At 43.3% G+C, this 288,358-nt stretch overlaps 1 protein-coding gene, 1 long non-coding RNA gene and 1 other non-coding gene across 7 annotated transcripts; 1 reads left to right on the forward strand and 2 right to left on the reverse strand.

Annotated features, from left to right (window-relative positions):
* Window positions 1–32,443: 32,443 nt before the first annotated feature.
* Window positions 32,444–32,548, reverse strand: LOC118972118 (U6 spliceosomal RNA). Its single transcript, XR_005060940.1, has one exon. It is a non-coding gene; the product is annotated as a U6 spliceosomal RNA (small nuclear RNA).
* A 441-nt stretch (window positions 32,549–32,989) lies between these two features.
* Window positions 32,990–35,101, reverse strand: LOC118972049 (uncharacterized). Its single transcript, XR_005060879.2, has 3 exons — window positions 34,963–35,101; window positions 34,469–34,586; window positions 32,990–33,239 (listed from the first exon to the last, which is right to left on the reverse strand). It is a non-coding gene; the product is annotated as an uncharacterized lncRNA (long non-coding RNA).
* Window positions 35,102–35,225: 124 nt separating this feature from the next.
* LOC108409032 (chloride intracellular channel protein 5) lies at window positions 35,226–179,516 on the forward strand. 5 transcript variants are annotated; one of them, XM_073224789.1, is made up of 7 exons: window positions 35,229–35,596; window positions 85,529–85,638; window positions 89,468–89,593; window positions 96,872–96,978; window positions 120,395–120,579; window positions 172,483–172,553; window positions 178,895–179,516. In XM_073224789.1, exons 1-6 carry the CDS (start codon window positions 35,534–35,536, stop codon window positions 172,531–172,533), a joined length of 642 nt encoding a protein of 213 aa, XP_073080890.1. In that variant the 5' UTR covers window positions 35,229–35,533; the 3' UTR covers window positions 172,534–172,553; window positions 178,895–179,516. The 5 variants fall into 5 exon arrangements, with proteins under 5 accessions (XP_036872309.2, XP_073080890.1, XP_017534849.3 ...); XM_037016414.2 differs by lacking the exons at window positions 172,483–172,553; window positions 178,895–179,516 and adding an exon at window positions 171,945–172,230 and having other exon boundaries at window positions 35,226–35,596; XM_017679360.3 differs by lacking the exon at window positions 172,483–172,553 and having other exon boundaries at window positions 35,231–35,596.
* The last annotated feature ends 108,842 nt before the right edge of the window (window positions 179,517–288,358 follow it).

Raw genomic sequence — 288,358 nt, forward strand, 5'->3', positions numbered from 1 at the left:
GCTCTGCTTCCTTGGCCTCCTGTTTTCTTTAACCCCCAGCACAGCACTTTGTTTTGTCCATCTGCCTCCTGGAATGCTGGCCCCTCCAGGGGCGGGACTTGGTCCGCTCGGGGTCCGGCCCATGGATGGTTTTACTAAGTGTGCTGTGTGTCAGGCGTGGCCTGTTCTATGTTTTCTCTGACCTTTCTGTAACTTGTATTATTTGGATGTTGTCCCTTTCTGGGTCTGGCCTCTGATTTTCGTTATTTCTTTCGTATTATCCGTCTGTCTCTATCTTTTTCCTCTATGTTCTGAAAAGGTTTTCTCTATTTTCCAGCTCTTCTATTAGATTTTTCCTTTTTTGGTGGTTGCATTCTTAATTCCTAGTAACCCTGGTCTTACTCTCTAAGTGTTCCTTTTTCAGTGCTCCCCTATGAGGACAGAGAGACAGAGGAAGTCAATCAACCATCCTCACCTCAGGGCCAGGGGGAAGGAAGTGGATCTCCAAGGGCAGACCAAGGAGGGTTTCATCCTGGCCCCGCCACACCTTCACTGGAAACCGTTTCATTTGCAGGTTTCTATGGAAGAGAAGGAACCTCCCAGTTAGAGCTGGGGAGTAAATTACCACTTCCAGCAGGAGGGGGTGGGAGCCAGGTGGGAGTTGGCTGCCTTCCAGCACAGATGCTCTAAGATAGGCCTGCCCAGAGTCTCTCTCTACTTAGCTCCACATTGTTCCCCTTGTCCACCGTTGTTTGCCACGTCCAAACCCACAGCTTCTCGGGGGTCCTGGCAGGGAACGTGGCCCCCATTTCCTCTGCAGCTGCCTTAAGATTTGTTCTGGGCTATAACTTTCTCTGTCCTCTGTCAAGAGTCAGTTTGCTCCTAGCTGCCTTTTGGTCTCCAGAAGTTTGTCTGAATCCCTTTTCTATTGGTGACCCTGTCTGATATTCCTTAATCTTGTGAGATTACCCCTTTTCATACTTCCCTACTGCTGTTTCAGCAGGATCTCAGGAGGGTCTGTGGGCAGGAACCTGTCCATGTATTTCATGTGCAAAGGGTTCTAAATACAGTTTTGGAATTACTGAATTTAAAAGCATTGGAACAGAGCTGTTTACGGCAAGACTTCCTAGCACCGTTAACTTGTAAATACATACTACAAATCTCTAAGAGAGGGTGTGGGTAGAGCATTTTCCAATTATTTGGCCACAAGATTTTCTTTTTTTTTTCAGGGAAATATCGTCATGCTAGTGCTTCATGAAATGCACTGTGTAAAATACTGGATTAATTTTCTGGTACCATGCCAGCTCTGGGACTGAAATACATGAAACATTAACAATGTTTGCTGAGTGCTTGTTTAAAAAGGCTGAGTGAGTAGTATAACACAGAGAAGATAAGTAGTGATTCTATAGCATCTTACTACGCTGATAGACAGTGACTGTAATGGGGTATGTGGTGGGGACTTGATAATGGGGGGAGTCTAGTAACCATAATGTTGCTCATGTAATTGTACATTAATGATACCAAAAAATGAAAAAGGCTGAGTGGAGGGGTCTTAAGTACCACCCACCCCATCCAAGTAAGAGATTCATTTCATGCCATGGCCATGATACCTGGGCTCAGGTGGTGAGTGTAGTAAGAAGAACACCCAGGCTGAATTAACTTCCCTGAGCTCCGATTTCCTTATCCATGATATGGGAATAATATCTACTCTTTCTCCTTTGTAAGGGAGCCATGAGTAGCAGAAGATAAAATACATGAGGCAATATTTGAGAAACTATAAAACACTGAACAAACACAAGGAGTTGTTGAGAAATTCAGTTACCATGTCACAGTGTTAGAACATGAAAGGGAAAGACGCTTCAGCATTCCGTAAACACATCATATGGCTGGTTACCCCATCACCGTACATTTAGAGATGGCCACCCACAGGTCACAGGGAGGAGCATTTAGAACAAGAGCATAGAAATCCCAGTCATTTATATGGCTTGTACCTAAAGTTAAATCAGGACTTTATCCTCATTTTGCAAGTAAAGACCTTTAGGTCGAGAAACAAAGACTCAGAGATGTTTAGATCTGGAGAGGATCACGGATGTCATTTCATTCAACTTGCTTGTTTTACATGCGTGGAAACTATGGCCAAGAGAGGTTAAATAATTTGCCCCCAATCATGTTAAGATAATGGTAGAGGCAGAACTAGTGAGCAGGGCTCCAAGTCAGTATAACTCCACCCAGCAAATGTGTATAGAACCTCTAGTGCAGGTGGGCCACAGTCCCGGGATATGCAAGGGGGAGCATGGCTGCTACCCTGAAGGAGCTCATGAGTGCACAGAGGAGAGAGTGACCACAAACACCAGCAGAGAGTTGATAATTAAAGACTGGGTGGTTCAGCTAAGTGTTTCGGGACTTCAGAGGAAGGGCCGTTTGTTGTTGGCTAAGACAGGAAAGTTTTTTGTAGTTGGTATCTTCCATTTTCAGAAATTCTACCCCTTTATCTCAAAGATTTGTTAGTAAGGAGATTCTTTATATTTTGTGTGTGTGTGTGTGTATATATATATATATGTATATATACATATATATACTCACACATACATATATACACATATATATACAGTTTTATTTCATTGCTTATATAAATATGTGTATACTTTTTATATATATATGTAATATATATGATTAGGGAAGGCTATTATTATTTTCTTATTTCTTCTTTTTGGTTATCATTAGAATACTTGGCAATGTATCCAGATACAAGTTGAAGAATCTGTTGTAAATGTCAAGAGCAGTTTCTTGCCCTTCAGAACTGCAAGAGAAAAGGGAACTTCCTCGTGGAGTCTGCCTGAAATATGTTTGCTGCCACCTAGGCCAAAGGGCCTCAGAGAAATAGAAAACACCCATCTTACTGGCAAAAACATTTATTTAATATTGAAATACTATCCCTGTGTTTGGAAGGCCAGTACATCTATTAGTATTTTAATTTCTCAAGTTTAGGGAGTGGCAAATTGGTTTGGCATCTGTTAGTAGCTCTGCCCTGACGTGGGATGGTTCGGTCTTGGCAATTAGCGGGCAGTGTCTCCCATGGGGAGGAGTAATGAGATGATGTGGTGGAACATCTCAGGATGCCAAGGCTATTTTGTGTTTGGATAAGTGACATATTGTCTTGGTTTCCATTTCTTAAAAGAGTTCTTAAAAAAATCCTCCCCTATTTTATTAATGTTGGAAAACTCGATTTAACTGAAGACCCAGAACCAGAGCACAGGGCGCTCAGCAGCATGAAGGCGGGTGCACCGCCCGGCAGGACTCTGTCCACCATGCGAGGACAGTCCACTTTAGCCGAGCAGGTTAGTGTTAGTGGTTCGGCTTAGAGGAGAGGTCTCAGGGACCCACAGGGACCCAGAGGGACACAGACAGGATCAATGGGCAACTAACTAAACAGCCCACTGACATCTGCGTGGCTCAAAAATGGCTTGCTGTTCAGGATATGTACGGGCAATAGTCATGGTGCCATCTCCTAAGACTGGTGATTATTTCTGAAGCTATATCCCTCAGAAATAGTAGGTCCTTTGACATACTCCTCAAAAAAATGGATCCTATGGCTACCGAAATTTGAGGAATATTACCTCCTACTTCCTCCTTTTACAGAGTCACAGTGCACCCTAGCTTATACAAGGAGCAGGGAACCCAGTCAAGAAACTTGCAGCTTGTTTAACCCAGCATTTCCCAACATTTCAGAAATATTAACTATAGCATCCTATATAGTGGCATTGATACATTCTAAGCTTTCTGACTGAGCCTATTCACACAATACACCAAAATTAATTAGTGACAAAGAAGAGAAAATTTTAGCCTTCATGAAATCTCTTATTTTTGCCCCTGAGATGATTTAGCCAACCCGATTTTTGTCACATGTTGAAATGAGTTCTGCCTATTCCTACAGTCAACTTGATGGCTCTTGCCTGCATCTGAAGGCTCTGTTAAAATGGGGACCCATACCTGAATTTTTTGGCCACCAAAGCCCATATTTTTAACTATGTGTTATTCTGCTTGGCATGCAAGTACATTTGAATTCCTTCTCTCTGAAGATAATTCAGTGGTTGGGGACTCTTACTGTCTCTCATACTACCCAACTTCCCCTGCTTTCTAGAAGTGGAAAAAGAAGAGAAGGAAAGAGGCAGGGAGAGAAGCAGGGACAGAGGGAGGGAGGGTTCTTAGAGAAACATGCCTAAGAGCTGCTGGGGTACTTTAGAGCATTTGTAACATTCCTTTCTTTATCACACTGTCTCCAGGCTATTTCAGCTCCCTGGGAGATGTCAAGCTTGGACATAGGTTTAAAACATCAGTATTTATCAGATGAAAAACACCTGTCTTCCCAGGATGGGGAAAGTACTGCAAGATGATTGTGAATGAGTTGGTCCAGGGTTACTAGCCAAAGATGTCCCTGGGGAGCAGCCCTGAAGCTGCTTTTCTATTCATTTGCAAAGCAAAATAGTGTTGGTGTAATCTGCCTCTTATCTTCCCCACATCTGCCTCTCCCTAGGAGTTGCAGGGGTTATTAATAAGGGAGGCCCCTAAGAATGCGTTTTTAAACAGCAAGCTTCTTGCCTCCTTTCCTCCCTTGCCACTGGCCCCTCTGGTGCTTGAATTTTCAAATCTGAATTCTCAAGTTGGAATTTGTATGAACTTTAGCATCTTTTACCAACCAGGAAGTGTCTGTTTTCCCTGCTGTTGCCATGGTCGGTACAAACTCTGAGGGCTAAGCCATCACAGTATGACTGACTGTGCTGGCCTTCCATGGCCCTGTCCATTCTTCCCCCAAGGGTAAGTGGCACCTGATCAAGATGTCACCTTCTCATTGCTGGACTGGGGGAAGGCCTGGGGATGGGCCTGGAGTGGGAGTAAGGGCCAAGTGGAACGAAGCCCATGGCAGCAAAGGTTGGACATAGGAGGCAAAGAGGCTGAGAAGAGAAAGGTTAGCTGGATGGGAGCCCAGGGAGCAAGTAGAGAGAGCATTTGAAATTGGGAGGATGGAGAAGGGGCGGAGCATGAAACATCCCTATGCCCAGGGCAGGTTAGGGGCAGAAGCAGATCCAGACCAGGTGGGGTCTGCAGCTGCTGCAGTCGTGGAGCCCTCCGCGCAAAAACGGAGTAAACTATCAATATAAAATTAGTCACAGAAGTGAATGTTCATTTGCAATGAGAAAAGAAATCAAACAAATTATAGACTTTAAAAACGCAGTCATATACCACAGACATAAAAACATTCAGACAAGTAACGTAATGGTTTACTAATTAAGTACCTAACACACATCTACAATACTTTTCCCTGCATTTTTTGACTGCATACACATTTGATTGCTTCTTCATTTGACAATGATTTTTCAATATCCTTTTTTTTTAAGGGAGAAGAGAAAATATAGAATTCATTCACTAGCATGATTAATCAATATTCGATTTTTGGAATTCATAGTTGGGATGCAAAAATGCAACTATTTATAGAACTATTAAAGGATTATATGCTACAAATAACATGAAGTCTATTTGGGTTACTTCTCCTTTAAAAAGATACGGTACATTTATGATTGTGTATGCTGTACCACTGAATGTCTTCCTAACAGGAGAGTACTTCTGTTTTCACTTGGCATTGATGAGAGCTAAACCTTATGCTTGTGATTTTATGTACCTGATAATTGGAAGAACTTACCATGGACTAGCTTCTGGCTCTGTATATTTCAACCCTTGATTCTCCTCCACCTGCATAGCTTTGGTGCCCGCTGCCACAGGAAACATTTACATTGCAATGTGACCTCTGACCTTACACCTTTGGGTCATAATGTGGTAAGTCAGCATAGTGGATGTCAAGAGTCTTACGAGAAGCCAGTCCATCGTAAGAAGAGCTAACAATAAATAACATGACTATTATCAGAAATGACTTAGAACCATACAAATATACCTCACCAAACCAAATTAAATATATCCCCAATTTAACTTTCCACTTGGTGAAGTCCCCCAAATGCTCATGACCACCCCAATATCACCTGATACTAGAAAAAGCTGCAGTGAAAAGAGAACTGGTCTTATCCAACTGCAGCTCAAATACTCTGCAAATTTTATAAAAGCAAACGATAGGATAGTGTGAACACTGTGGTATTTCCCTTTCAGAACTTTGGAAGGGACCAATGCAAGGGGAGGGGTCAATAATTTTGAATTTTATTCATGAAATAGTAAATCCTGGTTGGGTTAGGTCAGGGGGTTCCAAGCAACTTCCTCTACCAACTTAGTATCTAGACAGATCGTCTCAGTCCTGATGTTCCAACAATCACACGTGAAGGCTGAGCCCTCTGGAATCCACACTTCCTGCAGGCCCTCAGTAAGCACTGGTGCCGGGGGATGTCTGCCAGATTACCTCCTGTGTTTTCAACTTCACTGCCACATGCTTCCATCCATTTAAGGGAGTCGCTGCTGTTAACAGGTCATTAAAACTACTCTAAGTGCATTCTGTTTCAAATGGCCTTTGTCAGAAATCAGCATGTGGTGTATACCCAACTGGAAGTCAAAAACACAGCTTTCAGAGGCTCGGTGGGGTCTCTGGTGCCACACTAATAGCCACACAGACTTAGGTAAAATGTCTTGTACCAGCTCAGGCGGTGCCAGACGATCAGACACTGAGGAGGCTTTTGAGCTTCTCTCTCCTCCTGATGCTGTCAGTCAGCAGTCACAGGGTGCTTTGGGGAAAGCATGGTGATCCTCCACCATTTCTTTTGTCTCCGTTGAGGTGCAGTGTGTGAGTCTGTCTCTAGCTGATTGTTTTACTTTGACTAGGAAGGTCTTCAGGGGAGGCAGACAAGATGGCATCAGAGGATACCAGAGGAGAAAGGAACCTTAGAGATCATCTCCACCGCACAGTGGAGGGAGCTAAAGCCCCAACAGGCAGAATGATACATTAGAATTAAGGAAATTGGTACACAGGGGTAAGTGTGGCAAGATTCACCTCTGCAAATCAAGTTCACTTGGCTTCTTTAACTGCAGTGAGAACTGCTGTTTTCTTGAAATCTTAGTAGAGAAGACAGTTCAGGGAACTAAGGAGCCATCTGTCATTCTCTCTTGAGCCCTGACCCCCACTCCCACTTACCCACTCCAAAGTGTCTACACTGCCCATATACAGTTAAAGGGACTGTTGAACCATGTAAGGTAATAGTACCAATATGTAAATCTACTGTGGGATCTCTTCTCGGGGGTTCCCAATGACCAAGGCATGTTAGAAATTTTACAGACACTATTTAACAGGAGAGAAGAACAAAGTGTGGAAGATAGTGGTACCTTGATATACACCAACTGGTAATACAATATTACATCAATTTTATAAGATACAAAAAATAAAAAACCCTGTTCAGGACACAGATAAGGAGGAGATACACTAAAATATTAACAAGGATATGTTTGTATGGCCATCTGACAAGTGCTCGTCATTTTTTTCTTCTTTATATGTTCATATGTTTCTCAGCCTGTTTACAATTTATAGATTACTTCCTGAATTCAAACAATTCGATATAGTTTTTTTTAAAGACGATAAAATTACTTTGAATTTGAAAATAATTAAATACATTTTTATCTGGCTTAGTACTTTTGATTCAGATGTGTTCTTTGATAAATGGAACCATAGCCCCAATGGCATTAAGTAAATTTCCACCAAAGATCCCCAAATCAAGAGGCAGAGTCTCTTGCTGCTCAGAAGGCCAGTGTTTTCTTGGTGCCCAGCGTCATGGAAAATGGGCCTCCTGAGATCCTGACTCTGTGCTTCATGAAGTCATACTTCCTCTCAGCCCTTCTAGGGTGACTCATCCTACCCACAGCTGAGGGCGAAAGGGAAGGAAGGAAGCAAGACAAATAATCATAACTTGGTTGTTATTGTATTCAATAAAGTAAATTTCAGTGTGTTGGGCCAGGTGGTAACATTAGAAGCCCATCTTTCAGAAAATATAAACTGCAATATGTTGGATCGAATGTTTTGTTTTGTTTTTTATTTTTTCAAAAATTGTTTGTTGAATGGGTTTCTTTTCTGACCTCTTGGAACTGCCAATTCAAAAGAGGCAGTTAATTTCTCTGGCAAACTTTGTGGAAACTTGACACAGAGGCTTGGGGAGTTGCATTAAAAATGCAAGAGGGCATTTCACTCTCAGAGGAGAGCAGGGCATGGAGAGGGGGCTGCTGCCAGCTCACCGCTTCAGGTCAGCAAACTAAGAATTACTTATTTATGGGAAGTGCGCTCTGTGTCTGGGGGGTTCTGGGAGGCGAAGTGCCCAAGAATGAGGACCTCAAACACAGCAGATGAATCTCCTCAACCTTGATGATTAATGAGAGTTTTGAATTTAGTTTTCATTGTCAGATAATTTTTGAAGACACAGTTCGAATTCAAGCTGCTGATCTCTCACTGAAGATACTATTTAGATTGTAGCTTTTAGTGACCATGTTGTAATCCTAGGAATCTCTGGCTATGCAGTAACTTTATGGCCCCCCAAAGACAAACTATATGAACGAAATAGAAGATTATTTAATGAAAGAACAAAGGTCCCAAAAACATTCTCATCCAGGCTCACAAATGCAGATTCCTAGCACTGAGACACAGGTCTGCCCTCCGTATTCAAAGCAAAAGATCACTATGTCTCCATTTAAATTTTACCTGTGCCCTGAAAATTTCTTGACCATAATGAAAACAAAAGAATTCAGAACTATAGCATGACTAGGGAGATTTGGTCTTGAGCAAAGTGGTGAGGTAGATAAAATCTGTCTCTGGAAGCCCCAGCTTGCCTGTACCTACCTCTTGTCTTCCCCTCTCACCCTCTCCTTGACACCCTCTCTGAGCAGTGGTCTTCGAGGAGAACCTGGTAGTGCAGTCTGCCAAAGCATAAATATGCTGGAGGTGGTTATTTTTGCCGGGATATTTGTTTTCCTATTAGTCAAAAAGACTTCAACAACAGCAAGGAAACCTTCATAAAGCTTTAGGTCCCAAAAGTTTTACAAGGAAGGAACCTTTGAGTTTGGCATTTTATAAGGAGAGAAGCCCTTGCATAGCCTTCCAGGAGTAATGGTTTGCTGCGTTTATGCCTGCTTTTGGATTTGGGCACCACCCAGCACGGATACCAGCACTATTTTGCCCCCAGCAATTTAGCTGGGGTGTCTTCTCTCCCACTATAACACAAGCATATTGAAGAAAGCAGTGTATCTTATTTAGCCTTGCTTACCCCAGAGACCCCAGCATGGCATGTTCAGTGCACACAGCAGGCTGAGCTGACACCCTATGAGTCTAGAAATTGAAGGACAGGCTGCCACTCCCTTCAATTATCAGTGACAAATTATGACGCCCTATGCAAGTTGTATAGAGCAACTGCTCTGCCTTAACTTTATGCTGTGTGTCCCCCTTCCCCTTATTCTTCATATTGGAACATGGAGACACAGCAGGTGAATGAACTGTCCTCAGGAAGTACATGAAACTCAAATAAAGGGTTATTTCTGCCTTCCTCCTCTCCATGGTGCAGATTTTTTTCTGGTGTTGCCTGACCTGTCCCTGATGTGAATCCTAACCTCAACCTCTTCTAAATGGCCCTCCAATTTTGAAGCAACTTTACCCATCTTGTGTTCCCAACTAGAACATGAACCTAGCACATTATAGTTTGCTTTATTTGATTCAACCACACAAAGAGAGCACATTAGTTTAACTGCCAAACCTCCACCACCTTGAGTCTTTCTCTTTATGAAATCCAGCTCGATCTCATCTTCTGTATTTCATGGGTACTTGAGAACATAGTGGATAAGCAAGTGAAGACACGGATCTGGTTTTATGGTCTAATTCCCTGCTGCCACAGGTGTGATTCTGGGCTAGCTACTTAACATTCCTAATTCTCACTTTCCTCACCTAGAAAATGGGATACAAATGGTACGTACCTTATAAGACTATCATAAGGAGTAAGTGAACTGATGTTTAAAGCAGCTAGTACAGTGCTTGGCTCACAGAAGGTGCTCAATAAATGTAAGTCACCATCACCATAATAGTCTCACCATCCCATCACACCCAAGAGAAACAACCAGCTCTGTTGATGCTAACAAGGCGTGATTTGTGGGTAGGGTAGGTAGAGTCACAAAGTAGAGAATGGATATTGTGCTTTATGTGATGATGGGGGCAATGGTGGAACAGAGAAGGTGCAGGTGTCAGGTCTGAAAACCAGCTTTGTCTCTGCTATGTAACAGAGCGACCTAGGAAATAGGAACTTAGATTCTGTGCTCTCATTCCCTTGGGGCTTGGACAGTCTGTGTTTTGGTTATGATGTATCTACTTCACTCTCCTTTCTCCTTTTTCCTGTTTTCCAATTGAGAAGACAAGGCAGACGTGACAAGAAGCAGGAAAACAGCGCCCTCTAGGGTTTCCTGAGTGGCATAGCTGTGCTGAGGATGTGAGCCCCCACCCCTGCTCCATACTGCCTACCTGCCTGCTTCTAAAGTGGACCTTGCAGTGTTGTTTCTGTCTTGATGGAAATTGAAATGAATTTTGTCTAAAAAAAAAAAAAAAACTAAAAAGCTCTAAAGGAAAAACCACCAGAAACAAAAACAAAAACCCTAGAAAAAACTTGGAGCTGCAGAAGCCCAAGTCAAATAGGAGATGATTGGGAAAAAAATTAAATCCAACTTAGAGAGAGCAGTCGTTATTTATTTCAAACGAAAGTTTAACATTTGATGAAGAAATGCAGCCCTTTGTGGTGTTTCTGTTGAGATAGAAAAATGTTCCGAATATTTAAGCAAAGTAAGCTTTAATATTTTATTACTGCCATATTTAATTTTTGAAAAATGAGGTTCTTTTGCAAAGTCCAGTTTAGTTTATACTTTTTGAGTTTATTGTTCTCTTTCCTGAAGTGAGACAAAAATCAATAAAAGAGAATATTATTCTCTCCTAGATAACATAGTCCTGGAAGGTTGCCTGGTCTAATATTCCTGTTATGTAGATGAAGAAACTGGTAACTCAATGCTTTTGTTTCTAATCTTTGGGACTTTCTGGAAGAGTACATGCAATAGTAAGAGCAATAGTAATGCTCAGTCTAAACAATAATAAATATTAACTCATTCTGTGTCAGGCATTCAGCCATGTTTTACCTGGAGCATCACATTTAATCCTTGCAACAACTTAATGAGTTTTTACTATTGTTAATTGCCCTTTTACAACTGGAGAAATGGCACACAGGAGCCAGGCAAATGCCCTAAAATTCACAACTTACCAATACTTGTGGGCTCTTTTTTGTTTTGAAACAAACAAAAAGTTTTGTTTTTGAAACCTCTTCCTAACCACTGTGGAGATAAAATGAGGAATGGAGAGGATAGAAAGAGCAGTGGTAAATGGACTCTAGAGAAAAGAAGGGGGGTTTTGGTCAATTAGGGCCAGTTATTTGAAGTGAGGTATAGCTTGAGGTTCAGTTATGACCCTTCAAAAATTAAGGGTCCATTAAATAAGTACATAGGAAAGAAAAAAATATATTAAACTCTATGCACGTATATTTATATTTTTTTCATTCTTTGGCAAAGACACATGAATGCACATTGACTATCTAAACACATAGTTTTGTGTTGTTCTAACACAGTATTTTCTCATATGCTTACTTCCTCATGTTTCACTTTAAATAGCTACACAATGTTATTTCATCATCCTGATGTATCATTATTTGCTTAGTCATTTCCCATTGTTGAGCCTCTGGATTGTTCGCAGTTATAAATAGTACTGCACTACCATCTGCAGATCATTTCTAATGTGGGGTATTTTTTCTGATGTATATTCCTGAGAGTTTAATTTCTGTGTCAAATATAGTATTTATTTTTGCTATATATTGCCGGATTGCTTTCTGGAAAGACTAAAAACTAAATGACAAGGTCAACAATGTTGAATTTTTGGCATTCCATTTTTCTGATTTATCTACCCAGAATGGTATTTATCATCTTAACTTTTCTTTAACCACACCACCACCATCACCACTATCCCCAACATTAAGGTCACCTTCATCACATCAACACAACCTGAAACAACACCATTACTGTCATTAGCTGCCGTCACTACCAACACAACCACCACCGTCGGCATCCACCACTGTCACCATCACCTCTGTGGGTACCACCACCACACCAGCATCACCATCATCACAACCAGCTTCATCAGCAAAACCACCACCATCACCATCATCAAGTCCAACAACACAGGGACTGCCACCACCATCACCATGACCTGCTACCATCACCATCACTAATTCTTACCCATCAATTCTCACCACCTGTTACCATCATCTTTACCACCACCACCACCATAACCACAATCAGCTATCATCACCACCACCAACACTGTTACCTTCACCAAAACACCAACACCACCACTGCCATCATAGACTACCATCACCGTCATCTTCACCACCACCTGGACCACCACCTTCCTGCTCTCCTTCCTCACCACAACCAGCACCAATAACACCATCACTAAATTCCACCTCCACTACTAACATGTACCGTTACTGGGAACATTATGTGCCAAATAGTCTACCAAACGTTTACTTACATTAACAATTTATCCTCACAAGAACTCTTCAAAATACATAAAAGCCCTATGTTACTGATTAGAAAACTGACGTTGAGAAGTTAGGACCCTTGATCAAAGACACAGCTAAAATATGGCAAGGCCAGGGTCCGTGTCTGTATCTGTCTGACTCCCAAGCCAGCATTTACTTTAATTGATGTACCATAGTGTTTCAAAGTCCTTTTGTTTATGTATCTTTAGTTGCTATTGAAGCATTTTTCCATGTGGTGATATATTGTCAATATTTTCTTGTGTATAAACCCTCCATTTATTTCCTGTGACCTTACTTTGAATGAAAGCTTAATATTGACCTTAAATAATTATGTCAATCTCTGTTTTCAGTGGTAAAGCTTTCCCTTTAATATTTATAACATGTAATTTTTGTACTCAATTTTATCTTTTAAGCTCTTTTTTTCTATATTCTAACATCTATTATATTTAGTCTAGTTATATTTAGTGAATCAGAGATGTTTCTTCCTTTTTTAATTGGAAAAAAATTCTATTTCGTCTAGTTTTCTTTTTAAATTCATTATTTTGCTTTGACCAAAATTTATTGTAGTGTATGATATGAAGTATGAATCTTATACATTCTCTGTACTATGATTTGATTGTCCCCTTTTATTAAATAATGACTATTTCTTACATTTATATATTCTGTTTTTTCATGCAGCAAATTATTATAATAGTTTCAATATTCTTTTGAAATCTATTCTACCCCACAAGTTTTTGCTTGCTTTTAACTCATTATTATATAGTTTTGGTAATGGTTACTTGTTTTGAAGTCTAGAAGGTAAACCTTTATCAATAGCTTTAGAAAACATTTTTTTAGTTCTTCGGAAGAATCTTAAAATCAGTGTTTCAGATTTTATAAAATATACTATAGAGATTTAATTGTTATCTAAATAGGAAATTTTGTTATCTTAAGACTATTTTACTTTCCACCTATGAATAGGGTTTAATGTCCCACTTATTCATAATATTCTTTTTTCTCCAGTAAGATTTTTTTTCCTTTCAAAAGGATTTTCTTCTTTGAAACTAAATTATTATCTAAACATTTAGTGATATTTTTATTACCAGTGTACATAAATTTTATAGCATTGTAAAGTTATTCATCACCTAAGTATCCAGATACAAGTAATTTTAGTGAATTTATCTTTTCCCAACTCATCAACTTTTGCAGTAACTGCAAAATCTAGAGATGAATAGTTCAGATGCTGTAACAATTTTTCTGTCACTTGAAAAACAACAGCCAAATTAGTAAAAACTATGACATCTTCTTTAAAGCAAAAATGTTTCAGAAAGACAGGGCCCCAGAGGAGACAGTCTGGGAGAGAGCATCTCCTGGCATATGGATATTCATTAATGTAAACCAAGTTTGACTGAGGTCATTAGAGCCGGGTAATGGGGTCTTAGGGCATGAGGACCTGCCTGGGGTGGGGCGGTGACCACTCTGAAAGGCAGGGTCTTAAGTTTGGAGATTAAATTTTGCAGTCATAACAAAAGTAGATGAGTCCAATGTCCATTCACTTATTTAACAAATATTATTGAGCCAGGCAATCCACTAGCTATGGACAGAGCATCTGTGCTTCAATCTTTTTCATTAATGAAAGTGAAAGTGGGGAAAGTGAAGGCATTGAAGCAGTGAGCCCTAAGTCCCTTTCACTTCAGAATGAGTATGTCTGATATCACAGAATAGGTACATGAGGGACCAGGTCAACGAGCTCTTCCAAATAATAAACTAGAATTAGTAAGCTAGTCCAATGAGCCCAGTAAGTCCTAGGCTCTGTCTGAAACTCAAGTTAGATGTCTCAACATCTAACCCTGAGGTCCATTGTCGCTGACTTAAATACCGGGGACATCTAACTGCAAAGTCTCAATATAATTTCAATAACTTCTACCCACTCAGTAATCTGCCTTTTGGTGAATCCATAATCAACTATCAGTCCTTCTTATGATTTTCCAGTTATATGCCCCCCCCCGCACTTTCAGCCACCCAGCACATCCCTAGTACAAAACCAAGATGGGCAATAACTGCTCAGCTAACCAAGGAAGCCCTCTGACATTGGTGCAGTTCTTAAGGTGGCCCATTCATTTATTTATTCATTCCTTTGTGCTTTCATTCATTTTATACTGAGCACAGTCTATTTGCCAATACGTTCATACATTTCTGCCCAATAACACAAGAAGCAATTTGTTCTTTCAAGGCAGCCATTCAATGGATAAACTATGACCAAAAGGTTGTATTTTTTATTTTTCAGCCAAATGGAGGTGTGGAGATCCATTTGCAAAAGAACTTTTTAGTACCCCTCTGAATAAAGGGGAAAATATTTAAGTGTCAGTCACCATTCAGAATGACAGCTTTGTCCTTCCTATGGAGAAGGTCCTTGGATATTCATGGGGAAGCAAAAGAGATAAAAAGTGGTACCTGCAAAACATGTGAAGACCTTCACAGTATATACACATATCCGATCATTATGCTGTATACTTTATACTAATATAATGTTGTCATAGCTCAATAAAAAGTTTTTCAGGTTAAGTTGAGGTTAAATAGAGTTGTTAAACTAAGTATGGAACAAGTGTTTTTTGGTACTTTTTCTGCTTGTTCTACTGGAAGTATCTTCAAATCAGATTTTCAGCTTTTAGAGAATATACTGTGGAGACTAGTTGCTATCTTATTTTTAATTTTGGAGTAATGGAGTGGACAGAGAATTTGGAGGGCAGGGACTTCCCATATTATTTTCAGAATAAGCTTTCACAGCTTTTATACTGCAGAACACATAAAGTTTATAAATGTTGAATCCTTGGAAATCCACTAATAAAATACTAGATATTGTGCCATGCCACTGAATTCATTCAATATCCATTCAATTATTCAACAAGCCCTTCCTGAGTGTGATTCTAGCACTGTGCATGCTACAAAAGCAAGTGTAAGACATCACCCCTAATCTCAAAGGCATGACAGTCTGGTTGAGGAGACAAGATGTACAGAATGAAAGGAAAACTACTACTAGAACATAGTTTAGGATTAAACAACAAGGATAAAAATAGATAAGTTGTCAAATGGTAAATAAGTGCCAAATGGGAGAGTAGGAATGACCTTGAGTTTCAAAAGGAATAAATCACTGTATGCCTAAGGGGTCAAAGAAAGCTTCCTGGCAAGGAGGACTGGGGCACTTTTACACAGGGAGGACATAGGAGAGGCCACCAGGTGAGAAGGAGTTATTACTGGCTGTGGTACAGCCACTGAATGGGCTGGTGCTCCACTCAGACAAGTGGCCGTTAGAGGGACTTGACTAATTGTGCACAATGACCAGTGACTTCAGTCCAAACGTCCAAAGTGAGAGCCAGGGTAGATGCCTACTGTGCACAGGCTTGATGTCTATCTGTACTGGTTTTTCAAACACAGTTCTGAAAAAGTCAACATCCAAAGGCAAATAAACCCAAGGTATAGGGAAGAGGAAGGCATTGATAGGGGAGTCGAGGTGGCTGGTCGTTTTAAAGGAACCGAAGCATCAGAGGGTTGCCCTTTAGATGCTGAACACACGTTCGTTGGAACGGTATGTTCTAAAACAAATGGCTGTATTCGTCACTCAGTCACAGTGCCTTTCGCTTAAAGGAAAATGTTTACTGTGCCTTTAGCTTTTCTTCTTCTTTTAATATTAGGCAGTAACTTGAACATTTCTGCTGTCTTCTGGGGAAACTGTCACTGCACAATACAAAATAGGGAAAAGGAAGTGTCTATTAAGAGACCAAAGCCCTGGGTTCCTGGCCTGGTTTTGCCTTTGATATTCTTTGAAACTTGAGACCTGTCACTTAAACTTTCTAGATCTGCTTTTTTTCCCTACAAAATGATGGCAATATCACTACCTTCATTATCTTACAGGGTTATTTGGGAAGCAAGACAAAAAATATTAAGGTGCTGAGCACCTCTTTTGAATCAAGGACTTTCACATTCCTTATGTCATTTAATGTTGAAGAACAATAGGTCACATTAGGCATTTGTAGCCCTGTTCTCCAATGAGGAAACTATGATTTGGAGAAGTTAATGATTTCCCCAAGACCTACAGCTCTTTTAATCCCAGTGCTCCGAATCTCAGTATTCCCTCTTCCCTGTAACCCTGAACAACTGAGTTTGAGCTGCGCCCTGCATGCCTGCTCTGTTGTCCATCATCTGGGGGCTCCATTTTCATCAAGGTCTGAGAGGGAACGTCGAGAGTCCTGTACTTAGGATGGGATGGTATCAGCCTGTGTCAAGCTCACATGGACCCATCCAATGAGGCTAAGGCAGAAAACAGGTGGGTTGCAGGGATGTGGTGAAAGCATGAGCTGTGACCACGGTCGTATTCTTAATGTGCTATGTGGCTCAACCTGAAACACCTGTGTTGGGATTCTTGCCAGTTTAGGGCTACCTGCTTCTCTCCAGGGGGTTAAAAAGATTCTCCAGTGGGCAGCACTCTTGATTTTGGCTGCACATTAGAATCAGTCAGGGAGCTTTAAAAATAATCCCAGTGCCCAGGCCATACCCCAGATTCTTTGATGGTGGGAGATGGGAATAAGCGTTCTGATAGTCCACAAATGCACCCAAGGTTGAGAACCACTGATCCCAGAGAAGAGAGGAAGGATCTCCCTTATGGCACATTTGAGCTTCCGGTATTTTAAGATCCAGATTCTCTGGGAACAGGGAGAAGCTACTCTAACATCATCTCAGACAGTACCTCTGTTTGTGTTTTTTGTTTCTGTTAAATTAGCAAGTGGTGAGTGGGAGTCTGGGATGCTACCCTCTAGGTCTTCTTCCCCTAAGATGCCATTGTTGCCTTTAAAAATTAATAACCTCTACTATTAACATAGCGTTTTAGGTCCCTTTACTCCACTTAGACTTAAAAACTGGCTCTTCATATGTCACTTAAGGATCAAGTGCTTATTTTTAAACTTCATTCCTATTAAATAGCGACATATATTGGTGTTGATCGGTTCTTCTAGTTACAATGACAATCAGTACAGGAAGGATGCCGTAGGGCAGACTCCCAGAATATGGATAAGTCTACAATTTATCTATGCAAAGAAATTTAATTTTACAAAGGGATGCCAGCCTCCTACCCTTTGTTATTTGTTCTTGCTTCTCTATCTGAGGCCTTTGGGTAGTTCTCAGAATCAACATGGAGAAGCTTCTTGAGCTGATATTACTGTCAAGGACAACAAGGTAGGTCTTCCTGTGAATGCAGAATACAGGTAGGAAGGCTGTGAAGAACCACAGGAAAGTATTTAGCCCCCAAATCCTCCTTTGCTTTCTCCCTCTGTGACAGTGACTATGGCCCCACAGTGTGACATTGATCCAAACGTAGATTTCCAGGCTCCACCCTCACATTCATTGTTTGTGGGAAGAAGGGCTGAGTGAAATCCATTTTTAAGAAGCTGCCTGCGCCTGCGTGATTCTGGTACAGACTGTCCTAGGGAAGTCAACTGGCCCCACACCCTTTTTGGAATTCTTCCTTTGTGTCATTAATTGCCTTCTCCTGTGACGCCCTTTTAAAATCATGTGCGGCTGCAGCCTGGGAAGTCAGGAACTCCCTGTCTGCTGCGGGCAGATGTGAGGATACAGCAGTAGGAGAGTCTCAATCTGTGTTTATTGAATAACCAGAAGAAAGTAAGATCTGCTAGTATCAGAGTGCTGATAAAGGATGAGGATTCTTAATCCAGGGACAAGCCTGTTGGAGAGGGAATTGGCTTCCCAAAGACAAACATGGTTGACTTCAGAACGAAGGGACAACCCACACAGCACAAGGGAGCTCTGAGAGGGCTGGGCACCGTCCAGTTAACCCGCCTGTGCCTTTCTGCACACCTTAGTTAGAAAAGTAACACTTGCTTCTTGTAAAAAAAAAAAAAAAGTTTTCAGACAATATACAAAGTAAAAATTGAAAAATCTCTCCCTCCCAATTCCACTATTCAAAAATAACTGTTATTTATGGTTTAATGTGTCGCCATCCAGACAATATATATAATATGAAATTATATATATTTTACAAAAATAAATGCATGCACTCTTTCACAATTTTATTTTTCATTTACTAATTTACCATGAGCATCTTTCCTTATCACTCCATATATGTCCTTTTTGTAATATCCTTCCTTATGTGGATTTAGCAAAATATAACCATGTCCTACTGATGGACATTTAGTTTACATCTAGTTTTTTCTTATTTGCTCACTTAAGAGTTTCCTGTCAGTGTACCTGCTGAGTTTTCGTATTGTTGGGCAGCTGCACCTGGGGAGGCTTCTCTCTGCAGGCCAGGTGAAACCTCAGCTTGGATGGGGGAGGCTTCTTGATGCTGATTGAGAAAGAATTCATGAACAAGTCAGATGAGTGTAGGAAACGAAGGAATTCATTAAGGTGAGAGCAGCAGTGAATGACAGCAGCCATGCAGTCAGTAGAGAGCAAGGAAGAGCAGCGGGAGGAAAGGGAAGTTCATTGAACTCCTGCTCAGCATAGGGCAGATCCCTTGCCAACTCCTAAAGCCAGGGGCACCTGGAGTCCAGTGTCCATTTGAATCTGCATGGCATGGGGACTAAGCCCACACCAACCCAGTATGTGGGGGAGCTGCAGAGCACTGGATGAGTGAGATGTTCTGAGAACTTCCCAAAGCAAAGAAAGGACATTTTTGGGCAGGCTACTAAAGAGCATGATGGTAAACTGCAATCTCATCTGGGTCACCCAGGTGATGGGAACTTGCAAGCCCAGTTCAGAGATCTCAGTAACCCCTCCCTATTTGTCTGAAGTAGAACAGAGAAAGTGAAGACTTGAGCTTAACTCTAGAAAACTGAATGAAATAGTGAAGTAACAAAGACACTTATCACTGGGAAACAGAGTCTCTTATTAATCTCTTAGAGCAGAGACAAAACGCAATAAGCTGAGCAACAAGAAGGCTTTATTTAAGGCAAAGTACACCTCAAAGAAAGGGGACTGTGGGCAACCTCAGAGAGGAGGCATGCTTAAAGGCTTAAGATTCGTGTCTTTTAAGGATTTCAAGAATGGGTCAAGGGGCCAAGGGGGCACAGGCTTGACATGTGGTCTCATGATGTCTGTCTCTGGAGAGAGAAATTATGTCATCATTCACAGTCAGTCCTCTAGATATTCTTTAAGATAAACGTAACACAAGGAATTTCTTGACTCTGTTCTTTCTCTAAGATAATGGTTACCCTCAAGCAGTAGGGACATATCATTTAGGACTGTAAGCAGTGGGGACATATCATTTAGGACTGCTCACCCTGCCTTAAGATAGGGTTGGCTGTTGGCTAATTCCCATAAAATATGCTAGGACTCTTACCTCCTAACTTCCAGGTTGCTAAAGTGGAATTTTAGCCTTAAGATGGAGACCCTCCTGTTCTTGCTATATTATTTATATCTTGTCATTTTTCATCACAGGCAGGAAAAGTTAATCATGATGCTTGTCCCATGTCCCTGTTCTACCTCAATATGGTCCAAAGAAGTCTTCAGATTTGATAGGAAACAGGCCCACCAAAGAGGTTGTGCCAATTGTATACCAGTATTGAATATTTGCCCACACTTCTTTTTTTGTGGGTCTTTAGAAAATTTACCGATTAAATAAGTGAGAAAATTTCACATTGGTGCAATTTCAGTTTCTCAGTTAAGTGCTAAGCTTTTTCATATATTTACTAGTCCATGGGTTCCTCTGAACTAACTTTCTAGGTAACTATCTGTTACCTAGAGTCAAGGCTCACCTTTGTGTTTTTACAAATTGCATTTTTTTAAAATTTCCATTATGGCATCTGCTCTTAAATAGCAGATAGTAATATTCTGAAGGGAGCAAATGCCATGGAGAGGGTAAGTGGTGAGGGAGCTGTTTTCCATTTAATCAAAATATCAGAGCCAGCAACTTATTAAAAAACACTGCTTATGTTATTTTAGTATGTTAGACCTTAAAAACTAGAATAACAGTTTATATTCTACAAAGCACACTGATGGGAATAAACTAGGATCTTAGTAAGTATTTCTTGAATGAATGAATGAATGTGGACAGATAGATCTGGATGTATACCATATGGCAGGCTCTGTGCTAGGTGCAGGGAAACATAGATAAAAAAAAACATTCCTGCTTTCTAGAAGCTTGAAGATTTGTTGGGGCTGCTGATGTGTAAAGTGATTATTATAATGCAAGAAGTGATTAATGGAGTGATGAGCAGATATCTTCTGCACTTGATCTTAGCTCCAGAGGGCAACAAATACATAAAAAAATAATCTCAATGAAATAGGACAAGAGTAGAGGTTCACGCAGGGTGCTACAGAGGCATGGTTTTTACAGATGAGGAAGAGTTAGCCAGGTGAGGAAATGTGGGAAAAGTGTTTCAAAGAGCAAAGACCTGGAGGTATGAAACAGCAGGAGGTAGGAAGTCAAATCTTACTAGGATTCCCAGAATCTTTAGAATCTGAGGCCAATGAGTCTAGATAAGCAGACAGGTCACAACGGATCACAGCATGCAGGGGAGCATGGTCCATGCTGAGCTGCTGAAAGGTTTTGAGCAAGGGCTTGTCTGTTCTAACGTGCACTACAGGTGACTCACTTTGGCTGCTAGGAGGAAGACTGATTTGAGGGGCGAGCTGGGTGGCCAAGAGAGAGTGCAGTTAGGATGTTCTATGAGCACACAGCTATTGATGCAACGCAGTTGAAGAAAAGGGAATGAGAAGTAGAGAGATTTGAGAGTAGAGACTTGGTGACTAACTGAATTTGGGATGATGGAGGAGTTCAACACAAACAAGGGCTTGGTTTCCAGTTTGGGTGACTGGAGATGGTGTGATTCACTGGGGAAAGATGTATACAATAAGGAGAGGATTTGGGCAAGAAGATTATTAGAGTGGTATTTTGGAAATGTTGATTTTGAGGAGACTGAGGCACCCAAGGGATATACATAGCAAATAGTTAAATATTAGTATAAGGCTGTCAAGGAAAAGCTAAAAGCTAAAAGTGAACATCTGGGGATGAATTAATTAATTACAGATAGTATTGGTTTTTCAGGCCAAACCTTCACAAGCCTTGCCCATCACTCACAACAGGCATAGCTCCCAGGGAAGTTCATTGTCCCTTTGAGGGCCCATCACAACTGAGATCTGGCAGGAAATCTGGCCTAGATCCTTGAAGCCCTTTTGATCCCCAGCAGGAGCAGGAGAAGCCGGCAGGGTAGTTTCCACTGTTATGTGACAGTGAGCTACTCAGCCACCAGCTAGCTGTTAGAGTTTCCTTCCGAGAGATGCACGCTGCGCCCAGTAGCTGTCTGCTTGCGGCAAAAGGCAGTCTGGGGTTCACTGATGTAGGTTGCAAGGTCAAAGCCAAGGACACACTACCTTGTGAGACAATGGCCTGCCCTGAATAACTAGACTGGGAGAGGGGTCTCTCTCAGCTCTCACCTCTCACTATGCTAGTTCCTTGTTTAATGTTTGTCAGTTTGAATGACCCAGAGCCTGGCTCTAGGGGAGATGATGCACAGGATAAAGGCATCAATACATTGGAGAATTTCAGTGGCCATTGCTGGCACTGACACTCCCCAGCACAGGGAGTTTGGACTAGTCATTCTCTCTTTCCAAATCTGAGTTTCCTGATCTTGTTACAAGGGGGAATAATAAGAAAAATATCTGTCATCTTATTTTTAATGATGGCTGTTAGGATAAAATAATAAATATTTTTGGAGGTCTCATGCAAATGTTATTGTTTGAAGACCCCTAGCAGAGGGTCTACACTCAATAGGCCTCCATGTAAACAGTTGTCAAATGAACTGTGCATACACTATATGCATTCATTTGCTCATTTATTCAACCTATTTATTCAACAAAGACCCATTGAGTGTCTACTCTGTGTGAGGCATTAAGGAGAAAAAGAGAATGGACACACCATGAAAAGGCACAGAGGAGTCTTAAATACAAACTACTCAGTGAAAGAAGCCAATCTGAGAAGGCTACAGACTGTATGATTCCAACTATATGACATTCTGGAAAAGGCAAAACTATGGAGACAATAAAGAAGATTAGTGATTTCCAAAGGCTTCAAGGGGAGCAGGAATGAATAAGCAGAGCACTGGGGATTTTGGGGGACAGTGAGGCTGTTCTCTCTCTATGATACTATAGTGATTGATATATGTCATTATCCATTTCTTCAAACCCAGATAACGTACAGCCCCAGTGCAGCCTCCTGTAACCTGTGGGCTTTGGGTGATAATGATGGTCATATAGCTTCACTGATTATAATGAGCACACCACTCTGGTGCGGGACATCAGCAGCGGGGTGGGGGGCTATGCGTGAGTGGGGGCAGGGGGTATATGGGAACTTTTGTACTTGTTGCTCCATTTTTCTGTGAACCTGAAACTTCTCTAAAACATAGTCTATTTTTAAAAATAGGGAGAGAGCAAGAGAGAGAAATGGATGGTGTATGACTTATAGGCCCCCACAGCATCCCGGAAGAGAGAAAAATGTGAACAGATCTTCAAATAGCAATAAATGGGAGGTATAGCCAGGCTATAGAGGGTGTGAGCAAGCTTCTTCATTTGTATGGTTCCAATAATTTGTCTTCACTCATGACAGGTGCATGAGCAGTGCCAGCACTGTTTATTGTTCAGTCAAGACCCCCTTATCCTTTATTTACTGCAGGGTAAATGGTTACCCAGTGGTGAGCAGCTGTGACTCCTGTGGCTTCCCAGGACCCGGGCAAGGGGTGCTATCTGGTCCACATCCACAGGGCTGGGTGCCCAGCATCCGTAGGCCAGAGGGAAGGAGCAGAGGAGTTGACCTTAACTGGTGAATTCAGCCAGACCACTTTGGCGTGGCTGTTTTGCATCCCTCCACCCTTCAATTTGATGGCTTCTCTCAGGGAGCTGGTGCCAGGACTTAGGCCAGCGGTTTGACCCTTTGGGCCTTAACTTTGGGAGGCTTCATTAAACCTCCCAACAACTCTCAAAACAACTCAAGTCTGGTGTCTACTGATGTAATTGCCCAGTGCTGTGTTAACAGGAGATAAATGACTGACTCTATATTCAGCTTGTTCACCCTGGGACTTAATTTTTTGAGATCAGAAAAAGTAACAATGGGTGTGTTGAGCAGATACCAAAAAGCAAGTTAAAAAATGTATGAATTTCAACATCAGCAGATGAATTTCAATGCAGTTGTTTATCATAAAATCACTAAGTCTTATATCATAAGATGTCAGGCTTTGGGAGTGGGTTTTTTGGCAGTGCATGTGACCTAGCCTGGCATAGATGCAACCAATGAGCAAAACAAAATGTGAGGGATCTTGAGGTGAAAAATACATACTGCAAAAGAGTTTTAGACTACTATGATCTTTTGTATAGGGGTGCATTGCATATCTTTTCAAAGTGTATTTAACTGAAGAAATGATGATTTGTTACAGAGCAATACAGACAGTGACTTGCTACAGATGAAACTTACATTCAGTGGTGTCACCATTATTTCTTTATTTATCCATTGAATGAAAGCCTCCGGGCATACTTTCTCCAACTAGGTATTGCAATTACAAGTTTGCACAATGTAATTACGTAGGAAAAGATAAACTTGTGACCCCCACAATGTAGATGCTACAGGGAAACCATGGGGGAATTTAAGCTAGACCTTCAGTTCCTCAAGCATAAAACACTTTATCCCCACCTTAGGGCCTTCACACATGTTGTTGCCCTCTCACTTCCCTCCAGCCTGCAAATGACTGGTTCCTTTGTGTCTTTCAGGTCTGGGCTTAAATGTTACCTATTCAGAAAGGTCTTCCCATAGACACCCTACAAAGGAGATTCTCTCACTCTCCACTGTGATTCTTCAGCACTGTAAGCAGTTTCCCAGATAATATTGATCACATTTTGTCATGATTCATCTAGTTATTTTGTTTACATTTTAGTCCTATCTCCCACAGTGAATTGCACGACCCTCCAGGCAAGGGCGATCCACAAGCATTTTATTCCTCAAGATATACTCAGTGTCTCCAAGAATATTTGGTATCTGATAGGTGATCAATAGATATAATGAGTGTGACAATGATAAATTAACTTTGGCCATTGCCACCTCAGTGGAATTTATGAGGCAGCTGGTATAGGTCCAACTGCTATTGCATCTTCCCGTTATGAAAATAGACAATGAGGATCTTTTCTCAAACAACTCGAGAAGGTCTGAACCAAAAAGGGGTTTTATTGACCATCAGGAAATTCTAGAGATATCAAGTTTCAGGCACCAAGATATCCAGTCACTCAAACAATACACCAGATTTATTTTAATTCCATTTTCCTAAAACCACATTCTGTCAGCTAGAAATTGGGTGAGGAGTGGGCATACCCCACATGTGTTTTAAGCATTGGGAGCTCCTTGCAGGCAGGGGCTAGATCCTATTTGTTAATTTATTCTTAGCATTGAGCACAATGCCTGGCACAGAACAGCCAACCAAGGTATGTTTGCTAAATTTAACCAAAATGAGACATTTGAAGTGCTTTCCATCTTCTCCTTGAAAGAGGGAGATTGAAGCAATTCAAGGCAGTACTCACTGATTTCCTGTCCACCAAGTTTTGTGGAAGTAGGATTAATTTTCCTGGAGAATCATAAAAGATTGCACAGTTGGGAAAAATATATGACAAAAATAGAATTAAAGCTCCCTCCCTGAATAGAGATGAAAGAGAACTACTTATCACAGTGGTGCAGAAATAAATTTCTTGTGTATCTGCTTAGCTATGACCAGGTGACAACACAGAGAAATATTTTATTGTTTCTCTGAGATCCTAAAATGGAAAGAGACACAAATACAAGAAAATAAATGGAATAAAAAATCTCAAATACAGATATGTTCCTAGGATTATAGGGATGTAACAGACTTTTATTGCTACCCCCACTTTTAGAATAGATTATTTTTAAAGTAATGGCAATTTGGATAGATCAACTCTTGCCATTTCCAAGAAGGAAATTGTAATTTCCTCAATATTCCATTCAGGAAATAATTCCTTATGTAGCCTAGAGAGCTGATACTATGACAAGAAGACAGTCAGATAAAGAGTCTAGCACGGTCAAGGTAAAGGCAGGGGTTGTAGTCCATTTTCCACCTGGGAGGATTTCTTATTTGAATGCTCCAGTAGTTGATCTTCAACATGACTTCCAGGCTGGGCCTTTACTATCTCTACTTATTTACATTTTCTATTCATTTATGTAACTCATTAATAATAAAATAATACTAACTAGTGCTAATTTATTTAGGTCACTGAAGGCAGATAACTAGGAGTTAAGCAGAGCTGGATTCAAACCCTAGCTCTACAGCTTTCTGGCTAGTTATGCTTATGGACTAATCTGTATATATCAGTTTCCTCATCTGTAAAATGGAATAATGAGAGCAGATACCTTGTACAGAGGGTCTCACTGAGGGATTAAGTGAAATGCAGTGTTGCCTTATATACATTCAGGGAAAAATAGCCCTTTTGGTCTTTATTTGGAGGTCAGTAAATTTGTTGGATGCATTATGTATCTTCATAAATAGTATTACTTAAACTTTACATGCACTTCAGGGAAGGTGCTGTTATCCCCATTTACAGATTAAGACATCGAGGTTTTAAGGAGTTGGATGATGAGGTTAGAAGGCTAGAAAGTGTCAGGGGTCAAGTCTTGAATTTGAAACTACTGGATCCAAGTTCAGTGCTATTTTCACTACACTGTAAGACATTCTCTCGGGAAAAATATCAATTCATGGAGACATTGTTTTGTGGTTCTATCCTATTATTCTGTATCTATCTATGATCACCTTAAATCTATACAAAGGGCCTTCCTCTGCAACTTTGTCAGTTTCTGAACATATTTTTACTTTCATTTTGTATTTTAGTTCACAGGCCTGAAAAGACTATATTGTGTTTTTATGAGGGCCTGGAACTTTAAAAATAACAATTTTTATTCATCTTAGGATGTGGCCTCCTTTTTAAAGTGCATCCCTTTGTTGTTGACCTCTGTCCACCTAACAATGGCCCTGAGATATTTTTTCTAGTGTATGGACCATGATTCTTGCCCATAGCCCTCTTTACTCAATGAATGTTCTGACTATTGTGGATATCAATCTCCAGCTGCAAACATCAGAAAACCCAATATGAGGCGGTTTGAACCCAAAGGGATTTTACTGACTATCTGGGCAGGAAATTCTAGGGGTACCAACAAGTCTCAGGCACCAAGTGATACAGTCACCGAAACAGCACGTCGGACCTGTGTTCCCTCCCTCCATCTCTCAGCCCTTGTTCCCTCCAGTGCCTTTACTCTTCATCACTTTGTCTTAGGGGCGGCAAGATACTGCAAGAAGCTCCAGGATCCTTTCCCAGTTTCTCCATAAATCCAGCAGAAGGAAAAATGGCCTCTTAAACACATTTCTGACAGAAGTCCCAGAACTGTTCTCATTGACCCAAGTGGATCATGTGTCTATTTGGAACCAATCACTGTGTTCCGAGGGATTCAGTGCTTCCACAGCCAACATGAGTCACCTGCCTGCCGCTGAAGTTCTACTTGAACCTAATGTGCTTGAATGGTGCAGGTGTAGATTTCCAAGGAAAATTGGAGGGCCCTTTAATAAAAGGGTGAGTGGATTCTTGTTGTCAGTCATTATAATGACCCTTCACTTTTTCTTCCAGAACTTTAGTCTGTTTGGGATTGACGTTTGCCGACTTCCCTCAAAACATTCTGCATTCTGTTCTAACATGTGCAGATGCTGATTCCCATCCCTAATGTCCCTCATCTTGCTTCTCCTCCAATCCTGGTCTTCTATAACACCATGCTCTTTTTTGGGTTATTAAAGGCTATCTATGGTCATTTGGCAAGATGTGACTATTGGCCAAAAAAAAAATCAGGTATGTGGATAAAAATAATATGGATCAAAGCTTTTACTTTGGAATTGTGCCACATGCCTTTATCTTGGGCCCTGTCCAAGATTTTTTTTGAATGTATCTGTGCAATAACTGTATTTTTATGTGATCTTGCTGTGACTAAAATATGAGCTTTACCATTGAGGACAATCACCAGAGCCATAAATCCTGCCAAAAATGCTTGGTGATACTACGGAATATGACTTCAGATCATTTTTCTCCTGTCTTTTGTCTCCCATGGTTTTCCTTTTTCTAGCCGGGTATTTTTTAATTTTTTTGTGTGTCACCTCCTAGCCCATTTTTTAAAGCTTATTTCTGTGTGTCTCTTAGGATAAGAAGAGTCAAGAAGGGTTCTAAAATCCCCAAATCGAGCCATTCTTTATCCAAGACCAGTCATTCCCTGATTCCACTAATTCATTAAGCAATTTCTAGATCTCTGTCAGCACCCTGACCTCCTCCAACTGCATCCTACTTCATATGCACAGTAAAACATGGTTGTTAATAAGATGGGCTTAGCAGTGGAGAGACCTAGGTCCGAATACCAGCTGTGTTGTTCATAATTATCCATGTGACCTTGGACAAGTTATTGAACCTCTTTTAGTCTTTGCTTCCTCATGTGTGAAATGGGACTAAAAGCATCTGCTTATTATGGAGATGAAGCAAGCTAATAATTGATTCAGAGCTCCAGCACATGGTGGGTTTTTAGTAATGTTAACTATTACTATTCTTACAAAGCTCTTTTCCATATTTTAGTTCAAAATTAGAACTTTTATAAAAAACCCACACTGTAATGTCCACTTCATTGATGTCAGCCCTTGAGTAATGTAAGGACGGAATCCCTACTGGAGGAGTAGGCAGTGAATAAAAAAGGTGTGGTTATTCACTGATTCCATCAATTATTTATTGAGCATATGTGCTATACTGGGAATATCAAGTTTGTTTACAAGTTTATAGCAAGGGGCTGTTACCCTCCGTGGGTAATGCAAAAGAGACACAAACCATGTTCCTGTTTTCAAGGAGCTTTTTACTCTTGTAGGAAATACATGACTCAACCCATGAAGGAATATGCAGGAGCAGAGAGACTGATCATCAGGAGCTTATATGCACACTGCATGTTCTCAGAGGGCTCTAGGAAGAGCTAGAGCAATGCCTGGCACACTCTACGCAACCCCAAAACACTAGTTGGAGGAATGAGTGAATCGGTGGGATGAGTGGTGATTGTTGACAAGGATTCTTGGCTCCAGTCCAGTCCAGTCCCAAGCCTCTTCCTTTGCTAGGCACAAGTTGGCAGACTGCGGTGGGGACAAAGATCACTGGGAATGTGTGTGCCAAGGGCATGTTAGTTTATAAAGGAATCGATAGAACTAGCAATCCACCCCAGTCCTCCTCACAACCCAACCTGTGACCCCATGGAGGTGTGATCCCTCCAGGACTCACCTTTCCTTGGCTACAACCACTTCATCCTCGCAGAGACCCAACAGAACTGGTGCTTCTGCAGCTGTCATCAAAATCTGCCAGTTCCCTCAGCTTGAACCTCAAGCGCTTGGAATTATCCAAGACATCTGCCGTAGAGAATGTAAGGGTGGAACGACCTAATTCCGACCTAATTCCCATAGAAATAGCCGCTACCCTGGGCACAGTGAGTGGGTTCAACTAAATGCCATTAGGTACATAAAAGTTGGCAATTGTAACTAATGACATGCTTATACTCTGGTACTGGGTAAAGTGAACATTTTTGGAAAATCTCCACATTAGAATCATCATTATTTCATAATAAATGTCCTTTTGTACATAAACACACTCTCTCTTAGACTAAATATGCTTGTTTTGTTTGTTTTATTTTTTATTTCATATGCAGGATTTCAATGAAGGATTATTTCAATGAAGGATTATTCTGTTTTATTGATTGGCTATAATTAGGAGACGAAGTCTCAGGGAATAGAGATCGGTTTCATATTTCTGAAATCAATGGTAAGAATTTGAAGCAAAGAATGTGTGGAAAGGGGATGTGGAAATAGAACCTAGTGGCTTCACTTTTTTGTTTGAAGTTTTTAAGCATCTTAATCATCTAGGAAATTTACCTTTAGAAAGTTTACTTCTTTGGTATACAGTTTTATGTGTTTTAACATATACGGAAACATTTATAACCACCACCACAAGCAGGATACAGAATAGTTCCAACATATGAAAAAATTTCCTTGTGCTGTACCTTTGTAGTTGAACCCTTTCCTAGCCCAACACCTGGCAGCTACTGATTTGCCGCTGTCCATCTCTATAATTTTGCCTTTCCAGAATGTCATATATATGGAATCATACAGTATGTATTCTTCTGAGACTGTTTTCTTTCACTTAGTACACTGCATTTGAGATTCCTCTGTGTTTTCACCTGTTCATTCCTTTTTATTGCTAAGTAAATAAAAGGATACATCACAGCTTGTTTATTCATTTATCCATTGAGGAACATTGGTTGCCAGTTTACATCAATTATGAATTATGTTGCTATAAATATCCATGTACAGACTTTTGTGAGAATCTATTTTCATTTCTCTAGGATAATACCCAGGAAGTGGTAAATGGGTCATAAGGTAAATGAATATCTGACTTTATAGAAAATTACCAAATTATTTTCCAGAATGACTATACAGTTTTGCCTTCATACCAACAATGTATGGGAATTCCATTTACTCTGAATTCTGGCTATCACATTGGGTGGCTATGTATGTATATTTTAGCCATTCTAATAGGTATATTACAGTATCCTTCATTTAATTTGCATTTCTCTACTGAATGATGAAGTTGATCATCTTTTCATGTACTTATTTTCAATTGATATATCTTCTCTGGTGACGTGTCCCTTCAGATTTTTTGCCTACTTTTTTAAATTGGGTTATTTAGTTTCTTATTTTGAAGTCGTGAAATTTCTTTACAAATTCTGGATACAAGTCCTTTATTTCCTCTTCTCACTTGTGGAGGAGATTATAAAGAACTGGTATTATTTTTTTCTTAACTGTTTGGTTGAATTAGTTAATGAAAACATCTGGACTTGGATGTTTTTTGTTTTGCTTTGCTTTTGGTGGGGGAGCAATATAATAACAGCAAATAAACAACACTTAGAGTTGTTATATCATCTTGATGAGGTAACTCTTCCATCATTATGTAATACCTCTCTTTGACCCTGATAGTTTCTTTATTCTAATTGATCAATTTTCAACTATGAAATCAGTATCTTTAGTAATCTATGACTATTCAGGTTATTTACTTCTTGGGTGAATTTCATTAGTTTGTTGTTCGTTTGTTAGTCTTTCAAGATTTGGTCCTTTTCATGTAAGTTTCTTGTTTATGAGAATTGCCTATACTATTCTTTGTTATCTTTTTATGTGTGGGAGCTTGTAGTGATATCCCGAATTTCATACCTGATATTGGTAATACGCATCTTCTTTCCTTTTGTCATGGCAAAACGAGCTTGAAGTTTATCAGTTTTATTGAACTTTCACAAGAACCAGTTTCTGGTTTCATTGATTTTCTCCATTGTTTTCTTTTTTCCATTTCATTAATTTCTTTTCTTAAAGTTCTTATTTTATTCCTTCTTCTTGCTTTGTGTTTACCTGGCTATTCTTTTTCTAGCTTCTTAAGGTAGAAGTTTAGATTATTGATCTGAGACCTTAATTCTTTTCTAAAAAGAGCATTTCAAGTATAATCTTCTTTCTAGGCACTACTTTAGCTGCATCCTACAAATTTTGATATATTGTACTGTCATTTGTATTCAGCCTAAAATATTTTCTTACTATCCTTGAGACTTCCTTTTTGACCAGTGAACTTCTTAAAGTGTATTGCTTAATTTCCAAATATTTAGAAGTTTTCTAGAAATCATTTTTCTTGATCTAATCGATTCTATTATGGTCAGGGAACATAATTTGCATGATTTCATTCTTTTAAATATAATGTTTGTTTTGTAACCCAGAATATGGTCTGTTTTGTTCAATGTTCCACATGTACTTGAAAATAGTGTATATTCTGTTGTTACTTGCGTGGGATATTCTATAAATGCTCATTAGGTCGAGTGGTTGATAGTATCATTTGGTCTTCTATATTCTTGCTGATTTTTTTCTACTTGTGCTATCAATTACTAAGAGGAGTGATATAGTCCTCAACTGTAATTGTGTATTTGTCTCTTTCTCCTTTCAGTTCTATCAGCTTTTGCTTCATGTATTTTGAAGCTCTGTTACTAGTTATAAGAACCAATACAACAAATAACAGCTAATGACTAAAAACAACAAATAACAACAACTAGTAGCAGCAAATAAACAACACTTAGGGAGTTGCTCTATCATCTTGATGAATTGACTCTTCCATCATTATGTAATATCTCTCTTTGACCCTGATAATTTCCTTATTCTAAATTTTATTTTGTCTGATATTAATATAGCCACTAACTTTCTTTTGGTTAGTATTTGCATGGCATTCCTTTTCCCACCTTTTTACTTTTAATTTAGCTATTTCATTATATTTGAAGTGAGATTCTATAGCAGCATATAGTTGAGTCTTTTTAAAATCGAATTCAATAATCTACAGCTTTTAATTGATGTGTTTAGTTCATTTATGTTTAGTATAAGTATTCATATGGCTCAACTTAGGTGTGCCATTTTATTATTAGTCTTCTGTTTGCTCTCTTTGACCCACCCCCATCAAGTCTTTTAGATTATTTGAATATTTCTTGACATTACATTTTACCTGTTGGCTTTTTACTGTATCTCTTTGTATAACTCTCTTTGCATATATTTTTTATAGTTGCTGCTATAGAAGTGGTTTTAATATACATACCTATATTTTCTCAGTATGTTTAGAGTTCATAGTTTACTACTTCATGTGAAGTATAGAAACCTTATAGCTGTATAAATACCCTTACCTTCACCCTTTATATCATTGAACCTGAATATAAATATATTGAAATCCCCTTACAGCATGTTAATATGTTTTTATTTCAACAATCAAATAAAAGCATATATATTACAGATTTGCATGTCATCCTTTCACTGGGCCATGCAAATCTACTCAGTATTGTTCCAGTTTAAGTATATATGCTACCAAGTAAACATTAAGTATGTTTTTGAAGTGTTTTCCTGGTAAATATTTATCCAAAAATTGCACCAAGTTTGTGAAACTGTGACTATTAGAAGTACAGTCTATGTTCAGGGAAGTGTTTTTCTCTAGAAAAAGCTAGAATTAACTCTAACCAATTATGGTGTGATATTAAAAAGTACAAAATAAAGTATTTATCATCAAGTAAAACAGAATATACAATTAGAAACTAGAAGCCCAGAAATATTTTGTGACCAAAGTCCTTTTTAACATGAAGATTTATAATATCAAAAGTATCAGTTATCTGTAGGGATGTCCAAATGGGAGGTATTATCTAGAAATTAAAGTGGAACTTACATTTTTCCAATAAGCAGTGGATATTAGGAGAAGATGAAATGAAAGCCAACTCTGCTAGTTTGAAATGAAGGAAACTAGAGGTCAGACCATACATTATTTATGCATAAAAAGCATCTTTTATTAAAAAAAACTCTCAAAGGCATTTTGTACATGTAATTGTATTTACCTCTGCTACATTACTATCATAACTACTGTCCATACTTCAGAGCAGGGAAGTGATGAATCTGTGCAGCATGCAGTGCAGGTACCAGCCTCCCTCTCCAATCTTGTCTTCCCCAGAGTATGCAGTCATTGGCTTGGAATGTACAGCTGTGAAGGTGACTGTTTCTCTAAATGTTTTGGTGATGTAAGCTGGAAACCAAGGAGGAGGAGAATAATTGAACCTCACCTTGCTTAAGCTGTCATGTAGCATGAGGGTTGCAAGTTGGGCTTGGTGACTGTTACTTTAGTGAGAAGGGGACATTTGCACTTGGAGTTAATGAGGAAACAGCCTGCCATGAAGGGTGGTCAGGATGCTTTGCCCTCTTCTCTGCCTATCAGGTGCCAGACCTTGTAGGAAGGTTCAACAGAAGCGCCCTTAGCTCTATGGGCCTTTCCCTGTACCCATTACAGTCATGGTGAATAATCTCTCTACTGGCCGATGTACGTAGCCCCTTCATCTACCCAGTTCATGGGGCAGCCTTAGTTTTCCTTTCATGTGACTGTTACCCTGAAATAGATTTTAATATCCATTAAGACTAGGGTAGTGTGTTTGTTCCCAAAGTGACTTACCCAGTGTGCACTAAGTTTGAGAGAGGCAGTCAGTAGAGCCCCTGAGAGCACAGTTTCAGTCTTCCTCGGTTCAAATCCCGACTCCACCATTTCCTAGCTCAATGACTAAGGGCAAGTTACTCAAATACTCCAAACCTCGGTTTCCCTACTTACAAAATTTGGATAATAACACTATATGTAAAGATTAAACAAGTTAAGATCTAAAGCATAGTTAGCATCTTTGGTGCATAAGTATTCCTTATTTTTATTAAGTGATTAAGTTTTTCTTACAAAGCTGTGAAACAAATACATAAGTTGTAAGTGAGGAAAGAACACAATGGGGGTAGCTATTTTTAAAAGAAATGAAGGGTGGAATGTCAGTTGGTACAGCCACTTTGGAAAACCACTTGGTAGTGTTTATTTGAGAAGAACATTCTCATACTCTATAACCTAGCAACTCATAGTAAGTATATATACAACAGAAAAGTGTCTTTGTATCACCAAAGGATGTTTGATAGAATGTTCATAGCAGCAATATTCAGAGTAGCTACCAACTGGAGATGCAACGGAAGAATGAATAAATCAATGTGGAACGAAGCTGAATGATTTACAACTGCACACAGAAGAATGGATGAACCTCCCAAATGTAAAAATAGTGAGCAAAAGAAGCCAGATATCAAGGACTATATACTCAGTTTACTGTAAGCTTCTGGGTAACAGGAATCTGTGCCATTACAAATCAAGATAATAGGAACCCTTGTGGGGAAAGGTGTGGAGCAGAAGGAGAGGCAGAAAGGAGAGACCAGGAGAAGCTTTGGGAGTGTCGTTACCATTTGACTTCTTCATCTGGTGCAGGTTTCATGGGTGGGTTCAAACTGTGAAAATTCATCGAGCTGCACACTTTCTTATATTTTTTTCCATGTGTATCTTACTTCACTATGAAGCAAACTGTACAGAAATGAAAAAAGAATAGAAAAGAACAGAAAACAAAAGCAAAGTAAGAAAAAGGAAGGAAAGGAAAGGAACGGGAAAAGGAAAGAAAAGAGGAGAAAGTAAAAGAAAAAGAGAAAAGGGACGAAAAATTCAAGCTCAGAAGGTCAAAAGACAGGGCGGTCCTTGGAACTGGCAGCCCCGGACCCGGTCGGCTCAGCCCCCTGAGTAGCGGGCCGCCCTGGCCACCCTCCTCGCGCGCCCTACCCGGCTCCGCACAGCTCCTCCCCACCGCGGACATTGCTGAGGCAGGAGGGGGCTTTCCAGGGGAGTGACACTACCAGCGGGGTGACTTGGAGGAGCTAACGCTTCATTAATGTAACCTAAGACTTACAAGCCGTCTTCTCCTGCCAGCTCCCCTTTGCTCCTCTCCCCCTTCTTCTTCCTTCCCCTCTTCCTCACCCAGGACCTCCTCTCGGCCCGGCGGCGGTGCCCCACCTGCTGGCTGCGCGCCTGCGGCCCTGCGGGGAGCGGGGGGCGGGGGCCGGGCGGTGCTCGCTGGTGCCCCCCCACTCCCCAGCCCGGCCCGGGCTGATCCCGCCCCGCGGCCTTCGGCTATTTTGGGCGTGTTGAAGGCGACGGCAGGATCGCTGACGGGCGCGGATCCTGTGACACCTACCCGCAGCCCGGCACTTGTTACTCCCGGGACCTGCTGCCATCCCCTGAACCCACCTTACCCCCTTGGCCTCCTGTCCCTTCCTGAACTCTGCCCCTTTCATGTGAGCACCCGGGACTGAGCTCTCACACACAGCTGCTCCGGGCTTAAGAAATACATTTAAAGAAAAAAATAATTGAACGCCGCTTTGAAGAAGGGAGCCGCGCAGCAGGGGCGCAGAGCTCGGGCCCCGGACGCCGCAGAGGTGGCGCCTCCCCGGCCAGGAACGCTGGCCCCGGGCGCAGGCAGCATGATGGACTCGGCGACGGCGAACGGGGACGATAGGGACCCCGAGATCGAACTCTTCGTGAAGGTAGGTTGGCGTCCCTCCCGGCGCCCGGCGCACCTGCGGCGCCTCCAGCCGGGCCCACGTGCCTGGGCGCGGACCGAGCTGGGTCCCCAGGGAGCGCAGCCGAGCCCTTTCGGTCCCCCGGGGGGCCTTTTTGCAGCCAGAGAGCCTCGCTCCGGGGCTCGCTGGTGAACGCAGTCAGTGCGATCTGGCAGGTGGCTGTCCTCTTGCAGACTTGACCGGCAGTTTGTCAAACCCGCCACAGGACCGGCAGTCTTTGCTGCGGGTTCGGAGCCCTGCCTGGCGCGATTTGGGCTTGTCCTCAAGGGCATCTCCAGTGTAGGGAGATGGCAGGAACCCGGCTGGAACCGTGAACCTTTACTTCTAAAACTGGAAAGACGGGGGATCAGGAGAGGGGAGGCAGAGAAAAGAAAACACCCATTACTGATAGCATTATGTTGGGCAAAGCCAAAACCACATTTCTTAAAATCACCTATTTTTTTTACTCAGAACTACTACAAGAAAAATCAAAGCAAACAAAAGATGTTTTCTTGCTTTGCGACCTGCGAAGCAGAAAACAAACAGGCCATTCGCGGACATTATTGTTACTGTTACCATCATGCCTCAGCCGGGTAGAATCAGGAAATGCTAAGGGTTTGACTATAGGGAAAATATCCCGACCAACCTGGGGACAGACTAGGATGAAGGGGCACAGTGAAAAAATTAAATTAACTGAATTAACTCGCTTCTCTCTGGGCAGAAACAGTCTAACGTCAAAGCTGTTGCACTTCACTTGCAACCTGTAGGAGGAAGGCTGGAGGCCCAGGCAGCATTTCCCCAACCGCTGGTGTAATAAAGAAACATTTGATCGGTCCTCCGTGCCGACACCGCAGAAGCGTGGAAACCTGAGGCGGCAGGAGTTGCCTCCAGGACTGTGCCGAGTCGCCAGGACTTGTGGGGAGGGGGAGGGGGCAGGCTGCCTGGGCGCCTGGGCCTTTCACAAAGGGGGAAACAACCTTAGAATGCAAGGTTTCCCTAGAAATCCGCAGGTAACTGAGAAGGGGAGAGTCCTTAATGCGCGTCAGGGGCCTCCTGGCTGAGTTTGAAAAGTGCCCTATAATCCCTGGCATGGGGAAGATGTTATTTTGGTCAAATGATCCTTATCTACAAGCTGATTAAACACATAGATTTTCACAAAAACTGTAAATCTTGATAGCAACCCTTTGGTCCTAGGTAGTTTTTGATGCCTAAAGATATAAAATTAGTTGTGACTTATTTTACACTTGAGAAGTGGTCTGTCCCCTTTCACAGTTGGTCCAGCCTACTGCAAAGGGTTGTTTAATTTCTTGGTCTGGGTTTTACAATTCTTTGTGTTTGTTTTCCAAAATTATCCATAAAAATCACATGTGTCATTCAGTGGCACTAATTTTCCTTGGTCTTTTTCCTCTCTTTCCTAAAATATGGTTTCTGTCAGTCTCATTTGGTTTCCAGAACCCCTCTGGGCAGGATTTCCAGGTCCTCCGGCAGAACCAGGTAATTTAAGAGGACTTGTCCCTCCAAGGCTGGGCCTGAGCCTCAGTGTCCAGGCCGGTGGCCTAGGGAATGAATAAGGAGAGCTTTGACAAAGCCACGAGTTTTGCTGCTCTCCTTGAAGGAAGCTATTCTAGGACTCGCTCTGATTCCCTGGGAGCAAGCAGTTTCGCAGTGTCAAGTTCCTGAAAACTGAAACACAAATTGACCCTTTAGAGCTAAAGGAGCCCTTTGCCCCACTGCAAGGCGTGGAAACCAATTCTACCTGCACCTTTGGAATTTTGTGTTGGCAGCTTTGAAGCTTTGCTTCGTTTATACAAAAAGTTCACGGCACAGCCCCAGTGCCCGCAAAGAATTCTGAAATGCTTGTTATGTCACCTGTTTTTTCCCCTAATGGAAAGCAATCCATGAGAGTCATGCAGGTCTTCACAGGCAGCTCGGAAATCAGATCCATAGGGAGACCAAAAAATCAGATAGGAAAGCCTTTTTTTTGAGCCTCTAATCGGTAGTTATCATTTACAGGGACACATAAAGGCTATAAATGCCTGTGAAATACAGATGCTGCCCAGGCTTCAAATGGTTTCATTTTAGAGAAGCAATGCCCTGATTTTCAGAATCAGATATTCCCAGAGTTTGATATTTGTCTTCACTGTATGGCTCCCTAAGAGGAAAGGCCTTCTTGTTGAAGGGGTCAGGCACCTGAGGTGCTTGGGGCCAGGCGGACTGGTTCCCAGGAAGCCTCCCAGGCAGGCTGGGCCTCACCACCCAGTAGGAGTTGTGAGATGGGCATGTTCAAAACTCCATGAAGGGAACACCCTCAATCCTGCCTGTCCTCTGGTGTGTCTTTCAAAACCTCAGTCACCCAGGGAGTTTCAAGGACCTGTGATTCTGGCCCACCTCAGTTGATAAGCACTGTTACTACTACTAAGGCTGATGACGATATAATAATCAATGGCAGCACGTTAGGATTTATGAAGCACATTCAAATACCTTATCTTGTTGGATCCCCAGCAACCTTGGTCATGAGCTTTGGTTCACTCATGTGAAACATGAAGAAGAAAACAGATAAATATGACTCACAGAGACCTCGTTAGACTTAATGCCCTTGGAGAACAGCTGTTTGCTCTGTTTTATCAACCTAGGGAAGTTAAAAATGATATTTAGTCTTGTTTTACAGTTGAATAACACATGGGGCTCAGAGAAGGTATGTGACATGCCCAGAGGTACACAGCAAATAACATTCAGATCCAGTCCTCAAGGCCAGTAGGTTAGTCTCAAAATCTCTTACTCTTTCTTTTCCAAACACCCATAAGTCGGGCCTGCACCTTCTTTTGCCACAGTATGCTCTCAGGTGGCATCCAAGATAACAATTACTGATGACTTATTACTGTGGCCAGAGAACGTTGTCCCGGAATGTGCTCCTTCTTGCTCTGCACCCCAAGTCTGACCCTTCCAGAGAACATTCCCATAGTGACTTTTAAGAGATCACACCCCCATGTTTTTAGTTTCTTCATCTGTAATGCAAAAGGTTTGAGCAAATGAGCTCTGATGCTAGTGTTCCACAATACCTGTAGATGGAGCAGAGGTTTAGAGACATAGGACGTGATCAAGTCTTGTCTCTGCCTCTAATTAGCTGAATGACTCTGAACAAATTACTTAACTTCTATGAGTCTCAATGACCTCCTCTTAAAATAAGAGGGTGGCTATGCATACGGTGGCCGTATAATTTATTGTTCAAACCAAGACACTTGGTTAGACAGCGAAGGTGGGGGTGCCCCCGTAATTAGGCGGGGACAGCAGGTGTAACGGGTTGTTCAGGGCAAATCAGGATGAGTGACCATCCTGGTCGTGAAAATACTGTCACCACAGACTTGCTATGAGTATTCTGCAGGAACAAGTAGATGAAAGTGATTTGGACACTGAAAACCGCTGTAAACACATTGAGGTCAAATAATGATATGAATTCCATGGCAGCTAGAACCTTTCTTGATCTGCAGATCCCTGATTTGCGTTAGGAAACGAAAACCTGGCTCCTTCCTCACGCACAGGGCTATTTTGAGAATAAATGAGGTCATACATGCTTGGACTTTGATCACAAAAGGAAGACAATGGGTTAGAGGATTGACAGTGGCAGGGAGGGCGGTTTACTGAAAGAAAGAACAAGGAAGTGAAAGCAAAAGGGAAAGTGATTTGGGAAGGCAAACAGCCTGTGCTGATGATGTGTTAGGTCAAGACGTTCTCCCCATCTGAACTGATTCTTCCAGCCCCAGGACCACCCCCGGACCACAGATGTAGAAAGCCACCAAGGTGAAGTAATGACAGTAGACCATTTGCTACAGATGTCTCTCAGGGCCACGGATGGGCGTGAGTTTCAGCAGAAAGCTCTGGTTCTCAGCCTTGGTTACATATTCAAATCATTTGGGGAGATTTCCAAACTCTGGATGCCAGGCTGCTCCCCAAGCCAATTACATAGAAAGAAGTCTCTGTGGTGGGACCCAGAAACAGTATTTTAAACCTCTACCCCCAGGTGACTCCAGTATGTGGCTCTGCGGGAGAGCCACTGAGGCATAATCAGAGGCAGGTCGGAGGGCAGGCAACTTCTGCTACTGCTGAAAAGGTGGCCTTGCTGGTGCGGGTTAGGGTCCAGAGCTTCTAATGGCCTCAGGGCACCATGATCAGGAGCGTTGTGGAGAGAGAGTTTGTACCCAGTGGGTGCTCAGCTAACAGATGCTGATGGGTGATAAAGCCCTACCCACAGGACTCCAGAACAGTCAGTGCATGGGGTCGGTCTAGTTAAATAATCACCTGCTCAGCATGGGGGAAGGACACAGAGTCTGCTGACTGCCTGATGGAAGTGACTAGTCGTTTCATTTACTGAGTGACCCAAAGGCTCTGACAGTGGTGAAGGGTCAAGTCGTGGTGACCCACAGCTTCATTATCTGGTTCCAGAACAGACAGGATTAAATCCTGTGGTGCTCCTGCCCACATCCCTGCTGCCCCCCAGCTGCCTAGTCACCTTGGGGAGCCCTCCTAAGCACGGGATCATTAGGTTTTTGATGTTTGCTTAGCCACATTAAGCAGATGTATTTCTTTCCCTCTACCTCTACGTTTTAATGTGTGATCAATAATCTAATACACAAATTGATCTTCCCTGCTGTGCCAGTCAGTGTGTCTTTTCCTGTAACACATCCGTGGTAGTGCTAGTGTCAGAGGTCAGCCGATGCACATCTCAGATGCCATGGCAGGGGTGGGAGTGAGGGCGGTGGGTCTGCAGCTGCCGAAGGCCATTGTCAGTGGGGTCAGCTTCTGCTTCCCTGCCAACTTGTGTTGTTCCCTCTGCGTACTGGCTGCCTCATTCCACCCAGGCAAATAGTTGATTGACTTAGACAGTGAGGTGAAAAGCTTTTCATTCTTGGTCCCTTGGGCTGCCGGGTACTGGGCCTATGTTGGTGGCAGCTTGGGGTGCAGAGGGAGAGTGTGGCTTTGGGTGTCAGGCTTATGGGTCACCAGCTGTGTGCTAGGACAGGCTGCTTGTGGCTCTGTGGGGCATGGTTTTCTTTTTTGTTTATTTATTTATTCATTTATTGAGGTATCATTGATATACACTCTTATGAAGGTTTCACATGAAAAACATTGTGGTTACTCCAATCATCCATATTATCAAGTCTCCCCCAAACCCCCCTGAAGTCACTGTCCATCAGTGTAGTAAGATGCCACAGAGTCACTACTTGTCTTCTTTGGGACACGGTGTTCTCACCAGTACGATGTTGATAATGGCAGTATGTATTTTGTGGGGTTGATGTGGGCACTGAATAAGCTGTGTATGAATCTGGGGTAAAAGGGAAGCCTCCCTTGCAGGCGCATCGTAGCCCAATTAGTGAGAAGCCAAGCCCTTGACTTTCCTTCCCTTGGTGTGCCAAGTAGTCAGAAACTCAGTCCTGTCTGCTCCTGCCTTGCTGCTAGATCTCAGGCGCAGACCCCTGGGAGCTGGAGCGCGGATCAACCAACTGTCCCTGGACCCGGTCGCCTCTCAAGAGGCTACTGCTGCGTGAACTGGAGGCCCCCAGAGGCCAGGGTCTGAAGTGGTCAGCCTGACTGACCGCAGGGCGGGTGCAGCCCCCTGACCAACCAATCGCTGGGTTCTTCACGCTCAGGGGAAGTTGATGCCTCCTGTCAGTTGCTCCCTCATCCAAGGGATCTCCCACATAGCTCCGGGCTCTGGGCCCTGGGGGTGCCCCTGGGGGCGCCACTCTCCTTTCTGCTCAGTGGAAATGCTACTTCAGAGACTTCCTTCCGTTTCCTGTCACTGGGCTCCGGGCAGAGCCTCCCAGGAGCCTGCAACTTTGTACCTTAGATGAACAGGAAGGCTCTGGAGTCTGGGTCCTTTGGTTCCAAGAGGACCCCTGGGCTTTCAGTGCAGATGTTCCCCCTGCCTCCCCGGCAGCCTTGCAACCCTGCATACCATGTTTGCTCTTAAAGGAGACATACACACATCTTTATGCCTCTCATGTACCTGGACTAGAGGAAACACATAATAGACCCTCAGTATCTGGTAATTTTTAAAACCATTACCCAGGAGACACCCTTCATTGTCTTTTTCATCAAGCTAGAAGACTAGAAACAGTGAAGGAGCAAAGTGGTTAAGCATGAGTTCCCTGAAGATGTGAGTCAGTTAAAGGGTTCTCTCCACCCAGGACAGCTTGGATCCAACCCTGCTTGTTTCTTAGAGGTCAGCCCCAACTCCTGCAGAAAGTTCTCTGCCAGCTGCCTGAGTGAGAATGCACTTTGGAAACTCATATGTTTATTCAAGGAGTATCTTATTTCTGAGATGTGAAATCCTTTAAGAATAAATTACATAGATAGTCTGCTGTCAGAAATGAAATGAGTCTTTTGTGGGTAAAAGAAATGGAGTTGCTAACTTCTAGAAACACCCGCTAGCTCCACCAGCATGTGAAGATTCTTTGAATGACCTTTGCTGTAGCACTCCTAGTGGGCAGTGGCTAGGCTGAGGGTGCCTCAGCCTCTGGGGCATGAAAAAGTCCCTCCCCTGCTCCTTCCCTTGGACGTGCTCAGGCCCTGCCTCCAGAGACTCAGATTCAGGGAGTCAGGGTGAGGCCCAGACAGCCTTAAAAAGCTCCGCCTGGGTGATTTGGGGATTTATCAAAGACTAAGAACCACTACCCCAGACCATGGGCAGGGTGGACTGAACCCACCTAGTGGTGCATCCAAAGGGCAAGATGAAGTCCAGCCCCCACTCGAAGCATTTCATATAAAGTGCTAGGCTTAGGCAAATATACTTATTTTCATGAATCACCCCAGAGTGACCACAAATAAACCAGGAAAGGGAGGAAAGGAATGCTCTCGACCTTTCTTTTATAACTTGCTTTCATTCCTTTGTAACTTTTTTATGATACAGGAGTGACAAATAATTTGAAAAACTAGGCATGAAGGAGGTATCGGTAAGATAAAGAATTTAGGTAGTTCAGGAATAGAAACAATCAATCAATTACTAAACATGTTTACAGAACCGCCTGCTTGGTGCCAGGCTCTGTAAAAGCTGAAGAGCAGGGGTGGAGATCAGAGAAGATGGAGACCCAGTAGCCAACGAACCTGTGGCTGAGAGGTGATAATGCAAATGAGCATGAGCCCCATGTGAGTGACAGGAAACTAAATGAGGGTGCAGATGTAGGAACCACTGTGGCCCAAGGACTCCAAGTGTAATTTGAGGGTAGTTGTGCTTTGAAGAATGATTAGGATTGACAGAGAAGTTAGGAGTGGGCAACCACATCAGGCCCAGCAACAGTAAGGACTGAGGATGTTTAGGGCTCAGTGGGTACACAAGGCTGGCTGCAGAGAATGGCATATAGAGGGGCACACTTGGGAATAAGACAGAGAACAATAATGATAATAGCGAGAAGAGGTTTTGAATGGCATCTAAGGGTTTTTTTTCCCCCTTGTAAGTTATGGGGAGCAACCAGAAGTTTCTACAAAGGGTAGGAGCTTGTTTTTCTCCTGTTTGGAAAGGTTCATAGGTTGTTTTGCACGATGTGGTAAGACGATTAATAAGGTCCAGGTAAGAACACCTCCATTCCAAGTCCTGCTCTGCCACATATTGGTTGAGTGACTTTTTTGAAGACCAGGTTTCTCCTTCACTAAAATGGGATCAACAATCATAAAAATCATGAAATTTCTGATATGGACGAAACCTCTTAGAAGTCATCTAGCCTGACCCCTCTTTGGTAAATTCACAAGCCAGTAATTTAGGATACATCCTCTATGGATTAAAGGGGGAGGAGTGAGATAAAATGTGAGCTGTGGCTGTTTTTACCATTCCTCTAATGACTGAAGTCCCTGTGACTATGGTAGAATCAAGAGAGCCTTGAGCAGAGGCCCCTGAGGAAGATTCACCAGTGTTCCTGTTGTGAGGCGACGATAAGCGAGGCGAGGAGGAGGAGTTAGCTGAGGGAGAATGATGCGGAGACAAGAGTGCGCACAGGATTTGGAAGAAGGCTCTAGTTTAGGAGGGATGCTGAAGCGCTTCCTTGGTAAACGCACCTCTGAAGAGACTGGTTTCCATATTTGGTGTGGCAATGCGCCATTGCTGTCTAAGACCTTGTAAATGGATTGAGTGCAGATAAACTAATTGAGCAGGAGCTTCACGGTTCCTTTTAACCCTGAAACCCTATGAATCTATCATAAAAACAGAGCTGTGAGCCAGCAAGTTGCTATTAATGAGAATCATCTGGTTTTAGAACAGTCATTTGAGGTGATGGCAAGCCAGTTAAGGCAGATGTCCATAGAAATGCTGGAAAATCAGCACAGAATGAGAGGAAGGTCAGGGCTGGTGACATGAATTTGTGGTTCTGCTTAGCGCTACAGTTGAAGGAAAAGTTCTCTGGAGATGGGAGCACGAAGAAGGAGCAGAGAGACGGGGACCGTGCTTTAGGAAGTGCACGTTTCAGAGGGAGTAGTGAGACACAAGAGGGTTCAGCAAAGCTGATGAAGAAGCAAAGAGAGGGAAGACATAAATGTACTGTCCTAGATGAGGGCTACTGCGTGAACAACAGCTCAGAGGCAAGAAATGCCAGGATGTGTCCCAGAAGAACTCAGAGTTCTGCTTAGCTGTGGCAAAGAAGTTTCCAGAGATCTTGGAAGGGGGACAGAAATGTAAGTTAGGGTCAAATCACGAGGCACATCTGCTGGCAGGCTGACCATTTTGGACACTTACTTATAATGTAGAAGACTGCATGTGCTACTGCCTGCTGGTGGGGCAATTCTGTTTTATAAGAGAGCTAAGTACTTAATTACCTGAAGATGGTGTTCCTGGCCCTGTTGCATCTGAAGAGAGATAGTTTGAAGTGGGATGTCTTTGCAGTGTGTTTTGGGTCACCCATTGGCTGTAACACGTAGAAGTTTGGGGCTGGTTCTTCTACACCCGATACCAACCTCTATGGACCTTAAGATGATGTTTCTACTTCTGTTTATTATTATTTTGTGGTAAGGGGGAAAAAACCAAGTATCAGACTGGAGAAATAACACAAAATGTAAAGGAGGTTGTAGTGAATAGAGTCCAGCTGGGAATCCATTACTTAGAATAAAGAGGAAGTGAAAACCACGTCCCAGTTACTGTCTCTTAAAAATCCAGTTTGGGAGGTTGTCATGGCAACAGATATAGGTTTCTCGATTCAGCTCAAGGCTTCTCTCCCCTCGGTGTATGCCTCTGGTTCCCAACGCTGACAGTGAGCAGGATTCCCGTAAACACAGTGGGGGTCAGTGGGTGGGGTAGGCAATCTCACTTGTCCTTTTTGGGTCCTGTGGCATTTTGAAGTCTGCTCATAAAATCTAGGATCCACGGTGTCTTTATCATTTGCCTTAGGAACCAAAGGAGCCATGTGCCTGTGGTCTTTTATCACAAATGCCTCAGATTTTTCCAGTGGGAATGAGGGGCAGGGCCTGACCACAGGACTCCAGGAGAGAGGAGCCACGTGGGAAAAGTTATGTGACCTCTCCTCATTTGGGTACTTAAGGAGCATAATACAGATCTGACCTGTCTGGCAGGATATTAAAAGGGTGAAATAAGATAAGAAGCATGCATTCCATTTATAAACTTGAGTTTTCATTGTTCAAATATAAGACGTGGTGCTGGTCAGTAGGCGCCCACTGCTGAAGCAACAGTGCTTCAACTTGTTCACATCATAACTCAGTGCAGTGTTGAGTGAACAGTCTTCCCATTCGGGGTGCTTCCTCTCTGTAGCCCTGCCACCCCCTGGGGCTGCCGCTCCTCTGCTGGGCTCTGCCTTCATCCAGCACAGGGGAAGGATCCCACGGGTGGTCTGCAGGTTCCTGCCTAGAGATGGACAAACCACGTCCAACCATTTTCCATCGTCCAGAACTCAGGTGTTAGCTAGCTGCCCTCCCAGGAAAAGAAGGAAGCAGGTTTGGCAACAAAACACCAGTCCCTACCCTAGAAATGAGTTATATTTTTGTTTTCAACCACTGTACCGCCTCATCACCCCCAAGATGGCACCCTGCCTCAGCCTCTCTCACCTCCTGTCTGCCATGTCGGATACCAATAGCTTCCTCCTCCTAGAATACTCTCTTTACTACAAACCACTCTTCTACCTGCTCGATCAACTGCTTTAGCCTGTTACTTCAGCCAGCCTGCATCCCCTTTCCCAATCTTATTTCCCATTCTCCCTTAAAATGGTTCCTTATGTGGCCTTACAGTTTTTGAAACACTGTGGAGTCTCTTATCTGATTTTATCCTCTTAGAGTCCCTGTGAGGAGAGAAGAGATTTAATCCTGCTCATAGACAAAGTGACCTGCTGGGATCTTCACTCTGTGTTCTTCTGCACAAGCTGAGGGAGAAACCTGGAAATCCTCATTCCAGACACGAGAGTTTACACCAGAACAGGGTTGCCCAGCCCTGCATGATCATAAGAACCACCTGGGACACTTCCTTAGCATGTACTTATCACTCAGAGTGCGCAGGGAAGGGGGCCCCGGGCATCTGTAATTAACCAGTGCCCAAGTGATTCAGATGCATGGCCCATTATGGGAACACTGCTCACAACCTAACAAAGGCCCACGTGAATATCCCAAACCCAGAGAAGTGAGTTGTCTAATGGCAGACATTTAAGGAACTGTGATAGGCAACCATGGAAGGAAATTGGAGGGGCAGTGGGCCTTTCAGCTTCCCTCAGGTCACCCCAGTAAGCACAGTATGTCTGTCTTCTTAAATATTAGCCCTTGATTTTAGAATCTGCCCCATGGCCTATGGAGTTATAAAACAGTCACTGGCTTGCTTTATTGTGCCCAACTATTGATCCCCATCCCCAGTGTTTAAGGTGCTTGAAGTGGAGAATGTGGGGAAAAGTTAAGGAGATGGCAGTGGATCAGAGGGTGAGAGAGACAGAGGGGAGCTAACCTGATTTTTAAAGGAGAAAATCAGCCCTCATTCTGTAGTCCTCTTTGGTCCAGTGGGCCCCTCTGCATTTTCAGAAATCAGAGAGTAAGTCTGGAAACTGAAAAGTAGTAGCTGGGACTATGTGCTGGTCCGAACATCTTGTTTCCGTTAACTCCTTGAGTTCTCTGGGTAGGTTCTGTTATTACTCACAGTTTATAAATAAGGAAACTCCAGCTCAGAGAGCCTAGTCCCCTGACTAAGGCCACAGGGCTGGGACGTGGTACAGCTGGCTGCAGATGCCATCCCTGGGCATCAGAGTCTGTTCTATTGCCTCATTTCACCCAACCCTCCCAGCTGTCTGAAGAGATCAGGCAGAGTCCATACTTGTGCTAGAGCAAGAACCATTTTTTAATGGCAAGCTATAGTAGGCTCTGCCTTTGCTTAGTTCCCCAGAGGTCACAGTGACTCATGCAAGGTCAGGTCAGGTCTCTACTCTTAGGCAAACTGAGCAATGATCAGGTGGGGGAGTTAGAGTCACCGCAAGACCTGCCGGTTCTCAAGCCTCTTTCCCACTTCTCTGTCCAATAATATTAATTCCCATCCTTTGATCAACCCCTTTGTAAGCCATGTCCCCCAGGGGTCCTTTTTAAAATATGTGTTCTCCTGCATGAGGTGCACATGGACGCTGTGACCCCAGCTGCTACACTAGCTAAGATTGCTTTATCAGGTCTGCAGAAGGGGCAGAGGATCTGAAGGAGGTGGAGAGAGAGACCAGGAGTACTGTGTGCCCCTGGGCACTGTGTGTACTGTGCTGGACCCCCATCGAGGCAGAGATTAAAGGAGCGTCTGTTGTGTAATGTGGGGATAGCCTCCAAAGGCAGATTTGTCCTCTTGCCAGTTTACCCAAGAGCTGACCATTGGCCTGAAGTGCCTCAGGATTTTAGGGTAAGCTTTGAAGCTCATCTTTGCAAGGATTAAGCCCTTGACATGAAAGAAGCCTTGTGTTCACTCCAGTCAGCCTTTACTCCACTAGTGAGGAACAGACTCATTTGCAGATATATAATAGAGTCACGCACAGACACACACACACAAGAAATTACAGACAATTTGTGAGGGCACTACAAAGATGAAAAATAAGAAATCAAAAGAAAATTAGCAATATCATTTGTGGACTCAGTGGATTTCATTGAATCCTCATGGGATTCCAGCAGTTTCTAAGGAGCCTTCTATGGGACACTGAGGCCCAGAGAACTTAGGCTATTATAATGCCACACAGCAGACTGAAGTCAGGATGTAGAATAGAACTGTTGGCTGGGTTCACTCCATGGGCCCAGCCTCACCCATGTGAGGGCCTTTCTGAATCACTGTGAGGCATGGGACATGGCCAAAGGCCGCAGACTCTGGGAGGCAATGTAAAACATACAATGTTTTGCGCATTGACGATGCTCTAGACATTGTGGTAGCCCCTTCTATTTAATTCAGCATCCCTACTGTGATAACACCATGCAGAAGCATATTGCGATTGTTTTACAGATGGGAAATCTGGGGCTTGGAAAGGTTAAGTCTTTACTCAGGGTCCCATGGAAAGTGGTAGAGCTGTGATTCAAACCTAGGAATGACCGACTCTTAACGTACATTGATCATTTAAAAGAACAAAATTAAAGTCATACTTGCTTGAAATACACTTTTCTATGTGGCAGCTGCTATGGAGGTCTACCAGATGTCAGGCCCCGGGATCTGGCAGGGAAAAGTGTGTACCAGGCAACATGGTTGGGCCCTGGGAGAACTTGCAGCCTGGGAGCAGAGGGAGGGGAGCACATGGACATGCATGAGAACCATGACCCAGAGGCGAGTATAATGCTGTGGGAGCTCCAGACAAGGGACCTGGTATTGGGGGGCACTAAGCAGAGTTTTGCAGTACAATTAGGGACGGTTTGGCATTCAGTTCAGGAGCAGGACCTGAGGGGACAGTCCCTGCCAAGCTGCGGCAGAGAAGAGGGAGGGTGTCATTTACCTCTCCCCTCAACAGACCTGCTGCCAGGACAGGCTGTGGGAGGAGCAGGTGAAGGAGAGACCCTATATTCTCCACCCCTATCAGGATCCCAGGAGCTCCTCTTGACCAGGAAAGTCAGGGTGCCACTAGAGAACAGCCATGGATGGAGTGTCCCTTCTGGTGACCTTAAAAGGCAGTTTGAAGCTTATCTAAGCGTAATGCTCTTCAAAAAACATTTTTCTACCTGTGTGCCAAGAATTACGCTATCAAGGGTGAGGCACCTTTCATTCCGGAGTGGGAGATAAACAGCCCTCAGTGGAAATGCCCATCTGGTGAACACTTTGGAGTGAAGGGGTACCTCCCCATATGTAAACAGACATCAGTCAAGGGGGGAGAAAGGAGAGGTTATCAGATGTGCCCCAGCGAGGAGGCATTTGTGATGTGGGGGAAGGATGGTCTATAAGGAACTGGAAAAGAGACCAGGGGTGGAAGGTAAATGGCAGCCATGCCACGGCTCTGCTGCCTGAGCTGGGTGCTGAATTCCATCAGCTGGGCTTAAGCAAGTAGGACAGGAGCCAACTGAGAGTGGTTACTTTGAAGTCACAGATCAGATGGGTCCCCCCTCTTGGCTGACTGTTTCCCACAAGGGACCTGTGTGGCTGTCATTTTATTATTGCTGTGTATATATACCATATATATTATACACAATATAGATATAAGGTACATATAAACTAGATATATAATATCTGACATACACTGTATGCTCAAATAGTGATATTGCTGTATAAATTCATACATATCTTGGCATTTATTCCATATTTACCAAATATTTGTTGACTAACAGAGCAATACAATGGGGTTCAGGAAACTTGATGTTTGCTTCTGCTTCCTGCCATTCTATTATTTTGGACTGGCGGTTTTTGCATTTCTTCATCTCTAACAGAAGACAAAATTCTGTCTGAGGTCCCTTTCAGTTCTAAAAATGGATTCTTTGATTGTACTCTGTACTGAGCACCGTGTGAGGCCCTAACGAGGGATGCTACCCTCCCGCAGTTTACCATGTACTGGGGGAAGAGTCTTCGAGCTCCTGTAGCCCAGGTTGAGGCCTGCAAAATTTTTCCAGAAAGGGTCACTTAGTAAATATTTTCAGCTTTGTGGTGCATAGTCTCTGTCACAGCTACCCAACTCTGCCATTGTAGCATGAAAGCCAGTGCGGGCGATCCATAAACACGTGATTTCTCTCTCTTAACCCTGCACTGGAGTAGTTCTGTCAAATGATACCCTTGATGTTTACTGCTTGGCCTGGCTCTCTCCAAGCCACATGCTGCTAACCCCTGCTGCTTCTCTGGGCACGTACTGACAGCGGTGTGCTAGGACACGGCCCCCTGGCATGGGGAGGTACAACGGTCGGTCCAGGGATGTCACCAGGCGGAAATATAATGATGACCTAATTTACCAACCGATTTTGTACACTATGTGAGATAGGTAAGAAGTTTAAACAGGCAAGTCGATCTGTGAGGCCTCAGCCAACTGTTCCAAAAGGTAGATATCTGGAGAAAGGAGAATGTTGTCTTATAAGGCAAACATGTGTAATGGTAAACCCATGGGGTGGTGTATGCCCTTGATTCCACTGTGTCCTTCACAAAGATGCTTGACCTTGATGGGCAGTTTTTCAAGTATGAAATAGATGTAGTAACATTCCTAGGCCTGCTGGATCCTGGCCTCAATTCAAATTGTGTTAATTCTTGGAATCCACTTACATTATCTGGCTGTTGTTGACTTATTTTAGTTATCTTTCACTTTAGCCAGTTTCAGTGTGTGTGTGTGTGTGTGTGTGTGTGTGTGTGTGTGTGCGCGCCCAGTTTCCTCATAGTCAAGGTTTTCTTTTTCAGTAGTCTCAGATACCATGTTCTGGCAGAAATGGGTTCTTTCCAATGCCTCAAGTAATAATAAAGGTCAGTTTTACTCATTATTCAGATTTTATATTTTGGAGAGGATTTTTCAAAACTGATCTCAATATTGGCATGTAGAGTGGAGATTTGTCCTCCATGCTGCCCAGCACCATTTGAGCACATTGCTTAAGGCTGTGCTTCTTCAAGGCAGAAACCAGGTATCGACTTTGTAGACCGGTTCCTTCTCCACTTCATTTAGCTAGAGTGTGTTCTGTGGTGTGCAAGAACGAATCATTTCAGTATTTCCTTAGAAAATCATTGTGCAATGCTCTCTTCTTTGAAGTCTTACAGATCCTAAGACATTAATTATAACATCTAGTTTGAGTGCTTAGGGAATATTTATTTATTTTCCAATTCCAGGAAATTATTTGGGATGGTTTATAAAGATGGATAAAAACGTAGATCATGATCATATGTAGGACTTGTTTAGAACATAGAGTCTTCAGACTCACTGGGTCATCCTTGGTGGGAGAAATCATGCTGAGTCCTTTCTCCACCCTCCTCACCCCCTTTAGTGTCACCAAAGTAAGGTCTTTTCACTGAGGCAAACAAGTTACAATAATTTTCAAGAGCTCCCTTTAAGAGCAAAGAATAGTAGTAATATGAACTAACATTTATTAAGTGCTTGCTCTGTGCTTTCTAACTGCTTTACCTGCATCAGTCATTTAATTCCCAGGATAACCCTGCATAGTAAACACTTATTTTAGTATCTCCATTGTATAAATGAGGAGACTGAGGCACCAGTGATTAAGTGGCTTATTATGCAAGGTCACATAATGCATATGTATTTCTAACCTACTACATCTCTGAAAGACTGACCAAAGAACCCAATGGTGTATGGAGTGAAGGGATGACAGTCTTCCCTGACTATCCTTGGGCCTTTTTAATACCTTTCCTATCCCCTTCCTGAGTACGGTAGTAGGCTTGACCATATGCCAACAGTACCTCTTCACTATGCATATCCCTAGTTCATACCAAAAACTTAAAGATTAACATAGAGTGGTGCCCTGTAATTATCTGCTGAGTGAGGGAGTGGGCAGATGATGCCAAGAGGAGGCATAATTGTGACCGACTGTTAAGGGGGCTCAGCGGTGCCCGCAGGGAGGTGTGTATGGTGTACTCCCCATGGTACCCATGACGGCTGCCCTCTTCGACTTGCCCAGATTCATCTGCTTCTTCCACCTCTTACCAGACATGGTGTTGGATAATAAAGGCCCCTTTTAATGCTAGTCAAGCCACTCACTGAGTAACACACGTACAAGTCAGTCATTAAGTTTGCCCTCAGCCTACTGAATTCCCATCGTTCAGCCTTTACTGTGGGTCCCGCCTGGCTGAGGACATCTACTGACCATGAGTCCTGCTTTTAGTCAACCACATGGAGGAGGAATTAGACTCATTTGTGTCAGTCCCAAGGATGAGAGCTGAGGGCTGATTTTAGATTTTAAATGGGGAGGCTGATTTTAGTTTACAGAGTGAAGAACTTTCTTGCAATCAGAGTTGTCAAACAGACCAGTGGTGGGTACCTTGAGAGATGGCAAACTCCCCATGAAGGATGTATTTAAACAGGTTGCATGAGTTGCACAGGGCTTGGTGTAGAAAGAATCAATGTATTTGGACCCAGAGCATAGTATTCAACACATAGTAGGCATTCATCAAATAGTAGCAGTTGTTAGCAAATCTGTTCCCATGGCAATGGCCTATTATTTTAAACTTTTTCTTGGTTTACAGCTTTGTTATAAACTGGAAAGAATGTAAGTGGTCAGTATATCTACTATGCTAAGGGTTTGTCAAGGTTAGAAATGTTCTCTAATGATGTCATGCTTTTGAAAGGCTGCAATTACCCAGAGGAGCGAGGAAGTGGCATCTCTCCCATGTCTGGGGGTTGCTGTTAACTCATACAAGAGCTGAGGCCCTCAGACATTATATCCAGTTTAAATTACAACAAAACTAGGCTGTAAGACATTTGAAAGCCTTCGCATTGATCTTTATTTCCACATCTCCTACAAGACTTTGCATAGCGCTAAACAACTGGCAGGTACTCAATGAATTTTTCAGAGATGGCTTAAATGATCGTTCAAAAAAACTTGCCTATCCTGGTGACCAGATCTATAAACTATTAAATAATCTGATGGTTCTCTTTTGTCTAAAATGCATTCTTTAACATAGATATATGGACTTAAAAGTTGGCAATAGCTGTGTAAAAATTAGGATCTCAGAAATTTTCCTTTGACAAAGAATTAGGTGTTTTCTGCTCATATGTCTTCATAAATTCTCTCCCAATTCTGAAGATTTGGAAATCAGTTCCTGCCCAGTGAACTTCAGAACTGGCTGCAGTTCCCCAGTTTTCTAATTGCCAGTATCTGTTTCCTATAAGAATCGCTAGACCAGAGCTTTTCTTCTGATTGGTTGTGATTAATACGGAGCCTCTCATCTAGGAGCTCAAAACGCATTGCAGGTCTCCTTCCCAGGAGCCAAGGATTTACATGGTGTGTGTGTTTGTGTGTGTGTGTGTGTGTGTGTGTGTGTGTGTGTATGCATGCACAGATGCATATACAGACCATGTATTCTCAATGGGAGCAGTATCTCCCTAAAGAGGATAAAATTAGTTCTTGTGGAGAGAAAAATCTTACTCTTTTCATATATAAAGCACACATACACGTACAACAAATAAATGTAGAGTATATCTGTGGTATTAAATGTTCATGGGAGGCAATGAAGTAGTCTAAAAAGGTTCCTTGGGTGAGACAGTAATGAAAATAGTTGATAAAAACTGATACAGACTTATGCAGACATACTGATGCACATGGATTTGTGCATCCACCTACGCACCACACACACATGTATCTCTATGAGGCATGAACACATAGTCTAGTAGGTTTGCCCCCAAAATTGAATTGATGGCAGGGACATGTCCTTTCTAAAACTATCTGCAACTAAGAATCTCCCTATGAAGGATTAGCTTTCACTTCCATGTCCCCTATTAAAGACATGATTTTGCATGAACTGCCATTCTCATTTTAATGCAGAGACCCTTCAATTAACATCACACATGGTCTTCAAACACAGATAACCCATATTTTCTGTCATTTTCTGGAAAGGCTGTCTGTTAGAAATGAGTGGAGTCAGCAGTTCACTTCAGCAGACATCTGAGGGGGGCACCTCGTCAGTGGCAGTGTTGTAGGGTAACACATGGGGTGTGCAAGGGTGGAGCACAAGGCCTCAGGGTTAGGGACCCCACGGCAGAGTTAGAGTTAAGGATGAGGACTTGTAGGATTTGCTCTTGGCACTTCTTATTTAAAGCTTGTGGCTTTTGTTGCTTCGGTTTATCTCGGTATTTCATCTTATGTCAACAAAGATTCACTGAGTGGTTTCAGTGTCCCATGTTGTGGCCATGCTGGGCTCAGAAATGACAAAAATGAATCAGGGTGCCTGCCCTCAATCAGGCTGCAGGGGAAAATACCACTTCCACACATGCTCGGCAGTGCAAGACAGAGAGGAGCAGGAGCCAGGGGCTAGGCCAGGAGCAGACAGCAAGGATTCTAGGGGAGAGCTGCCATTTCCAAGCACAGGAGGTGGAGGAAGCCTTCCGAGATGCCCAGCACTTGGGGAAGAGCTTTGAAAGGAGCAGGACAGGTAATGTGAATGGGCCACACTTCATCTCTTTGCATCTAGACTCTGCTCAGGCCTCACCTGCACTGTCATTTAATCCTCGCCATCTGAAGTGGGTCATCTTAGAATTCCTCCTAAGGATGGGGAAACTGACATTTAGCGGGTTGGTCACCAATGCTCAGTATTTCAGAGCTAATAGGAATACTCTGGTGAGGCAGAAAGCAGTGGGGAGTGGAGGAGACACTCCAGGCAAAGGGGGCAGTGCAGAATATGACAGAATGTGAAAGTGTGGGACCTGGGAACGGGGTGGGGATATCCAGTGAAAACCCATTTCGGCTATGCCCAGGGAAAGAGTAAGAATTGCACCTTGAAAGGTTGGTTGATCAGATAATAATCAAATGATCGAACGTTTGACGTGTGCTGTGGTGCTTGGGCAAGTTCTGGAGGCCCCGTGTCATACATGCTATTAATTCATTCATGCTGGATGTTGGGGAAATCTGGAGGGTCCCAGATGGGGTGGCCTGGGTGGTGGTGAACAGCTAATGACCAACCAGTGCACATATTTCAATACTTGAACAAATGGCACAGCCCGACATCTGCTGTGTTTGAGAACAAATCATGACGGTTCTTCAATATAAGGTACAGGAGTTTGGAGTTTGTTCTGTAGGCATTGAGGGACTATTTTCATAATTTTAGGCCTGAAGTTATTATTATTAGTTATTTTTATTATGATCATAGCTTGTTGACATGAAACTAAAAAGTAATTTTTTAAAAAATCTGAAATATTTACAGCTACTATCTCTATCTTTGAGCTACAGAGATCTAAAAGCTATTGAACCTGATTCTCCCTGATGTGTGCAAGTAGCTGCTATTCATAGGTGGCATTAGAAGCCCTCTCTTTAAGGGGCCAGAGATTAACATCCCCCTTTTTTGATAGGATAACCACTACCATTCTTTTTTATTTTAGATTTTTAAAAACTATTTCCACAGTGATTACTTTATATTAGCCTCACAACATCCTTCTGAGCTGAGTAAAACTCATACGATCATACCCATTTTGCACATACGGAAACCAATATTCCTACACTCAGCTGAAAATAAGAGATTAGCCCAACTTTACAGGGTAGGTCAGCAAAACCAGAGCCAGGTGGCCCCTGCACAGGCTCATGGGGACCTCATGACAGGGTGGCAGGGGCCAGGTGAGGGTCCAGAGCACCACATGGGACGTCTTCCCAGCTACTACACCAGGCACAGTCCTCCGCAGAGGGACAAGATGTCTGGAGAAGCTTCCTATTCTTTCTCTCATGGCTACTGCAGCCATCCTATAGAAGGGATAAAGGTAAATTTCCTTCAAACCTAGGCCTATCTCTAGGAAATGATTTCCAGAAGCAGCTGTATATTGGTTTTTCATTACTGTTGAACAGTGCACCACAAATTTGGTGGTTTAAAACTAATACACTGCTTATCTCAGAGTTTCCGTGGGTCAGGAGTCTGACAGTGGCTTAGCTGGGTCCTCTTCTCAGCTCACCTGGAGTTCTGAGTCCTCTTCCAAGCGCCTGTTGTTGGCAGAAGTAGGACTGAGGTCCTCAGCTCCAGGGCCTGCACAGCCCCTACCACATGGCCCCCTACATAGGCAGCTCACATGAGAGCAGCCCTTCTTTAAGGCCAGCAGGAGATGCTTTCTTTTATGAATTTTCTCTTGATTAACTCAGGCCCACTTATCTAGTCTCCTTTTGATTAACATAAAATCAACTGATTTGGGGCCATGACTACATCTGCAAAATTCCTTCACCTTTGCTATATTCTGTTGGCTAAAACAAGTCATAGATCCCACCCACACCCAACGGGGAGATTATGTAAGAGCATAAAGGCCAAGACAGGACCTATCAGGGGAGCGTCACTTTTGGGTCTGTCACAGCTTAGATTGAGCTAACTTTCCTCTACACATAATAACATTAGCCAAGCACTTCATGTACACTGCCTTCACATGTCATCATGATTGCATGAAGAAGGAACTGATACGGGCCCATTTCATCAGAAAGGAAACTGAGGTTTAGATCTCCAGCTCCTTTCCCAAGGTCACACAGCTAGTAGTGGCAGAACCTGGTTTTGAATTCTGGTTTATCTGACATCAAACCAATCAGCCAAAAATCTGTGGGTCACTTCAGGTGGCTGACAGTCTTAAGCACTCAAAGGACACCACTGTCCTGGAAACTAAAGTTTCACTTTGACCTTCCTGAATGCTCACCAACTTTATTTATATTTCTTCCCAAGCTTAGATTAAGAGTGTGACTGTGACCCTTGGACTTGTCATCAATATATTTTCTAGGGAAGAAAGACACGCTTATTATGTAATAGAGTTTTCACGTATATTCTCTTATAACCATTGTACAGCGTGAATGTTAGTGTCCAAATTTCTGCTGTGAGGAAACTCACCTGTAGGTTCGAGGAGGTTGGGTGACACTACACGTCTTTTAGTTGCTGGGAGTCAGATATTAAACCCACCATCTTGCTGTCACACTTTATTCCATCAGACACTTGTTGCCTAACTCAAATCATTTTCTAAAACAAAAAGACAACACAAATAAACATCAAGATGGAGGTTTCTTTTTGTTTGCTTCAGGCAGTTATATTTTTAGCTGCCTCCTTACCTCACTAACCATTATTGGAATGGAAACTGGTGACTTAAACATGAATGGAAACCACTTTAAAAAACAATAGCACAACACTGGTGCCTCCTGCAGTGAAACACAGTGAAATTTTCAAAGGAGTGCAGAGAATCTACCTTGTTTTAATTGATCTTAATAATATCTTTCATTTGTAAAACAGACTGTAACCTATAAAGCATATTTGCATAATTATATGGTCAGATTGTCCTAACAACTCGGTTCATATATTTATAGGTGAGGGACAGGTTTAGGAGGGCTCTGTGATTCTGCAGGTGCATACAAGGAAGAGCTGGGTCTACTGCAGGCATTTACTGCAGGCTCTCCATCTGTGCTCCCTTCTCAAGAGCAAAGATGGATCTATGGGTGGAGATGTCATGGAAGAAAGCTTGCAGATGTGAGATGAATCCCATCATGGACCTACAGAAACACCCAAGAGTCGACCACAGAGTTCAGCCAGCAACCTCCCATCCGTGAAACTCTCTAGCCCACTGCTGGTATTCTTGCTATCATCTCCCATCCTAGGGGGCAATGTGACTTGCCCTGCACTCTGCCTCTTGGAGGACTTTAGTACTTTTAATGAGATGCCTAGATTGCTTAATAATGTTTATATATTTTCAAATCCTTCATTTATAAAACAGAGTCAGGGCAGAGAATCCTTGTAGAGAGCAAGATGGGCCTTTCCTATTTTCCCATTCAGATTTAACTATACACCATGGTTTACATGTTTATTGATATTGGGAATGCACTTTCTTGTTGTTGTAAAGGCAGTACCTAAGATCCTGGACAAAAATTATGTTAGGCACAAAAAAGTAGTGACTCTAGAAAACTACTCGCATTGATCTGCATCTGAATCTGGGGGTTTTCTTTAATGCTTTTCCCAAAATTTCAAAGCATCCTTACTTTTGCCACAATGATTATTTTTTTTATAGAGGTAGAATCAGGAATTAGGATATTTATAGAATAATACAGCTTCAATTGGATGCTGGGGACTACTTGTAGTAGTTGGAAGGGGGCCTCCGAGGTCTTAGTGTTAACAACCAGAAAGGGGGACACAGTTTATATAAAATGACACTGGGGACAGGGAGAGTATTCATAGTTAGAGTCAATCATGTTGTGTGTTCCCTCCCCACTCCAACATTTTGACAAGAGTGAAACAAGGTTGAAATGTGTGTCAAGTGTGACACAGAAGGGCAACCAAGCCCCACACAACAGCACCTCAAATGCAGAGCAGTTGTACCCATACGGGCAGGAGATTCATGAGAGGGAGAGAGTCTTGGTCCTTAGAACTGACCACCTCTACTCACAACCAGGGCCCCATGAACCCAGACTGAGAACTCCCATGATTTGTAGTCAGTAAGCTGGAGACATCTCCCAGGAGAGTCAGTGGTATGGTTCTAGTCCAAGGCTGAGGGCCTGAGAATAAGGGGAGCTGATAGAGTAAGTTCCAGTTGGAAAGCTTGCAGGCTCAGGATTAATGAAGAGTTGATGCTTCAGCCCAAGTCCAGCAGTAGTAAAAGGTTAATGTCCCAGCTCAAGTCATTCAGGCAGGCGGAGTTCCCTCTTGGTTCTGTTCAGGTCTTCATTTGATTGGGTGAGGCCCACCCACATTAGGGAGTGCAATCTGCTTTACTCGGTCTACTAGTTCAGGTGTTAATCTAATCCCGAAACACCCCTACAGACACACTCAGCATAATGTTTGACCATATGCCTAGGCACCCCATGGCCCAGTCAAATTGACAGAAAAAATTAACCACCCCAAGGGGCCTCAGGAGTCATCTGGTGCAGCCCTTTCTCCAAAGCATGAATCCTGTGGCCATTGGCTGCTAAAAAAACCCAGGAGGTTTGTACCATTCCTACATATTATCCTGTTTGAAGCAAGGCTCTTCTAAATTGCTGTCACAGACTTAAGTATAGATTAACATCAGAAAGAGTGTGAGCTCAAGGTATATATAACATTTTTAAGCAAAGACTGTCACTGACCTCTCAAGTTCTTCCCTGTAGACACTGTGGTGCTCACCCTGCTAGCAGTGGTGCCCCTGGGAGAGCAGAGCCATTCCAGGATAACACAAACATGGTCACCTCCCAGATTCTGACCTCTGGCAGGCTCAGTGCCACTGCACCACTAGCAGGGGTGGGCGATGGCTTGGGAAGACTTTGGATTTCAGAGTTGATGCTAGGATGAATTAAGACTTTTGGCACTGTTGGGGTGGAAATGAAAATATTTTGCATGTGAGGAAGACATGAACTTTGGGGCAGAATGCTATGGCTTAAGAGGCCCTAAAATTCATATGTTGATGCACTAGCCTCCAAGGTGACTGTATTTGGAGATGGGCCTGTTAGGAGGTAATTGAGGTTAAATGATGTCATACATTTGAGGCCCAAATCCAGCAGGATTTGTGGCCTTATTAGAAGAGAAAGGAGACTCCACTCCCTCTCCACCATGTGAGGATTCAGTGAGAATGTGGCTGCCTACAAGCCAGGAGGAGAGTCCTCACCAGGAACTAAATCAGCTGGCATCTTGATCTTGCAAGCCCCGGCCTCCAGAACTTTGAGAAACAAATTTCTGTTGTTTAAGCCACCCAGTCTGTGGCATTTTGTATGGCAGCCTGAGCAGACTAAGACACCTTTTAAGATCTTTGTGTTATTACTACTCCCCAAAGAACATCCTTTCAGGCCAATTTTTACTATCAGTCAATACATCGACTAACATTTTCTCAATCTGCTCTGTGTGTGAGCTGGAGCACATGTTCCTTTCTCCAATGAGACTACAGTTTAGCAGAAGAGATACAGGTTGTACACACAGGCATCTAACGTCGGGGTAGCTAAAGATATTGCTGAATGTTGAGTTTGGAAGGAGGAGCAATGACTTCTGGCAGGGGAGTTATCAGGAAAGGTTTTGTAGAGTGAGAAGTGATGATAATAAATGGAAGCAGATTTTGCAGAGCTTAATGGGGTCAAACGCTTGGATTAAGTCCACAGTGCCACTCATGTTGCTATTCTCAGTGTCTTACACTGGCTGCCAGTGAATGGGTATCAGTTCTCCAGTTTCATGGGCAACACAGGAGTCACACTGACTTTCAAGCAACACACAACTCTCACTGATACGTTTGAGTAGTTCATGGAAAATGACTCAGGTTTATGCTATTCCAGAACTGTGCACAAGACATATGGCCCCAGGTCGTCCGTCCTTGCACAAGCCTCATTATGTTGGGCAAAGTCACAACCACTGCCTCTTTGTAATTTAAGCAATTACATGATGCCATGAGTGCTTGAGCTTCTGGCTGCCATACTTGTGGCTCTTTAATCTCAGCTCTGAAAATTAGAAAAGACCTCGTAGCTTCATCAAGCCTAGTAGTGTTCAAATGTTTCCTGATGGCAGGGATTTTTTTTTTCAGAGTAAATCATATATGGAACCTCACTAGAGAGAAAAAGATAAAAGAGGGGCTGCTCTGGCTCAGCATCCCCCCAAGCCCTGAGGTACCTCTAAAGAACAGCAGAGCTCAAAGGACCCTGGTCCTCAGACTCCAATTGCTGCCTACACTGCTCTCTGTTCTAGGCAACAAAGTCCTTGCACCCAAATTGATGCTCGGCAGGATTTTTGCTTGTCTAAGGTCACACAGCTACTCGTGGGCCAAGATGGGGCTGGAACCTGGGTTTTCTGACTCCCAGCCAGTGTTCCTCACCCTTCAGGTGGCCTTGTCCAATGACACAAAGAATTCTGACAACTCTGCATTCCTGTTACACAGAGAACCCAGTGCACAGGGAGGACAATGATGGCATGTCAGTCAGGAGCTCAGTGAGAACTGTCAGCACCTCCAGCTGGGCCCTTGGAAGGGAGATGAGTAAAGGGGTTATTTGCAGAAGTAAGAGCAGGGTTTGGAGGCATCCTCAGGAGATAGTAGAGAAATATTTCTGAGAGCAACTGGCAAAGCCCTTTCACCACATGAACCTTTCCCTGACCCCAGAGAGTCACTGGAGGAGTGACCCTACTGGCCTCAGTAGAGGGAGGCAGCCAACCAAGAGAAGGCCAGTAGTGAGGGAGGTGGGGCAGTATTACCTTTACCTCCCCTCCTTCTGGCCTCCTATCTTCTGGTCAGCCCCATCCTTGGCCTCTTGACACTGTCCCCACCATCGGTCTCCAGGGTCCAGGCCGAGCACAGAGTGGGTTGGAGGGATGGAGATTGCCCCCCACAGCTTGTTAGGAAGTTACACCACCTGGTCAAACACATTTGAAGTGTGTTTGCTTTTTATATAAAAGTACCTCTGGGGTGAAATTAACAAGGGGTTTAGAAATGCATATTTCCTGCTCTGCTATACTAAAACCGTACAGCGACTTTTAGATTCTCTCCTTCAGGTTAATATGTGAGGTTAAATCCTTACGTTCCTGATCTGGATAGAGTGCATTGCTGTAGGATCTGCCCCCTGTTTATTCTCTGGACCCACCTCTCACCATTCCTCCCTCACTGCCCCAGTGACAATCACATTGAACAAAGAGCCTGGGGCTCCCACAGGGGCCAGGCTCTCTCCAGACTCTGCTCACTCTTCTGTCTGCACCATGGAGACCCCTTCTCTTCTGCATTGTCTGGACTTCGCTCTCGGAAGCCTTTTCAGCAACCCCTCCACACACACTGTTGGGTGCCCTCCCTCAGTGCGTGCACGGCTGGGTCCCTGCCCCCACCCCAGGGCCTTCCCTCATTGTGCTGAAGATTCTGTCCATCCTGGAGGCAGTCGTGGGGTCAAGGATGGTAAGTGTTGACCTTATTGCCTTGGTATTAAGACAGTGCCTGACTCCGAGCTGCTCAACTAATGTTTGTGGAGGGAAAGAAGGATTTCTTGCATCCAGTCTATCTTTGAAAACAAAGCATCATGGAAAACTCAATGAATTTTTAACAAATTATTTTGATCAATGGCTTTAAACAAAGGCACTCATCTCATAATTTATTGTTTTCCTCTGAAGTCCACTCTTAGAACTCCCTTTTGTGAGTAATAAACTCTAGTGATGCCATGACTCACGGGAGGAGGCAACCTGGTAACTGTCCAGTAGTGAACTTCTGCATGGAATTTCACCATGTGTGGGGTGTATGCTTTACGTTACCAGTTTGGACCTCAAAGCACAGCTATGGGAATGGGGGCAGTTAGTCTAAATGTCATTATCCCTATTATGCTGGCAGAGGAGAACTTAAGTTCCGAATCACGTGTGTCATTCCCAAGTCACGCAGGCAGGCCCAGGTCCGGGTAGAGCAAGACCTGCCTTTCTGACCTTCTGTCCTTTCTACTGGAGCATCAAGTCTAAGGACAGCACAGGCCACATGGAAGAGCACAGCCATGTCCAGCTGAAGACGGCAGCGTCACCGACCAGGTGGACTGGGAAGTACTTCAGAAGTAATTCTGCTCAATGCTCTCACCTGGAACACAAAGAAATGATACGTTCATGATTCTTCTAATGTTTGCTTTTTGATGCCAAATACCTTTTCCAATTTGGGGTGCAGGTGCAATTCAATTTGTGTACCGGCTCTCCCTTTACTGTCCCTCTAGGTGCTTTCCCACACTCTCTTAGAATCTCTTCTCAAAGGATCCATGTTCTGTTAGTCTCTGTGAGTTGTTCAATCAAAAGGCAGCTTTTGAGAGCCCCATATGGGCTAGGAATTGTTCAACGTGCTAGAGTACAGCAGTGAACAAAGTAGACACGGTCCCTGCCTTCACTAGGCTTCTGTTCTAGTGGGTAAGACAGACGGGGCATAAAGAAATAAGGAAAGCAAATTTCAGATGATGAAAGTTGCATTAAGGAAATAAGTAAGGAGCTAATTGAGATGAAGTGGTAATAAAAAGATGTATCTGAGAAAGGCACTCACTATGTCCTGGTCCCTAAAGCAGAGGTTAGCCCTTTTCAGGTGCTAAGGAAATACTTGGTGAATGAATGCATGTGTGCCTAAGTAAAACGAATGAGTGAATAGTTATTTGCATTCCCTTTTTTAGCCAGACATGCCCATGATCTGTTGCATCTTTGCACCAGCCAGTTCATATTTAACTTTTCCATGTGGCTCTTCCCCATGCTTCAGATACCTACAGCTCCCTGCGGTACAGGAGCTGCAGAAGCCTGACCTGAGCTCTGCAGAATGCCGCATTCACTTTTCCAGCGAGCAGTGAGGAAACCTCTCCATGACAATCTGTGGTGTTTAAGAACTCCTTTTCCTGTCTTGACTTCACTTACCCAATTGAACCCCCACTCAGGAGAATAGGAGCATTACACTTTCAATGGCACTTTGGTGGCTCTGTGCAGGCCTACACACACCCTTTCCTAGAAGGTATGGATTTCACAGCTTCCCAGTAAGAATACTAACAAAGCCCAACCCAGCCATCCCCCCACACTCCTCCCTTCTCTGCACTGGCATGAACATTAGAGTTGATAGGATGAGATTGTGAAAAATGTCCGTTGGTAGAGGTCTGAGGATTTAACAGTTTTTTGAAAACTATGGACTCTCACTGAGAATATTCCCCAAGGATTCTCAGCTCTTGTTTTATTGGTATTTATCTCCTCCACTTCCCAGAACATGCAAGCTTTGCCCTGTGCAGCCCATAAAGTTAGGGAACCAGCCTCACTCGGTCACCTCATGCTTGCATCATTTCTCATCTTTTACCAAGGCTTATTCCATGTCTGGATTTATTGTTATTTTCATTTCTCACAACCTCTAATTGCATGTCATTCAGACTGACTTCTAGACAATAGATAAAAGTGTCAGTCAGTACTAAAAGTTAATCATTGGCTTCTTAAGTGTCCTTAGTAAAATCACTCATCTGTGCAGCCATGCAAACTGAGACAGAATTAACCCAGGTCTTTATCTCTATGTGTGCAATCTCTCGTGAGTTGCAGAGCTTATATATATAATGTCATAGACTCATCCGCTGAAAGAACTGGGAAAGCCTTAGACTTGAACTAGGAAACGGAGTGCCAGGGAAGGGAAGGGTAGGAAGGGCGTACCCAAGCCAAGCAAACTGATAGAGAGGGACGGGGACAAGAGTGAGAGCCCCAGAGTGGTCTTTCATTGGTCGTGTTCTTACATTGTTCCAATTTGCTGGTTTTATGGACACTGCACATATGTACCTATATGTTTTTCAGTGTGTTTCATTCACATTTAATCAGTAGCATTTACTCTTAACATTAGGTATCCTTTTACATGTGGCACTGGGTTCTGAGGCCTTTCCTTACATGGCGTTTTATGAGAAGTGTGTGGGTTACACTGAGGAATATAAGGAAACAATGTCATCAATTTTTTTTTATAGCAAATGCAGTAGAAAACTTTTTATGCTGATTTCTTTTATGGATAGTTGGTAAAAACTGAGGCCAGGACATTAAAATGTAATTTAGTGAGGGTGATGTTCACAGGTATTAATCTTATGCAGTAGGAGTATTTAACCACTGGCAGCCCAACATGGTTCCAGACCAGGCAGAAGGCCCAAAGGTAGATGGGGTGCACGTAGCCCTAGCAGGCCTGCCCAAAAAGTCACTTTAAAGAGTGGGGCTCTTGATTCAAAGCTGCTTTAAGGTTTTGAGTTACTGGGGAATTTATTCAAGTAGTTGGCTTTTTAAGATACTAAATAATACTTCAGTGAACTGGGAAATGATACAACTTCCCTAGAGGATCTCTCTTCTATTCAAGCGGTTAGTTTGGGCTGGAAAAGGGGAGGATATGTCCCCTCCCCAACTCTTCACTTGGGTCTCCAGTCAGTACATATAATACTTCACAGTTGTCCTGGGTCCTCCCAGCTCTGTGAGGTGTGAAGGGAATGTTCTTACCCTAACTTTATGAATAAGGAAACCAAGGCTTAGAGGAGGTTAAATGACTTATCTAAGGTCATATTCCAGTGAAGGATGGAGCCAGGAATAGAATTTGGGTGGTCTAACCAGGGTCAGGTTTCACCCCACTCTGCTGTGTGTTTTCTTCAGACCCTGGCTGTTGACTCTTTTTGGAAGCCTGACCCACAGCCCTTTCATAGTTGTTCTGTATCTCTGGCACTTAGTACAGAGGTTCTCAGAGTGTTACTTCTAGACCAGAAGCATCACCTGGGAGCTTCTTAGAAACACAAGTTCTTGGGCTTTGCCCCAGACCTACTGTATTTGAACAAGCCTTCCAGATGGTTTTAGAACCATTTGTTCTAGACGTTCTTAATAAATATTGTTGAATGAATTCTTCCTAGATATCCTACTGACTTTAATTAACATGTTAAAAATATTTCAGAACTCCCATTTATAATTTTATGTGGACACTTCCAGTGACTGCTCAGGATCCACCCCTTACTAACCAATCCCGGGTTGGAGGAAGGGGTGTTTTACCACAGAGTGACGAGGAGACACAACACCGAGGTCTTATACATGGAAAGTGCATGGAGAAAGGAAGGCACCATGGGGACAGGCAGCACGCATGGGCAGATAAGACCACACATAAGATCATGACATAAGTAGTGATTATTACGCCTCTATTTTGTGCTGCAACTGTCTCTAAATGCTTTCTATGAACTGTCTCATTTAATCCTCACCACAACTTGGAGGAACATACCACATTGTACTCTCACTTCACAGATGAGGAAACCAGGGTCAGGAAACTTGCCCAGTATCACAAAGCTACAAAGTGGCAAAGCCCAGTACGATACCCAAGCAGGGGCTTACTGGCTGCTGTATGTCGCCTTCTCATGCTCTGCATCTTTGCAGGGAGATGGGCGCCATAGCAAGCCGCAGGGAAAGACAGCGTGTGTTGGACCTAGAACAGTACCCAGCACATTGTTGATGCCTAATTATTTCTCCAGTAAATGGATGAAATGAACTCTCCATGAAGTAATTGCAACAGGGGTGGGCAGAAAAGGCTTACTGGGGAGGGCGGGATCTGAGTCGATATTTGAAAACACAGAGGTGGGGAAAACGCCATCCAGACGAAAGAAAGGTACAGACAAGAGTACATATAACATGGCAAATGGAGCTCTGAGAGCGGTCGTGGAAGCCATTTGTCTGGAGGCGACATGGGGAGGCAAAGGAGGTGGTTCCGAAAGGGGAATACCGATAAAACTGGGAAGAGTGAGTGGGAGCCCTGGAGCAGCCCATGGAGGCTGGATTTTATCCTGTTATCAGTGAAAGGGGTTCTGAGTGTGGGCTCCAAAGGGCCAAAGGAACCATTTACAGTGCTCCAGCAGATCTGCCCAATTATTTTTAATTTTACAAATGACAACAGAAAGTTGGCTGGGCTACAGTTCTGGGGGAGTTTTCTGGGATGGCAAAAAAAAAAGATCTTTCCAAAAATGCCACAAAGCCATTTTGATTCATTATGATTTGCATGTAGTCATAATTATAATATGACTGTCACTAAGCTTTCAATGGCATTTGATAAAATGAGGTTTACAGGTCATCATAAGAAGCCTGAAGTGTTGTCATAGGAAAAAGGGACTTGAAATCTAAAGAAATACAGGGCCAAAAGTGAAAAATGGAGAGGTTGTTATGATTCCTGTTATTTGAAGATAGAATGAAGCAATTACCCAGTCAACTTATTTAAGTTAAATGTCTATCACAAGTACTTATAAGTCATTATGTAGCTTAAATATGGTGTCTTTGCAAAAAGACAAAACCCTAAAAGGAAGTAATTTCCTCTTTTGATACGTGGGGAGATCCGTTTGAACTACACTGCCCATTCATCAGGGAAAAGGCAAATACGGCAATACAGTATGCACCTTGCATCACACAGCACACAGATAAAATCCGCCTTTAGAGAGACTCCACAATGCTCCTTTGTTATTGTTGTTGTTCTCCTGGCTAACTACCTTTTACCAGTCTTAGTTATTTTAGAAAGAACTGAAGATCTGAGTCATTACAATGTCCATCACCCATTTCAACAGTCTGGAATGATTATTGATACTGAGAGTCACCAGATTTGATCCAAGGAAAGACAAAATTGTAGTGGTTTTAAATAAAAGAGGATTATATTATTCCCATTGATTTGTGACTTGCCTTTTTCTCCTACCATGACACTCCCTCCAGAAAAATACATACGAATCCAATTCATTCCTTTTTACTTGCTGTATAATACTCCCCACACAGATATTGCACTGTAATCAGCCATTTCGCTATTGGTGGACATGCCATTTACAGTCTTCTGCTTCTGAAGGTCAAATATTAGTGATTATAAAAGTATAACTTACCTGCAGAGGTTAATTCGTTTTGTGTATATTGGCATGTTGGTTGGCAAAGTAATCTTTTTTCTCTCATTATACAGAGACAAAGAATGTTTCTTTTAGAAAAGAATTATCTGCAACAGATTAGCTTCCTTGTTTGTCTGCACCTTTCTTTGCAAGCTTTCTATGCACTGGGGACGGCAGGCAGGTAGCCTGCCAAGCCCCTGCCTGCACAGCAGTGGGCACTGGGAGCTCTGAGTGTGGCACCTTCAGAAAGTTCCGTTCACTAACCCTGACATGTCACATTTCCATGACTTAACCTCTCAGGTGAGGGTCAGCATCTGACTAGTCCCTCAGGCAGAGGGGCAGGTGACTTCAGGGGACAGAGAGTAGGGCCCGCACAGAATGGATATGTTTGATGATTCTTGGCTCTGGGGGTTTCTAATGGGCAGGCCACATCATGGAATTTCAATAAATAATTTAACCCTGGCTCCAGTTTCAGCTTCAGGGTTCACTTTCAGCACCAGGCTGCCATTGTTACTTGCAAGAGGGCCCCTCCCCTGCACTAGGTATGGAAAATTGGCTGAGATTCACTGACATGTTTAGAAAGCCATAGGGCCAGATTACTGCATGCAAGAGTAGAGATTTTTTTCTAAGTAGGAGTAATGTGAAATCCAGATGTGCAAAGATGTACTTTTTAAAATAAAAGAAATGAAAATCTGGTTATCACTGGCCCAGTGCCCAGGTTCTGAAGGTGTTGGCATTATTGTGCTATGAGGCCTTGTCTTCCAGAGGTTCTAAAGACCAGTCTTCTCAAACACTAATAGGCATAAATCACCTAGAGATCTTGTTTAAAATGCAGACTGTGATTCAGTAGGTCTGGGGTAGGGCTTGAGGATCTACATTTCTACCAAGTTCCTAGGGGAGGCTGATACGGCTGGTCCATAGACCTACTTTGAGTAGCAAGGTTATAGACAACCTAAAATTTTCTCCTATCAACACAATTGTTACTTTTAGGGCCATTGCTGGGAATTCTGGACGACAGAGAGAAAGCTCTTAGTGGAACGCAGTTGAGGGCTGGGCTCGTGTTCATTTTCCTTAGAGGGTGGTAAAGCTGTAGGATGTGGTGTTGTAGTTATAATTTCAATCCACTGATAAAGAAGGAATAGAATAGGAGGTCGTTGCATTATTATTGTGCCTCATCCTTTTAGAGCACTTGCATGTGCATTATCTGATCTTCACAGAGAACTTAAGAAGCACCTGAGCAGCTATTATGATTCCCAGTTAAGGATGAGGGAGAGAGCTTTGAGGCCAATTCAAGCCATTTTTCTACCCCCACCCCCATCCCATGGGGAAAAGGATTGAGAAAAGAAACGCCTTCTTCTCAAAGCTAGTTACAGAACTGACAGTGCTATAGCATAAAATCCTTATGATCCCACTCTACTTACATTCAACTTGTGTCTAAGGTCTTATTTCTCTTCAGCCCCACAATATGTCTCTGAGGCTGTGGTCTTTGCATGCAAGCCACGTTTAAACAATTAGACTGAATATGTCTGACCCTTAACTATAACACAAGACTGAAAAGAGAAAAATAAAACAGCATCTGTTTTATGACTTGCTTAAAAGAAATCCCATATTAAAAAGATGTGATGAGAGTTCATTGGAGGAACATGGAGGAAATTATGTTTCTCATTTTAGCTTTGCCCCTTTCTTCTACTTGTGCAGCAGGCCTCTGCTGTCTGTGTAGAAGTGTCTGCAGAATCCCATCTAAGGTTGGCATTATAAGTAAAATACAGAATGATGCTGTCAGTCTTTCCAGTTGATCCTAGTTGAAACCTCAGAATTTTCTACATCATCTTCCAGGAGATTCTGCCAGTATTTAGGAGATAGAACACATTCCTGAGCCTGTATCAAAATATAATTTGAAGGGGCTGCTCATAAACATTAGATAGGATCTAGAAATCTACCTGCTATTAAACCTTCAAGGCCATTGCTTAGCATCATCTATTCTAAACATAGCCCAACAATAGCAGGCTTCCTTCCTTAGATAAGTCTTGCAAGTAAAGGGAAGCTATTGTGACCCGCCTTGTCCCGGCTTACAAGGTAGAACTGTCTTGGTGGGGGTTGGGGTGTGGAGGACATGAACTGTAGTATAATTTTTAACAAAGAGGTGCAACTACTCTATTTGGTACCTTCCAACTACACAGATACAAGAATGCTCTGATGAATTATCTACAGTTACATAAACGTCTGCCCCAAACTTGTGGATGGAACAGTCTCTGTTAGAGCTGGAAACATGGCTTCACATCCCCTGATATAGCACGTGGCTGATATGAGATCTGTGGATCTCAGCACTAGGATGTGGAAGTCAAAACAAGGTTTTTTGGTGCTTGTGAACTTGAGCAGCCCAGGTGCATCACACCAGATACTGAGACTTACAGACAAGTCCAGGAGAGAACAGTTCCTGCCCCGCACGTCTTTGGGAGTTATGTGGGGGTAGCTTTGTATTTTTAATGGGCACTTCCACTTTTTCCTCCTAGGCACGAAGTGGAGAATTTACATGATAGCTCTACACAAGCAAGGGCTATTTCTGACTTCTCCATGTCCAATTAATACTGCTGGGCAGTGAGCGTGAGCAGTTAGTCACTACCCCATCGTTCCTTGGCTTTATAGGCAAGGATGCAGGCCACACTGAGGCACTGACTTGCTCAAGGGTACATTTATCTTGCAGAACAACTGGGACCAGCACTCAGATCTTCTGACTCCCGCTGGCAGAAAGCAGGGCCGTCCGTCTGTCTTTGATAACTACGGGACTTATGAAGGAAAAATGGTAGATCTTGGAAAAATTCCCTTTCTGAAGAGAAACAGGGACTCCACCTCAGGCTGTGGCTTCCTGGGTGATGGTCTGGACTATGTGTGTGGTATAATTACTGGGTTAAGTTTATTATAATTTTTTTAGGAATACAATAAATAGAACATTTCCTGCCTTAGTCTGCCATTTGGAAAAGCTTTTCATTTCCCCCTCTGGACCTCGGGGATTGCAAAAGGCAGGCTCCTTTTCAGTCATAGTTCAGCCTCAGCTTGAACATTGAACTCAGCCAGGAGCAAGCTCAGATTGAGTTTTTTCAAGGCAGAGAAAACACAACTGGGTCACGTTGACATGAAACCTGGCTCAGCTTCTAGTCTGTACCTAGGAAGCCATTTTTATTTTTAAAAATTGTTATTTTTATTGTGAAGTTGTTTTTGAAACACAGAAGATAAAATCGTCGAAGACCACAATCTTCATCATAAGTTCTGTAGGAACTCAAAAGAAATCGGTCGGGTGGGCTCATGGGACAGGAGGCACTGGCTGCTAGAAGCATTTCCCTCTTGCATGATGGCCCTGCAGACTTCCTGCAGACCGGTGGCCCTTTGTGCCCCGCTGGGGTGGTGAGAGAGGGGAGGAGGGATAGGCCCAGAGGGCCTCAGAGGGCAGAGATCTGCCTTGTGGAGTGCCTGCTGGCCTCCAGGCGCTGGGGTCCCTTTTGGCTGTGCTATCTCCCCAAACCCTTCCACTCACCCTAGGGGGGAGAAGGGGTGTGGAGAGGAGCGATTTAGCTACACAGCTTCCCTACTATCCTCCCCCTGGGGATCAGGAGCTTCCGTGAGTACCCAGCTCCTTTGTCCAGCCCCTGAGTGAATCCTTCACATGAAAGCAGAATAAACCTTGGTCAGAATCTGTACCCCACAATAATCAGAATTCTCCTTCCTCTGCCTTTACCCTTTAAGATGGTAAAATGACAAGGAAGCAAGGGCGAGCAGGAACATCTCCAAGGTCCCTTCTGTGAGGATTCGGTTCTCATAGTGTCTGTGACTATGTCTAAAGTACGTACACGGATGATGCTGACTGAGATTTCAACCACCTCAATTCGACTGCAGACTCCACCCCCACGGATGGTCTGTGTCTTGGACAAGTCATCTAGACTTATTGGACCTCTGCTGGCCTAGTCTGAAGAATGAGGGAGTTGGATGAGGCTTGAGGGACCTGGGAAGGGGTGAAAGGGAGCAGCCTCCCAAAAGGGATGCTTCTTCGCCACTTTTTAAGGTAACCTGCTGACAATACTATGGGGAGATGTTAGAGGGAAGTTGTGAGAAGGCAAACCCTTGAAAGAGCCTGTGAAGGTGGTTATGGGCGGTCCCTGCTTTGTGTTCACATTTCCCCTCCAGGCTGCACGGTGATGACTCCTGTCCAGCAGGTCAGCTACCTGCTTCTCAGGGTGGGATGCCAGCCCCAAGCTCCATCCTCTCAGCAAACACTTGAGCCCGTGCCATGAGCCAAGCTTGTCTGGGCCCTGGGGGCTGTGCTAGCTTGTGGAGGCTGCTCAACCACTGGAATTCTCAGGTGCAAATGAAAGACTCAGTGACAGTCACCTTCTCCCAGCTACAGTTTAGAAATATTTTTGAATGTCCTTCAATATCATTTCTAATGTATCCACTTTGTAAATAATAACATTAAGGCCCAGGGAGGGGAAATTACTTGCCGAAGATAACACAGTTCTTTTTTCCAAAACTAGGTCTGGAACACAAGACTCCTCATTCTCTGCTTTGTATTATGCTCCCCTCTTTTGCTTGAAGGACTATCCGGGGACCTGAACATCCTCCTCACATTCTGGCTTAGATCTTACTGCACACGTACAGAAAAATATGACTATCCCAGATTCATAGTGCTCATGTTAAAGGCAAGTTCAACATTCCTATAGTCTCCCACCTCCATATTAATTACAAAGGAATGTGTTGTTTTTGTTTTTTAAGTCTTGCCCTTTCAGCTAGCCCTGAAGTAATTTTAAATAGAGAATTTAAAATGGAAATTGAAGCAGCTTTGCGATAGAAGGGCTGCCCTTTAGCCAGACGCCCATTGTAGAAGTTCTGCTCTTGGTAACGCTGCGGCAGGAAGAGCTGAAGAGCTGACCGGCTCTCACACAGGTGCTAACGGGTAAATGCACACGTGTCTGGTTTCAAGACTTCAGTTGCTGTTGGCCTTCTTCCTCCTTTCCCAGGTCCTTGCTTGCCTGGTAGATGCCTGAAGCCCCACCACTGGGGCCTTAACATCTGGTCCTCCATCAATGATTAGACAATTATCCAGAATTCACACTTCCATGTGAAGCTTTCAGGACTGGCTTTGAGAGATGGAAGTGAGGAAGATGCCATGCTGGCCAAGGTGGCCAAGTGATTAGGGGTCAGCGACCGGTAACGGCAAGAGTAACGGACCCAGGGGACATTAGAGCCCCCAGGAGATCGGCTTTTGACTGTTTTGTGGTTTGCTTGTGATTAGGCTGCCATCCCAGACTGGATGTGGAGGGACACTGGGATTCCCATGTGGGTTTCCCTGACACAGCACGGAGGGCAACACCAACTGCTGGAGCTTCCCTGACCACCCACGCTGTGCAACCAAGCCTCCAGATCTGTGCTTATGTGGTCCCTTGTGTTCTGATGTCCTTACCCACGGCTTTGCTTGAATAAGTTCTGTTACCTTTAGGCTCATATTGAGGTTCATTGCTGCCCCCAAACCTTCCCTGAGCTCTCAGGTGGGCTGCTTCCGGCTCCCACCCTACCCATGCTCTGCCATTACTGTGCATCACATAGGACCTGAACATCACCTCTTTTCCTTTTGCTGCCCCCATGTGGGCCCGCTTCTCAAGGAGAGGGGCCGGGTCTCCTCCTTCACTGCACCCTCAGGCTCAGTACTGAGCAGGCCCTCGGTGAGGAAGCTTCTCCCGTTGCCTGGACATGCCCTGCGCGCCTGGCCAGGTGACTGCACATGGTTGGGGATGGAGCTGAAGCCTCCCAGTGCTCCCCAAGCCAGGAAAGCTTGCCGTTCCCAAGGTCTTACAGGGTCCTGCAGTGTAGAAGAAGCAAAGTTTCTGGCCATTTGCCAGCTAGAGGATATTGCATGGGGAGAGGAAATGTGGTTGAGCACATATGATTCTGTAAGAACTTGGGCTGAGAGGGTAAGATTTCTGGACCTGATCACAGTGCTTTCTGTCACCCTCCATGGGGACCCACCTGCAGAGACCAAGGGCTCTATGTCGAGGTGCAACGTAAAGATACCAGTTAGCAAGTGAAGCTCCTGACATTGTGGGTGCATTGATTTGAAGTTCTCCATATGTCATCCTCCAAAACTTGCTCTCCAGTCCCCGAACAACTCAAAACGGTGCCCATCATTCAGGTCCTATACAAGGGTCAAAGGTGGGGAGGAACAGCAGTGGAAGTGGGGTGGGAGACAGCGGGAGGGCTGCGATCTGAAGGCATTTCCAGTTCAGATAGGGAAATAGGGAACAAAGAGAGAAGGGAGGGCGCCCCAGCTGTCTCCCTGAGACTCTAACTCTGTGTGTTTGGAGTGCGCTTGGGGAGCCCTCTGGTCAGGCTTCTTTCTTAGCATGCTCCTTAAGGGATTCTCTTGTACCCGCTGTGAATGCCTCTAGGTCAGAGGTGCCCAGGCTTGCTGAGCATTAGAACCCCCTTGAGAGTTTGAGGGAAGAAAAGTCTGAGTCTTACCCCAGATTCATTAAATCAGAATAGCTGAGAGTGGAGCCTTGGCATGACATTTTTTATTGAATATCAGGATAGACTTTTCAACTCTATAAATATACTTTGCTGACATATTATAGAATACTAATTTTGCAAAAAGAATTTTCCCAGAGGGTCCCAGATTTAAGTGATCCTATTCAGTAAATCAGATTTGACTTTAGTGTCATAGCTTTTAATTCATCGTATCTGGGAGTATGGCGTAGATGAGAGCTACCAAGCCCCATTGAGAGGCAGGATGAGAGATTCTCTTTCTTTAAACTCTTCACAGAACAATTTGTGGTATTAAAGACGTGATATTCAAACCTCCACATTCTGACAACCAGAGAAGGAAGTGAAGAATCTCCACTGTCTCAGGATCCCAACCACCAACCTTTGTGGGAGAAGCAGAGCTCAATGTCAAGATAGTCTACTTTTATAGGAAGATGATAGGAAGTGCAGGCTTGTTCCATGAATGTAGGGGAAATGTATTCTTGACTAAAAGCTGGAACTAATTTCTGTATCATCTTGAGTAATAAGTAAAAAAATATGTCAAGGGAGGAAAGCAAAACTTTTGACAGTGGCCTAATGAAGTGGAAAGCATGTTTCCTCTATTAGGACTGGTAGACTCCAGAGGGAGGCTTAAGTGAGAAGACATCTTCTTCAAATTAAACCACGTGGGAAGGAGTTCTGTTTGTTTGAGGCTGTAGATTTGTATCACTCTTTGTTTCCTGTGCTTTGGTACATTTCTGAGGTGGAAGAATTCCAGCTTTCCTGATTCGAGCAATGAGAACTGCAGTCAGGCCTGAAAAATAGCATGGCAATATTGTAAATATCTGTGGCAAAGTTCCTGGATATTGAGAGACCACAGTGGCTTCCACAGAAAATCACCAGGAATCTGTCACAAACCTGATCTCTGAGCTCCATCCATCTGTCTTCCTTGAGTTCTAGTCTTTTCTTGTCTTTGGCTCCTGAACTACTTGATAACAGTGTATGGTTGAAGAATGTTGCTCTGGAAAGAACTTCAGTGGCCTTGTAGAGAATAAACATGCATATACATATGGTTGTACCAATAGCTAACCAAATATGAATCACTTTCCCGATCTCCCTTCACGGTCAATGGGAGACTGCCCTAGTTTAGGAATACTCTTCCCTCACCAGTGGACAGGGGCCATAGTTCTTTCTGTGTTTGCTTCCTCTGTTGAATGTATTGTTCCACACACAAACCCCAAACACTGAGGTATTGTTGAGTTTTTGTTCCATCCGCGAGAAGTCTGCTGACTTTTACTAAGGCATAGTGTTTCACAGACAGGGATGTTGAATTACCTCTTCCTAAATGTATATCTTCTGCAGTCATAAAGATGATAGCTGTAGATTTATAAAGCAAACACTGATGTATTTTATACATACTAATATACAGTTGTATAATAACCCTGCAGAGTAAATATTTCTGCCCCCAATTTGCAGATAAAGAACCTGAGGCTAAGTGTGTGCCTGTTATCTTCTGGGTAACAACCCCCAAAACTTAACGGCTTTAAACAATCAAAACATTTATTTCACTCGTGAAGCTGCAGTTTGGCCAGGCCTTGGTGGGCATGACTGATTTTAGTTCACTAAGTGTCATGTGGGACAGCTCAAATGCTGGGGGCTGGAATCATGTGAAGTCTCACTCATTAGCGTGTCTGGTGGTTGATGCCACCTGTCATCTGAGAACTCAGCTGGGACTGTGAATCGCCTCTTCTTGTGCTCTGGGCTTCCTCACAACATGGTAGCTGGGTTCCAAGGGCCAGATCCCGAAGAAGAAAGAGAGAGCTAGGCACAATCTGTGTCACCTTTTCTGTCCTGGTCTTAGAAGTCTTAGAAGTCACACATTGTGACATTCTTCATGTAGGCAGCCATAAAGGCCTGCCCAATTTCAAGAAGGAAAACAGAGATGCCACCTCTAGGGAATATATGGGAATGGGAACAGTGCTGTAGACACTTTATTTATGGGAAATAAAATCTGCCACATACAGCTGGTTGATATCAGGGCTGGAATTTGAACCCAGGTCTGCATAGCTCTAAACCATGCCCTTTACACAGTTTCACAGAACTCTGTGAAGTCAAGGAGACAGCCTGCCTCCAATGCAATGGAATTTAGTTGTTAAATACTACCCTTGGGGATGGTGCAACAGAAAGAGCCTAATTTAGAGGCAAAGATCTTGAATGTTGGGGCCTCCCAAGGCTTGGTGCAGGTTTCTTGGCACAGATATGATCTGAGAGTCATCTGTCTTTTGAAACATTATGGAATCTTGGGAGATATATGGGAGCAATCAAGCTTATATTTTCTGAGCACCTACTGGGTTCCCAGGGCTTCATAAAATAAAAATAAACAAAACAAATCACGAAGTCACATCCATGCTAATGGAGGTTTACCAACTGGATTATTAGAAGGACAGATTACTTGGGATTAAAAAATATTAACACAAGGAATATTATCGGACTTTACTAATGAAGAAACCTCAGGTATCTAATGACTGGAGAATTATTTAACTGAAATGAGGCAAATTCTAGAATAATATATACTTTTGGAGTGAGATTGGATAGCAGATGGAGCGAATGTGGAGGATGTGAACCAAGCAAGCCCTGCGGCATTTCCACATTGTCCCTTTTCTTCTTTCTCTTTCCTTTTCCTCTTTTTAAATCTCAGGGGACAAATAGCATGTTTATAGATCTAAAGGACAGAGTTTTTGCTGACTTGGGAAAGATAATCATGTTCTCAGTAGCAGATGAGTTCTCCAAAGGGCATCAAACATGGAGGTGGAAGAACAATTAGGTGAGAGGACAAAGCCCAGGAAGAGGTGTGTGTCAGCAACGGAACAAGAGGGTCATGCGCAGGACACGCGGCCTAACTATGGGACCCACTGCAAAATAAAAACGAGGGACCCTTTGTTCAAAAATGACTAAGAATTTTGAAACAGCAACTGCAGAGCTCTAAGCCAAGGCTGGGGCCCTTCTGAGCTCAGGCCTCTCTCAGCTGCACAGGTCAGGTACCCAGGAAGCCCCAGCCAGGCAAGAGCGCCGGGTGACGAGAAAGGCTGCAGAGGGCTGCGTTTTAAGAAGAGATCATTGAAAGTTCTGGCTATGAGAGGAAACTCAAGAAAGAATAAGTTAAAGGAAAGAAAAGCAAGCAAACAAAAAGAATCGCTTAGGCCCAGAGTGTGAGTGAAAGGGAATCATTTTAGGAGAGGGTGTTAAGTGGAAGCAGGACTGGCAAGAAGTTTGAAAGAGACCCATTCACTTATCCAGACAGTTGGGACATGAAAGAATAAAAATTAAAAGCCACGTAAGAGTGGAAAGAAGGGGCTGGGAGAAGGGACATTGGTGTTGGGTTGGAAAAGGCAGTTCTTTCTCAGGAAGCGTGTGGAAGGATGGGAGGGTGAATACAGATTCAGTGCAGATTGACATATACCTCACAGGCCAAGGGACCTCAAGCACAGCAATATTATGCTACATATATAGTTGTAGGCATCTTTGGGTTCAAATCCACTATCAGGTGAGGCCAGTTACTCAGGGTCAAAGGCACCCCTAGACCTTGCTCTCTTAATCCGACACTTAAACTGAATAGCCTTTTGGGTATGGAGCCTGCAGTTCCTTTTGGGAGGGGCTATTTACATAACCGTATTCAGTTGTTTATAAAACTATCTGGTGAGCTAAGATGTTGATGACAGATCCCAGATTGATGGGGTTACTTGTCTCAGGAAATATTTTTAACTTCACCTAGGGTGATGTTTAATTTTGTGTGTCAGCTTGGCTGGGCTACGGTGCCCAGAGAGTTGGTCAAACATTATTCTAGGCGTTTCTGTACAGATGTTTTTTGGATGAAATTAACATTTCAATTAGTGAACTTTGAGTAAAGGGGATTCCCCTCCATAGTGTCTGTGGGCCTCATTCAACTAGCTGAAGGCTTTAATAGCACAGAGGTAAATCCCCTCCCAGGAAGAAGGGATTCTGCCAGCACACTGCCTTTGGACTCAAACTGTAACACTTCCCTGAGCCTGCAACCTGAAAGAACCACCCCATCAGGTTTTGGACTTACCAAGCCTCTATGATCATTGGGCCAATTTCTTAAAATAAATATCTATATCTATATCTATATATCTTTCTACACACATACACACACTCTGCTGTTCTGTTTTTCTGGAGAAGCCTGACTAATGCTCCCGGAATTCGTATCACACTGTGCAAGCAGCCACCTGCATAGAGCTGATTCAGCCTTTATAATCAACTTTAGATAACTGCTGAGAATGCCTGAAGCCTCAGATGTATACTTGTCACCTGTTTTTTGAATGAAAAATGCCTGAGTGACCTCAGGAATTAGGCCTATTGTTTGCTTCTTCAAGGGTAGAACTTCCCATCTTCAAGTGGACCACAAACCACCAAGTTTCATCCCTGTCAATGGAAGGCTAACCAACACAATTACTGGAAGGAAGATCATTTGGCATTTAAAAAATAGTCATAATAAGGAATACCGTTTGACACTAATGAGGGAAAAGTGGTGGCTCCAAATACTGTTATTATAAAGAAAAATTATTTCTCTTCTATGTGACATGTGTCAGTTTACTATACAGATGAGTCACTTTATATCCAAAGGCTGTCATCTCCCTGAGCCTTGATCAGTTTGACATTCTCGTGTGAGATAACTACCAGCCTTACATAGCAGAAAGCTATGAGTCAGGAATCAGGAATTATGTGCCTGATTCTGTCATGGGACCATGCTGTGCAACCATGGACAAGTCATTGAACCTTTCTGGGCCTAATTCTTTACCAGTAAAAAGAAAGAGACCATATCATCCTTGACGTCAGTTCCATCCCCACTGCTATAGGATTTTTATTTGTGAACTTGAAACAATTGCTTAATCACTTGAGTCTTTGGGGACAGGTTTCATGGGCTAAAACAACAAAAAATTGAAAAGTGCCATAAATGGTGACTTAACAAACTTTCTGGAGAAAATTGAGGTTTCTGTCTTCTAGCACCTCATCCAGTACTTAGCCTTGCTAGGTCTTTGAAGGAATCAAACAAAAAGCCTAAAAATCTTGCATTTTGAAATATCAGACATTTAAGCATCTGTAGTAGTCAGGAGAGAAAAACACACAGTAGTTTAAACAAAAAGGAGAACTTTAATGCAAAGTATTAATATGATAAAAGAGTAACCCCCACAGGAATGGAACCTCTAGAGCTGAAGGAGAAGAGCTAAGGAAGGACAAACTTGGAAGGGGTTCACATCTCACTGGAGAAGTTATGGAAACGCATGGAAGTTCACTGGTCTGGCTAAGCCGGAACTGGTCTGGAGTTGCTGGGCAAGCAATAGGTCACCCTCCAGAGTTCCTGCAGGGAGCTGGATCCTGCAGGATCGACAATGGTGGCAGAGACATCAGTAGGATCCAGGTGTCAGCGGGCGCTGGAGGCCTCTGCAGCCGGGGCTGGCAGAGTATGCATCGGATTCGTGTGGATGCCCTGACCATCAGCAAGCCTGACCCAGGTTACATGGGGGCTTTGGCCTCTGTGTCAAGAGGGCTGCAGAGAAGCTAGCACTCTGCAGGGTGCTGAGGCTGAGGCTGCAGAGTGCCAGGGGGATCACATTCCAGGCTGGGGCTGGGCAGCCCTGTGGGATATCCTCATGCCCATACCACCGGCTCCAGCCCACTGCATAGACGGTAGAAGCGCCTCGTCCTCCCGCAGGGTCCCTCTAGCGCTCTCTCCTAAGAAAGACACCTTCATGCGCACTTCAGAGATGCTGGCAGGAAATCCCCCTCTATTCTCACAAAGCATTTACTGAAGGGTGCTTTCGGAGCTGAGAGACAATGAATTGATAAGTGACATAACATCTGTCAAGCTTAGATGTCATCTGTCCATTTCCTGCTCTTCCTTCTCGGATCCTCTCTAAAATTTCATCTTCTGGACCTTGGTTCCTTCATGTGTGACTTTTGAGCAATTATCAGCTTCCCCTCATTGTCTGGAAATGAAGCTGCACATGCACGGTCTGTTCCTGGGGTGTCTTACACCAACAGTTCTCAAGTGTTGTTCATGGACTCCTGAGGTCCCCAAGACCCTTTCAGGGATTCTTAGAGTTCACAACTATTTTCAAAGTAATATCATTTCACCCTGGGATTGAAATTCCATCATAAAGCTGCTGGTGTTTTAGCATAAATGGAGGCAGGGGTGAAAACAGTACTAGGAGTCATGCACATTCAGAAAGTAAGAGCCAGTCTCATTTGTGAATGTCCTGGATGAAGCAATAAAAAGTATATAATGTAATTCAATCTCAACCCCAAGTACATGTGTTTTAAAAGATTCTGGCTGATGAAATGGGGAATGCACATAAAGCTTTTCAGCCTCATTCCGAACTAAAATGTTCATCTAAGGAACAGTTCTTGGGTGACTGAGTTGTGGGCTGACTCGCTGCTTCCCTCACAGAACACAGTTTTCACATCAAAGAACAACTGGCAGATGAACAATGGTTTTTCAGATTTGGCATTTGTCAGTCATTTCCTGGTAATCAGTGGAATAAACTTGTCATATCAATGTATAATATGGAAGTTTTTATGAGAGAATAGAAATGTTGGAAACCAGACCCCTCCCACCCTGACCTTGATAGCTTCTCTTAGACTTTTCTGGTGGGCTTGCTGGTGACATTACTGGAGGAGATATTTTGATATTGTATAATGAAGGATATCAGCATTTGGAACATCTGCATGACATACAGAAATGATGTTTTCCAAATGAGGAATTTGTGATGTTACAAAATCATTCATGGGTAAAAGAACCATTCAAAGTGCAAGAATGGGTTTTAGAAGGACTTCATTGATAGGGTTTCAAATTCCACCAATCCACTAGCCTTTAAGAAATTACCACTTTTTGAGTTTCAGTACGGTATTAAAGTAAAATGACCACAATTATCTGAAAAGGCTATTAAATTACTCCTACATTTCCAACTACAGTATCTGAGTGAGGCTAGATTTTCTTTATATACTTCAACTAAAAAGCAGAAGATTGAATGCAGAAGCCAACTTCTATAAGTGACATATTGAAGATTTTGCAGAAATGTAAAACAATGCCACTCTTCTTGTTCAATTTTTAAAAAAATTTTTCTTTATATTAAGATATTTCTGCTAACATAAAAGAGGCTTATTTTTATTATATTTTAATGAATAAGTAAATAAATATTTAAAATATTTTTCAGCTTTCATTTATAATAGTAAATATCAATAACTATAATCCACATAAACAGAAGCTCTTTGATATTTTCAAGAATCTTTAAAAGCACGTAAGCATTCTGAGACCAAGAAATTTGAGAATGCTGTCTTAAATAAAATCTCCATTAGCTACTTGCATTCACAAAACTACAGGAATTTATACGTGCGATTGTGGAATCAAGAAAGGGTGGTGACTTACTCAAGTTCACACAGCAAATTAGAGGCAGAGAAGGATCTAGAACTATAATCTCCTGCTACCATGTGTTATACAACCCAAGCTTTTTTCTCAAGATGCACTTAAGAATGCCAACATCACTATCTTGAAATACTTAAGCTGTGAAATACCGTGATAGCACCCTTCCCTCAACATGTATCCCCTCAAAAAGGCACTGAGTATATCAACTAAGTTTCAGGTACATTGATGGTTGTTGCAGAAAGCAAAGTAAATAAAATAGCCCATGTCTTGGGGGTAGCCAAGCTCACCATATCTAGAGAGAGACTACATGAAAGGCATTATCTCATAGCATATAGTGGGACTTAGCCAGTAAATAGCATGCAATATATAATCATACAACCTATATAATTACATTATGCTGCATTGTTATTATATGTAACATTATAAACTATGTAATATTTTATAAAAAGTTTCATTGTAATTGATAGCATATAATATAGTAGAGAATAACTTACAGTAAATAAATATACTGTCTAGAGAACAGGAGGTACTTTGGGGTTACAGCTGGCTGGCAATTGTGTGCATGCACACTGGGCCCAGGGCAAATCAGGCACTTGGGAAGTCCGCCATTAGCTATACACCATTCTCCTTTTGACACTTGGTGGCTTGCCTTCATTTCCTAGGGCTGCCATAATAATTATAAGCTTGGTGGCTTTTAGCAACAAAAATTTATTCTCTCACAGTTCCGGAGGCTAGAAGTTTGAAATCAAGGTGTCAGCGAAGAGCATGGCTCTAGCTCTAGGGAAGGATTCTCTTCTAGCTTCTGATATTTGCTGGCAATCCTTGGTGTCCCTTGGCCTATGGATGTATCACTCCAGTTTCTGCCTCCATCTTCACACGACCTTCTCTCCTGCATGTCTGAGTCCAAATAAGGGTACCAGTCATATTTAGGGCCCATCATGATCTAATATAATTTCATCTAATCTTGGTTTCACCTGCAAAGACCCCTTTTCCAAATAAAGTTACACTCACAGGTTCTGAGGGGCCAAGAATTTGGGGGGAACATTTTTTCAACCTAGTACACCACTTTTGTGCCTGTCTACAACCCCCATTGCTTGGAGCCTCTGTGGACTAAAATGCATCTGGATTTTCCCTCACACTTTTCAGGGCCTGGGGTCCCAGTGAGCCCTACCTGGCCCTTTATGACTGATGTTTCAAGTGGTTGCCACGGGTACCCCTCATTTAACCCATGAGTTTTATAAATGATTTATCCAGGCCACACAACTGGTGTGAGGGAGGAAAGGAAGACTACTGAAGACAGTAGTAAAACAATGAATAAGCAGGCTAAAAGATGGGCTAAGGACTTGAAGAGACATTTCTCCAAAGAAGATATAAATGGCCAACAGCCATATGGAAAAATCTCAATGTCACTAATCATCGGGGAAATGAAAATCAAAATTACAATGAGATATCCCTGCACACCTGTCCAGATGGCTGTCCTGGAAAAAACAAATGGTGACAAGAATTGCTGAGGATGTGGAGACATCGCAACCCTGTGCCCTGTTGGCGGGAATGCGAAGTGGTACCACCACTATGGACAACAGCATGGAGGTTCCTCCAAAAATTAAAGGTAGAACTATGTATGATCCATCCATCTCACTTTCAGGTATTATTCCAAAATAATTGAAATCAGGATCTCAAAGAGATATGAGCATTCCCATGTTCATCGTTTGTCACACTGTTCACAGTAGCCAAGATGTGGAAACAGCCTACGTGTCCATCAGCAGATGAATGCACCAAGAAACTGTGCTGTGTGCACACAATGGGACACAATTCAGCTTTAAAAAAAGAAGGAAGTTTTGAAATATGCGACAGCATGGATGAACCTCAAGGACGTTATGCTAAGTGAATTAAGTCAGTCACAGAAAGACAGACGCTGCATGACTTCACTTACATGAGGTAACCAAAACAGGCAAAGTCACAGAGTCACAGAGTGGGCTGGTGGCTGCCAGGGGCGGGGAAGGGGACAGGAGGAGCCGCTGTGCCAAGAGAGCAGAGTTTCTGTTATGCAGATGAATGAGTTCTAGACACCTGCTGTCCCACGTTGTGCTTACAGTTGACAGTAATATATTGTACATTTAAATATATATGGGTAGATCTCACACTACGTGTTGTTACCAGAATTAAAAAAAAGGAGAAAAAGAGGAGAGGAGAGGAAGCTGAAAGAGGGATGCAAAGACTGAAGGGTAAACGGCAGAATCCTCACATACTATTCTATTGGTCCTGTGGCAGCTTTTGTTTCCTAAGCCTAGAATTATAATTTATGAGGATAATGAAAATGCGGGGGAGCTTGGAGAGCCACTGCCCTCTACTCGCTGGCACAGCCGTGTGCACATGGACTGAAGGGTGGGATGTGTGCACACTATTCCAGTGCCATCAGCTCCCGGCCAGCATGGTACCGGTCCAAGTCCTCAGGATGGACCAGGGCACAGCGGTTCAAAGCACTGGCCGTCTTGGGAGCCAGAACCCCTGGCTTCAATCCAGGGACCTTCAGGTCAGTTACTTCCTCTCTCTGTGCCTCAGTTTCCACATCTGCAAAAGAGTGATAATATCCCACTACATAGACTTCTCATGAGGAATAAATGAGTTGATATTATATGGAAAGCACCGAGAGCGATGCCTGACAATACACACATTAGTTGTGATTATCAACATCATTACATTTTCATCCAGCTAATAAGAATGGCAGCATTGTACTAGTTCCTCCGTCAATGCCCCACTGCCCCCACCCCCAGAGATGCAACAGGTGACAGTATGTGCTTGTGGCTTTTGTTTTTGTTTTTTAATTCTCCACTGCCAGTTACATTATAACTGGCTCTGGGGGAAAGTTCCTTTGTCAGGATGTCTTAAAGGACTAAGAACCAGGTGCCTGGAGGGCGTGCTTCTCAGGAAGGTCTTAGAGAACTGACATCATAAACGCAAGTTGGCACCAAGCTATTATTAAATTAACAGTTGCCTGTCCCATGTGCTTTATCGGTCACTTTAGCTCTGTGGGCATGCGTGGCACCCACACTGTGCACCCCCACCTCTCAGAGTTTATGGGACGGAGCCCGCACCTCAGCTGTCCGGGGGTGGGTCTGTTTCCAGCTCTGAGGAAAGTGAGACCTGAATAGGGACAGAACTCTCAGTGCTGTTAAGAGAGGTAAACTAACCATCATTTCATAGCAATTACCTACAACCAACACTGGCAAGGGCACCAGTTTTCCATTATGAACCTGAGCTCCTGTTGGGAGTGATGTGCACAGTAGAAATACGCACACTATTAGGCTCTCACTATGAAAGTAGGCATGCTGCTTCCCGGTCCCAGCACCATAGCAAAACAAACCTCGAGCGGAAAAATCCGGTGTTGCACTTTGGGATGGCATTTTTTTCCTCCCTGCAGGATTTCGTGTGGTTTGTTTGCAGCTTGTGAGCGAGCTGGAGGGCCCTCACTCCCCAGGGCCTTCCTGTCAGAGGAGCCCTGCTCCAGCCACCTGGCAGGGCTACGGTTTCCAGGGACAGCCCACAGCCCACCGGAGTGGGTGGGAGAGTTCTCCCTCCAGTGCCTCGTGGGCGGCCCCTAAACCGCTCAGTGGAAGTGAATTATAGAGATCAGCTCCTCAACCTGTTCTCTTGTTGGTGTGTTTGCTGAAAATGAAGTCCTTAGAAAGTTCATGTCTCTTGCCGCTCATCCAGAAGTTGAGGAAGATTGGCCTTGCAGATGAAAAGAAACAAAAAAAAAACACGCTGCTTTGCTGAGGGTACTGAGGAGACTGCAATGAGCAGATGTACACAGGCACTCAATCAGCTATTTGTTATCGTCATACATGTATTCCTGTCTTACCACCCAGCTCACCCCACGGAAGGCTATAAGCTCCTTGCATAAATGCATTTTTGACTCCCCTGTGCAATTTCTCCAGTGCCTTGAACATAATTAATAGTCAATATGTATTTGTTCAGTAAAAGGATAACTTAATAAATGCTTGCTTTATTGATCCTAAAGGTCAAATACTCACTGGAACTAGGTGAGGTATTGATCAAAGTCTTAAATCTACTGACTAGATATAGGGAGAAGGGATCAAAGTCTGAGATATTCATACTTGTGACGTATCATAGAGCAAGAACCAAAGGACAGAAGAGGGTAAACTACAGAGGAATGTATTTTGGCTAGGTATAGCCAAAGGAAAGCATTTCTAATTGTTAGAACTACCCCCAGAATAGACTGCTTTGAAAGATATAAATTACTGGTGAAAGAAGATATTTAATTATAAACTATATGGTTACCTGGGGAGTGTAGAAGTTGCTAGTCTGACATCATTTATATTAGATTGTGTGATGTTGAAGGTCACTTTTTAGCCTGGGATGCTAGGGTTCTACAGTTTCAGAAGGTTAGGATTATGTAATCTCCATGCTGGAAGTTCCAATTCAGTTCAGCATGTATTTATTGAGCCCTTACCCTTTGCCAGGCACTGTCTTGCACAGACTTAGGAAGATAACAAAGAATAAATATAAGGCAACTACCTTTTAAAGTTAGCTATGACATGGATTTAGTCAGTTCTCCTCAGACCAGTGTTTGGGGGTTATAATCCTATATTCCTTCTTGCTAATAGACACATGCCAACTCAGGACTCTGGTTCTCTTCTTTCTAGGCTGGAATTGATGGGGAGAGCATCGGCAACTGTCCCTTCTCTCAGCGTCTCTTTATGATCCTCTGGCTGAAGGGAGTCGTGTTCAATGTCACCACTGTGGATCTGAAAAGGTAAAAGATGCTGTATCCATGAGGACTATGTTTAACTGCAGGAACAGAGACCTTCCCGTAAGGAAAGGTGAAATTTCCATGGCTTCCCACAGCCTGCTGCTCACACCTCATTGTCACGACTGTGTCTCAGGGCCCTCCCCTTGTTCCAGAGGTGGCTGAAAGGCCAGTATCTCTCTTGGGACTGAACACTTCTCTGCCCATTTTTCCTAGAAGATTGATTAGCAAGAAAGAAGGGAGGAATGGACATTGGATACACAAGTGAGAGTGCCTGGCACAGGCCGGGCATGGACCAAAAATCAGGAGTGGGCCCTTCTAGTAGTGTTGATGTCCCTGGCAGGACTTCAGGTGTAAGAGTCTGACTTTCCAGAGTTGGCATCCAGACCATTTCCCTGCTATGCTCCCATCTTTAGAATCCTTAGTGTGAGAGTTTGGGATTACAGGCTGGGAGAGAGTTACTAGTGTTCTGTTTTTAAGTGAAGATTTAGTGGCTGTTAAAACTACCAGGCATCCGTCATGATCAGGGGCCACACCCGTCAGTCTTCTCTTCTGCTGGCCCCGTACATGTGGAATAACCCCGGGCTCGCTCTCCGAGCCTCTGTGGCCTGCCTCTGCCTGCTCGCCTTCAGCATACTCTCCCTGTTGCTTGTGTGCAAATTATCCTATGCTCAGAACTCTGCTATCTTCTGGATATTTAGACTTCCATTTTCCATTGTCTCTTTAAAATCTACATGTCAAAAATTGTATCTGGCACTTTTTCCTTTGAGTTGCGCTCCCCTTTCTAGGCACCTCAATGTCTCTAGCTCCCTTCTCTTGCCAGCTGCAGGGTCAAGCAGCCACGAAGCCCCGGGCATTCTCCCACTGTGTTGTCTCTTACCTCCATGCTCTCTGGTCCATTCTCAGGCCCCACACCCCGTTCAGGTCCCACCACTACCAGCCCAACTCCTTCTTTGTTCTTCTAACTGCTCTTCATCCTTCCGGATGACCTTTCTCTCTCTCCGTCTCTCTCTGATCCATCCTTTATATTGCCCTGAGGTTATTCTTCCTAAACAGCCCTTTAATCTTGTGGCTCCCCTTACTCAGAGAACCTTCTGAACTTCCCATTGCCCTTGGAATAGATGCCTCTGTTGCCCTCCTTTGTCTTTTTTTTTTGGTTTCTTCTCAACATTAGCCCCCAGCGCTTCTCGCCAGGACCTGTTCACCTCTACCAGGTTGGCCATGTTCTGCTGCCTTGTTCCCCCTGGCCCCCCACCTCTGGCCAGGATGCTCCCTCTGCCCCACAGTGGCTGTCCCCACCCTCCTGAATGGACAGTACTGACCACTCCAGGTTCCCCTGGTCTCACCCAGCCCCTATTGTCCATGTCACCTGGCCATCAGCATTTAGCATTTCACTGATGTACAGTATCTGCAACCCCAGCGTTCTCCACTGGGGGTACTTTCCCATGGACAATCACATAATGTGCAACCCGTGGAGAAGGACTTATTTCTTCATTTTACACAAGGAGACTGAGATGGATGCATTTAATGCCTAGTCCGAGATACCCCACTGGAACTGCAGGGGCTGCTACTAAACACCCATCTCCTTGGTTCACATGCCGTGCTCCTCAAAACGCATCTGTTATGAAGTTTGCTCACCTTTCAAATGAGACCTGAGATCCCTCAAAGATGGGCCGAGATCATGTTTTAAGTTCCTTTGTATTCACCATAGCAGCTGATTCACTGAGGCCCCCAACTAATACCTGTCAAGTAAATTAACATGCACCTGCTATGCAATTATTATCTGTGACAACTGAAGAGGGCCAGGATTTATGCAGTTTGAAATAATAGCTTCCGTCAATGGAGATGAGGAGGTCTTTGGATTATCACCTGTGGAAGTGGGCTTGTGTTTGGCTGGAGATCAGAATGGGGCAGGGAGCCTCCCAGCATTCCTAAGACGCTTGTGTGGCTCTTCGCTATCTGTGCTCATATCTGGTCCTGCCAATGTCCTTGGAGATGTCAGGCAAGGATCCAAACTCCAGTTTTATAGATAAGGAAACTGTCTTACCACCTAAAATAAAAAAAAAAAAACAGAAGAAGAAAAAAAAATGAAAACAAAAAATACACAAATATATAATAAAGAATGAAGGACATTTTTTCAAGTGTATGTTACTATGAAGTTTAGCAGTTTTCAAGAAACGTGACTTCTTATCCTGGCACCACCATTTTTTGGCTGAGTGGCCTTGAATAAGTTCCTTTACTTTTCTGAGCCTCAGTTTCCTCATCTGTACAATGGAAATAAGAGTCATGCCTTGTTTATATGGTTACTGTGAGGATTTGGTGAGGCAGGCCCTGTAAAGCATTTGCCTTCAGGTTTGTGCCTGGCTTAGAGCAAAAACTCCACACCTGTCAGCTATCCTAGGCATCATCTCTGCCCTCACAGAGCCAGCCATCCAGCCTGGGAATGGGGACCAAGATACATTAAATAATCTGTCAATCAGACCCTGCAATAGGTAATTAAGTGACAATTATGTCATTTCAACTGGAAATGCTAAAGGTCAACAAAGAGAGAGGACCACTCTGAGCGGCCTCCCGCTGTCGCTGTCGAGAGTCCACCTGAGCTTCAACAGCGGCAGACGCACTTCCCAAGGATGCCTGACTCCAGGGGCCATTGTTCTCTCAAGTCACAGGAAAAAAAAAATTCTGCATCTTTAAGCCCTGGAGAGGTAGTTGCTAAAAAATAAAAGCAGTATGAATTTCCCCACCAAGCCGAGAACCCAAGCATTGTGCCAGCTCTAAAAAAAAAAAAACCAAAAAAACAGGAGAAGGTAAAGAATGTTCTCGCATTGTCTGAAATGAGGGACACACACAAAGTAAACAAAGGGACTAAGTAAATTAGATTTTAAAAATACTTTCAATCTCGATTGCCTAAGGAGTTCCAAGCGCCACACAGCGCGCAGCTGGAGGGTCTGAGTGTTTGGGGACAGCCGTGGGAGTGGCACCCTAATTGAAATTCTTCCCCTCCTCTCCCAAAGGGATTATGCCAGGAATTTGTTTCATTACAGAGTCCTCTGCCCCCATGGTCTACTTTTTTTTTCAGTTCTTCCATCTAATGTTTTCCACTCCTGACTCCCACAGGAAGGGTTGCTCCCTCAGAGAGCGCATTCCGGGTGCATGTCACGCCCAGTGCTGCCTGCAGAAGTCTCCGCCATTATTCTTCCTCTTCCTTACTCTTTTCTTAGTGCAAGGAAACTGTTGCTCCCTATTCCCCCCCATCTGCCAACCTTTCTCCTTCACTCCACCCTGGCCCTTGCTTTCTGCCCAGCTGCTGGAAGCACAGAAGCACACCTTTGCGCAAGATGAGGGCCCCGTGTCAAACACAAGGTCACTCTCTTTCCAGTTGCACATACCTTTAACAGTGCAGATGACAGTTTTTAGTATAAAAGTGTGATTGAGTCCATTAAGTTTTAAAGTTTGGAATTCTGTGTCATGCATTTTTGTTAAGCTCATTGGTGAAGGAACGTTGAAAGCAAAGGCCAGCCTCTGCCCTGGGCATTGGAAGCAGGGTGTTAATTAGGTATTCGCTGCGATCACACTCTGCTTTCTCAGTGGGGCTCAGCCTCTTCATCCTGACTTGCTTCTCTCTCACTGACTTGCCTTCTATGGGACAGGCTTTCTGTGTCACACCACAGCCCTTCAGCACTTTCTCCGACCTCCCCTGCCCTGTATCTGACAGCATAAGGCTGTTTCTGCTGACATGCTGGGCAGCCCAGGGAGTCTAATTTACTAAGTCCCAGGTTCCCCGGAACATGAAGTGCCCTGGTATAAGCCCCCTCCTGAACTTTGCTCTCCACAGAAAGCCAGCTGACCTGCACAACCTAGCCCCCGGCACCCATCCGCCCTTCCTGACCTTCAACGGGGATGTGAAGACAGATGTCAACAAGATCGAGGAGTTCCTGGAGGAGACTTTGACCCCTGAAAAGTAATGAGCTGCTTATTTCTGGAGCGAATGACTGGGAGGGGCCCATGTGGGAACCACAGAAGCAGAGTGCTGGCTTTGAGGAAGCCTCTGCAGTCCAGAGCATAGAACCCTCTTTTCAAAGAGAGTCCAGGATGACCCTCCCCACACCCAAAGGGCAGCCAATCTCAGAACTGCTCCCCAAACTCCGCTTCTAAGAGTAGAAATCCTATGAAGTGGAGCTGATTGCTCCCTCTTAAAGAGATCAGTGGGAAGGTTACCACCCCTCTGTCCCCCTAAATCAGTTCTTTCTCTAGCTCATTTTACCTGAAGGATCCATAAGTGAAGGCAAAGCCTCCCTCATTTTAGAACAAGAGCTGAAAGGCTGACAAAATGCAAACAAGCCAGAAGAGAGGGAACCCATGACTCAAAACTGCACTGAGTGTGAATAAGAGCAGAAAACAGACCAGGTGTGGTAGGAGCCCATCATGAAAGACAAGAAAACTGATGGGGAGCAGCTCCTCTTTGGAAATGAGCACAGGAAAGAGAACGACTGGAGGCTGTAGGTTCTTGTTGAATAAAGAAGCCGCTCCCATAGGAAAATATTGTTCATTATATTACATTGTAATCAGGGGTTAAATCAATCAAAATCTTTTTAACTAGAAAAATAATGTTGCATACAGAGCAAGGCGTGCACAGACTGTATCCTGTAGGATAGCCACTGAAAAGTTATAAACAAAGGTGTTGGGGGGGGTCAGTTTTCAGGCTTACTTTGGGGGTGGGAGAACCTGAGCAAGGCAGAGAATGGAAAAACTGGAGGTGCGGAAACCAGTTAGGAGGAGCCACCTGGGGGTGTCCTGGTGAGACGGACTGTGTGGCTGACCTCAGGCGGTGACAGGGAGAAGGGGAGAGAGTGGTAGGAATAACTGAGGGCATGCTCAGTAGGTAAAATTAAATTAGTGGAAATCGACTGTTAAAAACCACCATCTTGCATTTATTTTAAGGTTTTATTTTTATCAATACATAGCCCTCATGGAGTGCCTTCAGAGATAGGTGGTATCCTTATTTTCATTTTATAAGTGGGGAAACTGAGGCATGGAGCAGTTGAGTAACTTGCCTAAGGTCGCACGTCTAGCAAACCGCTGTTAAATTGAAATACTCAGTAATGCTCTGATTAAGCCAGGAAGATTCATACATTCTTCCTAAAAAGCATTCTTTGTCATCCACACCAGGATGTTTTATGCTCATTCCAAGAATGGAAAGCTTCCCCAAGCCCATGGGAAACTGCCAAGTGTAGACTTGAAATAATTGCATTAGTTAAATCAGCTGGGCAGCCCCCACCCACCACACCCATCTCAGCCACCACCAGAAGCCACCCACGTCTCTGAGCGGGCCACCAGCCAGCCCTTTGCTGAAAGGGTCCTGAGGGGCTCAGGCTCCCTCCGCCTCCCCTGGGACTTGTTGCTGGTGCTGGTTTGAAATCCCACAGGAGAAAGTAAGTGCTGTTTCCAATGACTAAGTAGAGTTTAGCCTTTGCCTGGGCGACCCAGAGGGGAAATTCTGTGGTGACGTTATGCTCTGTTCTAGGAGTCATGCCCACACTCAGGGGTGAGTGCCTCCATCAAGGCTGGGAGGGATGGAAGCCTGAAGCAGTGAGGGGCAGCGTTCCACCTGGTCCTTCGCCAGGCCGGTGGGTGGGGGCGGGCAGGGCTGGGCTGAGCCCAGATGCCGAGGTCCACTCTGCGTCTGCCAGCGATCTGCTGTGACCCCTCGAACCGTCCCTTCTCTGCTCTCGGCCTCAGTTCCCTTCTGAGAAAGGATGACCCAAGAGCCCTTCCTGCTCCCCCACCTTAGTCAGGCTCCCTCCACCCCCAGTCCAACTGTGCTGGGCTGTTTCTCTTACTCAGGGGTCCTCGGTCTATATCCACAATGGACCACGGGGGCCCATGAGACCCCCAGAGCTGTGTGCCCTTCCAGAGGAGGCACATGTTCATTCTCCCTGAGGAGAGCCATCATCAGATCCATTATCATTTCTTGAGATTCTGAGATGCTTCCATGATCCAAAGAGAGCTAAGCAGAGTTGGGTGGGGCCGCACCTCTATTACTGTCCTGAGCCCTGCTGCTTTGGGGTGCCTCCTCATCTGCACCGCGGTTGTCCATAGGAGCTCTTACAAAACGCTTTCCGGCCCTGTCAGTGATGCGGCTGCCTGCCCTGTCCAAGCAGCAGAGCCCCCAAACTGTTAAAATGCACATCTCCAAAAGGCCACCAATGGGAGCCATCGATAGGAGACCTGCTGGAGTCCCCCGGAGTTCTGGGTGCCTTCATATGGGTCCAACTGGGGCCACGGTTGCCTCTCAGAAAATGTCACCAAGCCAGTGCATCCCCACAAAGGGACACCTGCTGTTCTGCCCATGACACAGCCACCAGCCTTGCCTGCTTCCCACTGACCCGAGCTGGGAGGTCAGATGGCCTGCATCCCGAGACCCCTGGAGGAGGGCAGCCCGACCTTCTAGTTCTCTAGGGGGCGGCAAACCCCCATAACTGTCCACTGAACTGTGGGCCATGTGTTTTTCATCACCCCACTGTTTGTAAAAGTTGCTAGAGAGCCAAAAAATTGTGGGAGCCTTTTTCCCCCTTAGTCTTATTTTTTAAAGGAAAAAACCACATACAAACACTCTAACAATTTTTTAAATCACATTTGGTCCCACAGAGCATTTGGTGTCAAAATGAGGAATCCAGGAAATCTCAAATAGTCTCTACGCGAGAGACTTCCACCCCTTTCTTTAGACTGGTCCAGTTAATGCTCAACAGGGATGCATTGGGATTATTGTTGAAACTTGCTTACCCTTACCTTTCATTTCCCTGGAATGGCCAGAGTTAATAGGATCCAGAACTCAAAGTCAGGAGCCTGAACTCCAGCCATGTTTCTACAGTGCTTATTGTATGAGCTTAGGTGAGTGTCTATTACACAGAACCTCCCCATTTCCTCGTGAGGGGGTGAAACTAGATAGCCTCTAAGATGCCTTTCAGCAGAAGTTCTATGATCTCATGATTTTCTCAAAGTGCTTTTCCAGAGCTGGTTATTATTTAAAGGAATCCTAGCAAATAGATGTTGTGATAAGAAGTGAGGAGGGTAAATTGATAATGTAACATGGCATGTCATTTAGTCAGTCAACTATCAAGCATGTATTGAGTATAACAGGATTCAGACAGACACTTTGAATTCATATTTTAAGAAATGTTTATAGATAGCTCATAATAGTAAAAGACAGGAATGTCCTTCTAACTTCTGGGAGGTGAAGAAACAGCCTCGGTAATAAGACAAGATGGCACCGTGGCTGAGAGTATGGACTCTGGAGTTCAAATGACTTGGATTCTAACCCATACCACTAGGTTGTGCTGTGCTGCAGTAACAAATTAGCCACAAAACCTCAGTAATTTAACACAATCCAGATTTATTTCTCATTCAAGCAAAGTTGAGTAGGTAGTGTGGCCATCTTCCACAGTGTAGCTTTTGCAATATGTGACCTCCAAGACTCCTTCAGCAGAGAAAATGTGAGGTTCGTGCAATGTGTTCTCAAGGGCCAAGGCACAGAGTGGTTACACCACTCCCCTCCCAACCTGTTGGCCCGAATCCAGTCACATGACTCCCACCGAACTGAGAGGTAGAAACACATGGATATTTAAGGAGCACAGGTGCTGTCTGCTATAGGTACATTACTTAAAACTTCTGTAGTCTTTAATTCTCACATCTTAAAACAATGACCAGAATGTTTGATCTCATAAGACTGTCACCGAAGTTAATACTACTTAGCCTAGTGCCTGACATAGACCAAGAGCTCATTAAGTAGCATCTTGAAGAGTTAGAAAGAGAGGTCAATTCCTTTTTTTGACTGTCGCCCACATACAATCATTAAGACAATCAATAACCATAGGTCTTAATACCACAGATCCCACAGATGGCTTTCAAAGAAGCCAAGCCTTCTAAGGGTCATTTGCTTGAATAGCAAAGTCAAGAGAAGCAAGCACACAGTCGAGGATCAGAAAAGTCAGAAGCACTAACCAGCTTCCCAAGTGAGGTTTTGATGAGAGGTGGAAGCAGGAATAAAGGAAGGGGGAAAGCAAGAGTCCTTACACTTTTCAGCTCACGAGGAAAAGGAATGTCAAGCCTCAAGCTGCCAGGTGAGCCCCTAGAACCAGCAAAGTTCACTACATCAGGGCAGGAGGACTGTCTGTCTTTTTCTCCAGTGCATTTCTAAAACCAGGGGCAGGGCCTGGCCCATGGCAGGCACTTAATGCAGTTGGTTTCACTGTGTGGGCTCCTTTTGTTCAGTGGCATAGTGGCCTGTGGCTAGTCAGTGAGATGTCAGTTGGGACTCTAAGCCAGTCAGATGTCTTCCATCTGCAATCACTTTTTTAACTTTTTGCTACTACTTAAAAAAAACACTTTTTTTTGGATGAGAGGCTGGCTGTTTTACCTCCCAGACTGAAGCTTATGTGTATATCTAAGGTGAATGCATTTGAAGCAAGATATCTGGAAAACAGTGGAGAGAAATTTTCATCAGTTACAACAAGGGTCAGCAAATGTTTCTGTAAATGGCCAGATAGTATTTTTGGCCTTGGGGGATATATATATTTTCAGTCATAATTCCTCTGTTGTAGAGTGAAAGCAGCCAGCCAGAGACAATATGTAAATGAATGGATATGGCTGTGCTCTAACAGAATCTTATTTATGAATGCTGAATTTGATTTTCATGCTATTTTCACTTGTTGCAAAAACAATATCCTTCTTTTGACTTTTTCCAATCATTTAAAAAATGTTAAAACCATTCCTAGTTCATGAGAGGCACCGAAACAGATATTGGGCTGGATTTGGCCAATGGGCTATAGTTTATTAACCCCTGACTTAGAAAAAAAATCACCAGCTCTTTGATTGTCATCAGACGACATTACAATCTTATTGCAAATGTGTTTCTATGAATGAACATTATTTTCTAGTATTTAGAGGAACAGAATGTACTCTGTAGCCCATTTAGTTGCATATTTAAAATATGGTGTAAATATGGAGCTAAACTGAATGCACTTAACATGCTGGCTATAGTCACCTTCCCAAGTCTAGTTACCAAAATTGGTGAGAATAAGATTTAAAGATGTACTTCCCACTGGGACAAACTTCAAGGGGGACATTATGCTATAAATAAAGTATCGATGAATCATTGTGCTCAGAAAACAGAATGGCACTACCATGGTCTCTCTGAACACATGGCCCTTTATCATCCACCTTGGAATTGTTACCAACCACTCGTGTTTGGCCCACACTGATAGTGAAGAAATGGCGAGATTACTGGAAGTCTGATCAAATGGTAACATAAAGCATAACAAAACAACACATGCAAATAGTCCATGGAAAATTGATTTTCTAGACCCTTCTCTCTTTACATCATTACCTTATCAAGCAAAAACAAAGAATAGTTGATGTTTATTAATAATAATCTAAGACTACTCAAAGAGCATGCCAGGTTCAACGTGAGAAGGCCAAAATAGGGAAGAATGATCCTATATTCCCGCATTTGATAATTCCCAGGACTGGAAGAATGCGTGTGCAGATCAGAACCTGTGCAGAGCGCCCTCTCCAGGTAGATGGAGAAAGTTCATCATGGCGCTCAGCTGAACTAGAGGGAGGGCTTTGGAGCTTTGAGGGCAAACAGGAGAATAGATGAGAAGCCACAGGACAGGGAACTTAAGAGCCGGCTTCCACAGTGAAACTGCCTGGGGTGGAATCCTGGCTCTGCCACCTAGCCACATGATGTTCCACAAATTGCTTGTCTGTGCCTCATTTTTGTTATGTAGGAAATGAGGCCAATGACAGTACCAATACAATTGTGAGGAATAAATGATGCAGACATGTAAAGGGGCTAGAACAGTGCTTGGCACATAGCAGGCACTCAATCAAATTTAGCTTTTGCTGATATCAGAGAAGAGGTTGATCAAGTAGGAAGAACACTGGTCCAGGGGCAGGCCGGTTCTCATGGTCCTCACTATTTGTCATCTGTGGGATCTTAAATAGTCATTTAACCTCTGGTCTCCAGTTGCTTTCCCCATAAAATGATGACAATAATGCTTTCCTTGTGTGCCTGATGGCAGAGGGCTACACCCAGTGATGACAGCAGAGGGCCAGACCCTGTGACTTTCTGAGGACTCTCCCGATGGCAGTATTTGAAATTGAACAGCCACCTGACATGGGTCAAGAGTGAAGACAGTCCTAGGTAATGGGTCAATTGAGGAGCAAAAAAATGGAAAGAACAGCAAATAATTTTAAAGGCTTTTGGTTCAAATTATTTCAAACATTAAAACAAACCAAAAAATTTTTTTTGCTTTTTAAACATAAGAGCTAAGTCAACAGCTATTCACCCAGAGATCACGGAAGTCCATATACTTAATAATAAAGATAAGCAAGCAATTGGGCCCATCTCTTTCCACCCCTGCCTGGCCATATGCATAAAATATTTGTGAAGTAGTATCTTTTAAAAAATAAAATTACTCACTTAGATGGTGCTAGCGGGGTCAAAGCCATGGATTCCCACACAAGCACATTTTTAGGGCCAATAGAAAATAATCCTAACCCCAGTCTGCCTTTTTTGGCTTTGGAATGAAAGACTGGTCCAGGGAAAGAGGCTGGGTCATTGCAAATCTCTCTCCATGCCTGGAAATAAAACAGTTGAAAACACTCACCCTGCTGATGGAGCCTGGTACTTCCCACATCTTATTACTGCACACACATAACAAGTGTGCGAAGGATATTTCGGAAGAAGATCGGGGCACCCTTCCCTCTGAGAAATGGTTTCAAGGCCTCGGTGCCAAGGTGCCTATCCCAGAATGAGCTCTGTGCAGCTAGGATTATAACCGTAGGCCTGGCAGTGGGTAGTTACCTTAATGTGGGTTGCAGAAATGCCAGAGACCTGCCTGATAGAGGCAAGCTCATTCAGAACCTTGATCAAAGCCTCCTTATTGGTGCCTGTTGGTGGTCCCAGGAAAAGGGCATATCCTGTCCACTCTGAATGGTGTTCTGGCTCCCTGCCCACAGGCCGTGTAGCGGGGCAGCTCTCCTCACTGGTCTGTTTTCTCTGTCATGAACCAGGGCTGAGAGGAACCACCTCCCTGGGTGAAGAACCCATAAAGACGTATAGATCCAGCCAGACGCAGGCACGTTGCCCACCGTGCTTCTTGTGACGGAGACACGCTCTCCCTTCAAGGGGCTCCAAGTTCTCACTGATGCTAGAACACCGCATCTCCCACTGCAGGTACCCCAGACTGGCTGCGAAACACCGGGAATCTAACACAGCAGGCATCGACATCTTCTCCAAGTTCTCCGCTTACATCAAAAACACAGAGCAGCAGAACAATGCGGGTGAGTGACCCTATCCCACCAGGAGCCTCGGTCCCTGCCAGGGTGTCTCAGAGGCTTGGCTCACAGAGGCACCTGGAACCAGGGCTGGCTGTTATTCACCACCCCGCATCCCCCTTGACACAGGGGTTTAGGTGCAGATCCTTCTTTCTATGGGAGAAAAGGCCAAAGGACCCCGGTGCTGAATTGGGGGAATGGATGTAGTTTGTGTTCCGAGCCTGCCTCACTGCACACCATCGTGCCCTGCATGGAAGAGGCCACGCCTCAGCTGCCCTACTGTCCCTTTGTCCTGGTTCACAGACCCGCCTGTGTTCTCAGGAAGTCCTGATAGGAACAACACATGCCAGCTTCCTTCTGGTCCCTGAAAGACATCTCAGGGGCTTGTCCAGAGGCCACCACGTGAAGGCGCAGTCACCATGGTGGCGACAGCTGACGGCAGAGCCAGCCCCCTGCACCCTCCCCACCTGGAGTGCCGGCGGCCACTTCCCACAACCCACTCCTCCTTCCCCTTGGCTCCCAAGCTCGGACTTGTTCTCTGTGCCTCCTTCTCACAGGAGTTTGAGGGCCTCACTGAAGCTCACAGCACCTTTAGTCCCTCATTTGGCAGTGTCCTTTAAGAACTAGCTGAACTGAGCATGGATAACACTTGCAGAGCTATTAGGCCATGTGAGGAAGACAAAGAAGGGTGAGAAAGTTTGCTTGCCCACCGAATGGGAGGCTGAGAGAGCTTTACTGGCTGGAGCCCAGCCCTGGGCCAGGCAGAGCAGGTGCTTCATGAGCCTCGTGCATGAACGCATGAGGGCCTGAGCACTGCCTCAGTGCAGTGGGCCAGACCGGGGTGGGGTAGGCCTGATGCTTCAGGAGCTCAGAGGAGAAAGGCATCTTTCTGGACACAAGGTGATCAGGAAAGGCAGCCATGCGTGAGGTGAAATAGATGAAATTTTGTCAGGAACAGAGGAGGTACAGTGAGAAGAGAACCTGGAATTGTGCCAGGCACAGAGCTGGATTCTAGAAAATGAAACTAGAAAGAGAGAATTTTCCAGTCTTCAAGGCCTGGCTGGTGCAGAAGGAAATGCTTAAATTCATAAAGAGTCAAGTAGCAAGACGAGAGATAAGTGGTGGCTGAATCAAAGGGCGTCTGAGATGATGAACTGCCAGGTAAAAGGGGAATGGTGTCTGCCTGCCTGAGGTGCTCAGAGCAGTGTGGATTTGCTGTCTGGGCCTGTGGGAAAGCTTTCTGAAGGGGTTCAAGCTGGGCCGTAGGTTAAGGAGGAATCAGTTGGCTGGGAACACAAGGTGGAGGATGTGGGAAGGGCGGGAAAGCCCCTGTGACAGAGACAGGGAAGAGCAGCCAGAGCCTGCAGGCAGGGCCTGGAGACTGGGCCCCATCCCATGGGCAATAGCGGCTGTTCGAGGTGCAGGAAGAGGCCCTACCAGGAGAGTGGCCTTTTAGGAGCAAGAAGAAGGATGCAGAAAACATCTTAAATATATTCGGCACTCTCACTTTTCTGCTGTTTGGACGCTATGATGGGCTGAATAATGCCTCCCACAAATCCATGTCCCCTGGAACCCCAGAATGTGGCCTTATTTGGAAATAAGGTCTTCACAAATGTAATTAGGTAAGGGTCTTGAGAGGAGGTCGTCCTAGATTTATTGTGCCCCTAAGTCCAATTAGGGGTGCCCTTAAAGAGGAGAGGGCACCCCTAAGAGACATAGGGAGAAGGCTGTAGGAAGGTGGAGCAGAGAATGCAGTGCTCAAACCCCAAGCTAAGGACCCCTTTGGACACTGGAGGCAGAGAGAAGCAAGGAAGGATGCCCCAGGGCCCTGGCAGGGAGCGAGGTTCTGCAGACACCTCGATTTTGGACCCCTGGCCTTTGGAACCATGAGAGGGTAGGTGGCTCTGGTGTTGAGCCACCTAGTTTACAGCCCTCAGCCGTAGGAAATGAAGGAGTTCCTCGGCCATTGTGCGAAAGGTCAGCCGCTGCCCCAGGCCTGGCTGCGGATGCAGAGCAGGTGAGGGGACCAGGGGCCTGGCCTTCCCCCAGGGGCAGAGCTAGCTCCCAGCTCATTGTCAGATTCCACACCCAGAGTCCTTTCTTCTCAGCCACAAATGTCCTCCTTCATCCTTGCCAAAGCACTTCAGGGAGGTTGTCTCGTCTGAGCCTTCCAGATTCCCCAAGTTACAAATCATATTTATGTGTCATCCATGTTTACAGTTCTCCTGTCCCCAAAGCCAAAGCAGCAGTACAGACCGAACATCACGGATCACTTCGTTGTAAACTCAACACTCTCCAGTTTTCATTGTTTCCACTGCTTCTGTTTCACTGCGTTTCTCTGCGATGGGTCTTGCCCTTGTGATTCCTGCTCCTGCTGAGTCATTCGCGCATTTCAAAGCTCCTGCTTTTCTGCTTTCCCAAAGAGCGGACCCCTCCCCTCCCCTCCTCCCATCCCGGTGCTCGCTGCTACTCTCCTCTCCTGCCTTTTAACAAGGCGCCACACCAAGATGCCGGAGTGGGGCCCTTCACTGTAGCTATAGCTTGCCCATCCCCTCCTTCCCTTCCCCTTTCCTACCCCCACCCCTGCTCCCAGTTCCTACACTCCGCAAGCTAGAGGCCCAGCCTGACGTCCTGCAGCGCAGCACTGTAACCCAGCCCACACAGCCACCTGTCCCGTGCCACAGACCATATACCCCCACCCCATTGTTCTGTCCCTTTGGCCTTCCTTCACTACTTGCCCATTTTTTCTCTCTGTATCTTCAGCTCCGCATCTATTTCTCCATGGCCCTTTCTTCAGAGAGCTCCTTTTGTGGTTTCCATTTCTTTCTCTTGAGCAGAGCCCTCTCTCGCAGCCCCTGTACACACACTGGCCCTGGTTAAGGTCCTTTCCTCCCAACATCAAAAATGAAAAAACCAGCACTGTGATGCGGGTCTGCACCATGGATCGCCGCTCCACTCCCAGCATGGATACAGGGACGGCTGTTTCAAAATTTCCCTGTTTCACAAAACCACAAATGTCCCCAGCTACCAAAACCCAGACCCCACCCCAGGGAGCAATACACAGCATCCCGGGGAGCAATACACAGTTAGCACACAAGAAAACAGCCCATCAATTTGCACATTCAGTCATTCCATTATTCACTCAACCAACACAGATTGTATGGAGTGGCTACAAGTCTGAGCTACTGTGTGAAGGCATTTCTTGTGTGCCAGGCCCTGTGCTAGCTTCTGCAGTTGTCAGGACAAATGAAACAAAGTCATTGCCCTCAATGAACCAACTGGGGGCTGTAAAACATATAAACAGGCAATCACTGGCCTGGATTTGAGATACGCCATGTCTAGCTGTACAACTTTGCCCAAGAGACTTATTCTCTTTGGGCCTCTTTCTGCATCTGTTAAGATATACTTTCATTTCTTTATCTGCTAAATAAGGCAATTATTAGCATACCCAAGGCTTGTAATGCCGACTCACTTCCCCTATCTGTCAATCCTTGTAAATCCTTTAGCATAGTGCCTGATGCACACTAAATGTTCATTAAATATTAACTTAGATTATTATTATTATCACAAAAAGAGACAAATGCAAATTGCTGCTTCAGCTCCTTTTCTCCCCATGCAGCCCTTTCAAATCTCCTACCCATTTCGTCCCTTTTCTACTTGGTTAACTTTGTTGTCCACTTTCTAATGCATTTCCCTCCTCCCCAAAGTAAACATCAAAGAATGTCAGTGCCCTGGCGGTGGCTGTGACACCTTCAGTACTGTTGGGGTTGACTTCTGAGCTCATGGTTTTGTCTGTTTTGTTTCCAGTCCCTGCGCTGCTGCCTCCTCCTCTGTAATGGACAAAATCAGGTCCCTTGGGCCTGCTTTTGATGCCCATTTTTGGTGACCTGATGCCACCTCCATTCCCCTCCTTGCCCCCTGTTCAGGCTTGCTTCGCACTTCACTTAAAGGCAGTGTGGATTTTCTCATGACAGAGCTGTGAGAATGGGCTGCTTTCCTATCACTTGGGATTCCTCACCACTGTCCCTTGTCTGGGGGATACAAGGACTGCATTTATGGACGTGCTGCATTTCCCATGGCTCAGAGACAGGTGACTGTGGTGGCTCAGCTTAAAGACTCTGAAGCCAACTGCCCAGTTTCAGACCCCAACTTCACCTCTTGTTGACCTTGTAGCATTGGGAAAGTTACATCAACTCTGTGTGCCTCAGTTTCTTCCTCTGTAAAATGGGGGGAACAACTGTACATCCTTCACAGGTATGCGTGGAACAGTGCCCACCACTGTGTATGCATATCAGCTATTGTTCTGAGCTGTTACTTAGAGGCAAACAGTTGAGCCTCAGCTGCGTGCTCTGGGCTGAAGGTGTAGTTGGACGAGATATATATGGATGTGCGATTGAGTCCAGGAGTGAGAAGAGGTGAGTGGTAGAGATCCCACTGAAGGATCACTCCCATTTACAGGAGGGCAGAGGGAGCCAAGTCAGGGAAGCAGATCAAGACAGACGAGCCAGTGGGGGTGGAGGGTGGGGGATCATGAAGATAAGGAAGAAAAGCTTTAAAAAAAAAAAAAAGAGTGATCTGTACTATAACCGCTGCACAGAGGTCAAGAGAGACTGTTGTGCACAGCTGCCTGGACATGTCATCAGCAATCCTTCTCTGACTGCTCTTCTCATCTGCAGCAGCCCCTTACTCAGATCCCACAAACGAGAGAGCCCAGGCTGCCCGCAGAGGCCCAGTGCTTCTCCCTTGGCAGGGGAAGTGCATGGGGTGAGGTGGGAGACCACAGGAATGGGATCAGGAACCACCTGGAAGAGCACGCATGGCCCTGAGGAAGGACGTCTTTGAGACGGAGGGAGCAGCTGCCTTTAGATTTGGCTATAGAGCTCCCTGCTCTGGGCCTCTTACCTTCTCAGTCTGTTGGGGAAGTTATGTCATGTGCTCAGGACTGAAGGTCTATAGGGTCAGCCAGCCCTCGGCTCTGTCCCCACCCTGAGTCCTCACCCTGAATCTGCCCCGTGACAGAATCAGCAGTGGCCTGGCCTCCACTTCAGCAATGCTGCTGGCCCCCATCGCTAATGTCTTCCCATCTCTCTGAAAGTATCGCTGTTAAAAGCCCTCAGCTCCTGGCACTGCTTCTTTCACCCTCCTCTGAGATGCCACCATGGCACACAGACCCCAGGCGGCCTAGCCTGGGGAACGGTCCCCAGATGCAGCAGCTCAGGGCCTCCTCGCCGCCCCTATAGCTGCCCGGCCCTTTGTGCCTGGGACATTCGACCGGCTCCTCTGGTCTATCCCTTCCCTTGAAGGGTTTTTATACCCTACTTTAAGCTGTCACCCTAATCTGTCATCCTGTAAGAGATACAGGCTTCTGTCTCTGAGTATGCACCGCATATTTTGCATTTCTTCCCCTCAAACTGTCATTTGAACAAACTCTAAAAAGCTCTGCCAAACCTCTTGGCTTTCAAAAAATTCATTTTAGCTACTTAACCTAATCTAGACATAAAGTACTATTTTGCTTCATTTTTCACAATCTTTTTCCTTATGCTTCAATCCTATCAATTCTACTGGTTTATTGCACTTTTTGTACACATTGCATGTTTCAGGCAATTAGCAAATCAATCTAATGTGCATCTTAAGTCCTCTCTTCTTCTTTGCTTTTTAAAGTCCCTTTTAAATTTCTTCCAGCCCTATCATGCTTCCCCAGATACAGCTAAAATCCCTGCCTCATATTACCATCTAGTTTTTGGCAGAAGTGTCATATTCCTATGTATTTCCCCCCATTTTCTATTTGAAAGGACGTGGGCATGTACATGCATGTAGACTAAGGCAAGAATCCAATATTTCTCCCACTCTAGTCGCATTCCCATCTTCCATCCTTCATCTTGTGCACAAGTCCACTTCCATGGGCTTCTCTTCCCCCTCCTAAGAGGTCTGCAAAGTCCCAAACCCAGTTTCTTTTATCCAATCCATATGTCATATGCAGCCTTATGGCTTTTTCTAAACACATTTGCATTTTCTTTTTAATGCATCTCACACACATACATCTTAGGCTGCTGGTGCCACATAGCTCTGTGCTAAAAGGTGTTTTCCCCAGTCTGGATGACTTTGGTCTTTTGAGGCTTCCTTGGAATTCCTTCATCCCTTCCAACTTAAGGTCTGGTTTCTCTTGTGCTGCTGCCTCTGTTTTCCTCTGTCTTAAGGGCCTTCTTTCTATTTTCAAATTTATATTCCACTTGCTCCAGAAAGACTTTATAGCTTCGCACAGGGATACATAAAGCACAGCAAGGCAACACACGCGAGAAGGCAGTGAGAAAGGAAAGCAAGAGGGTCCATAAAACAGAGCGGAGGGGGGAGCTGAAGCAGGTCCCAGAGCTTCGATGCTCCACACATGTGGCAGACCACAAATTTGGCGCTACACCTTCTTGTAGACAAAGCTGAAAGGGACCCCTGCTCAGTCAGCTACAGAATGGTTCTCCCAGAAGATGAAAACAAAAACCACCCTCCCAAAGGAATAGCAAATATTCCTGATTTGGGGGCTTGAGTAGTAGGCATGGAGGAGTTGTTTTTATTCTCTTTCGCCTCTCCCTGCTGGGACTTCCCCGCCCGCTGGCATCATGCTGTCATGACTGCTCCCAGTTTCTTTCCTGCAGGCTCTGTGTTCACCCCGACCCCTCTCCCACCCTCTGGGCTTCACTTGTGCCCTCCCTACTATGCCTGAAAGCCATTGTCTTCTTTTTTCTCCCCATCTTCTCTTGAAGACCCATGCAACTCCCTGAAGCCTTAGACCCTTATTCCCAACTTTGCTGTTCCTCCCTGTCATTTCCAAGACTCAAAGCAGCCTGCTTATGGTGCTTGTCTTTTTATCATGACTGTCAGGCCCGCATGCTGTGTTTGCAAAATGTGCCCCTTTCCATTTATGGAAAATACTGTGATGGTCTAACATACTTTTCCGAAAACATACGTCCTAGTGAAATACTTCCAACTTCCTAAATAAGATCCTAAAAACCTTCCTTGGGTATCTGTGATGCACTGGACAGAGGGCTACGTGTTCGGAGTACACGTCCCATGCTCAGACTGAATTGTCTCTCCAGCTTTGCCCTTCACTAGTTATAAGTGTTGGGGCCATATTTTCCAAATTGAAAATCAAATATCTAACAAATTGCCTTCATTGAAAATAATCAAATCATAAGAAACCAGTAGTGTCCCAGAAAATCTGGGATACATGTCCCGAAATGAAAAGCACCTGGTTAGGGCCTAGCCCTCTGCTTGCCCTCCCAGCTGATCCGAATCCAAACCTGGCTGGCCCTGCGGAGGGAAGGTGAGTGTCACAGTTCCTGCCGCCTCCAGGTCCCAGATCCTCGGCCAGAACGAGTGAGGTACCATTAGCCACGATGTTCTCTGAATAGTCATGGTTCTGTTTACAAATAAGGGCCAAGGTTTCCTCCTTCCCAAGGGGCTCACCAGCCACCTCACTGCCTGGGACCTGGAAGCAAGCAGTGGGCTCCCTGGGTTCATTCTGAGCATATGGATCCTCCCGGCCACATATCATGAAGAAGACTCTTGGGATGTCCGAGCAACCTCAGTAGACTTATCTTGTCATGGGATTGATCTTTTCCACTTGATAGAAAATGCGATTAGAGGATTCCATTGTGGTTACTATCCCAGTGGCAGCCACGCTGTAGCACTGGCCAGCGTTCTTTCTCTTCCATATTCTTAGTGGTTTGTGTCCACACAAGCTCATCCATGCCTTTCCACCTGCCTGGCTGCACCAGCCTGCCCTCCATCTGCTGATTGCTCTGCATCTCCCTGCCCAGTGGTCACAGTGCCTTCTTCCCAGCACTTGCCCCTCACTCCCTTTTAATACAACCAATAGGACCCCTTAAATAAATGCCTTAAACAAGACCATGGCCCTTTGGTGTATAGAAAATTGAGGCTCACAGACCCTAGCTCACTATTAAGAAGTTTATGATTAAATCTGTAGAATGGGTCACCAACTAAAGAAGTGAGTGTCCTGTCAGTGGGAAGATACAAAAAAGAGGCTGTAGGAGCTGCCTAATCTGAGGCATCTTCTGTTGTACCACTAAGAAACAAAAAAGGCTTTCAAGTAAACAGAAACTTCTTTCACTTAAACTCTAACATTTTGTTTCTAAGACACAGTCTGATTTCAAAGATGCCAAATGTGAAAAAAAAAATGTGCATTTTAGAGGAAATATGGCAGGCAATTCCCAAAGCCCTTTCCAAATCTAAGATCCTATTTTTTCCTAGAGGCTCTGTAAGGAAATGACAAACTCTCCCTTCTGCTTGACCTTGAGGTCTCCTGTTGAAAAGAAAGTAAATCAAGGTCAACATTACTTCCAGGTCCCTCTGGGTTAGCTGTCCTAACTCCATATCCAGGGAGCTGTCAGCTCTGCTTTCTGTCTCTCCTGGCTGGAAACAGGTAGCATCGATCTCTTAGGTTAAGGGGTAGCAAACGTTTTCTGTAAAGAGTCAGATAGTAAATATTTTGGACTTTGTGGTTATAAAGGCCGTCACTAAAAACTGGCAGCTCTACTGCTGGAACTTTAAAGCAGCCACAGACAACACTTGCACAAGCAAGTGTACTAGCTGTGTTCCAATAAAACTTCGCTCATGGACACTGAAATACGAATTTCACATCATGTTCAGGTGTCATGAAATAGTGTTCCTCTTTTGACAGTTTCCCCACCATTCAAAAATGTAAAAACCATTCTTAGTTGAAGGGCATGCAAAAATAGACGGTGGGCTGGATTCAGCCTTCGGGTTATAGTGTGCTGACCTCTGTCTTGGGCAGCCCCAGGACACAGTAGCGCGTTCTTTTCATTTCTCTACCACTCATCCCTTCCTTCATCTGTAATATGGAGATAATAATAGTGCATTATCATGTTAATGAAATGAATGACCGCATTAAAGCACTCAGGACAGTTCTTGGCACACAGTAGGCACATATGTGATAGCTATTGCAGCTGCTTTTAATTGCACAAGTCCTCCTGCGAAGAGTCCACCCTGTGGGCCAGGCAACCTAGCTCTGCCATGTGGAAGCATGTGCTGCCCTCTTCTGGCGGATGGAGGAATCAGCACCAGGGGTGGCTAATCATGTTTTAATATAAGGAGGCCTGTGGATTTTCAAGCATCTTCTGCAAACTGGGACTCTCAGTTCTGCCTGAGATTTGACTGGGGGTTCCAAAAGAGGCCAGGTCTCCTTGCACACCTGGACCCACCTTCCACTGTCTGTCCTTCCATTATCTGTCTTCCATTATGGCCACCAGCCCCCATGGATCCTCCAGAGGTTGCCGGCTGCCCGGCGAATAGCTGCCCCAGCTGCTGCTTTCTCCCTCTCCTCTCCCCCTTCCGGCACCTCCACTCTTTACTTTTATGAACTTCCTTAACCTAAAGTAGGAACGTATTTGAAAGGGCTCAGAGCAGCCTGGGTGGGCTGTTAGCCCAGAACTAACAAGACCCTTGCTATCAAAGGCCCTGTGCTTTCTCCCAAGGCGTCATGAAAGCCAACTGCTGTCGGGCTGAGGGCGGGAGGAGGGTGGTGAGGAGATGAGGTGGAGCGTTTTTCCAGATTCCCCAGGATGTGGTGAGCCATGTTTAAAAGAGAATGTGCGTATTTATTATTCCAAGTCACTCCAGTCACAAGGCTCTTCCTTCCTCCTCTTCCTCCCTCCCAGCGCTCAGCCCGCTGTGGTGATGGGCCCCGTCTGGAAGCTCAGCCTTTGCAAAGGGATGGACAGGGCCCCCGCCTCCCATTCAGCCTCGTGCTCTGAGGGGAAAGCTAAGGCAATATGCAAAGCACAGTAGGGATGTGAGTTATCATTGGCCTGCTCAGAGGCAGAAGGGCACTGGGGTGGCAGGGGAACTCCTTATCTATTCTGCCCGAAACACAGGACAGCAGCTGTGTCCCAACTCAGGACGACTGCCTCCCCTGGAGGAAGACCTCAGCCCTGGCTGTTATCACGGTGGAGCCTCCGGGGTGGTCCCCGGACCACCACAGTGGTGAGGATAACGAGGGGACTGTCTTACCACTTCCTCATAAAGCAGCCATTGCTGTCCTCTGATCATAAAGGAACCCTTCAGGCTGCCTTCCTTGGCCACCCCTGCGTGCAAATAGCCAACTTATTTTGTTTGTTTGTTTGTTGGGTGGAAGTTTGGCTTTGATTAGCATTCTTACAAGGAAAAACAAATAACCTGGGCTTGGTGAGCCCCACCTCCAAGGTTTGGCGCGTCCTGCGTGAGCGTGCCCCCACACGCAGAGCGGCAGTGAGGCTCAGGGCAAGAGGGAGGGGAAGGGGTGAATGAATATTCCTCCTGGCTCCTCCCAGGACTTGCCCAGGGGATTCCTCCAGAGGGTCTTTGATTTGGTTCATTATCAAGGCGGATGCTGGCAATTTATAATTTCACAAATTGTGCTCCTGAAGCAAATCCTTGGACAGTCATAAGGAAGGCGGTTGGTGGCGGGTGGTGAGTGGAAGGGCGGGCTCGGGGAGACACGGTCCTGCATGGGTGGGCGCATTCATTAGCGGAGGGAGCTGAGTTAGCTGTGTGGGCCTGCGGCCGGAGGGGAGCGGAGACCACCAACACCATTCCATGTGCTGGAATTTCCCACCGTCTGACCAGAATGAGTTCTCCTGGCCTGGCCTGGACTCAGATCAAGGCCTAGGGAATCAAGGAACATTAAATGACTAATTTAAACATGAGTAAATGCTCTTTCACCTCTGGGTACCGTTACCTCATCCTGGGCAACTGACACCTCTCGCCTTTGTGCAGTCTACACCTGGGCGCTAACCTTGTCTCCTCTGCACATACACACACACACACACACACACGCACACACACACGCACACACAGCTTGTGTGTGTTCTGATATTTCTCTGTCCTAGCAGAGACCATTAGATACCTCCTTAGAAGCGGAGTCATATATCAATTAATCTGAAAACGAATATGCTTGCATGCAAATTTGTATTGGTGATGGAACACACAAAGCTGTAGGTCTCGCAGCTTTACTGTTAAACATAACTGCGTTTAGACCACAGAAGTGCAGCTGTGTGTTCGTGGGGGTGCGTGTCTACACTTCACTGTGTAGGCATATGTCCGGAGGGCTGTAATTGGTTTACACAATGGCTGCTCTCACAGTCCATCATCTGTGATAAGAACATAACTTTGAGGGAAAAATATTCCCTTCTCTCTGTGACATGGAGAGTGGCTCTGGATAAATTAGCATGGAGAACGGATGCCCTCATAGTTGGTAGAGCTGGGGCTCAAAATGACAAAATGAACCTTCTAAGCAAGGACTTTACACCTCAGTTATAAACTCTCCTTGTCAAATTTGTCCCTCTCTTGACCAGGCAGGCTGGACACCATTCTGAAGCACAGAAATATGACCAAGAAGATGTGAGGGAGCCAGTGATGGGCACAGAGCAAATCAGGCATCTCTCAGCCTTTACACTCTTTGGCTACAAACTATTTAGTATTATTTAATACTAAAAACCTAGGAATTGAAGCCAGGGGTTAAATCCAGTCTGGTATTCTGAATCAGCCCCTTCTGGGGGGTGGGGGGGGGGGGGAGTCACTACACAGAACTTGAAAATGGCAGCTTTCTTTAAAAATCTGCTAGAGAGCTGGCTTTCAGGAATGCATGGCCCCCTCCACCCCGCTCCAAGCTGGTCCTGAGTTAAGCCTGAGTAGCCTCATTACCTAAAGAGACGCATATGTTGAGGACTTAGGTGTCAAGTTAGCCTCTAGTTTGTGTACCTTGTGATCCCGACCATTTTCCAACTTGAATGCACATTTGAATCCCCCGCAGGTTTTGTTTCAATGTAGGTATTGATGCAGTGGGTGGGGTGGGGCCTGAGAGCTTCCAGGTCACACTCTGCTGTGGGTCCAGGAGGGGCTTTGGGAAGTCGGACTTAGGGCAGCAGTTTCCCTGAGGGAACGCGCTGCCTGTTTCTCAGTCGTCGTTGTTATCCCAACAGCAGAGCTCAGCATCTGGCCCAGAGCAGGTGCTCAATAAACATTTGTTAAATGAAGGAACAAACCGTACCTCAAACACTTCCAGACACCTCTACCCTGGTCACTGGTTGACCTGAAGGATGGTCAGTGGGCCCATCCTGCCTCAGCACATCAGGGCTGTTTCCTCCAAGCCGCTTCCTACGCCAGTCTATCCGGCCCTCACCTTTAAGCCAGTCCCACATCCCAGGCCCTTCTATTCTCCTATTATCTTTGAAACTTCCCAGACTCCATTTAAAGTTAATGATCTTCTATGACTGGAACTATCTCTCACCTGAGAACATACAATATCTCTATAACCACTGGTATAATTAATAAAGCCTCATGGTAGAAAAATAAAAAAGGAATAACCTTTAAATCTAGTTAGTAAAAGAGTATAAAAATCTGAAAAGTTCTCCTCATGAAGACCACCACTGTGGTGGAGGTAATGTTTGTTTAAGCGGTGTTTTTCTTGTCACCTTTTTTTTCTATAACTCCATTCAAGGAACATCATATTCAGTGTTGAAGGTAAAACTCCACCAAGATTCAGAAGAGAAAATGGAAGACTAAATTCTAGTGTTCTTTCAGCCCGAAGCCAGAGGTCAGATTATTTTTCTAAGAAACTGTGGTGGAAGCATCACTTAATGATTTGGCTGATAGTAAGAGCTGTTTCTCCGTGCCCGCGCCCAGAGCCCCTTCCATTCCTGAAAATTCCTGGGAAAGGGTTCGGACCACAGGATGCTCAGGCCCTCACATCCAGCTCTGACTCTGATGGTCACATGCCCATCAATGTTTGTGTTAACAGTTACCTGAGTTTTGTGTCCACTGCGGGGACCTCAAAGACACGTTTTACTCAGCACTTTGCTCAGGTGTGGCCCTGGCTTTATGTCTACCTGTGTCACTTGGCAGAGAGGTGCAGGTCTGCGGTGGCCTGTGCTCCTTGCTTGGCTCTGATGACCCTGCAGGAGGGCATGCCAGGCCAAACAAAATCCCTTCATCAGTCCCCAAGAAACCAAGTGTTCTCTTTGCACAAAGCAAGGGGACCATTGCAGGTCCTCCGGCGAGAGAAAGCTAGCTGCATATGCATGTAGAGACACAGACAGTCACCCTTTAGGGCTTCTCACCTTTCCTCAAACCTCACTGAATAGCTCATTCTTCTATAAATAAGTATTTATTCAATGCCAGACACTGCACGAGGTGCTAGAACAATAATGTCATAATGAAATATTGGTAATATCTATGTGTATTGGCAAAGGTTGTGTCTGGCTGCATGTAGTAGAAACCTCATTACAGAGGCTAAAGCAAATATTTTATTTCACTTAGCAAAAATCTATATAGCATTTTACTATGTGCCATCCCTTATTCTAAGTGCTCTTTATGAATGTTTACTCCTTAATGGGAGTTTGCTTTACTCACATAACAAGGAGTCTAAAGATTAGAGAGTTCCAGGCAGTTGTAGTTGCTTGAAGAAGTCATGGATCCTGATCCTTAGAGCACCTGATTCTGCATCTTACTGTGTGGCTTTCATTCCAGACATTACATCTGAGTTCCAATCAGTGCCAGCAGTGTCTCTCTTTTCTTTCCCCTAAGCCTGTCCATAAATTTCCGCTTACATCTCATTGACCAGACCTTGGTCACTTGGCCTCCTCTAGCTGATAATCTGGAAAGATAAGTATTTTTGACTGGGAACATCGCTATTCTGAAAAACTCTGGGTTCCATTCCATCAGTAACAAAGAAGGTAAGAGTGAATTCTTGCATGTAATTCACTTTCAACTTACAGTGATTTTTTTTTTAAGCTAAGGTGAAAGTATCTGATCTCATCATGCCAAAAAAAAGACACACTATTTCAAATTCTCCTTAGAGATTGGCCAAATGTGAATCATCACCCCACCTACATTTTAAGGAACAGAAGTATAAAATTATACATTTAATCTACATTTTAAGGAACAGAGCATAAAATTTCACATTTAATCTTCAACACTCTTCAAACTTTAGAAGATGCAAGACTCATGTAGTAAAAGATGTGCAACCAGAAAGCCCAGTGGATAGCTTCTGTAACCCATGGCAGAGGGAAGGGGGCAAATGAGGGCACCCAGAAGGTGCTCTGAGCAAGAGGGGCTGCCAGTATAATTGTGGCATATCTGGGAAATTCTGCAAAAGTATCAGTCATCCCCAGCCCCTGCTAAACTTACCCTCCATGCTTGCCCCACTGCACAGCTATTGGGAAAAAGGTTCACCCTGGTGGGATTGTGGTTACAGTGACAGAGTCAGAGAGAAAGATACAGCGGAGTACTCCAGAAAAGACTTGAATAATTCATCTGGGGTGACTTCCTCAGGGCAGAGGATAAGACCAGCCCAATTATTTCTCAAACAGATATTTTTCCTGCAGCTCTAATAATTCATTAGCTCTTTTGCATCCTTTGATTCTTATACATCAGCTTCGTCATCCACTGCACATAAGGACCCTCACCATGTGGCAGACTTAGTTCTAAGCCCTCTCCATTACTCATTGCAACTCTTTAGGGTGTGCTGTACAGTGATTCATCTTGCAGATGAGGAAACCGAGGCACAGAGGTTAGGCAGCCTGTTCAAACTACATGGCAGAGCCAGGGTCCCAACCCAGGCAGCTGGCCCTGTAGTAGCCTATCCAATGACCTGTGTATATTATACATTTAACATAATCCATTATTTTAAAAGCATGTTGCGCTGAAGTTTTAAGCAGGAGTAGGTAGGTCATTTAGGAAACTGTCTAATCAGTTTGTCAACCATTGAGCAACCACCATGTGTGTTTCCCTAAATATAGTCAACAATCCCAGCTTCACTTTTGAGTCCTGACTCTGTGATTCATTAGGGACACGGGGCTCTAAACCTGGCCCCCAGTGGGTGCTGATAGATAACCTATTCAACAAATGAAAGAAGGGGCAACTAGAAGAGAAGCTATATGAAAGTCACAGAACCAGTAATGATTTAAATTTAGAGCTGTAGTGGCTGGGTGGCAGTTTTTAAATTTAAAGATGTGGGCATTTGAGGATGAAGCAAGACAAAATATGGGTAAGTCACATTAGCCTGAGTGGAGGGCAGGAGAGCTGAGAAACAAACTCTCTAGGTCTAAACACCAGAACAGATGACCAAGAAAGTCAGAATCTCTGTTGACCAGCTCACGCCACATGTTTGAACATCAGCACTAAGCCTGATCTATGGCCTGATACTTTAAAATAACCTGTTATAAAGTAACCATAAAAAACTCACAGTTTTCAGCCTGATTCAGTCTGCTCCATAAACTACAACCAGCATTAATAGCTTCAGTCAGTCTTTATGTCCTTCTTTCCATTAGCACAATGGGTTTTACAACCATTTATGAGTTCTGGAAAGCCTAATAGAAAACACACATACGTGTTTCGCTCTGGAAGATGCAGAAGAATTTTCTTTGCTTAAGGATAGACCAGAAGGGGTCACCCCAGCCCCATGGCTAAAGTCTGGCCAGGGCTCCTCGCCCGGAGCATACTGGCTGCTCCCGCTAGCTCAGCCCTCCCCGGTGAGCGCTGCAATTGACTTTTTAAACTGGCTCCATTCAGAGTCAGCCTCTGTGTATCTTTCTCTTCATGTTGATAGATTAATATTTGGGGAGTTTATATGGCACAGACTGTGTACACCAAAGGAAACCTAAATTTGAAGACCTAAGTGAGAATCTATCTCCTCAAATGTATACTGTGGTGTTTAGGAGAATTAGAAACTTAACCACGTCTGGAATTGTCTCTATGAGCCGTACCTCCCATCATACTTTAAAAAACGTATTATGAAAGGTATGCTGAAGTTGTCCTAAATTATTTACCATGCTGGTGTTTTTAAACACAGCCAAATAAAGGCAAAGACTTGCCTTTTTAACAGTTAATTGTGTTTTGTGGTGGTTTGTTTTGGGGAATAAGACTTTTGAACATAGGGCAAGTATCAGGTTGATTTGTGAATCTGTATAAAAAAGATGGTTCTTTACAACAATCCCCTGTAGGGTTTGGGGAAGAAACTATAAGGAATATCTGTCTCTTCCTCAAGGAAAAGTCACTGAATCCCTCAGAAATAGATCCAAGACCGCCCCGCCTACTTGGTGATTCTCTCCACCAAAGGGGAAGAGAGCGTCCTATGTCCAGATCCACCATAGCGGCAAGATTTGAATCCTGCCTGGGGAGTGAAGAATCTTTTACTGGCCTTTTCCTGGAAAGAACCGTAGGAGTTTGTCACTTAATTCAACCTCCCACTGAAGGCCAAAGCTTTCCTACAACAAACAAGTAACACGCAAGGGGCAGGAGCTGCGGACCTCTCAGGCACCGTGGGGGCTGCAACACAGAGCAGTGGGGAGCCTGCTAAGTTGCATTTTGCTGTCTCATAAACCGCTATTTGTCTTTCCACCTTTCCGGTTTTCACTAGCGCCTAGAAAGAAAGGTCAAGGAATTGCTTCCCACATGTGAGGCCCTGGGTCTTCCCCAGCCAGAGTCAATTTGACAACCTTCTTCTTTCTGGCTGTGAGACCAAGTGCAGTGTCCTTGGGCTCATGCTAACGGTGGGCGTGACTCCTCCAAACTATCAGACCCAGAGAGTTTGACACGCCCATGTGTCCTGGAGAGAACAAGTCCAAATCCAAAGAGAGGATTCCAGGCAACTTGGGATGCTGAACATGTTGGGAAACGCGAGTGAGCATCATCTTCTGGGCTTGCTCGGAGAAGCTGGGCTTCGGACGCTCAGCTCCTGCCTTGGGTTGATCCCTTGCTCTCTGGCTGTTCACTCGGTCCCTTTTTCCCTCACATCTTCCCATAAACTTAAGCCATAATAATAATAACTTTTTTGTTAAGTCCCACTATGCACCAGGCTCTGTAGAAGATGCTTTAACAGCGGCCTGTGAACAACCAGAACCAGTGGCAGGGTTCAAACCCAGGTCTCTTGGGCATCAGAGTGGAGGCACCACTCTGCTACCTGTCTATTATAGGGACCTGATTCAGGGCTCTCTGACCTCCCCCACCCAGGCTCTCTCTGTCCCTTTGCTTTTGAGACCAGGGACATGCTAACATGGCTAGAGGGCCCAGACACAGCAGAGGGGGCCTCATCAACCCTGAAACAAAGCCCTGTTCCCATCTCCTACAATCCTGGTGCCATTTCTGCTGTGCTTTGGGCTGAGGATCCGGCATGGATACTGCTTCAAAGGACAAGGAACCCTGGGGATCGGCTATCTTGTCCAAAAGAGTCACTATGGGTCTGAGAGTGTAGACCCCAGTTTCCACCTGGTTTTGCCTTTATGTGGTCATTCAGAATCATGTAGCCCAATTATAACAGAGCCACCTTACTCTTTCTTAAGGACTTTTGCAACAAAGAAAAGCTGCATGACTCTAATGTCCAAAATCTGAAAGGTAAATATAGATCTTTACAGGTTTCTTGGGGGAGAGGGAATTACACTGCCCATCAGACAATCCTGAAAGCACCCTTAGAATACCTTTTTCTTTCCTCAAAAATTGTTCTCTTGATGACAGTATTTCTGTGTCTGCCCACCCGGCCTGCGCCTTGTCTTCTCCCGGCCCTCATGACTCTCCTGGGCCTTGCTGTCCCTCTTTTCTGCTGGATCTTTGGCCCAGAGCATCTCACAGAGAGCAGTTTGACCTCTCTGTGTCTAAAGAAAGTCTTCTTCCTCCAAAAAGATAAAGGAGAGGGGATGTTAAATTCTTATTGTTTGATTTTCTTTTTGTTCCCATCACATTATCATTCATGTTCAAATTTATCAAATGTCAGCAAGGTGTGGCCATCTTTGAATTTCCTCTGTAAGAAAGAATATGTGATGGCCGGAAAAATCTCCTCAGTGGCCTCCTCAAACTACAGCTACTTTTATTTTGCATCCTTTGGTTCTATCGACATGACCTCCAAGAAGAAGATCCAGTCCTCCAGGTGTTTCTCAATATCTAGATGTTTCTTTCTTCATGAGCAAAACCCAAGTGGATTTCTCACTCTTCACCCAGGTATTTCACTGTCACATAGACGGTGTGGCAGCAGTGGCCCCAAGGACAGGCAGAGGTGCTGTGTGTTGCTGAGGACTGTAGGGCTGTGTTAGGCTCTCTCCTCGGAGGTAACTCCTGGACCCAGTCACCCCACTGAAAGCACCAAGAATTGTATTAACAGAAGAACAAGCCTTTAATAGAAGAAGACAAATGGGTTTTCAAATTAGCTGGAGGGTAAGACGTGAGGAGTGATATCCTGAAATAACCACACTCTTACCAGGGGAATAAGGGTACGTGGAAAAGGTCCGCAGCATGCCAGGAGGACAGCAGGCTGGGTAGACCCCCAGGGAGCAGTGAGCCAGTCACTGGCACCAAGACAGGGCCCTGCAAGGTGGAAGAAGTTTAAGTTTTGAAATTCAACCGTCCTGTTTTTAAATCCTTATTTTGCTTATAACTTGAATGGTAGCCCTGATAATTTGAATGACTTTTCTCTTTGCCTTTCTGAGAATTTTCCTTTCTTTGCCCTAGGCACCCATTGGCCCCAGGAGAGATGAGGGTATTAAAGAACATCTTATAAGGGGAGAAAAGGAATTTAGTATTTAGCTTCTGATACTCAAAATAGCATTTTCAACAAGACAATCACCTTGCAAGTTAAGGTATTGTCTTAAAATGTTCTAAATTCCTGTATCTCTCAGTTTTAGCATGAGGACTCCTCTCACAGAGAAGAGATGGCCCTTCTGCCTGTACAAGGCAGGAAGGCTTGCTGCTCTGTGCTTGATGGACTATTTGACATAGGAAAATGAAAAGGAAAGCCCACCTCTTGTGTTCCAGGGGATTTGTGGGGGAAGGTGAAGAGAAAGGCAGGTAGGTCAGGAAAGTAGAGACTTGGCTGGGAAGCGCATGTGCTTTACTTGGTAGCCCCTCCAGGGCTTTGGAAGGAAGCAGGCAGCTCACTTCTGACCACCACCCTTGATTCCCATGATTACTCTAGAAGGGAGTCAATATTCCCATGATTACTCTAGAAGGAAGTGGAGGTTCAGCATAACTGAGAAAAGACGTGGGACCTGTGGTAACTCCCCAAAGCCTTTTACCCCAGAGATCCCAGGACACCCACCTTGCCAGAGCCTTCTCTGTGCCCCACCCTATTTATGGAGGGAGAAGAGCAGAGGAGAGGGGAGCTTTCAGAGAAATGAAGTATTTTTATGTAAAAGAGACTGAGAATTCTGTAGAGGAACTATTTAATTATTACATCAGACTAGGTTATAATCCAGAATGGATTAATTAGAATTATTGTTTTCCTCTTACACAGGGGTTGGTAGCTTGTGAGGAAGACCACAGCAGTTAAAAACAAAACTAGGGACGTTTTCATTGTGCACTCCAGGAGTACTTTGTATAGTTTGCTTGGACAAGCATGTGTGCCTTGGCTAAATCTAAGACTCAATTGCTTTATCTGTTAAATGGGGCCGAATAATAATTCCCATCTCAATGGCCTCATTGTGTATTTAAATGACAGATGGCATACACATCCCTGGTTCACTTCAGAAATGCAGTAAATGTACTTGTTCCTGGTACTGGAAGAGAATCGGAGCCCTAACAGGAAGATAGCAGGGCAGAGGGTGCTTGGCCTGGAACCAGCTCCCAATAGCTCCACGCTCCACTGGAGAGTCGAACAGACCACCATCCAGCCTGCAGATGACGGTTAGAGGTGGACCCCTGTTTTTTCTCTCTTTGCAAGTTCACATGCCAGAGAAAAAAACATGCATGAGGAACTGGGGCCCACAGAGCTGCTCCTGTGCTTTCAAAGAGCACCTTTGACATCTGTTCTGCTGCAAGTGAATTTTGAGCCCCAAAGGGTCTGCATGGCTGCTTGCCCATCAGTACCCCTGCTATTCAAAGAAAGCCAGCATCCCAGGGCTGAGCTGTGCCTGCAAGAGCTTGTTGGAGGCTGAGCTGGAGTCTTGGTTCCCTGGTCCCCATTCAGCCTCCATGCCCTGGTAAGAGTATATTATTTTCTTAGCTCGAATTGCCGTTTCCAAGTCATTATTTCTCTACGATGAGAAAACAATATTGGGTCTTATGTAATATCAACCTCAATGAATCTGGAAGTGATCATGGAATGGGTGGATTTTTTTTCCTCCTTAAAAAAGAGAAAAATAAATTTGAGATTGTTTGCATATGGCTGGGAATATTTATGAACTATTCTCCTTGTCTCCTCATCACATATTTTACCCAGTGCATTTGTGTGTGGTGGAGCATAAATCTTTATGGGAAGGGTGAGTGGAGAGGGGAAGAAAGCAGTTGAGGGACCTGGGTATCCATCAAAGGCCTGGGACATTAGTGGTCTTGGGTCTCAGGGTTCTTTGGCCTCAGGCTGGCCTGCTGTGGTCTGAGGGTTATGCAGTCCTGCTACTCAGAGGAAGTGTTTTGGAGGGAGGGTTTCAAATTCGAGCACTGAAGGAATTAACATCTTGTCACTCTGGTTTCTTTCACAGCCCCCTCAATCTTACTAGAGCAGAAAGTTCAACACCAATGGTTTCATGACCTGGGTGCTGTCAGCCAAAAGAGATAATGAAATTATATGGATGCCAAATTGAGCCCGGGTCAGAGGAATGAGTTGGCAGGTAGAAAGGAAAAGAACTGGCAGAACATGTGTTGGTGCTGGCGTTTGTTATTTGATAATATGGTGGCGTGTTAGCACACAGGCATGTTGCATCTATTTCCCTGTGGCCATGCCTCTCAGCACAGCTCATCACCAAGAAGGAGCCCAAGGGGGCCTAAAGGATGGGTCTGTGGCTATACATCAACTTGAGAAGAGCTTCAAAGCTCTGGGCTGTTGATTTCCTTCTCTAGGGACCAGACCCCAGAACTGGAGCTTCCTAGCATCTGTCACTCTCTGCAGCACCTTGGATTTTTGAGGACTGTACTATCCAAGACTATGGGATAAGGAACAGAGAGCAGGGTGACCACCCCATTTGGCAAGGCAATAGCAATGGCTATTATTCACAGATATCCTAAGTTGGGTCAGGCACTGTAGGAGGCACTTTCCCTGTACAGTCTGAGTTGGTCGTCTTGATGGCCTTATGAGGCTTAAGGATCTTTAGTCCTATAGAGGAGATGAGAAAATCTAAGCTCAGTGAAGTTGAGAGACTGGCTCAAGGTTCCACTAAATAAGTGCCAGGATCAGGGATGTTTCCAGGATTTGTGGGGTCTGAAGGTAATACAATAAACATAAATAAGGACTTTTAATAATCAAGTACAGGAGCTTGGAAGGGGTCCATACAATTAAGAGAACTTGAAGCTTAAACCTCAGGAGCATCAGAGTAAATACAATCTGGGCAGTGTCAAAATTAAAGCACAAGGTTAGCCCCCCGGCCATGTGGCCCCTTCCCTTTCTTCGTGGCCTCATCTCTTTTTCTCTCTTCCATGGTTATCACCAACTCGGTCTTCCACATTCCTGATCAAAAAAGCACAAACTCGAGTAGCAAAACTGACACATGGAGACATCCTCAGAACATGCCAGCTGGGTATGTTATATGGCACAGTTATAACCTAAGGCAACGAACGTGCCCAGTGCCAACCTTTATCCTGCCATCAAGCAATCATTAGAGAGATCATTTATTCAGAACTTTTCTCCCAAGGAGTTTCAGTTGCCATTCTAGGCTGCTTTCACCAAATTTCATGACAGTTCCCAGACTGGGTAATTTGGGCACAGATTTATGCAGTGGCCTGCTTTGGTCTCCGAGGGGTATTTTGGAATTAGAAACTTTCTCATTTCCCATCAGAAATCTCTTTCCCTTGGATGAGATCGGTTGGTCAAATTTCAACAGGCATTCTATTTCATTTTTTTCTTTCTCCATTATAATCAAGATTTTTATCATAATCTACATAACTGAAGGGGGTAGAGGGATTTGAGGGAGCAAATGAACCCAATATACATCACAAGGGCTTTGTGAGGGAGGTGTGGGGAGCGTAAGCATTGCTTAGTGCTCACCCTCTGCCACTGCCCTTGGGTAGGCCTGCAGTCCCATCCCAGTCTGGACAATTACTAACGGGAATACAAGCATTTTTCCCAGCCTTGCTCACTCTGTTCTCCCAAACTGGAAACACAAAGCAGATGATGAAGTACAAGTTCAAATGCCACACCAGGGAGAAGGAAGTATTGAGAAACTATGTCCAAACTCAAGTCTGTTTTCAAATATTCCAGTAAGTGTTCAACTGATTTATCTTGGGCTGGTGTCATTTCATTGTCTCAAACAAAAGGCCTTCTATGAAAAGACAAATGTGGTTATGTGGGGAGTGGCTAACAGAAGGCACATTTAGGAAAATCTGAGCAACAGTTTAGGTTTCTAGGCTCTTCCTGCAGGGACATCAGTCCCTTTATATCTGCGGGCTTTGCATTGGGATTGATGCCCATTATCTCAGGGTTGCACTGTAAACCAGAGTCTGGGAAAGACAGCCACTGGGATGGGACTAATGCAGTGGCTAATGACCTGGCCAGCCATCCCCTCCACCTCTGTCCTCGGAGCTCAGGTGGACAGTTTCTATGTTAGTGTTGCATGGCTAGGATGGACTGTGCGATTTGGTGGAAATGACTGGGTGATAAAAGCTTCGAACAGTTGTTCTTTTGGTATTTTGCTCTGCTCTTGTGTCTAAATGGATTACTGGATAGATAATTATTGGGGCAAGACTATGAAAGTCCTCTGCCACATTATCTTCCTTTGGACGTTCATTAGTTCGTTATTTGAACTGTGCCCATGACAGGCTTCCAAGCAGCTGTGATCACTCATTCCGGGGGGAGCCACTGTCTGGTGTGCTGGCCCCTCCATTTTGGACCGTGTGGTTTTTAGAATAACCTAGATTAAACTCAAGTATGCCTCTCTGATACCCACTGGCCCTCTAGAGTGATTACTTTTCTAGGTCATGTCTTCCTAGAAGGCTTGTCTCCATCTCTTCTCAGGCTTGGTTAATTAATATTTCCATAGCTAATGCTTCTACAAAATCTGGCACACACCTCTAGCCTAGGACTTCAATGCAATTGTTATTTACCTATTTAATAGCCCTTTCTCCCTACAAAATTATTATGAGGGTTAATTGTGGTGTGTTGATAAAATATAGATAAAAGGAAAATGAAAAGTTGGCTATTACCATCGCATCTGCTGGAGATAAGCACCATAAAAGCTTTGATGTATATCCACATGGTGGTATTTATGTATTTTTTACAAAAAAGAACCAGGTAGTGTTTATTGCTTGGATCAGATTTGCTTTTTCAGGCCACTCAATAGTCTTCGGCACCTGCTTGATCGCTGTTCCATAGGGTGTGGGGAGCTGGCAGTGTGACGAGGTGGGCAGGATTCAGGTAAGTCACTTCACTCTGAAGACGCTGCGGCTGTATCTGGTGGTGAGAAGGCCGACTAAGGGTCCTTATTTTGCTCTTCCGTGCCAGCCCTTGAGAGAGGCCTGACCAAGGCACTGAGGAAACTGGACAACTACCTGAGCACTCCTCTGCCAGAGGAAATTGACGCCAGCACCCGTGGGGACGATGACAAGGGCTCCTGGCGCAGGTTCCTGGACGGGGACGAGCTGACCCTGGCCGACTGCAATCTGTTGCCCAAACTCCACGTGGTCAAGGTAAGAGAACTCGGCCCCCAGGGGCTCCCCAGATCCAACTCCATCTTAGGTCCAATCGCCTGTGTTTAATGAGTCAAGGACAGCATCACCTGCTGGTTGAGAACCTGGCTCTGCAGTCACCTGAACAGGGACTTGAAGTCAGCCTCCCCTGCGTGCTAGCTGCATACCTTCTCCGAGTTTCAGCTTTCACCTGTGAAATACACAGATATTGCTTACTTCCAGAGTAGTTAGGAGAGTAAATAAGGCATGAAAGTTCCTGTCATGTTGTTAAGGGCTCAACAGATAACAGTTGCTATTGTCCTGTCATACACAGTGATACAGTCCTTCCCGCCAAGGGCTTCTTCCTTGTAGGTTTTCCCTGGCCACGCCCGACTCAGTGTACCCTCCTAGGCACAGTTTCCTGGTGCACAGATCCACCTGCTCCTTCCCTGCAGCCACTCCCCACGGCATGCAGGCATCATCTCCCTCATCTATCCGCTGCGGAGCAGGAGGCTGTGAGGAGCCCATGCTCACTGACTGTCCTCAGTATGTGGTGTAACCCTTTCCTGTAGGAATCTTAGGATCTGAGGGTTGGAGAGAAGGGAATGCCGAGGTCATCCAGAACAATCTGGACAGCTTTCTGTGTGTCTGTGACCGGCCTGGTGCAGCTGCGACTGCGCAGTTATGAGGGCGAAGAGCCCTCTGCCTGATAAGCCAGCCCTGCCATTTTGGACTGCTGTGAATATTAAAACATCTTTCCATATTTGAGCCCAGACAGGCCTCCCTGCTCACCTCTGTTAGATCAGCAGCACAGAGGAGGGCTGCTCTCTTGCATCTCACTTGAAGACAGCAGTTGTGTCGCCGAAGTTGTTTAAACGGACACTTCTCACATCCTTTCCTGACTCTCACTAGCCTAGAGAAAAACACAGTGGGATGGTGTAGCTACACTGCTCTCTCCTTTTACACATGTTTGTATATTACCCTGTCAGTGAGACAACACGCTCTGTGCGGATAGGGCCTTCTCGTAGTGTTACAGTGGGTAACAGTGGGCACGTGTCATAAATATTCATTAGCCATCTGATCACCTAGCTTTTGTCTTTATGATAACCAGTTTCTTTCTGCCCTTCACTAAGAAGAATCAGATTCGATCATCTACCAGCTGGACATCTGCCTATTGGTTTTCAGCTGAAGTTCTGTGCTAGACATGCAAGCTTCCCTCCAATCAGAGAGCACACCAGCTTGAATTGAAATCTCAGCTGTACGTACACTGGTGGCCACCCAGACTAAGTCAGAACTGGAGACTGGGAGGGAATCACGCATGCCAGTGCTGATGGACTGATCAAATGCAGCCTATTGCTAAGAAGACACTTTGGGTTCTGTGCCAAACCATCAGTCACCCGTAGGTCCAGCAAGCTTATGGCTCTTTGAGTTATTAGTTTCTGCATGCCCATCTATACCCCAAACATCCTTTATTGTCTTTTCTGAAAAGTAGGTGACACCATAGGGACAATATGATTCTAGTTCAGTCACATTGTGTCAAAGTGATATCATAGAAAACTCCCTTTCTAGAAGTCAGGAGATCCAAGCTCTACTCCTGTATCTGCCACCAGCTAGCAACATGGCTGGGGCATATCGTTCAGTCTATTTGGAATTCATTTTTCTGATGCTTTAACAGGAGAGATGTGGATTATACTCCTCATCTCTTTTTTCTTTGTTCCTTCACTCCTTTCTCCTTTCTTACACCAACACGTATTGACTACCCACTTGAGAATCCCTTGGAGAATAAGATAAACATGTGGATCCCCAGGCCCCATACTTCATGCTATGATTTCTCCAGTTCCTTCCAGCCCTAAAGGACTGTGTTATGCCCCGGCCCTTGGATGCAGTTCAGGGAGTCGTTCACTCGGGGAAGCCGGGGATCAGAGGGAGGATGGCTTGCAAGGGGACAAAGGCTGGGGCTCGCCTCCTGTCTCCTCGGATTTCTGCTGATCCAGCTTATCAGATCCCAGAGACCTGGCAAACCTCTGAAGTGCAGAAAGAGCACAGGGGGAGCCAAGTCAGCCCTCCAGTTTGGCTTCCAATCCAAAAGTTAATCTGGGCTGGGGGAGCTAACTATTTTCATATGCAAGAGCAAATTCAGAACATGAGCACAGAAGTTCCTGCGAACATGAGAGATTCGTGTGTGCATCCTCTCTCTCTGTCTCTCTCTCTCTCTGTCTGTCTCTCTCTGTCTCCCTCTCTCTCTGTCTCTCTTTTTCTCTTACTTGGCTCTCTTTTGAGTTCATCCTCATTCTCACCGAGAGCCCGGCTTGGACTTGCACAGTCTGGCTCCCTGCTAGTTACTATCCCCCGGGTCAAGCCAACATGTGAGGAAAGAGCCAGCTCTGTGGGAAAAGCTGAGGGTGTGCAGGTTGGGCAGGGGGCGCCTTTCACAGCCACCATCAGGGCTCTAACCCAGCACAGTGATCTGTTCAGTGCCTGAAGCCAATGGGAAGGGAGATACAAACATGAACACAAATATATATGCATAAATTACATTTCTGTGGTTTTAAAGGTCACATTACATCCTGTATAAACTTGAAAACAAATCCCAGTGTGGAGAGATTTGTGGTTGTTATATCAGTTTGTCACCCACCACCCCTGGCTGGGCTTACTTGTCAGCCAATACAGCCTCTTCTCCACGGCTCTGGGCTGACCCAGGTGAGGGGACACTCACCTTGCAGTTAACAGGGACGCCAAGGAGAGCTGGGGGCAGGGGCGGCCAGCACTCACCCCCTCACTCACGGCAGATGCTCTGCCAAAGGACTCTGGGTCCATTGCCTTTGCTTGTGAGACACCTGAGCTGGACAGAACACTGGGGAGCTAGCCAATAACACACCAGGCAGTTATTTTAACCAAGAGAATTTAATATAAATATGTCCTAAGTACTGAAGAACTAGGCAGGCAAAATGTACTATGAGACTCCACCTTCAGGAGGAAGCTACTACCCCTAGTGCTGGAGGGGAGCAAAGGGAAGAGGTTGGAATCATCAAAACTTAGAAACTCGGATAAGGGCCCCCCAGAGCTGAAGCTTAGATCTCTGAGATGGGGTGCTGCTCAGCTGGTACCAGGGGCCAGATTCAGAGGACGGCCCAGGGGGCTGGGACCTAGTCTCTGCAGAGGGGCCACTGTGTGTGCTAGGCTCTCTGAGCCCGTTGAGGACACTGGTTCTGCAAGAGTTGGCAGAATGGTCAACTGGATTCAGCTGCAAAGGAGATTCTGACAGGGACAAGACGCCACTGGGACAAGTCACGTCTCTTCTCCTTCCTGTGGCGTTGCAGGCTCTTTCCAGCATCCCCTCTTGGCAGAGCCTAACAAGCAGTCCCTGGCCAAGCCCCAGTGTGCTTTGCATTTCCCAACCCCAACGTCACAGAGAAGCAAAAAGAAGGGTGTGTTTGTAGCTGAGCAACTGGCACACGGGATTCTTTATCACTTACACCAAGCTCCACGGCAAAGTGGAGAGAACTGGGGATTAGAAAGCAGGGACTGTAACAAATATTAGAGATCACTCAATAGACATTGGTTGGATTAATTAACTTCCTGTGTAACAGTGTGTAAGTCACTTAATCGTTTGTGGCTTCCCTTCGCTCCTTGCTAAGCACCTTCAGTCTTTAAAAGTAAGTGATTTTATTACATTTGACACTAGATGCACGTTGGTATTAGGATACCTGAGGATAGTGAAGATTACATACAACTGTTTGTTGAGTCCCTACTTGTTTAAACTCTCTTTGCCTCACTTTGCTCATCTGTAAAATAGAAATGTAATACCTTTTCTGTTACAGAGTTATTTAGAGATTTAAGTAGCTAAGTGCTTTAAGCAGTTCCTGGAGCACAGCACAGAGTAAATAAATGTTTGTTACTGTTGTTACTCTCATCAGTAGCATACTTACATTATGAGGGGAATAGAAATGAAGACAGTGGGGCTCCCACCCTTATACTACTGACAAGCTAGGGAAGACGGAAAGGATGCTAACACAGTACATGTGATTCAGAATAGAATAGAGCTTAGTGTTATAAGAGAAGTTCAAAACTGATGTAGGAGAATGGAGAGGGGAAAACGCATCCTCCTTAGGAACGTGGTTGTATTTATGAGACTGAGCTTTTCTTGCAATAGTCGTTACTGTCCTTCACTCTGCCCAGCTTTCCAGGGACCCCTGTCCATCCCTGGCACCAAAATTCAGGTGAAAGCCCAGGGTGGCTGATCTGGGGGGTTCTGTGAGTGGGAGGGTCCCAGAGCCAGCAGTCTGGAGACCTGTCTGAAAGAAAAAAAGCAAGGGAAGAAGTCAGAAGTCAGTGCTTTAGGAGAGGGGCTGCTCTTTGCTATCCCCACCCCAGGCCCAGAGGGCTAGAGGCAAAGACTGCTCATGTGCAGGCCCCAGTGCACGGTGACAGTAAAGGGGCCCCTGTCAGGAGTATTCAGAACTTTCAGACGTTGATAGCAGAGCATTAGACCAAGATCAGGGCCCTTCTGAGTGCAAGGCCCATGTGACTGCATGGGTCTCACATCTGTGAAGCCCTCCCTATCTAGGGAGACCTTATTATAAGAAACCACCCCTGTCCCTACCTGTGAAGGAATGCACTGCAAATGGGCAAAAGGTGGGTCTCACTGAATTATAATAATAGGTAATGTTTCTTGAGCACTTAATATGGGCCAGTCACCCATCAAAATGTCTTATGTGTATTAACAAATTTATTACTCCAAGGTAGGTCCTCTTATTTCCTCCATTTAAGAGAGAAATTGAGGCTCAGAGAGGTTAAGAAACTAGCCCCGGGTTACACAGCCATTAAGTGGTGGAGTCAGGATTGCAGATCCAGTCAGTGGGGATCTGGAGCCCATGCTTTTAACCATTGTGCTACTATTTCTCTCAACACAAAATGCCACTTCCCCAGAATGCCCAAGTCCACAGCCCTCAAGTGTGGCCAACCAGGGACAAAATAGAAATCATTATTTGTTCTCTCCCATATTATACCCTGAACCTACATATACATTCCAACATCTAACTTACATTTCATGCTTTTTATTCCCTTCTGTAAATAAGGATGCTTATGTAAAAGAAAATGGATAAGGGGGAAAAAAAAGTATTAATTCTACCAATCAGACCGGTAATATAGTGGCATATACATTTTGGTCATCACAGATATTTCCACAGATGCATTATACTGTGCTTCAAATTTAACAATCCATCTTGAAGAATTTTCCAGAACACTGGAGCACCATTTTTGATAGCTTTCCAATATGCATTTATGGATGACAATATATTTATCCATTCATGTACTGTTGGACATTTGTGATGTGTACCATTTTTTGCTAATCCAAATAGTACCATGATCATATATGTATAGCTAAGTCTTTGTGTATATCTGTGATTATTTCCTAAGGAAAAAAAAAATCCCTAAAGCAGAATCAAAGGCCAAAGGGCAAATTCTATTAGGAAACATAACACAAAACACAACAAAACACAATGAAATAGAGGGCAGCACTGCCACCTTGCATTATGAACATCATTCCTGACCCATAGTGATGCACACAGGGCTCTCCTGCTGTGCGCACATGGGGTTCCACCACGAACACCTTCTCAGTGATTTGTGTCATGCCTTCACACCATCTCTGTCCTACCGTCTCTGCTGTAGATTGTAGCCAAGAAATACCGCAACTATGATTTTCCAGCTGAGATGACAGGCCTGTGGCGGTACCTCAAGAACGCCTATGCCCGGGATGAATTCACCAACACCTGTGCAGCTGACAGTGAGATTGAGTTGGCCTACGCGGACGTCGCCAAGCGCCTCCGCCGATCCTGAGCATGGTCATCTTGCCCCATCACTGCTGGAGAAAGACTCAGCTTCTCTAAAGGACTCTGCCCCCTTCGCAGACTCCTCTTCCACCCCTTTGTTTATCGGACCACATCTTGCTGACATCATCAGAACTCCAGCTGCTGTCTTTTTGGAAGGTCAGCACCAACCCCATCTAATCACGCAGGAATCTGTGAGCAGAAATGATGCATATCGTCAGCCTCTCAGCCTTTGGGCCTGATCTGGGCTCAGTGTATTTGGGGTCAGTTTAAGAGAACCATATATGGGACTGCCACTGGCCCCTTCTTCCAATATCAAAATATCTCCTCAAATGCATTGGAAACATGCAACACTGTGCCCTCCTCCACCCTCCTCTTTGGCAGTAACTCCAAGACCAAGAACAAATGCCATTTCAGTTCCTTTTGGAAAGAGACCCTGCCATTATGGGAGATGAGTGGGTGAGAAGGATGGAGCCGGCTGTGCGTTTGAGCATCTGGCAGACACACCTCAGTCACTCAAGCTTTCTGACTCTCCTGTCACATGGCCTTGAAGGCCAGGTTGAAAGCCATCTGGGACACAGTTTGCTGCAGTGCTGGGAAGCCTGCAATGCTCTCAGGCACCTGGCTGACACTGACCTCCGTTTTATGCGGTCCGGGCCATGCCAGAAAGGACATGGGTGTGCAGTTTCAAACTCGGGTGACTGGGAAGGAAAGGGGAGGGGGCAGTGTTTATCTATGCGTGCCAATGCCAAAAGGCCCCAGGGGATGCCCAGCGTGGGGTTGGCTTGCTTTGGAGTAGTGGTTTCATTGGCTGGGTTTGTGTTTATGCATGGGTGAATTTTGGTCTGTGAGAAGGCAGATGGGACTGGGAGGCGGAAGGATGGGGGAAGATTAGTTCTTGATGAGGCTTGCTGTTACCTGGGAATCTTTCAGACAGGTCTTCTCTCCCATGTAAGTCTTGAACTGGACATGTCACATACCTACCAACCTTATATCCAAAAAAATGAATTGGCCAGAAATGACTTTCCAGCCATTTTACGTTTTCCTAGATGTAGGTCTGCTAGCTTGGCCATCCAGCTGTGGTCACAGGTGGGTGAGGGGTACACTTAGGAGGTGGCATGATCATGGAAGACCTTAGGAAGGAAGTCCATGGGCCTTTCTGAAGGGGTGACCATGTGTTTTGAACTTGAAGAAAAATACATGCCCTTCTGGGTTAATTTTCCGAATATCTGACTCAACTGCGAGATGACACAAAGGGAAATGTTTGTAGTTACTATTTCACTCCTGAAAGGGTTACCTCCTTAACAACTTACCTGGCTTGGGCATGGGGACCTGTGCAGAGGAAACTAAGAAAAATGAACTAAGCATTAGCTCCCTGTCCCAATGAATGCCCTGTGAGGAAACCCACCCACCACAGACCTTCACCTCCAGCAGTCCCCCCTTCTCTGGTGCCTGTGGGTAGAGGGTGGGGCTCCCAAGTGCGGGAAACCCCAGGACTTGGCTCATTGCTCAGGGAGGGTAGCTGGCACAGGCCCCTTTCCATAGGAACAGCCACAAACTCTAACCCCAGCAATCCCTGGACCTACCTGCCTCCAGGGACAGCTGAGGAAAAGACTGACCCATTGATCAGAGCGGAGGGGAGGAAGCAGGTGCTCCGCTGACCCACTGAGGAAGAGGAAAACTCTCAGCAGGACAATTTATAAGGTGGAGGGCTTTGCAAAGGTGGAGGAGTTTGTTTATTTTCACCTCTGGAGGAACCTTTTCAAGGATTCCCTGGAAACTTAGTCCCTGGCCATGTTTAAAAGGGAGGACTGGCGAGGAAACGGTCTGTTTTCCTGTAGGGAAAAGCCCCATATTGGCCTCCTGGGAGTCGAAAGCATGAATGATCCCACAGGCCTTTTAGTTAGTGTGAAATCCTGTTGTCCTCGGGAATTCTTCTCCTGAATTCGGCAGCACAGCGTGCGGGGCGGTGACCTAAGAGGCCGTCCACTTTCTGCAGACCCGCAGTGGCGCTGTTGAAACACAGCCGAGGAGCACAGCCCGTGCGGCGGAGGCCCAGGTGGAGCAGCGCCCCCAGAGGAGCTGTCGGGTACTGAAGACTCTGTTTTCATCCTCAGAATTCAGCAATTGGCCAGACTTGAAAAACAGTCTTTAAAAACAAACAAGCCAAACCAAATCAATATTGTTGTTTCTACATGTCCCTTCTGCAGTTGACTTAGTTTTATATAAATAGTAATATTAAGACACAGGGGAGGGGGGCAGTTATACGATCAATTGCAATCATTTGAAAGAAGGGGAGGAGTTATGGATGGCAGGCACTTGTGGATACTTTATTCAAGAATATCTATTTATTTCAAAAGAAGATTATCATATAAGAAACTGACTATTGGCTCAGAGCTTTAATGTCTTCTGACCAGATTTATCAGAGTATTTTTAAATGACAATAATATTACCTTCTGATTAGGTTTTTCAATGGAGATTTTTTTTCCAGCTCCTTCTGCCTCCCGGTGTTTTGGCCATAACCTTGTCATGTACACAGCAAATCATCTCCCAGCAACAATGTGGTGAGGCCCTTAAGCATCCACAGAACCAACTCAGAAAAGATAGAAGGTTTGCAGTTTGCACTCTAGATTTTAAGAGAGGAGGTGACCCTTGTCATTGGTCTTGAATGAATACTGATCACTCTGAAAGAATTTCAGTGGCACTGAAAGGAGATTATTTGGGTTGAGATCATATTTTATTCTGGATTAACTTCTCTCCTTTGACTTCCATGTCACTATTTTTTTATGGTGTACACAGGGACAGGGAGAGGGAGAAAGAAGACTCAAACTGAGAATGACTTCCTTGAATTTACCCGTCTACTCAGCCCTCCCCACCTCTCTGGTTGGCTCAGAGAGGGATGAGAAAAGATTTTCGTAACTATGAAAGATGAGCTGGATAAGTCAAATGCTGATTGTTCCAGAGCATAGCTGCTTCTGTGGTGTTCCTTCCCCTCCTGACAAAGGAAGTCCAATGCCTGGCAATTCAAAATCGCAGGCACGAGTCTGACTATCTTGATTTACAGGAGGGATGTAGCTGCCTGGCACCAAACTAATGAGGGGAAAAGTGAAAAATACGTACATTCAATTGATTCATTTGGTCACATGATCTCAGAGCTGTTTCAGCTCCCCAGGAAATACCACTGTCCTGAGTGTTCACTTCTGCTGGTGGGGCCAGCAAGGGTCTTGATCTTTTCTTTAGAAAAAGGCTATGCCAAGAGTAAGATTTCCTGGGTGGCACTGTCTAGCATTTGTCAAATGAAACAAAAGAAGCTCTTCGCAACATCTGTGCCAGCCAGAGCCTCTGCAGACAGACAACACCAAGCATCTTAGAGTTGTTTCAAAATGGATCATACGTGGAATAGGCCCCGAAGGTCTAAGTCCTAAGAGGAGCTAAGGCCTGGGCAGTAGAATTAAAAGGGAAGCACAGTCAGGAAGGTGCAGGTCCGTCTAGTAAGAGTTTTCTATTATGAGAAACCAATGAGAGTCTGTATCTAAAATCAAGCTGGTCTGGAGGCAGCAGATATGCAGTAGGTATGTCTGCTCTCACCCCTAGTCTTGCTGGCCAGGAGCCGTTTAAACAGCAGAGCGAATCAAGATGCTGGTGTCTCCCTCTTTGGAAAGATAAAGCATTAACTCATGGTTACAATTAAATTCAATGATTCCCAAGGGATCACTTCATATTTTTTTTAGATGTCATTAAAAAGAATCTTAAGAATTAGGAAAAGTGTGTATGTGAAGCATCCTGGTTCTGATGTTAGAACAGATGTGGTCACATCATTGGCCTTGAGGCCCTTTTCTGCACACAAGGCCTGTTGTTTTCCAGTCAATGCCCTTTAGCACTCCTCATGAATGCATGCTCCCCTCCCTCTGCCAATATTCTTCTCCCACTTTAGTGTCAGGATACTTTCATTTCATTATTAGGTATGATCCAAAGCATGCAGTTTTATTTTACGTTGCTTAAGGAACTAGCTCCAATGCTCCCTTCCTCAACAAAAAATAAACGATTATCTCCATATAGGGTTTGGGTGAATCTGTGTTTCTATAAAAGCAATTTGATTTTTTTTGGCAAAACATAGTTTTAAGGATCCAATTATCTAAGGTATTTTATTTATAGTTAGAGATCTTGCAATATTGATATTACGCATATATTTAAAATACAACCTATCCAGCTGATGTTGGAATTTGTCTTACTTTCCTGCCTACCTGCTTGTCCCATTTTATAAGCTGGGAACTAAGTAAGTTGGCAAAAGATGCCTAGCTTTTATAAAAGAACAAACATTTTATTTTATTTTACAAAGACACTCCAAATAATGGTTACTTGATTTTCTCAAGACCTTTAACTGTGGTGATAAAATAACAGGACTTGCTTTTAAGCCTTAATACAAATTGCCTTTTAATGAAGATACTGCTGAATGTTTTCCTCATGAATCTGAACCAGATAGATATTTGTTTCCCAGTCTTGATTGATATTGACTGATTCAAATAAAGTTGGTTCATTTTCAAATATTACAAAAGCGATCATTAGACTTCTCATTTGAGGTGGGGATTGCCTATACTGTTTTACATGACAAATGTGAAATATCTCTTTTTCTCCAAATAAAGCTTATTCTGTTTTCCCATTATAAAAGAGAATACATTCATTCATTCCTCTTAGAAATCAAAATCAAAGAAAAAGAAAAAGAGAACAAAGAAGAGAAGAAAAAGCAAAAATGCTCATGACTCAGCCGTCCAAATATCGATTTTTATTTTAGCAAGTCGAAATTCTATCACAGTACATGGGCTAGGTTAAAAATATATATATGCTGATGCTCCTTCATGTGTGTCATTTCAGTTTCCCATCTGTACGGTCATACAATGGGGTAGGCCAACAGTGACAGCCCAGATATGACTGAAGGAATACCGTAAAATCCTGGGCTATCTGTACCGCAAGCTCTCACTTGGCCCTTGGCTGCCAAGTCCTGTCAGTGTTCCTGGCACTTTTTGTACCAGCTCTAGCACATCACTGACTCTGGGTTAAGGTAAGAGTCCTCAGGAACTTTTACCTGAAGTCAACAGAGCACCCAGGACGTCCATGAGCATTCATATTGTTAAAGGTGCAAAGGCCTTGAGGCTCCCTATGTCCTCTGGGCTTTGTCAGGACAGCTTCTCATTACCTTGGAAAGGATGAAACAGCAGAGTCAGAACGAGCCCTGAGGAGAGGCAGCCTGGAGCTCAGAGCAGGCGTAGTAGAGGCTGTTGGTGGTCATGTCTCCACCTGGGGACCTCTGCTGTCCTCTGGCAGAGCTCTGACTGGGTCGGGAGGCCACCTCCCCACTCCTGCCTGCACCTCATCCACCACTAACTCCCACCCCACCCTCACGTGCCCCAGGTGAGAGTGCTTCTGACCTCATTTCCTTGGGTGCATCTGAACAGTCTGAGCCCATCCTCCTCAATGTGGTTGGTTTCAGCGTAGGCTCTTCACCACCTTCTCTCCAGTATTGTGAGGGGAGATCTGTTCAGGAACTTCTGAGAAAGATCCCTTTTCCTTAAGAAATTGACTCCTTAAGTCACCGCCTCTGGTGCTGCCTCTGGATGTGGGTTTGAGGGCCTGGCAGAGCCCCTACCCACTGGAGACCATGAGGGGCAAGCTTCAGGGCACAGGCAAGACACTGCAAAACACAGCAAGAAGGGAGCGACGCTGGCTTCTTGATGGGACCATTGAGTTGTTGAACTGACAGACCCTGAAACTGGTTCTGACTCTGCGTTTCCTGTTCTACAGTACATACATCCTAGATTGTTTGGGGGTGGGGGGTTGTTTGTTTGTTTGTTATTAGGAATGGCCAAAAGCATCCTAAGTGGTATATTAGCCACACTTGATGCTGTTGATGTTTTTAGTAGCCAATTAGATCATCAGATTGCTCATCTGGGAGATGTTTCATGTTTCCATTGCTTGAATGCAGAGGGTCTGACCAAGGGCTGGGAACCCATGACCCTTCATCTCTCCACATCTTGGTTTCCTCAGTTGTGCTGCCACGAAACCAATGGGCCATGAGGGACAGTGCCTGTGCCTGGCATTGAGGAGAACTGAGCCCTGTTCCAGGAAACCTTCCAAAAAGTGGACTTGCAAATAAGAGCATTTCATTATATACTGAAGGTGCTGTGAGCTGTGTCTCTTATTTTTATGTCTAAATGTTAAGACCCCCAGAGTACCCAGTAAGTTTTACTTTGTGGTAAAAGGCCTGGAGTATCAGACTGGAAAGGTAGGAAGTTCAGGATTGAAAACAAGGAGATCAGAATTCTAACCCTAGGTCCATCACCAAGTCACTATGTGAACTTGAGCAAGGCCCCTTCCTAGACCTCAGTTTCCCCAAGAGAGGTTCCTGAGGCCTCTTGTCTATGAGATGATAAAATTCCTAATAAAGAGTACTTATTGATAATAGATGTTTATTTCAAGAGGAGTGACATCTCAACCCTTGGAACCTTTGATCTATTGGAAGGTCTCACTGTGATGGATCTTTAATGGAAAGAAGGTGACACTAGATTAGGAATTTATAGGGTCTGTCTTCTCCAAGATAGACTAAATTTCAGGCTATCTTGAAATTAATTCACATCCCTGTCAGTCTCCTATCTTTCTGGTTTCCATTCAATAAAGTCTGCATCTTAATGAAATGAAAATAACCCTGAGGCTCTACAATTGTGTTTCTTAAGCTGCAGTTATTTAGGCAGAAAGTAAAGCAGACTCAAATATTAGAAAAATTTTCAATGAAAAGTATGGAAATCAAAAAATTGTTGAGTGTAACCTCCTTTAACCAGCATATCTCAACACCCAAACCTTCTTATCTCTGAATTTATATAGGACTTGGAGTCTAACCACCCAAGACCCAAAATACAAATATTGTAATAGAGACCAGCATAGAATGAAGTGCTGTGCCTCCCCTGGAGTGTGCTTGGTCACATGCCACAACAGGTATAGGTGATCCAATTTTTGTGCCATGCTTCACCTTGTCTAGCATTCAGCAGATATTAGATGCTTAAAAATACTTCTCAGTGGTTGACTGGAAAGGTCATGAGACAGTATTCTAGACTGCTGGGTTCACTCTAGACCTCCCTCTTCATTTCCCTGGAGTCTCTGACACCCACAGCACCATATTCTGAAAATGGACTGATAACAGAGAGTCGAGGAGAGAAACAGGTGTCTGTGTTAAATATACCTCCAATATACTTCTGAAGAATGGATCTCCTAAAACAGTCTATAGCACTTATCTTTCTGTCTGAAAAGATGGAATGCTGCCTAATGCCTACCGGATCTCATGGTTGTGACTATGTAATGATTTAGCCAGTTTCCTAAATTAGTCAGAAAATTCTGCCTAGATTGGGTGTTATATTTAGAAATGAACTGGAAGCTTTCAGGTGAGGGTGACTCTGGATACTGCAGTCCTGGAATTATCTGAGTAAATATGAATTAAACAAATGCATCTTTTGTTCTGAATGTATGTTCATTAGAGAACATTTAGTACATGCAGAAGAGCAAAAAAGGAAGAAATTAAAAAGCACCTGAAATCCTTCCATCCAGAGATAACCACCTTTAGTTTGTAAATAATTTCCTATGCTTTTTCTAGTGAGATAGAAATACAAATATGAATAATTAAACATTTTTTTAAAATTTTGGTATCATTAATCTACAATTATATGAGGAACATTATGTTTACTAGACTCCCCCCATCACCAAGTCCCCCCCACATACCCTGTTACAGTCACTGTCCATCAGCGTAGTAAGATGCTGTAGAGTCACTACAAAGTTATAATAAGCTAGGTTCATCATTATTTCTATTTTCTCCTTAGAATAGATTTCTGCGGGTGAAATTGCTAAATCAAAGGCATACATATTTTGAGGATCCTGATACACATTGCTGTATTTGCCTCCAGATCTTGAAGCAAAGGAAAATATAAGTGCTTCTTTTCTTACATCATTTCCAATATTAGGTTTCATTGTTTTTCAATTCTTTGCCATTTGATAAGTGAAATATACCTGATAGCTATCTGTTTACATACTTGTTGAGGATCTCTCCCAAGTGCACAATTCCACTTTCTTTACTGTCTTTAAGTTTTCACTCTCTTACAGTGGAGTGTGCCAATCTCCTCCTCTGCAATTTAGCTACTGCACATCCATTAGTCTGCCACATCCTGGAATGAGTAGAGTATAAACTGGTTCTTGTGGCAGTTGTTTTTCCCCTTTGTATTTCTTGATATATTTTTAAGTAGAAGACAAAAAATGTCAAATTCCTTCTTTAAATAAAACATGGCAAAATTAAAAAGAAAAAAATCCTTATTTTAGGTCCCATAAGGATGCTATCCTGGATGGAATCCAATGTATACTCTGCCAGTACATTCTCAGGGGTGTTAGGAATATACTATGGGGAAGGTGTGTATGTGTGTGGGGTGCGGGTCAGGGCGTTCTCACTGACTTATAGCTTTGGAAACATTAGTGTTGGACTTGTGAAGAGCTCTTTTCTACCAGAAATTTCCACCAGAAATTCTCACAATTCATTGAGCTTTTGGCCTTTAGAGCAAGGTCAGGCCCTTCCTTAGGGAAGTTGAGTGTGGATAAGTGAAGAGAGAGAAAAATGGTGAGTTGGCAGGCCCCACACTGGGCTTTGTGGAAGTGTGATAGGAAAGTGAGACAAAATAACCTGAAATCCAGGTCTGTACTTCCAGGGTAAATGTCTCCAGGGTATTGTGACCTTGAAAATAAGACTCAGGAGACAGGCAGATCTTCAGTCTTAAATGTGAGACTAATTAATGGGAAGAGCAGACTTCACATTCACCTGGAACCAAGGGACTTTTGGAAAACGGTGGTCTTCAGTCTTTCCTTTTGCCCCTGTCTACTTCTCATGCATCACACAGCTCCATGAGGACCATCCCTTAGCTCTTATCGCAAGGTCAGTGATTCTCAGAGGGATTCCAAAACACCAAACACGGTGGCACGAATGAACTAGCCTCTGATGCATCAAGATGCCCTATAACTTGAAAACAAAAACTCAAAGAAAGGTGATGAATGTGTAGAGCATGAGTCTCTAACTGAGCCACTACACAATAAAGAGCGCAACAGGGCCAAGTTCGACATCCAAAAGAGACATGGAGCCCAGAAGCTATCATGTGGGTATTTAATTCTAGAAAAGGAAACTATATGAGGGTGTTGAGGGGGGTAATGAAAGGAGCAGTTAAAATGTAAATTGCCCACAAGAGACTATTTTAAAAAGCCTTTTTGGAGTTCCTTGCAAGGAGGTCCAAAGTCAATAATAAAAGACTCTATAAATGCATCAAGGCAGAAAGCCAACTAGATAATCAGTGGGACCACTTGACCCAGAGCTACACTGGGAGATGAAGTGGAGAGGCAGTTATTTCTGTTTTTAACTCTGTAAAAATGCAGAAAGACTACATGGACATCCTCACTTCCTCTTTTGAAAGACATTGTCATAAATATGGGCCCAAATACAAATAAGCCTAACAGACTGAAGGCAACAGCTGGCAACAAGAGACATCCTAAGGGGGAAGCCACTGGATCAAATGCATGGTTAAAAGGTGGGAATGAGCTTCCTTAAGAGGGACTATAAAACATCCTATACAGGCAAGAATACTGTCCCAGTTGTACCACAGAACAGTAATTCTCTGAGATACTGGCCAAAAAGACTAACTAAACGCTGGGCTTCCTCTGGAAACAGGCTTTCCTGGTGCAAAACCAAGGTGCGATCTCTCCTGATTGCACTTGGGACTGCCATATCCCAAGGACTTTTAACAGTGGTGACAGGCACCATGTTGAATGCTTTGTCTTGGGTCCTCATGTGATGCATAGTGTGTATTTGCATTATCTCAAATTCTTACGACATTCCCATAATGTATTTAAGTTTTCATTTATAGAATGGGAATCTGAGGCCCATAGCAGTTAAGCAACAGTTCACTTTCACAAGCCCGTAGGAACTGGGATTTCAACCTAAGAACCTGATACCATGTCTTAGAAGGGGAGAAGACAGACTGAAATAAAAAATAGTCTTCATCAATCTGAAAGGCAGAGTTGTAATATGATCAAATCCAAGGCAATGAAAAACACTGTGTATTGGCCAAAAAGCAGAAGTGTGAACCAGGTAACACTTTGTTTGGGAATCCTTGAAACAGCTAAAGTTAAAAATACAAATTGCTTAACAATGTATCTTGGAGACTGTTCCGTGTAAGTACATAAAGAGCTTCCTCGTTAGTTTTATAGGCCCACAGTTTTCACTGTATGGAATTCCCCTTACTTATTGATTGATTTGCAAATACTTGTAATTGAAAAATGAACTGCACACAGCAAAACAAAAGTCACCCAATTCAATAGGCATTACAATGAGAAGTAGTGACTTTTCTATTACAAACACTTCCCAGAGGCCACATTGTTAACAATTTCTTGTAATTACTTACAGAAATTTTCCATGCACACACACACACACACACACACACACACACACACACATATTACATTACACGTAGATGTTCTTTATTGTAAGAACACAGGATATGTGGGTGTATATGAATACATTATATTCATTTTATAAAGAATGAAAGCATGACATTTTTTTATCTTGCATTTTTTTCTTAATATTTCTTGGAGAGTTTTCCATATCAATACATGTTTTGCATTCTTTGTAACATCTGCATACTGTTTCACTGTGTGAATTTAACTTAATTCACTTAACCGGTCTACTTTTAAAAGATATTTAGATATTTGTTTCCAGTCTTTTGATGTTAAAATTATGCTGCAACAAACATTTTTGCAGGTATTTTTGAACATGTGTGAGAAAATATTATAGGGTAAGTTCCTGGTGGCATGATTATCAGATCCCATGGACATGCAATTAATTAATTTTTAGTTAAATAGGAAACCCATTTTAATGATTTGAAAATTAGAAAAATGTAACAAAATAAATAATGGAAAGTCTCACCCTCTCCCTGTCCCTAATCATACCTCCTTCATCATCTCCGAGTAAAGATTTTATTAGTTTCTCATAAATTCTTCCAAATTATTCTTTATTCAGTTGCAAGAACATGCAAACATATATTCTTATCCACCTCCTTTCTTACCTCAGCAGTACATACTACATACTGTATTTACATTTTTTACTTAATGTGTCCTGCAAGTCTTTCTACATAAGTACAAAGGACTTATCCTCATTTTTTTTTATAGGCACATACTATTCCTTAGGGTAGATATTTGGTAAATTATTTCCAATTTTTTGCTACTTCAATGTTGGAATAAACAAATGTGCTATATGTTATATTCACATGACTAGATATAGGAAAATACTTACAGCATGCATTTGTGTAAAAAATTAGGAGGAAACAGAATTACACAACTGTGTCGGCTGGCAAATTTTTATTACTTCTTTGGAAGGATAAACAAAAAACTAATGATAATGTCCTTGCTGGGAAGGATGAGAACCGAATGGAAGGGAAGAGACCAGAGGAGACTTTTCTCTGTGCACCTGTTTATATTTTATTATTTGAATCATGTAGATACGCACGCTATAATGCTGTATATAGGCATACCTCATTTTTAAAAAAATTTTATTTTGAGATCATTCATCTACAATGATATAAAGGACATTGTTTACTAGGCTTCCCCCTTCACCAAGTCCCCCCAACATACCCATTCACAGTCACGGTCCATCAACATAGTAAGATGCTGTAAAATCACTACTTGTCTTCTCTGCAAGCTTACCTCATTTTATTGCTCTTCACTTTACTGCATTTCACAGGTATAGTGGGTTTTACAAATTGAAGGTTTGTGGAAACCCTCATTGAGCAAATCTGTTGGTATCATTTTTCTAACAGCATTTGCTCACTTTGTGTCTTTGTGTCACATTTTGGTGATTCTCACAATATTTCAAACTTTTCATTATTATTATACTTGTTATGATGAACTATGATCAGTGAGCTTTGATGTTATAATCTTATTATATAATGTTATAATAGTAACCACACCCATATACGATGGCAAACTTAACTGATAAATGCTGTGTGTGTCCTGAATGCTCCACTGCCCGACTGTTTCCCATCTCTTTCCCTCACTTCCAGCCTCCCTACTCCCTGAGACACAACAATATTGAAATTAGGCCATTTAATAACCCTACAATGGCCTCTAAATGTTCCAATGAAAGGAAAAGTTGCACATTTCTCACTTTAAATCAAATGCTAGAAACGATTAAGCTTAGAGAGGAAGGCATTTCGAAAGCCTAAATAGGCTGAAAGCTAGGCTTTTTGGGTCAAACAGTTGGCCAAGTTGTGAAAACAAAGGAGAAGTTCCTAAAGGAAATTAAGTGCCACTCCAGTGAACATATGAATGATAAGAAAGCAAAACAACCTTACTACTGCTATGAAGAAAGTTATAGTGATCTGGGTGGAAGATCACACCACCCACAACATTCCCTTATGACAAAGAGTAATACAGAGCAAGGCCCGAACTCTCTTCAATTTTACGGAGGCTGGGAGAAGTGAGGAAGGTGCAGAAGAAAAGTTTGGAGTTAGCAGAGGTTTGGTTCATGAGGCTTAAGGAAAGAAACCATCTCCGTAACAGGAAAGTGCCAGGGGAAGCAGCAGGTGCTGATGTAGAAGCTGTGGCAAGTTATAATTATCCAGAAGATCTAGCTAAGATAATTCATGAAGGGGGCTACACTAAATAAGAGATTTTCAGTGTAGACAAAAACAGTCTTATATTGGAAGAAGAGCCATCCAGGACTTTCATAGCTAGAGAAGAGAAGTCAATGCCTGGCTTCAAAGCTTCAAAGGACAGGCTAACTCTCATGTTAGGAGCTAATGCAGCTGGTGACTTTAAGTTGTAAACAATGCTCAGTTACCATTCTCGAAAATCTTAGGGCCCTTAAGAATTATGTTAAATCTACTATCCTGTGCTCTATAAATGGAACAACAAAGCCAGTGTAACAACACATCTATTTACGACATGACTTACTGAGTACTTCAAGCCCACTGTTGAGACCCAGTGTTTAGAAACATATTCCTTTCAAAATATTATTGCTAACTGACAATGTACCAGGTTACCCAAGAGCACTGAGAGAGGTGTACAATGAGATTAATGTGTTTATGCCTGCTAACGCAACATCCATTCTGAGCCCGTGGATCAAGGAACAATTTCAACTTCAAGTCTTATTTAAATAAATTTGTTTCATAAGACTACAGCTGCCATGGATAGTGACTCCTCTGATGGATTTGGACAAAGTAAATTGAAAACCTTCTGGAAAGGATTCACCATTCTAGATTCCATTATGAGACTGAACTACTGCAGTCTCATGATCAAATCTGAATGGAGGAGGAGTTACTTGTTAGGGATGAGCAAAGTGGTTTCTTGAGCTGGAATCTACTCCTCGTGAAGATGCTGTGAAGTTTGTTGAAATAACAGCAAAGGCTTTAGAACATTACATAAACTTAGTTGATAAAGCAGCAGCAGAATTTGGGAGGATTGACTCCCATTTTGAAAGAAGTTTGATTTTGGCTAAAATGCTATCAAAGAGCATTGCAAATAAGTCATTCAGGAAAGGAAGAATCAATTAATGTGGCAAATTTCACTGTGGTCGTATTTTAAGAAACTGCGAGTCCCAGTCTTCAGCAACCACCACCCTTGTCAATCGATGGCCATCAACATCAAAAGAAGACCCTCCACTAGCAAAATGATTATGACTCACGGAGAGCTCAGAAGATGGTTAGCATTTTTTAGCAATAAGGTATTTTTTAATTAAGGTGTATATGTGCATTGTTTTTTAGACAGTGTTTTTGCACACTTAATAGACTGTAGTAGAGTGTGAACACAACATTTATATGCATTGGAAAACCAAAAAATTCACTTGACTTGCTTTATTATGACATTTATTTTATTGAGATGGTCTGGAACCAAATCCACAATATCTCTGAGGTATGCTTCTATTTTGAAAAGTCTGTGATATGTGTCAAAATCTGTTTGTGATGGGTTCAGATGAACTCATCAGGGTTATTTTAAAAAATAAGCTGTCAGGGTACCTGTAGGCTCTTGAGACAAAGTCACACAATGCCATAATGCTCCTTTTCCGAATTCATCCCTTGGTGCTCTACCTGAGTCCTAGGGCCACCGTCAGTATCAATTTTCACGAATTTTCCTCTTCACGTGGTTAACTTAATATTGTTAATGTCATTCCCTTTTCCTGAAACCCTAGGATCATTAGAAATATAAGTTAACAAACCCTTCCTATAGAATTAAAATAATAAATGTAATTGATAGAAAATACAAATAGATCACAAATAGATCCAGCATCAGATAAGGAGATGACATATGGCTATACAGAATCCCTGGGCAGCCTTGGTTTACAAAGCGTATTCGAGTGTGTGCAATTGAACCACACACTGCTTTGTGCTGCAAGCCCTTTGGGGTCCCCAGGCGTGAACCCACTGAAGCTGCTCTCACTTCTGTCTTCTTCTCAGAATTGCTATTTCTATGAACACCTGATGGTCCCCATCACTTAGACCTTCGGGGGATTGTAGGACCGCACTCCGCATTCGGCTGCTGCATTGTTAGTATTTCTTTACCACGCCCCCTCCTCAACAAGGGATCACTTTTCTTCCTCCTCTCAGACCTTTTTCTCTCTCTCCTTCTTCTAAGGGCTTTTCCTGTGACAGTTCCCCCTCAGGCTGTAAACATCCTAATTTCTGTATTGCAACTTTATTTCATGTGAGTTTATTATATACATTACAGTACATCATCCCAGATTATCCCTTTTTAGGATTAGAGCACACACACACACACACACACACACACACACACACACACACACACAAAAAGCCATTGCCTCTTTTAGAAGGTGAACCCAACATTGAAAAGACAACGATCCAAGACTCTGCGGCCTTCCACGTATTCATATGATCACTTACATGAATATTAATACTGGCTGTATTTTCACATATCTGTGTGTTATGGGTTGAATTGTGTCCCCTCAAAAGATATGTTGGAGTCCTAACCCCCAGTGCCTGCGCCTGTGATCTTATTTGGGAATACGGTCTTTGCAGATGTCCTCCAGTAAATATGAGGTCATGCCCTAATCCGATCTGATTGGCATCCTTATAAGAAGATGAAACATTTGATCACAGGCAGATGTCGAGGGGGCATGGCCGTGTGAGGACAGAGGCAGAGGCTGGAGTGAGGCTGCCTCAAGCCAAAGATTACCTGGAGCCACCGGAAGCTGGAAGAGACACGGAAGAGTTCTCCCGGAGAGGCTGTGGAAAAGCATGGCTCTGCCAACACTGATTTTGGACTTGGGGCCTCCAGAACTCTGAGCGAATAGATGCCAGGTGTTTTAAGCCTTCCAAGTCACGGTACTTTGTTACCAAGCCTTTGGAAACTAATATGCCCTGTATTTGCTCATTTCTAGAACTGTCTCGCACTTGCCCCTTCCTCATCTGTTGCCACATGTTCTCCCACAAAGTGGAGTGCCACTCAATGAAGCATATTCAGAGAGGCTGTCTGCTTCAGCAAGGTGGGATTTCAGCACCCATGCCCTGAAGTCTGAGACCAAGAGGCCTGGCACCCCTGTAAGCCTTTGGGGGCCTGTGCCCTGAATGGGGCACAGGGGATGTCCTGAGAATGTTTAGGAGAGCAGAGGTCTGGCTCCACATCCTTACATTGCACATAATCCCACATCCGAAGGGCCTCCCAACCATCTTGACCGGCTCCAGGTGTTTGGAAAACACGTCACCAATGGCTTCCCTCCACCTCATTGTGTAAGGAGGCACCCGCCAGCTTTAGCCACCCCAGTGTCTTTGAGCTCCACAGGGACAAGAAAAGGGCATAAAAGGTCTGTTTTCAAGGCTGTTTGCCTGAAAAGCACCTGGTTGGTGCTTTGACAGGTTCTTCCTTCAGCTTTCCTTTCAGGTGATCACAGATTTGGCAGAGGGGTGCTTGGCTAATCCTCAAAGAACACAAATCACAACACCCCATTCTACTGTCCCATAATTACATTATCCAGTTACTCCCCTCAAGCTGGTAATAAAAGGAAATCTACTGAGTGGGTGCTGGACAGGTGGCCTTAAAAGGTGTAAACTGCCACTTGAAGCTGGGCTGATGAAATGTGTCTGGGCAGGTGTGCTTAGGTGGACGAGGACATGACACACTTGTTAAGGGTGGGGTAGCTTAGAGCACATAAAACAGTGGAGGGTGAGGCAAACATCTTCTCTCTGTGGTTCACCTTTTGTTGCTGACCTGGAAGCTGAAGAAAAAGCCTGGGTGGGGCCACCGCTGCAGGTTGTACCTGGGAGAGGTGTTGGGATTCTGCTTCCTTATGTCCCATGGTACCACCTATGGCCACAGGCAAACCCATTTCAGGACCTATTCTGAAGAGACCCAAAAGATCCCCTTAGGGTGTTCTTAGAGTGTTAAAAGGTCAGCTCGCTTGGGATTTAATCTTTCGGATGGTACTCTAGCCAACAGGTCCCACCTTCAGTTATGCTCCCCTGCATCACCCTAAAGAAGTTCCTGCACCATATTGGTTCCTTTAGATGGGAAGCTCTGCTTCCTCACAAAGCTCATGGTTTTGTTATGTTTTGAGCTCCTCCCATCCATCGTGGGCCATCTCCACATTTGAAGCTTATGCATCATATTCATTTTTCTTTGAACTGAGGATCTCTTTCTAAAGTCTCCTGCAGACATCTCTAGAAGCATAGTGTTCCCTTAGCTTGTAGGTGCTCTAGAATGAAAGGTCCACATTCTCCCTGGGTTTTACGACTTTAATTTTGTCAACCTTCCTTTTGTTTGAAATTAGATTCAGAGGTTATCTAGGGCATTGGGGTTCCCTGTCTATTCATCCTTTTTCTATCAAATTTATACCCACAAATCTGTGCCTTCCACACACTTCCACTGTGAGGGACTGACTACTCCCACACCCTTTCAATCAGACCTGTATCTTTGGGGGAAAAATGATCTATTTTTTTGTGGGCATGTGACTAAAATATTTAGGAGCAGTTATCCCTGAGTTACCCTACATAAAGCCTTTCAATTGGGTCTCTCAACTTACTTGTCTCTTTTTAACCCTTAGTAAGAACTTTTAAAACTTGGGATTTTTAAAAACTTATCTCGTGAGGTATATGGCATTTGTCATGTACTTTGAACAGTTTATCACATTTGGGGCAGCTATGAGTCATTATTAACCTCTGAAGAGATGAAAGAGTGAGGGGTACATGATCCCCAATATGTCCTTTCTCCCCAAAATTGTGGTTTCCATAGTTCAGCTTTAAATTCCATTCTGCATACATCGAGCCATATTACCTTCCAGTTGTTTGGCACTGGGCACCACATGCATTACAAAAGGTATTCTAAGTGCTGTAACTGATAACTGACCAATGAAATAAAAGGTTAATTTCTCATTCAGGTCACAGCCTTGCTGCAGTGACTGGATCCTGAGTGGTCTCTTGGTTACCGAATCCCGCTTTGGCAGAGACTCAATCTCTCAGCCTCCCTTGTGCTAGGGATGGCCGCATGCCTAGGTTCTAGCCAATGAGAGAGAAGGCGAGTCTTTGGGAACACCTGGGAGAATTGTTTTCCATGATAAAAAAAGAAAGCACTTTTTCTATTTATCTCCTTCTTCCAAGTCCTGCTAGGCAGTTGATGCTAACATGCAGTATTTCTTTGCCTGGGTAATTTCAGTTCTAGGCTGTCTCGTGCCTCTGCTCTGCCTTCTCCCACTCCTGCCTTTACACGGTGGCCAGTCATCTTATAAAAACACCCATCTAATCGTGGCACTCCTCTCTGTGAAAAAGAAGCCTGGCTTCCCTTACTGATAGGATACGTCCAAATGCCTGCAGTGAAGGAGGAGGTATATCATCCATGAGAAATATGCTTGTTTCTGTGGCAGCCATCAACTGACATGAGGTAACGAGCATGTGGATGAAAAGCTAATATGCTGCGGAACAGCCAAAGAGAAGGATAGGAGGTGCCCGAGCCCCGGGAGGCATCACTGAGCTCCCGAGCCAGTCCTAGGCCCTCTCATTATGGACCTCCACACTCACTGTGGGAGATAATTAAGTATCCTCTCTTTGTTGCTGCATTGTTACTTGCTGAGATAGACCCTGTATGGTCCGGTCCCAATCTAACTGGGCAGCCTTCATCACGATGTACCTTGTTTTCCTGCCATTATAAGCTACTTCATCATTCTCATACCTTTTTCTCTTTATTTCTGCTCCTTTTCCTGTCTAGAATGCTCTCCTCCTGCACGTAGATATTGACACCCCTCCTTCAAGATCCAGCTCTGATGTTTTTTGGCCTATGGGAGGGAAGCTTTCCTCCAGGCAAGCTTAGTCTCCTTGGAGCACCTTGTTTCTACATCAGTGACAAGTCAGGTACACATTTTACCATGAACATTTATTAACATCCCTTCTTCTCCCATTAGGAGCCACTTGAGATCAGGAGCAATGTTTCACTTCTTTCTGAGTTCCTGACACCCAGCAGAGTTTACTGTATTTGTTATACTTTATATTGTTATTATTAAATTATGCCATATTTATTAAACTCTACTTATTAAGTACACTACAGGTATTTAGTAGATGTTTCTTTATTAGTTGGCATAGGCTTTCCTCTCAGCAATGACGCCCCACTCCCAGGCCAGAAGCCGTCACACGCTTGACCACAGCTCATGCCACTTCTCTTAGGCCTTCTCCTCCCCACATGCTCTAGCTCCATGCTGGCTCATGAATTCCTGGAATGTTGGAAGAGACCTTAGAGTTTTCCTAAGGTTTATTAGCTATGGAGTGAAATAAAGAATTCCAGGAACAAATATGTTTGGGAAACACCGAGTTAAAATTTAAACACGTCCTTCATTGTAGAACTTCTCAGAACCCATGTGTGGATAAAATGAGAGTTCCTGTGGCCAGGATTCTCACCTGGCCCTGGTTGAGTAGGTCACTGCACACCTGTGGGCAATACATGGCTGTTGACTCTATATAAAGTGCTCTGGGCCTGACAGGGTGGCAGGGCTGCAAGGCTGCAGGAGAGCAGAGGCTGGAGTGGTGTTAGCACTGAGGACAGAGTTCCAGAGGACGGCTGTGTGGGACGACTGTGCAGAAAGGCCCAGAGGACAGCTGTGCAGACAGAGGGGCCCCAAGGATGGCTGTGTGGGACAACTGTGCAGAGAGGCCCAGAGGACAGCTGTGCAGACAGAGGGGCCCAGAGGCAGAGGCCGGCTTGCTGCATACACACTCGCTCCGAGTGAACGGGATTTTAGTGACTGACTTGCCACCTGGAAATAGAGTTGGGTATAACCCTTTCACCCCAAAAAGCATTTTGCTGTCATTTTCTTTGGTCACATTGAATCCATAGCAAACTTGTCTAGGGCTGAAACCCATTGGCAGGACACCGTGACATGCTAATATGTGTTGGGAATCTGTGAGAACAGAATACAGTGACATCTCTCAGTGCCCTACCGCCTCCCTGGAACTCTTTTCTCTCAAATGCCCTTAGATTCCGTTTTGTGAAGCCCACCCTGGGATACTCTCATCCACCAGAAGCCCCTCATTCTACGGTGAGAATCTACTTCCTTGGATCACAGAGCCAAGCCAGCACTGAGGCTGCCTGCCTTTCAGCTCAGAGTCTGTCCTTCCTACTCTGTGGCTCCATCTTTATCTTCTCTGCCACTTTCTGGCCACACCAGTAATTTAGCACTTTGCCTGGTTGGCCATGTATGCACTTATGTCTAAAACTAAATTATAACTTTCTGAAAGGGATGGGCCATTTCAACACTCTTCTAATCTCCTCCCTGCTGTGCACAGAGTCAGGCGTGCGGTCAATATCCTCTTCTGGAAGAATAAATGGTGAAGGAGTGAGTGAGAGAGGTAAATTTTTATCACAGTGGTTTGGAAAGTCCCCTATCTCTTTGGGGACTAGAATAGATACACTATTATTTTATATACCACTAGAAACAGAGATACTTTTTCATCATCAACTGTAAGAAATACCCTAATTTCGGGTGTGCTAAAACAAAAACAAATGTGTATCTTAAAATTAATGAAATATACTAAAGGCATTTAATCAGAGTGAAACTCTGTTCTACAGATAACTTCATTCTGCTGGAAACTCATGTCAAAATTGCCCAGAGTGGGAAAGGAGTGGGAAGGAGGAAAGGCCTGGAGTCACAGAGGTAAAGAACAGCTAAGGGAATTCTGCCGAGGGCCAAAGACGTGAGTGCCTTGAAGTTTCCAAGGGTGATGGCCCTTGCTGTTGGGTGGGCTCCAACTGAAGCCCACCAGTCAGGGCACCCAAATGGCATCAATTAATCTGAGCTTGGTAATGACATGTTTGTCCTGGGCTGAAGTAATGCCACTGTGGCTTCACTGCAGTTGTCGGTTGGTGTGGACAGTGGGTGTGAAAGTGCGTCCTGGAATGGTATGGCCCTTGGGAGCCATCTAAAAGGCTTCCGGGGTGTTTTTGATAACTAGGAGTCTCTTTGGTAGTCAGGAATCTCTGGGTAAAAGCATTTACTCAAAGAACCTCAAAGAAAAGTGAAAAGCAGCAATTGCTCGTTCGGAACCTATGAACTAGAGGCTGACGCTGACGTGTTGATGGTCACAGGGTAATGCTCTAGTGTTGAGCTGCACATCTTCACATCTTTTTTTTTTTTTCAAGGAAGACTGCTTTCTCTGACTGTACAAACACTGGGACAAGGGAAAGTCATTTCCCCATTGCCAGAACATAGTCCAAATTCATGAATTTGACATTTCAAACCAGACCCATGCCCTTGGTGGTCAGGTTGGTTTTCCCTTTGGCCCAACAGAACCTTCTGCACTTGGGAGAGGGCTGCCTGGGAGGGAAGGGCACTTCCAGAGCTTATTAAAAAGGGCACCAAAGCCTTCTGGGAGAGAAAATAGCTCTTTGCAGAGAGCTTTTCATGATTAAGTGCAAATGAATCTAAAACACATGGATCGAATTTCCCTGGAATTGCACACAATTTTTAAAATTAAAGGGGGGAAAGGGAATGGGTTTTTCTGGTAACCCCCAAACATCTGAAGAAGAAACACACATACTTGTGCATACAGAAATAAACCAAATGATGGTGTCTGAGGCTTCCTATCAGTGCAGGATCAAATGAGCTGGCCCTTCCTTGGTAAGGCTCTGGCCATCCCTCTCTGCAGCTAACAGGGAGAATATGCAGTTGGGGGCCCTTCATAGGCTGAGATGCCCTGCAGTTTTACGGAGGGAGGCAGGGCAGCCGGGGAGAAGTGCATTTTCTGTTTGTTCAGCCTCTCCGTTATTTACCTTTACCTTTATGAATGCTGTTCAGATTTAGGTTTGACATACATAACTTTAAATCAGTAATATCCTTCATGGTTCCATGATTTGTTGGCTTCATATGTAACCTCTTGGCCCATTAAACTGGCTCCAACTCAAATCCTGTTGTTCCTTTACTTTTCACTTTTTTCTTGGGAAGGAGCATGGAGTGGAGGAGGGAACAGGCAGGAGAAATGAGAAGAAGCAAGAGAAAGAAGGGAAAAATGGAATTCCTCCTACTGAGATTTCTAAATGTGGAACTCATTGTACTGGCTTGGAGGCAGAAAAAAACTGAGAGTTAAAATATTTGTTGAAGTCTGGATTTCTCCCTGCACCCGTTTTCCCTCCCTCCCCCTGCACCATTCCCTCTTATAAAATTAAAGCTGAAGCTAGCAGTTCATGTCTAGCTCTTGAAATGTCACCAGCAACATCGCTATTATTCTGATTTTCTGGGCAACGCCCGTAGGTTCCCTGCTGCAGCTCAATTAAGCTAACTCGGCTTCTCTCGGATCTGGCCTGACAGCTGCACTGAATTTGGGCTCACTGGATGATTTATCAGGCCTGCTGATGTATAGCTGCATGATTTAGGAGTGCAAAAAACCCTGGAATGCACCAAAAAGCAATATATGCATTATTATTAATAATAATAATTAAGATAAATGTCAGCCCCAAGTGACTCTGGTGGCCCTTGCCACTCCATTTAACATTTTAACGGTGGCATGTGGCCCCTGTGTGGCACTTGGTTCTGTATGGTGCCTTCAAGGATGCTAAGAAAAGGTTATTTGTCAAATGCTGGGTCAGATTCAGGGAGGGAGGTATTTTTAAGCTCTAGGTCAGACCAGCCCAGCTGCATTCCTGTCCCTGTCATTGAACGAGCTGAACTTTGTCACATTATTAAGCTGTCAGCAACGCCAGGGCGTTGTTTAGATTTCTGGTGGGAACTCCTCACACATGCTCCAGAGCTCCATGGGGATTTTATCAACACCACTGTAAAACATGCGTAAATGAGCCCTGCTGGAACACCCTGGGAAGCCTGGGCTCACTTGGCCTCATCAGGCAGCAATGGAAATACCAGAGCCAGGCCCTGTGCCACCCACAGGTACCCTCCCCAGTGCCCTTTGCAAACACCCACTGCACCCATTGCTCTGCTGTGTCACTTCTCCCTGGGTGCTGATGGCTGAGAGTCCTGCCTTGACTTTGACCAGATGGGATGCTGAGAAGCTCTGAGTTCAGATTCATGCAGAACTGATGTGGCCCAGTGGGACTGCAGGTGAAGTCCAAGTTCAGCCCTTCAGCTGGTCCGATTACCTCTCTCTCTCCCCACAGTCCAGTTCGTCCCTCACCCCAGAGATCCAAATGTGCTCATATTGTTAGTCTTCTAGGCTAGAAGCTGAGAAAGCTCCACATACAATTTAGAGAAGTTGAACTGTCAAGAATTATGGGGTGCCCTGTCTCTGTAAGGAAGGCACACACTCAAAGGAGACTGGAATCAAGAGCCAGGCTTCAAATTTTCGCTATCAGTGGCGATTCTCCAGGGAAGGGATTTGGGGCTGGAGGTTTCCAGCAGCCCTCAAATCACACCGCTGCACACAGCCTGTGCTTCATTTCCCCACGGAGCTGTCTCCAAATAACGGATATGGGGTGTGGAGGAAGGCGCATGGGCAAAATAAGTGGTAATGGGACACCTGCAGTGTAGCTCCGGGGTCCCTCAGGTCTTGGAAAATAACGCTAGGAAAGCAGTGTTCCCACCATGGCGAGCCTGCTCCTGGAAGGGAACAGGAAATCCCCACAATAGCGCGGGACACTGGATCTTTTCAAACACCAGGTTAGCCATGAGCAGTGTGAAAAAAACTTTATCCTCTCTGCTCGGTGAGCTTGAGCCACGTGTGCAGTGGATGGGCTTTGTAGGCTTCTGCAGGGGTCAGAAAAGAGAACACAAATGCCAAGGGACAGAGAGTCCTGAACAATGCCCGCAGCTCTGGCACTCTGTTTCCTAAGGAAGGCAGAAGCCAGGCCGGGCTCCTCCTTGGCATTCCTGGCTATTTCTGCAGTGGCATGAGGCTTCTCCTGGTTGTAGGCCCAGCTGTGCCACTAACCAGCTCTGTGAACTTGAGAAACACACTCAGCCCTCTGGCCAGGAAGCAAGGTGCTCTGATGATGCAGTCCTCCTCTCTCGTTTGGGATTCTTTTCCAACTTGCACGATCAAAACCAGAGCGAAGGGGTCAGAGCCACTGCTCAGAATCCAGGGGCCACAGGGACTGAAGCAATGTAGGCAATGACACTTACACAACCGAGAGACCCAAACCTAAGTGAAAACACATGGCTCTTCCCCTCCCTGTTCTAGTGCACACAACATGTGGGTGGTCCCTGCAGAGAAGTGGAAAAGATCGTGTACCTGCTCAGAGGATTTTTCCACATAAGATGAGCCCAGATCTTTCTCCAGACCTCCCACTGCCAACAATTTGTTCCATCACCCTGCAAAGAACTCCTCAGGGCTGGGAAACATCTCCTAAGAAGGCCCCTCATTACCACCAAGGGGAGCTGGCTAATAACCTCATTTAATCAGGTCCATCCAGGTCTCTGGATGAATGTTCTGGGTCCATCAGGTGAAAGCCACAGGCCTCTCCTGAGACATACAAGGCATTACAATTTCTCCTCCTTCAGAGTCTGTGGTAGTGAATATAGTTTAATAACAATTACAGATGCCATCATGTTAGTTACCAGGCAAAGCCAGCAGAAGTCAAGTCGTTACCCTGGAGTACGAGACACAGAGATACTGGGACAAGTCACTGCAATGGCACGGCTCAGACTTGGGACTTAGATTGAGAAGACCTGTACTATAACCCCATTCTGCCGTCAGCAAACCGCTTCTGCTCACCACGCCACCTCCTCAACTGCAGACTCGGAAGCATGATGACAGCACCAGCACTGCCTACTTCTCAAAGGGCTCTGGCCACTAAGGACCAAGAGTAGAAATGGGGCTTCACAGAGCACCTATCTCCAAGAGGATTAAATGAAATAATACACCTGGAGTTCTTGATACAGAGGTGGGCATGCCCTAAGAGCTTAATAATGATTTGCTATTATCATTGTCAACCTGTCTACATTATAGATGTAGTCAGTGGCTGGATGCTGAGTTGGGAGCCATGAAAATAATATTTCACTTAATCCTCATGACTTGAGGGGGATTATGTTATTCTGCACATTTTACAGATGAGAAAACTGAATCTCGAAAGGATTGTTTCTCAGGTTCTCTGGTCAGGGTTGACACTCACACCCAGGCTCTCGAACTCCAAAGCTGGTGCTTTTTCATTTCTCACTGAATGAAATCATGTGTGCAGAAGTCCAAGACTGCAGATAACTCTTATTAGTTTCATTTCACTAAAAAGCCTGGTTTCCTAGTATAAATCTCTAAAAGATAGAATGAATTTGGCTATATGCAACAGGATTATCAGCTATCAGTGGCCCACATGATAAAGACATTACATCTTACATAAGCACAAGAATGGAGGGTGGTAGTTCTAGGATTGATTCAGTAGCTCTGTGAAGTCAGAACAACAGAGGTGGGGTGGCATCTCCATGATTCTCTGGCCTTCCCCTCATTGCTACAGGATGGCTGCCAAAGGCCCAAACATCGTGTATTCACATCACAGCATCCCAATGTAGAAGGCAGGGGAGAGTCAGAAGGGCTTTTTATCTTGCATCTCCCTTTTCTTATTATGGAGAAAAATCCTTTTCAGAGACCCCTAACAGAATTCTACTTTTATCTTATTGGCTGAATTGAGTCACATTCCCATCCCCAGACTAATCACTGGCAAATGGGAAGAGTGTGGCTGTAGCTGAATTAGAACAATCACATCCATGCCCTGGGACTACGAGAAGAATAATTAGTTTTGGGCAGCAAGAGGGAAGAGGGAAAGGCTATTGCGTAGGGTTCAAGCCCCCACTCCTGTCTCCACCTCACAGCTCATTCCTCCCTGATAGCCCTACCTTTCATTCCTCTCCTGTTGAGCCTTTGCCCTGAGCAGCCAGTCACCTCTTGACCCGTACGCCACACTCAGGCCTATTTCCTGTGTTTCTTCTCTTGGTGTTCCTTCTGTTCACAACAACTTTCTCTCATTGCGCTTGCCAGTGACAACCTTATCCCACAGTAAGGGACAGTCACAACTCATGTTAGTCCCCAGTAAACACCAATACTGGCTTTTTGTAAACTCAGGAACACTTACATTTTCAAAGAGAGGTGGTCTAGCATGGCAGTTGAGAGCATGGACTCTAGAGCCACCTTGAAGGTACTTGATTCCCACCTGAAATACTTCCTAGGTGTATGACCTTGGGACAGTCACTTGGTCTTTTCTGGGCCTCAATTTCCTCATCTATAAAATGAGAGCAATAATAGAACCCACCTCATAGGATTGCTGTAAAAGCCAAAGAGCTCAATGCAGAATGATCTGAGAGCAATACCTGACACCTAGTAAATGCTTGCTTTATCGCTAAACTATCCGTTCCATTACTTAAGTCCTAGATCATTGAACTAAAGGAGATCAGCTAGATCAGTCAGTTCATATGGAACTCCTGAAAACTGAGGTCTAGAGAATTTAAAATGGACTTTCTCAGGGTCACAAGGGCAATTGCATACTGACAACAAGCCACTGATATATGGGTATTTTGATGTCAAGGGTGCTCTTTGGGAAACTTTATGAAATGTTTCTGAGCCTCTGGATCAGGGTTTCTCAGAGCCTGGGACTTCACTACCACCATCAGAATCCCCTGGGAGTGTTAAAAATTATGATTCCTAAACCTTATTTCAGATTCCCTGAATCAAGTTATCTATGGGTAAGGCTCAAATTGGCTATTTGAACAAACTTCCCAGATGATTTATGAACCAAAGATTGGTATCCACTGCTGGAGGGCTTAGCAGTCCTTCAGACATAAGGTGGACAAAACCTAAGACAGGGATAAAGGCCTCTGAGGACCCAGGCAGACCTCCCGGGGGACAGGAATGTGGGCTTCAGGAGGCACAGGGTAAGGATCTCTCCAGTTCTAGCAGTTGGAACCATGTAGGATTTTAGAGACTGAGGAGTTTGGTCAACACTGAATTCTCTTGAAGGCATCGTGTTGAGGAAAGAGACGGGATGGGAAATGGTTCCTCTCCAAGACCGGTCCTATCACACAGTTCTCAATCTGGGACATTTTTCCCAGGACTAAAAATGTCATTAGAGAAGTCTGACAACTTGGAGGAAACATGGGATCAAAGAATCCTGTATTATTTTTCTATGGCTGCATAACAGTTTGCTACAAACTTAGCAGCTTAAAACAGTACACATTTATTCCCTCACAGCTCCCGTGGGCCTGGAGTTGGGGCACAGCTCAGCTGGGTCCTCTGCTTCAGGTTCTCTCAGGAGGCTGCTGTCAAGCTGCTGTCTGGGGCTGAGGTCTAATCTGAAGGTTCTACTGGGGAAGGATCTGCTTCCAAGCTTACCTGCTTGTTGGCAGCATTCAGCTCCTTATGAGCTGTTGGACTGGGGACCTCAATTCTTTGTCAGCTATTAGCTGAAGGCCACTCTGACCCTCTGAGCCTCTCCAACACGGCCACTCCTTCATCAAAGCCAGCAAAGGCATCTGCTGCCAAGAAGGAAGTGGCAATCCTTTGTGACCTAATTGTGGGAGTGTAGACTGATCGTATAACCTAATCAACGTTTCTGTTTTATTATCTAGAAGCCAGTTAGTCAAGGCAAGGAGATAATACAAGGCCATAAGTACCAGGCCATGGGGATCCCTGGGAACCTCCATATCAAAGGCGTTCCTCTCTCAACCAAAGCAGTTGCAACCATTGAAGAGAACTATGGGAGATGCAAATATGTTACACAGGCAGAGTTATATTAATCCATATGTACGTCATCTCTCAAATTATTATATTAGCTAGGCATGAAATACTGCTATTTATTCATGAAATATTATTGATGACTGACTAGACATAGGTGTTGCCACGCATACTAGATGAATAAAACAGGGGACTGCTCTCAAGGTGAGTTTAGTCCAAAAGAGGAGAGAAACTATTAAAATATCTGCTGTTAAATTCCTATTGTCAAAATACTCACTCTGAAGCCTTATTTGGGAGTGAGAGAACAGGATCTCCTAAAGGCTGCTATTAAATGCAAATTTATTATCCCAGGAGGGAGACTTCAAGTGATACGTTGTATTTCAGCAAGATGTGGCTCACAGTCACAGAGCAGGTGTAAGTAGAAACACAAACTCAGACCTGGTGGCAGGCTGGTCCAGCCCTTGGAGGCTATAGAAGGGCGCCTCCATGACTAGGGAGGCATCGAGGCAGAATTGAAAGGGTAGAGACAGGCGGCATCAAAGGACATTCTTCAACCAACAGTTCTGTTGGGGGTGGACTCAAGTTTCAGTCAACAAAAAGTTAGCAAAAACAGGTGCTTGGTAAAGAATACAGACTCCTTTAGGCAACATCCCCCACCTCCAAACATTGTTAAGGCAAAGGAATAATACAAGGAGGTTCTTTAATTGATTTTATGCCACCAAGTATTTATTGAATGCTTTCTCTGTGCAAAGCATGTGCGCTCTTTGCTCCCGTGCAACTGATTGTGACCGCAAGCAAGATAACTCCACGCCCTCCTTGTAATACATGGGGAGAATCATTCCACAGCTCACATGGGAACCCTGCCAAGCAGGATAAAATATGGCCCCAATTCTCCTTGCATGGAGCTCTCTGTGAGAGAACAAAGAGAAGCCAACCTGACATTTATAAAGTGGGATCCTACAGTGAAAATTTCATCTTGGAAAGAGCAGGAAGACAGGGGCCAAGAGCAGGAAGAGAGGGACAGAGAGGCCTTAGAAATGGTATTTGATAACAACCCTGAAGGGTCCGCTCCTTTGGGGGATTTTAACAGGCCCCCTGAACTGTAACTGGGATGTAGAGATGAACAAACCATCTATTTGAAAGAAGGCATGATGCTTTCCTCCCAAGGCCAGGCTGGGGACAGGATGCGAAGCTTACTCTGGGCCAGAGAGATAGCAGGGACAGGTCTCTAAGTGAGGTTCCCGAGCACAGTCAACTGCATTTTGCTCTCCAGAGATCACGGTTGGAGGAAGAGAGGAGAGAATGTTTGCTCTGAGCTACTTAATTCTTGTTCTGTTTTAAGCACCAATATTTCTTTATTAACACACAAGGTGTCTATCCTGCATCCCATCATTTTTTAACTTTGCTTATACTTGTCCATCAATTTTATTACAATTCATGGAAACCCTATGCAAATAAAGAGTGCCCAAACCAGTGTCTTTGGCCCACCTCGACCAGCCTCCCATGCTGGAGGCCATGCTCCTTGGTGTTCAAGGGCTCTTAAAATTCAGCTCATGCTGTGGATCCAGCATAGTGGAAGCTGCTCCCCTGGCCTTGAGAGCTTCTGAGAACTTCATCTAGAGTGAACATCTAACCACAAGAGCTCTGGAAAGAACAATCTGAAACTTGAACAGAGCTTAGAAACCTCAAGACTCACTAATCACAACACAAAACTCAGGACCAAATGAGGCAAGAAGGTGTTTCTCTATCTGGTAGAACCAGATGTCTCTGCTGGGACAGACACCATCTTACAGAGCTGCTGAGTCAGGAAAATGCATAGGAGCTGCAGGAGAGACACAGTCTAACTTGGTGGTTGGCCTTTTCTGGAGATTGTGCTCATGATTTTCTGTTATGTTTTAGTTTCTCTTCTGATTTTAAGATTTGTGATCTTTGCATAGTCGGAGAACCAAGACCTATACAACAGGTGTCACAATTTACTGTGTGAGTTTATGTGATACTATGATTTGCTTTCCTTCACACTTCTAACATTTGCCACCCGCCTGCCCCAATAGTTATTGTTCTGGAACATGAGGGGCCACATTAAGAATTGTTGGGGTGGTATGCTAGGATGCGTGAATACTGGAAGGGGCGGGTGGGGACGCTGGTATGGACAGAGGATTGCAGCAACTGCTCCCACTGCTATTTGGTAGCTGTACTTACAACCTAGAACAAATATATCAGATTTGCAGAAAAGTGACTAGAAAATGAGGAATCTCCAAGCCTTAGAATAAAAAGCAACTTGAAGATCCAGAAACCAAGAAAGGTTAGGTAATTTTCCTAGGTCACAGTAGACAAGGAACAAAACAGAGACACGATGCTGGGTTCCTTCCCCAAGCTGGGCCGCCCCTAGGAAGCTCAGAAATTGACACCACAGAGAGACTGAAACACTTAATACATTTCTTAGGCCTCTTGCAATGACTGCCTTCTACTTGAGTATGTAAATCTCTGAGCTATCCTCCAGTGAGTAATATGTCCTGACTCCTGCTATGTCTTTTCTCTCATGTCAGTCCCATATGCCCAGCCATCTCCCGGGCCCAGCAGACAAGATGTTTGTCTACTTGAATGGAGCGCCTTGGTAGCAGCATACCCACCCATCTCTCTAACTTTCCCCAGGGTAATCTTTTAACAACTTTTTACACACACACTCACACAGAAACTAACAACAGTTAACAATATGAATCTCAATTGAAGGAAATGTGAATATTTAAAAAGCAAAGAATAAATTTTAGTTCATAGAGCAGAGCAGATCTGGAAATAATCTGGTTTTGATATGCCTCAAGTGTCACCCTTCGAATATAAGACCCTTGCAGAAATCACTATCTCTAATTTCTTTTGTTGCAATTTTCCAATAAAATCTGGCAGTGGCCCAAGTTCTCAGAGGACTAATAAGGATAAGAATGCCCCTGATTTTCCTTCAAAATGAGAAATCATTTCAACGTGAGGAGTCCAGCCACAACTGGCACGATCCCCATGGGTCTCTGGATTTCAGGAAAGGGGCCTGGGCCTCTCTCTGGCCATCCCAGCAGCCTCCTAGACTTATAATTATTTAGTCAGCAGCCCAGAATTGTGGCCTACTTAGTTTTCTCTAAAAGCACTTAAGGACAGTTTAATGAAAGGAAAGAGCAGCAAAGAAAGGGGAAAAATGCTTTTTTTAGGAACAGAACAAAATATCATGTTTTCTTCTCTCTCTCTCTTTTTTCCCTTTTTGCAATATTTCTCCTCAAAGAAAATTACAGTCTTTAAAGCCAGCAATGTGCTCTGTATGTTTTGCTTATTACAGTGGTTAAAATGAGAACCATGGGTGATGGAGTATCATTATAACATTCTTGATACCCCTGACATATTTGTGCAAACATAGCTGTGGGCAATGCATGCGTGACGATGAAGCCCATGTTGCCTGGAGAAGTTTCTCCTTGTCTTTGTTTATTTGCCCAGCTTCTTACCTTTCTCTGGAATCCGTACTTTGTATCCCTTGATATATTTTCTGCCTCTTCAAACTCCGTTTTTCTTCAAACTACCTTCATTTCCACTTCCCTCGAGCAGCCTTGAAATGTTTCCATGCCAAGCAATTTGCAAAGGAAATGGTTCAAGTTAGAAATGGAGTTAAGATGGAAGCTATAATCACCATGTAGGATTTCTGGTCATTACCACTTCATTCCCTTGGTTTGTATCTTTCTCTCTTTTCTAATCCTGTCCGTAGGATCCCAGGAAGAGGCCCCCTTTCCTAAACAGGGAGTCTAAGAGCCAAAAAATAAAACATTGAAATAAAATCACAATACCATTCAGTGACAATATTGCATCTCATTGAACCAATTGCTGCTGGGACACCAAGGAATAACACCCTTTTCTAGCCATTCCCTGCTCTAAAAATGCTTACAATGCACAGAAAAAAAAAGACATGAACCATTAATAAAGTGAGACAAGCAAGGGCCACAGGAGTTCTGAAGAATAAGAGTCTCCTGTTGGCTGTGGAATTCTCGGCAGGCTCCAGGGAGGAGCTGGGCCCTGGAGAAGCAGTGAAAAAGGAAGGGGACCTTTTCAGACAGAAGGAGCAGTAAACTGTGAAGGCAGATGGGGCAACTCACCACCGTTCTGTGGGGCAGTTCAACACCGGGATGCCTGTTGGAGTCTCCATAAGGGGATGTTCTAAACGGACACTACTAATATTCTATATTAGTCAATAAATTTGTTCTCTGGTGTGAATAACTTGGAGTTTGAGCCCTCTTCTTAAAATTTTGTTTCCACTAAATCTAACTGTCTGGGAACACAAACATTTTGGGACTCTGACAAAAGTCATGGACTCTCTCCCCAGAAAAATGAACAGAAACACAACATTATGCTGGTCATTTCAGGGACCCCCTGAAGCTTCTTCATGAAACCCAAGTTAAAATGCCTTGACAAAGTCTTCCCTGAGTCAGAGATTGTTTTGTATTCCTCTTAGTAGCTCAATGCCTAGAACAAAGCAGTTGATTAATAAAATCTGAATAAAAGGCATAAGAATGAATTCTGTGTGTCTCTCACTTTTTGCCCTCTTTGAACCATAGACTCAAGTTACCTGCTGATCCCAGTGCTGGGGTGGGGCAGGGGGTGGGAGGTATGGCAGAGACCTGCTCATTGTGCTTTCTGCCCATATCCTGGTTTCCGCAAACTTGTTCTTTCTTGAATTCACCTTCTCATTGTTATTTGCCCATCTTGCATCTTATTGCCTGAGCTCTGTCTGGCACTAAGATCGTAGTCAATCATCTTAGTTAAAGAACTCCACGTCAACATGCTAAAGGAAGAGAAATACACACGTCTCATTCCTCTCATTTATGACCCAGGTAAATCCCATGCATCTCCATGGTTGTTTTCCCGAAGCAGCACCTCAGTCTTATTTTCTGATCCCAAAGTATCTCCAATGAGAGGAACTGAAACCTAGTGAAAGTGTGTTCTGGGGTGGCTGGAGGAGAAGATGCTATGTCACAGGGGTAGCTAGTAGTGCCCCTCTGGTCATACTCCATGTTAAGAAAGATTATCCAAAATTTCAAAGCAGTACAAAAGATTATAGAGTTCAATTTCAATCAGACTTGAGTATTGTCTCACAAGATTTCCTAGTAGTCATCTGATTCTGTCCTGGGGATATAGCCTTTTTGACTTATTATTTAATACTGACTAAGTGCCCAGACTTTGTAAAGTTAACTGTTAATTTATAGGAGATTGATAGATTGCAAATAATTGTTTTTGGTACAGATGTAAGCAATTTCTGCCTAGTAGAAAAGATAACTTCAAAAGTTATGGTTTTATTGCCCCATGGGACTTTAAAGTTTTTAAAGTATTTAAAGTTTCTATCTTTTCTCAACAATCTTTCTTTTATTGACTATGTATACCGCAGTCTCTTTTCTTCTCTTTTAAACTAGTTTTAACATCTTGCAGTTTTCTTGATTACATTCAATAAATCCCTGACTCATGTTCACTCTGTTGTTGTATAGGAATTGCAATTTCAATTTTTTGATAATGTTCAGCTACATTTCAGCTATGGGCAGATGCCAGTGTCCAAGGCTTTTCAATACCCAGAGTGCTGTACAGTGACATTTCTCAGACTTCAATGCACATAAGAATCACCTGGAGATCCTGTTACAATGTTGATTCTGATCCGGTCATCCTGGAGAGCAGTACTTCTTATAAGTGCTGACTACGCTGGTCCCTGGACAGTGCTTTTAGTGAGTCTATAGAATGCAAAACAACTTTCACAAAAGACTGAATGAATCCATGAATCTGTGTCCCTTCGCTGTCTCCCACTCCACTAAAGGCACAGCAGAACCAGCCCAAGAGACAGTCCTGACTGCCAAAGAACTGGGCTTGGTGGGGAAATTCTGGGAACTTTGGGGGGAGTTTTAAGTGTGTGTAGAAGGGTGTGGGTAGGAGGGTGGGGGGGCAACATAAAGGAAATGAAGTGATTCGTGCTCAACTGCGATTGCATGAGCATTAAATACCATCCAAGGGAAACCGAACCCCCCCACTGCAAAGGAGAGCATCCAACTCAGCCTTGCTCTCCAAGCAACACAGCCTCCACCCTCTCCTGATGGGACCCACCCAGACTTTTCCCCAAGGAGGCTCCAGGGCTGTCATGTGCATGGACAGTTCTCAGACTTCATGTTTTATATGGCAGTTGAGCTGTTTCCTCCTCCTTTGGGAAGAGGACGGGTGGGTCCCTTATGTTTTCAGTGGGCACATTTCTATACGTTGGTGGCCTGACTGCTCAGTTGCGTGCTTCCATAGATCATGGTGCACTCGTATTTTTAATTCTTCATGTTTCCTGGAAACATACATATCTCGGAGACTCCAAGAAATACACAACTGGTTTAGTTCACTCTTACCTAGGGGCCTTTAGGAAAACAAAGACGCATGTGTTCCCAGGGAGAACGGCCAGCTTTGGTTCTGGATCTCAAAGACCTGCTCATGGACTGCACAGCTCTGAGATGACAAGAAAAAGCTAAAGAGTGAAAGAGAGAAAAGGAAGGAGGGAGGGATGAAGGGGAGAGAGGCAGGCAAGGAGAGAGGAAATTGTTCACAGAGGTAGATTTATTCCATGAAAGAGCTGTCCTTTTTCCTGAGAGTATGCTCTGCCTTTTTTTGGAAGTGGTGTTAAATGTCTTCTTTGAGACGATCTTGGTAGCAGATGACCAGGTTTTTGTTGGTTTGGTTTGATTTTGCTTGTGCATTCTGTGAGCTCATTCAGTACAATTAAAAATTGGCCATCCCCTGTTAGTTCTCCAACTTGGGGGGAAATTGTTCTACTCTGAAAAGCCGCCTCCCAGCCCCAACACCCACTTACCCCCCTAGAGCCTCGGACTACAGATGAGATGCCCCTGAGTTACTGAGTCCCCTCTTCCAGCTGTCTGCAAAATCAGCCCTGGCCTCCCAGGAGCAGGAGTCGGGGGAAGGCAGGTAACTTTCTCCCCGATGTTTGGGGAGCCCCTCTCCTTCTCCCTTGGCCAATCTGCTTGAAGGAGGCACACTTGACAGGACAGAGGATGAAGCATCCTCTGCAGTGGTTTAATAGGAAGTGTGGAGATGGGGAATGCGTTGGAACTGGAAAATTTAGGAGTGAGTCTTGGTTCGGCCACTTAAAAACTGTGTGAACTTTTGCAAGAGGTGTAATCTTTTTGGAGCTGAAAAAACTTTCAGAGTTGCCAAGAGAATAAAATTGTAATATATATGAAGAGCTCTATAAAACATGATATGAAAGAGCTGTGAAAATATAATCTATTGTTACAAGACCCCTCTCTCCCTCCCTCTTACCAAATTTTCACAGGAAAATTCAGCACTGCTGAGTTGTTAGCTAAGAATTTTGGCTCACTTGTGCCCACATTTGGTGTGGGGACAGTTAGATGACCTTAGAGGTCAGCAGTCTGATTTTCAACTATTTATTAGATTTTAATGATATAGGGTCTATCAGGGCATCAAGAGTTGTATAGGTAATTTGAATGTATACCCAAAGTCAATTACCACTGTTTACAGGAACTAAAGTAGTGTTCCTGTATAAATCATACATGATAAGGTTTCTAGAGATTAAATTACTGCCCAGGTTCACACCATCAGAATGGCAAAGACAAGATGCTAAACTAACTTAATTCAGACTGACTCAGAAGCCTCACTCCCCCTGTGCTGTTGGAGAACCAACATGGCACCCAACTCACCTGCCATGGGGGGAAATTCTTTGGATAGGGTATCAAGGGTCAGACTGTTTCAAAGTTATCACTTATTAGAAAGGCAAATTCGGACCCATCCTTTCTGATAGGTCCTGTAAGATTCATAGAAAAAATGTAAAATCCCCTCAAATAAATTCCAGGGAAGTGATTATAGAAAACAAAAATAAAATACTTGGCAATTGTAAAAATTATAATCACTCACTGTCTCTAATGAGCTCACCATTAGCCAAGATAGGCTTTTTCTTTTTTTGCCATAAATGAAGTATAATATAATGTCATTTATTTTTCTTGGTAGTTCTGGAAAATGGAATTGCTCATACCCGAAGGGTTAAATACAGTATTTTTGTCTTATTTATGTGAACATTAGCAAGTACCGTGGACTAATAATGGGCATGATCCCATCAGTATACATTAGACATAACACAGGCATCTGTTACTCATGTTAAACATCTAATTGGGGGAGTGGAAATATAATATAATAAGGAGCATGTCTATATGAGGAAAACTGAACTCCAAAATGCTTTAAATTACAACATGATGCCTTCCACTTTATTTAATCAAGTCCTTTCTCATAACTCAGTTAAAATGAGAGGGGAGAGAAGAGAGAGAGGGAAAGTAATACTAAAATTTATTCCTAATTTTAACTCTGAAGTATACAATAATCATAGTGATTTGGTGAAATAGTTTGAAGGTTCCAAAGCAAAAAAGGAATAGTTCTGTGTTTTTCCTGTAAGGCCTCTCTTCAAGAAGGTAAATACAGAAACCTTACCTTAATCATTCTACTATTCCAACCGAGGAAAATTAAGAAGTTGGTGACGTTAACACATATGTTGTAGAAATAGACATGGACCAATGGTGGTGGGTCTGATTGACAAGGGTCAGTATCAAAAGGTTTACTGAAGTTCTCAGAAACTTTTAGACAAAACAAATTCGACTGCCCAAGCATTTCAGTTACATCCAGTGAGGTGACCCATGTGGCTGCTCTTATATGCTAGAGTCTGATTGACTTAAAAAATGGGAAGAAGCAGCAGCAAATAAAGTCTGTGTACTTAAGAATTCCTCAATCTTGTCCATCTGGCAAGCCATCTCTCTTCTTTCAAGTCCTTCCTGCCCCAAGTCACCAAAAGGTGATGACAGCCCGTAATGATGGCCTCACATAGCAGCTGTGGAAGACACACTCCCACCTTGAGGGCATCCCTGTCCTCCACACAGGAAACTTCCAACTGAAAGGAGGTCCATTCGAACAGAAGCCAACCAACTACCCATTTTCCTAAATACAGTGTCCTGGAATGTAGCCGTGCTATGTGTTGACATATTGCCCAAGGCTGCTTTTGCCCTACAAAGGCAAATGGAGTCCACCTGGCCCACAAAGGGCTAAAATATTTACAGTCTGGTCCTTTACAGAAAGATCTGCTGACACCGGTACTAGAAAGAGCACCGACCACGGAGCACCAAGATGAGCATGTTTAAACTCCAAAGCTCCAGGTCTGAATCCCTCTATAACCTCAGCACACCTAAGGCGGGCAAAACCTATTTCCATCAGCAATATTACCTTAACTTCCAGTACACACATACTCGAGAAAGGGACTTTCCATGACACTAGTGAAATTTAAGCTTCCGGGTCACTCCCTTGCCCAAGACCTTGGGAGGGGCCCTTGCGATGTGTTCCTCTGGTTATAGGTTTGTATATTTTAAGAAATAAGAGATAGACACCACTGTCTCTTTCCATTAGAGGTTTCCTTCCATCAGTCTTCTCTAAGTGTTGGGTACCGACTTCGCTGAGTCAGAGAGAGGCCCCCGGGGAACCAGCGCAGCACAGGACCTGGCCTGCCACAGGCCTCCACCTCGCCCTCTGTGTGCTAGAAGGGATGTGGGGATGTTGTGGATCCAGTTAAACAGAAGTTGAGTTGGGTAGCTGGTGCTGCATCTAGTTTGGGTTTAGTGGAACACATGCAGAGATGGACAGAGAGAAGCCCATAACCACTTCTCTTTATGGTTAATTTATTGGCAGTCCTCCCACACTAGGAATTATGTACAGGGATAGTCCTACTGCCCAGGGCACTGGCCCACTGGCGTCATGACACAGACATGCAGCCATACTGTCCTAGCACCACATGAACGTGTCCTACGGCACCCACCACTAAGACTGTGGTCGGGGGAAGGCACAAAAAGTTTGAAATGTGTGAAACCAGAAGCTAGTCTATGGAAAATTCTACCCAGCCTTATAAGGAGTTCGTGTATGAAAGAAACTTAACAGATTTTTCCCAAATCTGACAACAGTCTTAAAATGTTGAATGACATTATGAATCACAAGCTGTGATGCTGAAAAATTCTTTTTTATCAATAATAAAAATCTTTTTCAATTAACCATGGTAAAGAAAAGGTCAAATTGTCTGTTTCTTTCTGCCAAAAATTACGTAATATTGCAGTTATATAAAGACATGATCAAAGAGCCAACAAATGTATGGATACCGGTGTTATGGAGTGTCAAACCATTCGTTAATAAAAACATGCTGTTTTCTAGATTTTGTGATGTCTGTGGTCAGTTTTTAAAATCAGCTATATGTTACAATTCTATTTTTATTCTAAATCCTTTTTCGTCAATAGGGCCTCCCAAATCACATAAGTTTTAGTCCCACAAAATCTGGCCTACTTACATTCTTGAACATCTGCATATAATATTAAAACAGAAATTTTCTTTTCTCTTTTAATGCTGTCATCATAACCTACTGCACTGATGTGGCCCAGGAATGGAGTAGGATTTACAGTTGAAAAAACACTTCCTTAAAAATTGTTGCAAACAAATTGTTATTTAAGTGCATCCATTATTACATGGAGCATGTCTTTTCCAAATTACCTTGCTAAATGTCCTGGATGGGATGGAATGACATAAATTTCAGAGCTTAGATGACCTAGATCAGATCCTGACCTCACTTTTTGTGCCTATCTGTTTCTGAACATAATATTTAGCTTTGCTGAGCCTCGGTTTCCTTATCCATCAAACAGGGAAAATGGTGCCCACATTGCTAGGTGAGAGGGAGGTCCCTGGGTTGCAGGCACAGTCCAGACCTGGCCCACTGCAGGCCTGCACCTCACCATGCGTGGCTCTCTAGGGCCCCCCGTGGCTCGTGCACAGAGAACACAGCTGGCAAAGAGACACTCGGAGGAAAGCCTCTGTAATTAATGTCATATTCACTCAATTTCAGGTCTAGACAATATTTTTCTAAAACAATTACTTCCAAGGGCCAGTAATAAAAACAGAACAATGTCAGTCATCAGAACTAAGAAAAGGGAGGATAAATACTGCCTGACGGGTCCGTTCTAACTTTGATCCGAAATTTTGCATTCCTCTGGGAGACTTGTAGTAAATGATTTCCACACTTCCCGTGGCTGTTGGTCCTTACTATGCACAGCCTGTTTCTTAGGAACAAAAAGACAGGAATGCAGAGAGAATATGGCTTTAAGACTCTCCTTTAAGGTATCCAGAAGGCTTAGTGACTGGGGTAGCAGATATTAACTTCCCTCCAGAGATCATGTCCTACATACAGTGTGAGACAGGTACTCTGAAAGCTATGGGCAGCCCCTAACTTCTGACCTAGAGAATTTCCCCAAAGGGCATTCCAGGTGTCTGAAATTTCTGTCTACTCGTTAGGGTTCACCCCTAAGAGCAGCTGCCTGTTTCCCTGGAGCAGCAGAGGAGCAGTTGAAGGGGACTGCAATCTTCCCTGGTGCTGGGCCCGTTCAAAGGGGTCCCTGCTCTTCCTCATCCTACTGCTATTCTCACCCCATCTTCATTCTTCCTGACTAGTTCAGGATCAGGGACTACAGAAGGCACAGGCCACAGCCAGCAAAGTATCGTGGCTTTGAGAGGGTGACATTTTGGTGGGATCCCGTGCAAATGGTGCCCCTGAAAATGGGCAAAGTTGTAGTCCAGGTGCCGGCAACTTAAAGCGGTCCAGAGAAGTGTGTCCACATCCCCCTCCACAGAGAGAGAGAAACTGAGACTAGAACAAAGAGATAGAGAGGGTGACCAGTAGAAAAAGAGAGAAAGAGATGGGACAGAGAGAGCAAGGGACCTAGAGACAGAGGCTGAGGGTCTTTGCTACAGTCCAAGAGAATAAGCCCAAGGCTTTTCAGTAAATAGAATTCAGCAGAGAAGCAGGCAGATGTTCCCACAAGCACAGGGCACAGCAGGGCACAGCAGTCCAGCACTCAGACCCCTTCGCCCAACCTGGCGTTTTATCACGGGAGGGAGCTCTCTTGATCAGCAGGGGTCCTGGGAGTCATTCGTGTCTGTACCACCATCTTAGATTCCCGTATTTGAATGAAGACAAACCTTTGTGACACACAAGGAAACCCTGCCTGCTCCTCCCCACCCTAACCCCCCCTGGTTCAGAACCTGGGGATATTTAGAATAATACTGCTCACAGCAACCCAAAGTGGCATGCCATCTGCTGGGTATACTCACTCCCAGGCAGCCAGCAATGCATTTTAGAGTTCCACTGCATCCTCCAAAAATGGGTCTTCCTCCTGCGGTTTCTCTAACCCAATAAAAAAATCTCCTTCTCTTGTGAGAGTGTTCTCAGCTAAGTTCCAGGGGGAAATGGATCTAACTAAATCTTACTCATGTGTGAGTGACTGACAATCTTCCTCATCCCTTCCCAGAGCATTAACACTGTAAAAGAGCAACTTCAGACAAAAACAAACAGAAAAACCCCACAATGAACCTCTAATAGGTAGGGTTTCAGGTAGGGTGGCAAAAGGAAGCAAAGAATTTCAGGAATGATGAGAGCCTTCACGGAAGGCCCACTGGTCTCCCAGGGCTTGTTAAGTCACATTGTGAGGGCAACTGCTTACTAGGCCAAAGCTGCTTCTACAACTAGGAAGTCACACTTCTCCTCGGATCAGAAACCTGATACATCAGCTTTCTGCCATAGCACCCCAGCAGGAGAGTCAGGTAATATGAGGCAGCGCTTCTCAAAGTGTGAGCCCCAGGCCATCATCATGAATCACATTAGAAATGCAAAAATTCCCGGGCCCCTCACTAGACCTACTGAATCAGAAACTCAGGGGGGTTGAACCCAGAAATCTCTGTTTCAACAAGCCCTCCAGGGAATGCCCAGGAATCTCAGATTGGGAGCCACCTTCTGTAGAGCTTGGTGAACTGGGAACCTCCCTTGTGCTCCAACTAACTTGACCCCTTGAGAAACTCAACTGACTTCTGTGAGCCTCAGTTTCCCCAAATACAAAATAATTGTTGGAATTTAATCAGTATCCTGTGGAAAACTGGTTTCATCAGATGCTCTGCAGAAATATTTTATGACCAGAGCACTCTGGAAAATCCCTTCTTAGATACCCATAATACACGATAGCCCTTCAAAGAGTATGGCTGTCCTCTGGGTTGTGCTCTTCTGAGACAGGCAGGGGTTGAAGAAACGAGAAACTGCAATGGTAGCGGCTGTCTTGCCGATGCCTGAGCACCGTCATCAGCTCAGTCCTGCCCCGGGTCCTGCTATTCTCTGTACGAGCGTCACTCTGCTCTTGCCTCCCCTCCTCCCAGGATGTTTTCCTCACCTCTCCTGCTGTTTTCCCACATGCCTCACCTCTTGCCCTCTAAGCTGTCTAATGTCCCACTCCATCTTCGGTTTCTGTCCAGGTGGCAGAGAAGGATAAGATCGTCCTAAGATGGCACTAAGAAAATCAGGGAATGCACACTAAGTCATAACGTAGATAAACTCTGGTCTAGGGCACAAGCTGCAGCAGATACAGGCCAGAGTGCAGCCAGTCAGCCGACCTGGAGCTGTGCGGTGTGGACCTGCAGGCTTTTACAGTTGGAAGAGACCCTGGTGGCCCCCTAAACCTTCAGATTCCACATGTTAATGGGCATGACCCAGAAGGACAGCCATACCCAAACATGCACGATGTAAACACAGCTAAACAGGCTTCCTCATTTATGTTTGGATTTGGGGGTCTTTCAGATGAGTCACATGCATGGAACACCCTAACAGCTGAAAGCAAAAAGCCGATGATATCAATAATAATATTCATTACAAACTAATAACCATTAGAATGTTCTGCAGTTTACAAGGTATTTCTGCACAGTTTTTCCCCTTAATCTTGATTATAACAAAGAAGTGAAATAGCAATTATTCTTATCTCCATGTTGCAGATAAAACTGAGGCTCAGTGGGATTTTTCCCCCAGGTCTCAGAGCCTATAACTGGGAGGAACTGAATTAGAGACTAGGGCTATTCTTCCATATCCCAGGTGACAGCGGTCTCCAAGGGCACATTATATACTCTGCTAAATCAATTTCATCAAAAACCCTCATCAGTTTGTGCAATGGTAAAGTGACCTCACACCAACCCACTGCAGCCCTGGCAACAGACTGGACAGTTCCTAGTAGTGTAATGGCTAAGAACGTGATGTTAGAATCGATTGCTTAGGATTGACCCCTAGCTCCCCACACTAGAGTGTGATTTGAGATTTTGTGGGACTAACTGTGCAAAGTGTTTAGCCCGGTGCCTGGCATATTTCACTGCTGAGTGTTGGCTACACATCCATCATTGTCAGAAGACAAATCTTAGCTGAGTTCAGGCACTGGGAAAGATAATAGTAAGGCCCCAAGGGATGTAAAGCTGCTGAGCATGCTTAAACCAAGGAGACGAGGAACGCAGACAACAGTGCACTTGGACTGCAGGTTCCGTTTGAAATCTTCACTTTGCCATTTAATTCCAGGTGGCCTTGAGCAAAGAACTAAAATGTTCAGTTTCTCTTCTGCTTATTGGGGGGTTGTAATGCCCAACTAGCTTTCTACACAAGACGGTTTGAAGGTCAGACAGGCCAGGCACCGTTGGTTGCCTACCTAATAGCCACTCACCTCAACCTCCTGATAATGGAACCCCAGCTTTGTTCAGGTATCACTTCTTCCACATGGTCATGCACCTCAGGGAATGTGCTCTGGTCTAAGCTCATGAAGGTGGCTCCATTCCCCCTGCAGTTTACTGGTGAAAGTCAGGGCAGGTAATGCAGTTCTGACCACTGAGCTGTGGGGTGAGGTCCCCTGGGAGGTTGGGTTTCCTTGATTTTTTTTTTCATCTTAAAAAGAATTTATTTATTTATTTATTATTGTTTTTGAGAGGGCATCTCTCATATTTATTGATCAAATGGTTGTTAACAACAATAAAATTCTATATAGGGGACTCAAGGCACAGTCATTAATCAACCCCAAGCCTAATTCTCAACACTCTATAGTCTTCTGAAGCATAATTAACAAGTTTTTACATGGTGAACAAGTTCTTACATAGTAAATAAGTTCTTAAATGGTGAACAGTGCAAGGGCAGTCATCACAGAAACTTCGGTTTTGATCACGCATCATCAACTATAAACAATCAGGTCAAATATGATTATTCGTTTGATTTTTATACTTGATTTATATGTGAATCCCACATTTCTCCCTTATTATTATTATTATTATTATTTTCAATAAAATGCTGAAGTGGTAGGTAGATGCAAGATAAAGGTAGAAAACATAATTTAGTGCTGTAAGAGGGCAAATGTAGATGGTCAGGTGTGTGCCTATAGACTAAGTATTAATCCAAGCTAAACAAGGGCAACAAAACATCCACGGATGCAGAAGATTTCTCTCAAAACAGGGGGGGTGAGGTTCTAAGCCTCACCTCTGTTGATCCCCAATTTCTCACCTGACGGCCCCCCTGCGACTGTGCCTGTCTTAGGTTGTTCCCCCCTTGAGGAATCTTACCTGTCTCTGGCTAACCAGTCATCTTCTGGGGCCATACAGGGAAATGTAAAGTTGGTAAGTGAGAGAGAAGCCATATTGTTTGAAAAGGTTAGCTTTTTACTTCTTTGCAGATTTATGCCCTGTGGCTTCTATGCCCAGCATTTGTCTTGAGGAATCTTTACCACTTGGAAGAATTATGATACTCGGTAATTTCGATATGAGGCACGAATTCTACTAAAGGATTGTAATTAGAAAGGAAGAAGAAAAGCTATAGAAGTAGCAGATGGAAGAAAACATGGGAAGATTGATTATTTCTTTGACATATCTTCTTGTAGAGTAACATAAGCATGTATAGGTTTTAAACTACTAATTAAATTGCATGCACACATTGACATAATAGGAATCCAGCTATATAACAAAAGCAGACCTACAATTACCAGCCATATCCAGTGAAACCAAGAAATGGGTTTCCTTGATTTTAAAAAGACTCATAAGGAAGAAATGGTATCTTCTCCCCCAGGACATGGCCACATCTGGATGGGATACTGGCTCACTGCTGCAGACAGCTTCCTGCCATAAGGGGAAACGCTTGACCAGCCCTCTGAAGATGGCAAAGCAGAGAGATGGAAAGCATCTGGGTCTTTGATAATGTCACCGAGTCACTTAATTAACTGATCCTAAGATGCCCTCATTCTGCAATTGCCATGTGAAATAATAAATGTGTTATTTGCTTTCAGTAGTGGAGTCAGGGTACCAAGCAGCTTGCCACTCTGAGCAACCCAACATATGTCAGGCAATGTATCACAGTACAGCGCCACCTTCTGTATATATGGAGCTGTTGTTTGGACTGAGTGCTCCAAACTCTCCGTGTAAGTTGGAAAACCAGAAAGAATGACACAGAAAAGACCCAGGGCATGGCAGTGCTCAGGAGACAAGGCATAGATCAGGATGCGGAACAGAACTGGCACAACACTGAGCCCAGCTGAGCTTCGGCTTATTGCCCTTTCATGAGATTCAGAACTACGCCTTCCCGATTTTTTTTTTATGTTCAACCATGAGTGAACCTAAGAAGTGTTCACTAAGATGAGTGGCCTAAGAAGTAACACAGTAAAGGAGCAAATTCTCACTTCACCGTATTTATAGGTAATCTCTTTGGCATCCAGATTTCCAAAGTTTATATCTACTGTGCATCAGAACACAGGCTGGTTTAGCTACATGAAATAATCTGGATGTCACAAAGCCATTGCTTCTATTTTTTGTTAAATGACATGGAGAGGTGCTGGCTGTACGAAGCATTCCATTTTCTGAACAGAATACTTTGTTTGGCCAGGCCAGATATGACCTAATGACGGAGATTCAATTGCATCTGAAGGGAAGATAAATTAAAATATAAATAGTAAAACTTCACATTCTTACTAAGTTGAACATATGGCAGGATTTTTTTTTCTTCTAGTAGCTGTTCATTCTGATTATTCTCTCTGAATTGATGGCAAGTGGTAAATGTTTTCCAAAATTATTTAAAATGGTGTGTGGCTGTGTTGTTTTGAATTTTGTATTGGGAAGGCAGGCAACTGTTCTGGGTAAAGAACAAAGATGATGTCACAGGGACAATGTCTTGATCAGACTTGTGACTCTCAGGAATGACAAAACCCATGTTCATTCCTGGCACATAGTAATTGCTCAACAAATATGTTTTAAAGAACTGAAACACAATATCCTGTTTATTCTAATCAGAAGACCCTTTAGGTGTAAAGATGGCAGTTTAATATTTCATGAACTGTTTTGAGATGTAAATTGTAATAAATTAGTAGAATAAATGTTGCATTCATGGAAAACCTATGCTTTTTAAAAAATATATGGCCATTACAAATGAGGTCCTTGATGAGCCACGGGATTCACAAACTCTAGGCACCTTAAATGGAAGCATTTGTATAAAAAGCATGAAATCTGGAGTCCACTGAACTGGAATTCTGTCCCTGGCTTCTCCACCAAGTAGTTGCATGGCCACAGGTAAAAAAAAATCCAACCTCTACACCACAGCATCTTTATTGGCCAAATGGATGGTGACAAGAGTGACTACCTTAGACTGTGGTTTCGAGGATGGGCTGAGATAATGCGTCAAAAGAGCTCTTACCACGGTGTCTGGCATATTAGTCTTTGTCAGAATCTCCCAAAATAAAATGAATGAATGAATGAATAAATAAATAAATGAACGAGGTAGGTGATAGCTTTCCAATCCCATCTATGATACTATGTAGCCTAGTTCTATATAACCAATTCATGGGTAATATACACAGAACTCAACTAACTAGAATCTCAACTAACTAACTCACTCAACTAATCTGATTCTTTGATTAACCAAGGTTGTTTCTACTATTGTGTGTATCTTCCTGTGCCATCAGTATTGGTTTGCAAATTTCTCGATAGCTAGAAAGTGAAAGTCAATCAGGCATGGATAATAATCATCTTTTTATCTCCAATACAACTCAGCATTTGGCACTTAATAATAAAATGAGTGAGTAAGTGAATAAAGGATTTTGTTGTGAACCAGACTTGTTTTCTGTAAAATATTAAGTGATTGACAGGTAATCCATTGGTAATTACTAAGACAAGTCAAGATGAAGCTACTCCAGAGAGCCCTCTCTGTAGGCTAAAAACTCTAGGCTCCCATTGCCACCCAGCTGCGGAATGAAAACCACATTGCGTGGCAAATGACATTGTGTTCTTCTAACATCAAGAGATTCAAGACAGCCTGGCTCCTGCCATCTTAAGAGCAATTTTGGTTCAACACACTGGCTACTGTTCTGTCTATTGAATTGCAACCTTTTTTTCCCTGGGTATCGATAAACAGCTGCAGAGTCAAATTAGTATATTTACTGTCAAATTAAGATGGAAACCGATCCTTTCTGTTCTTTGTTTACAGAGCCCATACTGCTTGTCCCAAAGCTCCAGAGTTACTAAATGCGAATGGAAGGCTTCTGACGGTGGATGCTGTCCCAGATCAAACAGAAGGCAGATTTTGTTTGTCTTCTAAAATAAACTATCTTTTCAGGTTCATGGGTTCGGAATAACAGCTATCATATTTCACCAGCTGTTTTTTATTCCTTTGCTAATTTTACAGCCTGGTCTTTTAGAAGGAGGGCTCTGTCTTTGTTCCATTCCTATGGTGCTGGTTCAATGCCAGGGGAGCAGAATATTCATAGACATCAAGGAAGCCAAGAGAGAGAAGAGTGTGTTTGTGATTTGGATGCAAGGATAATAGCATTCTGAAAACTCATCGTGAAATAAACTGTGTTTATTGTCAAAACCTAAATACTGTAGCAATTTCTAAGTAATAGAGGTTTTCAAATCCTGGTGCTGTTACTTAACATTTATTTTTTCTCCAGGCTCTTTGCCATTTGCTTATTTGATAAGCATACCTACATATTCTTCTAAATTCTTTTCCTAAAATGTTGAACTAGATGAGAGCACGCCACTTGGAAACAAGTGGAAGCAGATTGACATCATTCTGATGGATTCCACCATTTAGAGGGTATGTTTTAAAATGAGCCAAATGCATTGTCCTGCTTACAGTTCATATCTGGTTCATCAGCCTGTTAGGAAGAAGAATCTTGCAAGTTGTCTCACTGCAATCCAGACACTCTACTTCTATTGCATTTTCTGGATGAGTCAGGCAACCCTCACAACAAAGGGAATGATATGTGCTCACATGAAGAGTTCTCAGGGAGCACGCACTGGCTCCTGGCAATTACAACATTACAACTTCTTTATTTCATGCCCACAAGCCCAGTACTCAATAGCTTGATCTTGAATTTCCTCTAAGAAGCCCATCATGTTGATTATTTAGCAGTTAGTAGAATCTCCCTTCTTACCCTTTTTGAAGATAGGGCCAATAATTTGCCAAACTCATTTACCATTCATTTCACAAAGAGTAATTTTACATACACTATATCATTTAATCATCATGATTTTAAAGGGAAAGTACCATATCCCCACTTAATAAATAATGCAGAGAGGTTAACTCCTAGAACTCAAACTTGCTTGCCATTGCTAGTCTACACCCTCCTCCCATCATGCCCTGACCTCCTTTTGCTAGAATTCAAAGCCTCAGACCTGGCTTCTAAGTCATCTCTAATGTGACCCTACTCTTCCATTTCAAATTTCTGTTCCTCCAGGGTGAAGCTCTGGCCAGACTAGGCTACTCTCTGAGCCTAAACATGTCTGTACATACCTGCCTCCACGTTCATGTCATTCCCTAATCCTCCATTAAGATATCAGAGCTTCTGCAAATGTGTCTCATGTAAACACACTTAGAGCTGTTACAATGGCTGGTCAAGCAGTTGACAGTGAATAGAAAGAGCACCTTGTTGGGAGGGCATTGGTCTTTGCAGTCTTTAAGCCAGTGAGTTCAAGACTCCAGCTGAGGAAGACACTTAGAGCCAAGGACTGGGGCAGACCAGCTAGGAATACGGGTGCTTCGAATACCTTGCATCATCTTCTTTCCCTCACTGGTGCTACCCTCGGGGATGCAGATCCTTCTACATTCCTTAGCATGCAGAGTGACTGTCTTCTCCTGCCAGAATCAAATGCAGGATCAACGGCTGGAACCCTCACTGTTAACACAATATGCTGGCAGTCTCCTCGGTCTGTGAAAGCTGGAGCTTCTTGTCAAATCCACCATTTACTCCATTAGCTCTTCAATAAGAAAACATGAACCGCTACCAGTGGAAAACACAACAGAGGATAAAAAGATGGATAAGAAATTGTTCCTAAGCTCAGAGTTTATTATTTGATGTGAAAGATAACCCCTAAGATCATAAGTGGTACCTCAGGGTCTTCTCAAGCATACAAAAACAAAAAGAAACACTTTCCAACTTCAGAGGAAGGGGAGACAGCCCCACTGGTTTTAGAGACAAGCTGGAAATTGAAGAGTTGGAAGGATTTTAGGAGTAAAGACAAACGTGTGAAGGTTGAAACTGTATGGTAAATCCAGACAATAGCACGCAACTCTAGGCTATAGCACACATTCCATGCAAATCATGGAACCAGTTAGGGTAAGACTGAAGGCATCTGTGAGAAACAGCACAAAGTTTATTACCACTTCATCCTCACCTCCTCATCACCATCATTACCACCCTAGTAACAACTATCTGTACAGCCTGCTATGGACTCACTTATCCTTGTAATAGCATAAGCTACAGAAAAGGGGCCAACCTTTACATCTGATCAACACAAGGTTTTGATTCCAGGTTCTCTGTGATGTATGCATAGTCCAGGCCCAGAACAGAATTTTCAACCTGTGTCCTAGGAACCAGCTCAGGGCTCTGTATAATATGTAGTTATGGGACTATCTTTAGACCTGATCAACATTCAGATCTCAATTTCTTTCTTTCATTCTTTCAATATTTCTTGAGCATATGCTACATGCCCAGCACTTTGGTGAATGAGGCAAATACATTTCCTCCTCTCATGGGTAATTTTTTCCCCTGGGATGCCAGAGTAGAAACCTTCACCTCCAGTTCATGATAACAAGGAAACCTGGGTCTACGACCTGGCTCAGATACTGCTGATTCTGGGACCTTGGCCAAGCCTCAAAGCCTCCCTGAGCGTCATTTTCCTTGTGTTTAGAAAGACAGAATACACATGCAGAGTCCCAGATCTTCACCAGAGTCTATGATTTCCAATTTCAAAAAGTGAACTTGTGCTGCAGTCAGATAGATGCCTTCCCGGTCTCCCTCTCAGCCTCTCTGCTCTGCAGGCTGGAATAGTTCTGGCTGCAGTGACGTGAGATCAGCACAGATTTCAGGCCCTTCCCTGAAGTTAACTCGAGTCATCCTCCTGGAGGCACATTCACCTCCCACCCGGCCTGAGAGATTCAGCCCAGCTGTGTGCTCGGTGCCACTCTGCATCTGAACTTGTTCCGTTTTAACTTGACATTGTCTGTTTACCTAATAAATGAATCATTAACCTCATAAGAAGCACATTTTGAGACGGAGTAGGAATTAGGAAAGGGTGATGCCGGTCATTCCTCCTGACCTCCTCTACTAGCTGAAGTATAATACTCCATGAGAGGGGACGTCATTCCCTGAGACTGAAGCTAGGCATTCGGGGATGAACAAAGTTGCTATCCTCTCATTGGAAAAGACCATGCCAGTGAGTTATGCTGGGCTTTTCAGAATATGGAGCCCAGGAACTCAATTCCAGTCTCCTTATAGAAATACCACAAAGTCTCTTTGAATGTAGGGCTCTGTTGGCCTATAGTGTACTATGAAATCAGAAACAGGATTAAGTAAGGCAGTTGCAAATCACAATGCATTTGAGCTGTCATCCATTTCACCTTCCTCTGCTTCCGAATGAGCATGCACCTTCCTTCGCTCAGTGTATTTAGCATCCGGGGACCTAAAGCCATTTTGATTTTTCCTATCCATCTGTGGTTTCAGCCATGTATCAGAGGCCTCTTTTTTCCCAAATAAAAAAATTCATAAAATACCCAAGAAGTTGATGGGAAGACTGGAATTCTTTCTCTAGAAGCAGGGGAGAATAAGTATGAATGAGGTCTACAAAGAAATTATTTAATACCTTGGGCCAGCCATTATGTTCTCTGAGTCTTAGTGTCCACCTGGGAAATTGGGATGAGAGCTACTTTCAGAGCTGGAGAACTTCACAGAAATTTTGTATATAAAACACAAAGCACTCTTTCCTTCATGTATTTATTCATTCATTCAACAATTAGCATGTGCCTCCTCTGTATTACACAGGGACAACTTTTAACTCCTCAAAAATGTGAGAACAAAGACCTAGCTACTAAACCTATTAAAACATAACATAAGAATTGGCTTCAGAAACTCAGTGTTTAATAATAACTTCATTTGAGTAACCTTTTTTTAATCTCTCCCCGTCCTCGCTGAGCCCAAACTTCAGTGTAGGGAAAACTTCAGTCTGTGACCCCAACTCAACTCCCTTCTCCATTAATCTTTTGGATCCAGAAAATCAGACTGGGAAAAGGTGCTGGAGAAAAGACACACATGAGAAAGAATGGATGACTTTTGATTGATTCAGTTCCCAATAAAATCTCAAAGGGCAAATTCATTCAATTCTACAAACACCTAGTAAGTGCTTATTAAATGCACTGCTATGTGGAATGATAGCTCAGGAAGAACTGAGTTCTAGTCCTCATTCCACCGCTAATTAGATCCCTGACACAAGCCAACTCTGTTGCCCCTCCAGGCCTCCTTGTTTATAAACGAGCCGGAACAGCAGTCACCTTTCATTTATGATGGTGATGAGCACAGGGAAAGAAACCGAGAACTCGCTCCTGAAAGAATGGAGCAGCTTTGCCATTTCTGTTCTTTATTTGACCACAATTACTTAAATTATTTAGAACATATTTCCATGTTGAGGTCTAATTACAGAATTTTCTTTCTTTCTTTTTTATTTTTTTGCTGTTGCTGTTTGAATCCAACTTGTTTTGTTCATTTCCTTGGGTGGAAAGTTTTAGCACTGAGTGCCTTTTTATGAGTGTTTTTAAAAGAGAGATTTAGATGCAGTCTCTCTGCCTCGGTATGGAAGTTCCCTGAAATTTACAGGGAAAAAAAAATGTAGTCACTTCTAATCTAGGTCAAACCAAATTTTAATATCCAAAGAATTTAATCACAAGGCTGGAGTCTACATCACTGCTTTAAGATACAAGATTTGGCAGGTATTCTATTTTGTTATGAAGGACCCTACCCATCTCAAGGCTAATGTGGTACATATTAGCATTCAAGACCTCAGGAAATCTCATTTTGGTTTAAACTCAACTCCATATATCCTAAAAAGGAATCTCTGCTTCAGATGTAGTCTTATAGATCATATCAGATTTATTGCTCTAGTTTAGGATGATTCAAGAGTCATCAAATTGTTCAACACATTCCAAAAGTATACAGGGTAACATCTCATTAATTTAGACCTCACTAATTTAGAATTGATGCACACAGAGGGTACATAGGCAAATCTAAGCAAATTAGTAGTGTAAGTGGAATTTAAGGAATTAAAAAAAATGTTCTTAAAGACAACATTGTTCTAACTACACTAAAAAGTCATTGCATTTTAAAAGAAAAGGCACTAAATACAAATGATCCAAAGTTAATATCCAAAGCTGACACAGTGACCCCTCTTTGCACAATATAATTTCAGTCATTATTTGTGACACCATTTATAATAGAAATTATTTTTTTTTAATATTCTATGATTCTAGCTTTTTCCCTTTTGGGTGTCCTGGTGCCTCAATTTAACAGAAATTAATAATATTGCTGCTGTGTAAAATACCATGGTGGAAAATGCGATGTGTTTGATCACAGTGTGAAATTTGCTTTATCTGACTCATGCCAGGGTAATGATGAAAGTATCTGTGGTGGCAAGAATATTTGAGGTGAGTTTGGATAAATGCAGAAGGAAAGCATGTCATCAAAGAATTGATCCAATCATCTGATTATGAGGCAAGGAAGGCCCAGACAGACAAATTGATTTGCCTGGGGTTCCTCAGTTTAGCAAGAAGTGGAGCAAGACTTAGAAATCATGGCTCTTTATTCTCGGCTCAGGCTTTTTCACTTTGTGAAGGCAGCCGACTTCACTCTCAGTCCATCTTGCTCTTCCACAAATGTCATTATGCTGACCCCACGCCTTAATGTCAAGCAGCCACAGATTCAGTTGTTTAAGGTACAGAGAGGCTGCCTATGAAATTGCTCAATTTCCCCCTGAAACCGTGTACTTAGCCTTTAGGATTTGCTTTTGTTCCAAGACATTTGACTCACTGTTAGCCCCATATAGACACAGTTACGGAGGGGGTATGTATTTATCTGGTCACATTATTTAGCTTGACCCTACTGCCCATTTCCACCTCCTGTTCATTGGTAAACCAAGGGTAAGTGGGTATTTTAATGAAAATGTCCTGGGGGACACCAAAGCAACCTGAATTTTCTTCAAGTTAAGCTGACAGCCATAGACCACAGTAACCTGATTCTTGAAATGTTCACCACTGATCTTGGCAGCTGTTTTCTTTCTGGTTTGTGATTTTCAGTAAGATCCCAACCAACCAAGGGGGGTGGAAAAAAAGAACAAGCAAAGAGAGAAAAATCCCTAACCTTCCAAAACCAACCATTTATCATAGTCATTCACACAACGACCTCAAGGGAGGTCACTGCTACTTAAGGTTGGCGACAGTACTCTGGTGAGCACCAAAAGGCATTTTTGGCCTAACAATCCAATTAGCGAATGATCAGATCCTCTTCCTTGCTCCTTCCTGAATTTCTTAAACATGTGTTTCTTGGAATCCACCTCTTTTGCCACATAGACCAAAGCGACAAATCATCAACCCTGAAGGACCCATATGCCCTGTAACAAACCACTAGTGTATGTTGCAACTGACAGAGGGCAGGAGGGAGCAATAAGCCAGACTACCAAATTTGGTTAAAAAAAAGGGAAAAAAAGAGAGAAAGAAAAAGAAAAAAAAAACTGTTTGTACTGGCTAAGAAGTATATCCCAAAGTACAGTGATGGCACTTACTTATTTGCAAAATGACCTGAGATCTGTTACAGTTAAGCGGATGCCTGGTGAGAGGGAGGGTGTCGTCAGGGCAGGCTGGCTGGCTCCCAGGGAAGCTGTAGCTTGATGATGTTTCCGGTAATCCACACTCTGGTCCTCAGCCTGGCTGCTCCAGCAGAAAGATTTAGCCTACATGTACCCAGAGGTGAAAGGTCACTCTCTTACAGACAGGTGTTTGATAACTAAACACCTAGGGGGCTGATGTATAAACCAGAGGCTAATCTATTAAGTAAGAATGAAGCTGACCCTCTTCCAGAGCTGACATGCTCTCCCCCTTTTCATCCCCATCAGGAATGCTCTTCTCCAGACATCTGAGAAATCATCTTAAGAACCAGAAGTCAGCAAGCCAGATTGCATTGTCTCAACAGCAGAGGAAGATGGCCTTGAAGGACCTTTCAACCCAGCCGAACCATCCCTCTTCTCTGAATGGGCCTAGATGACTCCTGCACAATTCTCTTTTCACAGTTCTAAGCTACCTGCTTCCCTACTGATCTCATTCTTTCCTGAATCTCCTGAGCCTGTAAGTAGTGGAGCCAGTATTTGAAGCCATATATGTCCTTCTCCAAAGCCCATGTACCCAGCCACTTCAAAGATGTCCTTGGTATCTTCCAGTTTTCTGGATTTCCTCCTTTCCTTCAGTCATTGATTTTCTAACTGAAAAAATGGAGGGTGGGGCTATTGCTACCCATGGCAGAGAAAGGACAGAGAAGACAGGAGGGAGGAGGGCTGTGGACACTTGGAAATAATGACACTAAGTACAACTGTTGAGAGGGCAGAGAATCCTGAGAACCAGCTTGCTTCAGTTACAACAAAAAATGCACCTTTTAGGTGCTAATGCTTCTAAAATGCTTATAATGCTTCTAAATTGATTTCCCACCTTAGTCACCAGTCTAATAAACACAACTGAGCCTTTTTTAGGTTATTGAATATATGATGATAGAACACTAAAGATATAACTGTAGTTGGTATAAAAGATTGTATTGAAACTCATTTTTCCCCTGTCCCCTGTTGCTAATGTGAACCTGTTTTCTTGTGATTTCTCCTTAAAACTGAGCTAAAGTAAGATAAATTCTATTTCTGTGAAGATAATGAATAGTTCAGTTCTATTTAATTAGAATGTTGCAAGCATGAGAATGTATAGCTGGGGGGGATAGAGGTGATCTAGAATCCTATCACCTCATTTCATAAATGAAGAAATAAAGGACAAGAGAGAAGTTACTTGATTACAGACACTTGATCAATTAGTAGTAGAGTCAACATATAAATCACATCTTCTGACTACAAATAAAATGTTCTTTCTTCCTTGAGGGAGTAAGGTTGACAAATGGCCAGGAAAGCTGCCACAATGATGGAGGAGAAAGACACAGGGTTATCCTCAAGCATTTTTATGTCTGTTTTGAGACCCCAGATACAAACATCACCTGCTCAAAAGGTGTTGGAGGCCCCTTGCTTTCCCCCTGTAAGCCCTGGCTTTGTAGGCTTAGGGACTGGGTGACATTCTGGGCCTCTCTTACCAGAATTGAGGGAAATGAGGACACTGACCGAGGTCTTTGTATAGTAAGGGAGCCTGTGTTTCCTGAACACATCTTGAGACTCTCTATAGAGAGATTGGAGAGCAGAGGAAGGAAGATCCAACATTGCCTGTGAAACAAGGCCTGTAGGAGTCAGGCTGGGCACATGAGCCAAGTGGGAACCAGTTGTGGTCTTGGCTGCAGCTGGGTTGGGCAGCCACATCTGCGGCACCATGTGGGTAAAATTCCAGTATTCCCAGAATCTCTCACCTGGCCTTAGTGCATCTCCATATTGGTAGGTGTTTCCAAGGGGTAGAGAGAAGTAGTCCATCTCCATATCAATAGGTGATTACAAGGGGAGTGAGAGTATAACTGGACCAGAGAGGTTGGGGGGGGGGGTCCCTTTTTGCAGCTGGGTCACAAGAGCCACTGGCGAGCAGAAGTGGATGACTGCTTGTAAGCAATAAACGGGTTTCTCCCACTTTATTTCTCCCTTTGACTGACTTTGGTTTCAAAGGTTATTTGCCTGGGGCTGTGAACAGATTTCCTACCCCCCCCCCCCCCCCGCCCTCCAGAGTTACACAACACATCTAAGAAAACTGGTGAAGCCCTGATGGGCGGCAGGAAGCAGGAGACTGCTGATGGCTGCCGTGGCTGAGTCTGATAGGAGGTGGAGGATGGCTTCTCTCCCAACCTCACCTCAGCACTTTAGACATGGCAGATGAGAAGGGGGCAGCGGTCTAAATGCTCTCCCTGCCCAGGTCAGATGCAGGTTATATGGGGCCTGAAGCAAATGCAACTTATATTCAGTCTAAAACAATTAGAATTAGCCTGAAGCTAATTACAATTAGATTTAGGTGAAAAAAATGCAAAGGACATTACATATACTGAATTTTGTTGCAAATTATGTGTTACAACTGTGAATCTTTACTTAGAATGAGAAATAACAAAATATCACAAACATTTTAAAAGTCATCAAATACCAAAAACATTACAAAATAAAAAATAGAACCTTAATATTTTTATCAGTAAGCTTTATGAAATAACTCTATACTGCTGTATTTTTTTCTCCATTTTTGTCTGCATTTTCTTTTTGATGTATCCCTTCTTCAGATAATGATGTTTAAGTATTATTTCTTAGATATAGGTGGGAAAAGTAATTCAGTCTTTCTTCCAGCATGGTTGATCAGAATTTGTGTTTTGGATTTTGGAGTTTGGGGGTAATAGTTTTGAATAGGCATTACTGAGATGTCTAAATCTCTACTTACAAAGAACTTTCCACAACAGAACTGCTGGCTCCACGCAGGTATATCTTGCTTCTCTTCCACTAATCTCACACTCTCAGGGCCAGATCCTTAGGACACAGTCAAAATGAGAGATGACTTTGACTTTGACCCGGCACCCTTTTATCATGATGTAGAGAAAGTCCACCCAGGGGCTAGAGTACTCCTGCCATTCCTACACCATAACCTGACCATAAATGAGAATGATGACAACCACACTAATATACCCAAGAAACCTAAACTTAGATATTGCCAACTCAGATATACCCAAAATACCCATGGCTACTCCAGTGTCAGCAGACAGGAAGGGAGGTGTTGGAGGGAAGCAGAGCAAAAAAGACAGCATTCTTAACTGACTGCCTTGAAATAGCTTATTTTTGCCACTTTTATAAAGATGTATCAGCACTAGGGCCTCTCCCGTGCAAGTGAAGGAGGGACGTCCCGAAACTTAAGCCTCATCAGCTTCATAGTAAATCCAGGCCGTAAATCCGGAAATGCCAGACCTGTTGATAAAGCTCTGTACGCCCCCACCTCCCCCAGTAGGCTGGCTCACCTGATGTCTGGACTGAGGAGCTGATCTTCTTAGGTCTATAGCTAGGGGATGGGGGAAGGGGGGCATGTCCCATATAATCCTTAAAACAAATCCGTATGTCGCTGGATGAGTCTGATGAGCAGGGAGGAGGGTGAGGAACCAAGACCAGCAAACATCTGTATTCATGGGTTGAGCAGCATCGTGGGGAAAGGAGAGTAAGGAGCAGCCTAGGGTGCAGTGTGGGAGGCAGGGAGGGGAAGGAGGGTGGCATGGAGTCACACCCACACCCACACACATGCATATGCACTCGCACATACACACCCCTGCCCCTGGCGGTTCCAAACATGTGTCTGGCCCTGTGAGGCTGGAGGAGGGGATTTCTAAAGGACTTGGTAAGTGACATCACCCCCTGCTTAAGCCCCAAATGACCAAACAAGGGACACAGAACGGGGTGGCAGCCCTTTCACATCTGAGCAGAACATGGCATGGCTCTGGCACCCTGCAGACGGACCCTTTAGAGGAGACTGCCCTGACCGTGGATGACAGGGTGACAGTGGGTGCAGTCAGTGCTGAGAAGCAGCTCAGGAGGCTGGGCACAGAGAGGACATCGTCCGGAGGACCTCCCGTGGGAAAGGAAGGAAGCGGAGGACGCCACATGGAAACACGGCTGGCCCTCGTGAGGCATTCTCCCGGGAGTCCCCAAATGACTGGGTGGGGCTCTGCAGAGGTAGGCAGGTGGGGGCAACGCCCAGTGAGGACTACACTGTTGCCACTGAGGCCTGGGGCAGTGAGTTCCACTTCATGGACATTAGCAGCTCAGCGGTTATATAAGCTCCACCAAAGCACTATTAATGATCTGATATGGAAGTTTGAGAAAAGATACGGAGACCCTCCCAGGCCCATCAATTAGGAATGAGAGAGTCATCAACAGATTCTACTTAGTCATTTAATATTTGCTGAGTTTCTACTACATGCCCCGCACTGGTGGCAGGGTAAAATAGAGTTCCCGCTGACAGGCTGCCGAGGGGACTGGCCGTCACTGAGTAGGGGATTGCTCCCTCCCACGAGAGCTGATGTGCATACCGAGGAGGCAAGACAACACCTCCTGAAGGTCAGGTTTCTGGGTTCTGGACCCAAACTGACCAGGATTTAAACTCCTCACCCCCTTTTCCAGCTGTGAGAATTTAGGCAAGCTGTTCCCTCTCCCTGGGCCTCTGGTGTCATGGCCTCACCTGTAAAGTGGGAATAATGGCAAGTGAGAGGATTACAATGCAGAGCCACGGAAGGGTTTAACACCATTCCTGGTGCGTGAGAGAGAGCTATTTGCAGCCTCTTCAGAGTACCGCGATTGTCCCCTTGGGAGCTGTCCTGCAGCACAGAGCTGGGGAAAGACCAGAGCATATGGGAGAAAGCACAGCCTTCCTCGGGCAGCAGCAGGGGCCGGTGGCGTGGCCCCCGCTAGAGCAGCGCATGCGCTGGCAGCTGGGGATGCCCAGCAGCCTGCCCCTCCTCAGTCAAGAAGGGAATCGGCAAATGCCTCCAGGGAGATACACAGTTGCTGGAGACTGGGCGTGTCTGAGGGCCAGCTCCGGCCCCCCAGGGGCCCCAAAGCTGGAGGGCGGAGCTCGGCTATACCTCGCCTCTCCCTCCAGGCTGCAGGCGGGGCACCGTGGCCTCTAACGGAGCGCCCTCTTCGTCTTAGGCCTGGGCAGGGAGGAGGCCTCCCCAGCCTACCCCATGCTCCTTGGCTTCCCCACCTCGCCTTATGTCCTCAGCCGCATCTGAAGCACCCTTCTTCCTCTGTCCTCCTCATCCCTTCCAGCCCTCTAGGTCCAGAACACACTCCCCATCGGCCCTTGGTCTTCCCTAATCAGGTCAGTCTTCACCCGAAATAACAATGGAAGTAAGGCTAGTCACCCTTGCCGAGTCCCAGCTGGCCACACATTGTGAGGCGCTCCTCAGCCATACGCTCATTCTACAAAAGGTAAGGAGCACCTGCCATGTGTGTGGGGACCAGCCAGGAGCAGGGGTGTGACAGTGCGCGGGACAGACTGGAGGACCTGCCCTCACGGGGCTCTGATGTGCTTCATGCCATCAGAGGGACCCTCTTGTCCTTTACAGACCCAGTAGCAGAGGCTCAGCCCGCTGCAGCATCTCTACCAAGATGCACAGCGATTATGTGTGGGAGCAAGCCTCAGACGACGCTAGTCAGCTTGAGGCCCACTCTCCAGGGCTGTGACCCATGGATCACCACCTGCAGCGTCTGCGGCGTGCGTGACCTTAGGTGCCTATGATGTTTTCTCATTATTTGGTGTGTGTTGAACTTGGCTCCTTAACTGAGATCATTTAAGGCAGGTGCCCTACCATTTGTGTCATTATTTCCCATCGCACTTGGTGCCATGCTGAGCCCAAAATACTTGGGGAGTGAGGCAAGGCAGGTCTTATCTGTCTCCTGAGCTCTTGTCTCATTTTTTTAACCCATAAATTCAGCAGCAGGGGGATGGCCAGTAGGGTTCCTGGACACTGAGCCACCTCTGGGCTGGCCTCCTGTCTCCAGTCCTCCTGTCTAAGCCTCCGATGGGCCTTCTAACGCTGAGGGAGTGCAGCTAATGCACTCGATACCCAGCATCTTCTAAACGTACTAGTTAGCCACACCATGTAGTCCAAAGGTACTGCGGCATTCTTTTTTATCTGTCAGGTAAATAACGTGTAACAAACAAGTCATAAAGCACTGACCCTGTGCCAGGCATGGTTCTAAAGCAGGGGTTCTTGGTGGACAGCACTGGGATCACCTGGGAACCTGCTAGAAATCCAAGCTGCAGAGGGCCCAGCAACCTGCATTTTACTAAGCCCTTCAGGTCTCTGAGCACAATAAAACTGAGAACCACTGTCCTAAGGGCTTTCCGTGTATACACCAACTCACTGAATTCCCATTCCAACTCTCTGAGGTAGTTTCCATTGTTAACTCCACTGTGGAGCTTGTGGATCTGAAGTACAGAGAGGTTAGGTAACTGGCTTGAAGTCACACAGCACAGCCAGTGAGGTCAAAGCTTTTAATCCTTCTATGGGGGAGAGGACTTGACCTCAGGGAGTTTGGGGAGCTCCTGGTGGTATCTGCTTGAACCCTGGAAAAATGTCTAGAGACACGAAGCTGGTGGGCACAAGACAACTACCCTGGGACTTTGGTGGGCCAAGGGACATGCCAGTTTTCCCAGAAGTCATGAGAACCTATGAACTGTCACTGGCTCCACTGCAGTGGAGAACAATTTGACCAAGTGTGACTGAGATGGGCTATAGAAACATCACAGCACTTTAAAAATCATCCTCTGCCAAGTCTGGATTGTTCAATAATGTATGTGCTTCCCATACGTCCAGTGACAAGAACCACAATCCTGTCCATCCATGGGAGGATGGGGTTCACCTATGACCAGGGGCCTAATTTGTCTTACAATGAGGGGATCATTTTATCTTAGGGGAAATGGCAGAGAGGGCAGAAAGAGTATCCAGGAAACATCTTCCCCCTCCTTCCACCCCCCACCCCTGTAAGGCTCTTCTGGCTAGCTGGGATTCTCCATCTGAAGTCCTGGGAGAGAGCTATGGATGGCCACTGTGAAATGGTAGCACATTCCTGTGGCTGAAACCATGCAATTTTCTTTCAAAGTATACTTAAGGATTTTACTAGCTTTGGGGATTGGGATAGGAGGGGAGAAGCACCAAGGAGATATATAGACAAGAAGAGACAGAAAGACAATAAAGATGTGAAGCTGACTGCCATAATTTAAGGAGAGCTGGTATAAAGATCTTTTCTCTTCTGTGCTGGTTCATCTCCTGACCTCTAAGGGACAGAGATGAACAGTCTTCAAGAACCCACACTGTGTTGGGTGATTCCCAGGTATCACTTTGTTTCATCCTCACGACCACCTATAAGGCAAATACTACTGTATGCCCTTTGCAAAAGGCTTCACATTTCCTTTCTGTTTATCACCAACCCAACATTTTCTGCCACATCACATTATCTCAACGAGTCTCGGGTCTTAATCTTTTGCCTGCAAAATGAGTCCTCGACTATAATGATAATTGGTACTTAAGTTATTCAATGTTTCTGTCATTCTTCCTCTCATTGCTATACCTTGTTCCTATACTTTTTTCTCTATTCTCATGGACACACGAACTTGTCATGTTAGTCCAGGTGAGGATATTCATTTATCTATGAGGACATGAAATGGCATTGTTTGTTAGGATGCAAGTGTAGGTTATCTACCGATCCAAAATCCACTAAAGACAGGCCACCTCATCTGAAGACCTCATAGTCATTCATTGAAGGAATAGCTATTAATGCAAAATTTTCAGAATAAATGTCGAAGTTCACAGTGGTAGACTGGGCCTACTTTACCTCTCCTTCCCAAAGTCCATTGAAATAACAATACATAAATGCAAAAGAATAAATCCATAACAACCAGGAAAGAGTCCCATCATCAACCCTGAAAATTTCACAAATGTCTAGAACACAAAGAAGATGGAACCATATTGATGGATAAAGCTGAGCAGGAATATCTATCCCCCAAAAACACATACAGGAAAAAGAACTAGCCTGGAGGTGGAGGTGCCCTTCCCAGCAAAACTCTGGAAAGACTCTCAAATCAGAGGTGCAGCTACAAAAAATAGGGGTGACCTGTGGGGACATTAATTAAAGGCATTTCAAAGTTCAAAGTTCTGGAACATTCTCCCAAGGGCCCTCTGTTAAGTGATGTGGATTTGGTCATCCTCTTGGTTTCTGCAGGACATATTTTCATAATCACAATATTTTACATCTTGTGTATTGCTCCTCAGGGTTTCAAATCAACCTGCAGACAAAACCTGGAAGTCCTAGAACATGCATCTTGCAAACCTGGAAAAGATAAAGCATATATTATAGCTCAGGGAAGGGAGACAGGGAAGGTGGAGAGGGGAGGGAAGCGCAGGTGTGTGCTCTTGCCTCTGGCATATCATCCATGCAATGAACAGGAAGTCCTGTGTCAGAGCCGTCTGGGCCCCAGGAGGCAATGGAGAGAGACAAGGAGCTAAAGGGACAAATTATTCTAATGGTGAGGCAATTCATTGTGCCCAAAAGTTGATGAAATACAACATAAAGATTAAGGTATATTATTTAAGACTGAAAGTAACTGCAAGATTATTGAAGATAATAATACTATGTACAAAAATCCATAGAAGAGCAGAGATAGTGTAAATGTGCTAAAATCTCTGTCATAGCAGGGGGAAAATGTGTGCAGTTGAAATTGGACAAATTCAATAAACAGAAGTATAAGGGAGTTATCTAAGTTTGTAGTAGGAATCACCAGAACTGAAACCTGACATGGTGAAGGAGCTACATCCGGGGCATGGGCCCCAGGCTTGGGGCAGGAGAGAGAGACTTCCTTTCCACCAGCCCTTGATGGTTCTGGGAGTGGGGGTGGGAAGCTTTTGTTCCTATGCATATAAATAAATATTATACATAAATAAATACAGTAGTCAAAAAAAACTTTACAGACTCTGGGAAAAATGTAAACCACATATTTTCATTCCCATTTTGTACATGAAGAACCAGAAACCAGCCTGGACTTGTGGCTAGAAATCAAGTCTATTGAAGGATGGCTCCAAGCTCCCCACTTCCCTAAGCCTTCTCCTTCCAGAAGCAGACCGACGGAGCTTTGAGTGCTTGATTCAGTGCATGAACATTGGGCTCCCCACTATTCTTCTTTAGACCTAGAGTAAATTTGACCACCACCCCATGGCCCTGCTATGGGCACAGGCTAATCCCCTCCCAGGGCCTGGTATGTAACAGGCCTTCCAAAATGTCAGCTTGTTTCCTTTCTGTTTTTATTTTAACCTGTCCATCATTTGGAACATTGATACCATTTGTCAATCATGTTGTCTTCTTATCACTTTATGTGGTTATCACTAATCCTGATAAATGAGATTTATCACTCATTCTAGTAAACGAGTCTGGAAATTCATGCTAACGTGCAGGCTTGGCCCTATCAAAGGGCTTGTCTTGACATAGAAAGGTAGAGAATGTCAAGTTGACAACATTCGGCAGGAGGACGTGATTCCATTGATACATCCAACCAACACCCAAAGTAGGTGAGTTTATGGGTGCGTGGTGAGAGGGGTCACGGGAAAGGCTTTTACCCGTACCCCTCAATACCCTATTCTCACTTGCCACACTGAGATAGCACCCTCAGAGTCACTCCTTTGGACTCTGAAGAATTTTGTATTTCTCTGGTCCCCTATTCAAGTGCATGTGTCCCTGGCCACAACCATCCAGAAAGAGTGGCTGTTCAGCTAAGAGTACAGTCTCTGGGGACTAGACCCCAGGGAGGGACCTGGGAATGGGTGGAGAAGAAGAGAGAGGAAGGGAAGCAGAGAAGAACCAAAGGGGAAGGCAGGCAGTGGGAAGGTACCACCCCCAAGGATCAGCCCTTCCTCCTGAAGGCAAAGACACGCATGAATGGCTTATAGCTTATACCCCACTGTACTCACTGAACCAAACACCCGTTGTGTGCAAATAGCCCCTGGGCTAATACTTCTTCAGCATTAGCTCATTTTGTCCTCACAGCCACCTCAGGAGGGTGTCGTTATCATTTCCATTTTACAAGTAGAAAAACTGAGGCACAGAGACGCTGTCATACCCAAGCCACCCAGCTGTGACAGAACCAGGAGCAGTGCCCAGACAGCTTGACGCCAATGCCATGTTTACACTTTATCACATTTAATAAAAGCCTGTCAGGGAACTCCTGTTTTCAAGAACTGCTAGCTTCCAAGTTCTGCCTTTCAGAGTCAGTGAGACAATAAGAATTTGTTTACTGTATGTAAGAGCACTGCTCTAAAACTAACTTAGTAGATTTATTTTCTGTCACTGCAGAGCACAGAACTAGAACTGAAGGCTGAGATTTACAGGAGGCAGATTGTAGTTCAACATAGGAAGCATAATGCAAGAAAAAGGCTGCTATGGTTGGTAATGAGCTCCCCATCAGTGGCGGTATTGCCACTTCAGCAGCCCCAGGCCAGGGATGGTCTATGCCCTGGGGGAAATTTGGAAGAGACAGAATCAAAGCCTTTCCTGTCAATTCAAATACACTTCTGCAGATGCATGATAAGTAAGACCCAATCAAGAGTGTACAGTGTGATTCTCAGACGTTCCAATATCACCTTTAGAGAGTTTCTTCAGAGAGGAATTTGATAAAGAACAGGACAAGGTTCTTTCCAGTCATTTCCTATATGTCCATTCTGACGTGCACATTTACTCTTTGTGTTCTCTGCTTCCAGAGAATGCTATGAAGATTCAGGCTTATTAAAAAAAAAGGAAAGAAAAAACACATGTATAATATGTTTTATGTCTTTGCCTCCACAGAGGAAATGCTCTGTGTTACTGTAAATAATGATTTGCAGGTCAGTGAAGGTCGTTAAATGGCCCTGATGCTTTTTCTCACTTCCTTCCAGACTCTCGAAATTACTGCCGCTCTGAACCCAGCAGGCAGCGATGCCTATCTCTCTGTCCAGGAAATGACAGTAATATGGTACCCTCATGTCACTGCAGTGACAATCTGCATGCCTGCCCTGAACCCATATCAGAGTCATTCCTGTCCTCCCATTGAAACAGCCACATGGGAACTCAGCAAGTTATGGCCCAAAAGACCAAAGGCTGTGGGTCATGCACCTGGGTTCTAAAGCTGGCTCCATGGCTCTCGGCGTAACTCAGAGCCAGTCACAGACACTCCTGGGCCTCGGTTTCTTCATCTGTAAAGCTGAGAGCACAATACTTCCTTTGACTAATAAATACCATCGCTATGAGAATTCATGCTTTTATTCAATCCTGCATTCTAAATATTTATGGGTCATCACGGAGTGTCTGGCCTTGCTATGGTCCTGTTGGGGGTGTGGGTGGCAGAGTAATGGTAAATAAAACAGGCCAAAGTCTCTCACTCCCTAGAGCACCACTGAGGAGGCAGATAAAAAAGCGTATAAGCCAAGTATACAAAATTTCTAATAGTGGTAAGTGCTTCGGGGAAAATAAAGCAGGAAGAAGGCTGGGGCTACTGGAGAGTGGTCAGGGAGGGCATCAGAGAGTGTGTTATTGGGCCTTGGACTCAAAGGAAGCAAGGAAACAGGCCCAGAGAACAGCTGAGGGAAGGGCACTCCAAGCTGCGGGAACAGCACAGGCAGAGGCCCTGAAGCAAGGGTGAGCTTGCCTGTTTAAAGGCCAGCACGGCCAGGGCAGGGCCCCTGGGGGAGCGCAGTAACTCTGAGAGCCCAGGAAGGGGGGCCAGACAGGGTAGGGCCTTGGACTCTCAGTAGGATGGGAGCCACTGGAGGGTTTTCAGCAGAGGAGAGACATCATCTGACTTGACTCTTAAAAAGAATCTCTCCGGTTGCTGTGTTTAAAAAAGCAAATCAAATGAAATATTTTCCAGGTTATTTTGAAAAGCATCAAGTGTAGCATGAAAATGAAGTACAGTCAAAATCTCAGCCCTCCAGAGCCCTCAGAGAACAAGATGTCTGGAGACCTGGTGTGGCGGATTACAAAGGACCACACATCTGTTGTCACTTTCCCCGCGGAGAGCTGGAGTTCACTGCTCCTCCCTTAAGTCTTGTGGGTCCTGCAGCTGCTTATCACATCAGATGCGGAGGGGGTGGCCCTGGGCCTGGCCTAAGCTGCCCGTAAAGGGCTAGTTCAGGGAAAGAGCTCAAGCCCCAGCTCCCAGGCCGGCCTTCGCTCACCTACTTCTCAAGAACCATTCTCTGTTGTGGTCTGTAGGTCCCCAGTGAGGCCAGGAAGCCCAAGAAATCCATTCCTATGAGACATTTGCAGCACAGGGGAGGTGCTGTGTTCTGCTCCACCGCTTACCAGCCATAGGATACAGGTGAGTTGCTTAAGCTCCCTGACCCTAGTTTATTCAGGATAGTAAGGTCCACTACCGGGACCTTTATTTGTTATGACAAATAAATAAGATAATACATGTTGAATACCTAGCCTGGCATCTGACACTCATTTCATTACTGTCGTTGCTTTGCTGTGCCCTGTGTCAAGCCTGGCCCTAACACAATGTGTGGGCCTCCCCATGTGGGTGGATTCAAGCCTTTCTTTCTCCCTGTAATTTTACCAACTTGGTTGGAATGTTCCGCCTCTAGACCCTCCCCTCTTGGGGATGGGATCTCAAGGGCTGGAGACTGGGAAGGCATCTACTAAGGTGTGTATAGCCTATGGGAGGGGCTCTGGGGGAACCCTGCCAGAATAGAATCCACTGTTGCTGACTCCTGCTTAGGGGACCCTCTGCTGGGCAAGGGCTTCCCTGGGGATGGAGAAGAATGCTGGTTTGCCAGAAAGTGAACGTTTGGAGAAGGGACACAACCCTAGAAGCCAGCCATGAGATGAAAATGCCTCCCATCCTGTCCCTTCCCTGTCAGTTCCCTGGGGACTGTGAGGCCCCCAATACTTGTTTTGGAGAGAATTTCAGTCAGTGCTCAGAGGAAAGAGGGGGAAAAAAAAAGAACGCCAGTAAATCAATAACAGATTTTTCTTCCCATCAGCTGGTTTAAAGTATTGAGCCAATGTCAACTGATCTAGAATTTCTAAGTTGTAAATAAAAAATTGAATGGTAAGATTTTTATCTGAGCTGCTTCATGAAAGCCACTATTCAGAGTCCCAGTTTATCACACTCCTCACGTAGTCTGAGCTAAGGAAATTCAGTGGGCAAGTTTTCATTTCTATCTGGCTCGGGCTATGTGCTTGGATATGGCACTGCTAATGGATCTTCTTGTTTCTTCTCTGACTTATTTCTCTCAACAGATTTCTTGTACCCTGAGCTAATCATACAGAAACAGACCAATGAAGTATATAGACAGGTCATTGAACAGCCTCTTTGTTCAGGATTCAATAGTCAATCAAGATGCTCTGTGTTATACCAGGTACTGTGGAGAATCATAGTAACAACAACACTAATAGTAATGACAGTCATTATTTATTGAGCAACACCTACTATCTGCCAGGCACTGAACTAGACACTTGTCTGAACTTATTTCTGTTCTTCTCAAAAATGGACAAAATGGTTGTCATTATTCCCATTTCATACCCAGATAAACTGAGACTTAAAGAAGTCAGGTAAGTTGCTCAAAGCTGTACAACTAGTGAACATAAAGAACTATGATAATTCCCTTGTTCCTCAAAAAGACTTAAGAAACACTACCTCTCATCAATTTTCCAGGGATGTTCTCCTACGCTTAGCCATGCATTGACATTCATTCAACCAATAAACATGAATAAAACACTTACTATGTGTATCTGCAAATACAACATTGGCAACAATACATAGGACATTTATTCAACTTCATGGCGCATAATGGAAGGTCAGAGAAGGAGGACATCATGGGCTGGAGGAGACGGAAAGTTTCACTGAAAGAGTGAAACTTGAGTTGGTTCTTGAAAGATGAAAAAAAGATAATCAAAGGGCCTTCTAGTCAGGGGAGTAGGACAAGCAAAGGCACTGAGACCCAAGTAAGCATGACAGGAGGAAGTATGTTGGAAGGAAGTATAAATAAGTTCTACGCGGTAGAATGAGACAGTTCCCACTCCCTAGAGGGATTGGGCAGATAGATGGCATTTGTCTAGGAATTTAATTGGGCTGTTAAGAATGATAATTCCCATGATTCAAATTCCTTTTCAGAAGGTCTGCGAGTATATTTAAAAACTGTTTGGGAAAAAAGAAAACAGCAACAAGTAAACAACATTGTGCTAAGTTCTTGAGTCAGTAACTCTGCCGTGAGAGTGACAGTCTATCAAATAATGTGGTGGTTAAGACAACGTTTCCATCCCTCTTTGTGGGTTGAAACTGTAATTTCTCTGAAAATTGATCTTTGTCTCAGAAGATGTGTGTGTGTGTGTGTGTGTGTGTGTGTGTGTGTGTGTGTGTGTGTATCTGTTCCAACCACACTCCAGAAAACTGGACAAATAAAAAAGTGTAACTGCCCCTTACCTTGATGCGGAAAGCAGCACAGGGACCAGAATTGTATCCACATCCCCAGTGGATTCGTCGGAAGGTCTTGCAATGTCAAAGACCAAGGAGCAACGACTTACTGCCTACTTCCCCTTCAGTCACCTCCAAGAAGGCAGATTATTCCAGATTCAGTAACTGATTGAGAGGAAAACTCCTGTCGGATGAGAGAAATCCCTCCAGGTAGAGTGGCACTTTCCAAAACATAGGAATATACACAATGACAGTGGAAGAAGAGAGGTGCTCTTGGAATGAGGCAGAGACTCGGGGACAAAGACATGAAGGCAAGATCCAGAACTGGGAGCACTTTCAAGGGGAGCATGCTAAGATGCTTTGACTTGTGGATACCCTTGCACTAGGGAAAATCAAGATATAGGTACAGTTTTGAATTGTTTTCCTTTGTGACAGAACCTGTTAGCTGTCTTCCTTGTGCCCCTTTCCATCATAAAAAGTAATTTCTGGAAAGTAACTGCTCCATCAGAGGCCTCATTTCCCAGCTCCCCTTGCCTCTGAGGAGGGCCATGTGGAAAGTCATGGGGAGTCTTCCAGGGCATGGGAAAATCTTATTCTTTCAAATCCTCTCTTGCTTCTTCATAGGGAATCCATTGCTAATAATATTTCAGTAGATAGATTTCAGGATAATAACAGCACACTAAAATTAGTCATTTACAGTTTCAAGTGTTTGTCTGCATGCATGATGTCACTGGATCCCAATCAGCACACCTGCTATTGCCCCCATTTCAGAAACAAGGAAACTGAGATTCGTATCGTAACAAAATCTGTTAAGTGGTGTAGCCATACCCGGAGCTGACACACCACTGAATAGAGGCTCTGTAAGAGAGGGCTAGTGGGTCACCCCCAGTTACATGGCTTTTCTTCACTCCTTGCTGCTGTCACACTCACGGTACCCAGCTTCATCACCTTCAGGGGATTCCCACTGAAACAATTCTCCCATTTTCACACTCAAATAGGCGAAAGACCCAGGAGAGATCCCTGTTGCCTGCAGTTTAGCTTTGAATCCCAAATCAAATGACAATGGGAAATGTAGAAAGCAGTTTAAACTGAAGTCAAAAAGTCATGGCAATTGGCTAAATCTCTGAATATAGGAGTTTTTGCTCAGGGTAGTTGTCCAGCTCTAGGAAATGGAGCCACAAAATGACATCTCTAGTCATACATTACATGTCTTCATTCAGTCAATGAATGTGGTTTTCAACCTTTTTTTTTCTTTAGAATTCGCCTAAGGAATCTTTTTAGACATTTTTACTCAATCACCCCATGAAAATGTAATGACACAAATGAACTGTGTATTTATGTACTGTGCCCCTTAGAAACCATTTCTAAGATTTTTTTCATACCCCTACCCCAAGAATCATTTTTGCCCCTTGGGGTATTGTCACCTCCCTTGAGAATGCAGGGTTTAGAGGACTTACTATGTGTGAAGGATATAAAGTAAGGAAAGCAGACCTGGTGCCTGCATTCAGAAGCTTCAGTCCAATATGCAGTAGGCTGTGTCTTGCATCATCCACAATCCTAGTGAAAGAGAGAAACCAGAGGCCTGGGTTCATTTCTGCCTAAACCGCAAAAGGCATTTAAGACCCTTCTCAATCCAGAATTTAGTAGCATTAGGCTGGGTCTCAGTTCTGAGCCATCATCACTGGGGATTCTATATACAAAAAAGACTGGCAAAGGCTGTGGCCTATGTGGATATATGGTTGGGAGGCATTCACCACACATTGATGGCACGAAGAATAATTTTAGCTAAAAAAAAAACCGTTTATAATGAAACACAAGACAGAATGGAGCAAAGTCCTCCAAAAAAATTTTAAAAATGGTTTTTTTCAATCACTTCTATTGAAAAACCATTCAGTGGGATTTAAATAGCCGGCCCTGCTCAAGATAATGTTTCACTTTCTCTAACGGCAAAGAAATTTGAAGCTAAAAAGCCAACTGCTACTTCATTACTTTCATGGAAATCCCCTCAAGTTCTATGATCTACTCAACCATAGGCTTATAAGTTGAGTCACAAAAAGGTAACAAACTCTAAGAAAGGGACTGAATGTGAAAATCATTCCATTTCACTTTGGCACCTTAGAACATGCTATTTTAATGCTGCAGGTGGGAGTGGGGGAGAAAATTAAACACGGGCCATGTTGCTTCATTCAGCAAATATTTATTAAGTGCTGTTATGTGCCAGCCACCATGTTAGGTGTTTAAAAAAAAGTCCCTTAGGGAAAGAAGTGGCACTTCTCTCATTCCTATAGAATGTCTGGTCTTGTACTTCCTGGGTGGAGGATCTGATATCCATTATTAGAAAATTATCACATGGGGAGCAGGAGACCTGAGTGCCAGATCCGCTTTTGGGTCTACCTGTGTGAACCTCTGTCGGTGACCTAATGTCTCTGGGACTTGATCTTCCCATTTGTAAAAATTAAGGGGTTATACTAAATGGTGGTTCTCAACGATGGCTCTCACCTGGGGACCTCCCTCCAAGGATATGCTGATGTTGAGTCCTAGCACCACGTGTCTCAAAAATCTCTGAAGGTGGGGCTTGAGGGTGGGTGTTTTTTTTTTTTTGAGGGTGGGTGTTTTTTAAAAGCTCCCCACAGTGAGTCTTCCAGCTCTATCTTCTTTATTAAAGACTAAAGACAAAACCCTCAAAAGAGACTCACCTAAAAACGAGATGGCAGCCCTGCCATCCTGACTGTGGGCAAAATCAATGAAAAGAAAAGGACAAGGTTTGCCTTTACTACTTCCAGTCCCTGTTTTAGCACATTTATGCTTTCCTTTTTCCTTCCCCCATTACCATCTGTTTCCTGACTCCCTTTCTCTCTTGATCCACTATGGCCTAATGCCTGCTGTACTTCCCTTCTGCTTTTGGTGAAATATAAGGTAGCATTTATTTGCAGCTAACAAAGAATTCATCCCAAGAGTTCCTGCTCTTAGGCAGGATAATCTGAAGCATAAAATGAAAGGCCCTAGAACCCTGAGAAAGCAATCACAGGCCTCAGGCAAATAGGTTGGGACCCTTCTAGGAAGAGTCGGGGAGCAAGGCCCAAAGCCGACACTGTCAAGTGGTATCTTCCCTGGCTGCGTGGAAGACTCATAGGCCCTTTACCCGCAGTGCAAAGTCAGACAAAACTGCTCTAGGCTTTAACCTAAAAAGCTAAGAAGTTTAGAATAGCTTGAGAAGTTTTATGGTCAAACATTTCCACCAATGCTCAGCTTCCTAGATGATCAGGGACACTTTTTCATGATGTATGCCAATTTGTGGGTATATCCCTGCAAAAAAAAAATGGAAATTCCATTAAATTGACACATCCCTTTAAAGATGCCCATGCACAGAAAACCCCAGGCGCCCTTGTAAAATCTAGTTATTTTATCTGCCTGGAAACACAGATACTGAGCTGCCTTAAATCACAGTAACTTGAACATAAAAGTTATTCAATTAATGTTCCCTTCTCCTTCTTATGAAAGAACGATATCTTATACTGTCTAAGTTAAAATGGGGCATTTTTGCTCAAGGCTTTTCTTTCAACCCAAAACCCAAAACCCTTCAAGAGTTAAAAAAAGTTCCCACTCAGCTTTTATTCTCTATCACTTAGAGAGTAGTTGGCACTAGAGTGAATGAATGAATGAATTGCCCCCTCAAAGGAAACTTCTATCATTTTTCTCTTGTATAAACTTGATGTTCCCAAAACTGCATTATTTGCCACCACAAGAAGATTCAGACTACTTCAAGATTAAATAATTCTACGACCCTGCCAAATGGGTACTGTGTCCAAATGACACCCTCACTGCCCTTGCCATATACCTCCTGAAGCCATTGCCCACAGTGGTGGTGTGGCCCCTATGACACCCTTACAAAGAACTTCCTACTGTGGGTGTTCTATCTGGCCCCATGAAAGCGCCCTGAAGTCTTAGTAAGAGAAGGTTAGTTATCCATTCAGATCACATTCATCAAACGATTTTAAAATTTTTATTTTGAAGTAATTATATATTCATAGGAAGTTATAAAAATGTACAGAGAGGTTCCATATATCCTTGACCAAATTTATCCAACTCACCAAACCAATATGCAGTTTGGCAGTATAACTTTTATCAAGTCTATTCATGTGAGAAAATGGAAAATAGGGTCCCAACAGTCCTGTTTGCCCAGAACTGAGGGCGTTCTCAGAACATAGCACTCCCAGTTTTAAAACCAGGACAGTCTTAGGCAAACTGAGATGAAATGGTCACCCTAAACATACCCAAATAAAACTGCTAAGCAAGCAAAATTTTGAGGACTATATCCCCACTGCTCTATTTTTTTTTTTTGCCTCTTCTAAAATTCTCCTAAAAGCTTTCTAAGGCCCCGACTAAGGCCTCTGGCTATTTAATTTCTCCTCTTTGAGGACCCTCACCTCCCACTCATTGGATCTATCTTTCCTGCCACATCTCTATTTTAGAATTATCCCCTCATATTTTCCTGAAAATCCCTTTAGCTATCAAAATTTGTATTTTCTCAGCTCCCACGGCTGGTCTCAGTAAGTTATTGGGAGAACAAGCCTCCCGTTCCATGCCGTGCAGAGAGCCCGACCGGAAGGCCAGGTGTGCAGAGAGCCCGACTGGAAGGCCAGGTGTGCAGAGAGCCCGACTGGAAGGCCAGGTGCCGCTCTCTTCCTCCCCTGCCACCAGTTGGCTGAGCGCCTTCGTGCGGATCATCTTCCAGCCCTGGACTCCTTACTTCAAAAATAAGAGAACAGATCGAAACCGGGTTTTCTCACCCTACCTTCACTGCTCACTTTTGGGCCGATTATTTTTGTGGAGCCGGTGCTGTGAGTTGTGGGATACTCGGCAGCTTTCCTGGCCTACGTCCCCTAGATGCCAGAAGCATCCCTGAGCTGTGACGATCAAACACATCCCCAGACGTTACCGAATGTCCCTACGGGGTAAAATCAGCCCTAGTTGAGGAATGGTCTAAAATATTTTTTAACTCATTTCCAGTTCTGAAAGCATTTAATATAAATTAATCCCCAGTGAATCAAGAGTAATTAAATGTTTTTCCCGCGAACTTCCCAGGACCATTTGCATTTTCAAAGTATTACCTATTTGGAAAAAAGTCCAGAAGCATCTCCGCCGAAATATTAAAAGCAGCTCTATGTTGGGGTAGTAGAGGTTTACATTTCCCTTTTCTTCTTCGCCTTTGCTCCTTTCCCTTACCCCTCTCACCACTGCCCCCAGCCTTATTCATATTGTTCCTCTTTATTTTTTGGTTTGATCTACATGATCATCAAGACCTGAGTTTGTTTGTTTTTTTAAACTGGGTGTTTTTCAGTCCAAATGAAATCGGTCAGTAGGTTTTCAGGCCAGCACCAGGGAGCATGGGCTTAGACAGGAGAGATTACAGTAAGCACAGGACTGCCCTAAGTCACGTCTTTGTGAGTTATTAGATGTTTTCATAGGGCTGTATTTGTTTTTGAAATTTTTATGATGTATTTATCCTAGTCAGATTGTTTTGGCAAAACAAACAAAAATTTTCAGAATACTTTTCACACCAGAAGCATCCCTTCAGTTCAGGATACCACAGCTGGTGCTAACAAAACCTCATCAATGCTCACCTCCCAGAAGCACAGTCAACCAAAACCATGGGCCTCTGACACAGGGCCTACCTGGCTCAGGGACAGTCCTGGAGAAGGGACTTCTTGGGAAAATCTAAAACACTGCCAAAAGCTTTTGGATTTTCTATTTCATACAAATATGCTAAAGTTTGACTGAATCCATATGAAATTGTGGATAGCTAACTGTTTCTGACCTACAAAACCAATTTCATATGCTTTTCCTCTAATAGTACTCAGTAAGCATCAAATAGATGAATAATCACACCTCTCAGCCCTGAGTGCCCTCTAGATGCCTTGAAATAGAAAGACAAGGAGGTGGAGCTAAGGCTTGTGGGAAAACAAGGTAGGAACCCTGGCCTCTAAATGAGTAGGGGTCCACTGGGGAGGATGGGGACCCCACAGCTGACTTGGTCCATGACGTCACCATGAGGGAAAGGATGAGAACCGTGACTCTGTTCTGGGCACCTTGCAAGCTCCATGAGGGCGGAAACCATCTGCTATTACACATGTCAAAGACTCACTCTGTGCCCTCATGCCGCATTACACACAGCAAGGACCCCATAATCACTACTGACAGGTTTTGTGAGTAGGAACATCTGAGTCATATCTGATGATGAAGTGACTCATCCTGACCTTCGTTCGTTCATGGATTATTTCATCCAAAGTGTATACTTAGTATTTGCAAAGAAAAATGCTAGATAATGTGGTTGGTTTAATAATGTCCCAGCTCTCAAGATATTTCCAGCCTATGCAAATTGGGTCTAAAGAAGTGGTTTCAACTCAAAGATCCAAGTGCAATGTGGTTCCAACTGAATGACTTTATCATTGAAATAAGTGGACTGGGGGAAATCCCTTGAGGCCATGTTCATGACCCCAGTGTCTCTGACAAATGACAGTACCCAGTTAAAGCGAAGGAAAAAGTCTACTGGGAAGAAAAAAATATGTTTACTTCATTAATGACTTAATCTGCTCATGCTCAGCAACTCATTTTTGGATTCTCAAAAACCACAAATTTGTCCCTACTGTGAAAAATACACAATAGCAGCAAATGCTCCAAAAATATTCCAATATGCTGAAGTCAGAGAGAAGCAATGAGGGGTGCTAATTCTAAATCTTTTGGATTGTTTTTGGAGTGTTTTTTCCCATAGAATTTATGGTTTTGGAGCAGAATTGATTTGAATCAGGCCTTCCCATTGGTGAAAAGCCAATTAGATTCATTTCAAATGATTGGAGCTACTAGCTCTGCTGGAGGTGAGTAGAATAAATAAATCATTACTTAAGGAGAAGGTGTTCTTCTATTTTCTATAAGAATGTCAGCAAAATCCTCAAAGTCTGAAAATCTCATATGCTTTGATCATTTTCCTGTTTTTGCCTGACGGTGGCATTACGAATAGCTTCTTCCAACATGGCTTTGACTGGCATTCAATGACTGCCAGAAATTGGGCAGGGCAAGTTATAAGGATGCACAAACAGCCGCGTGTGGTCCTGCTCATTGGAACTCACTGATTCTCTTGGTCACCATGACTGAAAAACCTGTAACTTCAGCTGGTCCCTTTCTCTCACCCCAAGAGAACTTGGCCTGCCCTATCTCGCTTGTCTACTCTCTTCTTTGGCATCCGAGATGGCCACAGAGAAACAAGATTACTGGCGGACAGAAGGAACTCCAGGGCAGGGCAAAGGTCAGGAGGAAAGCTCACCTCCCACCTTTCTGCCTCTACGGTCCCTAGAGCCAGTCATGTCCTCATCTACAGTCACAGAGGCTAACGTAGGTAACACTGAAACTGCTTCAGGGTTTAGTTTTCTGTAGTTCTATGGCCAGTTATGAAAAAAGTGTGCCTCTTTTCTTTTGTTCTCCCTTTTTTTTCTTCCTTTCCTTCCTTTCAAGTCTCCACCTCTTCCCCACCCCGCCTCTCTTCTCCACAGGGCTTGTTGAAGGCTGGCAAATGCTTCCCAGAAGCCAACTAGAAGTCATTACCAGAAGCACTGCCGCTAAACAGAGGGAAATGTTTAGGTAAGCATTATAATGGGCATGGAAATAAAGAGACCACAATTCAAAGCAGAAGTCATCGTGGATGAGAATGCACATGTTGGGCCTGGGTGTATGAGACACGGACAGGACAGTGCTGTGCTGGCGAATCCCCGGGCTTGTGTTTTCTTAATGCCAGGAGTGATTTATTTTCTGGTAAACAGTTTTGCTCAAGTAGGGCATCCAATTACTACAAACCTTGTTTGGTATAAAAACTAACTGCACAGAAAAATATTGCCTTTGCAAGGTTTAACTGGTTGTTAATCCAAACATGTGGCAGAGCTGGAATTCCAGGGCTCAAAATATCCTCCCGATTCTCAGCAGCATCTGAACGTCCAGAGGAGATTATAATCATCACACTCGATGAGGCGTGACTCAGGGGTAGCGTATGGAAAGAGGACATTTCCAGAAAAACCGTGGTATGGAAACCAAGCCCGCTGGGGGAGGCGAGCCTTCCCTTAGGTAGAGGTCCTGCTCAGCTCCTTTGAAGTATGAGGTCGTGCTGCTTTGGGAAAATGAAAACAAGTTATTTAAATCCTCCTTTCTGCACAAATCTCCTCTTCACATACATACAGCTCTGTTCCCTGGGAAGTTTCATCACCTTAAGAAATATATTTAAAACAGACACGAGTAAGAGTGTCCTTTTATAGGAAAAGCAAAGCTCTAGGCTTTTATTTTTTGAACACAAAAACATTTCATCGTCTCTTTCAGATTCTCTGCATTTGCCTCTCAGCATCCATTAGAACTAATTGTCACACTTCAAATAGTTTGTTTTTAAGTAAAGAAAGCTTAAAAGAACTCAAGAAAGAAAAATGAGAGAGAAAGAGGGAGAGGAAAATCTAGTCATCAAGAAAATCAGAAAATCTAGTTTCCATGTCAAAAAAATGTTTTGAAAAGAGAAAGAGAGGAGATAGTTTAACATCCAAGTCTCCCCATCCCCTACACCTTTTCCACGGGGTTTCCCACCGTGCTGATGGCTTTCGGCTGCCTCTGATGTGTCCGGCGACCATGTATTGTGAGCTCTGCAAATGCACCCACAGCCTGCATGTCCCGGAGGATTTGTTTAAAATACTTCTCCTGTTTCAAGGTGGCAGTTGGCAGTCAGAAAGATCCTCAACCAGTCCAAAGGCACGTGAAGTGTCAGCTTACCCCTGCCCACAGACCAGCATCTCTGCCACAGGGCAGCGGGCTCCTGGCGTCCCGCGCTGGCTTCGCCGCCACAGGCAGCACGCTCAACTCACAGTCATGGCGCACCGAGGAGACTTGGCCTACGGGAACCGTCCGCTCGGCCATCCGCTCCCAGATAACTCAAGCATTCCACCATGTTGATTCACACTCATTTCAGAATCCCAAGGATGAGGATTTCATAATCTTCCTTGGTTATTTATTCCAAAGCCTTCAACCAAGATCTGCTTCTTCATCTCTAACTCATCTCCCCTGATGCGATTCCAGCGTCTCAGCTTTTTTTCTGTCTTCACTAGAAATGAAAAACAGCTGGACACCATCTTCTGCATAATAATTTGCCATAAACCGGGAGACCATTATTAAATCAGCGAGGTCCTGGTCTTCTCCAGGTTAAATGACACCAGTGCCTTCAGCCTTCCCTCATACTTGCTTATTTCCAGCTCTTACTATTTTTGTAATTCTCCGTGTCACTCAAATTGTCAAGCCCAAACTAGAAATTTTAGGAGGATTTGACTAATAGAAACTAAGTATGTATATGTATGTGTGTAACATTTACATTTATGCCACACTGAACTACATTTTAAACCAACAATACTCTTTCAGCTCTTACATGGTTTTGTCAGCCTTTTTCTGATCTGACAATATTTAGCAGAGGCATCAAAGTTTTACAAGATGGCCCATTCTAAAACAGTTAAACCCAAATCAAATAAAGAATCTCTAAACCGGGAATGTTTTCCATGAGCCAAGTTCACTAACAGTCTCGTTCTCGATTATTGAAATATTCATGTCTGAGCTAAAATACAATGTTTGCATCAGGAAATGTGAGGAAACAGGTCATTGAATCATGGATCTATGGGATGATATTTGATGGTATCATTTCCATCATCCAGACAGACTGCCAAGAATCAGATCTGCCTAGCATTCAATTGAGTTCAAGATTCAAGGCCCAGTATGTTTATTGGCATGCATTTTCTACTTCTTATCAGTCAAAAAGATGCTGCCGCATGAAAACATTTGAGATTAAATGACATTAACAAACCACTATCACTTTGTATGTCTTAGGCAAAGAAGTGTGTGAAAGAGGTATTGTTTTAGCATTGATCAGCTTGACATTAATAGTTAACCTGAATCTCTGTGTGAATCAAAAGCCCAAAAGCTTCCTGGACATTAAGTCTCAACTTTCAGTTCAGCCAACGTGAAAGCATGTTTAAGCACTTGTTCTCAGGAGGCAGCTATGATCGCCTCTCTCATCCACAGCGCAGCCTGTCCCCTAATTACAGAGGAGCCTCAGTTTACAGTCCGGGCTCTGCTTCCAGTGCTTTTCTGTTGCCAACTTTCCATGTTGCTGAAAAGTAAAAGCTATGCTCTCTCCACTCTTGTGTCTCTTTTTCCCTCAAGTCAACTGAGGTATCTCTTGCTTATTTTTTGTTTTCTATTTACCTCTCTCGCCAGCTGATTTGCCACCATGGCCAGGACCGTATCTAGCTTGTTTACAGGCCCTCCTCTCATGACTTGATCAAGGTTTGGGACTTGGTAACAAACTTATTTTTGTTTCTTTCAAGATTCTGGATCCCAAAATTGAGACTGTTTTGAACACAGACTTCAGCTGATTTCATCAAATGTTTCCAAGAAGCTATGCAGAGGTTTGCTTCCTGCATCCAGTCCCTTCATCCCATACCAACTCTTTTTCCCTTGGCTTTAGATAGAATATTTTTAAACCATCTCCATGCCCCTGAGAATTTATAAGGTTTATTCCCTTCCATTTCTTTCCTAGCTTATGCCCATAGTTAATTCTAGTTCTCCTTGCTAAAACTGAGAAAGAGGCAGGATTTTTCATTTCTCTTTGGTAGCAACTTCATTATGGACACACCTTGCAAAGATTTCTGTCCACCTGTCAGAACCCAGGCCAAACTATTTCCCATCATACAGATGCTCCGGTACCAGAACAAGGGTGGACCCACCCAGCAGGCTCTATGCAGGATCCAAGGTAGGACTGAGCTGGTCTACCTGTCTTGGAAAAGAACCATGGCCATTAGGGCCACCCACCTGATACTATCCTGGAGCTTTGGGCTGGCCTTTTAAGAGGGAAAGGGGAAAAAGAGAAAAAATAACAGCAAAACTGATCTCAGCACTACCCATGGAATCATTAATGTGGTTTCTAGCAAACTGCTCATAAAATTCATGGCAGCAGCTAATTGCTACCATGTTCTTCCTCATATACTCTCATATTAAATTTGAAAGAAAGGAAGAAAAGCCCTTTCAAAGCCATATTAATCCATGCACAGCAGTGGAATGCGTGATCTAAAGTGAGCCTTTCACATCACCACAGCTATGTGGGCTGGCTGTCAAATGGTGGATTTCATGTCACTCACAATACAATGAGCAATGTCTTTGCCAGCCCTGGCTCTGCCTGGGCCCAGCAACCCCCAACCCCTGCAGCCCTAGGCAGCAGGCCGTGCCGTGTGAGTGCACACCCGTGAGCATCAGCTCATGTGTGAGAGTGTGCATATCAGCCTCCAGGCCACGTCCAGGGAACTCAAGCTCAGTTTTGGCATGTATCTTTCTGCCTCCATCCCCCACACGTGTTTGCCTGAAAGTCCTCAGTAGAAGAGCTGTGGCCAGTGGCCAAATTGGCTGCGCCTTTTCACTGCATATGCCGTGCCATTTGCTAAGACCAGCCTTGCCTGGAGGCAGCTCTTGCAAGGATTTAAAGAACCACAAACTCACCAGGCCTGTCATACTTCCTGGACCTCTCACTAGTGGAAGGCTCCTATTGGAATTAATTATTCCAAGGGTCACTGGGACTGGGCTGCTCCTCAGCTGGTCTGCACTGTTGCAGCATCACTGATTGCTACGGTCAGCTTCTGTTTTGATTGGCCATGCTGTCTATTCAGACTGGGTGTGGAGTCCATCCAATTGGTCTTGGCGTCCCTTCTGATTGCTCCAGCCTCTGTCAAACTGATTGTCACATATCATAAATGTATTCCATGCAATAAATCTAGGCAAGAAACCAATATGTTCAAACAATAGATCAGAATAACTGAGTGACAACTGGTCAAAGACGTGACTAGGTCTACAACAAGCAGTGCATCTGAGAATTTCCTGCTGCTGTATGAGAATGCGACCCTCTTCCAGGAATACTGGAGATGCCATTGCAGAATCACTACACATTAATGTTTCTTTTCCCAATCCTGCCTAAGCAGGAAAGCTACAGAGCGACTAATGTTGGTTTCCCTCCTGGGAAAGCCTAAGCCCACAGCACCTTACTGGTGACTGCTTTATGTCTCCCACCTGCCCAGCCTTATATCCTGTAGGACCTGAACACTTTCTGTTACCACCCCAGACCCATTCTGGCCCCAGGTCAGCCCTAAGCAAGCCAGGCAGTGAATTAGAGGTCCCATTCCATTCAGTGGGTGTGTTTGGAATTCATATGGATTTAGTCATATAAACTGATGGCTCACAACAATGAGGTGAGCAGTCTGTGTCCACCATACATCTAGCATCAACCTGATCCCCCATCCTTGTTCTTCCATGGCCCGTTATTTCTGCGGGGCTGGGTGCACTGCTCTGAACTGCAACCTCTTGACCTGAGGCACCACCCTCACTTAATAGTAGTGACACCCCCTCACCGCTAGAAGTCACTCAAACTCCCCCTCTTCTTCAGGTGGCTTCTCCAGTCCCCTCATCCCTCTGCTGTTTTAAACAGGAAGAGCTCTGCAGTCATGGAGTCTCAGGACAGAGTCAGAGCCCAGTCTCAGGCTGTGAGGCTGCGGGTGGGAGGAGATGAAATCGGCATGAACGTGACCGATGTTCTCTTTCTCTAGGGTTCCCCTTTTCGTGTGCACCCTCACTATGAGGGTGGAGAGAGTGAAACCATATATAGGCCCAAGGGGGAAGAGGCCAAGGGACCTGACTTTAGGCCTTGGAATAGAGGAGAAAAAATAGGGTCCTTATAGTTTGCATATGACTCAGCCCAGTGCCCCAGGAATGACACTAGATAAGAATATAGGGCCAAAGTCTGAGTTAGAAATAAAGCATGTTCTCTTTGGGCCTCTCTCTCAGGAGCCTATGGCAATAATAAGCCACTGGCTGAGTATTAGAGTTTCATAATCTTGGGCAAATTTATTTCAATGAACACATGGCTCTAGCCAGGCCTCTTTCCCTAGGTCCAGGGGCCTATTTACCATCCTCTTCCCCATTGGCTGGGGTTCTGTTTCTAATAGACAGAAGTTCCCAGGTGCACAAGGCACTTGCCCTCCAGTCAAAGCACATTGCCGCTGTCCAAATAGTCTTGCTGCTGAGCCACACACACCATATTGGCATCCTAGGGTGTTTACATCAAGACTTTACATCAATACACATTCAGCCCAAGTTCAGACATCAACACCAGGACACACACTCAGCCTTCCTCCTTGAGGGCCAGTCCTAAGGTCGACTTCCCACATCCTGACATGCCCCCCTCTTCTGCCGCCCTATCATGCAAATTTCAGCCTCCCTTGAAGCCGTGGCAGTAGAACTGCTTGATGTATGTCCAAGTGGAATTGTTGTCCCTGAACACTGCTGCATGTTTTTTATTGTGTCAGAAGAAATTAGCAAGACATGAGAAAATTATCTTGCAAATTAAATTCCCAGTGGACTAGGGCTCAAGCAATAGTGTTTATGAAAGTCTGTTAAGAGACATTGATTTTAGATTGTCTACTATTGAGAAAGAAGGGTTTACATAAATCACACAACCCAAATGATCCCAGGTCTACAACCTTTGGGTGTTACCTTCTAGTATTTACATATAACAATTCAAGCCTTTATCCTTTAGCTGGGGAATTCAGTGACTCTCCAGTATTTCTCAGGATATTTATATTTATAGTCTTTTGGAGCTTGACTGTACCCATCAGCCCTCTACCCTAGTTCCTGGTTTCCCTCCACTCATCTCTGATTTCAGTCTGTGTTTTCCTCACTCACAACTCTGTCCCCAAGTGCAGATTAGCCTCCTTTTATTCTGCAGGGCAAACCTAACATTTGCCTTGTGTGGAACAGACTTTGAAGGCTTGGGGCTAACACAGTGGGATTAAAACAGAGGACAAGAAAAAGTTAAAGTTGGACATCAGATACTAATGGGAAAAAGGTTGATTATCTGAGCTTTTCATGAGGGCTTGGATGGCTACCACTGGGCTCCAGATCCTTCACAAATCAGAGTTCCTCTCTCATCACTTTTTTTTCCCCACGCCTCTGCCTGCAACACTACCTCCCTTTCTTCAGTGGTGAGTCCGTTTTCATAAAAATTCTGCAAAGCCCTTTTAGGCCCCTCTGATTCAAGTGTTTCCATTTAAATAAAACATGATGTATAATCAAAGGCTCATTAAAGTGTTTTTCATTTTGTTTTGTTTTTTAAAGAAGAGCAGCTCCCTACTTATTAGACCATCTGCCTTCCTTCCAGGAGGTGGCAGAACTATAACTTGAAAAGCAACACTTTTCTTTCTTTGGTTCCACTGTCATAGGTTAACCCCAGGATTTATTCCAATCACTATGGAGGGTTTTTACTGTTCTTAGTTTTCTTAAACATTTCCGAGTGAAGCTTAAAGGTGTCCTCATATCTTTAAGAGGGAGACCTCATTTACAAACTAAGATAGCCTTTTGTTTGATGCAGGAGTGGGAGAAGTTAAGATGATATCATGGATTATGTTCTCCTGGCTATCCCCCAAGTTTTGGTGGGGTGGGTTTTAAAATCAGAATTCAAAAGATGAGGGCTGTTTTTTAGAAAGGGAGACTGAAGTCAGGGAGACACACAGCTATGTTAGAGTTTACGAACCTGCTACTGAAGGGTTGCTGGAGAACACAGGAGTGAGGGGACAAGGACAGGAGGAAGGGTTTAGCTGTGGTGGCAGAAGGCTGTGGTCAGCTGGGTGGCTTAGGTGATGTTACCCAGATGCACATGGTGGAGATGCCAAGAGCCGAGCATCTGGCAAATGCTGGAATTTGAAGCTATTATTTCATGGCCTCGGGGGCCAAGCTAGACACACGTCTCCTTGGAGTTGGGAAGATCTCAGAAAGGAGTAGGAGGCAGTCATCACTGTGACGGGAAATCATCTATTGATCACAAGTGAAAGAAAAGAGGGAAATGCCTCAGGTCATCTGAATGTTTTATTTGGGGTTTTATTTATTTTTAGCCCATGGTACTGATTTCTGTATCTCTTTTTAATAGTAGGGGACCTGGTGTAACTTTAAAAAAAATTCAAAATTGGTCTGGCCTGAAGCAATTTTTGAGAAGTTTATAATGCATTTGAAGCCAAAGAATCGCAGAGGAGACAGACAGTATAATGTCCCACGTGTGTTACAAATGTGTATATTCTAACTATGACTAATACAGATCTCAAGAAATCCCCTCTTAACTCGGTACAACATAGCCTTCTTGTGGTTTCAGTCCCTTCCCAAAATAACATGAGAACCACCCACATCAGACGGTGGAAGCAAGGGGTGCAGGGAGGGGGGTATTAGCAGAGGCATGGATCAACTTGGAGATACTTGCGAGGGCTTGGTGGCTTGTGAACTCCACTTTAAGTACTAGTTGATTTGATATTTGGGTTTTTTTCCTATTTTCAAATGAATCCTAAACTACACAGATCCTACATTTGACTAAGAGAATGACACAAAGATTCAAAGACACCGAGAGGATGACCATGCTTAATAGATATGGAAAGCAAGCCAGCAGATATGTTGCTCAATGCAGGCAGGCAGGAGGCTAAAGCACAGCCAATTCCTGGAGCAGCTCTGATTCCACACCCAGAATGCTGAAGTGGAAAGTTCCCAGGCATCCCTTCCTTTAACAGGAGTGGAATGACATCTCTACCTGGTCTAAAAAAAAGTAACGCATTGAAATAAACCAGTGTTCTTGCATAGGAAGCTCTGAGAAGAATATTTAAGAACTAGGGACAAAAGATGAGCATTAAGTAAAACATGAATATAACATAAATATACAAGTTTAGCTTAACTGGAAGAAGAGTGTCAAGGGGGTCAATGTCCTGATGGGGTGACCAGCCATGCCAGTTTGCCTGGACATGGGACTTTCAGTGCTAAAACTGCAAGAGTTCTAATAAACCAGAATGGTTGGTCACCTGGTCCACAAGCAATGAAGTTGGTGACAATGCAAGAGTCAAAAGAGATCTTTTGGTGGCAGGCATGGTCTGTGCAGTCAAGGAGAGGTCGAGGGGCTGCTTTCAGTGCCATATATTTGAAGGATGATACAGTGAAAGCAGAGCTTACTAACTCCTGCTTTGCTTTTGTTTTGTCTGGAAAGAAGAATGACCTTCAGGCCAAGAAGAATGAAATCAAAATTGGTTAATGGTCTACCAAAGATAAAGATGGATAGAGAGCTAATAAGAGTTGATCTAGCTGCTCTAAATGAAATCAAGAGTGCTAGCCCAGGAATTTTCACCCTAAAAGAAATGGCAATAGGAACTACCCAGCCCCTGAGGACAATATTTAAAGAAGAGTTCCCCAACTGGAGTGTGTTTGATGACCTTCTGGGAAGCTTGCTGAGTTGCAGGCTCCAGGCAACCCTGTTGGATGGTCATATGATAGGTCTCAAAGGTGGGGGTCTGCAATTTCAATAAACATTCCAAGTCATTCTCTTTAGTGGTCCACTCTTTGAGAAACACTCCTTTAAAGAACATTGGTGAGCAACTAATTGGTGAACAAACAATTAGCACCAACAATTAGTGAACAAATGGAAAGAAAAGATTAGAGATTTTAAAGAGAAGAAAAAATGTATATGCATGTATCTATATGTATATGCACGTGTACATAGTTTAATTTTCAAGTAAGGAATTTCTAAGATGGATTTCACAAAAGATGGCCTAATGAGCCACTTGCCAGTTCCTATCAGATGTAGACAGATGTCTCTCAGGCAGGACAGTGCAGCTGGTGGTGACACAGGTAGTCACATCATATGGTTTTCTGATGTCCAGACTCTCTAGAGACCTTTGGGCTGAACCATCTGTTTGGAGTCAATACCTCTACCCAAAAGAATGAGGTTCAGGGTAAAAATCAAAGACACCCTGGCAAACCAAAGCATAATATACATTTCACTTAGGTGTATTTTTGGTCACCAGTGGGCTAGACAGTTTCAGGTATGCAAATCAGAGTCCTGGAAATCACACCACTAAAAATGCCTCAGGTAGAACCTTCTTGCTACCCAGACAGCCTAAATTCTAATAATGGCATTTCCTTCCTATCTGGTTGCTAATTCTCTGAGATGCAAACAAAGAAGAAATGAGAGAAAAGAAATGATCTGCCAACTAACTCCATAGAAAAAACTCCTCCCAGATAAAGATTTTTTATCTCCTTTTAACTTTGGTTTTGGAAATAGTAGCTACATGTACATAGCACTTTAGTCCTCAATGAGGCCTTTCGTGTCCATTATTATCTCATTTCATCCACCCCTCACCCCCAACCTCCCAAGTAGGTAGGACAAATGATTTAATGACACCTGGACTCTATAGGCTGAGAGGGGGCAGAGCTCAAATAATCAGAGCTGGGGCTCAAACTCAGTCCCCTGATTGCAAATGAGAAACCACAGCCCTCTGTACTAGACAATCATCTCTGTGAATCTTTTGTGTAAAAAGGGGTAGCACAGATTACTTAACAAGTTAATTCTTCCATTGAAGAAATAGCTCAGACAGTTGTGGCGACTCTCCTGATCACTGTTATATTCGTGTTTGCTTTTTCTTAAGATTAACTTCATTATGTTCCTGAGCAGCAGAAGCCAACAAGTATCTGTAGGGAATTCGGGACTGGAAGGAGGCTCCCTCTTGGACGTCTTTCAAAACCCATCAAGGAACCTAATGGAAATTGAACCTGTCATTAATGAGACAGGGCAATTTGGCCCAGAGAAAACCACCTGCTAAAATGACTGTGTCAGAACTTCATGTACTCCCCACTGAAACAGAGCAAGGACCAGGTGCCAGAGGGCAGGGGCCACGTGGATAGACATTTATATGCTCCATGGTGACCAGCACAGGGTCACAGGCAGGATGGGTACCCAGGAAAGTCTATGGAATGAACAATTCAGAATGGTTACATGTTTCATCAGATAGAAAGAGGTGCAGAGAAAATGACTGAAGATAATAAATTAGGATCTGAGGGTTTTCATGGCATTTCCTTTCTATCTGGTTGCCAATTCTCTGAGATGCAAACAAAGAAGAAATGAGAGAAAAGAAATGATCTGCCAAAGAACTCTGCAGAAAAAAAATCCTCCCAGATTAAGACTTTTTATCTCCTCTTAACTTTGGTTTCGGAAGTAGTAGCTACATGTCGTCATAAGAACATTCTACTCTTTGTCCTCACAGATGACATTCTGTAATGGAAATGAGGACAAATTAAGCATCTTATTTCTCAGTAATTTATACAGAATCTGCCAGAGGAGGGTGGACAAGTAAAGCAATGAAATGAAAGTAGATTAACAACAGAGGGAAAACAATCCCTAAAATACTAGCCAGGAGAAAAAGCATTTTAGACTGCTTGTGAAATGATCTTCCTGGCTAACATGGAGTTGACTGTATGCTTAAGGGTTAAATGCATTACCAGCTGGCATATGACCTTAAGAAAGAAAGGGGGAGAGAGACCAGTGCTTCAGAAGTAGCTTGTTTAATAAAAATGATCTCCCCCTCACATTTCTGACACCACTGGGCAGTCACCCCATCCTGCCTCGGGTCACTAGATATGGCTCCATGAGGTCAGAGGAAATTATAGAAATCCATCATGACTGAGTTTTCTGAACTTGTTATTACTCGCTGTTTTTTATTTTCCAAACAATCCTTAAATTTAATTGCTTCATTGTAATGGATTAACCTTTGAGGTCCACGGTAGCATTTATATTGTGTTCAAAGGGAAAGTTGCAGGTTCTGAACCTGTTTTTGGAGTGTCCTTTATCAGACCAAAGTGTTCCTGCTCGGTTCAGGGTAACTCTGGATGTGGAGGTCACGTGGATGTCCAGGAAACACGAAGAGACTCTTATTTGGCAAGAAGGAATCAATGCACACCCACCATGCTGATTTCAAGATGAAGAGGTACAAACAATAGCCATGGGGACTGTCATTCTGCAAATAGATGTTACACTGGTTCTACAGGAGGGTCAGACGTGGATCTTAGCCTCCTGCCTCATTTATCTATCCCTTCTAGACCGTTCCCATTAGCAAGCAAATGGGCACTGTCTCCCATCTACAAAAACTGCCTCTCTTGGCTTCTGTTTCTTTGCCTATTCATTAAAAACAAAAATTTTAAAGGTATTTCTTAGACTTCTTTCCCACCATACTCAGGTTTCTTTTATTAGTCACCAGCAGTCTTCTGTGGAATCAGATTCAATGGACGGTTTCTTGGGCTCATGGTAATCACCTTTGAGGTGGCAATTTGATACAAGGGACTGCTCTCTCCCTCAAACACTGCTTCCTCCAGAGCCATGAAACCCACTCCCCTGGTTTTTCTCCTACCTTTCTCCTATCTTTTCTCTCCTTTCCATGTCCCTTCGCTGGTTCCACTTCTCCTACTTACCTATTAATGTCAGTGTTCTTTCTTGGGTTTTCTCATTGCTCTCTATCTTCCTTCCCTAAAAATTCTCATCTGTCCCTGTGGTTTTTAATGCCATCTCTCCACTGATAACTCTAAAATGAATATATCTAGCTTCTGACTTCTTTTCTGAACCTCAGACTAGCTTATTCACAACTTATCTGAACCAAATCTAAGTTCTTAAGTATTTACCATTTCAGCAAATGGTTCTACCCTTCCTCTACCTCCAATACACTGGTCAGTCCTTTTGATTCTACATCCAAAGTATATCTCAAATAAATCCACTTCCTTCTTCATCGTCCTTGGCATGACCTAGATGAAGCTGCCAACTAAGCCCAAGAGGCTCTGAACACTTGTTAAGGCTTCCAGCTTGGCTCCCTTTCCATCCACTTGTCTCACAGTGGCCAGTGACCCCCAAGACACACTCACAGTCTTTCTCTGTGCTACCCCAGCCTTACTTGCCAGCTTTCAGTTCCCCAAACATGTCAAGCTCATTCCCACCCCAAGGCCTTTGCATTTGCTATCTTCTCTGCCTGGAATGCTCTTTTTTCTGATCTTCTTATGCCTGGTTTCTTCTTGTCATTTTGATAGTAGCTTAAATGTCACTCTGCAGAGAGGACTCCTTTGCTCTTGCAGTTTAAAAAACCAGAGGAACTTAAGTTCAGACTCTAGGTCCCCCAGTAAAGAAAACAGTAAAGGGTAAGAGTAGGCAGCAGGAGTGTGAGAAATCTAGAACACCAACATGGCCTTGATTTTGTGTTCTGGCTCTGACACCACTTGCTGAAAGCAGTTTAGAAACAACTGTGATAGTCCAAGAAGGATGGCCCTTTGGGCTAGGGGTATGGAGAGAAGTTGATGGATTTGAGAAACATTTTTGAAATATAATTGAGAATACTTGGTAGTATTTTTATGTGGAAGGAAGGTAGGCATTGAGGATAACTCAGCTTTCTGACATAGGACCTGAGTGGATAGTAATGTCCTTTAATAAGATGGAAAAGAACAGGATTTGGAGGAGAAACCTACGAGTTCTTCTTTGAACATGGTTAAGTTTGGCATGCCTGAGAAATGCCTAAATGAAGAGTCAGGTAAGTACTTAGATGTGAGGTTGGAGTGCAAAAGAGAGGTCTGGGTATTTCCAGGTCTGTAACCGGTAGCTTCAGATTGAAAGTTGTCAGCATAAGTGATATTTAAAATCATGAAACTGGAGGAAGTTGTCTGGGAAAAGAATATACACTGAGAAAAGGAGCAGGATAGAAGCTGGAGGTACTCCAGCATGCGTAGGTGATAGGAAAACTTAAGCCCAGCAAAAGAGGGCAGCAGGAATGGCCAGAGGGCAGAGAAGGCAGACAGACATCCTAGGAAAAGGCCAAGAGAAGGGAGTTTTGAAAAGCAGGGAGTGACAGATTATGTCAAATGCTGGTTGGGGAAGATGAGCGCTTTAGGTTTTGCACTGTGGAGGTCCTCTGTAGCTTTAGCCAGAGCAGGTTCAGGCCAGCGACGAGAGAATACAGATTCAGGTCGGCTGATGAGGAAGGGCAGGCAGACTGTGTGAGCAACACTTTCAAGAAGCTTGGCTGTGACAGTAAATGGGACAGAATGGAAGTTAGGGAGGGTGATAGCATCAAAGAAGGGTTTGATTTCCTTTTGTCTGGAAAGCCATTGCACAAGTGGAAGCTAGCTGAATGATCCAGACAAGAGGGGCAGTTTGAAGATGTAAGAAAGAAATGAGATTAGTAGAAGAGTAATGTCCCTGAGACTCAGAGAATATTGGGGCTAGAGCATAATGCAAACCACATATATTATTTTAAGTTGCCTAGTAACCACATTAGAAAAGCCAAAAAGGAAGAAGTCAAATTAGTTTCAGTAATATATTTCATTTCACACAACATATTCCAAATATTCATTTCAATATGCAATCAATATAAGCTATCATAAATGTGATACTTAACATTTCTTTCTCATATTACATATTTGCACATTTCAATTCAGGCTACATGCATTTCAAATGCTCCATAGCCACTTGCAGCTGGTGGCTACCATATTGCATGCTCAGTTCTAGAGAACAAGTGGAGGGATTGAGTGACAGAGTACAGAACACTTTCTCCACTGAAAGACAGAGTGCGAGATGTGCAGAGATGCAGGGAGGTTTGAAGATCTGCCAGTGAGTGGGTGAGGGAATGGGAGGAATATTAAAGACCGTGTGATATAATCACCAGTACATTACTGAATCTTTTTATCAATGTATGTCTTCTCCATTGAAATTTCCTTTAACTTCCATTCTACTTGGGAAATCACTGGCCTTCTGGGGCCATGGAAGAAAGGTAGCTTTTACATTGGAAAGCCTTCCCTAATATCTAAATCCTTTTTTGAGCAAAAGGATTGTTTTACTCATTCTCTCCTCATACATTTGGAGAGACAGAGTACCATTCAGCAGTAAAGCAAGTGTAACTTCTGTGTCATTCTTGCCAATGACCCTTCGCCACGCTGGGCAGTGCACTTCATGGCCTGAGCAATGAGCATAAGAAAGAAAGAGAAGCTTCACAATATCTAATGCCCACATACACAATCAATACAACAACACTGACAGCGATACACACAGGACCAAACACACCCTCTTAGCCTTGGCAGCTGATGACCCCTCAACCCTATTTTTCACTCATGGAAGGATCAGTAAAACCCCAAGTGTGATTCTGCCTAAGCCTTTGCCTCTTTCCCCTTCAAACCCGCATGGACTTTGAGGTAAATCTAATCCACATGTTTCTGATTCATTTACACTTAACTCATCAAAATATTGTTTTCTAACAGCTATTTGATGGCCAAGAAGTCTTTCTTAAAGCTCCTTTCTTAGAAATAGGATGTTGTGGTTTGCCAAGAGAAAAATAGCTGAGCCCCAAAAGGTTTGAATTCGACTTGAAACTAAGAAATAGTGAAGTTTGGACCAAGTTTGGTCTGAGGCTTTCTCATTATTCCTAATAACCTTTCTCCCCCGGGTGATTTTTCAACTCTCAGTTCAGTGATGGACAGAGTGAAAACGCTGGGAGTAGGCAGGGTTGCTGGTCCAGGATCACATTTGAGACAAGTTCAACTAGAAAATGGGATGCATTTGGAATTCTGGCAATTCATTTTCCCTCCCCTGAAATTCCCCTTACCTCCAGGGTTTACAGTGAGCCTCGTGTCAGCTAAATGGCAGCTTCTTTACTCACCCCAGGGCACCTTCCGTGCTCACAAACTGCTCCGCCTTGGGTGGGGCTGTTCATGGTGCTTGGAACCACCACTTTTCTCTTCATTTCCCCTTCTCAATGAAAGCTCTGTGTCAAAGGGTTCAGGAAAACAAAACTCCCAGAGCTTGAAGAATTTCATGGTCCTGCAAAGAAACAGAAGATGCATTAGGTCAGATGCTAGGCTGATAAACTCACCAATTCCCTTTAACTTAAGACTTTAATTAAAATGACCCTTGCAAGGGGATTAAAAATAAACACTCATTCATGCTTTTGCTCTGGAATCCCATAAAGTCTACATGCATGCACTACTTCTGGTTTATGGTAGCTTCCTAAGACACCCTGTACAGATGGATTTTATTCCTGCCATTTGGAATTAAGACAAATCTTTAGCAGCCCTCGTAGGCATAGAGACTCTGATCTTCCTCCATGTTTGTTTCTCTTTGGGAAGCTTGCAGACATGGGCCACTGGATGCATGGTACACCGGAGAGATGAGTTTATGAATTCTCTCTGGTGAAGGAGCAAACTGTGTAGTCTGGCAGGAGAAACTAGGACGCAATAGATATCCAAAAACATATGTGTTGAATTAATCTATATTAACAAAACTCAGTGGGTCTATGGATCTACTGGAATGGAGAAGAGGACCCACATTGATAGCTTGCAAGGCAGAAGAAGAAACTGAAGGAAGGGGTATGGAGAGGAATGGAATGAGGAGAAATGAAGAGAGAACATCCTAGTGAAGTTGTTTTGCAGACAACTTCAAAGACTTGCTCGTTCCCAGTGAGCAATGAATGACCACTTCTAGAAAGTTTTACCAAGATGACAATGGATAAGACAGGATAACCAAGGCTTTGGGAAATATACCAGTTGAGAATGATTTTGTTAATGTCCTCCTAGAACAACAGGACAGACCATATTTTGTATGTGTGTCTGAGTGGAATTTTCCCTGAGGGGATCTAATACTCTCACTGGAAAGAAGTTAGGATAATTGAAGAAATGAGGCACAATCTTTGGCCTGGGAAGGATTTTCCTGTTTCTCTTGGAGGTCAGGAGTTCAGCAGATCCAGACTCTAAGACACAGACACCCTGAATCCATTCCAGAAGTGGGAATCAGCTATCGCTGGGTATGTGACGGAGCTGGTAGCGATGGCGTTGTGGAGAGGTGGCCAAAGGGTGCAGCGCAGCAGCTGGGGAGCCACACAGGCTCAGGCAGGGAAGTCTGGGGTTCCAGCACCGCTCATAAAGATCAATAACAAGCTTCCGTGTCCCTGTGAATCTGTCATGAGCAATGCCGCCTCCGGAGGGTGCTGCTGAGTCATCAACAGCAGCCAGATGAGCGAGCAGAGAGGCAGTCCCAGGGTATTCCACACTGGGCCAGAGCAAGACAGGACGGAGCCCGAGGGTTTGTTCGGGGCACGGCTCCTGCAAGATTCTCCCAAATACCAGAGAGACATTTTGGAGGGGGCCCTGTCCAGCAAGTCTGCAGGCACGGACCCGTGGGAAGCACGGACCATAGGTCAACATTTTCATTCTTCAATAATAATGATATCGATTAAATTTTTGTTCTTTGATAATATTCTGGCCCTTTTGAGGAGGTCTGAGAACACGTTATATGGCATGAACAGTACCTTCCTTAGGGCCCCATCCAACTGCTTGGTTACCTTGTCTGTGTCTCGTGCTTTAGAGGGATTCCTCTACATTTAAACCCACCTCCCTGCCTTTCTTCTGCCATCACAGAAAAGGTTAGAACTGAAGGCTGATTTGTGCCTAAAAAAATGTAAAGAAGGCAGCTTGGGTGTAACCCAAGTTATACCCCTCTAGCCAGCCCCTGTCCCCCTGCTTTCTGTTCACTCTTTATGGAGGGCAGTTTAGTTCTTCAATCTCATCCTTTACTCTTTGGAGATAGAGAACCTCCCACTCCCCCTTCAACAATGCTCTATAAAACCAGCTGGTGCTCATTAGCTGATGGACTTGTTCCATACATGACAGGAAAATATTATTTGGTATTTGTCATTTCTCACCCCTACCAAGTCTCCCCAAAAAAGTGAATCCTAGGAACTGGAGGTTCTTTAGCAAACTGAGCTCCGTGTTATCATTCTCAAAATAATGGCCTTTTGCATATTAATAGCAATATGAAGGACAATGTTTTCTAAACTTTTCTCACTGTGGCTCATGTAAAGAAATGCATTTTATACTGTGACTCCATACACACACACTATTTTATTTAATTTAAAAAAATTTTTATTTCAGTTTTTAAAAATGGTCTCACCTACTAAATTGATTTCACAACCCACTCTTGGTTCATAATCTGCAGTTTTTGAAATATAGTGAAAAAGTGTATTTGCACAGGTGTGCATATGGGAGAAAAAGAGATTGAGACAGAGAGAGAGAGAAAAAGCATTGAAAAAAAGGGACTTAGATGTGGGTCTGGGGAGGGTCTGGAGAGAGGGGAGGTACATAACCTGAGAGTAACATGGGGGTGGATCATACAGGTTTGGTGTGGATTTTTATTGGTCTCTCCTCTAATTTCCAGTAAAATCTAGATTCCTCAGTGATCAGCTTTGCAGGGCTACATAAGAAAGCACTAGAACCTAATTCAGGGTTGACTGAGAGTGAGACTAGAGGCTGCCCCAGGAAGGCAGGAGTATATGGACCATACATGTGTGTTAAAAGGCCAACAATCTGAACTTCATGGAATCCAGTGCACTAGGCAGCCAACAACATTTAGAGAAGAATGGCAGATGTGTGCCAAGGAAAGCTGAGAGGCCAGGGACCCTGGGTCCTCATTTTGCGGCACAGGTTCACAGAAGTCACCACCACGCTGGGAAATGGAGGAATCTTAAGATTTGTAAGATTCAGTCCACCCTTAACTTTGAAGGGTTGCTACCTTGTACTCCCGATCCCTAAGACATTGTCTTTGACATATTTATTGATCAGATAGAATTGACTCTATTTACTCCCTTTGAATTTTGTGCCAAACTAAACCTAGTCTTTGGAAGATCACCTCTGATACTCAGGGCGCACGCCTCCTGTCCACATTGCACAACCCCCCTTGCACACACACACAGAGGGAATATACTGCCTTCTGCTCTGTGCCTCCATGTTGGTCTTTGCCCTGCTCTCTGACCCCAGAGAGTGATGCAGGCATAGACCCAAACCACAGACCCCTGGGCCTTCCACTTCTCAGAGGGTCTGTGGAGAGCCCGGACAGGGTACTAGAGAAGGAGGGGCATGGGCCGTGGGTGCTTGTTCTACTTACTATTTCTAGGAATTCATTCCCTCCCTGTGAGGTTGTCCCGGGCTGCCACATCCCTCCCTCTGCCTCCTCAAACCCTTGCCCTTTCTGGTTCTGATAGCCTCTGGTTCTGACTCTCCAGGCCTAGGCCTGGAAGTGGCTCTGCTACTTCTGGCCCTTGCCTGCACTCTTCCTAGTGGTACCTCCACATGCCACCTGCGCCTGTGTGATCAGACCTTGCAGATAAATGCTCATGGAATGACCCTAACTGGAGCACACTGTCTGTCCCTGTAGACACCTGTACAGTGAAAGATTCAGAAGAGATTTCCAGACTCATCCTTGAAATCTGGTGACAGAAGGGAAAACAGTCAGTGAGCTGTAGTTTCTTTTGAAGATGACAATTAGAAAGTTTCAAACATGCAAGTTTTTTATGCGAGGTCAACATTTTCATTCTTCAATAATAATGATATGGATTAAATTTTTGTTCTTTGATAATATTAATAATAGTAGATGGGGCAAATAAATAAAGCTAAAATTTGTAATGAAAGCATTGGAGGAAATAATCAGTTTCTGAAATGGGACAAAAGGTTGAACCATAAAATCTATTAATAAATACAATAAAAAATGAATTTTTATGAATTTATGTATTCCTTATTGTCATATGATTCACATAATCATGGCACTGCATTGACCTTCTTCTTTGTAAAAAAAAGTACATATATATATATACACATGCATACGCACACACAAAAGCCTATCCACAGTAAAGAAATATAGCAATTTATGCTACCTATCTTTATATGTTATAACAGGTTTTATTTAGGCTAATAGTGTTAAACAAGGAACATGTAATTGATTGTTTAATTAATTAGGAGCATGCAACATTTCTACTGATAATTAAAGTCATATATTTAGAATAGTGATGATTCCATAATTTAAAAGATACTGTAGACTTTTGTCTCAAGTATGTATATCTTAAAGATCTGATTAAGACAAAGAATCTTACTCATGCTAAGAACTTCTTAATATAAACATAAACATCGCTCTGAATAATGAATATACAACCAGATTATAAAAAACATATGGCCGAGGGCCTCTGTTCACCTCTTCTATTTCTTAGGAATTGCTCACAGCACTTAGCTCAGAGCTGGAGCACCCAGTGGGTAATTGAAGGGTAGGCCTGACTGATGACCAAGTTCACTGTAGCTCTTCGATGTACCCACAGGCACACATACATCTGTAGTCAGATTAATTCCTCATTTATCTGACATTATTTTTAATACATTTCCCAAATAAATAAAGCTCACCCATTTAAAGTTATATATTTTCATTGAGATCACAAAACTTTCTAAAAGAAAATACACACTAACTTCTTAACAAAAAATTCTCAACATACTATAGACTAAGCAGCGAGTCACGATGGTTCTAATTACGAGTATGGGTCATTTCACTGGGCTCTCAGATTCTGCTGAGGGTCTTTCAGCAATCATCAGGTGATTTATTTATTTATTTTTGGCACTGCATTCTTAAAGCTGAGGCGGTGAGACTTCATCCCCTCCTACCAGGCCTTACATCTGGCGGCAATTTTTGCCCACAGAATAAAACCTGAGAGTTGATCTCTGAAGACAATAGGTGTTTTGTGGTTGAGTCTGAGACCATATTAAAATAAATCATTTGGTGACTCTGCCATCACCCCTATTTCATTCTTAGGGAAACCGAAAGACAGCTGTAGGCAGGAGTAAAATACACTGAGGGGAAATATCCCAAACTGAAGGGCCCTTTCTCTTGCCCCTCTGTGGGTTCTCGAGTCGGCTCTATGCTCAGGCGCCTACATGGAACCCTGCGCCCTGTCTAGTGAATGGAGCAGGCAGCATGCCCTATTTATGGGGGAGACGTCTTAGGCAAACAGCCCTGTACAAAAGCAGAGGAACTCAATGACCGAGGATCACCCAATGTTGAAGGAAGGCTGATTCCACAAAAGAGAAGAATCAGGTGAATAAAGAGATCCATCATAATTCAGAGAACGAAAGTGACATTTTTAAAAAGTACAATTAGTACTCGCAGAGTTTTAAGACGATAACACATTCAGAAATCAACTGGCTGCTGCAAAAGAGAACATTCAAAGAACAAGAATTTCTGGAAACTAAAAACTAACAATTTTCAATATTAAACAGTCATATCAATAATAAAACAAGGTAGGCTAAAGACCACAGTGGTTGTCTGGAATCTATAAATAATCTATAAACAATTGTAGGTTCACAGGCAGTTGTAATAAGTAATATAGAGAGATTCCTTGTACCCGTTACTCAGTTTCCCCTAAGGGGTAACAATTTGCAAACTCTAGTAAATATCACAAGTGGGAATTGATACAATCAAGACACAGAACCTTCCATCACCTCCTGTTGCCCTTTGATAACACCCACTTTCCTCTCATCCCCAACACCTCCTTAACACCTAGCAACCACTAATGGACATTTCAAGAAGGGAGTGTCATACAGTATGTAGCTATTCATATTGGCTTTTTTCACTCAGTATAATTCTCTGGAGATTCATCCAGTTTATTCCATGTATCGGTAGTTTCATGGTATAAGTACATACTTCAATTTAACTATTCATTCACTAAACAATACAGGCCTTGTTTTCAGTTTAAGGCTATTTTGAATCAAGCTGCTATAAAAATTCATGTACAGATTTTGTGTGAACAAAAGGTTTTCTTTCTCTGGGATAAATGTCCAAGAGTTTAATTGATGGGTGGTGTAGTAGTTGTATGTTTAGTTTTTCAAGAAACCGCCAAACTTGTGGCTGCACCATTTTATATTCCTATCGGCAATGCAGGGGTGATGTAGTCTCTCCATATCCTCTCCAGCATTTGGCTTTGTCATTATTTTTGATTTAGCCATTTGGGGGTATGTTTAGTAGTATCTCATTGTGGTTCTAATTTGCATTTCCCTAATGACTAATGATTGTTGAACAATTTTTCACATGCTTATTTGCATTTTATATACTTTTATTGGTGAAATGTCTCTTCATATCTTTTGCACATGTTTTAACTAGATTTTTTTTTAACTATTGAGGTTTGAAAGTTCCTTATATTTTTTAGATACTAGGCCTTTGTCAGATATGTAGTTTTCAAATATTTTTTTCCTGACTGTAGCTTCTCTATATCTTCTCAACAGGATCTTTTGCTAAGCAGAAGTTTTGAATTTTAATGAAGTCCAGTTTATAATTTTTCCTTTTATGAATCATGTTTTGGTATCAAGTCTAAGATCTCTTTGCCTAGCTAGCCCTATATCCTGAAGGTTTACTTCTATGTATTTTCTACATGTTAAATAATTCTATGTTTTACATTTAAGTCCATTATGCCTTTGAGATATGTTTTGTGTAGGGTTGAGGTTTAGGCAAAGGTTCTTTTTTTGGAGGAATTATTGATAAACAACTGTTTAACACCTTTTTTTACAAGGCTATTGAATGCTTTGCGCCTTTGTTAAAAATCAGTTGGACACATTTGTGTAGATCTATTTCTGGGCTCCTTCTTATCTTTCATCGATGTATATCCATCACTCCACCAATACTACCACTCTGGATCACTGCAGCTATGAGATAAGCCTTTAAATCAGGTAGACTCATTCTGCCCTGTTTACTTTTCAAAATTGTTTCAGCTATTCCAGTTCCTTTGCCTTTCCATATAAATTTTACATTTGGTCCTTAGCCAAAGACTGAGAAGGGATTCCATATGCATTTTAGAATAATCTTGTCTATATCTACAAATAACCTTCTTAGGGTTTTGATGGGGATTAAGTCAAACCTGAATATCAATTTGGGAAGAAACGACATGCTTATTAGGTTGTCTTCTAATACATGTTATGTTTCTCCATTTATTTAGATCATCTTTGATTTCTTTAATTAGCATTTTGTAGTTTTCAGCATATAAGTCCTGAACATGTTTTGTTAAGCTTATATTTATACCCAAGAATTTCACTTAGTTTGGGTGATTATAAAATTGTATTGTATTTTTGATTTGGTGTGCATGAACTCATTGATAGTATATAGGAATACATATGATTTTTGCATATTTATCTTAAACCCTGAAAATTTGCTGAAGTCATTTATTAGTTCTAAGAGGTTTTTTTAGATTCCTTAGGGTTTTCCACATAGACAATCATGTCACCTGATAATAAAGACATTTTTATTACTTCTCTTCTAATTTTTATTACTTCTCTTCTAATCTGCATGCCTTTAATTTCACTTTCGTGTCTTATTGCACTGAAGGGCTCTTCCAGCACCATTCCAATAAGAGTGGTAAGAATAAGAGTGGATATTTTTGCCTGTCCCACTCTTAGAGGGAAAGCATTCATCCTTACTCCATTAAGTATAATGGCAGCCATAGGTGTTTCGAAGATGGTCTTTATTAATTTGAGGAAGTTCCCTCTATTCCTATTTTTCTGAGTATTTTTATCATGAATGGGTGTTGAATTTTGTCAAATGCTTCTTCTGGATCAACAAGAATGATCATGTGATTTATGTTCTTTAGCCTGGTGAATTATACTGATTAATTTCTGGTTATTGAAACAGATTTACATCCCTGGAAGATATAAACAACAATGACTGTTACTGCAAAATTGGCTGTGGTATCTTTGAGCTTGACCTAAGCCATGTTTTTTTCTGAGCTCCACCACCTGCTGGAGAGGTTGTCAAGGCTGGCTGCTGTGGACAATGATCCAGGAAAAGATCACCAGGCTGTGGTACAGACAAGAATCACAGGGCAGCCAGCATGCCAAAGAGAGTATTGTGGGTATAACAGGCTGTGGGAAGGAGGAATGAGGAGATGTATCTTCCGTTCCAAGGCTTGCTGTCCACAGGACCCAGTGAGGTTCCAGCCCTCAGATGGCTAACAATTCCTATTTAAGAACAATGTGGCTGATTAATTCTGACCAACTTTGCCCATAAACATGCAAAGCATGAGGGTAGAATGTATACAGCTATTGTTGAAATCAATTTTCATGCACAGAAACTCACAGCAGCTTACTTTGCTTTGCTATATTCTAAAAATTCATTATACATTTTTATTTATATGGAATAGATCATCCTCAACAAGTCCCAGCTTTTGTCACATTAATCTAGTGCTAAGTCATAAAAATACCCATAGAACTTGAACATTGCTCTTAGGCTAGGATAAAGCATCTAAGAGAGATGAGACTTGTAAACTATTCATTCTAGCCCAAAGTCTGTATAACATTTAAGCTGCCTGGAAATATTTGGTGTGTGGAAGATCTCTCTCTGTACTCAAGACTCCCAGGGAAGCCAGAAAACAAAGGCAAATCTCTGTTTAGAAGCAGAGGCCGTCTATAAATCTAATTCTCTCACATGAGTCAGCTAGAGAGGAATTTATATATGTCTAGTGAAAATGGAAAAACATCACCAAGCATTTTAGGTTGAAAGGGCTCCATTTTCTATTTTTCCTCCCTAGATTATGTTTCTTAAGCTTTTTTCATTATATCTTCCCCTAAAGAGCCTTTTATACATTTCTTCCTTAATTGCTCCCTTACCCCTATGAAATTTGGATACCACAGATATATTGTATGTCTATTTATGTTGATGGGTAAGGTTGAGCTTTGGAGGGCCAAAAGCCATTGTAATATCTAATCCCTCAACCAATTTTTGCCCCCTTGGGAGCAATAATTCCCCTGTTAAGAGTGCATGTCCTAGATAAATGAGTGTCTAAATTCTTCATAAAAGCAAAGAAAGGAATATTCTAAAGCCACCTTTCAGGTTGCTCCCATGTCCCATCCTAAGAATCACAACAACAGTTGTTCTCCTTTATCTGGATGCAACTATTGGTACACTTAAGTCCAGAAGCAAGTATAAAGAGGTTCATTACAATCCAGGAAATATCTGGGAAGATATTTCAGGAAGTTTGAAAGGGCTGAAAAGTTATAATGAGGCAGCTGCCTTCTCATCTCCAGTCCCTTTGGGGAACGTGAGTTTCTCCTAAGAAGGTTTTAGATGAAAGGCTCTCACTGCTCCTTCCCAGCTGCCAATGTCTCCTACACAAATCCAAATGCCCCAATCCCTCATCCACACAACCTTCTGCTTGTTCCTTTGCTGTTATGATAAGAAAGAGGAGTAATGAGGGTGAGTTACATTGCACCATTTGTTGTAATATTTGATGGTTGAACTCAGGTGTCATTCTTAAGTGGACTGGCTTAGTTTATGACATCACGTAAAACCTTGGGCTAGAAGTCTAACAGATTTTTGGTACACGAACCATGACACACTTAGCAAAGGTAGTAACTACAATGTCTTAACTAAAGCTGGGCATCTAACTTCTCCACATCAGAGGCTTCTTTGATTCATTTCCATGGAACTGGGGCAGCTGTCACATATTAGGCAGCAGAGAAACTGAAGCAGCACCGTGACAGCTGAACACGCTGGGTACCCAGGTTTTCCAGAGAAGACAGCTGCTGAGTTTGAGGAAGCCTCTAACATTCCCTCCACAACCTGGTTTAATGACTAATCTCAACTCATTGGTAAATAAACATGAAACAGTTTCTTTTATCAATTTTCTGCTACCAACTGGACTCTGTCGAACTGCCGTTTTTCCCTGGCACTCTTACCCATAGCTGAGATGGCAGCATACATTCCCAACACCTTGGATTATCAAAGCAGTCTCACTTTGGTTGGGTAAGAGCCAGTGCAGCAATTTTAAACCTCCAATTCCATATTCAAGGGCAAGTTCTTCTCTTTCTACCTCCCTGACCTCAAGAAAGCTACAGTGGGAGCTCAAGTGGCTTGCCTAGGAGATAGCACGTAAGACTCGGTCTCCTGTCATGCCCTCCTGTCTCTCCTGCACTCTTGTGTTCGGGTGAAGAGCACAGGGGCAGAAGGCATACACTTTCTTATGTGGTTGCTCACAGTGAGATTTCAGACTTTTCCAGACTTCCTCTTAGGAAGTCTGGTTCTTTATCTATGAACTGAAAATGATCAGGTGGTGGTTCCAACAGCCTTACTGATAAGGGGCTTGGTTTAGCGATGCTTCCCTAGGCATAGGTGGTTTCCTATAGACTAGGCCCCTTCTTTCATTTATCCTGCATCCAGTAGATTCACCGCTTGCTCTGATGTTCCAAAGCTACTTTGGTCTCTGGCAAGACCAAGGCCCCAGATCTCAACTACCCTTCCTCACCTCCAGTCTGGGCTCCAGGACATGCACACTTGTCTCTGTCTGGTGACACACTACTGTCCCTCCACAGGGTTCTTTCTGTTTCTTTGGTAGCCCTGTTGTGGGTTCTCGAGCCTAGTGGCTTGATATCACAACCAGGTAATAAAATATCCAGCTTCCTCTAATTTCTGGACATACTTTCAAAGGTCTACATGAAAACTAAGTGATTCTCTTGCGGCCTCCCTCCTTTGACTTCAGAGAGAAGATGTCTCCTGGGAGGATGGTTTTAAGGACTCATGGCATTCCATCCAGTAGGTGGTCTCATTCCGTCCCCAGCTGTCCTATTCTATCTCCTGGGAAAGGAGAAGGAAAGTAGCAGAAGCCACACTTCTTTGCAAGCCCAGCATTGATATCTGACCTACTAATGACAAGAAAATGGAATCTCATTCTCCTTGTTACAAGGCGTCTTTCTTAAGGCCCTTGGTTCTTTTTCCCGCATAATGATACCTTACAAGCATGGTTTTGGGTTGTTAGGGTAACAGATCTGGCCTATTCTCAATTCCATTGCCCAGTTCCATCTGGCTCGACCTCTGAGTCTCAGTGAAAATTTTCAACAGTGAAAATCTTACTGGTTCTTCATTGGCAGATGTTCACTACTGGTTCAACCAGATGTGGAACAAAAGAGCAAGTCCCCAGGTAAAAGTGTGTCTTCTTAGGCCCACTCATTCCTCAGAGCTTATGTTCAGGATTACGACAGCATCATATCAACCGAACTGAGGCTTCTTGGAGAACAAAAGGTAGAGTTACCAATAATTGCCTTGGGAAAATAGGCATAAATTGGGGCTGCCCTGAGCAAACCCGGGTGTGTACTCACCCTACCAGTAGAAACTTCCATAGAAGGAAATGTCTAGATGGGCATATTAGGTGCATTTATGATGCAGTGGAACACACATTAGCTACGAGGGAAGGATATATACATATATCCCTTTATATTTTGAAGTCTAACATGCTGTCTGTCAGATTAAAGACACCTAATAAATATCTGTTGAATGAATGAAAATTTAACAAGCTCCATTATCTTGTTGGAAAATGTAGTTAAATTTTACATGTGAACCTGGAAACTTTTTTTCCTAAAAAAAGGGGAAATGCTCTAATTATTCCCTCTGAGAGCCACTTTTATAGTCTTATTGATCAAATTGCCTACATAGTCCATTGAGAATTTTGAAGCTCGGGACCCATGCTTCTTACAATTTAGCCCAAACATAACTGCACGAAAGCAGCATGGTTCACTGGAAGTCTTTCATTTGGGACATTGGTGATTCTTAAGTTTCTACCCAAAACTTCAGCTCTCATCCACAGGGTTATGTTGGCAATTCTTTTCAAAGACTTAAGTAGAAAGTGCAGTCCCCGTCCCTCAGGGTTAGACACCCTGACTACAGGGTGATTGGGGGTGACGGGAAGAAGAGATGCAGAAGAGAAGAAGCAAGAAAGTGAAAGGGGAAAGTTACCCAAAGACAGGACCAAGGCTCTAGTCAGGAAAGAACTGAGAAAACTACTTAATACATCTCTGAGGGGGACCAGGTATGTGGTATTTCATGGTGCCTGTAAAAGTCCATCAGTCCCCAGCTACCCTCCTTTACCCAGGCCTTCTCAGGCATCTGCAGCCCTTCCCAAGAATGTCTTTGGAACCAGCAGAGGCCCCTGAATGAAGCTGGGCTCCCACCTTGTCCATCTCCCACCCACCATCAGAGTGACACTCTCCTTAGAGTTCATTAACATAGGCGGGGGCCTCTAACTCTGTTCCAGAAGGCATCTCTGGCTCCAGGGTCAATAACATAAATAATAACTAAAGCCTTGTAAAAGGAAATTTTCCTTCTTTATTTTAAAGGATAAAACCATTATTTTATTATTTACTACTGATTATTTTGTTTTAAAGAGGTTTATAGTTAATACTTTTCTATAAAAATAAGAGGACTTGTATAACAAGAGACATAGAAAAATGTTACATATCAAGAAAAACTGTATCACCTCATCCCTCCTTTCATATTTTAAAGCTACATTTTTTATTTTCCTTAAATTGTCATAGATACTGTATTTTGCTGTTAATTCTTATCCTTATGACTGTTCAAGTGACTTTATCTTTTTTTTCTCTTAAGACTGCATCATTTTAATTAAAATATTGGCTGTGTGATGTTGACTGCTCTGGGGGAAAGCACCCACACACACACTACCAGTTTTGTTTTATAGGAGAAGCTCTAATGCCAGGTATTTCCCCTCTCTGGGTAGCAGCTGCCTGAATTAAAGACATAAAGCCTCAGAGTATTTAACTTGGCTTTAGAGCATCTCCTTACAAACTCAGACTTAAAGAGGACAGGAAAAGTATTACAGAGGTGTTCTTGATGGCACAGAGAATGAAGGTCCATTTCCATTGGTCAGTGACAACAGGGACTACCCCACCATGTGTCACTGCCCACCTCAGGCACCCAGAATTTCCCTGAGACCTGGTTGCCTTAAAAACCCAATAAATAGTCCAGCTTCTTACCCACCATTCACTATTGCCCTGGGTGGCCTGACCACCCTGGCTTTCAGGTTGGGAAAGTGGTGAACTCAGGGCCATGTTCATGCAATGAACACTGAAGTGTCACCTGCAGGAAGAAAACACAAAGAGAAAATGAGCTTTAAAAAATAAGTTAGTCTGGGCATGAAAACATGAATGCATTTGTATTATAAGGAAAATAGAAGGGTTATAGGTTTTAGTTTCTTTCGAAGATTTCAGAATGTTTCATGACATTTAAGCCCATACAATACCATTTTTTAGACCTCAGGTTGGCAAACTATGACCTGTGGGCCAAATCTGGCCACCCATCTGTTTTTGTAAATAAAGTTTTATTGGAACACAGCCATACCCACTTGTTTACAGATTATCTATGCCTGCTTTTGTGCTCAAGGCAGAGTTGAATAGTTGCAACAGAGACCATAGGTGGCTCAAGAAGCCTAAAATATTTACAGGACGTTTATATGTCAACGCAAAAGGAGGGCACGTGACACTCCTCGTAGCTCATAAACATGTCACTGTTTTTTCCGCATCCATAGCACTTCTTAGCACAGTGGTAAGGAGCAGAGGGTCTTAGTCCTGCCTCCATGCTTGCCAGGCATGTGACTCTGGGCTAGCCCCTTCCCCTCCCATGCCTCAATCTTCTCATCTGTATTTGGGGATAGCAACTGTACCTCCCTCATAAAGTTGTAATGAGGATTACACGAGTGAGTACACAATTGATATTCATGGAAAGCATCAAGGACATTGCTTATCTGTAGTGTGGTCTCAATGGTCATTGGCTGCTAAGTGTGCCCCTTTTCCTTGTGTAGCCATTCCTGTACACCTAACATTCCATGAAACACACATTTATTGGAAAAGAGGGGAGAAAGAGAACACAGAAAAGAAGGTAGAAACCTATTTGCAAGTTAACAAAATCTAGAAGTCCCTACCCCTTTTTTATCTTTCCTAAAAATCATTCATAATAATCCATGAGCCGGATCCATGAACTAGAACACGGCCTACAGAATGGCTCCTGTAAAAATGCAAACTTACTAGGTGAAGAACGTGACAATATTTACTTGCGCTGGAACCTGCTCAATTCACTATCTTCCCAGATCTGGTTATTACAACTCTCTCACACGCTTCAGTGGGCTAATTGTTCCTTGGATAGGATCACCACCGGGGCTCAGCACCCAGCTCTCTTCAAAGTGTTTAATAAATTAGTGGCTCTCCATATGTACTTACCCATGTGCCGCAAAGTCAGACAGAGGGTCTAGGCCAACCTGGGTTTGAAAACAGGAAAGCTAATCAGGTCATTGCTCAAAGCAAGTCCAAAGAGCTGGGGACTAATTTGCCCCGAGCAGCCAGAGCTGCACTGCCCCTTGACAGCACTGCTGAATCAATTAGCCTAATTAAATGAGGTGGAAAATTACTCCCACAAATAAATTGCCATGCAAGGCAAGTCTTAATTTGGCCTAAGGGAAAGCAAACAGCTCTCCTCTGTGTCTTGCCAGAGTCTGTGAATGGGGAATAATTGGCAATTTATGTGTGTGTGTTTTTAAGACCATGGTACAAATATGTTTTCGTTGACAAGCAGCTGAGACATTCCCTGGGATAAAGAGAGGGTTCTAATTAAAGGATGCTTTAACTGTGTGTGTTGGCTGAAATGCCACATGTATATGGTGGCTGCAAACACTGGGGCCTGAGACCTGCTCCACTGCGAGGAACAGGGGCTAAGCCAAGACAGACCCCTGGGAATGGGACCCAACATCAGCCCAGGCAGACTCGGCTCCTTCTCAGGGAATTTTCCCGCAAGCTCCCTAAACCATGCAGAGAAGTTGTCAGGACTCTATTGCAAGTGACCTAGAGAGACACAATATGAAGCTAAAAATTAAAACTAAAAAGGGTGACTTCACCCCACGGAATTCACTGTAGGTCTTATGGATGATGTTGGAGAAGTATACTTCTGAGTGTGGGAAGGTGATAAAAATTGATGAGGGAAAAGCAGTTGCATGACGGTCTGTTCATGTGGAATGTACCTGTCCTGCTCTTCCTTTACCCAACATCTGGCCTCTGGGACCATCCGACCCCCGGCCTGCCCCCAGCCCCAGCCCCGTCTCCAGGGAGATCCCCAGACCTCTGCATGGCCGAGGAGGCCATAGGTCCTCGGGATCTCCCGAAGGGCACTGCGGACCCAGCAACGCTCACCCTCTCGCCGGTGCTGGCTTCCTTGGGCAGTGCACTTTGATGAGGCTTTTCAAAGGAAAAAAAAAATGTCTATTTGGGATGGATGTCTTTCTCAAAGATCTCTTGCCCAACAGGAATGAGGGCTTAAAAGAAAGTAGGCTATGAGGAGGGAGAAAATCCCTTCTCTACTTGGGTACTCTGAAAATTAAAATATTAAAATAATCACAGGATATGATTTTAGGTGCTGGGTTGGACCCAGAGCAATGTGTGGTTCTGAATGCAAGGGGCACTTCAGAGGACACCCCCTCTGGATGGGCTTCTCAGTCAGTGTGGCCTCCTCCCTGTTTCCCTGGCTCGTCCTGAACAGTGCAGCTCTTAAGCCCCTCCTGTTTGCCAACGTCTCCTTGGGAGCCCAGCTCACCTCCATTGTGGGTTCCCAGAACCCTGGACAGCTTCTTATACTCTCCTTCCATCTAACTGGGGACAAAGGAAGGATTAGCTAGTGACCCAGAATGGGGAAGAATCAATAGACCTAAAGGGTCCCTGAGAAGAGGGTGCTTGAGATGATGAAGGGACTCAAACACAATCTTTTCGTTGACTGAGAACTATGGCTGCATGCTCTGAGGATACCAAGAAAATTAGTTCCAGACCCTCTGTGCTGTGTCAGGACTCCGTTTCTGAGATATTAAGTTTAAGAGGCAGTATAGCTTGGAATTAAGAGCATCGACTCTGAAACTAGCCAGAGGGAGGGAAGGAAGGATGGAAAGGCGGAGGAGAGGAATGGGGCAACTACCAACCCCCACCTGCCATGTGCTATGTGCCTCATAGACATTATCTCATTTAAACCTCCCCAAAACCTATGGAACTTATGCAAAAAGGAATTTTAAAAAGACTTCTTGATAAAATCAGAAGTCATATAATTAATTGTCCCCTTTGATCTGTAAGCTCAGCCTATCTCTGACCCCTACCCCCACCCCAGAGCACATTCTATCTTCAAACCCCTTCTCATCCCCAAGAGGCTCAGGGATGGATGGGAGGCAGGGAGGTGTCTTCCTTATAACTTATTTGGTAATTTTTTGAAGATAACATTTTTATGATCTTCTTTTAGTGTCATAAAATTTAGTGTAAATGTCAAAATCTCAACCATGGCTATGGGAATGCCAAGCCAAATTGCCATATTACCCACTATTATCCCCATTTTACAAATAAGGGTCCAGAGAGATTAAATAACTGCCCCACATTTACAGAGCCAGACAGTGGAGTCAAGGCTCCGAAGTCATATGTGCTGGTTTGTTTGAGGGCCTGGCTTTTCACTCCCCGACCCTGCCTCACATTTCCTATGACACTTGAGGCCGAGTGACAGAGCCCAGAGGTCTCCCACTCACCCATCTCCCTACCCCATGCCTAGGCCAGAACTCAGATCTCCCTCGAATGCCCAGGGTCATGAATCGGCTTGAACCAGTCCCTTAACACCTCATGCCTTAATTTCCCTGTTTCTGTTCCATAGCTTATTGCGCAGAATTGGTCTGAAGAATGTCTGCAAAAAAAGTGGTTCTAATGAAATGAGAAAAATGAAGTCACAAAACATGCTACAAGAAAAGCTTCTGAAAGGTGCCATTTTCCCCAAACCCACATGGATTTAAAGTAGGTCAGATGTTGCCTTTCTTTTTAGCATAACACCAGGATCTGGTAAATGGATCCCTGGTACCAGTTTCTTTTCTCCATTTCCTCTTAAATTATTTAAATAATGTGGCATACTTGTTTGCCTAGTGGGTAGGGGCAGCTCTTGAGATTGGGGCAGCAAGGAGAGCCTGTGAGTAGGGTGTGAGCTAGACTTTGAGGATATTCTCAGGCTGCAAAGTTTTCACTAGGGCTTGTGGGACTTCTGAGATTCCTGCCGAAGGCCTGCTTATTTTAACTCATGAAGCTTTCATTTGAAACTTGAACACACAAAGCTATAGACCCTTCCAGCTAAACTCAAGAGGGGAACCGCAGTGAGCCAGAATTGACTCTCTCTCTGTTCAAGCTTTTAGAAACAGCAGGGAGAGGGTGACAAGAAATTTATTTTATGTTGTCAAAGGACAGCCAGCTTCCACAGTTAGTCATTGCCCCATCTGATGATCACGTAGGAGATTGAACAGAATGGGTAGGTGTCTCCTTCTCTAGCCCTGACGTTGTTCATGGACCAAATGATTCTAGTATTTTTCTCTGCCCCTGCAAGTCTGACAAGCATTGGTTACCCCTCATTTCTTAATGTCTATCAAGATATTTTTTTCAGTTTGAAATACATACCATGATTTGAAAATGAATGGGTTTTCTTTAATAATATTTTCTACCTTTTGAACAGGTCTATTGTATCCCAGCCTAAGACACAGCAGCCAGAGATTTGGATGGGGATGGTGGGATGGGCTGGCTAGAAGTCCTGTCTTTGGACTCTGAGCATCTTTGGGTCCAGAGAGGCTTGTGACACAGGTTTGTGGGTGCTGGCCAGCAGGGATTCAGAAACATGTTCACCAAAGAATCAGGAAGATGAAGAATCATCCAACTTGGTGATCAGCAAGACAGAGATAGGAAAACACACACACACAAAAAACACAAAAAAATATTTCTAAGCTGGAAGTCTTGTCCATTTCTCAGTAAAAATAGCAAGGATTACAGCCACAGCTGTATCCTCCCTACACTGCAAAGTAAATCAAGCCTGCCCCCAAAGAAATTGTGCCCAAAAGGACAGTGCCACTCTGGTAGCAGCACCGGCCAGGGTTGTTCTCTCATTCCTGGAGCCCAGCGGGGCCCCAAGATATGGGGGTTCTCCCTGATACCATTCTGGGGTCCTTTTTAGACCTCTGTATCTCTGCAAAATCTGCAAGGCTCTGTGGGGTTGGGTGGGAGCCAAGATGGGATTAAGTAGAATTGTAGAAGTTTCTGAATAAGTAGTTTCCTACTATTATCAACTTTACACCTACAGCTAAGGCTCAACATTTTCCCCTCCTTTTCTTAGCCAAGGATAGATAATGATTCTGATGTGTGAGGTGGATAATGCATGTGCCGTGGGCCACATATGTACATGCACACGTACACACTAGAACCCAACAGCCATAGCCTTCCTTTCACTGCACTACAGAGCTGGCCGACACCAGAGAAAACACCCACTGTGGATACCTACATAAGCATTTCAGTGTACATGCATGTGTGTGTGTGTGTGTGTGTGAATGTACATATATATGTTTTCTCTTTATTGTTTCTGTTCGAAAACTTTCACCAGATAACCGTTCTTTTCATTTTTATGCAAATTGGGTCTTCTGCTAGGTCTGCTTCAAACATCACCAAACAAAGATTAATTTTTTTTAACAGCCTCAGTCACAGGACCTGGAGCTGCTGTTTCCAGCTTTCCTTGCCGGTCTTGACCTCTCTGGGATATCTCCTACCAGAATTCCCCAGAAACACGCCATCAACCAGAATGTATGGCCAGGCATCTCAAGTGTTCCTTCTGGGTTATGTTATAAATTTTGGCTGAGACATCAACACATGTCAACATGTTACTTTCAGTGACATGTTTGTCTTTTCTTTGTTAGCTTTGGTTCAAGGCCGTGGATCCGTTTGGAGAAGTAATGTTTCCAAGCCTAAGCAAAAGTGGTCTAACATGCTTCACGGACGTTGGGGTTTCTCTATGCCTGCCTCCTCCTTCCCCCCTTATTTTTCTTAGAAATACAAGTGAGAAGGATATTTGGTGATCAAAGTAAATTCAACTGGCAGAGCATGAATGAACACAAGCCAGTGAGCTCCCAGTGACCTCTGTGTTTGGCTGGATCTTGATGAGATCCATCCCCAGTGCCCTTGCTTGCGGCCTCTCAGGGGATCCCAGCCATCTCTCCTCTTTTTCATCTGAGCTCTGCAATTCTCTTTCATCTTTGTAATGACAACAGCGGGCTATGGTCAGGTTTTAACTCGGCTCCTTCAGTCTCTTCTCTCCTTCGTCATTATTCAAAAGATCTTTGATCTGTTTGAAGTAGGGCTCTGGGGTACCTGCAGCATTCCGCCCAGGACTTCTGAGCCCTCCAGAGCCATCTCCTCTTGCCCCAGAGGGTCTGCTTCCTTTTGCTCCCGAGTGAGAGATTTCCTTTGGCTGTGTTTTCGTTACTTGTCATAGAAGAGGAGGTGCCACAGCAGTTCTGCTCAAAGGCCTAGCTTATGAAAAGTGATCTAAAAGGGAAGGTGTGTTACGCATTCCTCAGGGTCAGCCGGAGGTGGCCAGCAGGAAGTCAGTTTACAGGTAGCAGAAGAAACACAGTTTTACTGCCTCTTTCTTTAAAACAAGGTTCAGGTTTTGAACAAATAATATTAATATACAGGTTGAGTACACATCTTATTCATCAACCTTAAATGGAAATCAGTTTTGCTGTCCCAGAAACCCATTCACAAAGGCTCAAGATTGGGTCTTCTGCTAGGTCTGCTTCCATTAGGATATCCTAAAGAATTGGTCACAGACTCTGAAGAAATCTATAGCAGGAGACAGCACACAGCAGCCAAACGGGCAATAAACCGGAAGTCAGGCCGCTGGGATCCCAGCCCAGAGCTGCTTCTGTGTGACCCTGGGCAAGTTATTTAATTACTTTAGTTTTCAGTTTCCTCATCTGTAAAAGAGAAGGGGGGTAGATTCACACCTCTAAATTCCTATGGGTTTCAAATATGTTCTGAGCAAGCAAGCAAAATTAGAATAAGCACATATTCTCCCAAGGCAACTACTTTGAAGGGAAAATTTATTTATTTGGATATACAAGTTCTGGTGTTTGTTAAAAAAAATTTCACTGCTTTATAGTCACACCTCATATATTCCAGCTTCTGTTAGAAGCCTTTTATGACTCTGTCATTCATAAATTTGTCCAAACTCTTTTTTAATCCATTTACATTTCCTGTCTGTACCGCCTCTCAGGGTAATGAGTTCCATAACTTTATTATGTGCTAGGAGAAGTATTATTTCCTTGTTTGCCCTAAACTTACCTCAAGCTTCCATACTGCCTGCTTGCCCTAATATTTCAGAATTTGATAAACAAGTCCACCCATAGGCTCTGCTTTATAAACCGGGGTTGAAATCATTTTAGGCTGCTTCATAAAGCAGCAGCCCACCCTACACCATTCCTTAATCATCAGGGTTACTGAGACAATAAGTGTGGGTGCTAATGGTGCAAGGAAGTCCTGGCTCCAAATGACTGGGAGTAAGGAGAGCCTGGAGGTCTAAAGTTTGGGCTTTAGAGTCAGACAAACCCAGGCTCAGATTCCAGCTCTGCTGCTTGCTGTGCGGTCTCTCTGGGTCTCATTTCCTCAGTTGGAAAATAGAAAACAGTACCGAGCTCAGAATTTGTAAGAGTTGACTAATATGACTTCAGTGCCATGCCTAACACAGGGCCAGGACTGTTGTAAATACCTCCCCAAATCTAGTGGTGGGTAGGTGATAGCTAATGGAAACCACAGCACTAGATAGACTTTAATGGACAAGGTGTTCTAGAATCATTGCTTGCATCATGAAAAGGGCCCAGATAAGTGGTTGACAAAGAACAATCTGAGCTTCAGTGCATGAGATGATGGAAAGGTATACAGGTGGGGTGTGATGGTCTGGACACTAGCATGTGGGAAGAGTTTAAGGGGAGATCAAACTCAGCTTGAACTGAAATGGCACCAAGTCATGAGCAATATTTACAAGGTGGTAGAGGAGATTTTGAACCAAAAGGACGAAGAGGAAGCCCATATGCTCTTTCAGAGCAATTGTCTGAGTCTCAGAGAGTAGAAATTCAATTTCTAGCTCTAACCAGTTGTGTGACCTTGAGGAAGCCAACACTGTTTCTAAATTTAGGTTTCTTTGCATATAGAATGAAATTAGTTTAGCTCACTCATCTGCAAACCTTGCTCCTTAGAATCTGTATTAGGGAGGAAAGGAAAAAGAGAAGAATAAGGGTAGTCTATAGGTCCTCCTATCTAATTCAATCCAAATAGCTATACTTATAAGGATCTAAGATTGGCTCATAAAGAAAAGTTTCATAGAGTCAAAATTATTCTTTAAAAAACCCTTAAATCATCACATGTATGTTGCGAAAAGTTCAAAGGAACCAAAATCAAGTGAAGAAAAAATAGAGTCACCTTCCATCTCATACTTACTCTGGGGTATACCATCATTGAGCCTAATGACAGGCTGAGCTTCTCTCTCTCCTTCTCCATCTCAAACACACATATACACATGCATAAATATATATATATAGTTAAATGAATGCATGAACTAAAGGTATGAGTTTCCATTTAAGATTTACAATTTGATTTGTAAAACATGTTCCCCAGCTATAAAAAAAAATAATTGATACCACTAGATTAGATGCTGAGCTGCCTTCCACTCAAACAGAATAGGATTCCAATGAGAAGAATGTTAGTTTGGGATTCAGGAGTTTTATCAGAGGGATTTGGAGAGAATCCATTCACATAAGGGAAAATTGGGACAAATTACTTGCACACCTAATCAGACAACCAACAAGTGTGGGAAATGGATGGAAAATAAGCCAAAAAATATAAGCATCTCTGCATGAATGCTGAAAGCCCAACAACAACAAAAAGGAACATTTGGCATCCAGTAGATCCATAACCCAACTAGTGTCCCCACAAGCAACTGGTTACAAGAAGGGAATGCAGAAATGCTATGGGCCATTCCTAAAGACATTGTCCCAATGTGTGGCCAGGGCCAAAAAGATCAATACAATTCCAGGGACATCATCAGCATGACTACCTTCTAAAAAGCAATATGGAAACTTTATCCAACTCCTGAATAAAGCACAATGCAACACAACTAGGGTACTTTGCATTGTTCTCATTTTCCTACCTTAGAAAGACATAATGATCTGGGCAAAGCAACTCAGAAAACAAAGATAGAAAATAGAGCAAAAGAAACAAAAGGAAAAGAGGGAGAGATGAAGGACAGATGGAAGCATTTCAAAGAGGGGGATTGAAATAACTAAAGTGATAGAAGATTCTTTAGTGGGTATCAAAGGATAGTACCAATATCTACAAAATTAAAGGAAAAACAAGGTGGCCATGGGCTTTCTCTGTGGCTCCCTTCTTTCTTCCCATTCATAGGTGCTTAGAGAAAGTAGTATGGGGATTAATAAAAAGCATGCTCTATCCAAAAGGCAACATATATTCAAAGAGTATCTCACAAATACAGTGTTCACATATACACACAGGAAATGCTTAGAGCTTGTTATCCCATCAGGAGGGCCAATGGATGTTATAAATACATTCAAGAAAGGTCAGAAAAAATTATAGATAAATTTTAGAACTTGATTTAAGGAGAATGCAGTTCTTTGCATATCTATGACCAAAGAACAGTCAGTTTCTCACGGGGAAAGTTGACTTCTTCAACCAGGATCCTGATTCCAGAGAACATTGCTCAAGTGCCTTCACATTTCTCCACTAGTCTGCTAGTGCCTGGGGGCAAGGACCAGGTCTTAACTTCTTTTCTGTGCATTGAAATCTGTCTAGCACACTGCCTTGTACAGATTCAGTAACTGCTAATGTTCGCTGAAACAAACTTAATTGCATTGACTCATTGCAAGAGCTTATAAATACGGTCTTTCTACCAAGCTCTTGGTACTTTCAGTGCTCCCTTTGGATCCATAAGACGCACCTCGAATAATTATTACATTTCTTCTCATCTGGAAAACATTCTTTCTGTTCTTTTAACTTCTTTGAAAGATCCAACCTACTTGGTTCCCCAGATTTCCATCTAATACGCCTTTTATAAAAATATGCAATTTGAGTAACAACAGAAGAAATTCAGCCTGAGCTTATTGTGATACTAGGAAACAGTCAGTGCCAATCAATTTCAAAACAAATCCCAGGGTTAGTGCATCCAAATAAAACAGTCAAGCAACAATTTTATTCAGAGCATGACCATTGGTGCCGAGCCTGTGAAGGAAAATAAATGTCCGTGAGCTATTGGGATATGGCATCATCTTTAAGGAGCAAATACCCAGGACAAAGGAAGAAGAAAGTCTATGTCCAGTGCTGTCATGAAAGCCCCTGTGGCCTCAGTGAACAATTTAGCCTCTTTGGGCCTCAGTTTCCTCATCTTTAAAATTGTTACTAAGGTCATAATACCCAAATTCCAGAATTCTATCCTCTTAAATCTATTGGTTAAGAAAAATACTATGCTTCCAGAAAATGAGGTTTTGATTTCCATGTGTGAGAAGATGTTTCTCTAACTTACTCTAACTTAATTACAGCTCAAATGATATTTAGAAGCCCAGAAAAGACTGTGTGTGTGTGTGTGTATGTGTGAGTGTGTGTGTGTGTGTGTGTATGTGTGTGTTTTGAGGAATGTGAGGAAGGTTGTATGAGGCAAGAATTTAATAATGAATGTACCTTAAACTCCTCTGATTATAGAAGAAAACTGATTTTCTCTGTGATGTGACCATACTTTATACCTCATTTTTATGTTCATATCTATTAATGAGACCTCTCAAGAAGAAATATTCTTTCTGTGAATCTCCTTAAGCCCCATCCTCTACTTCACTACTGGATGAAAAACTCTTAGAGACTAGAGACTACAGGCCAACAGTCTGAAAATAGTTCAAGCAGCAGAGTCTTATATGAAAATAACAGGGCTAAGAGGGCTGTAAAAAGAAGTGGGCTGTGGAGGAACACTAGAAGCCTTCCTATAGGAGTCAGAGAGGCGTGGCTCATTCTAGACAGCTACAAAACCACGAAAAGATAGAAGCCTACTTCAGAAGATTCTACAATGCTTCCAGAACTCCAGTTCTTTCCCAGCACACAGAACTGAAATTAGTGAATAATGTGCCATGCAACGCCTGCCATTCCATAGGCCAAGACAAAGAAAATGAGAACAAGAAAGGGCTTTTCTTTTAAGGCTTATGGACTAGAATGGCTAGTGTTGGGCTCATGATAAATGCTATAAGGGTGTTCATAAATAAATAAAATAAAAGCAATAATTTCTGTTGTTCAAAACCCAAATGAAATATGACATCTTGAAAGGTTTTCAGCTTTGTTATCTACAAGATGTTCTCCATTCATGGAAACAATAGGCTTGAGCTGTGACTGCATTGTAACGAGAATAGGTGGTGAAAGGTCTTGTTCACTTGCAGTCAACTTCATATGAATTGAAGGCAGGCTTTGCACTGTGGCAAAAGAAGAAATAACAAAGTAGAATGTGGGACTTCTGCCCACAAGAAAATCACTATCCAATTGGTAGGTAAATTATACATGTGCCTAAAATTGAATATCTACCCAAGAGATGCCATTAGGCAATGTAAGACATACCAAATGACTAATATAGACAGGATGTGCAAGCAAGAAGAATGAGAACTAAAGAGGTGAAAGAGGGTTTCAAGGAGAAGGGCTTTGAATTGTGGGCATGAGGGGCACCATGGAGAGGAAAGGCACCAACAAGCTGGAAGAATGAGCATAGGCGCCAACACTGGAGGGCAATGAGCAGTTCAAGCAGGCTAACATAGAGAATTACCATCTGGCAGCACTAAGATGGGATATTGAAATTACTAGGTAGATGTGTTGGCCAGTCTAAGCAACTCAAACTTTATCCTATGAGTAGTAGAGAGACTTTTTAAAAAAGAAATGTAAGATAGATCTTCAGTCATCCAAAATTCCCCGAGTCTAAGATGCTGACCATTTCGGTCAATGGCAGTCCTTGCTCCTAACAGCCATGGAAACACTGTTCGGAGGTTCCCTTACCACTACAGTTTTAACAGATGTTCTTCCTAAGTTACGCATTACACGTGCAAGCCTTGAAGAAGATCCTAGAATTAGAAGAAGCCTAAGAAGTTACCAAACTCTATTTCTCAGTCAATGCAGCAATGTTTTCTACAAGACGCTCAAGAACAATGTATTCCCTGGGCTGACACGCTGCACCTAGGAGGAACTCAGTGAGGGTCAGTGGGCGAGCAAATGAATGCAAAAGCTTCTCAAGCATGGTCATTTGGATTTCACCTGCAGAGCCAGGCATTGTCCACTCCTTAGAAAGTTCTCTCTGAGTTAAAGTCTGTCTCCTTATTTCTACCACCCATTGGTCTAGTTCTGTCACCCAAAGAAACATAACAACTCTGGTCATTCTTCCATGCCACTGTTTTTTGCAAATTTGGAGATGTTTGTTGGGCCTTACACTTACCCTCTGCAAATAAACATCTCCAGGTCCTTTTTAGAGTTCAGAGGAACCGACCTGCTATTATGAGTTATACTGGATTCCCTTGTCTCTCATTTAATTCATTGAGAAAGATGGGTTGTATAGGGGTTGAATTATATATTTGGTGAGGGGGTTCTCCCAGAGGCAAGACCCAGGAGTCCCTGAACTTTTGCATGTATGTCCTGTTCCCCTGGGGTGTGTGCTCTGTCCCTGTTGCTGCTGAGGCCATATGGTCACTTTCTAATGAGTCGGATCCCTTTTCCCCACAAACCCCTGAACTCCCATGCTGAGGGTTTGTAGGACCTGTCATCCTCCCACTGCTTCCGTTTCCATCAGATGGCACTGTGCCAGGAAGGAGCCTTCTCAGCATGTCCCACTGGCAGCCTTTGCTGCTAGCCTATGTCTACCCTAAATCATAGCCATTACCACTTAGGCCCACTTCTTCCAGCTCGGTTCCCAGTAGCTCAAGCAAGCAAAAGCAGCTGGTTCCTTATCCTCCACACCATGATCCTTCAAATCCTCAAAAGCCTTCATTAAATCACAATTCCACCTATGTCACCACACCCCTAAGCTCCAGGGAATGCTCAGCTACAAACCAACCCTTCACCTTCTAAAGCAGAGGATCATAGTCAGTTTTCCTACAAAGCAAACCAGAAAATAAACAGAGCTCATTGTATGTAATAAAATAAATATTGTTTCTGAACTCTTGTTTTTTTATATACAGGAATTCATTTTTTAGTCATATACATATATATCCTATATCTATATACATAAATATTCTTCATGCCCTGAAATGAAATGTTTAGTGTCTTTGTTATTGTGGGTTTCAGTCAAAAGAGTTTCATAAATACAGCTTTCCTGCAGCCCATAGCTGTGGCTGTCCCTAGCTGATGCCTGAGCCTATAGGGCTGTGTAATAGAAGGAGGGGTTCTGAAGGTAGACACCACATCTGTCTTATTCACCAGGGCACCCCCGCACCTCGATCAACATCTGCATAAGTAGATGTCTAATAAATATTTGTTAAATGAATGAAAACTACTCCCTGCCTGGGTGACCTCTGGGACTCTGTCCCCTACTTTATAAAATGAGTTTTCAGCACTTCGTGATGCATGTTGAATCCCCCTCAAACCCTTCCCTAAGAATCCATGACCATCTCTGGGTTCTGGAAAATGCTTTGGCAATGGCAAAGATTGGCTCTCATAATTTTTCTCTCACCCCAAACTCACACTGTACCAATAACCACCTCTGGGTAAGAAGTGTGAGGATAAGCTGGTGCAGCACAGGAGCTAGAAAAAAAAAAAAAGTAAACCCTGCCCAGTGTATGTCAGCCTGTGGTTTGTACTAGATTAATGAAAGCCCCACATGGCATAATTGTGTTTACAGTGAGCTTATAGGAGTTTTCCCTCAAGGTAGAGAAAGGGGAACGGGTTAAACAAATTATTTAGCTTTTCCTGACCTGAACTGGCAACAGTGATGGGGAGCGGAAGCTGAGGAATGGCCTTTCCAGTTACAGCCAATGGTGCTCACCTTGAGTTCCTTTGCAAACGGACCTGGCCCTCCATCAGGGAGCCAGACAATTCCTAGGCAATATCTGAGGTCCAAAGCTCCAAATCGCTTCTTGTGGGCAAATTGTACCTTGTCCAGCAGCATAGAAGGGGCTTCCACTACAAAGCAGCAAATAGCTGGTATTACAGGAATTAAGAGTCTGCTTTTTGCATGAGAAAAGTGAGGCAAGTGAGCAAATTTGATTGCCACTGGACTAGACTCCTGTTATCTTTATTCCTATCAGCCAGCTTTTCTTCCTGAAACAGAAACACTTCACGGAGCTACATGCAACCCACGTCTACAGGAGGATAATATCCTGCACTTCTGTTAAAAAGAAAACACAAATCCTATCTGCTGAGTCTAGGCAACACTAAAAATCTAGTTTCAATTAACATTTTAATGAATGGGTTCAATGAATGACATGTTGTACTGGCATGTGTGACTTTGGTCTAACAGCAAATTAATTTTAACTACAGCTTGGGGAATGTGGATATAATTTTGCTTCACTTTATGGTTGATTTTTTTTTTTCAGTCAATCCATAGTCATTGCCAGTTTCTCTTTAGTCTCTGAAGATATTTTTAGGTATGAGACTGTACTAACAGGATGTATATAATTTATTGGCACAACTTTTCTGTCAACCCGTCAGTCATTTTTAATTCCAAATTACATGGGCCCAACCCAGGTCTGGGATGCATTCACATTAAATGATTCTGGATCATTTATTTCAGAAATGATAGGTTGGAGAAAATGTGCTTGGCACATGAGAAATGAAATCCCACAGCACATCAAGTTCCCTGTTTCCTTGAGATCCTCATTTTTCCATTTAGCCCCTATTTTAACTTTTCCTCCTCTCACTTAAAGGCCTTGAAAGAATCCAAAACCAGACCAGAAGAAGCCGAGGCATCCACTCCCTGGCCCCAGGTTGAGTAAAATCACATTCCTAGAAGGTAGGAAGGAAATAATCACGATGACCACTGACATTTTACATCACCTTTGAGAATTCAGCAAGGTTATGACCGGAGGTACAACAATGACATTTTTTGACAGGAAGTGTGATGGCAACATTTTGCAGGCTCTTTTGGATTAGGTGACTTGGCCAAGGTCACACAGAAAGCAAAAGAGGTGCCAGAACACAAATACATGTTGTCTCTCACAGCGTTGCACTCTTTCCTTAGAAGTGATTCCCGCTGATTGTGAGACTCCTCACAGTCCCCATTACCTGGCACCACACCTGTCCCAGTCTACCCAATTCCCTGTCAGTCAGAGAAGCACAACCTCTGAGTGATGCAGAGGACATCTGTTCTGCAGGCGGGACTTACAGTCGTGGAAGTGAGTTCAGTGGGTTCTCTGTCTTTTGCTTGATGTCAGTGTGGGTAATCAGGAGAAGGCAAGGTGAGGGAGGCCGAAACCAAGGGAACTGTGTGCGGACGTCATCACCTCCCATCTAAGGATGCTGCCCCTGGCCCGGAGAACTGCACTTGCACCCGGCCCTGGACTGGAACAAGCTGAAGAAGATCTTGAGGCCTGGCAGCTGCACTGGAACAGAAAAGCCAGCCAACAGATCAGCTGCAATAGTACCCTACCATCCTTTGTAAACAGATAATACAAATCAATTATACAGATCTGACATTGTGACAGTTCTCAGGTAATTTTTATTATTTAGATTTTTATTTATTTAAGCTTTTTATAGAAGCATAATTTGCATATTGTGAATCTTGGGGGTAATTATGAATGAGTCTGGTAAATGTCTATGTCCATGTGACACACACTACTATCAAGATGTAACCTACTTCCATTACTCCCAGTCAAAACCCCTCCCCACCACCATCACCAGAAGAAGACACTGTTCTGATTACTTTGGCAATAGATTCACTTTGCCTGTACTAGAACTCCATAAAAACCGAATCACACAGTAGTTTCTTTTTGTGATATGGATTCTTTTACTTAACATCATATTTGTAAGATAATCCATGTTGTTACATGTTATCGATAGATCACTCCTTTTTATTGCTGAACAGTGTTCCATGATAGGAATGCTGCAATTTATCCATTTACCCGCTAATAGGCATTTGGGTTGTTTTCACTTTTTGGCCTGAACACAGCTACTACAGTACTTTTGTGTAAGACATTTGGTGGGAGGTGGGGCATGTGATTTCATTAAGACTAGAACTACAAGTCATAGGGTAGTGGTATGTTTAATTTTATTAGAAACTGTCAAACACTTTTCATTTCAAAGTGAGATATTATGGGCTGAATTGCATTCCTCCAAAATTCATATGTTAAAGTCTTAAGCCTCAGCACTTCAGAATGTCACTGTTTTGGAGACAGTCTTTAAAGAGGTTATTAAGTTAAAAAGGAGATCATTAGAATGGACCCTAATCCAGTATGATTGATGTCCTTATATGAAGAGGACATTAGTATACAGCTACACACAAAAGGAAGACCATGTGAAGACACAGGGAGAGGATAGCCGTAAAAGCCAAGGACAGAGGCCTTGGAAGAAACCAAACCTTGATTTTAGCCTTCTAGCCTCCAGCACTGTGAGAAAATAAAATGTTATTTAAGCTGCCCAGTCTGTGGTACTTTGTTATGACAGCTCCAAGTTAATGTCATTTTTACACTCCCAACAGCCACGTATGTGAGTTTCAGTTGTTTCACATCCTCACCATCACTCAGCATTGACATCATTTTTATTGTTAGCCATTGTACTGGGTGAACAGTGCACATGATTGTGATTTCCATTTGCATTTCTCTGACGACGCGTCATGTTAGGCGCTATTTTGTGTGCTTCTTGGCCATTCATTTATCTGTGAGGAGTAACTGTTCAAGTGTTGTCTTTTTACTCTTGAGTTGTAGAAATTCTTTACATATTCTGAACACAAGCCCAATAGCAATGCATTGCAAATATTTTCTCCCAGTCTAAGATCTGCCCATTAATTTCCTTAATAATAGCTTCTGAGGAGCAGTTTTTTACTTTAATAAGCTCCAGTATATCATTTTATGATTTTTATTTTCTATGTACTCTCTAAGAAATCCTGCCCTCCTCCAAGGTCAAAAAGATCTTTTAGAAACATTATACTTTTCACTTCCCTGTTCCTGTCTATGATCCATTTCAAATGAATTTCCATGTATGGTATGAAGTATGGAATAAGGTTCATTTCTTTCCATACATGTTCCAAAGCAGTTTGGAACTTTGGACCTCTTCAGTAACTTTGTCAAAAATCAACTGGCCATATATGCATGAGGTTTCCTTTGGGAGTTTACTCCTTTTTGTTGAACTGTGAGTGAGGACAGAGAAAGCCCATCAGATGGCTTGACATTCCAGAACAATGCTCCTTCTCCAAGGTTCTCCATCTCGGGGAAGGGCAACAACATCCATCCGGTTTCACCACCCAGTGAAAGACATTGTAATCTCTCACCTAGATGAGCACCTGCCTGCCCAAGGCCCACCTGCATCCTCACTGACCTCTTCCTAAGCCATTTTCTGTACAAATATCTGATCCTGGTCTGACTTAAAGTCCTTTAGTGACTTCTTATTTTTCTTAAGGTAGATCCAGAATACTTTCCTATTGCGTGTAACAGGCCTTCGGGGGCCCAGCTATATGCCTACTAGGTTTCTTCTGTTCCTTGCTCTCTCTTGCCATCAGCACTTTTCATACTGTTCCCTACATGGTTTCTCTTCTTCAGACAGTTCCGATCCATTAGCTCAAGCACGACTCCTTCAGAAAACTCTCCTTTTACCTCTCTAATTAGATCAAATTCCTCTCTTATAGGCTTGCGTAGCTTCTCTCCTGACAGCATTCATTCATCAAAATGGAAATTTTTATTTTTTTGTCACAGTGGAAATTTTATAGTTTTTATTATTTGCTTAACCTCTCTCTTCCTCATTGTCCTCTATGATAAGGACCGTGATCATATCTGGATTTTTTTTCTCGCTGTTCTATCTCAAGACTTAGCTCAGTGCCTGATACATAGAAATCACTCAGTAAATACTTGTTAGGTAGATGAACGAAAAACAAAGAAGCTAAGGGAGAAGGAGAACGTGAACTTGCTCCTCTTTCTCTTAGGCCCCCTACCTCTCGCCACCACCACCACATCTAGTTCACCTTCAAAATGTGGGTTCTGCCTAAGTCTGCTCACTTTTCACCATCACTGGCCACCAGCCTGGCCTAAGCCACCACCAGTCTCACCTGGACCACTATAAAAACGTAACTGCTGGCTTCCCTTGTACCCTGTCTTAGTCCCTTCAGGCTGTTATAACAAAACATTATAGACATAAACAACAGGAATTTATTCCTCACCGTTCTGGAGGCTGGAAGTCCCAGATCAGGGCACCAGAGTGGTCAGGTTCCAGTGGGGCCTCATCCTGGTTTACAGATGGCCACTTCTCACTGTGTCCTCCCGAGATGGAAGGGACTAGGGAGCTTTCTCCGGTTTCTTTATAAGGGCACTAAGCCTATTCATGAGGGTGGAGCCAAAGGCCCCACCTCCTAATACCATCACCTTGGGGGTTACTTTTCCACAAATGAATTTGGAAGGGCTCAAACATTCAGACCATAGAATTCATTTCTAAGTTCATTTCTGACCAGTCAGCATGAGCCTTTCTAAATACACCCCATTTGACAACATCCAGTTGCTCGCCACAACAATCCGAGCACATACAAACTTTTTCTTACTCATCCAAGATGCTTGGCTACCATTTCCAACTCCCCTGCCACTGTCACCTTCAATTATCCCCCTCCAGCCACCCTGGACATTTTGCCACTTCCTCAACATGCCAAACCCACTCTTGACTCAGGCCCTTGGCCATTCATATACTCTGCCTGAAATTCACTTCCCCCACGTTGCTTTCGTTCTTCTTAGGTCTCAGCTCAAATGTCACCTTCTCAGACAGGTCTTCCCTGGCCATCCTAGTGAAAACAGCCCACATCCTACTCTCATCTCTTTTTATCACCTGATATTACTTTTACTCCAGAAGAACTTTGACTTTCTAACATATTACATCTGTCTTGTCTTATCTTCCAGAGTAGACTGTAAGCCCTGCAAAGAAGACATGGAATTGTTCAACACTGTTTATCTGAAGCCCAGAAAAGCCAACAGAAAGTGTTTAATAATTATTTGTCAACTGGATAACTAAAAAAAATAGAAAGAAAGGGAGAAATAGTATACATGCACTGCCTGGCACAGAGCAGGTGCTCAAATAATGTTATTATGTTTCTAAAGATGTGCAATCCCTGAAACCGTAATAAATGATCTTCAGATGATTACAGTTTTCAATTTAAGACACACAAAAATGGAGTTTAAGAAACAAATTATAAACCCATTGAAAACATCCGTATATTAAAGCATTAATTAGGTTTCCAACTTTAAGCTATGGTTTTCTTTTCCATTCTTTATTAAAGTTCTTAAGATGGTTTTCTATTGAACTCTATACCCTGAATTTTTCTGAAAAATAATAGCTAAGTGGTTGAAAGTGTTGGAATGAAATAATTTTAAGTGACACCTGAGAGTTTTATATTTCCCACATCCCCAGGGTCTAATGGTTTCTGTTTGCCTGTTCCCATAATGTTTTGCTCTACTGTAGTTCCTATCCCCTTTGCAGCTAAAATAATCACCTTCTTTTTAATTGAACTAGAATGATGTTACTGTAACTCCCTTCCTGGGCATCTGTACCCTGCAATCAGTCACTAAAACCTGAAAACAGGTCTCTAACTGTTTTCTAACAGGACTAAAACATGAAATCTGACCAGGCTTCTAGAATTTGAGTTTACGTTTAAAGACATTGCTATTCTCCCCATTCTCCTGGGTGTTTTTTCTTTTCCTATTTTTGACGGAAATTTCAAACTGGCTTTTGATTAGAAGACAAAAGGTGTAGCTTTCTTGTGGGAAAACAGAAAAACTTGAAAAGGTAAAAGCTTTAGAATGAATGATTCAAGAAAGTATTGGAGCACTTTATATATCCATGGTGTCTATAATACACCTGAGAGAGGAATGGGTTTCAGAACTGAACGAAAGAGAACTGATGTGACAGAAAGTTGACGTCACACAGCCTGTGTCCTGAGTCGTTTAAGAACAGAGATGGGTGGATGGTGCCTGTCCATTCTGCTGACTTTGGCAGAAGATGGCTCTTGTAAGAGTCAGATCCTAAAACTGGGATACTAGTTATCCCTAATGAGGATAACTGGGTCCCTCTTTCTCAAATCATAGGGTTGAGAAGTTCCTTACCAAAGTGTGGTGTTCCCTAAAACTAATTAAATCTTTAACTTTCTTTTGTAGCTGGTTCTCATGCAGCTGCAGCCACTAAGCTCAGGTAAGCGTGCTTCAGACTAGGATTGCCCATATTTCTCCCTTAGCTTGCTTTTCCCCAGTTGTTACTAAGCCTTCGAGTGGAATAGATTTTTAAGGCTCAAAGTGTTCAGTTAGCCACATTCATTATTCTAAATAAAGTAAATTTCTAGGATTTTCTCCTAAGGCATTTCTCCTTAGGAATTTCTCCTATGTCAGTTAGGCAAAGGTTACAAGAAAGCCAGAATAAAGAACCGTGAGATTTCAGGGGGTGGCAGTACAAGCCACTGCACCACTGTGACCCTCATGGAGGAGTCGGACTGGCGGTTCCCTTGGATTTCCCTAAATTCTGAGATTTTGTTACCAAGTTGTCTGTGGGAAAATTCAAACTGCTTTCCTGAAAGACTTAATTAGTTCTTGTACATTTAGAAATCCTCACCCTTGTTGGACATCCATTTTGAGAAAAAAAGTCATTCCCTTATGATTTCTTTTAAATTGCTGTATTTATTATCCCTGAGCTTGGGAGCTCATAAAGAGAGCATTTCTGCAGGAGGGCTCTGTGAATCAGCATAGCCTTCCTGTCATTTTATATAATTCAATCGAGTTTAACAGCAAATGTCAATTCAACAACCCCACTGATGGAGATTCACCAGTCCAAGGTGCTGTACAGTAAGATAATGTGGGAGATAACAGAAATGAATGAATTTCTGTCTTATTTCATTCAGATGACTAGCTGAGAGAACTCTCTAGCTCTTCTCCCTTCTCATTCCTGGCTCCTTGGGCACCCGTGTACATTTGAAATGTGTGCATATAGGCCTATGGAAAACTCAGCGGATGGATGGTCCTGCAGAACATTATAAACAGGGAACTGAAAATCAGGCTACAGAAAATTAACAGAAAGGTTTTTTTCAAAATGTTGCTTTTTCTGTAGCAAAAGGGAATCAATGCAGAAAAAATAAGATAGATCTATATTTCTTGTATTGTAAAAATTGCGGGAAACGAATATTCAGAGATGGGAGAGACCCATGTGCCTGAAGCAGTCATGTTTGCATTCTATAGAGACAAAGAAGCCTGGTAGACGACAAACCCCAGAACCTAGGAGAGAGCAGATTGCTAGAATCTTCCCTAGGTATCAGCTAAGTCTTGGGGCCTGCAGGGCTCAGCTGGTTGGGCAGTAATGGGGGCATAATGTGATAATGTGGTACTGACTTTGCAAAGTACCTTTCTTACCTTTTTTCACCTGATTTCACACTTATAACAATACTGACTTCATACTTATAATAAAGTTTTGAATAGGAACATGGAAAAGAGGCAGAAAGATCTAATTTAGGACTAATTGTCTCTTAGCAAGATTGGTCCCAGCCTTTAACTTTTAGAGGATATCCCCTGAGGAAATGTGATAAATGGATGTAGGAGTCCAAAGTCCCTCAAATCTAATGATTTTGTATCTTAAGAGATGTGAAAAAAGATCTTGAAAGCTATGGCATCATCATTACTCAACCTGTGCAACTCAGTTTGGGAAAATGTTATCCTTGGACAATTTGTTCTGTTTCCTAAATCTCCATTTGTCACATGACCCTAGAGAATAATCATTTGCCATTTAGATCAAAGTTGATTCCCACAATCTCTTGCTACAATCCATTTTTAAAAGAAGAATGTGGCTTCTTTGTGAAGCTTAATTGCCTCCATCAGTGTGTTTGTGGAAAAAACAAAAGCAAGAGATTATAAACTGGGTATGTTATAAACTATTGTCTTACTAGTAGAATTTTTTTAGCATTTAATTATATAGTATTTAATAAATGTTATTTATACACATTTCAACAAATTTTCAATCAGGATAATATCCTCTATGCTCTTTTTTCTTAGTGGTAGATGTCCTTTACATACTTATACATTTACATACATAATTACATGCTTTAAACCTCAGGCACTGGGTTTGCAACATTACAATGCAATAAAATGACTCAGAAGAGAAAATTAAAAGGAGGGGTTGTAAAAAAATGTAATGAAAGGGGGTATTGTTTTGTTAAATGCCTCTGAATGTAAGAATAAAAACATTTGAAAACCAAGTTTATTTTAAAGCTTCCTAGCAGCCTAGGCAAAAAAGGAAACCTATCTCCTAAGGGCACAAAGCCTTTCCCCTGTGCTAAAATATGCCTGGAATATTACACAAACACCTCTATGTAAGACCTTGAAAATAGAATGGATGTCTTCAGCTTGAGTTTCATAGAAGACATAAAAACTTCAGTATGACCATAATATAAATCAGAGAGGACATTATCTATCATATATAGGAGACTTGAGCCCTAGCTTTGTTCTGATAGTCAAGGCCTGTGATACATGAGATCTTATCATGATGGTGGGCAAAACTCAACTCTTCTCATGGCAGATGCCAGGGCAATAGCAATGATGCCAGCAGTGAGAATAAGATTTCCCCAGCAGAAGATTCAAGTCCCAGGAGCAGACTGTAAACACCATAGGCAGAGTCTCTCCATCCTGACACAGAGATGAAAGCTGAGCAAAGTAAAGATAACTAATAGACTAAGATGGCTTGGGATCTGGGCTTCTTTCTGCCAGCATGATGCAACTTGGCAAGTCTCAAGGTATTTGTGCCTATAGGTAGAGAAAAGAGGTTAGTGTGACTACCTAACCTAGGTGGAAATGACCAATGTCACTGGGCAAAATAACTGAAGTTGGTGAAAGCTTCATGACTGTGAAACATAATTTTCAACACACAGGAAAAACAAGTCCCTGCAATGTATGTTGTATCACCAAATTTAAGTTCATTCTTTTCTCAGTCACTTCCATTCTGGTATTGAGTCCATTCAAGGAAATTTGTTCAGATACTATATTTGGTACTTCTAAAATGTTTGTTTTATTTAATTTTTTTAGTTTGTATTTCTAAGTTGATAACTTCTCGCTTTCCATTCATTTCAAAAGTGTTTACCTTTATCCCAAGGAGTACAGTTCTAATAGCTGCTTTAATGTCTTTACCTGATAATTACAACATCTAGAGTAATAGCGTATCTAGCAAGTATCTAGGAATCTAAGATAATTCCAACATCACCTTTGGATAAATTGTCTTTTCCCTTGAAATTTGTCTCATTTTTGTGGGGTTTTATAAGTCAAGTAGCTTTGGATTTCATCTTGGATATTTGAATATTATCTTGATACTCTGGGTCTTGTTAAAATCCTCTGAAAATTTTTATATTCTGATTATTATACAACTGACTACTTAAAGTTCGCATCACAAGTCCTGCCTTACTTCCTGTAAATGTTGGTTCCAGTGTACTTCAATTTTCATATCCTCTGCTTTATTTGTGTTTGTACCACTCAGAAGTTAATCTGGTACTTGAGCAGTTTATACCTTAGTTCATTTGTCAGGTTTTGCATCTCTGGCTCTGACTTACACATATAAAGCTCAGGGATTAGCCTGGGATTTTGTTAGTTCATTCATGAAGCTTGAGAATTCTCTTTTGAAGTATTTATCTCTCACATATTCCCTCTATATCTTCTACCTCCTAGTGACTAGCCTCTCCCTAGTTATTCTGGCCAGAAATATGGTTTCTCTCAGAGCTTTATCCTCCTGTGTTGTCGTACATTTCTACATGACTGGGGCTGCCTCAGAAGAAAACACACACAAAAAAAGAAAAGACATGGATTTCCTCTACATTTTGGACCACTGGAGCCCATTTTCCCATTTTTCCTAATAGAAAAATAGGTTTTCTCTAGAGGTTTTGGGTTCTCCATCCATCACCTTACTGGTAGTGCAATTCCACAGCAAGGGCCAACCTTGGGGCAGGACCAGGAGAGATGACAAAAGGAAGAAAGAATGGGGATTCCTCCAAGCTCTCATGCTCGCAAGGTCCCCTTTTCCTGGTGCTCTAACCAGAAAGAGTTGCTGTTAGAGGTTTTGCTGTTAATGCCTACTGAACAGGGCCCCATGATTCAGGCCACCCTCACTCTCAAGTCAGGGCCGTGAGATTGATGGAGGACTGGAGACTGGGGTCTTCAAGGTTTTTTTCTACTATTGCCTATAATTGTTTCCTACTTTTTCCCCAGCTTTACTGAGATTTAATTGACAAATAACACTGCATAAGTTTTAGGTATGCAATGTGATGATCATGATGATTTGATACACATATATATTGTGAAATGACTTGTTTCACTTAACACAATGTCCTTAAGGTTCATCCATGTTGTTGCAAGTGGAAGGATTTCCTTCCTTTTTTATGAATAAATAATATTTCAATGCTTATATATACTATGTTTTATTTATCTGTTCATCCACTGATGGACACATCAGTTTTTTTCATGCCCTGGCTATTACAAATAATGCTACAATGAACATGGGAGAAGGAGGCAGTGCAAATATCTCTTTGATATAATGATTTCATTTCCTTCAGATATATACCCAGAAGGGGGGTTATTGGAGCAGATGGTAGTTCTATTTTTAATTTTTTGAAGAACATCCATACTGTTTTCTATAATGGTGTACATTTCCAATTTCACCAAAAGTTGAAAAGGGTTACCTTTTCTCCACATCCTCATCAACACTTGCTAACTCTTTTTGATAATGGCCATGCCAACAGATGTAAGGTGATATCTGATTGTGATTTTCAGTTGTATTTCCCTAATGATACATATATATGGGCTTATTTCTGAGCTATCTATTCTATTCCACTGATCTATGTGCCTTTTTTATGCCAATACCATACTATTTTGTTTCCTACAGCTTCGTTATATAGTTTGAGTAGCCATTCTGTGGCTCCATAGAAATTTAGGATTGTTTTCCTATTTCTGTAAAAAAAAATGCTATTGGACATTTGATAGGGATTGCATTGAATCTATAAGTAGTTTTGAGTAGAGGAACATTTTAACACTTAATTCTTCTTATCCATGAACATGGGATATCTTTCCATTTATTTGTGTCTTCTTCAATTTCTTTCATGGCTGTCTTGTAGTTTTCAGTGTACAGATATTTCACTTAATTGGCTAAATTTATTCCTAAATATTTTTTTATGCCATTATGAATGGGATCATTTTGTTTCTTTTTCAGGTATTCATTATTAATGTATGGAAACTTTCATATGCTGATTTTACTATCCTGCAACTTTACTAAATTCATTGATTAGGTATAACAATTTTTTTTTTGTCAATTGTTTGGGTTTTTTTATTTTATTTTATTTTTATTATTTTTTTATTGAAGGGTAGTTGACACACAGTATTACATTAGTTTCAGGTGTACAACACAGTGATTCAACATTTATATACATGATACTTCTAGCTACCAGCTATCACCATACAAAGTTGTTACAATATTTTGACTCTAGTCCTTATGCTATACATTACATCCCAGTTACTTATTTATTTTACAATTGGAAGTCTGTACTTTGTTTTTTTATTTGTTTGTTTGTTTGTTTTTTGAGAGGGCATCTCTCATATTTATTGATCAAATGGTTGTTAACAACAATAAAATTCTGTATAGGGGAGTCAATGCTCAATGCACAATCATTAATCCACCCCAAGCCTAATTTTCGTCAGTCTCCAATCTTCTGAAGCATAACGAACAAGTTCTTACATGGAGAACAAATTCTTACATAGTGAATAAGTTACATGGTGAACAGTACAAGGGCAGTCATCACAGAAACTTTTGGTTTTGATCATGCATTATGAACTATAAACAATCAGTTCAAATATGGATATTCGTTTGATTTTTATACTTGATTTATATGTGGATACCACATTTCTCTCTTTATTATTATTATTTTTAATAAAATGCTGAAGTGGTAGGTAGATGCAAATAAAGGTAGAAAACATAGTTTAGTGTTGTAAGAAAGCAAATGTAGATAATCAGATGTGTGCCTGTAGACTAAGTGTTACTCCAAGCTTGTCAAGGGCAATAAACCATCCACGGATGCAGAAGATTTCTCTCAAAACAGGGGGGGTGAGGTTCTAAGCCTCACCTCTGTTGATCCTCAATTTCTCACCTGATGGCCCCCCTGCAACTGTGCCTGTCTTAGGTTGTTCCTCCCTTGAGGAATCTTACCTATCTCTGGCTAACCAGTCATCTTCCGGAGCCATACAGGGAAATGTAAAGTTGGTAAGTGAGAGAGAAGCCTTATTGTTTTGTTTGAAAAGGTTAGCTTTTTACTTCTTTGCATATTTATGCCCTGTGGCTTTTATGCCCAGCATTTGTCTTGAGGTATCTTTACCACTTGGAAGAATTATCATACTCGGTAAATTCAATATGAGGCACGAATTCTATTTAAGGGTTGTAATTAGGAAGGAAGAAGAAAAGCTATAGAAGTAGCAGGCGGAAGAAAACATGGGAAGATTGATTATTTCTTTGACATATCTTCTTGTAGAGTAACTTAAGCATGTATAGGTTTTAAACTACTAATTAAATTGCGCACATACATTGACATAATAGAAGTACAGTTACATAACCAAAGCAGACCTATAATTACCAGCCATCTCCAGTGAAACCAAGAAAACCAGTTAGGCACCTTAGACACTTGTGAAAACTTATCTATGATATGGTGGGTATTGTCCAACTGAACTTGAACAGTCTGAGAGAAATCAGACAAATTAAAACAACCCATTCCTGGGGACTGTTCACATCCCATATGTTCTTTTAACAGTAGATAGATAGTCTGTTGTTGTAAGATTTTGGAGTGCTACAATTTGCACTTCTCCTAATTCTTGGTTGAGTTCCAACAGTATAGATCCAGTCAAATTTGTTGTTTTATCTATGCACAGGCCAGCTTATATATCTCCTTCTTCATTCCCCTGGCAAGTCCAGGAACCGGTGGGATGAGTGCATCTACAGCTGTAGCAGTGCGTGGATCTTTGTTGGGGTTTTTTGATGATCATCTTCTGGTATGAGTCTTCCAGAGAGTGCTGATGTTGGAAGTTCTTTTTCATATCGTATCTTAGTTCATTTTCTGGGTAGCCAAATTAGGCTTTGATCCTCTGTATAAACACAACAGACCCTTTGCCTACACTTTTATATGCCCTTTAAGGTATGACAATTTTTTGATGGAGTCTTTAGCATTTTCTATCTATAATGTCATGTCATCTACAAATAAAGAGTTTTACTTCTTCCATTCTGATTTGAATGCCCTGTATTCCTTTTTCTTGCCTAATTGCTCTGGTTAGTAATTTCAGTACTGTGTAAAATAAAAATGGCAAGAGTGGGCATCCTTGTTTTGGTCCCACTCTTATAGGAAAACTTCCAGCTTTTCACTGTTATGATCTTAACTGTAGGCTTGTCATATATGGCTTTTATTACGTTGAGGTACATTTCCTCTACACCTACTTTGTTGAGAATTTTTACCATGAATGGATATTAAATTAATTTTAAAAAATGCTTTTCTGTGTCTATGGTGATAATCACATGATTTTTATCCTTCATTTTGTAGTGTGGTATATCACATTGATTGAGTTGTGGACATTGAACCATCCTTGCATGCCAGAAGTGAATCCCACTTGCTCATGGTGTATAAACCCTTTAATACATTGTCAAATTCTATTTGCTAATATTTTGTAGAAGATTTTTGTTTCTATGTTAATCAGAGATATTGGCCTCTAATTTTTTTTTCTTATAATGTCCTTTTCTGGTTTTGGTATCACAATAATGCTGGCCTCATAAAATAAGTTTTGAAATGTGCCCCTTTGAATTTTTTTGAATAGTTTGAGAAGGATTAGTGCTAATTCTTCCTTAAGTATTTGATAGAATTCACCAGTGAAGCAATCTTTCTGGTCCCAGAATTTTGTTTGTTGGGAGGTTTTTGATTACTGATTCACTATTCTTACTAGTAAATTGTTCAGATGTTCTATTCATGATTAAGTCTTGGTAAGGAATTTATTTATTTTCTTATAGGTTGTCTAATTTATTGGCATATAATTCTTCATATATTATAACCTTATATGTATCTACTACAGGTTTTGCCTTTTTGGTTACCATGAGGATAACATAAATTATAACATTCTATTTTAAGCTCCTGACAATTTACCTTTGAAAGTATATGGAGATTACATTTTTATTTCTCCCCTCTTACAGTTTAGGCTTTTAATGTTAAAACTTACATCTTTTGTGTAGTGTATCTAATAACAAATCATTATAGTTATAGTTATTTTTAATATGTTTTTTAACTTTTAAACTAGAGGTGTGATTTATATACCACCATTTCATTATTAAAGAAACTGACTTTGATTATATGTTTACCTTTGCTGATGAGTTTTACATGTGCATGTGTTTTTACAATGGTAATTGTCATCCTTTCATTTCAAGAATGCTTTTAGAATGTTTTTTAGCATTTCTTGTAAGGTGTGTCTTATGGTGATAAATTCCCTCAGTGTTTTATTGTTTGGAGAAGTCTTTTTACCTCCTTCATCTCAGAAGGACAGCTTTGCTAAGTGTAGTAACTTTCTGGGGAATCTGAAAAGAAAACAACAGCAGGGTCATCAAAACGATGACATAGGTCATTCACAACTTCAGTGCACTTCATAAGAAGACCAGCTAACAGCTATCCATAAGAAAGACACCATTGAGAAGCTCCTGCCTTAGGAGAAGAGCCATGACCTCGTGGATCTCCAAGCCAGATCAACACCATTCTCTGTCTCCCCTTCCTCCACAAAGGTTCATGCACTGGGAGGGAGTTTACCTAGAAATTTAATAGTAAAATATATCCAAAATCAGGGCAAGGCTTTCTCCAGATACCTAGGTCTTCTCTCCCCCAAGATTGAATCAATTTAGCACACACACAAAAATCCATCAAGTTAGTAACTTTTCCTACTGTTTCAGGGTAAAGGAAAGTCTTTCTAGTTCACTAGTTTCTGGAAACACCAAGAGTTTTCAAGGTATAAATCACATTTTTTACTTACTTACAGTCTAGAACATATAGGAGAAAGATGAACACATAAAATAAGTTGAAATTAGCAAAAAAAATTAAACTCATATTCTACTGCCCCTACCACTTCCATTGCCACCATCATCATCCTCAACAACTGTGACGAATTAGATGATAAGCTTATTTTTTTTTTAAAATCTGTTTTTCAGGATCTTTCAATTTTACTCAAAGGGTAAGTATAAAAATCCAGAGGCAACCTAATCCTCACAAGTTATTTTCAAGAGTCACTCAATTCTCCATTTTTAAGCTCTTGCTAAAAACATTTAAATTCTGATTCTTTTAAAATGAATTGGAATACCTAAGTTTGTGTTTTGTTGAGATCAACACACCATATTAATTTGGTCAACTTTGTCTATCATTGAAAAAGCAAAGCAGTCAAAAACTGATTTAGAATGATGTAGATGCCTTCAAGAATACAAAGCAATCAGAAAAAAACAAGCTTTCCTTTTCATCTCTATCACTGACCAGAGCACTGGTTAGAATCTCAGATTAGTAGAGAAATAACTATTAAAAACTGAATTCCTGTCTACGCAGTGCCAAAACATCTAGTAAGTCTGGTTAAAAAATATGTCAACCCAGATGTTTGGCACTGCATAGACAAAACATCCAGATGACTGGCTGATCTTACGAATAAACTGTTGAAATGGACCAGATGTTCTGGCTTCTTCGGGCTCCAGGGCCTAGGTGTCCTTGGGGACACAAGGAGAAAGCAAATGTCCCCACTGGAACTTCACCACCTGCATGCCTTCCTTGGACACTGAAGTGGGTGTGTAAAAGCAGGGTTTAAATTAAAAAATGTCAATGACCGCCTTAGAAAAATCAAATGAAAAGTCCAAGAAGGACAGAATGTGATATTTATCTAAAATCCATGTTTTGGGAAGTCACATCTATCTTGAGGCATTGTGGTTGCATTTCTAAATATTCTCCCCCTTGAGACTTTCTCTTTCAACCCAAGTTCTGGGCTCATTTTTTCCAATCCAGGGTACAGTGGTTTTTTACAGGCAACAGTTAAAGCTGAAATCTAGAACTTTCTCTTTCCTCCATCACTTTGCCCCTTCCTTGCTCCTTTTCTTGGACTTCCTTTCATATCTTTCCTTTCCTATGGTGTGCAAGTGGGAAAAGGAGAATAAGAATCATGCCAGGGATTCTTCTGGCAGAGCCCATGGGGTGGGCAGCCCCAGAAAAAAGGCCAATGCCACAACTGGCAGGGCAAGCAGGAGGGACAGTGGGCACAGGAAGGGACGGAGATGCCAAGGGACCCCGGCACTGGGAGGAGGAGACCCACTGGGCTGCCATCCCGCAGAGCCTCAGGGCAGCCCCCAGGAGGATGTTAACTGACAGGGCCACAGAAGCTGGGGTCCCCTCCAGCCAACTTGTCTAAAATGGTGTCTTTCTGGAAACTGAGGGCAGCAGGAAGGGAGGCATCTCAAAACACACCATGTGATTACTAAGCTCCCAACTGTATTTAGACAACAGCTTTGGCTTCCGTCAGAAAGGGCAGATATGCATTTATTCTGTTATATAATTTTTGGTTTCAGAGGATTTGTTTTGTTTCTTTAAAAAAAAAGTTATTAAAAGATTTCCTTCGTGTCAGTATTTTCTGGAGCCTTCCCTGGGACACTTTCTGCTGCTCTGTGAAGGAAAAAAAGCTGTGATTGCTTTCGGGTCTCTCTCCAAAGAGACTTATTAAAACAATCTTCCAACTGCCACTGGAGGAAGAGTTACTGCATCTCTCATCAGGATACAATTAATAGAACAAGCGAAGTGGTGTGGGAAAGAAAATAGAAAAAGGCATCATTCCCAGCATCCCTCTTGAAGGCAACCCTACACTGCGCTGGCCTGAAGAAAATCAGAACAGCAAACCTGAAAGTTGAAAGAACATGGGCCACACTCCCACCCCCACCCCAACACGCAGGACACACCCCAATTTTACTAATAGCGAAAGATGGCAGAGAGAGACAGGAACATTTAAATACGACAGTAAAGAGTATTATTTTCCTCTCTTTGGATTAAAAAAAAAATCCCTTCTCCCATTTCTAACCACCCCCACCCCTGCCTCATTTCCCCTCCCCTCACCCCCTCATCTCTCAGAGATTGGCTTTATTTAAAAAACTATATTTCTGCCCAGGCATTCAAAAATGCTGAGTGCCTCAAGCAAAGTAGTAGAATAAGCATGTTTCTTACTGCTTCTTGGCAACTCCGCGGCCCAAGACCTGCTTCCAATTAGTGATCATGTGGCTTCAGTTTAGTATTATCATGAAAATGAAATTACCACTTTAGAAAAGTCAAGTTATTTTGGAAGTGAAAACTGCAGGTCAGAGCTCACCAAAATTCCAAAAAATTTGCTCAAGAAACATCTTGTTGAAGGGTCAAAATGGTCTGGCTGATAAACATCCTGAAGTTGTGATACATGCCACTCCTCTGGCAGGCCACCTTGGGCCTTGTTGTTGAAGGTCAAGCTCAGTGTCCTTCAAGAAAAGACATCCCTCTGCTGGCTGATCTGAACTGGCTCTGCCAGTAAAGAAATAGCACTGGCTTCTCCAGTCCTCTGACCTGCTTGAACCTACAGGTCCCAGCCACTCACCTGGCTGAGAGATGTGCTCCCAGAGCTAGTTCTTCCTCTACTAAGCTTGTATCTTCCTTCTCCAACAAGATTGTCAATTCCTGAGAGCAAAGGTGTCTCTTTACTTTTTTGTAGTTTCATAAATTCTTAGAACAGGAAAAGACCTTGTCCAACCCCTTAACTTTACAGATAAGGCCTATTAGCTAGTTTCTGGCAGACACACTAGGAGGACAAAGGCCTCTGGTCACATCAAGGTCAGCCCTGAACCCACAGAACGCCTTACCTCCAGGATACCCTACAAAAGTGTTATAGACCAGACCTCAGAAGCCTTGTGTGCCAGCAGAGTGCTGAGAACCTTGAGATTCAGAAGGATTGGGTTCAAATCCTGGGGCCATCACAAACCTACTAGGTGACTTAAGACAAATTCTTTACCTGTTCAGCCTTTGTTTAGTCATCTATAAACCTGGGAAATATAAATATCTACCTCATGGTTTGCTGGGGGTTAAATAAGATAATGTATGCAAAGTATTTAGTCCATGTGCATATAGTTAATAACCAGTAAATTAATGGGTATTGTTTTATTATCATTTTCATTTGGCATATGTTTGATGCAACCCAAACAGAGGGTTTCTTTTGTTGAAAGCACCATGGCTTGTCAATGAAAACATGGGTTTATTTAGAGGAAATGGTCTGTATCATCTTTCTGGAACCATCTCTTGTTATTATGAAATTCCGGGAACTGGAATAAAATAACAAGAGGTGGGGAGGTAGGGTGAGCAGATTCTTCACAAAACAACCTGAGCCAACCAGCCAGGGATCCACAATTTATTGAGTACTCTGTGTGTGTCAGGCACATGTGTGGGGCTGTTAGGAAGTTCAGGAAATGTTAAACATGAGCTGTCTTCAAATGTTCATAATCTAGCTGGAGATACGGTCTTCATGGGAAGAAAACTAAAATTCCAGCGTGTGTCTCCGGGGGTCTATTGACAGCAAGTATTATGGAGGTTCAGAAGAAATAGCAACAGCTTCCAGGTGGTGCGGCAGGGAAAATGTCATGGAGAAGGTGAAGCTTAAGGTTTTCAAAGAACTGGGAAGACACAACTAGGTGGAGATGAGGAAGCAGTGCTCCTTGTACTGAGGAACAAATATATGAAAAAGCCCAGATGTAGGAATTTCAAGGTGCATTTAAAGGCAGTGAGACCAGACTCACTAAAGTTAAATGGAAGCCTTGTGAGCCAGCAGAGTGCTGAGACCCTTGAGATTCCATAAGTTTAGGAAACATGAGAGTAGAAGGGTTGCTTGAAAACGTACTATGAAGAGCTTTGAGTGCTTTGCTTATTACAGGGCCTCCTATGGTTATGAAGAGCATGGTGCACCTTAGCTTTGTGCGGTGTACAACCTAAACAACTGCACTTAGCAGCTTGGCTAACTTTGGATTTCACCTGCCAGGTAGCCATGCAGCACTAAGGGTTTTTGAGTAAGATATCAAGATGTGCTTTTTATATATACTGGTGAGGACAATGCACTCAAGATGGAGGAGTTAGAAAGGAGCATCATTTCAATGAAGTAACAGACCACCAATTTGGGTATAGAAAAGTAGAAAACCTCTGATGCATTAAAACCCTGAATCTTTACATCCACAGCCTTAGCACCTTTTGAATTTAAGGAATCTGGTCCAAGCTAAGTTTTTCTGAGCTGACTGGAGGAAAAAAAATCTCAGAATAAAATGTCAGAGTGTGAGCTTTTCTAAAATTCTCCATATCTAATAACATGATGTCTGAAGGAATTTAGTGGGATGGGGCAGGCTATGGGGCTGAAAGAAGGGGAGTAGAAGGGTCCATCTAAACCTTCTCAGAGAGGCAGGACATGAAGAAGCAGGTGGAAGAGAGGATTCTGTCCCGATTACTCCATTTTTCCTTTCGCTGTCTTTGAGAACAACTGTTCTGTGATGTGTGTCAAAAATACAGACAAACCCTTAATTATGCCAAGAAAAACTCCCTTGGATGTAGTACAACATTGGCTCTAGCATGAGGTGGGGGCAAAGAGGAGGTGTATTACAGAAGAAAAAAGCAGTGTGTGGTCCTCCTCACATACTCTGGCAATTCATGGGGGAGTTTGGTACCATAGGCTACCTCAAATGCCACTCAGCCCTGAGCCCTTAGCCCCACTGTTTTGGGCAAATAACCCCACAACACCATGAGAGTCCCAACTGCCCCCCACTCGGGGATCCACGTGTCATAGCTTCTACTGAATGTCAGGGGAGACTGAAACTCTAAGGAGATCAGAAATTTTCTACAAGCCTGAAGGTGTGGAGCAGATGCTGGGGGTGGGGGGGTGCCAGAGGGATGGAAACAGATGCCTAGAAGTTTCTGCCATCAACACCTACTTGTAGATTCAAGTTTGAACCATCATTTGCAAATGCGTGTGTAAAATAATCCATCTCCCATGACCTCAATGGAACATGACTTGGCTGGCAGGATAAACGCATCCTGAGGAGAAAAGCAGCTTGCCCAGATCTTCACAGAAAACTTAGAAAATCCCGATATGGGCCCCATTGCTCTAAGGTAGGAGGACTCTGTAGCAGTCAGGGATCCCCCAGCCACACCAAACAGGCCTCCTCAAACCCTGCTGGTAACCGAGGACAGAGGCAGGGTGGGAGGCAGAGCACGGTGGAGGATGGCTCTTCCACACACTCCTCCCGGGCCCCTAGAGAGCGCCAGGAACCAGGAACCCTTGTCTCCCCCCACTGTCCCCCACACTCAGATATACCCCAGAGGAGTCCTCTGACCCCCTCAGGGGACAACAGATCCAGGCGAAGCCCAGCTGACCCCACGACCCTCCCAGAGCTGCCCCGGCCCAGGGCAGGCCCCTAATGGATGTGCCCAAGTGCCCCAGGAGCCGAGCCACCAGACCAGAATGGCAAAGAAAATGACTCAGAATTGCTGACAGGCAGCCCCATGTCTGTGGACTGCAAATGCAGGGGGAAACGTGCAGACGCAACCCGTGGTAGCTACTGGAGTAGGTTTCTGGGCCACTGGCATTCCACAAGCATAGCCGCTGGGGGACAGCATGAGGCTTGGCTGCATTTAACCATTTTCTTTCATTTCTTGTAAGTGCTGCTGGGACCATTTCATCCAGGGCCTCGTGTGGGATTGCAGGGCGCTGCAGGGGGCCCTCAGCATGCTGCAGTCGGAATGAGGACAGGAAATACCTTGGGGCCCATTGCCCATGGAAAACGCTATCATCGAGGCATACAGGACATCCCCACCTGCCTCTCTCCTTGCGTGTGTGTCTGCTGCCCTTTTCTTCCACATGCAGAAGATGTGTGTGTGCATACATACATATACACATGACATAAGACCTAAAATATAAAAAGACAATACAGAGCAATATGATATGCCCTTGTGTGCCAGCACAGACATCAACTAACTTAAGACTGACCTTCTGGCAATGGCAAGTTTTCTCAGCCTAGCACTTTGAAAGTCAAGCAGAGTCACTTAAAAATCTCTGCCCTGATCATTATTTTCAGAGGAAGGACGAGGCACACTTCCCTCCAGTGTTCCAAATGTTCTTTATGAGTGGATTCTTTTACTCAGCTGACAAAATCAGGAGCTTCCAGAAGCTTCCATGACTGGCACATCCACAGTTAATCATCAACAGGCTTCCAAGCGCGGACAAGCAGTTGATCTCAGATCATGACTTGTATCTGGCAGAGACCAGCTCACACTTGAGGATGGCAGAAGGCTCTCCTCAAAGTGCCACAGGCCCATCTGCCTCCCTTTCTTGACCTCCTCCTCATCTCCTGCTTGCCCATCAGGTTTTATGAAGGAGCCATTCCTCCCCACTGTCCAGCTCCACCCATGCCTCCAGATGGATGCCTGCCGGAGCACACCTCACTCTGGTAAGTTACTGACACCTAACTCTCCTGGTCTTTTATATCACTGGATATTTAGAGATAAAACTTTGATAAAAGTACACAAATATCTCTGGTCAGGCCACAAAATCTGTATTTGTGGATCGCCCAAGCTATCAGCACCACCCCTGAGTCACTCCCTTCTCTTCTTATTGATACTTCATCTCCTGCTATATATGCCTGCATCAAGTTCCCTCAAGAGGGCTTGTGTTTGTGTTTATTCCTTCATCAGCAAGTGTCTAGTGAACAGGCACTGTATACCAGGCATATTTGTTCTAGACCCCTGGCAACAGGCAGTAAGCAAAATTGCCAAAGTTCCTACCCTTATGGATCTTACATTCAGATAAGGTAGAAAGAAAATAACTACTTCATAACACAAGAGGGGTGATACAAGCTAAGATAAATAAAGAACTGTTAAGAGGGTTGAGAGTGAACTGGCTATGGGTGGCACTGCAGATGGCAAGGGGTTGGCTGGTCAGGAAAACCTCAGTGAAGGGGAAATGCTTGGCAGATAGAAGTGCATTGAGAAAGCATGTGTGAGGACACCTCTCATTTTCAAAAAATAAACTCAGTTCTTCAAGGCAGTCAAAGGTAGTGATGAAAATTAAAGTCTCTTACATTATTCCAGCACTTAATCATGTATCACACACTTTGCACTCACCGTTTCATTCACTTCTCACAGCTCTGTAAGGTATTATTCACACTTTAAAGGTGCTGAAGTGGAATCCCAGAGAGGGGAAGAGGCTTTCCCAAGGCCATTCAGAGAAGACACAGTGGCAGGGCTGGATTAGAACCCAGTTCTCCATATTTCCAGCCCATTGCTTCCTAGGAGGATAGATCATGTTGGATAATCCTAATATCAGGCATATTTTGCTTAAGACACCAATCAGAGATACAGATCTTAGAACCTAAAAAAGCCTACTCAGAAATACATCACTCTCTGTCTGCAGCCCCAATTCCCTTCCAGCTTGACCTAAAACATAGCCACATGGTGACAAATGGGCAAGTGAGTTACTGAATTACTATAGGTGCCCTTAGATAAATAGGACCTGACTATATTCAAACAAAAACCCAGCAAAAAGGAGATAATACAGTGTGCACACTATATCTGCTATTTACTGTAACTGATGTATATATATATATATATATATATATATATATATATATATATACATACACACACCTGCTCACTGTGCATGTTAATAAAAGACATCATCTGGACTTTTGATACAAAGGTCCCAACTTTCCCCATATATGATGGACTATAAGGTGGAAAATCACCTGTCCTATGTGATTTTTGACAAATCTTATTTCTCTCTCTGGCCTCAATTTCCTCTTTTGTAAAAGAGCATTTGAAATTAGATGGTCCCCAAGTTTCTTTCCCCTTCCAGCATCCTGCAGCTCAATACAAACTTGTATTTTTTCAATAATAAGTATAGACTTGGTTATTTTCAGAGGAAGCACCAGATGCCCTTCCCTCCAGTGTTCCAAATGTTCTTTATGAGTGGATTCCTTTGCTCAGTTGACAAAATCAGAAGCTTCCAGAAGCTTCTGGTTAAGTTTCCTAAGTAAGCATTTGGCTGCTGTGCCACAGCATCCCCAGCTAGAAATAGTCAGTGTTGTCGTATTGCCTTCTTGATTCATTTTCCCAACAAAGACGCTCTGCCCAGGCGAAAAAGCTTCCTGGGCTTTTCTGAGATGAGGTGCAGAGTATATTCATTTTTTCCAAATCAATGTCTAAAATTTCTGACTAAAACATTATTAAGACAGGGTAAAGCCTTTGGGGATGAGTATGGGAATAAAAGGGAAGAACAGGGGAGGGGCAGAAAATAATAAAAGGAGAAAAAAGAGGAAGAGAAGGTGAAGAAAGGGAAGAAAAGAAGTGGTGGGTGGTGGGTGATGGAGTGGTGGGGGCAGGGACAGGAAATGTTCTAGAAAAGCATTTCCAGAGCTTTGTGATCTGTTTCTTGTGTAAGGCATAAGGGCTTCATTAATAAGGAAGTGTGTCTCTGTGTGTGTGTGTGTGTATCCTGAAACGTATTAATCATGCTGGTGACGAGCAGATGAAATGGATGATTCCTGAAACTTCCTCTGAAATCAACTGGAGAGAACACATACGTGATGTTTCCTCAAACTGGCAAAAACACATCCATCCTTCATGGGCTGGTGTCGAGGACTTTTCCTCTGATTCTTGCCCTCACCCTGGGATGCACTCCCAAAGTCCCTTTTCTTATCCAACCACATCCCTGGTTTCTCCTCTCCTGGAAGGGGAAGATTTGTGTCGTCTCCCTAGCTAGCTTTGGCCAGGAAAAGCTTTTCCTCCTCAACTTTCACTTTTTCTATTCGCTTTGAGTCTCTCACTCCACTTTCTTCTTTCTGGTTATTTTTTTCATCAAGGTCTTGCCATTTTTTTCCACCTCCACATACACCTAGAGCACCTTATATCTTAGAGAAATAATCTTCAAACTGGGTGTGTGTACTCCTCCTGGGCCCAAACACTTTCTGGTGTTGGGGGTGGGGCAGGGCTACATAGGCAAGAATAATTTAAGAGAATCATTTTCCAGATGCTCAACATCCATAAACGCTCTTTAAACCAGCATCTCCAGTCTACCACGTCTGCATTTCACATCCCCTTTCACAAGCCACCACATTTCTAACCTGAAAAAATATGGTCTATTTCTTGTCCATCCAAATCATGCCTTGGGGTATAATCTTGGTGAATAAAAAACTCTAGGATACCAGACAAGGGGCCAGTTCAGTAATACATTGTTCCCAAAGGAATTCCTTGACAGCAAAGCAATGAGGAATTTAGTAAAAATTATTAAAGGGGCATAACATTATTTCTTTCAGGAAGCCAATTAATGGTAGAGCTCTGTGACTCGGCACAACTATCTATCTATGAATTAGAAATGAATAGTTGCCATAGGGACATATCAGCAAGTATATTTGAATTGAAATTTTAAGTCCGATTTCTTTCTGACCAAAAAAAGAAAAAAAAAACTGATATGACTGATTTATTTGAAAATGTGAATCACCTTTTCCAAGGGGATTTATTTGAGTAGAAAACTTCACAAACTGAATGACAATATATATATTTAAAGCATGTATGCAATATGCCAGAAATTTATATTTGCAGCTATTAAACATATTAAAAGTTTTTAGTGTTATAAGAGATTATATTTTTGTTTCCAACTATCTGCTGTCCTATTCTTGTAAGAGGAACCTACCTGGGTCAGGCTTAACCATGACCTGCTATGGACCATGGAACATGAGCAGAAGTGATGTGTGTGCTATGGCTGCACAGAGCTTTCAAAGTCACCATGCAGTTCTGTCAAAGTTCTTTTTTGCCTCTGCCACAAGAATTTCAGGTCCCAAACAACAGGTGCTTCTTTAACCTGAATCTGGGAAAAAAGAAGATATATGGAACAGAACCATGGACAACCAAAGTGTCAGGTAAATAAGAAATACGACTCTGTTATTATAAGCCACTAAGGTTTGGGATAAGTTTGTTATAGCAGCATTAACCTAGCAAACACTGACTACAGATTTCAACTTAAAGATGTCTGAAAGAGTGATGAACTTTTCAAAATTTTATTAGGGAGTATGAGAGAAAAAATGTTGCAGACTTACATTCTAGACCAATGGTCATTTCCCATTAGTTAAGCCACCTTTCACACATTCTCCTATCAGACGTTCAATAGGAGCACAGAAGTAGAGAAATGAAGAATACATACTCCCCAATCTCAAAGAAATTACAGTCTAATACAGCAGAGATATACAAGTAATGTACTATACTGTCTGATAAGCATGACCATATGGGACTAGAGAACAGACACATCATAGATAGGATATAACTTTTTCTAAGGTAGAAGTCATTGGGGAAGAATTATTAGAGAAGATGAAGTAGAGGAGGACATTTCAGATAGAATACAAATGCATGTAAAAGGATGTGATATGTTTACAGACATATTGATATTGCTGGAGCCCACTTTTCAGAAGCACTGGAGAGAGATGCCGTCTGTGGCACACATGACCCTACATCCTTATCTCATGATATTCATGCTCTAGTGATGTTCATAGTCCTGGGACTTACTTCTAACCAATAAAATATGGCAAAAGTGATGGTAGCAATTCTATTCCATTGTATAAGACTCCTAGAAGACTGCCCTGGAGTCTCTCCTTACCTTACTGGCTGTGAGAAAGCAGGTTGCCATGAAGCAAGCAGGAACTCACCTGTCAAGAAACTGTAAGAGGCTTCTAGCGGCCCAGGGAGACCTCAGTCCTGCAGCGGCAAGGAAATAAATTCTGCTAACAATTAGAGTGAACTTAGAAATAAATTCTTCTCCAGTTGAGCCTCTGATGAGATCACAGCCACAGCTGATAACTTGATTGCAGTTTGGTTGAGACTCTGAAGCAGAGAACCAAGCTAAGTCATGTCCAGACTCCCAAAATACAGAAACTACTGAGGTAGCAAATGAGTTGTTTCAAGTTGCTAAGTTCATGGCGATTTGTTACACAGAAGTAGAAAACTAAAACACAGCTAGAGATGCATCAAATGGCTATTGTAAGGAGTTCAAATTTTATATGTTGCCAAAGTGGAGCCAGAGTGATGGCTTCAAGAGGGGAAATGACACAGTAGTAAGTTTTAGGATGATCACTCTAACAACACGGTGGGAGAAGGTCTTCAAGGTGCAAGTTTAGAAGCTTCTCATCTTCCACAAAGCCAAGGATACAACGGAGTATGTGTTCTCAGACCATGAAATATCAATAAACATGTATTTATTGAACATCTACAGGACACTTTGTCAGTGAAGAGGAATGTAGGAGGAGTCACAAATCATGATCTCCACCCTTTAAAACCTTTATGTCAAGTTAGGGAACATGATGGATCTACAGATACAAGTTTGTTTGTTTTGTTTCATTTTGTTTTAGTATCTCCCAGTAATCAAAAAGTGGGTGGTACATGAGAGAAGGGATGGATCCGCGCTCCTGCTATCGGTGGTCAGGGATGGTTCCTGGGAGGAATGATTCTATGATCCATCTTGAAGGAAGAGGAGGATTTTGAGGAACAAGAATAGTATTTAATGGCCTGTAGACAAGCTGTTGGTGAGAGATAATAATAGATTTGGAAAGAAAGCCTGAGGCTGGGACTTTTGGAAAGAACTTTAAGGGAAAAGATAGAAGTGAGGCTGGGAGGCTATGACCTTTCCCTTTCTTGTCTGCCTCTAGTAATGACTACAGTTTGAAATTAGATGAAGTGCAACCCATGAAGGCTTAATGGAGGAAGTGAGACATGTGCTGGTTTCTGACAGAGGGCAAAAGTTAAATAAGCACCAATAAACAGAGAGAACCTTCCTATAGGGAGTAGTGTTGGGAAAGAATTTGATCCAGAGATGCAGAGAAGTCAGAGTACAAGGTGAGGAAGGAATTCATTAAACTGAGAGCAGCCAGGAATGGCAACTGCCTTGCAGGCAGCAGAGAGTAAGGAAGGACAGAGAGATAAGGGAAGCTCATTAAATTCCTGCTCAGCAGAGGACACATCCGCTGCCAACTCTTAAAGCCAAAATCACCTGGTGTCCAGTGCCTGCTTGAATCTGCATGGCATGGGAACTGGGTCCTTACTACCCCAGGATTTGGGGGAGCCACAGAGCACTGGATGCAGTGAGATTATGTTCTGAGAACTTCCCAAAGCAAGGAAAGGAGATATGCAGGCAGGCTACTAAAGAGCACAAACTCACAGCTGCAGTTCCGTACAGGTCACCCAGATGACAAGAACTTGCAAACCCAGATCAGAGCCCTCAGCAACCCCGCCCTGCTTATCTGAAGTAGGACAGAGACAGAGTGAGGACTTGACAATAGAATGAAATTGCAAAGTGACAAAGACACTTACCCCTGGAAGAGAGCAGAGACAAAACGCAGTAAGTTGAGCAGTGAGAAGTTTATTTAGGGCAAAAATGTGTACCCTTGAAGAAAGGAGAATGCAGGCAGCCTCAGAGAGAAGGTGCACTTAAAAGTGGGATTCTGTCTTTTAAAGATTTTCAAAAATGGAATAAAGGTAAAGGGTCAGGCATTGCAAGCTTGTCATGCAGTCTCATGATGTCTATCTCTGGTGAGAGAGACTGTGTTATTATCCATAGTCAGTCCTCCAGATAATTTTGTAAGATAAACCTAACACAAGGAATTTATGGATCCTGTTGTTCTCCATGACAGCAGTTACTCCCAAACAGTGAGAACATATCAGTTAGGACTGTTTGCCTTGCCTTAAGATTGGGTGTTGGCTGATAACCAAAGAATATGTTAGGAATCTAATTTCCCAACTCTGCTTTTAAAATGGAATCTTAGCCTTAAGATAATTCCCTCCTGTTCTTACTAGGCTATTCATATCTCAGCATTTTTAGGAAAATTAATCATGATGCTGTTGACTGTCCCTGCCCTCTCTCACCTGCATTAGCTGGAGCAAGCCTCAAGGTCAGCCCAGATTCAGAGCTTGTGGACTAAGTTCGCACTGCAAAGGGCATGACTCTGTGAGTCCTTCCAGCTCTCTGGTTTTACCTGGTTAACTCACTGAGTCCCATTTAGTGGCTTTACTGGCCTTATTCTCCCTCCACCCTCTCATCTCTATTTTTCACAGTATTGGATTACCAGAAGTGTGGCAATGGAGTGGCGACATGGAGAAGGCCCATCTGCTAGAAGGGAGACAACAAAGAAATATGGGGAGACAAGGATAAAAAAGTTGATGGGATCAAATTTTTACCTCAGAAGCTTTCAGATCATCAATATCCTTTTGACACTCATGTCCTTAGCCCATTCATAATCATGTTACTCCCTATTTATCACCTTTTGATGGCTTCCTATTATCTTTGGGATAAAATCAATACTTCTTCCCATTACATACAAGGCGCAGCCTTATCCGGCCTCTCCTTATCTCCCTGGCCTCAACTCATACCACCAAGACCCCCAGACCTCTGAGCTCATTTCCTCAGAATGCTCAGCTTCCATCCTCAGGACCATTACGCAGCCAGGTTGGTGGTAGAGGAGGGTGAAGGCATATTCTAGGCAGGGTTTACCAGAACTCTGCTCATCTACTTGGGGTCCTGCTTGGTCATAAGCTCTCACAGCACCTACTTGCTTCATTGCATCTACCACTCAAGTCATTGAGTGTCTGTGGGTCTAACTAGAATGTAGGAGACCTGGTCCGTACTGTTCACCACCACACTCCCCAGACCCAGTGTCATGCATGGCACAGAGCTGGCACACAATAAATATGGGTCCAGTGAGTGGGTGAGTCCCTGGAACCACCGTCTGCTGGAGTTTAGTCCTGCATAGATGACAAGGACTGGAGCCTGAATATGGTGCTTTTCCTCCTCACCCTGTACCAGGCTTTGTGCCCAGAGCATGAGATAAAGGCATGTCAGTGTGGCATTCCACGTACCCACTCCCCTGCTTGGGGCAGAGAGCCACCAAACACAAATGCACACCATTCCCTGACAGTGAGTAAAAGGCTTTCATAGCCATCCCTCAAAACAAGGTCTGGCCTGGTATCACCGTACTCCGTATCTCCATGACTGCTTAATGCTTTTACTGGCAAGTCCGCACAACAAACTTATGGGTTGTTTTTTTAAGTTGCCATTAATAGATAAGAAACCAAGATGTTTCGGTATGCCTAGGGTCACATGGCAAGTTAACAGTGGAACTAAAGGTTCCAACTCAAAACCACAGGATAGTCATCTTTATTGAAGAGGCATTGTTCAAAGTGAGCCCTTTGGTTTCATCTGGTGATTTCATTACAATTGTATCTAGACAGAGAAACCCCAGTCTGGCAGAGAACTTACTGCTCAGAATGTATGAGGATTTAGGAATTGCTGGGGTGGATGCCAAACTCGGTGCTGAGGACAGAGTGAGCTGAGAGGATATGAATGCCTGAGAAGGGTGACGTTTTTAAAAGAAGGAAAGGGGATAGGGAAGAGTTGGTAAGACTCAGGCTGGGACACACGGGGAGCTCCAGGAGGCCCCTGTACAAGGAGAAGTGGGCCAATGTTTGGTTCTTTCAGAAACTCAGAAGACTGGTTTAAAAATAAGGTCACTAGACTGGATTTGAATCCTGGAGCTTCCTATTTTGGTGATCTCAGAAAAGTGATTTCATCTATTTAACTAGTACCTACTTCATGGGATTGTTACACAAATTGAATGGGGCAATTCATATAAAGCAGGGGTGGACCAAATTGAACCCACTCCCTACCTTTGTAAATAAAGTTTTATTGGAACATGGCCAGTCCCATTGTTTTACATATTGTCTATGGCTGTTTTCACACTACAGTGGCAGCTGCAAAAGGGAGCATATAGCCTGCAAAGCTGAAAATATTTGCTGTATGGCCTTTTATAGAAAGTTTGCTTATCCCTGATATAAAGCATTTATTTCAGATTAAGTGTGCTAATTTAGTATTAAATGTATGCACATTTAGTAAAACACATTTAGTATACAGCCTGGTACAATGTAAGTCTCAATAAATGTTACTTGTTAATATATAAACCTCTCCTGTCAGATGAAAGCCCAGAGAGGTAAGTGATTTACCCAAGACTGCTGAGCCAGGTAGTAGAAAAGACACAGGGTTCAAGAAAGAGAATTGGGTATCAAACAGGCCTATTAGGAAACCTGAGCCCCATTGATTGTGTACCAGGACACAGGAAGTTTAATTCAAGGAAAGGTGCATATCAAATCCAGTGTTTTATGAGTTGATCTGGAAATAGAACAAAAATTGACTGTAAACAAGAATGAAAAGCTAAGGACAATAGCTTTACTCACGTGTGTTCCCCTTTTAAGAAAATCTAGGAAGAAGGGTCCAGAGAAAAAATTTTTTCAGAAGGGATGCTTTTGATCCCTGACTGATGGTTGTGGCAAGTTACACGAAAGTGATTAAAAACGAGCTAGCAAATCTTCATCTAAATTAAAGTTGGTGACTATCTAGTCATTGCAGTCTGTGATTTATATAACAGGAAAGGAAACTGAAAAACTTTCCATTTAATTTGTGTTTTATAACCCAGCAAATATAATATATAATATACATAACGAAAATAGGCACTGTCAATTCAATGATACCTTTGTACAATCAAATAATCACTTGGGTGTGTCTGAGGGATGGTAGTTATTACATATCAGAAGCTTTGAGCAAGCATGCAGTTTAAACATGAAGCAGAAAGATGGAAGCAAAAATAGTCATTACTAGGGTTTATTTTATCTTATCATTTTTGCTCAGTCAGTGGCATCTAACACAGGGATGGCAAATACTGGTCATGTAAATAGTGATCATACATTTACTCTTCTATCCATGGCAGACATTACTAATTGATTTTGGCACATTTTCTCACTGCTCTGACTGCTTCAGAATTCTCTGCAATGCCATGCTCTATGAATCTCCTAGGGGGCACACAAAATGAAATAAAATTGCCATACCTAGTGCATGGCACATAGTAGGTGCTTCTTAAACTTATATTAAAAGATGAATAAAGAAATGAATTAATGAGTGTATGCACACATAGGTGATTCAATAATGGACCTTTCTAAATGCAGCAAACTGCTTTGTTCCCATAATTCTGGTCACAAGACAAAACAAGTAAGGGTGGTTTTGAAGCAGATTGTGGGTTTTACTGAAGAAAAACAACTCTAGCACATTCTTGGAGCCTTGAAGGAATGGTTACATTTACATCTCTAAAGAATTGAATGGGGAAGAAATAGCTCTGGGGCTAATTTTTGCAATTATCTAGAAGCATGGCTCACTACATGAAGCCTCATTCATTTGTTCATTCAGTAAATCTTTATTTCATAGGTAATGGAGGACACAGGTTTCAAATACGGTCATTTTATGAGTTTAATGAAGATTCTATTACAATGGATAGTGCAGTACCCCAGGACCAGAAGGAGAAGGAAAGGACCCATGCCCAGCCCTGGGCCTGACAGGAGCTGCAGCTACAGCCCAGGACTCAGCCAGCGTATTGCTTATGTGCCCTACTGCCGCCCTGAGCTCTATCCAAAGGGAAGCCTGAGACCCGGGGAGCCTGTGTCAGTCAGGGTTCTCCAGAGACACAGAGGCAGTAAGACACATAGAGCTTAGTATGCGGAAATTAAAGGAATTGGCTCGAGCAGTTACGAAGGCCAAGAAGTCCCACAATCTGACATCTACATGTAGAGAACCAGGAAAGCTGGTGGCATAAGGCAAAAGGTGTAAATCCTGGAGTCCAAAGCCCAAGAGCCAGGAGCTCTGTTGTCTGAGGGCAGGAAGAGATGGACTTCCCAGCTCAAGAAGAGGAAGAGACAATTCATTCTTCCTTGGCCTTTTGATTCCATTTGAGCCCCCAACTGATTGCCCGCCCACATTACTCAGTCTATTGAATGAAATGCTAATCTCTCCAGAAACACCCCAGAGAAGCCCTCAGAAATAATGTCTTACCAGCTATCTGGGGATCCCTTGGCCCAGTCAAGTTGGCACTGTAACTAAACCATCACAGAGCCTATTGACACAATTCATGCAAGCGTACTCTGGGGCACAGAGCAGGCTGGGGAAGGAAGGGCATCTGGAGAGGCAAACCAAGGTACTCAGCTTGAAACTGGGCAGCAGCACTGTGAGACCCAGTTCTAGACACTGAGGACTCAGCACTGAACAAGACAGACATGGTCCTTGCTCACAGGCAGCTGACAGTCTAACGGTGGGAAGGGAAGCCCTGAACTAAGGAATATGTTAAAGTAAGATGATTTCACATATTCTGGAAAACCCAAAGTTGGTGATATTTAACCGATACATTCCTATTACTTTTTCCTAAATTAAAAGATGAACCATCACCAGCAGATAATACAAATGCCAGGAGAAAGAACTCTCACTGAGAGTAGGCTGCTTATTCTTAAAAAAGAAAAGAGACACAATTTTCCTATCTTGTCTTTTTGTCACATGCTCACTTCCAAAGTCATTGGCTCTTTGATAGTTGGAGAAAACAGATTTTTGGTTTTGGAATGGGTGCCTTGTTTAATCCTTGGTTTGTGCAATCTTGGTGAATCCGGGAGAAAGATATGGCCAGTGGGCAACACAAGAATGCTTTATTTGCGTAAGAAGAAAATAGATATTTTTTTTTCTGAGTTGTGGTTTAACATTCATTCAGCTCAAGAAACTTATTTCCAGTCTGTTCTGGATTCTGTCCAAAGAGAACCATGACATTTCTCTTCATTATTAATATTTTAAAGCTTACTACCAGACATGATCTCTCTTAACAATAGTAAAAGGAGACAGGGTTTGGCTGGGGGTTTTGGAGATTTTCCTGGGGGTACCTCCAGGAGGGGTTGGCAGGTAGAAAGAGGAGTTTCTTTTTTTTTTTTTATTCCAAAGTGTTTTTCACCAAGATACCAAATCCTGATTCCAAAATTGACAAGCCATGCCTGAAGTTACGAAAGCAGAGAAGCATTGGCTGAACCTCAGAAAAACTTGCAAACAAATTCACAATATGATGGGTTCACAATATTAAATTAAGTCTTCAGCAATCACAAATCTCACAACACATTCCAGCACAATGAAAAAAAGAGAGACAGAAATAAAGATCCCCCAAACCAGCTGAGCTAGTATTTAAAGCCTTTTTAATTTAACAGAACCCATTTTTTATGGTATCCAGGATATGTTTCTGGCTTTTCGAGCTGTCACATGATCTCTTGTCCAGATGTGTGGGTGTGTTTCTGGGACTGGACCAGCCAAAATCTGCAGCACTTTCCTTCGGCTTGTAGCTCGTTACTGTAATTCAACCATAGTCCTCTGGGCTACAGAAGCACCACATTAATATGTGGTACAACAATAACACAGGAGGGGATAAAGTTAACCAAAACATTCACATGAATCTGGAAAAGAGGAGAGGCCGGGGGTGGGGCAGGAGGAGACGGGGAGCCAACTCAGATAGGTTTATTTGTCGGCTCCACACAACACTGAAAACGAAACCTCCAAGTGTGTGGTGGTCTGAAAACTTCCCTTTTTCTCACCTACTGTGAGCAGCTTTTACCCGAGGACAAGACTTCCTGGAGCTTTCTTCAGGAAATTAGCAAATGCCTCTGTTTGGAAGTCAGGTTGCAGGAACCCACAGCAAGGCCAGAAAGTGCCTCAAGAACCGCAGAATACAGGGCTTCTCCTTCACAGAAATTTCTGGAAGCCTAGGCCTTCACCACAGAAGGGGAGGGGAATGGGGACCCAGGGTCAACCGCCTGCCTACTGCTGCTTTGCCAGTGACCTTTGGGGGACTAACCCATCAAACTGCTCAGACAGCTGCTGGCATGCGAGGACAATGGTTCAGCCTTGGTTTCTTCGTGCATAAAGTGGGTATAGTGATAGAACCTGCCTTGAGGGGGTGTTTTCAAGGCTCCGTGGACACGGTGTCTGTCATATGCTTTGATTCATTCTGGAGTCTGTGGAAGGGGATTGGGTGCAATTTAATAATGTGATGAGGGCAAGCCCCGTGGAGAAGGCGATTCTGAAAATAAACAAAATAAATGTTATTGATCATCTTAATTCACAAAGGACATCTATCACCTCAGCCGGTTCTTCTACCCAAGTTCTAGTCCGAACTGTTGAGAAGAAGGGGCCTCATCAGAAAGAATGTGAGCAGCCAGAGAGTGTGTGGGTGTCTCAGCGACATCCCCTACCCCCGTTTAAGGCCCTGCTCCTGGGTCTGCGGGGCCCGCCACGGGGCTCCCAGCCTGGCATCCCGCCTGGGGCTGCACTGGGAGCGGGAGCCACGTGACACGGCTGGCTCCCTCCGCCTGCGGGTCTCCTGTCACCCGTGAAGCAGGGGTTTAGGACAAGTAGGGCCCAACATCCCCTCTCACGCTGTTATGATCCTGCATGAAAAGGGCATGAAAGGTAAGAGCCGAAGATTTATTGAGCGGAAGCTCTATATTCTTTTTTGCTTTAACTCACACCCTCGTGGTGGCACAGGGCAGTTGCCAGGAGGGAATTCTACACCGGGCCTTCCTCCAACCTACTCCGTATTTAGGACACTTTCCCCCTTCCTCGGAGTGTCAATCCTTCCAAAGCCTCCGCGCTCTACTCGGTTTGACTTCAGCTTGAGTGGTGAGAGGGAAGATTTATTTCCACAACTTTCTGCAGAGAGTGTTTCACAGAAGACGTATTGTTCCGAGCAAGATTTTCACCAGGGTGGTGGAAGAGGCAAGAAATCTGCCCCCAGAAATAATGTCTCATTTCTTAGACATCATTGACTCTGAAAAAGAAAGAAAAACCTGTAATCAGTTCAGTTAGCCAGTATACAGATATCTATATTTTATGTATAAATATATGTGGGTGTGTGACATAATACATATACACACATTAAATCATGGAACCTCAGGGTCAGTAGGGCCCGTATAGAATTCCTTCTCTCCCCATAATGCACTCTAAATTACGCCCGCATTCAGTATAACCTGGGTTACAGCCACAAAGAAAGATCTACCACCTGCAATCTGGCCAGTCTACTGAAGTTCTGCAGATGGCACCTGATAAAGCAGGACCTTAATTTACAGCCTCAGTTAGGGTAATTAATTTTAAAAAACTTTTAGTTAATCAAAAGTGAGTTTAAAGCCAAAGAAGTTAATAAAAAGACTTTTATTGAGTTTCAGTAGTGGTTCTCATCTCTGGCTACACAGTGGAATTCTCCTGGTATTTTTACTGCAGCCCTACAGAGAATCTGTTCACAAAGTAATCCAGAGTTTACTGTGTTCACAGTATAGTAATCCAGGTTCATTTTTGCAATAGGGAGAAATAGTCTACTTCTAATAATGAAAACTGTGGTAGACTCATATGTGATTTCCCCCCAATAATGTTTAACACATTAATCACTCCCTGCCCCATAGCCACACTCCAGTATTCTCAATCGGCCTTTACAAAGGGCCTTTTGATTCTCTTCGCTGCAATTGTGTGGGGGAGTTCAAAGAATCGTGGTCTACGAATCAAGAAACAGGGTCTTCCCCCACTCTCTCACGGAGAGCTGTACGGTTTTAGGTGAGTTGTTTATCTTTCTAGTCTGTTTGCTCTTCAGTTAAATGGACAGATTGTCCTAGGCAGTCTTGAAAATCTCTTCCTTTAGAAAGAAAGCATTGAAATTATGGAAAGAGTCAGAGAAATGGGAATTTGAATCCCAGCTCAACCACTTTCTAAAAAGTTGACCTTGGCCTTGTCTCTGAGTTTCAGCCACTGGTAACAGTGTACTGGGAAAATGAACTGAGATAACACACACGGGAGCGCCTTTGAGAAAGAGACACAGTGAAATGTGAATTTCTATTCCTTTTGATTCCTTACTTCCCCTCAGGCATCTTCCCCCTTCTTGTGTTGAAAAAGTGCCAAGTAGTTAAGAAACCCACCCAAATGGAAGCGGAATTCCTACTTGGCACATTCTTCTGTCCAGTAAAATTATTCTTTTCTATCCAGGTAGCCAAAGGAGGCGGAGTAGCTCATGCTGTCAGCTGGCCTTCCATATTCAATCTACTTCTTGGAGGTGATAAGCCCCTCCAGGCCACAGTGATGGGGTCTATGGGAGCTGCAGGAGAGACATTGGAGGCAAATTCTGCATGGAAAACTCCAAATCACCCTCCACAGTCCCTCGCTAGTTTTTGCAGTGTTAGATGAGCTCAGCTTGTCTCAGCCACTTCCTTTAATTGCATCAGTGTCAGGCCCTCCTAGCAGCCATCTTCAGGTACATTTGATGTTTCAGTCTTTTCACGGGAAGGAAGAGACTATTGAGAGAGGGCAGGAAGGAAAGCAGACATCTTCTTGCCATCCCTGAAAGGCTTTCCAACAGCCTAGGCATCCTGGGCACTTGCCCAGCACTCTATGTGGAGGGCTTTCTACCCTGATGGAATATTCCTTCTGATCAGGACAATTTGGGAAGCGCGTAGGTACAGCAAGCATCATTCCTAACCACTTCTGGCCATTATAACTACAGAACATAAGTTTGGTGTGTGGATGGTTTTGTGAGCCTGACAATTGGAAAAACATCTAAATCTGACTTGCTCCCTGAATGAATGTGATTTGGGGTGTGGGGGTGGGTGGGAGAAGAGAAAAATGAACTGGAGCTGTGTGAAATACGGCAGTTTCCGTTCACAGGGCTTCGCGCTAACTTATTTCAGTTTCAGTTCATGCAGCTTTCCCTCCTTTGGAAAGAAACTTTGACTTTCAGGTTGAAAGAAGTTAAACGGAGCTGAAACCACATTATTTGACGTACTCTCAGGTTGAGTCAAGGAGAAGAAAGAGGTGGAAATGTTACCCCAGCCTCATTCCAATTTCTCCTACAAAAACTTGTCCCTGGTTCACCTCCAGAGTTCTGTGAATCCTCCCAGCTGGATTCAAGGTGGCTTGTGAATCCAAATTCCTATATATTTAGTTTATCCTGGAGCCCAGGCCCAACCTGGGAGAACAGTTTGTGAGGGTGTGGCAAGACCTACCCTGAAAGATCCATCTGCCCCCAGATGTCACCCTGATGACCTTTCTGAAATCCCCCTTGGGGCTGGGGATCGTGATCAGCAGAGAATCTGGGTTGGAATCCCACCTCCACAACTTGCTGTCTGGATGAGCCTGGGTGGGTTAATTACCAAACTCTCGATGCAAACATTAATGCTTTTTTAAAAATTCCTTACATTTGCCTTACTATCCCAAAATCATATTGTTGCTCCAAGCTTGGTTAGTCAACCAGCACATCTAGTAGGGACGATTCATCTATCACTAGCCCAGTCGCCTAAAAGTGCTAAAGTGGTGTTTGGGGAAGTTCGTAATGGAGTACTTAACAAGCATTTAGGAGAATGGGAAAAACTGTCAGACACTTCGAGAGGGATGACTTTGGACAGAGTATGAAGTAGCCAGAACCCTGAGTCTGAAGAACACAGGAGGGAGCAGAAGGTTTATGAAGTGGGGCTCGAGGGCACTGAAGCCAACCCCCCCTACTCCACAGGTCGGCCCAGGCAGGAGATACGCACGTGCTGAGCTCCTCTGAAAAACAAAAGGCCCCTCACCGGAGGCTCTGACTGCAGTGGTCTCTCCCAGTCCTACCCTGGGTCCCAGCTAAGGCCATTTTTCATCCCAGATTACATCCTGGCCCCTCTGAAGTCTCTGCTCAAGGAAAGGGGTCACCAGGTCGCCCACACATGGCATTTCCCATGTTCCATGGCATGTCCAATGGGAGGAATAAGGGAAAGAGGGAGATAGCAGAAAAAAAGAGAGAGAACTCTCCACATAGGGAGAATAACCACTCCCAAGGTTAGTTTGATTTCCAGAAATCAAGTGCATCTGGACAAAATTCTCCTGCAGGTGGAGCTCCCTTGTTTTTTATTATTGAGGTGTAATTGACATATAATGTTACATTAGTTTCAGGTGTCCAGCATAATGATTTGATATTTGTATACACTACAAAATGGTTACCACAAGAAGTCTAGTGACCATCAGTCACCAAACAAAGTTACAAACTTTTTTTTCTTCTTGTGAGAACTTTTAGGATTTACCCTCTTGTCAATTTTCAAGTATGTACTACAATATTATTCATATATCATTGTGATATACATTGCATTCTTACGTGTTATTTATTTTATAACTGGGAGTTGGTGCCTCTTGAACCCCTTCACCCTCTCTGCTCACTCCACCAACCCCCTCCCCTCCAGCAACCACTGTTCCAGTCTCTGTATCTATGAGTTTTGTTTTGTTTTGTTTGAACACTTTTATTTTTTTAGATTCCACATGTAAGTGAAATCACAGGTATTTGTCTTTCTCTGTTGACTTACATCTCTTAACATAATTCCATCAGTGTGTATCCAGGTTTTCAAAAATGACAAGATCTCATTCTTCTCTATGGCTGTGCAATTTTTCATTGTATGTACCATATCTTCTTTCATCCATCAATGGACACAGGTTGTTTCCATATCTTGACTATTGTAAATAATGCTGCGGTGGACATAGGGGTGCATATATCTTTCTCAAATTAGTATTTTTGTTTTCTTCAAATAAATATGTAGTAGTAGAATTGCTGGTCTATATGGCAGGTTTATATTTAATTTTTTGAGGAACCTCCATACTGTTTTCTATAATGCTGCACCGATTTACATTCTCACCAACAGTGTAGGAGGGTTTCCCTTTCTCCACATTCTCATCAACACTTGTTATTTCTTGTCTTTTTGATAATAGCCATTCTAGTAGGTGTGAGATGGTGTCTCATTGCAGTTTGCATTGAGGTATAATTGACATATAATGTTACATTAGTTTCAGGTGTCCAACATGATTGGACACCTGATGATTAGTGATGTTGAGCATCTTTTCATGTGCCTGTTGGTAATCCGTATGTCATTTTTAGGAAAATTATTCAGGTCATTTGTCCATATTTTGGTTGGATTGATTTTTGTCCTGGAGTTGTATGAGTTCTTTATATTTCTTGGTTATTAACATCTTATCAGATGCATGATTTGCAAGTATTTTCTCCCATTAAGTAATGGGTTGCCTATTCCTTTTGCTGATGGTTTCCTTTTCTGTGCAGAAGCTTCTTAGTTTGATGTCATCCCATTTGTTTTTGCTTTTGTAGCCTTTGCTTTTGGAGTCAGGTCCAAAAAATCATCACCTAGACTTATATCAAGGAACTTACTGCCTATGTTTTCTTCTGGAGTTTTATAGTTTCAGGTCCTATGTTCATGTCTTTAATCCATTTTTACTTAATTTTTGTGTATAGTGTAAGATGGTAGTCTAGTTTTATTATTTTACATATGGCTGTCCAGTTTTCCTACCCCATTTATTGGAGAGACTCTCCTTTCCCCAGTTATTCTTGACTCTTCATCAGAAATCAATTGACCATATAGACATGGGTTTATTTCTGAAATCTCCATCTGTTCCACTGATGAATGCATACTGTTTTGCTTACTGTGGTTTTATAGTTTAAATCAGAAAATGTGATTCCTCCTGTTTTTTTTTCTTCTTTCTTGCAATTGCTTTGGCTATTCAGGATCTTTTGTGGTTCTATACATGTTTAGGATTATTTGCTCTATTTCTGTGAAAAATGCCATTGGAATTTTGATAGGGATTGCGCTGAACTCTAGATTGTGTGGGATAGCATGGACGTTTTAACAATATTCTTTCTTTCCGTCCATGAGCACAAAATATCTTTCCATTTATTTGTGTCTTTTTCAATTTCTTTCATCAGGTCTTACAGTTTTCATTGTACAGATCTTTTACCACCTTGGTTAAATTTATCCCTAGGTATTTTATTCTTTTTGATGCAGCTATAAATGGGACTGTTTCTTGACCTCTCTTTCTGATAGTTCATTTTTAGTGCATATAAACACAATAGATTTTTATGTATTGATTTTGTATCCTGCAACTTTACTGAATTCATTTATTTTAACAGTTTTTTTTGGTTGAGTGTTTAGGATTTTCTATATATAAAATCACATAGTCTACAATAATGACAGTTTAACTATCTTTCCAACTTGGATGCCTTTTCTTTCTTTTTCTTGCCTAATTGCTCTAGGACTTCCAGTATTATGTTCAATATAAGTGGCAAGAGTAGGCATCCTTGTCTTATTTGATCTGAAAGGGAAAGTTTTTAGTTTTTAACCACTGAGTATGACGTTAGCTGTGGTTTTGTCATATATGGCCTTTATTATATTGAAGTATGTTCCTCCATACCTGCTTTTTCGAGAGATTTTTATCACAAGTGGATATTGAATTTCGTCAAATGCTTTTCTACATCTATTGAGATGATCATATGATTTTCCTTTCCTTTGTTAATGTGGTATATCATTTTTATTGATTTGTGCCTGTTGAACCATCCTTGCATTCCTGGAATAAATCTCATTTGATTGTAGTATAAGATCCTTTTAATGCATTATTGAATTCTGTTTGCTGGTATATTGTTGAGGATTTTGTATGTAGGTTCTTCAGGGATATTAGCCTGTAATTTTCTTTTTTAGTGGGGTCCAAGTGGACCTACTTTAAATAGTGATCACTTTTTGGAATTGACAGAGAGAGACTGGGTCCAGAATAAAAGGAGGAACTAATGAGTACAGATAGTCCCCAATCAGTGAGAATGTGATTTACTATATGAGTCAAGTAACCAGAAGGTCTACTTTAAATGGTTAGAAGAAGAGCCTTAGAGAGGTCCTACTGTGGATGGTTTTCTCACTAAAAGAAAAGCATCTAAAACTTTCAAGTTCTGACCTGGCCTATGTACTGTGTCAAGCTGATCTTTGATGATGTGGGTCATGTGAACTGATCCCACAGGTGACACACACAATTTTTGCTCTTCATAGGTATATCTAAGATTACTGCAAAGTCAACCCAAAGGCCAAGCAAACAAAGCATTTACTCACCTGCCACTAGGGGATGAGGATGTCTCTACCCAGTGCAGTGGCCTGTTAGACCATGCATCAAAGAGGCAATGGTTTGGAGAAAAGAGGTAGTTTAAATGAAAATCCTTGAGGCATGGATACAAAACTCTTGGCTTGGACCAAAAGACCCTCCATTACCAAAGCAAAGATTGCAGGAGTGCCTTTCCACAAATTCTACAAACTCCCTGTAGCAATGATTACTGATTGTTCCCCAAAATCTATTCTTTCTGTCTTCCACATTATTTAGATCTATGATTTTTTTGTGGAGCACCTGGCTGTCAGATTAAAGGTTCCATTTCCCAGCCTTCCATGTGGTTGTGTGACCATGTAACTCAGGTTTGGCCAATGAGGATAAAGTGGTGTGTTCATACCTGCTGCATGCTGGAGGAGGTTTTAAAAGAAAAATTGTGCTATTTGTCCCTGTCTCTCTCCCTATCCTTTTTGCTTCCCACTGGCTGGAATAGCTATAATAACCTGAGCTCCAAATTGAAACCATGAGGCAACCTAGAGAAGCCACACATAGTAGAGGATTCAGATTAAAGTTATCTGAGTCCCGGATACCATGGAGTACCATTGTAGCCCTGGACTAACTGTCTCCAAACTTCTTGAATAAAATGTATAAATAAACTTCCATTTTGTTTACACTGTTGCTCTTGGCTAAACTTAATCATGACTAATACATCCCCTTAATAGGCTGCATGTTTTCTTACTTTATCTTCTCTTCCTGTTATTCCAATATTTCCTTTTCCACTAATTCCAGTTATTCAGTTAAAAGTTAAAATAATAATAGCTAGCATTTATAGAGTGCTTATTATGTGCCAGGCACTGTTCTAAGAGCTTTGTATGAATTTGTTTGTCACAACAACCTATGAAGTAGGTTCTATTTTTCTTCTGTCCAAGGATATTTATAAGAATGTTTGCAATAGCAAAAAATATGAAATAAACTCTATTGATATGGGATTGATTAAATAATATTGTGTGTGTGTGTGTGTGTGTGTGTGTGTGTGTGTGTGTGTGTGTATTAAAGAATTACTTAGATTTCTCTGTGGTGATATAGAACAATCTCCCAGGTATATAGTTAAGTGAAAAAAGCAAAGTCTCAAAGTGTGCTTTGACAAATCAGGAAACTGGGGCATAGAGCACCTAATAACTTGCTCAAGGTTACATTTCTTATTAATGGTTTGATACGTGAATCCAGATCATCTTAATTCAGTTCTGAAAAGTGATAGAAAAGAATGGGTTGGCCTGGGTCTCCAGCCACCAAGGTTCACTATATGGGAGAACCTATCCACCAAGCAGAAAGTTGTATCAGGTGATTCCTGAGATGCATTTTAGTTCTCTAAGTTTGATAATTACATGACTAGGAGATGTTTGATAAAACTTTGACAACCAGTAAAGATTCACTTATATGTATTACACTTCTCTTACTGAGAAAGAGTGAACTGGAACCTTCTAGATATATTTTCAATGCCGTTTTTCTAGAGTGATTCTAGATTCATCAAAAACACCATCAGAATTTTCATTCCCACATGTTTCTGGTGAATCAGGCCTCCTCTCCATCCAGCCAACGGCAAGCTAACTAAGTCCTTTGCAAGTCCATGTCACTCTGCTCTGTGACCAGAGAGACTAAAAAGAAAAAGAAAAAAAGAACATGACATTATCCATGCCCCCCAAAAACCTGTGAATTCTGTGCATAGAAGAGTTACATGGAAGAGTCTTAGGCTTGAATTCAGAAGAACTTGGTCTAAGTTGTGAACTTTAAGAAAATCACTTTTGCTCTTTGAGTATCAATTCCCTCATATTTGAATTGGGATTGATAAGACTTGGACCAAAAAGTTGGCATGAAGATTAAGCAGCATGAGTAAGCGCACTGTCAGTCCAAAGCACTATTAACATGCATGATTCTTCACTGCCTTTCATGATCTACATCTCTCACACACAACCCAACAGGATTGTTTCTCATTACAATCCAACAAGATATGTCACATTTTTGCAGAGGAGGAAACTGAGACCCAGAAACTTGATATCACTCAGCTAGGTTCACACTTACTACACAGAAGCGTGGGCTCTTAGAGCAGACACTTCCTGCTGGACTCCTGACCGTGCTACCTCCAGACGGTGAAGCACAATTCTGAGCATGGCCCCTAGAGCCAGGCTTTATTGAGTATGAATCCCAGGCCTGCCACTGCAACCTGTGCAATTCTAGGAAAATGGTTTGATCTCTCTGTGCCTCTACTTTATCATCTGTAAAACAGGGATGTAATAAGCCAAGAAGAGTGATGAAGGTTTAGTGATTCTCTACAACATTCTGTTCATGTACTGAAAGTCTCACTTTTGAATTTCTCCACTTACAGGTAGCTTTCTAGAGGACAGTCCTGTAATTGGTTCAAAGGGGTGTTTAAGCCAGTTTGTCCTTTAATTTGTGGGGGTCTGGTGTCCAAACCTGCCATGATGGCTCAAAATCTCAAAGGAAAAGGATGTCAAAAGAGGGACATTGCTTCTCAGCTGGGGGCCGGATTCGGGGGTTGTGAGCTCAGTCCTGCAGAGAATTTCCACCTCTGAACAAGGAAGGGTAGAATCTGCTGAGCACTAGAGGCAGATTGGGAAGGAGGGATCAAATCCTAACTGTCCAGGCTTGACTTTCACCGAGTAAACACACCCCGGCTGAACACAGGCACACATGGCCACACTGGTGTATACATTTACTTTGCGATGAAGCAGATGAATTGGCTCAATTCACTAACACTCTTGTTTAATTTGGAGCCCTGAGCGCCCAACTGCCAAGTGAAATGGCTGTCTTAGAAAGCGCCTGTGTATTTTAAAGGAACATTTCATGCATTTTAACCAGAGATTTCCTCCGTGTGTTTATTTCCAATAGTACAAGTGCCAAAGGATGGTGAGGTTTACTGCATCTCATCTGTGGTTATTGGGACAAGTGGCTGGTCTGCCTGAGGACACTGAGTGATGCACTACAAGGGGTGAATTGGAAGCCAGTGGGGTTCCTCTGATCCCCATTGTTCAGCAAGGGGGGAAAGGGGAAGGGTTAGTTTTATGCAGAGGGGGTTGGAAAAATCTTCTGACATCCAAGGTGCTTGCTGACTGTATATTTTATCCAAGCCATCATTCCAATGCCTCCTGTGTGAATATTGCTTTGCAGGTTCAAATTCTTTCACTTACATTTACTAGACGTCAGTTACTAGACGCAGGAAAGCTACTGGTCTTGTCATCCTGTTACATTCTGGGGCTTCTGTAAAATGACCCTGTGTTCTACCTGATGCTGTCAGGACCCATCACCTTACTTACTGATACCAGGTCCCAGGTGTGTGATCTTGGACAGATTACTTAAGCTTTTTCCTATGTCCTTCCTTATGGAGTTGTAAGGATTAAATGAGTTAATGTATGTAAAGAATTTGGAATACTCCCTAACCTATAGCAAGCACTCAATAAATATTGGTGACAATGATAATGATAGTGATGATGATATGGTGGTGGTGAGGATGGTGAGGATGCTTCTCTCACCTTTTTGGTTAAAATAACAATAATAATAGATTCCAGCAACTTGAGGTCCACTGTGTGCCAGGACACAACTGTGATGGGCACTTTGATACACACCGAGTCTAATCTTTGACAACCCCTATGCTATTGTTGGTAAATTGAGGCTCAGGTTGCTTAGTAACTGGCTTAAGGTCATAGCCCTGGTGACAGGCAGCAGGTTTGGATGTGCTGGTCGTCAGTCCATGCCTTTTCCCCCACACCACACTGCAGGCATCTTTGCTTCATCTCCTGGGCATTTCCGTCATCTTAAGTACTTTCTGGAAAAGATGGTATAGAATAGAAACAAATGAACATTACAAACAGATCATTTAACATTTTAGTTCTTTAGTTTTGTTCCTTCTTCTCTGCACTGTGTCACTCCTACCAGCTGCATTCCCAAGTTTCCTGTTCACGACTCCCCTCATTAAGAAAGTGATTTGTAAAACTTACAAGGGTTTTTTTTTCTTTTTTCTAAGGTCCCAAGCTGTTCCAGTACCAGTATGGAAACCCTGGGTTAAGTAGGCAATGTTTGTTTGGAAATGACAAAGTTGCATGACTCATTTCAGCGGGCCCACAGGTACTGAGCACCTGGCATGTGCTGGGAAAGTTCTACACGCAGGAACAAAGCCCACACTCTCACAGTCCCACATTCTGCAGTGTGATGCATACAGTTCCAAACTCAAAAGAGAAATAATTTTATCTTCCCTATTTCATTAACACTGCATTCTTTATAGGGAAAGCCATACATTTCAAAGCATCTAGGTTACAGCCCAGTCTGGAGTCAAGAATTTCAGAACTCAGCCCCAGGTGAGAGAGACAAGGAGTCAGGAGACTTAGGTTCAAGTCCCAACTCTCCTTCCCTCATCTCTGACCTTGAACAAGGATTAACCCTTCTGGTCTTTAGGTTATTCCTGTTCGACAAAGGTGATGCTCAATCCCTTCATTACAATGCCTTGCTTTTGCCTGAAATACTTACTAATCAAATACATTTCACATCAGTATTTTATTTAAGCATGTCAAGCCAGGTCCTGTGGAGCATCAGCTCCCTGGACCGCCCGGGAGCACAGTGAACGCGTAGCCGACCACCACACACTGACCATTCAGTGAGCCCAGCCTCTTGTGCAGATCAGAACAGAAAATTCTGAGACAGGACCACCACCACCAGCAGACACGCTGACCAAGAATGAGCGGTGGCTGAGGGCAGACAGGAGACGGCCAGTCCTGGACAAGATAGCATGTGCCTCCTAATCCCTCTTGCTTGCCCATAGTTGCCGCTTGGCTTGTGGACAAATATAACTAAGTGAAAGCTATGTAAGCTAAGTGGTGTTTGAATGTGGTCTCTCTTGGTATGTCCTGAAGCTAGGTCCTCACTTTGACCTTTTGA

Source organism: Manis javanica, chromosome 16 (assembly GCF_040802235.1).
Source record: "Manis javanica isolate MJ-LG chromosome 16, MJ_LKY, whole genome shotgun sequence".
In the NCBI taxonomy this organism is placed as follows: Eukaryota; Metazoa; Chordata; class Mammalia; order Pholidota; family Manidae; genus Manis; species Manis javanica.

Bases quoted from the DNA above. Each gene is read 5' to 3' on its own strand.
- LOC108409032 (XM_017679358.3), top strand. From the start codon at position 35,534: ATGATGGACTCGGCGACGGCGAACGGGGACGATAGGGACCCCGAGATC. The intron at 89,594-96,871 runs GTAATGAGCTGC...CTCCCACTGCAG, and splicing joins GAGACTTTGACCCCTGAAAA to GTACCCCAGACTGGCTGCGA. The intron at 96,979-120,394 runs GTGAGTGACCCT...CTTCCGTGCCAG, and splicing joins AGAGCAGCAGAACAATGCGG to CCCTTGAGAGAGGCCTGACC.